Source organism: Camelus dromedarius, chromosome 15 (genome assembly GCF_036321535.1).
Source record: "Camelus dromedarius isolate mCamDro1 chromosome 15, mCamDro1.pat, whole genome shotgun sequence".
Classification (NCBI taxonomy): Eukaryota; Metazoa; Chordata; class Mammalia; order Artiodactyla; family Camelidae; genus Camelus; species Camelus dromedarius.
Genome location: NC_087450.1, coordinates 23694782 through 23938574, shown reverse-complemented (window position 1 = coordinate 23938574; position 243793 = coordinate 23694782). Strand labels below are relative to the sequence as shown.

The 243793-nt window shown below is 35.2% G+C and overlaps 3 protein-coding genes, 1 long non-coding RNA gene and 1 pseudogene across 10 annotated transcripts; 1 reads left to right on the top strand and 4 right to left on the bottom strand.

The window, feature by feature from the left end:
• Window positions 1–1140: 1140 nt before the first annotated feature.
• On the bottom strand, window positions 1141–1744 carry LOC116157370 (large ribosomal subunit protein mL42-like; annotated as a pseudogene).
• Window positions 1745–4007: 2263 nt separating this feature from the next.
• Window positions 4008–26827, bottom strand: LOC116157486 (uncharacterized). Its single transcript, XR_004141587.2, has 3 exons — window positions 26580–26827; window positions 22336–22446; window positions 4008–4829 (listed from the first exon to the last, which is right to left on the bottom strand). It is a non-coding gene; the product is annotated as an uncharacterized LOC116157486 (long non-coding RNA).
• A 201-nt stretch (window positions 26828–27028) lies between these two features.
• Window positions 27029–47993, top strand: CFAP36 (cilia and flagella associated protein 36). Its single transcript, XM_010989749.3, has 10 exons — window positions 27029–27315; window positions 30175–30239; window positions 30836–30937; window positions 35886–36000; window positions 39408–39495; window positions 41123–41174; window positions 44983–45085; window positions 46840–46979; window positions 47167–47316; window positions 47822–47993. The coding sequence occupies exons 1-10, from the start codon at window positions 27201–27203 to the stop codon at window positions 47921–47923; spliced, it is 1032 nt and encodes a 343-aa protein (XP_010988051.1). The 5' UTR covers window positions 27029–27200; the 3' UTR covers window positions 47924–47993.
• Window positions 47994–49061: 1068 nt separating this feature from the next.
• On the bottom strand, window positions 49062–101483 carry PPP4R3B (protein phosphatase 4 regulatory subunit 3B). Of its 4 annotated transcripts, none has more exons than XM_031467062.2 (16): window positions 100888–101483; window positions 99501–99556; window positions 90215–90313; window positions 85417–86040; window positions 81054–81131; window positions 79840–79956; window positions 78241–78357; window positions 73194–73325; window positions 71833–71935; window positions 69554–69595; window positions 67720–67878; window positions 63938–64107; window positions 61647–61786; window positions 61075–61238; window positions 59435–59637; window positions 49062–51644 (listed from the first exon to the last, which is right to left on the bottom strand). In XM_031467062.2, the coding sequence occupies exons 1-16, from the start codon at window positions 101027–101029 to the stop codon at window positions 51549–51551; spliced, it is 2442 nt and encodes an 813-aa protein (XP_031322922.1). In that variant the 5' UTR covers window positions 101030–101483; the 3' UTR covers window positions 49062–51548. The 4 variants fall into 4 exon arrangements, with proteins under 4 accessions (XP_031322922.1, XP_064350549.1, XP_010988052.2 ...); XM_064494479.1 differs by having other exon boundaries at window positions 61075–61259; window positions 67720–67839; window positions 100888–101479; XM_010989750.3 differs by having other exon boundaries at window positions 61075–61259; window positions 100888–101477.
• Window positions 101484–106369: 4886 nt separating this feature from the next.
• Window positions 106370–149222, bottom strand: PNPT1 (polyribonucleotide nucleotidyltransferase 1). 4 transcript variants are annotated; one of them, XM_010989751.3, is made up of 30 exons: window positions 149012–149222; window positions 147638–147698; window positions 146889–146963; window positions 146121–146226; window positions 145202–145251; window positions 144310–144373; window positions 144175–144222; window positions 143053–143166; window positions 138423–138609; window positions 137541–137592; window positions 137099–137156; window positions 134965–135061; window positions 134393–134495; window positions 129451–129521; window positions 127712–127748; window positions 125519–125585; window positions 125345–125434; window positions 124266–124319; window positions 119969–120075; window positions 119449–119520; window positions 119291–119354; window positions 118807–118890; window positions 118412–118495; window positions 117397–117503; window positions 117254–117309; window positions 116126–116204; window positions 114226–114273; window positions 112834–112988; window positions 110256–110444; window positions 106370–108535 (listed from the first exon to the last, which is right to left on the bottom strand). In XM_010989751.3, exons 1-29 carry the CDS (start codon window positions 149173–149175, stop codon window positions 110291–110293), a joined length of 2508 nt encoding a protein of 835 aa, XP_010988053.2. In that variant the 5' UTR covers window positions 149176–149222; the 3' UTR covers window positions 106370–108535; window positions 110256–110290. The 4 variants fall into 4 exon arrangements, with proteins under 4 accessions (XP_010988053.2, XP_064350547.1, XP_031322921.1 ...); XM_064494477.1 differs by lacking the exon at window positions 106370–108535 and having other exon boundaries at window positions 110181–110444; XM_031467061.2 differs by lacking the exon at window positions 106370–108535 and having other exon boundaries at window positions 110183–110444; window positions 146889–146959; window positions 149012–149188.
• Between the last annotated feature and the right edge of the window lie 94571 nt (window positions 149223–243793).

Genomic DNA, 243793 nt, shown 5'->3' with positions numbered 1-243793 from the left:
CCAGGATGGTGTTTTCCCAGCAGTAAGAGTTGAGAGAAGTACAAGAGAATTCAAAGCATTCTAACTTTTAGTGGAAAACAACTTCATTCTTCCTAATGTAATTAGCAGAGTTAGAATTTTGTGCCAGTGACATGCTGTAAAGGTAGCAGGAGTATAATTTATGAAAACATTACAGGTCTCATCCACTCATCACAGTCTTAAGCTACAGAAACCACAAAAGACAACGAGGAACAGATTCTTATCCAATCAAATTCTCTAGGGGGGAGGACACTTGCCAACAAAATCCAGAAGTTATCTCTAAGAAAAGAAAGCTCTCTCTAGGAGTAATATTTGGAGTAATTTGGGGGAAACCAAAAGTTACTTTGCATTTTTAAATAAAGCTATTTTCAGACCTGTGGATGCTGTCTTGACACAAGACCTATTTTAAAAAATTTACACATCTTTCATTTTAAGAGAACAATATTGTAAATAATAAGGACACAAATGAACTAATTATTATTCATAATAATTATTATAATTAGATGACTGATTTCTTGAATATGTGTAAGCACATTTGACTGTCCTTTATGATTGGATTACTGTATTCTGTTGATTCTTATTTTGTGGTTGGCTTTATTCCTTTGATAACTATGTAAGTTTAAAAAGCTAAAGCTCTAATCTGTTCTTAGAAACAATGATCAGTACATATATGTAAACTAAAAAATGTGCAGTATATTGTATATATCTATTTACATGCAATATGATGTATATGTGCAGTCAAACTGTAATAATTCTACCTAATAAAACTGAAAAAGAAAAAAGAAAAAAGAGGACAATATTGTAGGTATTATAACATAAGAGCTATAAAGAATTAATTTGAGTCCTGAAAAGATAAATAGCTCTAGATTTAATTTTTCAATTATTTTTTCATAAATCTTTATTAATATTTCATAATCCATTTAGTTTTTCATAAGACAAATACAGAATAAGGAAATAAAGTAAGAGTGAATAATTCTTTTTAATATATGAAAAGACATTTTATTTTACTATATAACCTATGAATTAAAATACCCAATTGCATTTTCTCAAATGGCAAATGAGATACAGGATAATATTTTTCTTTGATTTCTGAAAACCTCAATATCATCTGTCTTTGGGAGGATCATTTTTTATGACGTCTGATGATACTGTCCATGAAAATACCAATAGTGCTCAGTAGTAAAGGATATTTTGCTAAGTTGTTCTATCATAGGTCCTTGCTCATAGTGTTCACATTTTTCTTCCAATCTAGTTTTTAGCACTTGATCATGTGTTTCTTCATTATAATGCACAGGATCTGGCCGAGGGATAGGTTTTGTGTGTTCACAGGGAATTTCCACAGAAGGGTGATAGCATACAATTGTCTTGCCATCAGATGTCAAAGCAAGCTCTACTTTGCAATTATAGTCATCTGGAAGAGAAGATGTGGATTTATGACACACAATACAAGGCTCCGTTTTGAATTGGAAGTAGATGTTTAAAGATAGTTCTGTATGCTATCCCCCATTTTACTGCTGCTAATGCCATGGTGAATCAAGATGCTTATCAGGTGGCATGAAGTAAGATGATTTGAGGAGAAACTGCTTTTAAAATCTGCTTCTAGGTATACCTTTTTTCATCCGTTCACAGTGGCTCACTGCGAGCCTGCCATTTTGCCTCAGTCCAGAGTAGGTACGTTTTTGATAAAACCATGTGGATAAAAACCCACAGAAAAAACTTGGTCATAAAATTTCATGTCTGGCCTGTGTGATTTGTGGACCAAAGAAAAAAATGTAAACACGATGGTCTCATTCTCTGTTCTCAACACTGCAAGGGCTTTCACTCACATTTATCTTGCCTTGAGGACCCTAAAAGATCTGGCTCCAGACTACCTGTTCTGATTTCACTTGTTCCCCATTCTTCCTGTTCTCTAGCCTGAGAAGCGTCCCTGTGGATCCTGACACATGCTGAGCTAATCCTGTTCAAAAGTCAGGAAGATTGCTTTTCCTGAGAGTCACCCGACACCCCTTTCATTCCAATCTCTACTTCAATGTGACAGGATCAGGAAGGTCTACCCTAATTATCCAGCTAAAGAGCATCGCCTGTCATTCTCTCTCTCCTTACTTTTTTTTCCCCCAGAGCATCTATTAATACCTGGGCTTTACATCTTTGTTTATCTGCTTATTGCAGATTCTCCCCTCTACCAGAATTTCAGCTCTGTGAGAACAGGGGCTTTGCCAATAAATGTTAGTTGAATGGAAATTAGTAGCATCAAACATTAAAGTCTGAGATAACAGTTTTCAGTATTTCTTAATGATATAACAAATACTGCAATGAAGTAGTCAAATAATGCTGAAGAGATGTATTCTGCTATCGATTGAGTACATTATGTTGCCCCAGAAATCTCTGCATATGTTATTTGTACTGTGTAGTTGACCCCTTTGGGGGTGTCTCTTCTGCTCAGAACTTTCATCCAGTATTGTGGAACGAGCCTTGATCCTCAGGAACAGAAACTTGGTAGCTATTCAGAAGAGCACTCTCCAGTAGAAATATAATGTGAATGGCATATAGAGTTTAAAATCTTCTGGTAGCCATATTTTCAAAAAGTAAAAAATAATATGTAAAACTAATTTTTAAATATTTTATTTAATCTGAGATATCCCAAATATCATCATTTCAACATGTAATCAATATAAATACAATTACTAATAAGATATTTAATATCTTTTATTTTTTCATAGTGTCTTCAAAATTCGATGAGTACTTTATGCTGGAAGCACATCTCAATTCAGAGGGTAAATTTTAACAAGTGAAATGAAGTTCTACCAAAAAAATAAAGTTGTATATAATGGGAAAATATTTCACATTGTTTCAGTTTTAAATTTTAAGTTAACAACAATTAAATAAAATGAAAAATTCTGTTCCTCAGTGTCCTAGCCACATTTCCAGTGCTCCATAGCCACACGTGGCTTGTGGCTTCTGTACTGGACAGTGTGGATATAGAGCATGTGACCTTGCCTCCCGGCTGCACTTGATTGGAACAGCAGCAGCCTTCTGACCACAGCTCAGCCAAACAGATTCTCCCTCCCAGGAATTTGAATTTTGAACTGAGATACACAGAGATGGGAGAAGTTTGGCTCTGAGTCTTGTTAGTGGCAGAATTCCAAAAAGAGCGTTCGTGAGCAGCTGTTGTCAGGGTCCCCAGAGCTTCCCTGTCTTCTGCCCTTCCAGAGGCCTGGTTGGTGGTTCAGTTCTTCTTTGGATTCCGTGAGAGAGCCTAATGTGTTTCCAATAAGTTTTTATTTTCCCTTGAGCCAGCTCAATCTGGTTTCTGTTACTTGTAATGACATTAATAAAAAAATAAAATGAACAAAAACTCATAGCAAATTTCTTCAAAAAGGGATACACAAAAGAACATAATTATGGAGAGGAATATACATTTATGCAAAACTGCCTTGTCTACCTTAGAAAAATCATAATTGTCCAGGATGTTATCAACTCTCAACAGAATGGAGCAGGATGTAGATAATTCAAAACAGTAAATTGATACAAAAAGAGCATCTATTTGATTTTGTAATGCATTGGTGGGAATTGGGGGTGGGACCTGGGGGTGGCAGAAACAAGATACAGCTTCCTAATTGTTTTACAGAGAATTTAATCAGCATGAATTCTCCAAGAATGACGTTGATCACACAGCAGGTGCTTGATAAATGCATATTGATTAATTGACTTAGAATATACCAGCTGTTGGTGAAAGAATGCGATCCACAATCAAACCATGTGACAGAAGAAAGCCAGGATGGCTTTTAAAATTAGCAACAACGTGGAATTCTTCATGCAAATAAATCAGAGATGGTATTGCTGTCTTTGGTTCTCTTCCTAGATGAGAATGAGATCATCATACTCTGCTTTGGGAGGAAGGTATTTAGTGTTTAAGGCTGTAAACAGAGGTAAGCACATTCTCCAGTCATTTGTTCCCAGTCTTGAGTACGTATCTGGAAGGCCTTTAGGTTGCATATACCGAGTCTGGGGCAGGGGTGGGGGTTGGGGGGATGGGAGTAGGGGAGGGAGTTAGAATTATTAATAATCTCTCCTGATCCTGGGGACCTTTGATTTTCATCATTTCTTAGCATCAGATAAGCAATATTTAAATTTCACAGAGTAGGAAAAGGAAAGTAAAAGAAAGGTTTCAGAATACCAGGTGTAAATGAGTGGCAGTGAACCTAATTAAGTCTCCAGTATTAATACCAGCTTACAGAAAATATCAGAATAAGAATATACACAGGGACACAATCAGCTGATTCCTGAATATGGAAAATTCTACAAAACAAAAGACCTGGCCTTTTCAACAAATAATAAATTCTATAATTACCATATAATGTAAATGGCACGATTATGTTGGAGGATAGTAGTGCCCCTGGTAGGATGTGTTGTTTTAGGGTGGGCTCCCTACATACAAATTCTGGGCTGGAGAGTTGCATGATGAAGTTTATTAGAGAGATACCTCTGAGGAAGTGAGGAAGATAGGATTGAACAGTGGAGAAACTGACCTCAGAGAGGTTTCAGCTGAGGCCTCAGTCATCCACTGGGGAGTTCAGGAGGGGGATGACCCTTCAGAGTTGTTCCAAATTGAGGCAGAGGGGCCCAGCTTTGTGTTCATTTGATATGCGCTGTCTCCTGGTAGGGAGTATAACTTTGGCAGAAGCAGATCCCTGCAGCCAAGAGGTGTTCCCAGCAGGAGATGTGTCTGTGAGCCAACAGCAGTTGATAGTGCAGCAGCTTGGGGATGAGTGTTGGCTCTTCAGGACTCTTGTTGGAGTACAGAGTATTCACTACAATGTAAGGTGGTAAAAAACAGACTTAAGTGTTGAGATTGCTAGTGACATTCAGCTATTATTTAACCTATTATTGCATAATAATGACTATTTTATTTAAAAATCCCTGAAGAATATCACTTTACCATAAAAGTTCTGGCATTTTATATCAGGTGATGTAGGGAGATAAACTATTGTGTTATCCTCACTTGTTAAGCACTTTAGTTGTACTGCCTTTTTTGGAACCCTGGGTTGTGGGGACACTTTGTTGATTTGACTCTAGGCTGCCATCCTTGTTCTCCTCACTGGCCTCTCCTTGCTAGTCTCCTCTGATGACTTCTCATATCTGGCTCTGAATTTTGGATGCTTTAGGGTTTAATTTTCAGACCTCTGTTTTTCCTTTTTAAAAAAATCTTATTTTCATTTCCTAAATGTTCCCATCCAGACTCATGACTTTAAATATCATGTATACTCTGATGACTCAGAGATATTTATCTCCAGCCTAGCCCACTTCCCTGATCTCCAGAATGGTACATTAGATACTGGTACATCTAGATACTAGTTCATCTAGACACTCAACATCTCAGTTGTCAACACTACCCAGTTATCAACACACATCTCAAACAACATGTCAGACTCAGCACTTTTTTTTGGTTTGTTTTCTATGTCTGTAAATCTGTTTCTGTTTTGTATATAGGTTCATTTGTATTGCATTTTTAGATTCCACGTATAAGTGCTATCATGTAACATTTGTCTTTCTCTGTCTGACTTACTTCACTTAGTATGTAATTTCTAGGTCCATCCATGTTAGTGCACGTGACAATATTTCATTCTTTTTTATGGCTGAGTAAGATTCCACTGTGCACATGTACATATGTATATATGTGTATGTGTGTATATATGTCATATAAATCATATGTATATATTTTTATATATCTTCTTTATCTATTCATCTGTTGATGGACATTTAGGTTGCTTCCATCTCTTGGCTACTGCAAATAGTGCTGCTCTGAACACTGATGTACATAAGAGATATCTCCATTATGTGTAATGAGTAAGCCTTGACAGAATTCTGGATAGAAGAAAAGCTATAAAGGATATTTAGGGGGATAATTGGGGAAATTTGGATATGGATTATGCCATAGGTATTATAGGATCAATACTAAAATTCTTGGGTCTGATAATGAGATTATGGTTTTATAAGAAAATGTCCTTGTTCCACATGCAAGCAGTGAATAGTCATGCTATCTATAATGTGCTTCCAAATGACTCAGCAAAAGCAAAAAAGAGAAATAAAGCAAACGTGGCAAAAAATTTTAACCATTTGTGAATCGAGATAAAAGATATACAGGCATTTATTGTACTATTCTTTCAACTTTTTCTGTAGGTTTGACTTTTTTTAAAAATAAAACTTTTATGGGTAAAAGAGTGTAAAATAGACCTCTAAATACTGACTGTTATGTTATTGTCCCTGGAGCCAAGATTTTCAGCATAAGTGAAAAGAGATGAAAATATAAAATCAAACCTGCCAAGTGAAACGGTATAATCTTAAATTTGCAGTAGATCTGTATATGATCTGTAGAACCCCTGTGGAGAGGAAAATGAAATCCTAGCATCTAATTTTCGTATCAACAACATTAACACAGTTATGTCAATGATGGTTAGTAGTTTTCAATTTTTAGAAGCAGCCTATGAACCGGACAGGGAGAACTTAATTATGGTTACTAGAGAAAATATAAATGGTAATCTTTATAATCTGAAAGGAAAGATATAAGTACGGAAAGCAGGAGGAGGATGGAGGAGAAGAGCTGGAAGAAGCAGGGAACTAATCTTCTCACCCCTAGTACAGTGATTCACCAGTAAATCAAGAAACAGCAGTGATGGCTCATTGTTTAGAATTAGAGAAGTAACCATCAAAAAGCCTTGAAAAGGAAACAATTAATAGTGGTTCCTGGTGGGGAAGGTATAGCTCAGTGGTATAGTACATGATTAGAATGCATGAGGTCCTGGGTTCAATCCCCAGAATCTCCATTAAAAACATAAGTAACCCCCCAAAAGTGGTTTCTTCTGGGAAACTGAATTAGAGTGGGAGAGGAGGGAGGCAGTAGACTATGGTTTTCATTATAAGCCCTATTATATTATTGTTTTCTTTTCCATGTGTGATTATTGTGATTAAATGTTTTAAAATAAGGAAAATTTTAAAAAGCAAGGAGAATGACTTCCAATTCATATTGCCTATACAAGCAGAATAAAAACCTGGTGTTTAAATTATATCAGTTTCATAGAGCTCCAAGGGTGGGATTGGCTATTATCAGATCTATCAGCGTGAACAGCAGACAAGCCTCTGGTAGAGGGGGAGGAGAGACGGCATGCTGGAGACGGGGAGGGTAGAGAGTAGAGAGGAAGGGGGATGGGGGAGGGAAAGAGATATAAGCTTATTGAAATATAAGGTTTGGCTGTCAGAGTAATTTTGAGTTTGGTACAGTGTATTAATCATAATATTCTCTATACAGTTGTGTCCCAGCAACTAGGAACTTTAGCCAAAGCTCCAGGGAAAGATGGCTATTAATTTAGAAAAGAGTGATATCCCTGGAGCCTCTGAAGGTGTGACATGCAGTGCAGCACTGCTCCGTAAATGTCTGGAGAGGGCAGGAAACACTGCTTCTCTCTCAGCAGACCAGAGACCCAGGCTGGCTAGGTACCAAGAAAGACCCTCCTGGGCACCACGGGACCCCTTGCAGAAGCACACAAATACCTGGTGAATTTTCAGAGATGAGGTCTTGCTTTGCTGTGGATGTGGGCTAAGCTAGAAAAATACTGTTTTCTTAATGTTATTATAAGCTACAGTAGCCACAGCCTGGTGTGGCCTGTAAAAACATGATCAGCATAGCTGATTTTACAGCAAAAAGCATTAAGGGAGACAAACAGTATTTTAACATGATTAAAGATACATTTAAAAATGGAAACAAAAATGCTGTAACGGTAAGTCTCAGATATAATCCAACAATAAGCTAGAGCATTGAATTGACAGAGCTGCAAGGACAAACCTTTCTGGTTGCAGCAGTATGGGGGATAACAAGGGGATAGGTTTTACTATTCTTTCCTATTATTTGTTGTCCTGCCTATCAATGGATTATGCCATTAGGTTTAGTCCTATGACTTTCATTGGGCTATGGAATGTATGCAGAAGTGATGTATGCTCCACATTTGAGCAGAAGCTTTAAGAGACATCCTGTGGTTCAGCTATGAACCAGTGTGTTTCACAGAGGTTTCTCCTTCAGTCTACATTCTGATAAAGATTCCAGAACAGAGCTGTAGCCAACAGGTGCAGTGAATGCATACTAAATCATTGCTATTGTAAGCCACTAGGATTTGGGGGATGGCTTGTTCCACAACATAACCTAGTGAAAGCTAACTAATACATAGCATAATCCTCAAACCCTTTTGCTGTCAACACCTAGAAAAGCTAATTGAATTAATAGACATAATTTTAAATGCACATTTAAACTCCACCAGGACCTCAGATTAAGAGGATACTGAAACAAAGTGTAAGGGCTTGAAATGCTGCTGCAGCTGTAAATAGTAATAAGAAAAAAGGAGAGAAAGGCAACAACTTAACCTAAAAAATCTAGAGAAGGAAATGGGTAATATCTTAAAGGCAAGCACAAAAAAGGGAAATATTAAAAATAAAAGCAGAAATGAACAAATTGAGCAACAGAAAAGCAGAACACTAAATACATGTACCCAATGAATATTCATTTAAAAATTGTTTCTAAACAAAGACCTACTGTATAGCACAGGGAACTCAATTCAGTATCTTGTAATAACCTATAACGGAAAGCAGTCTGAAAAAGAACATATATATACACAGACACACACACATACACACACATATAACTGAATCACTCTGCTGAGCCCCTGAAACTAACACAACATTATAAATCAGCTATACTTCAGTTTTAAAGAATTGTTTCTAAAATGTACCTTCTCCTTGTTGTGGTCCCCTCTTGCTTACTGTCACGCTTAATTTACAAATTGTCATGGGTTTGATGTTCACCTTGAGAAAACTAATAAAATTTTAGTACATCAATAAATAACATTTAGTAATAATGAATTAAGCTTACATATAGAAACTATTTAAATCCCAAACTTTAAAAATGGAACAGAACATATTCTCCATCAGAAACTCTACATCTTAACTATAGAGTTGTTAGGATCTAGGTCAGTGTTTTTCAGCTGAAGGTTGCAATCTGATAGTGAATCATGAAATCAGTTTAGTGGGTTGACATTTACCCTAAAAAAACCAGAAGAGAATAGAACTGAAAATATGAAAGTGCAACACATATAGTAAAGCTAAATAATGTTTCATGAAACATTCATTTCAGTTATATAATTTGTGTGTGGGAATGTATGTCTGTCCTGAAATTAAAAGTAATATTCATGGAGGGTGGGAAGGGATAGATGGGATTTCAAAACTGTAGAATAGATAAACATGATTATACTGTATAGCACAGGGAAATATACACAAGATCTTATGGTAGCTCACAGAGAAAAAAATGTGACAATGAATATATATATGTTCATGTATAACTGAAAAATTGTGCTCTACACTGGAATTTGACACAACATTGTAAAATGATTGTAAGTCAATAAAAAAAGTGAAAAAAGTAATATTCAAAATATTTCACAACTGGTAATGTTGGGCATAGCTCAGTCAGAACTAAAGCTGGTTGTTGTGTTGGAACAGGGCTCCAGGGAACTCTGCTTTGCCAGGTGTTACCCGTTTTGTTACTGGATTGAGACTCCCAAGAGGGTCAGGATGGCTGAGGCAGCAGTGGGCTTGAGGTATAGTGGTTTTACTATTTTTGCAGTAGCAAACTGCCATAAACCTAGAGGCTTAGAATAACGTAAATTTATTATCTTACAGTTCTATAGGTGAGAAATCAGGCACAGGTCTCAACGATTTGAAATTAAGGTGCTGACACACCTGTATTTCTTTCTGGAGACTCTAAGAATGTTTCCTTGCCTTTTTTAACTTCTAGAGGCTGCCTACATTGCTTGTCTTGTGGCCCCTTCCTCTATCGTCAAAGCCATCAACATTACACGTTCCCCTCACCCTTCTGGCATGGTCACATCTCCCTCTGATCACAGCTGGGAAAAAGTCCACTTTTAAAGATCCAAGTGATTAGATTGAGCCCACTGGATAATCTTGAATAATCTCTTTATTTCAAGATCCTTAATCACATCTGTAAAATCCTTTTTTGCCATGCAAGATAATGCTTTCACAGGTTCTGGATATGTAGGAAATGGACATCCTTGGGAACCGTTATTCTGCCCACCACCATGGGTATGGCAGTGTCTTGTTAATTGAAGAAACAGCACAATCACACCTGTGCAGACTGCCTCAATGGAACCAAATACAGATGTTTGTGACATGATCACTCGGGAGCCTCTATGCAGTACTCTGTGACTGTGTCTTGAATGTTCACTCTATTACTTCCAAGAGGAGGGAGGAGAAAGTTTAAGCTACACAAACCAATATAACCTAATCCACTGCTTTCGCCTTTCCAGTATTGTCCTAGGAGGATTAACTATGAAATGGGTTGACTACTTCAGACTCAGGAGAACAGGGAGAGAATTGTGTACAAATTTAAGAAAGGAATAGCTCAAGTGGTAGAATACATGCTTAGCATGCATGAGGTCCTGGGTTCAATCCCCAGTACCTGTTTAAAAAAAAGTTAAATAAATAAACCTAATAACTTCCCCCCAAGAAAAACCTAAAGAAAAAATAAAATAAGATTAAAAAATAATAAGTTTTTAAAAGTACCTGACAGAAATACCCTTCTTTCTATCACATGTGAAAAATTTAAATTTATCTATGAACTATTATTTATATATTAATTTTCATTGGCTATATAATATGCATTTCATGATGACAGCAAATGGCAGTTTAAAAAAAGTTCTAGAAAGCCATTACAATTTTTATAGTTCTCAAAAATTTTATAATTCTGAAAGAAGTCTCTAGAACAGCATTTCAGTTTGCCCCACAAAATATAGTCATACACTTAAGTTGTCTCTACATACACATATATATACACTCCAGCAAGAAGCAAAGATCATTTTAAAGCTAATGTTTTAGGTTCACAAGCTTTTAAAAATTAAACGTAACTTACTATTGAGTAGAATTTTCAAAACAATCTTTGAAATGATCTCTACATGTTTATCCATAGAGTAATCATCCTGCTCAGCACTGCTCATAATGTTTTCATGCCAACTCACAAAGTAGGAATTAACTCATTTTTGAGTCAGATAAGCCACAAAGCCCCAGTGAACTCTGACAAAGCATTTTGTGAGTCAGAGTGAGAGTGGAGGAGATATAAAAAAGCTTAAACAAATTCCACATCAGGTATCAACTGATGGTAATATCCACAAATGCTAGTGGATATGCCTGGGTAGAATATGAAAGGAAGATAATTTGGGGACATAACTCTATTACACTGTTTCACTCAGTCGTCTAAAAACACTGAAGGTGCTAATTTATGTAGCTTTTGTATTTTTGTTGACTCATTTTTCTTCCAGTATAAAGGAGACTTTGTATATAATTATCAAACTAGATTTTTTTTCCTTATGAAACTCATTGGCTCTTGCTACTCAGACAAAAAGAAAGGTTTTTTTTTTTTTACTGTTGTTGCCCTACCTCCACCCTCAATGTTAGAGCCAAAATGTTTTCTAATTAGAAAGATGAAGTCTCTTTCAAAATCCATGCCCTCAAGTTAATTATCCATGGGTCTGCCCCTGGACCTGTTCTGCTGTGTCCATTCTTCCCCTTTTCAGCCATCCTTTGCTTCCTATCTCTGTCTTGTGCTACTACTATCTTAATAAGCCTCATCAGCAAGATTTCCCAAGAAATGGTGGGGAAGAAAGTGATTATTGCTATACACTTATCCAATCCATTCATAAATGATTGTCTATCTAATGTAACTGATTAAAAATAATTAAGATCTACCTAATTGATAACATTATTGTCAGTTATTTTTCTGTTGGCTACAATGCCACCTCCTTTCTGTGTTCTGTAACTGCAGGAGCTGGAAGCCTGTAACTCTAGACCCCAGAATCCTTTACCAACTGGCTTCCTGTCAGGTTTGGCCAAATGGAAGTAACAGTTGGGAGAAAAGAAGCCATCTAGTCTGGTACCAGTGGTAGAGGTGTCTCAACAGCCAATTCAGCACGAGCCACATGGTGCCCCTTTTGTGGAAGTGGAGTTCCTTCACTGGCTACTCAGTGACCTCCAGCAGCAAATGCAGCCTAAGCATGATGGTAGCAGCTTTCTCATCTCTGGGTAACCTTCCTTCTTTTCTCTTCCTTTTCCCTCTAGTCCTTCTAACACTTTTGTAACCATTTCCTAGAATTAAATCCCTTTCTGTTTGAACTATGCACAGTGGTTTCTGTTTTCCTGACTCTAATGATTGAACTGATGATAAACCAAATCAGTTTCTAAACTATCAGTCTTTGGGATATTACAATGTTTATAAGTGAAAATAGTGGAACATTTCTCTTGCAACCTATTGTTCCCCACAAACTGTTATCAGGCAAGTTTTATGCAGTTCTCAGTCATAAGCATATGAGGGTCCACCCAAATGCAATGGATTGTGGAGTCTGAGTCCTGTTTCAGGGGTACGAGTGAGATACCCCATGTGTGGCTTGGATATCCTGAACATTTGCTATAGGGAACAATGAAAGTCCTTAACCTACAGGCAATAAAAATAGCTAGGTTTATCTGCTGTTCAGAGATGCCCCACATTGAGGTCTCAGGCTCCGATAGTTCCTTGAAAATTCATTGAGAATATTTAGTAGTTTGCAAGTGGAGGAGGAAGCAGTTCAGACAATAGACGGTTTTGGGTACCTAACTGAAGGTGGAGTGGTCGTTTAGGACTGTTCTACCTAGTTTTTCGTCTGTTTGACAAATGTCCCTCTTAAAGTCTATTTCCATTTCTAGTCTTTGTTTCACAGATCAGGGATTTGGGATGGGAAACTCAAAGGGAATGATGTTAATTAGGGTTAGATTTCCTGTGGGCGCTTAAGGTCACACTGGAGAGGGTTCCTGTGGCTGACATGATTTCTGGGCTCCTCAAATTCTCCACTCCAGGAATGGATGATGCATTTATCTGAGTGAGTCTTTACTTAATGTCTATCTCCCCTTGAGGTCTGCTTTTCTCATCACTATACCCTCAGAGCATAGTAAAGTGCTACATATATTCATTCATTCAGTGCTTCATTCACTCAATTAATATTAATTGTCTTTTTTATTGTCAACACACCAACATAACAATAACGCCTTCAAAAGCTTCAAAAGTTTATGGCAGCAAATTTGAACACTCTTTTAGGTGACTTTTCCCCTAACAAAATCTTCCCTATGCATCCTTGAATGTGTAAGTAGAAATTGCTATTTCTAAATACATATGCAGGTATTTTGGAATGTAATTTGCCTGTGTTATCCTAACTCTGCTGGCATGAGCCCTTTGTCTATATGTGATAGCCTGGTGTTCTTAGCCCCAGTGATCCTCAAACTTTAATGAATATAACATATATGAAATGAGTAGATATATTATTTTTGGTTAAGAAAATAGACAACAAAAGAAATTTCCATTTTGGGGAGAGGAATATAGAATACTTTAAAGAGTCAGCAAAATACTTGGATATAAGGTAAATAAACACAATTGAAATCACATTCATATGTACTAACAACACTCAATTTGAAATATATAATTAGAAGGGAATCCTTTATAATTTATAACAGCAGCAGGTATGAATATATGTTAATGACCAATAATGGAAAATATATCATCAATATGAAGCAAGTTAGAAGATTTCCCTGAAAGATACTAAGTACAAGAAAAGTGGTACCATATTCTAAGACTAATATTTTAATAATGTCATTCTCCTACAAATTAGTTTACTTAAAGCAATCCGTCAAAATCCCAATTAAAAATACTTCAAAAGAACTTGATAAAATAATTCTGAAATTTATCTAAAAAAATAAACTAGTAAAAATAGCTAGTATCCTTAGTCATCATAAAAATGATCTTACATTACATTGATTTTTAAATGAGGTAATCATACAAAAATAAATAAAAAGGACTGTCTCATGTTTTCTATTATTTCTTGTGTTCATATTGTTATTATGTTAGCAAAATGTTTTCCTAAGAAACTTAACCTTAAGTTTTATATCAAACTCAAATTATATATCATAAATTGTGAGTTGGTAGGGACCAAGGTAATAAGATTATATTTTATCAAGATGCTAATCTAATCTCAGTTACTGATAGGAATGAGGTATAGCATCTTCTTTCTGAAAAGTTTGTGAGTCACTTCTCTCACCCCTATTAAGACTCCACCGTGAGACTCAACATCTCTATAGAAACATGAGTTCTTCTTTTAAGTATCCAGCCAGTCCAATATTTCAATGTTTTCAATATCTGGATTCTAGTCACAGATAAGTTCATTTAAAATTATCTTTTTTTTATAATAGGCAGCTATCATGATTCTCCACTATTGCAGCTTATGATTTAAATGATGAATTAATTTATTAAATGATGAAGCTTTAGCTTCAGATGAGTGGTTGTTCCAATCTCTCTAAAAATAGTACTCTGCAATCTGTTAATCAAAAGATGATTCACTGAAATAATTCCTGAATCTTATTAGGTCATTTGAAATCATAAAACTTTTTAGATATACATTCAAATTGCTGCTACAGAAATACAAGCAACACATGCAGTACTGTTCTAATAATACAACCACTAAGTCTTAAACTGAAGGAGCTGGATGTGGAGACTACATGTAAAACTGTGTATAATGAAGTGAATATTTTAAAAAGTTTAAAGTATAATTACAGTAATGCATTAAGTAAAATGGCTTCATCTTTGAAAAGCAGTTCAATGATATAGCTGCAATTTCCTTACTACAGTGGCAGTTCTATTCTTATAAATTCTCACTAAAACTCTGCAAACTTCTTTTTGATCATTTTTTACCCATGACCATTTTACTGGTATAATTATCCATCATTATACATGGCAAAATGTTTATGTCCAATTTTTAAACCAAATCACTTTTTTTTTTAAAGGGAACTAACAAAAATTCAGTAGGTTTGAATACAAAATTGCAAAGACACCTAGTGGTAGAGCTAAAAGTATGTAAACAAAGAGGAACAACAACAACAGCAAAATGCCAGTGACAGGAAAAACAGATACTCCTCAGAATGGCAAAAGAAGGTGGCTCACATGGAAGGTAAGTGTTAGACCAAGTTTTTAAAATGCAAGTACAAATAATTTTGGAGAAGTAAGCAGAGACTGATACTAATTTTCCGTTGTCAAAATACTGTCAGGCGAAATTTATTTATGCATAAGGAAACGTTTAGTAGTGAAAACATTCTGGGTTTTAAAAATTTATCCAAACTAATTAAATTTCATGCTTTGGAGTTGCGCTGTCCAGTGAGGTAGCCACTAGCCACATAGTAACTATTTAAATTTAAATTACTTAAAAATAAATTTAAAAAAATTAGTTTCTCATTTGCACTGGCCACATTTCAAGTCCTCAGAGCCACAGTGAACACAGGGACACATTGGACGCACAGAAATAGAACATTTCCATCATGGCAGAAAGTTCTATTGAACGATGCTGTAATTTGTCAGAAGAGTTATAATGAAGTTTGTCAATATTACTCATCTGGAAGTTGATCCTAACTACTTTTTTTTTTTATTATCCAAGCCATGGGCTACTTCTAGAGGCAAGATGTACAGCTAGATAAAACAAGAGTAAAATTCTTTACTGCTTTTTTCCCCCCCAAGAAATACTTCCTTGGAATATCATTATCTACCAGCATCTAAGAAATGCAGTAGCTTATTGTGAAAAATATATAGACATCAACTTTTGATTTGATATAACATTTCAGATACTGAATCAGTAGGCATAATTTTATTCTCTCTATGATTGAACAGAACAGCTGAGAGAAATAAAGGATTCTGTCTGCTTTATGTGGTAGTATAACTGACAGCACACCCAGACAGAGATAATCTTTTATAATGGGTTTGGCAGGCACTTCTTTAGCATGTTGGGGTGGGGAAAATAACCTTTATTACAGTTCTTTAGGTTCTGCATTATAAACCATATCTACTCTAAGCATTTGTTTATTTTTATTTATTTAAATTTTAAAAATAGCATTCTTTTTGAACTGCCTTAGAAACACAATAATAAAATAGATAAAAATCATTACATATTTATTCTGGAACATAAAACACAGAAAATGATTGGGTGTTACTCAATTATTTTATGAGCTAAACATAGCTTTGACACTATAATCCAAAAAAGATGGGCCATACCAAAAAAACTTACAGGCAAACCTAACCTAAGAATACTAGACACAAAACAAATAAAATGGTAGCAAACCTAGTTCAAAATGCATTAAAACTTAACCCACTGAAATCAAGGAGAATTTACCTTATACTGGAGAACTGACAATATGAGTAAACATTAATAAAATAACCACATCGTGCTGGGAAAGCTGGACAGCGCATGTAAATCAATGAACTTAGAACACTTCCTCACACACACACACACAAATAAACTCAAAATGGCTTAAAGACTTAAACATAAGACAGAATACCATAAATCTCCAGAAGAGAACATAGGCAAAACATTCTCTGACATAAATCATAGCAATGTTTTCCTGGGTCAGTCTTCCAAAGCAGTAGGAATAAAAGCAAAAATAAAAAATGAGACCTAATCAAACTTACAAGCTTTTGTACAGCAAAGGAAACCATAAACAAAATGAAAAGACAACCTATGGACTGGGAGGAAATATTTGCAAACGATGCGACTGACAAGGACTTAATTTCCAGAATATACAAACAGCTCGTACAATTCAATAACCAAAAAAACAAAAACCCCATCAAATATAGGCAGAAGACCTAAATAGGTATTTCTCCAAAGACATACAGATGGCCAATAAGCTACTTATCAGAGAAATGCAAATCAAAATTACAATGAGGTATCACCTCACACTGGTCAGAATGGTCATCATTAAAAAGTCCACAAACAATAAATGCTAGAGAGGCTGTGAAGAAAAGGGAACCCTCCTACACTGCTGGTGGGAATGTAATTTGGTGCAGCCATAATGGAAAATAGTATAGCGATTCCTTCAAAAACTAAAAATAGAGTTATCGTATGATCCAGCAATCCTACTCCTGGGGACGTATCCTGAAAAGAGGAAGACGCTAATTTGAAAAGATTCATGAGCCCCAATGTTCACAGCAGCACTATTTACAATAGTCAAAACATGGGAGCAACCTAAATGTCTATTGATAGATGACTGGATAAAGAAGTTGTGGTATATATACACAATGGAATACTATTCAGTCATAAAAAAGAATGAAATAATGCCACTTGCAGCAATATGGATGGACCTGGGGAATGTCATTCTAAGTGAAGTAAGTCAGAGAGAGAAAGGCAAATATCATGATATCACTTATATGCAGAATCTAAAAAATGATACAAATGAACTTATTTACAAAACAGAAACAGACTCACAGACACAGAAAACAAACTTATGGTTACCAAAGAGGAGTAGGGGAGAGGAATAAATTAGAAGTTTGGAATTAGCAGATACAAACCACTACATATAAAAGAGATTAAACAACAGGGTACTATTGTATAGCACAAGGAAGTATATTCAATACTTGTAATAACCTATAATGAAAAAAAATAGGAAAAAGAATATATATAACTGGATCACTGTGCTATATACCAGAAACTTAACATAACATTGTAAATCAACGATACCTTGATAAAAAATAAAATAAAATAACCACATCAATTGATTAAGAAAAATCATAATCCTCTCAGTAGATGCTGAAAGGCCACCAGATGAAATTCAACACCCATTTATATTCTTAATAAGAGTATATTACTATGCAAAATTAAATATGATGAGTGTCTATTCCAAGTAAAAGTCAATTATGCATGCCAAAGATACACTGCATTATTAAATATTTCATATTTTTATGTCATTTTTAGCCAGTGTAATGAAGTATGAAACAGAAATAAGAGAAATAAACAGTGGAAAGGCAAACATAAGAATTTTGTGATAGTTTTCAGATTATGTAATTGCATAGCAAGAAAATTAAAAAGAACTAACTCATAGCTATCTCTTAATAAAAGAAAATAGAGTAAACATTAACACTGCAGAAGTCAATATACTTCTGTGAAATCATCAAAATCTAGTTAGACTATATGTAAAATAAACCTGTTTCTAGGTAAAAAAATTTAATGACTGATGTGCATGGTCTTTATAAGGAAAACTTTAATTCTTACTGAAAGATAAAGATGGAGACTTGAATAAATGAGGAAAACATCATGTTCTTTCTTAGAAAAAATAAAGAGTACAAAGATTTTAATTTTTTCAACTTAACTTATAATTTTGATGCTATTCCAATTAAAACATTATTTTTGGAGGCCTTAAGAATAATAACAAAATTCATAGAAAAAAACAAAAAAGGAAACATGAAAGATATTTTATCTGATAAGAAAATACATCAGATAATAAATGACATTACTATCAGATAATTAAATACATTACTATGGTTTAAAACAACACCTTTGACTAATCTCCACTTCCCCACACTACTAATAGAAAACAAAGTTCCCTAAAACCTCTAGGCCATCCTGTAGCTGGGTCTTGGTAGGAGTAAATTTCTTCCTTTTCTTTTCCCCCATGGTCTGCCATCTGGTGGCCTCAATCAATAACTACATTTCCACTGCAGCAAGATAACTAGGTTTGGTTGTTGCTCTTTAGGTTACACTTATTTTAGTTAACCAAAGAATTAGAGGTAAACGCCTGGGTCAAAGGGCATGAAATAGCATCTTCCAATCTTATGTAAAAGAACTCCTATATAAAATGACATGATGTCTGGGGTTTGGCAAAAATGTTGATAATTGTTGAAGCATAATGTTTTCTTTTGTGTATGTTTGCAAATTTGTATAAAAACGTTTCAAAGAAACAAAACAAATATTGTTGCTCTCACAAATATAAATGGCCAATTTATATATGAAAAAATCCTCAATCTCATTAACAGTTAAACATAAGCAAATTAAAACAAGTAAACTTTTAAAAAAATCTTCCAGATTTGAAAAAGAAAAGCATTAAAATACTTAACAGTTGCTGGTGCTTAAAAGGTATGGAAACGTAAACACGTAATCTTTTGGTGAGAGTACCAGCTGATACTGCCTTCTGGAGGGCAATTTGATAATACTGGTGGAAAATTTTATTGTTCCAGAAATGTTTCATATCCTTATACCCAGAATTCTACTTCTTGTTTATGAAATAACTTAGCAAGAATGTAAAAATAAGGGTACACTGATGTTTATTGTAGTACTGCTTATAAGAGCAAAATATTGTAAGTGAGCATGAATAAGATGTACCATTTAAAAAAGGTACATCTATATAATGGAATACCATGCATTCATTTGAAAGAACAATTTCTTTGTATTAATATTAAAAGATCTTTGGACAATGAAGTAAAAATAAGTTGAATAAATGAGAATAGCCTCATTTTGATTAAAGAAAATAATAATATATTGTTAATATGTACATTAAAATGTGGAGGCCAATAACCACACAATTATAGAAATTTTTTTAAGGTGGTAGGAAAGATAGAAGACTTTCACTTTCTTCATTGTGAAGTTCTATGTTTGAGTTTTTTCCAATATATGTATACAGTCATCCCTTGGTATCCATGCAGGATTGGTTCCAGGACCCTCATATATACCAAAATTTGTGAATGCTCAAGTCCCTTATAAAAATGGTGTAGTATTTGCATATAACCTATATACATCCTCTTATTTACTTTAGATCATCTCTAGTTTACTTATGATACCTAATACAATGTAAATGCCATGTAAGTAGTCATAAATACAATGTAGATACTATGTAAATAGTTGTCAGTGCATGGCTAATTCAAATTTTGCTTTGGAACTCTATGAAAAAATTTTTTTTAATATTTTTGATTTCTAGTTGGTTGAATCCAAAGATGCAGAACCCGTGGAAACAGAAGGATGACTGTGTTACCTTCCCAACAGAAAAAATAATAAGGATAACATTTTAAAATCAATAAATAAAAGAGTATTTCCTTGACAACCTTAAAAGATGTTCCATTAATATGTCTAATTCCCTACTGCCTCCCACATCAGGAATGAGGATGGTTCCACCTCTTCTGAAGGTGGAAGAGGCTTTTGTCATCCTGTTTTTGTTTGAGAGTCTTGATCTCAATGTCCTGGGCTCCAAATGTGAATCTTTAGATTTTCTTTACTATCTCTCCTAGAATATTCTAAAAGGGACTACAGCAAATAAAACACTCAGTGGCATCCTTACTGTGCCAGAAGCTTAAGTTCATGAAGTCCAAACTATCAGCCTTTACAGTGGGTACCCAAGATGATCCACTAGAACGCAGGGAAGAAGTTTTAGAATTTCAACCTACATATTCTTATCTCACTCTTTGTTCATTTCAATTTTCAACTTTTATTTTTTAAAGTATATATTATACAATTATTTATATTCATATATGTATATATACATGTCTGTTAAGTCATTAGTAAATATATATTCAAATATTAAGAGGAGTATTCAAAAAATTTTTTACTGATGGAACATCTGGTCACAAAAATTTAGAGGCCATTAATTAAGCATATGGCTACTTTTAAGAGAACTAAAAACAGGTCTAAAGCATGTATAAATATGTTCTATAAATCAGTCATCCTCCCCAAAGTCACCAATATAGTAGTTAAAAGGGAGGAAAAAACCCCAAGAAAACAGGTGAGAAAACACTATAGAAGACAAATGCAAGAGTCAACTTAGTAGGTAATAGAAGATAGAAGGCAAAAGAAAGTAAAACAGGAAAATTACACATACACAAATAAAACAATGAAAAAAACATGACTAAAGAAAGGGAGGCGAAATAAAAAGAAATAATTCACACAAAGACCCTGAATATTTAGAGATGAAATGAAAACAAGCAAACTGTTATACAGTTGGAATTTAGAATGTACCATATCCAGAGCTCTTTACTCTCAGTGTCTAGCATAGTGCTTGGCACACAGAATGTACTCAATGTATAAAGAAAGGATTGTAAGTAATGCCATCCAAATAAATGAGTTAAGCCACAAGTTGAAGACACTGTATTTTTGTTATTTCTTTGCCCCTATTTAAATCAAGCTGCTGAATATTTTATAGATTATGAGGAACAGAAAACAAAAGACACTTAAAGAATAGAAACTGTGATGCTACATGTGCAAATGCACTAAAAATCTAAGGATTCACTGGAGAATTTTAAGATATGGCAGGTAATTATTTATTTGCCAACCCATGGAAACCTCCTCCATCCCTTTACTGTTATATAAACCAAATAAGCAAGAATATTTGGAAAGAACCTATAATTTAGAACTTCTAAAGTCTTTCTATAGCCAGAATAAAAGCAATTTAGAGGATTAGAGCAGTGACCTTTCTTCTTTTCTTTACTTGAAAGCTGAATTCATATCATTTGGAGTAGCAATTAGGTAGTTCATTTGTGATGTTTTATATCTATAAATTACATATGAAAATGACACTTCTATTGCATCGGTATTTTTAAGCCTATTGCTAATAATAACTTTAAGTCAGCTAATCTAGAATGCAAGCATGCTTTGTTAAAGTTAAAAAAACTCCTGCTCTGCCAGTAGTCACACCTTTACTCTCTCCCCCGGGGGCAGAAAAGAGAAATGCATTATTTCTAGGCAAATAAGAGGCACTGTATACTCCAGTCATCATTCACATGTTCGTCAAATATTCATTGTAGGTCTCTTAGAGTGAACCACTGTTTTGGAGTTGGAGATTCATTTGTGAAATTGAAGAGTCTACTTCCTCTGGAAATCATGATCGTTTCCCTAGTCCTCCTTCATTAAATCAGCATTATCCAAAGTATCTGAGCTATACTTGTGCGTATGTATGGTTATGTAGACTCATGGATGTAAAACAATAATAAAAAATAGATAAGAATTACTTAGCATTAAACCATGATTATTGCAGAATGCATAATACTTCCTCTTTTTAAAAAAGCCAAATTCCATAGGTACAAATGTCTTTCAAAACTGTATGCTTGTGATTTAGCAATTCCACTTTTAGGAATTAATCTTCACAAAATGATAAAGATTAGGTGCAAAGATTTAGTTACAAGGATGCTCTCTGTAGAATTATTTTTTCAAATAGTGCAAGAAACTGCCTAGATCAATATAGAATTGTTTAAATAAATCGTGTTATGCTCACACAGTGGAAAAGTAAGTGCTACAGACTGAATTGTTTGTGTGCCTCTAAAATTCATATGCTGAAATCCTAACCCCTAATGTGATATTAGAGGGTGGAGCCTTTGGTAGGTGATTAATTCATGAGCCTTCATAAACGGGATTTGTGCCCTTATAAACAGACTCTGGTGAGCTCCCTTACCCCTTCCACCTGTGAGGACACAGCAAGAAGACAGCTGTATATGAACCAGGATGTGGTTCTCTCTCACCAAATCTTCTGACTCTTTGATCTTGGAATTCTCAGCCTCCAGGCCTGTAAAAAAATAAATTCCTTTGTTGATAAGCCACCCAGTCTATGGTATTCTGCCATGGCAATCCAAACTAATATACTAGGTAACATTAAAAGGGATCATTCAGAAATGTTTTCATCGACATGGAAAGACTTCTGTGAGATATTATAAAAGGAAAATTGGAAGTTAACCTTGTTGCTTAAGTATCAAGTACAGGGAAGTGCAAACCCTGACTGACTTTGTGCTAAATGGGCAAGAAACTTGACCTCATACAGTCTCAGGTTTCCCATCTGTTATGGGCTGAATCATGTCATATGCTGAAATTCTAACCTGTAGTACCTAAAATTTTGACTGCATTTGAAGAGAGGGACTTTAAAGGGGTAATTAAGTTAAAATGAGCTCATTAGGGTAGACCCTAATGCAATATGTATATGTAGAGAAGGAGAAAACTTTATCCTCTTAGGTCTAGTTGCTGAGGCCTGTGAATTAAACTGACAAAAGACAGATCAACAGGAGAGAAGGCATACAACTTTACTAATATTTAAAATCGTATATGCACGGGGGTTCACCCCCAAAAAAGTGAAAAAGTCAAAAGGCAGACAGACTTGGGGCTTACATTCCATTTTAACAAAGTGTGATAAACTGCGAAGTGACTAGACAAAGGAAAGAGAATTTGGGCTTTTAGGGTTGATAAATTGTGTGGAAGTGACTTGGAAAAATATGGGGAGTGGGTGTTTAAGATATCTTCTAATGAAAGACAAGGTTTATTTAAAGTCTGTTTATGCAGATTCATCTCAGCATTGACTCCTCCTCTCCTCTGCCTTGAACAAGGAGAGTACATTTCTCGGGAAATTTATGCCTTGTTTTATGCAGATGGAGGAGAGCAGAGAGCTATGTTTGCATTTGCTGTTTCTCACTTGCATTCAGCTCAAAATAATCAATATGCCAAAGTGGCATATTTTAGGGTGTCATATTCTGAGCCCTTCAACTGATGTCCTTGTAAGAAGAGGAAATTTGGATACAGATGGGTAAAGAGGGAAGACCATGTGGACACAGTGAGAAGGCAGCATCTAAAAGCCAAAGAGAGAGGCCTTAGAAGAAACCAACCCTGCTGACACCGAAGTCAGACTTCTAGTCTCCAGAACTATGAGAAAATAAAATTCTGCTGTTTAAGCTGTTACAGTCACAAACAAAGGGAGAGCAGACTTGAAAATTCCCTCAGCAGATAAAACCAGTTTAGTCACACAAACAAGGCTTAATTTAGCTTGTTGTGTGAGACCAACTTGACCTGGATCATTTCTTGTTCATGCCTCTGAAAATCATAAGCAAAACTTGAAATGTTTCCCAGGGTTGATAGGAAGTAATCACTGACAAATTCCCTACCACTTATAAAAATTTTAATACTGTAATCAATCACGATAAAGAATAAACAGTCACTGTTTTCTCACTGTGTAAGCTGCTTTCTAACAAAATACCTCATTCCACGTTTTGGTTTGAGAACTCCTGGTTTGCGAACTGTCTTTCTCGTGTGTGTTCAATAAACATTAACTAATTACTACTTTGGTGATTCATTAGTTTTTCTTTGGCTATTTCTTACCCTCTGACAAAGCCACCCAGTCTGTGGCACTTTGCTACAGTAGTCCTAGCAAACTAATACACACCATCTGTAAGATGGGGAAAATCTTAATACCATCTTTACTCAGTTCTCAAGGTTGCCCTAAGTCAGATATAAGTCCCTTTGTAAACTATAAAGAAGTATACAAATGGGAGTAGTGATTACTCATGTGGTCCCTGAAAAACCTGGAGGAATGCAGTCATCTGGTTAAAATTGAACTTTATAGCCCTGTAGTAAGGCAGAGGCTCAGTTCCCATACAGGGATGGGGAAAAGCAGGAGATTTCAATAGGACTGCAGTAAAGAACACAAATGACTTGCCAGTAAAAAGAGAGAGATGAAATAAAGGGAATGGTTTCTTATGCTCAGGCTGCAAGTTGTTAAAAAAATCTAAATTACATATAATAATAACAGCTAATATGTATAGAGCACTTACTACCAAGCATGGCCCCAAACACTTTTTACATGTTCTCTAAACTTCTTACCAACTCTATGGTAAAAGTACTGTAGGTATACGTGTGTTTGTTGGGGGGGGGATGTATAAATATATGTTTATGTGGGTGTATATTATCTATTTCAGTCTTATCTGTTACAACACATATCTTCAATATGAAAATTTGTTCATATGTAGTAGATAAAAGGTAATAAAACTGCCAAAATGAGAAGTTGTAATTTTTCAAGAGAGGACTATGTTTGCACCACTGTGAAACAGGAAGACCACTACCTGGCTAAACAGAGATGTATGGTAAAATGCACAACACACACTCATCTTGCCTCCTTACTCTTACTCCAGAGCACTCACGTGCGTTGCCCTAAGAGTGTGTGCACTGTTCTTTTGAGTTTGCGTTTATTTCATGATGAGCATATTGAATATATTATATTAAACCTGTAAAAGCATCCTGCTTATAAGAATCCCAAGTAGTGAATAAAAGGAAAAGCCTTAAGTTTTGAGGAGAAAACTGAAATAATACAATGTTTTGAAATAAATTAGAAAACCCGCAGGCCTGAGGGAATTCACATTGGCCACATTCAGGAACAACGCTGAGAAAATAAATGAAAGGAGAGCTTGTGCATTCCAGTTATCATTGGCTTCTAGTGAAACTGGAAAGCACTTGGAAGAGACTAAAGAAGAAGGCAGACCTTAATGCTGAGTAATGCCTAGTGCAGCTGGGTAGCACTTTGTGGCCTCCAGGCTCGTTAGAAACCACACAAGCAACTTCTTTATGAAAGGAGGAAACTGGCAGAAAAAAAGTGGGATTTCTCTTTTAAGCTGGTTTAGAAGGCAGAAAAGCAGAACAATAAACCACAGTAATCCACCTCGTGTCACAGTATTTTAGCCCAAGGATGATGATGTTCTTCTTTCCTTTTACCTCTTCTCAGTAATTCAAAACCCACCACACTTTACCTCACCCATTTCCAGCAAGTGGTCTTTGGAGCATGGCTATCCACTAGAGAAAAATAACTAACTCATTGCCTACCATTTAAAGTCTACATAAAAAAAAAAAATAAAACTTCTATATGGCAAAAGACACAGTGAACTAAATTAAAAAACAAATGACAAACATGTCATTGCACCATGTGATAAAGACCTGAAATTCTTCTATGTATAAAAAGCTCTTTATAAAAAAAAAAAACCCAATAAGAAATGGTCAAAGGATATGAAAAGATAACACAGGAAGAAACACAAAGGCTTATCAATATGAAATAATGTTCAATTTCAAGTTAAAAAATGCAAATTAAAATTATGTATAATTTTTAACCTAGTAGATTGGCAAAGACTTTTTTAAAAAGACTTTAAAAAAAGGTTCATTAATATTTCCTTTGGGAATTTATTCAAAGGAAATAAAAAGTCAGGGGTTCCAAAACATATGTACAAGCATGTTCATTACAGAATTGTTTATGAATTTAACAAATTGGAGTAATTTAATCTAGCAATTGAGGACTGGTCACATAAATCAAAGTATATATACTCTTTCATTTAGTAATTCTGCTAAAATTTATTCCTTGGAATAGTCAATAAAATGAACAGTTCTTGGAGACACAAAGATGTTCACTTCAGCAGTTTGTAGAAGGATAAAATGGCATGGTACATCCACACCCTGGAGGGAGGAAAAAAAAATCTGCACCCTAATCACATTTATGCATCCAAGTAAGCTACTGTGTATACATACACGAAATAAAAGTAATGAAACGGTAGTTTATAGAAAACTAAGCAGCTGCAAATAGATGACAGTTTTATATTTTTACATGAAAAGACCAAATATTAAGTACAAAACGTCTCATAACTGTATATGTAATATGGCCCCATTTATTTAAATACATATAAGGTTGTTCGAAAGTATTTTGGGATGCGAAGATCCCTGCCAACGACCTTTGAAGACCCCTTACACAATGGATCCCAACCTAGAAGTAGAGTTTGTGCTATTTAACACAAGGTTTGGTTACTCAGACATTTATTTAAAGGAACACTGACTTTAATTTTTCTCTTAGAAAAACTCCTAATTCTATTTATTTCTATTGCGCAGGAAGGTTTAAAGACCTACCTGCAGCTACACGATGCAAACTGACCACACAGCCAGTCAGCAAGTCTTACAGAGCTACTTTGCTCGGCTTTGTATTTTCAAACAAGCCTTTAATTACAAACGTTTCTGGGCCAGCGGGTCTGAAAATGGTTGGCACTGACGGGTGAAGATACAACCGTGAATTGAAGCCTTTGAAATTCTTTCAGTCAGAGGCAGGGTCTCAGGAAGGCCCTCACTACACCATTTCTACGCGTTGGCCTCACGCACTTCTCAAGAGGGAACGCTGAGATTCCTTTTAGGACCTCCAGCCAATGGCTACTCAGCCTCCCTCAACTCCGGGCCAATAGCCGGAAGCCTAACTTTCGACCCTCTACTATTCCTTTCCAGCCAATCGGAAACGTTCTTCAAATGCCACTCTCTGAGATGCGCTGGCTCCCGGGAAGCTGGCTTCACTTCCGGGCGGCCGCGCGGAGCGGCTACGCCTGTTGCCATAGCGACCATTTTACGTTAACTGGTTTATAGCTTTCGGTGGCTGCGGGAACAACTCGTTCTTCTTCCATTTCCTCTCGGCTCCCAGTGGCCGAAAGGCCTTCCAGGCTTCGGGGTCTGTTCTAGGGTTCCGCGGCGCCTCGCGGGGGCGGCATGTCTGCGGAAGAAGAGGACGAGGTGGAATGGGTGGTGGAGAGCATCGCCGGATTCCTGCGGGGCCCGGACTGGACCATCCCCATCTTGGACTTTATGGAGCAGAAATGTGAAGGTAAAATCCAGAGCCCAAACCGTCAATCCTTTCTCACCTCTCTCACCCAGCTGTCGGCAGAGAGGTGGTCACCATAAACTACCTCTCATCTCCTTGGTTTCCACTCCTGTCGGCCAAGTTTAGAGCTGGTTTTTAAGGTGTATTGCTGTCACAGTGCCAGTCTTTTCCTTTTCGGAGATGAAAATGGGGACCGAGACCCTCCTCCTTCTGGGTCCATCCGAAAAACTTTAGACTTTAATCCTGTGTTGGGTCTTTCACCCTTTCCTGCACCTTTCTGCCCTAGGCAGGTGGCACTGTTTGGGTGGGCTTCTTCAACAACTTCCCCAGTGACTTGGAAGGAGAGACGTCAGTTTACCTCTGAGTTCCTTCTGATCCCAACAGTTGATCTAAAAATGGAGCGGCGGGGGACGCGGGAATGTGATTACTCCAGCAGGCCCAGAGCCGGTGATCCTGGTGGCCTTTATTCCCTTTTTTGAGCTGACTCTCAGCTATACCAAAAATGGGAAGGGTTGGGTAATCTAACAAATGAGGTATGTAAACGTGACATTATATACCCTGCGAGAGAAGAGCACCTACAGGTTCTGATCACGCTTAGAGTTAGGCATTCAGTTCTTGGAGACAAATTGGAGCCCATCACGGGAAAGGAACCAGAAACGATGTCATATGAATAATTCCCAACTGTTATTGTGGTTGTTTAGCCGGGCAAGACTTAAGGGTAGTGATGTCCATTAATCGTTTAAACATCTGTCTTACATTGGAGGGATTAGACTTGGTTTGTAAGGTTCAATGAGATAGAACTAGGATCAGTGGATGCAAGCTACAGGGAAACAAATTTCGGTGAAGGAAGTACTTCGTAACTGAATGTATCTCAGATGAATTAGCCTGCCTCAGAAAGTAATAAGTTCTCCAGGCCCTAGCAGTGTTTGAATGAATCTGACAAGAACTTAATGGAGTTATAATAGAAGAGAATTCAACTATCAAATGGCTGGTTATCCTGGATGATCTTTTAAGAGTCCTTTCAACCCTAAGATTCTATGAATCTGGTAAAGATGAAGTTTACTTTGACCACCGAATCTTCTCATTACATTCTTATTGCCGTAAGCAAAATTCATATAGTATTTATTAAGTAGCGTTCTTACAGATAATTTTTAAGAAATTCAAAATAACTTTTATTTATGCTCTTTTTAAAAATTAAAAATGCTATTATGAGACTGATGAAGCATGTGGTATTCTGACCTCCTTGAGGAGAAAAAAAAATTTTGTTACCTTTTGATTCCTCTTATCCCACAGAGACTAACTGCTGAAATGGAAAAAAAAAATAAAAAACCTTTGTTCTTTTTATCCCCAAATGCCAAAGTTGCTGCATCTCAGTTATAACACACTTGCTTGTGTAATTTTATAGGAAAACAGTAATCCTCAGCTTTATAAACATTACTGTAGTAATTTGGCTTCAAAATTAACTGAAAGCAGCTTAAATAGCTGCTGTATTGCATGTATACCCAGTGTTGCATAGAGCAGGAGAAAGGGAAGTAACAGCCCAGTGATACTTGAAGTAACAGTGCTTATACTTCACTGACTGGGTTATCAATGTGCTATTATCTGCCTCAGATGATTTAAACATTAGTTTTGTACAACTTTGTAATATAAGCGTTTATTTCAACATTTATCAAGTGTCCTTGAGCCAGAAGCTGAGGATAGAAAGTTGAATAAAACAAATCCTTGCGCTTGAGAGTTTTTAATTTGGTGGGAAAGACAGGCAGGTAAATGAAATTTAAATATAAAGTGGCAGGCATTATAATAATGTTAGGCTGTATATTGTAAGAGTTCAGAGGAAGAAGACTAGCCAGGCTAGGGGTTGGGTGTGGGTAGTAGATCATGTGCCACTTGCAATGTTTTGAAGAATGGTTGGGAGAAGAGGGATTGGTAAAGGCAAAAAGATCTAAGAAGAGCTTGAGCAAAGGCATGGGGCTTGAAAGCATCTTGTCTGTTACATTTGGTGGTATTCCAAGTAACTGTGTATTGTTAAGAGTGCAAAATTTGGGTTTTGGAGTGGTGAGAGATGAGACTTGGGGTCCAATCTTGCAGGGTTTTGTCTGGCCTTCTAAGGATTTTATACTTATTCTTTAGGCAAAGAGCTCTTCTCATTGAAGAGCTTTAAATAGAAAATTACATAAGTTGGTCTTGTGTTTTAGAAAGATCATTCAGGAGGAATTTTTTAAAAAGAGGGTTAATTGTTTACAATTCATGAATTTGTTCTGTTTCACTAATCAAATTGTAGCTTCTTGAGGGAATATGTATCTTTCCAATCTGCATTGTTTCACACATATGGTCATTTAGTAAATATTCATTTTGGTTTTATTTATTTTAATTTCATTATTGACTTATATATAACAAAAAAATCCTAGTCACTTTCACCAGCAAAATGATCTGGAACCTGTTATAAAAGGAATTAATGTTTAAAAACTATTAACAGTAATATTCCATTTAAAGTTTATAAAGAAATTATTGCCTTATATTATTGATTGAAAAGTAGGAAATTAGTGTTTGTCTTCTATATGAAATAGATCTTAGGTAGGAAAAAAACTTGTTTACAACTAACACTATATATATATGTATATATATGTGTGTGTGTATATATATACATATATATGTATATATATGTGTGTGTGTGTATATATATATATAAATTTTTTTTAACCCAAGAATTCGAAACTAAAGAGCTGGTTTATATGAATGAGAGTGTTTCTTCTATTCTTCTTTGTCTCTTCTGTTTGTAAGATGTAAGGGGTGGACTTTCATATTTGCATTAATGAAATGATTTGTTTTTCACACTATGCAATATTTTTCTCTTAAATTTAGTTTTTGATGATGAAGAAGAAAGCAAATTGACCTATACAGAGATTCATCAAGAATACAAAGAACTAGTGAGTATTTTTAAAGCTGATTTTAAAAGGCAATTCAAATAATATTAATTATAGCTTTTCTAAATTAAAAAAATTGATTTTTCCATTAAAATTCTTTAATTAAAAAAATCCAGCCTACCCTAATTGTACTAACAATTGCATCAGGCTGCAAGGGTTCTCTGTGCATCTCGTCCTTAATAACTCTAGAATGGATTTAGGATGGCCATTTTAAGGGATCTTCCATCTGATCTTTAAATTTTATTCTTACTCTTATTCTTCTGTTAATGCATCCAGTGAAGGGCTAATTATTAATTTAGTCATGTTGTTTTGAGATTTTAAAAAATGCCTCTGGGTAGCCAAAGAGTTATATCAAACTTTATAATTTTGACTTCAGTTATTTCTAGTAGAGGAAAGAAACTTTCCCTTGATTCTCTGCAAAAATTTTTATTTTTTGTTTTTTGTTTTTTCTGTGAAAGACATTGTCACTGCCAGGTAATTAATTTTATGTAGATTAATAATTGCAAACAAGCAATTGATTATACTTTTATAAACTCAATATAAAAACTCATTTGGAATTTTTCTGTGTACATTATAAAAGTTAAACTTTCTCTTTTTAGGTTGAAAAGCTGTTAGAAAGTTACCTTAAAGAAATTGGAATTAATGAAGATCAGTTTCAAGAAGCATGCACTTCTCCTCTTGCAAAGACCCATACGTCACAGGTTTTTGCTTTTGTGTTACTCTCCTAATACATAGTTTTAACAAAAATGGACCAGGGTTTCACTCAAATTTGCTATTTTTGATTGTCAAAGTATAATATTCTAGATATTGTAGGAGCGAAAGCCGATTTATCACATGTTCTTTTTTTATAATTACCTTGAGAAATGATAATTTGAGGCATTAATGAACTGATGCTATTAACAAAGAAACTTTCTGAACTCATAAATATAGTAGATCACAGGCTTTATCCAAACTAGTGTTTTATTTGTATAGATCTCAGACATTTTTGGAGTTGCCCCTTTTTTAATCTTAGGAGATCCACAGTACACAGTACACAGTTCCTGGGGCTTCCTTCTCTTGGTACTAATTTTATTGTTTCATTAGTTCCTCAGTGCTGGATTGAAGGTATTATGCATATTTTTAACTAATATTTACTGAGGGCTCGTGCTAGTTGCTATTTTAGGCATTTGACATGTATTATCTCATTTAATCTTCCCACCAGCCCTTAAGAAATTGGTACTATTTTACTTCCATTTAACATGAGGAAACTAGTGCACAGATATATTAAGCAACTAGTGCAAAGTCCACAGCTAAGTAGATAGTAGAGCTGGAGTACCAGCCCAGCACTCCAACTGACAGCCCTTGCTCAGAGGTTGAGCTTAGGAATATGTTACTACCACCCAATTAGCTTCCCAGGAGGTTGCTTTAGCTTTTCATCTTCTACCAAACTATAATTCCTTCATTAGATGATAGTGAGGATTGTCTATGATGTGACCCCAAATTATATGTTCAGTCTTCTCCTGCTTTAGTTCTCCAATACATTATGTACTGTGGTCATTCCAGGTCACTTGCTCCTGTAAGCATCCGTGCACCTGCCTTTGCTCATGGTATACCCTTAACCTGGAAGGTTTAGCCTCTACCTCCTTAACCCTTCATCCATTCCTTACCCAGAGAAATCCTGCTGAAATGCAGCTTTCCTCATCCCTCTAGTCAGACTAGCACTCATTCTACCTCACTGAGCACTTTTACATATTCAATTCAGTTCGATTGCCTTGTATTATAGTTTTTTTACCAATCTGTTTGCTTTAGTAGATATAGATAGTAAGTCCTTTGGGTTCTTTTTAGTATCTTTGCATTCCCAGCATCTAGCACAGAGATGAGAACTTAGTTCCTAGCAGAAAGTTAGTTTAAATCATCTTATTGTGGCCTAGAAGAGATTGCTTTGACTACTGTTTAATTCAGCACTTCTTTCTACCGTTCTTTTGCACAACTTCTGTTCATTTAATGGTCACCTGTCATTCTAGAGATAGAAAATCTTTAATATAACATGACATTTACAAAAAATTTAAATGTTATTGGTATGCCCACAGTAATGTAAACAAACATCTGATTTTATTAGTTAATAATTCTATAAAGCAAAAGTTGTTTTATAGTTTACCAATAGCTTTTATTCTTCTGTGTGTACCATAGTTTTAGTTTAAGGAATAATAATAGGCATTATTTTCTTATTTTCAGTTGAATAGGAAGAATTTATTGAAAATCATTAACTAGTACTTAAATGTCTTTTAAGACATTGATATTTATTTTCCTTGTTTTTCAGGAATATTTTCTGTTGTGATTAATATTTATCAGTCTCTTAATTAAGCCATTATGAATGAATCTGAATTTCTTTGTGAAAAAAGATATTCACAGTAACAGTAGACACATTCATCTTTTGTTTGCATTATCAGAATAATGTTAAATTATTTGTGAATGAAGATGTTCAGAATTTAAAATACTGTTTTCAGATCGAGAGTAACACATCTTTCTCTTTTGTTCTATTATACAACACCTTTTGATTTGGAGTTGATGAGAGTGCAACCTTGTTACGTACAAGGGGGCAAGCCTTTTGGCGCAGACAGATCTGGATTTGAGTCCTAGATCTTTCATCTACCATGGACAAAGTCGTTTTAGTTTTCCTTTCTTATCCATTCTGATTCTCAGTTTCTACATTTATAAAATAGGCATAGTATTTACTTTGAAAGATTTTTGTGATTTTTAAGTGATAATGTTCCTAAATATTCATAAAGCATTTAGCACAATACCTGACACATATAAGGTGGTCTATAAATGGAAGCACCTCTTAAATAATGGTAGCTATTTTGGTGGTTGATTAGCAGGGTGCTAATTAGGCCAGGGTCATGTATTCAATCCCCATGTGGACTAGTTAGCTTTATTCTCTTCTGGAGCACTCTTTGCCCCAGATACTGATAGCAAAATAAATCAGCGCAAGGCCATAACTATTACCAGAAAACAGCCCAAAGCATGTCATTTACTGCTTTACAGCAATAATCTAATCTTTATAAATGAAGATCAGAATGCTGATTCCATTATGCTGATATAGGGATACCTAAGAATGAATTTAAGAAACCAATTGCCCAGGGTAACTTAGGAAGTAGTTTTTATTTTGTTTTGGTCTGATTTTGATTTTTTTTTATTTTCTGAGGAGGGGGTAGGTAATTAGGTTTATAAATTTTTTAAAATGTATTAATGGAGGTACTGAGGATTGAACCAGGACCTTGTGCATGCTAAGCACACGCTCTACCACTGAGCTGTACGCTCCCCCCATGATTTTGAATTTTTAAAATAGCAACCAGTTCCCCTCTCATTGAATTATGCTGCTAAAGCCAACTTGCAAAATTCTTTTCGCCTGGTTTGGTCATCATTAGCCCTAGACCCCACTGGTTCTGGCATACTTTTTGTATATTAAAATCAGCAGGAGTAGCAAGGAATGCAACAGTTGAAGAACTTTAGTTTAAAAGCAACAACGAACTTTTTAAGAGCATGTTTTAAGAACAGTATATGTGTGGTTTCTCAAAATGTGCTTGTGAATTAGAATGTCCTTCTAAAGAGTTCAGATAAATATAATAAATACTGATATATTTATTAGTTCAGTTGTGTTCAGTTGATTTTATAATTCTTTTAAGGCTACTTCTTTGACCCATGTGCTGCCTTAAAGTGTGTAGCTTAATCTCTAAATATTTTAGGTTTTTCTAGTTATCTTCTGTTACTGTTTCTAGTTTAATTCTGTTAGGGTCTGAGAGTATACTTTGTATGATTCCTGTTCTTTTAAATTTACTGAGGTGTGTTTTATGGCCCAGAATGTTGTCTTATTTTGGTGACTGTTCCATGTGTACTTTGAGAAGAATGTATATTTTTCTGTTGTTGGAGAAATGTCAATTTGATCTGGGTGATTGAAGGTGCTAGTCAGTTGAACTATGTCCTTACTGATTTTCTGCCCGCTGAATCTTTCCATTACTGAAGCTTCTAACTATATAGTGAACTCATCTATTTCTCCTTTTGGTTCTATTAATGGAGCAGTGTAAAAGTTTGGAATCACTTGTACTTTTCGAAACTATGGTGTGATTAACTCTAAGCAGAGATAATAACTTTAGGCTAAGTGTGAACATGTGTGGATGTTTTTAAAACTCATCTAAGTCAGATTCTGTAAGACTCAATGCTCATGTTTTTGTTAATGTGCTTTTCTCAAACATAGATAACATGTTTGCGTTACCTCATAGTCTTCTTTCAAAGTAGTTTTCCATTTCAATTAATTTAAAGGATACTTAAGATTATTGTTTTTAAACCACTTGCTAGCTTTTTGGAGTAACTCTTGTATTTAGTTCCTCTAACTGCCCGTATTGGAAACTCCTAGGAAAGTGGTGGTTCATTTCCTTGGACCAGAAGAGACCAACTGCTGTAAAGTTTTAGGTTTAGCACACCAGTTTGATGTTTAACCAGCCTCAAAAGAGCCAGTTACTTTTATAGGACTTTTCAATTTAAAAAGTGCTTTCTCACATTGTTTAATTCCGTCATCCAGCCAGAAAGTTACTACTGTATTTCCTGTATTCTAAAGTGGAAAGTTTTCATCGTATCTCTGAAATGGGAATGCATATTATCATTGATGACATGTTATAATTTAATTAGCAGGGTTTTTTCCTTATCAGTACATGAAATAATGTTTTATTTTGCTGATCTATGGAGTTTTAGAATCAACAAAATACTGTATTACTATTACTATTATTTTACTAATTTGCAGGTGAAGAAACTGATGCCCAGAAGACTAAGTGATACGTGTGATAATCACACAGCTGGTGCTTGGTTAAGCTGGAAGTAGGCTTTGATTTTAAGGGCTAATTTTTCCCCCCACAGTATATCAATGGTTTTTGAACTTTAATGCTGTAAGAATTATCTGGGGAGAAATTGACACTACGTTGTAAACTGACTATACTTCAATAAAAATACTAAAAAAAAAAAAAAAGAATTATCTAGGGAGATATATGGGCACCCATCCTCCAGAAATTTAGATTAATTATGTCTAGGGCAGGGCTCAGGAATATGCATTTCTTTCCTGCATTTCTTTGATGGGTCAAGAACACACTCTGAGAAGCTCTACAGTATAACTGACTTGCTGATAGCTCTAGTTGACACACTGCCATCAACAGCAGTGCTCTTCAGGTGTTTATTAGTGATGAGGAGAGCACTTGATTTTACTAATACAAAATCTAAGAAGGCCCAGAACGAAGTTATGTGGTGGTGTAATCCCATAAAGGGGCCCTGCCAAACCAGACATAACTACTCTATTTCAGAGGCTGCCTACAATCGTTGTCAGTACTGGTCTCTGGGCTGCAACTTTCAGTTAAAGACAGGTGAAGTCTATTTGTCATTCCCTGCCTTGGGTGTTTTGAACAGTATATTTGAATTTAAGGGAAAAGAAGCTTTCCATCTTTTTTTCCTACTTTAAAGACTGTTAGAATAAAATCTTAAAATTGTCTTTTTGAGTCATCTAGTCATGAATAATAATGCAGCATTCTTGAATTAATGAATCTTTTGCAATGGAAATGATTTGAGTATGTGGGAAATAGATTTAAAACTTGAATCTTCATTTAACTTCCAGACTTCTTTCCACAGGCCATTTTGCAACCTGTGTTGGCAGCAGAAGATTTTACTATCTTTAAGGCAATGATGGTCCAGAAAAACATTGAAATGCAGCTGCAAGCCATTCGAATAATTCAAGAGAGAAATGGTAAAATACTGAGTTTAGAAATCCAAGTGCTAAATGCATTTTTTTGGTGGCAGTTTTGACTATTCTGGTTCTAGTATGATCTTTAACGTAGCTGCCTTGTATAAATTTATTTTAAGTTTGACAGTCTATGGATGACTTAAGAGATATGAGAGTGCAAATGTCCTGATCATTGTTGTTTGACGTCTCAAAGAAAGCAGCCCAGAATTTGATTTAATGTTTTAGATTTCGGAGAACTTGATTTTCCTGCCTAGCCGTTGTGTTTATGAAATTCATTATTTTTGAGTGGTCACAGTTACAATTTCTGTTGCGAGAAGGTGGTTATTTTTCTCCTGGCTTATTTTTAGGACCTTTGTAGTAGACAGTGGCCCTCAAACTTCAGTGAGCACTGGAAGCAGTTGAAGGGCTTGTTGTAACACATATGGCTGTCGCCCAGTTTCTGATCCAGTAGTCTAAACCTTTGCATTTTAATGAGTCCCTAGCTGCTAGTCCTGGGACGGAGTGAGAACTGCTGTTCTAGGGCAACGGGCAGGTAGGATAGCGCCACCATCTGGTGGAAGAGAAAACAACAGCCAAAGCTCTAATAACCCATCTTGGCTTTGTCTTTTCCCTTATTCTGTGCCTAAACTCAGTTTCTTTCTAGCTCTTACTGCTTTGGTTCCCTTCTTGTGTACTTGAACTATATTTCACACCTTGACTCAAAACATCCGAGTTCCTAACCATACTTTTTGTTACTGTACTGTCTGGTTTTCAACCCACATTCTTTTCTTGGTTGCACCTTTATGACTCTGGTAATCTTTATACCTATGTGTTCCTTTGCTCAATAGATTGCCACTAATGTTCTTTACAACGCCTATGTACTCTCTAATGGTTTGACAGCAGGGCCTTTTCTTTGATTGTTTCTTGAAGATAATGAGAGCTATAGTTTAGTTGTACTGTTTGCTTTTAAGGGTCTGGAACATGTGACAATAGGGCTTCTGTTGTTACAGGGCAAACGTTAACATGCTGCAGGGCCCTTGTGAATTCTCTTCTCATTTGTCTGATATAAGTAGAGACTCTGTCCCTTAGAGCCAACCACCATCCTAACTATTCCCTAAAATCCTAAAATGCTTTTCACAACAGGTTAGAGAGCTGCTGTCTGTGGGTAGGAAATAACACCACCCTAACTCTGAATGACGCCTGGCACTGTGCTATTGCTTTGGTGTAAATAAGCTTGGAAAACAGTCTCTCTTTGTTCTTTTACTGTGGTTTACTTCATAAAAATCCTTTTCTCTTGCGTTTCCTGAAACTATGCTTTATTCTGATGTATAAGATAGAGAATTTGAATAATTATTTTGTGTTATTTAAAATTGTTTTGGGGGGATCAGTTTTGATAAAAGAAATAGTGAACTTGATATTGACAGTCTAGTTTTCAGTTTGGAATAAATTGGAAACTCATTTAAATTTCAATAAAAAGGGAACAGATACATATAACTAGTATCAGCTGGGTGCCTCAGGCTGCCATTGGCAGAATACCTCAAAGAAAATGGCCTAAGCAATAAGAAATTGTCATCTCACAGAACAAGAGGTTCAGGGGAAGGAAAGGAAGAAAGACAGGTTCATGGCTGGTTAATTTGATGGTTCAGTGATGTTATCAAGGGCCCTGACACTTTCCATCTTTATACTCTGCCATTCTCAGGATCTTCTGTCATGATCACTCTCTGCATTGAATGTAGACTCAACAGTGTCTCATGATGAAAAGGGCTGTTTCTTCCTACACATCTTTTTTTGCTAGCAAGACAGCACTTTCATGGAAGCCCCCCAGGAGTTTTCCCTTCAGGTCCTATTGATTCGATTGGGGTCACATGCCCTCTGGCAGGGGAATGAAGACCGTTATGATCGGCTTGAAGCGTGAATCACTTTTGTAAGGTGGGGTAGGGCCCCTAAGTACTTGCTGCTTGATAACTGCATACACATGGATTATATTTGCAGGGGAGGACGAGGGGAATGATGTGGCTGCTGTCAAACCACAGGGTGGGACAGTTTGCTTATATTTAAATATAAACTAATACTTAATTTCTGCCATGGAATTTTTAATACTTGTATTTAAGATTTTTGCTTAATGTAAATGCAGGGAATAGTACCTTAAAGCAATGTTGACTGTACTCAAAACTGCAGACCTTTTGAAAATTGTCTTTCTGTGAGAAAAATTCAAAGGTTCTTTGGATTCTTGGTTGTATCTTATCAAAGATTTTGGGGAAAATGCAAATCAGAACATTATTTTGATGGTTTTGAAGTATTGTGTACTGTTAGTTTTACTTACTTTTTAAAATTTTCCTTAGGTTAATAGAATACTAGTTGTATAGTTTTTACTGAGCAAAAATGCACTTAACATCAATGGGTTGTATAGATGTCAGTTTTGTGGTTGTGATACTGTACTATAGTTTTGTAAAATGTAACCATTGGGGGAAACTGAAAAGTGTATAGCATCTCTGTATTATTTCTTACAACTGCATGCGAATCTGCAATTATTTTAAAATAAAAAGTTGAATTAAAAATGCATTTAAACATCCAGGGAATTAGAATAATAAAGCTACTTTAATTTAAAGAAGACCCGAAATCCCGTAGTCATATGTGAGTAAAGAAGTGGAAGGTAAAAATTGAGAGACATGCTGTTAATGTTTTGGGAGTATAATAATTATAGATAAAAACAGAACACTTATTACCGGTCTACCTGCTTATCAAAGGAAGATATAGGTAATAAAGTAAATGAAACCAATACTTAAAATTACTTGCCCTGAATTATTTGTCTTGAGCCAAAGTTGGTATTGCCCTGGTTTATAGTTATTAGCCCAATATCTTAGTAGAAGCTCTGAGAGCAGAGATTGTTTTATTCATTTTTATATTCCCCTTAAGTGCTTAGCATCATGCTTTTTTGCATGTAGTAAGCAGGGCTCTTTTAGTAGTATTTGTTGTAGTGTGACTGAAGAATATTAACATGCTGTTTCAATTAACAGAGTATTTCATATTTTGTTTTGTAAACTTTTCTCATTTAAGGGATACTTTTGAGAGCATAATTTCATGATTAGGAGCTTAATGATTTCAGTGGTGTATCCTGTGTAGTATATGATTATGGAAGATAATAGCTTATATTAATTTTTATTGCCATATAATATTACTGTTATTTTAAATAGGCAATACAAATAATTACCAAGAGACACTTCTAGGTAACATTATGTTTTTTGGGTGGGACTGTGTCCCTGAAATAAGAAAAAAATCAAAAGACCATAGTTAAAAAGATGATAGCTTAGAACATTCTTTAAGTGATAGATCTTATTTAACTAATTTGTACTTCTTGATGAACTAGAATAATGAGAAATAAATGTTTTCAATTGGAGTTGATATTCTGTGTGGTCTTTGGTTTTGAACAGGTGTATTACCTGACTGCTTAACGGGTGGTTCTGATGTGGTCAGTGACCTTGAACAGGAAGAGATGAAAATCCTGAGGGAAGTTCTTAGGTATCTTTCTCAATTATTTCTTGAATGAATTATTAGTAATATTGTAATATGATCTGTATATATGCTTTTTACCCCCAAAATACTGTGAGCTATTAAATAATCTAAATTCTCTCCTAAAAACTATGAAAATGATTTATCATTTTACTTGTTAATTACTTTATATATATTACATTTCTTAATAGACAGAAAAAATTGTTTTCAGATGACTCATACCAGATCAGCCCAGATGGGAGGGTTTTCCTCCACTTCCATCATGGGGGTAGGAAACTAGCCATCAATGGGAACAAGACGCAGTAGACCCAGCCATCTGCCTGGAAAAGGGTGGAGTGGCCTGAGCTGAGCAGGAAACTCTATGGCTTCTGGATCTCACTATTAGAGGAGGCTCATGCCAGGTGTCTCACAGTAGGAGGCTGGACATCCAGCTCCACAGAACAAATAGCTGACTGGGTGGCAGGTAACCTGCAAGAGGACAGTGGGAGGTGCCTATCCCAGATGACTGTTGTGCTGGTCCCTCTCCTGACTCAGTTGCATGATTCTCAGCCAAATTCCTGGCATGGGGTGTGCAGCTCATTAAAGGGGAATTTGTTTTTTCTTGGGCCTGTTGCCTCCTGACCCCTATGGGAGTTTTGGAAGGGAGGGGCAATTGCAGCACCTGATTGAATCTGTGGGAATATACATTTAGGTTTAGGACTAAAGGATACCTGCAGCTACTCTGTCCCATGCAGAGTGGGGCCTTGGGCTTTGGGCGCCCTTCCTCTCCATCTGTCACCACATGCATGACCGTCTTCCAGCATCCTGCGGTCCTCCCACCTACCCGCGGTCCTCCCACCTACCCACCTTGTCCTCAGTTCTGGAGCAAAAGGGAGGACAGGCAAGATGGTGGTTTAGGAGAATGGGCCTAGTGGGGAACTATGGAAGGAGCTCTAGGACTTAGTGCTTAATTTCAGGGGACTTGAGTGGTTGTGGGGAGGGAGGCAAGTATGTGGGTTATCCTCCTTTCCACGGCAGGGTCATATGGGAGCCTGAGACAACATAGAATGCTTTGAGTTTACACGTTTGAAGAGTTAAGGCTATTCAGTAGTGGGTTTAGAGGACTGGTAAAGTTTGACTTACACTGGTTGCTTCTGTTGGTTGATTGGTGGTTTGAAAATTGATCAACATTGTACTGTTAGATTTTACAAAAGCTGACAGGGCTTTGGCATAATGGCATCAGGAGAGCCTTGTGGTAGCTCAGATGACATGGAAAAACTAGAACGAGGGGAGAAGTGGATCTTATCAGGAGAAGTGTTACTGATCTGTGTAAAGAAAGAGCTCACAGTATATTAATGGGATTTGCCGTTCAGATTGGGTTTGGGATTTCAAACCTGTTGGTCTTTGTTCAGCTAGGGGTCATTCACATTGTCAGAGGAAATAGGTAAACCCATATTTTATGTGACTGACTATATTATGCTGTTTATGCCTATCTCTTTGTTTCTCAGTTGATTGTAAGCTGCTTTAAGCAAAGCTTATTTCCATCCTTGTTTCCAAAATCCCTTGTACGCATTGTAAGCTTACACTAACATGTTGCTTGTTGAATACTTATTCTTTGACCAAAAGAGACATTTTACTTTATTTTTATATATTTCAGAAAATCAAAAGAAGAATATGACCAGGAGGAAGAAAGGAAGAGGAAAAAGCAGGTGCCTGCAAAACATGTTAACAATAGAAGTATTTCATTCCTTTATCCCTTTAGTTTATACCTAGGTTTTGCTATTTAAAGTTTAAGCTTAGGTGGAACTACATAGTTCCTTAGAGTATTCATATTTTCTTAGCAATTCTGAGCACTTATATTTAATTTTATAGCTTTATTCACTTTATAGTTCATCCATGACCTCCTTTTACATTCCCAGTGAAGAATGAGATTATTAACTCCAAAAAACTGTAGTACCATTCATATTTGGGGGAATTCCTTATAGAAATTCCCCTTCATTTTCTGAATAAAAGAAAATTAAAAAATATTTTATTTCCCCACTCCCCTTGGTTTCTTCACTGTTTTGAAACAGCAGTTGCAGTTGCTGCCGAGGGTCCCCTGTACACTTTAACATTGGCAGCTTGAAGCAGAATGATTCAGTTTCACATTTCCTGTGAAAAGCATTCATGCTGTTCTTTCATTAAGAACTGTTTCCATAAAGTGCCTGATCTTTCCTCAGGATAAATTAAAACGTGTATCTGGCTGAGGTGAGGGAAGCTAATATTTACTTTTTCCTCTCCTCTTTCCTAGCTGCCTCTTTTTCCATGTTTTCCCACATCTCCCTGAAGTGAGAGGGAAACCTAATATAAACTAATTCTCAATCACTTGAAAGTCATTTTCCTTTTTTCCCTTCAGTCACCATGATACATTCTTGTATCATTCACTGTCTTTGAAAAGAACCTATTTTACTCCAAGGTACCCAGTGAAGAGCGGAAGAGATGTTTTAGGATTTAGAGAGGATTTATGTATCTTTGAGTAAGTCTCCTTTTAGTAAATGGTGATGAAATTCCTAGATATTAATAAAGATTTTTTAAATGTAAAGGTATAGAAAAGAAACCAGTTCAAAACTGCTATCATAAGACAGTAGTATTAACTTTCTGATTTATAAGTAAACTATATTAGGCTTCTTGAATAATAACATGTTTTAGGGGCATTTATTTTTCTAGACTTTTTATTATGGAAATTTTCAAACACACAAAATTAGAGCTGATAATAATAATAATTGTCATGTATCCATCACTCAGCATATAGGGGCTTTTGATTTAGGTATCCAAGAATTGCCTAAAAAGTTATGTGTGATTGAATTTTCATCTGTTTTTAAGGAAAAACGAATTATCAGTTTACTTAGTTCTTTCTGAAATTTAAGTGATTTCTTTGGTTTAAATATAATATCCCATTTTAGAAATGGAAATACAGGCATACCTTAGAGATGTTGTGAGTTCTAGACTACTGCAGTAAAGTGAATATAGCAATGAAATAAGTCATACAAATATTTCATTTCCCACCGCATATAAAGTTATGTTTACAGTGTGCTGTAGTCTGTGCAATAGCATTATGTCTAAAAAAAACAATGTGTATACCTTTATTAAAAGTGATTTTATTGCTAAAAAAATACTAACCATCATCTGAGCCCCCAGTGTTTGTAATCTGTTTGCTGGTGAACAGTTTTCCCTTGATGTTGATGGCTGCTGACTGATCAGATTTTTGCTGAAGGTTGGGGTGGCTGTGGCAGTTTCTTAAATTAAGACAACAATGAAGTTTGCTGCATTATTTGACTCTTCCTTTGATGAACAGTTTCTCTGTAGCATGCAGTGCTGTTTGATTGCATTTTACTTACAGTAGAACTTCTTTCAAAATTGGAGTCAGTTTTCTCAAACCTGGCTGCTGCTTTATCAACTAAATTTATGTAATATTCTAAATCCTTTGTCATTTCAGCAGTCTTTGCAGTATCTTCCCCAGGAGTAGATTCCATCTCAAGAAACCACTTTTTTGCTCATCCATAATAAGCAGCTCCTCATCTGTTCAAGTTTTATCATTAGGGTGTAGCAATTCAGGCACATCTTCAGGCTCTGTTTCTAATTCTGGTTTTCTTGCTATTTTCTCCACATCTGTAATTACTTCCTGCACTGAAGTCTTGACCTCTGCAAGTCATCCATGAGGGTTGGAGTAACTTCTTCCAAACTCCTGTTAATGCTGATATTTTGAACTCTTCCCATGAATCATGTATGTTCTTAACTGTATATAAATGGTGAATCCTTTCCAGAAAGTTTTCAATTGACTTTGTTCAGATCTGTTAGAGGAATCACTATCTGTGGCAGCAATAGCCTTACAGAATGTATTTCTTAAAGAATAAAACTTGAAAGTTGAAATTACTCCTTGATCCATGGTCTGCAGAATGGATCTTGCATTAGCAGACATAAAAATGACATTAATCTTGTATATCTCCATCAGAGCTCTTGGGTGAACAGGTGTATTATCAGTGACTAGTAATATTTTGAAAGCAATTTTTTTTTTTCTGAGGAGTAAGTCTCAACACATAGGCTTAAAATAATCAGTAAACCATGTTGTAAATAGATGTTCGGTCATCTAGGCTTTGTTGTTTCATTAGTAAGGCACAAGCAGAGTAGATTTAGCATAATTCTTGAGGGCTCTATATTTTTCGGAATGGTAAATGAGCATGGGCTTCAACTTTAAGTCAGTAGCTGCGTTAGCCCCTAAGAAGAGAGTCAGACTGTTCTTTGGAGCTTCGAACCTGGGTACTGGCTTATCCTTTGTAGCTAATGAAAGTCTTAGATGGTATCTTCTTCCAAGAGAAGGCTGTTTCAACTACATTGAAAATCTATTGTTTAGTTTTGCCACATTCATTAATTATCTTAGCTAGATCTTCTGCATAACTTGCCACAGCTTCTACATCAGCCCTTACTGCCTCACTCTGTACTTTTATGTTACGAAGATGACATCTTTCCTTCAACCTCATGAACCACCTTATGCTTTCTTTAAACTTTTCTTCTGTCGCTTCCTCACCTCTCTCAGCTTTTATAGAATTGAAGAGAGTTAGAGCCTTTCTCTGGATTAGGCTTTGGTTTGAGAGAACATTGTTGCTGATTTGATTTTCTATCCAAACCACTAAAACTTTCTTCATATCAGCAATAAGGTTGCTTCACTTTCTTGTCATTTGTGCGTTCACTGGAGTAGACTTTTGTGCTGACAACCAGCCAACTGACTACCAGTTGGTGGAGCCATTAAAACACAGCTTTTAATTATTAAGTTTACCGTCTTATATGGGTGTGATTCGTGGTGCCCCAAAACATTTACAGTAGTACATCAAAGATCACTGATCATGATAAAAAATATAATAATGAGAAAGTTTGAAATATTGCTAGAATTACCAAAATGTGATACAGAGACATAAAGTGAGCAAATGCTGTTGGAAAATGGTGCCAGTAGACTTGCTCAATGTCTGTTTGTCACAAACCTTGAATTTGTAAAAAAAAAAAAAAAAAAAAAAAAAAGGCAGTTTCTGTGAAGCACAATAAAATGAGATATACCAGTAAACTGAATTGTGGCTGCTTCAGGCGTATCTTGTAGTGATATTATTGTGATTTTATTTTTAGATTATTTTCAGTGAAAAAGCACCAGTGGTTTTATTTCTCTTAGAGTAGGTGTTGGTTTCTTTGTTAAGGTCACGTGAGTAGTAAGAGTGAAGCCTAGGTTTGAACCCACTTCTTAAGTTCAAAGTTCTAACCAAACTAGTTATTCATAGTACTGCATGATTTAAAATGAGAATGTTTACCAACCTCAAAAAGTAGAAGATGAATAATGCTGGAAACATCTTAAAAACTTTGGAAAAATAGAATCTGTGATTTATTATCAATATAGTAGTAAATTTTTTAAACTAATGTGTTTGAATTCCTTAAGTAGTGAATTATTCAAAAATAACCTAGAATATTTTTTAATTGTATTATTGATTCCTGAAGTCATCAGAGGCTAAAACAGAAGAGCCCCCAGTGCATGCCAATGAAACTGCAAAAATGAATAATTCCCAGGGGGATGGTGAACATTTTGCACACCCACCCTCAGGTAAGGTTGAAATATACCAAACTTTCTGAATAATATGAATACATAAACACTGTAAAGAATGTGTTACTTTCTCACACATAATAAACCCTCAAAAACCCTGTGATAGGGTGTTGAATGGCCACTGGTATATAAAGTTCTTTGTAAATTTAGCTAAAGAGGCTGCCTGTAGTTGATACCTAGCTGACAGAGAGGGTCGAGTCCCCAGATTTCTAACTGAAGCCTGAAACCCAGAGCAGTGAAGAAGATCCCTTAAGGGAGCCACCAGCCTTTAGCCATGGCTGTAGCATCCAAGATATGTTCACATGACATTTGGTATTCTCTTCCTTGACCACAATTATATAGTGTTTGTGAGTTAGAAGCTGAACATGGAAAGATAATATTAACTTATTTTCCTAGTGAATTAAAGCACAACTAGGAAATAAGAAATAACCGATTTATCTAGAAGTTTAGTCAGAAACTATTATTGAAACCAAAATTGATGAGCATCTTCATAGGAAATGTTGGTGGATGACCTTGTTCAGTATGTGGCAAATCATTTTCAATGTACACACTCTGATTTCCTTTGTAAGAAAACAGGTAATTCTGAAACAGAACTTGAATTATGATCTTGAATTTAGTTCATTTTTATCATAGATGTCTATGATTTTTAGATAAATGTCTTTTTCTCAATTAAAAAACCCCCCATAACTCTGTGAGGTAGATACAATGATCCTTTTTTTCTTTTATCTTATTTTTTTAAAAACAAATTCAAGGAACTTGAGTGACTTGCCCAAAATCTCTCTTCAATAGTGAAACTGTGACTTACCTTGGTCTTCTGATGCCAAATCATGTGTTCTACACTTCAGAAGAACTTTAACACTTGAGATAGATGGGTTTGATGTTTACCCACTATTTTAAGAACTGTATTCTTAATTTAAGACAATGGGGCATATGAGACAGAAGCAGGTTTATAAAATTACTTTACTTTTTTCTTCCTAGCAAACCTAATCATTTTCTTTTTTAATATTCTGCATTATTGACTAGAATAACCTCATTTGAGGTGAAAGCACCTGCTTTAGATTTGTCTGAGCCCTTTTTACATTTTCTGACCCATATTTAACTTTCTGTTTTATGTAGATCTAAGTATGTATGCTGTTTAAATCTTGTCTTGGACATAACTTGAATATATTTACTTAGTCTAGTTCTTTATGTTAACTATTAAGTGAAACTATAGAAAATTTGATCTTAAACCATATATAAATGAGATATACATTAGTGGCAGAGAACCAATGGCAGATAATTTCAATAGTAATGATTTTAATTTTTAAAAACTATTCTGTTAAAAAAAGAGTGTATCTGATATCTCAGGAAATCCCTTCATACAAAGTGATGATGGAAGCCCTTGATGAAGACCTAATTTGGGAGGAATCAATAAGGTGTACTGTGTATTTGGCTTATATGGCAACCTTGTATTACATTATAATGTAGTTCTAATCTTTAGACAAGAATTATATCTTTTTGTAGCTATAGTACCAAACAGCAGGAGCTTGGTGTTTCGTCATTATTCATAAGTAACTGTAGTTCAGTCTCCCTGAGGACAGAGACCATATTTCTCACCCAGTGCCTGGCACAATGTAGGCACCAAATCAATTCATGTTGAGTGAATGAATGTGAGAAAAACAAGTATTATTAACACTAGTTCATTTTGGTGAACCTAGGTTAATACTTAATATTTCTTATAATATTCTAACTGGTCTCTATCTAATTACTGCCAGAAGTTAAGGTGCATTTTGCTAATGAACCAGTACAACCTTTGACAAGAAAGCTGGAAATGTTACCTGAAACTTCCTCTCTTCCACAAAAAGGCCTAAAGATTCCTGGCTTCGAACACACAAGCATTGAAGGACCAATAGCAGTAAGTAAAAAACGTTACTTCTCAGGAACTATGAGCAAAATGACAAAAGTACTCAACAATGTAAGCAGCCACACACGCTTGTCTTTGTCACAGTCTTGAACTCAAACTTCTAATTGAATCAATGGATATCTGTGCCACTTGTTATGCAGACTTGAATTTAAATAGTTCCTTCTCTTTTTTGAGCTAGAATTTATCAACACTTGGAACAGAAGAGCTCCGGCAGCGAGAACACTATCTCAAGCAGAAGAGAGATAAGTTGATGTCCATGAGAAAGGATATAAGGACTAAGCAGATTCAAAATTCGGAGCAGAAGGGAAAATCTGCTGAGGAGGTAGAGGTATGGCCAGCTCTAGTATGTCAAAATTTGCAAATCTACAGGTGGAATTCTCCAAATCAGAATATGTGCAAGAAAGCCTCGCTCACTCATGAACGTTGCTCTTGTAGCTCCATTCATACTAACCTATTAGTGTGGCACCTGCTAAGTCTTTTTCTAGGCAGTGCGATGGTTGTGATGAGGATTTCGTGAGGTCAAAATGATAGCAGTTTTGATTCTTTACTTGCTCTGCTCTGAGCACTTAAGTGTCAGCAGTCTCTTTTATCTGAGTCTTTTGAAATACTCTCATAGAGCAGTATCAGTACCCTGGCCACCACCTCTAAGAGGCTTCCCAAGAAGAGATTTTTACAAAGAAGAGAGCTAGGAATCATAGTCCATGTGTGGTTTCTTTTTGAAAAGTTTACTGAATGCTCTAACATTTGTTCAAGGCAGTATGTTGGGAATTTTAGACGAATGAACCCATTTTATACTGTAGCCAATTTTTTTTCTTTTTTTTTTTTTTTTTAAGGAAATGACAGAGAAACCAGAAATGACAGCAGAGGAGAAGCAAACATTACTAAAGAGGAGATTGCTTGCAGAGAAACTTAAAGAAGAGGTTATTAATAAGTAATTTTAAAAATAATTTAGCAAGACCGAAGTTCAAAATTTCTTAAAAATAAATTATTTAATCCTTAAACCAAGCCTGTTAGTTTCAAATACTTGTGTTTGTAAGTGTAGATATAAGCTCGTTTTTACTATTTTATTAAACATAGATAATTGGCGGTGGGGAGGGCAGTTACTTTTGCTGACCAGTTCAGTACAAATTTCTGAATAATGTTCTCTCTTGGAGAAGCTATAGAAAGCTAATTGATAGTGCATTCATTCATTGTTTGCGCTAAGCATTGTGATAGGTACTAAGGATATAGTAGTCAAGTAGATTGACAGGGTCCCTGCTTTCATTGGGCTAGTGAAGAGCAAAGTGTTAGAAGGGAACAGTGAGGTGTTTGTTATAGGCAGGGTCTTACAGCTATCAGTATGGCTGATGTACATACAGAATGAGGGGAGAGGGTTAGCATGTGGAATTGGAGATACGTGAGGTACTGATTTGCAAGGCCTGTAGGGAATGTGAGAGTTTTAAGAATTTTCTAATGGCAGTGGGAAGTCACTGAAAAGCTTTAAAGCGGGGAAGTTAACATGATCAAAATTTTCATTTTAAAAAGATGTGTGGCTGCTGTATGGAGACTACTGGGTGAGTTAGAGTAGTTGTGGGTGAACAGGTATAAATCAATCTAATGAAAAGAACAGTTATTTTGCGCACTGGTAAGATATATTTTAGCATCCTACATTTGAGGGAGGAACAAACAGGACTTTGAAAATAGATGTGGGGGATGTTAAATTACTCCATTACTCTTTCCAGAAATGCTACCATTAAAACAGATAAGGAACAGTCAACTGAGTCCATTGAGGGGAATACTGCCATGGGTGTAGGTCTTTTGTATATAAGGTGATTTTGGATGGTTTCCATTTACTAAAAGGTAACCAGAATTGGAAAGAAAACTTCCTGTTGTGTCATCCCATAAGCACCCTCTTTTCTAGCTATGGACCATTTCTGAGTTTTAAGTTATAATTATCTCCTTATACTTACAGTTATACAAAGTTACTTTAGTTCCATCTTTCAACCTGAAGAGAAAACCCAGTATTACTTTTATTTGTCGTATTTTCATCACTTAGCTGGACAAGAGGAAAAACTAGTGACTAAAACACAGACATCTGTTTCAGATAACTTTTTATTAAAAATAATTTTTATATTGGATACATGTTTACAGATAAAATTTTAAGAAAACCTCAGGCATACAAATGTGGGCTCTGGCTTGCTTCACTGAGTGAAAGATAAAGATAAAAAAATCTTGATCTGCTTGAGGTTAGTCATTCAAGACAGTAGCTAACATGTGGAATGTTGAGTTATTCTTTCAAGGGACATTTTATGTCTTGTTCTCATATCATTGTGGGTGAACATCTGTACCATGAAAAGTTATCCTATAATTCAACAAAACATTCACATTTCTACTATAAGAAAAGGTTCCTATGATGATTATGATTTAAATGTTTAAGACTTGTGGCAGTTCTTGAGAAAGGAAAAATTAAAGGAACTTAGTAAGATACATAAAAATAACACTTCCCACTGAAACTTAAATTACTTAATGAGGAAGAGTCAAGAGTAAATAGGGAAATGCTTTAGGTCGGGGCTTCTTAGATTACAAGAGGAAATTTAATAATAGCTAAGAAGAGTGAAGGGGGCTTGATAAAATTTCCTTGAAAGAAAATGTATTCATATGGTAACTTTACTGATCTTGGTTTAAATTATCCTGAGTCACCTGCCTTTATGAGGTGGAGAGTCTTTTTTCATTGTATGTAACTTTAATCAAAGAGGTGATAATAGCCCCAAGCTGTGATGCTTTGGTGGGGGTTTTATTTGCCTAAGGCACACCTTCTATAAGTAGAGTCAGTGATTTTTAAAGTGCAGTTGACCCTTGTTTGTTTAGAGTGCTTTCATTCAGATTGGTGTATGACAGAGTGGTTTATAATTATCTATGGATAACGTACTGGCTTTTAAAAGACACTTATAAAATGGACATATCTCAAAATGGAATTAAATTTACAACAAACCAAACAAAAGCAACAACCATAGAATTACAGGGTCACATTTTAATTCCTGAATTTTACAGTTCAGCATTAATATCACCACATGTATACAAATGGTGTAAAACAAGTACAGTGGTATTTTTAATACAAAATAAACATCTGTTTTATGGAAAAACTATACTTCATATCTACACAGACAGCCCATCTTTTCCAAACAATAGCCAAAATTAAAATTAACTACAAAATCTCCAAAACAGGGGAAACTGCTTCAGTTTAAGCTATTCCAGGAAAAATGGACCCATAACACATTACAAGGGTGATCTGAAGACTGTAGCTGGAATTACTATTTTTAGTATTTTTTTTCTCCCAATGCATTAAATTGTAGTTTGGGGGACGTTTTTCTCCCTTCAGCATGATCTCAGATCATAGATGAGCAAACTAACATTAAAATATTTACAGTTAACTTGCTGTTCTAAAAATAAAACCTCTTAACTGTTTGCCTCAATTTATTACTTTAAATTCATTTACGTACATGGAATGTGCTTTTATTCTTTAAAAAAAAAGCAGCTTTCATCTTACACCCTTGTTTATTTATGGAAAAGCTTCATGTGCTGCACACTGACTTTGACAAAGAAGTAACTTCTTGGATCAAAATGGCCTCTAGATATTGAATGCCACTTAATTCAGCACTATTCTTTGTATATTATTCTTTATAAATTACATTTGAAAACTTGCCTGCAGCTCTGCAGTGGGAGAAACAACTTTACAAAGAAAGCAGAAAGTGACTTCAAAGTACCTTCCATGAAAGATTGTACTGGTTGGCAGTTGAAACATTCTGTTCAGTCCATTCCCATTTCTAGAATCACTTTGGAATACTACTGTACTGATCCTTTGCATCTGTTATCTCTAAAAGTGCTGATTTTAAAGCTGTATTAACAAAACTGTCCATTTTGAATCCAGCTTGTTTTCATCAAAATACATACTAAAAATTCCTAGTGTAGAAAACTCAGTATGTGCTGTAATACAGGGTGTATTTTCCTCCAACTGCCAATAAGGCTGAATTTTTGTTAAATCTTCAAATAAATGGTCCCACAGCTTAACTTCATTTTTTATGATAGTTGAATTTGCTTTCCATAAAAATTTCTTTTAAAAAGAGGCAACTGATTAAAAGAACAACATGGCCAGCACCATTATACAAGTAATGTTGTTGGGTTTGCAACTTAAGTTTTACAATTGTTTCTAGATTGGAAAACCCCCGGGAGCAACCCTGCATTAATAGTATTTTACCAACTTTGTCCCTCCCTCAAACCGTCCCAAAACCTGAGAGTTTCCTTACTAAGAAGCTATTTCCCAGGTTCTGGTTACTAACCCTTTTTTTTTTTTTTTTGACAGCCTAAAAGGCAAACCCCTTAATTACTAGCAAGTGATCAAGTTCCTGGGAAGCCTGTTTCTTTACAGAACTAAATTCTCCTAGCTGATATACTGAGTGTCTTTTGCTACTCCTTGTATATTTATAAGTTCAAGTGAGAAAGCTTTCTGATTCAGATTTTCAGCTCATTGAACAGTTGCAGCATTTTAGAAAGACCACATGTTGAGGGTCTCCAGTAAATATTTTATGAGCCAAGACGAGGTCTTTTCCTGGGAGATGTTTCTTCTTCTTCCTCTTCCTCCTCATCATCTGGATAATCCACTAAACCAACCAAACTTGCCTATTGAAGAATAAAAAAATTTTTTAACATATGTAACTTAAAAAAAAAAAGCTTATTAGTACAAATGTAGTCACTTTTATAGATATTAGAAATCAATTTTCTAAACTAACCACACACATCTTTAACAGATATATTTGAATTTGATAAAGGAACTGCTTGAAATTATGAACAGTTGGTGCGTTCAGTCGGTGGCACTCTTAGTTACCCTCAGTTTTTATACTTGGTTCTTGGATTTTTAATGATACCTCACAATTCAATTCAGCAAAATTTCACTGTGTTCAAATAGCTATCTCCAAACAGTAGAACACACAAGGAATCATGAAATCTGGAGCTGGAAGGACCTTGGAGATGAACTAGTTCATTTCTCTAACATTAAACTAGAGAGGACAGCCAGTCAGTGGCAAGAAGTCTCCTTTTATCTCCATTCCCTGTGTATATATTTCATCACTAAGTCACATCATTGTTCTTATTCTGCTTTTGAGGAATAATTTAAAATGGCTGACGGTAACAGACACATGAAATGGTTCCTAAAAACTAATGACTAAAAAATTTAGGGCTAGCTCTCTCTAACCAAAAGAAAAGAAAGGATGAGGTATTTCAGGTGTTGTTAGTAATACACCCCTGTGAAAATCCTCTTAAAGCTCTGGACATTTTATCCAGAAAACTGTAAGTCCTCAGGTTTGCATTGATTTGAGTCAATCCCATGAAATTTATATACATGTCTTACAGGTTAAGAGAGCTACTGTAAACACTGTATCTAGGGAATAAGCAAATACAACCAAATAAGTCATATTTCAAACCTGAGTAGCAGCTTCATACCTAAAGAATGCAAGCATCTGGCATTAACACTTTACCAGAATATAACCAAAACACTGTAGTATTAATCAATGAAGTGCTCTGAGCAGCTAGAAACAAGTTAGCGGAAAGTCTGTGAACCAAATAAAACTTAAATACTTACATGAGAATCCTGCTGCTGCTTTTCAGCTTAATAACACACAATATTAAGTTTGATAAGTAAGAGGCAGTATGGCTAAATTATTAAGAATATATTGACTAGAGTCTGACTGCCTAACTTCAAATTCCAGTGGCACCACTTTTTAGGTGCATGACCTTGGGCAAGTGATTTAACATCTCTATATCTCAGTTTCCTTATCTGTAAAGTTGGTATAACAGTAATATTTAGACATGATTGGACTTTTCTGAATATTAAAAACAAAACATGTAAAGCACATGGCACAGTGCTTGATAAGTAGTTACTATTCAGTGATTGCTATTAGTTGCTATTACTAATATCATTATTATTTGTTATTTGGTTTCTAAATCAAACAAATTGGGTGAGAGGAGGTAGAAGCCATAATTACAGTATAAAAAGGTGCCAGTCTGATATTCACACAGATGAATGCAAGGTATTGAGGAAAGTTTTAATTCTGTTTAGGATTATGTATCATAATGTACAAATATTTCTGTTCCAAATGGTTAAGATTTAAAATAATTTTTTGCATAGGGTTAGGGTCAATAAATATTCTATCTGAAACATTCAGCTCTACAATTTAATCTTTAATTTTACCTCTATTAACTATACATATAAAATCATAAACTTATATTATACATTTAAAAAATCATGTTTACCATATAAAGATTAAAAATACAAAATGTGAAATACTGGAAGTAAAAGGGACTGTAAATCCAGAGATGCACACTGTGAAGAATTTGACAGGTTCCAGACTTTTAATATACAAGTACAAATGTATTGTTTTTAAACAAATATCAGCTTTCAATGTTAGTATACAACATTCTATTTTATTCTTTTAAACTCTAGTATTCCATGGTATGGCTACACCGTCAAAGAGTTAAATTCCTTGTTGGACACTAAGATTGCTTTCCCAGGGATTGTATTCTCTTTAAAAATTTTTGTTTCTGAATATATACCAACAAAGACAAAACAGGAAAGGAGAAAACAGGATATGAAAACTGTCAAGGCATTTTTGGAAGAAGAGATATCAGAGGCAAGATAATTCATTTTTAAAAGAGAATAAAGAATGAAGTATTTGCAGGGGGATGAAATGAGAATCAAACTGATTTGTCTTAGCCCCGGGAAGGACTAGGAAGTTAGGGCACCAAAATACTGGGGGGAAGCAAGGAAGACAGTTGACAGTCAAGTAAATGAAACAGAAACTGTGTCCTCAATTCTACAATTCATTCCCCTACCCCACGCCCACCTCCACTAGGAGATCCCTGCTCCTCCACCACTACCAACCATAAACAAAAACCGAAAAGGGTCTGTACTTCAGGACTGCAGGCACAGTGAAGGGCAGAGGTCGGCGCTGGGCTGAAAAGGGAAGAATAAATTCTGCATATTGAGCTGAAACACCCTCACTCTAAGCTCTCTTTCCAATCCAGGCTCTTCGAACTTGCCAGGTGTAGCTGACTAGCTACATCTGTAAAAGCTAGGTGGCTCCACAAGAAAAAGACAAACCAAAAAACACAACAACAAAACATACCCAAACTACTAACACTCCCTGAAAACAGCAGAGCATGTGTTCTAGTCCTTTATATAGGAAGTCCACACTAACAGGCCCTGCTTGTTTTTTAACTGGCTTAAAAAACTGAGACATAATTCACATACCATAAAGTTCACCCTTGTAAAGTGTACAATTCAGTGTGGTTTTAGTATATTCACAAAGTTGTGTGACTACCACCAATTCCAGAATATTTTCATCAAAAACTCCTCCCCTCCAACCAAAAAAATTCTCCATACTCACTAAGTCACTCCTCATTCTTCCCTCCTCCCAGTTCTTGGTAACCACAAATCTACTCTGTTTCTATGAGTTGCTTAATGCGGACAGTTCTTATGAATGGAAGCATACAATATGTGGCCTTTAGTGTTTGGCTTATTTCACTTGGCATGTTTTCAGGCATGTTTTGGCATTTATCAGTACTTAAATCCTTTCCCTTTTTACGGTCAAATAATATTGTTACGTATTTATCACATTTTATTTATCAATTCATCAGTTGATGGACATTTGGGTTGTTCCCATGTTTTTGGCTATTATGAATAATGCTATTAATATTCATGTACACGTTTTAGTGTGGACATATGTGTTTTCAGTTCTCTTGGGTATATACTCAGGACTGGAATTTAACTTTTGGGGGGAACTGCCAGACTATTCCAATGCTGCTGCACCATTTTACATTCCCAGCAACATATGAGGGTTGCAATTTCTCACCAACACTTGTTTTTTGGTCCATGTGTTTTATTATAGCTATCCTGTGGGTGTGAAATATAATCTCACTGTGGTTCTGATTTGCATTTTCCTAACTAATGGCTGTGACCATTGTGTCACGTGCTTATGTGGTCCATTTGTATATCCTCTTTGGAGAAATATCTATTCAAAAGCCCATTTTAAAACCAGGTTGTGTTGTCTCTTACCAGATACACTTTCTCCCATTCTGTGGGTTGTCTTTTCACTTTATGATAGTGTCCTTTGAAGCACAAGTTTTTAATTTTGATAAAGTCTAATTTATCTATTGTTTTCTTTTGTAACACTTGTGATTGTGTTATATCTAAGAAATCAGTCTAATTTGAGGCCATGAATATTTCTGCCTGTATTTTTTCTTAAGAGTTTTATAGTTTTATTTCTTACATTTAAATCTTCTATCTATTTTGAGCTAAGTTCTCTAACAAGGTGAGAGGCAGGGTCCAACTTCATTCTTTTGAATGCAGATACACAATTTTCCTAACACCATTTTTTGAAAAGATTACTCTTTACCTCAGTGAATTGTCTTGGCATTCTTGCTGAAAATCTACCTTACTTTTTAATATGAAAGAAAATCCAAGCATCACTAGACACTTGAGAACATATCCAATATAAAAGAAGGGATCAAAACAAATGATCCCAATTAAAAAAACCTATGAAGAAACAATGACTTTTTTTTCCCTGAACCAAATGAACAAATTATAAGTTATGAAACTTAATATAATTTCATCATATTAACAAATCTAAGGAGATAAGAGTTCAAGAATTATCTTCTACTCAATGAAATAAAGAAAACATAAATCTTCTTTAAACATGATTAAAAGGTTTTTTAATCATCAGCAAAAGTGATAGCTTTTATATCTTCTAATTTTTGTAACTTTTCTTTATCTCACCTAATTGCATTGGCCAATTCCCCAGAACAATGGTTAAATAACAGCAGTGATAGCGGCATCCTGTCTTGTTCCTGACTTTGGTGTGAATGCTTCTAATATATCTTCCTTAAGTATAAAGCTAGCTTTTGGTACCAGCTATATATATCATGTTAAAGAAAACATCCATTTATTTCTATTTTACTGAGCATTTATTTGATAGCATTTATAAAAACTGTAAATGCACATTCTACATGGAAATACACATGTATGTGAAATGCTGTATTTAAAAGGTGACATAGCCATTCATACTTTGGAATTCTATGGAGGAAGTTCTTTTATGTCCTGATAAGGAAAGCTCACCCAGATAGGCTTGTTATATGAAAAAGCAGGATGCAGTGTTTTTTATTCCTGTGAACCTGTAGCAAAAGAAGTGTTTATTTTACCATCTCCTAATGGCTTCTCATTCTAATTTTGTAAGTGTTTTTCCTCAAGGAAAACATGCATATGTTTTATGGCAATTCAGCTAAAGCAATATTCTGTCTCTATAGCATTCACATCTTTAAAAAATATCTTTTAATTTCATTAGTAGCTAATGTTTTGCTGGCCTTGAAAACTATAAAATTTTCAAAGAATGTAATTTTTAAAACTATATTAGAGCTTTAGGATGCTTTCCAAAGGAAGGAAAGCAGATAAATTATCACCTGATCTATTTAATTTTAAGAATCAATCAATTTGATTGTAGCTATCAACAATGATGGTGAAAAATGGCTAAAGGGCCATTGGTGATAAAGAACAACCTTCACTTGGAAATATGGTCAGTTTGTTAAAGAAGGTTGGGAGCCAATTTAACTAGTGTTGTACTTCTGTGAACTATTTTGCTTAATTTCAAATTTTTGTGATAATCTTGAGCAACTGAGCAGTTAATCTGTTTTCTAAGAACAATTACTGTTTTTCTACCTGACTGCCCAAAAGATGTAGAACAAATGTATATAGCAATCTGCTGTTAGTGTCAAAAAAGGTGAAACAGGTGTTTGTACTTGTACTTGATTTTGCTTGTTCATAAGTAAAAAATTATCTGGAAGAAATAAGTTAAATACTCAGGGAAACATCTCAGAAAATGGGACAAGAGGATAAAAAAATTAGTAACAGAAGAGAAAAATTATGAAAATTATAAGATAATCCACAAGGCCCAACATCCAAACAAGGTGTATGAAAGAGCATAAAATGTCCCCAAACTGAAAGACGTAACTGTTAAGCTGAGAATGCCCAAAGTACATCATCATAAAATTTCAGAATACAGGGATAAAAACCCAAATGCTTTCAAGAAGAATAAAATAAAATCACACACAAAGGCTCAGAAATAAGAATATCTCTGGACTTCTTGGCAGCAATAACTTCAAATTTCTGATAGAAAATTATTTCCAATTTGGTTTCAGATTCAGTTAAATTGTCAATCAACTATGAGAACAGAATAAAGACATCTCTATATATGCAAGGTCTCAAATTTCTCTCTCCTGGAACTCTTGTCTCAAGAAACAAAGGATATGCTCCACCAAAATGAGAGGGAAAAATCAAGAAAGAGAACAAAGACATGAGATCCAGGAAATAAACAACATAAGAAAAGGAGAGAGGCAAAAGGAAGTATTAGGTTGATTGCAGAGGCAGCTTTAAGACAGTAACTGTGCAGCAAGTCTAGAGAGCAACCAATCCAGGTTGGAACAGGATGGGAGACTTCAAGAGAGATCTCCAAGTCTCCAAGGGGGAGACTATGTGGAAATAAACCTGAGAGGTACTGAAAGAATTAGTGAGATGCACAAAACTGTTATAACAAATGAAAAAAGAATGGCAATTATTTCCTCTAGAAAAAGAGAAAAGTTTAAAGAAAAACACAGTAAAGAAAACAAGAGCAGGAAAAAATAAGTAAGAATATATTATCATTATAGCTATCAAGTTATAAAATACTGTTTAAACCAAAAATTGTGACACAGAGAGTGATAAGGTTCAGGATGTGGTAAAGAGTGTTCACGTGTGCTTAATTCTCAGCTACCATAACAAGAATTTAAGAAATTATATCTAAATATGGTAAAATAATAATGGCAGCATTAGCATGTTATTTAGAAATAGAAACAGCTAGAAGAGTTCCAAGCTTTCTCTGTGAAGAAGAAAAGAGGACTTATTTTTTTTAAACTTTCAATATTATTTGCCTTTTAAAAGTAAATGCATATTAAAAAAAAGTGCATAATTACTTTGATTAAAAAAAAAGAAAGCTAGTATATATTGAGAATGTGCCAAACAGTGCTCTAAGCTCTTTACATTTATTAAATAATTTAGTCTTCACAACAAGCGTATAGAGTAGGTGCTATTTTATCCCTGTTTAAAATGAGGAAAAGACTAACTAAATAATTTACTCAACGTCAAAGAGCTAGAAAGAGGCAAAGTCAAGATTTAAACCCAAACAATATAACTTCACAGCAAATATTCTTAATAAAGTGTCACAATAGTCTACTAAATTGTCCTATCAAAAGGTGAAAATTTAAAACTGCTAGTTAAGACTGCATTTCACAATTAGTAGAATCCCATTGAAAATGCTACTTCTGTGATCTTTAGTCAAGAGCCCTCTGCTTGAATACTGAAGAAAGATTCTGCATTTCTGTAAAAAAATAAACTCAGACTTGTATTTTGTGTTCAAAGCAAGAAGCATCACTTCAATTAGGTTTTCTACCGTGGCATTTTCCCCCTCTTGTCCTTCTACCCTTAAACTAACAGTTGTCCTATGTTTATGCCTTTTTATTTTAAGCCACTCCTTTTTGGAGAAAAGGATATATTACATACAATAACAGTGTAAATGAAAGAAAAAGTTTCATATAAAATTTAAACTTGTTATATAAAAAAAGTAACCAATGGAAAATACATTTGCTAAGTGAATGACAAAAGGTTAATATTCTTAACTGAAGACTCATTCATATTAAAAAAACATAAACCAATTTTAAAAAGGCAAGACTAAGAACATAAAATTTACAAGAGCACATTCAGAAGGCTACTATTCAACCCTACTACTAACAAAGGACACAACTGAACTGAATGAGATACATGCTGTCTCCTCTATCTAACTGCTAAAGATTAAAAATAATTATAATATTGGCAAAGTTGCACTGAGCCAAGCCTACTCACACAATGCTTATGGTAACATTAACTGATGTAGCCTTTCTGGAGAAGAATTTGACAGTATGTGTGAAAACATTCTTCCACTCATCTATCCAAGAAAATAATTTAAAATCCAACAATACTAGTAGTCAGTGAAATATCAGAATCAACTTATGTGCTCTAAAATATTCGTGGGGGGAGGGGATGCTTACAAATATTGAAAATAATACAGCTAAATAAAATGAAATTCTGTAATCATCAACAATCTTTTAATTAACACAGAACAATAAAAGCAGGATATAAAACTGTTTATAAGAAGACTTCAATTATGTGTCAGATAAATCCATAAACCTGAAGAAAAATCAATCAAATGTTAGCAGTAATGTTCTCTGATGACAATGTGTGCAATTTTTTTCTTCTTTGCAATTATTTTTATTATCCAAATTTTCTTCAGGAAACATGAAATAATTTTACAGATGGAAAAACCAAAGTGTGTGTGTAGAGTAGTCTCACATACCTTGGTGGCTGTTACTGACGTAGCCAAGTTTGTTGTTTTGGAAGAGGATCCATTAGAACTTGCTGGTGGTGTCTGAGCCACTACAGATTTACTGTTTGCACTGTTTGTTCCATTAGCAGCACTGGCAGAGTGGGAGAAAGTAAATTTGAAGCCACCAGAAGATGTCCTTTTGGGAAGATTTTCCTTGTCTTCACTTTCTTTTGCTAAAGCAAATGTAAAAATTTGAATCTTTATCAATAAATATTGCTAAATCTGAAAAGAACAATAATTTAAAAAACTTATAAAACACTGCCTTTGCATAAGAGCTAAAAGGGTAGAACATGATGTGTACAGTGGTAACTCCTTAGTAGCTGGAGTCTTAAAAAATCTCAGGATTAGAAAGGACCTTAAGAGTCATATATCAGATGTAGCCTTCCCATGGTAGGATTCCACACTGCTATCACCAGGACTCTTCCAAGGACTCATCAGCTGTCTAATTCTTCCTTTTATTGTCTCTGCAGCTTCCACTTACTAACTCGGTACTTCCATACTCCTTGTGAAAACCTAATAATCTCTCCCACAAGTCAATCTTTCAAATGCCTAAAGAAAATGATTATGATCATGTCTATCAGCCATTATTTTCTGAATATTCCAGGTTCCTTTAATTATTTCCTTTATGACATGGGTGTCTACTATCCTTTAATATCTGGCTGCTCCTATTTTTGTATATGACTCTTAACTGGATGCAGTACTTCAAGTATGGCCTCACTGCCTCTTTACTGTAATGAGTAAAGGTAGAAGAATTTGGCTACCAAAAGGTACCTATTCCCTAGGAAATTTTAATAGGCAAGTTGCTCCCTCAGGCTGAAGCAAATAGAACTTATGACATCAATGAGTGGAAAATGAGTGAGGCTGGGAACAACAGTTTCAGGGATAATGTAACAAGAAATAAATGAAACACTATCTAATGAGAAATACCTTTAAAAATCCTCACATTCAAAATCACAAACTTACATAAAGTCTAGGAAATGCTTTTGCCTTTCAAGAGATGTTTTTATGAGACATTTAAATGATGTATGCAGGACAGTACTCCAATAATGGTGATTTCTCAGGCCATAGAATTAAAGTGATTAGTTCTTTTGAAAAATACCAGTAAGACCTTAGTTCCACAAACAAGATAAACATATTTGAAAGACATGAATTTTATCTTTACTTATCCTCTCTTGATTTTATCTTTCTGAAACTTTTATAATAATTTAAAAAAATTTTAAAGAGCAAATTTACTTTGAGACAAACGTTTCTTCAGCTGTAAATGATGAGTGCTCTAAAGTTTCTATGGATCTATATGATCTCTATTATTATTAGAGATTTGTATAGAAATAAAACCAAGACTGTTCACTGAAGACAAAGTATAAATAGAACATGCAATTTCTAAACAGCAAATGAAAATTATCACAAAGTGGCAAGTTTCAAGAAAAATATTTTAAACATGAAATGTTTTTAAAATCAGATTTAAAAAAGTTCATGATTTTAAAAGGTTTTGATTCAGCATAAGCAGAAAATTCATGTCTTTCATATAAAGTATGATCACAACTTCACAAGCAAATGAATAATTTCTGTACTAAATAACAGAACTAATCAAAAATTAAAAAACTGAATACCTTTTTTGGTCTCCATGAATTTTTCATAACTATCTGGAAAATCATCTTCTGGCTTAGATTTTTCCACTGGCGCCACAACTGTTTTTCCTTCCTCCTCTTCATCTTCATTAAACCACATTTCTTCATCCTCTTCCAAGGCTTTTGCATCTCTGCGAAATCTGTTACTACGTAATATAGATGGTACACTGTAAGAAATATATCACAAACATTGAGTAATGATTTCAACTTCCTGACCAGATTAAATCTGGTAATAAATATGTATAACCAAGAGGAACTGAAGTAATTTTAACTTAGTATAACATATCATAATCATCTCAGTTGTGATATAAAATGTAAGCAGGGAAAACTTCAAGGATGTCTTTGTACTAAACTAAAAATTTATTGAGTTATGATATAGAGCAGTAATTTTTCATATAAAAGATTCAGGGTAGTGAGAATATCCTACTCGCCTCACAATCCTGAACTAATGATGGAAAGAAAATTCCTGGGTAAATTTCATATGTAAGATCAAACTATACAAGATTTTAGACAGAACTTTATAGGCTATAAGTACAACATACTTAAAACAATACCTGTTCAGTTTCTGATTTTGTCTGTCTTTTTCTTGCTCATATTTAGTCTTCAATCCTTTGAATGTCTGAACATATTCAATCGATTCAAGTGCTTTATAAAAATTTTCAACTATATGTGCAGTAAGAGACTTGATATCTTCCTGTATAAGCACAAAATTTATATTTCAAATATAATACAATGCTTGTTAGAAGAAAAACTTAAACAAAAAACTTTAAAAAATATTTCCAAAGCTAATCAAAAAAAGGTTTTTTCTAAATCATCTTCCAAAAATAAATGTCTTAGTTTATGTATGAGCCAGGACTTCACAACAAACTTGGAAGAAAGGAGAAGCAATTCACTGAAGCCCTTCTGGGAGACTATAAAGAACATTTGAAAAGTAAATGGATTTAGTTTATGTCTCTTGTTTATTTTTGCATTTACATAACAGCACTTTACTATTTTCTTAAAATTTTTTTTTAAATTTTATTTATTTAATATATTTTATTTAAAAAACTTAAAAAAAAAATGGAGATACTGGGGATTGAACCCGGGATCTCATGCAGGCTAAGCACACACTCAACCATTGAGCGTACCCTCCCCACCAACATTTTACTATTTAAAAAGCACTTTCACATACAATTTCACTTGATTCTTATAACAATTCTGTGACATAGGTTTTATTATATCTGTTTTACAAAGGAAAATTGAGGCTATGAGAGAGGATTGATGGTCTGATCAAGAGCACATTACTAGTCAGAAAGTAGATGTTGAAATTATATTTTCAACAAACAGTGAAAGGTATTAATTACTTAATGACTCCGTGTTTAACCATCAAAACGGGATAAGCCTTACCTAAAAAATAATCATAGATTCCTCTGACTATATCACACATACATATCTGATAAAACAACTAGAATTCTTCCTATTTCAGCAGTTCTCTAATTGTATAAATTTTTGTGAAATAAATCAATAGTCATATCCTCTATATTCCAAGTGATCACTGCAAATGCATGGGTGCAAAGCAGGCTCATTATTAAAAGTAATTAAGGTGTGATTCAGGACTTCAATACTAGTAATAAGTATACAAGCCACTTCTTTAAAAGATAAACCATAATCTAATTGCTTAAAGATTTTTAAGTCTTTAGTTCCCCTGGACATGTCTATCAAAAAATATGCAAAGAAAAATCAGAAACCTAGGTAAAATGGTTCTGTGTTATATACTGAAACAAAAAGATAAGCTTTGGGATTCAATTACATTTATCAAGCACTCAAAATTATTTTCAAAAAATATATTCAACCATAGGAACAGGAATGGGGTTGTGAACCCTACAATTCATTATATCAGTATCTCACCAAAAATTTTAAAGGAAAAAATTTTTAAGTTAATTTCTAATTCATAGAACAGTACATTGTAAACCTGGGTTCAGATACCTGGTAAGGGCGTTAAGTTTGTTCATTTTTCTCTTAAGGCTAAAGACAATACCTCTAGCCTCTTCATCCATTTTGAAAACCATACTCTGGATAAGTGACTACTCTAAGAAAAACAATCTAATTGGCCAAATAATCTTTATATCAAAACAGTGTCATCAGTACAAATCTGATTTATAAGAAACAAAACAAGAGAATGAATTTCTAGCTTCGACTTTCTTTTTTCAAGTTCCTTCTAACCATGTAGCCATTTCCCCCCCAGTGGAATCTTTCAGTATGTGGGAGAGGGTAAATTTATTGTACTGGTTCTTTGATTATCTGTCTTACCCCTTTATTCACATTGAGCTCTTTCCAGATTTCATTATGATAAATCTTTTGTTGCCCGAGACAGAGTTGCAATGTTATCTTCAAGTCCTGACTATGCTCCTAATCAAATGTATATCCTTAAACAGGTCAGTTAATCACTCTGGGTATCTTAAGACCCTCGTCTATAAAATAAGGCAATTGCAGTACTCCACCTAACTTCCTGGTCTCTTCCACTTAAAATTCCATGATGTCGTACCTTTCATGCATCTTATATATTAATGTCTACCAAGGGAATTATATAAACCTTTCTATTCATTTTTATCACTAACTCTACAATAGGTCACAGAGATCACATGCTTGATTGAAATATCTACATATGCTAAGTATCCTGAAACATTTGGCAAAAAAAAAGGAAATGAGAAAAATATAGAGTAAATGTGGTTTAAAACACTACACTGAATTTCACAACTAAAATTTTTTAAAATTGTAGTATAGCTGATTTACAGTTTAAAATATTTAAACATCACTAAACATATAATTATTTTAATTTACTAAAAATCTTTTAATATAAACTTACCACTCTTATAAATTCAAATAACTCAACAACAGCTGAATTCAATAGATTGTACCGAGTTCCATTATCCAGAAGAGCATTTATAACTGGCTCAAAAAGATTTCCCTTGGTGATGTAACGATTATAAAATTCATCTTTAAGGCCGATTATCCGCCTCATAAAACGAAGAGCACCTAATTAAACAATAAAGGGAATAAGTTAATAATCTTACTAGTATTAATTATTATACAGGTATTTTTACAAAAAGCAATGTATATGTTCTTCTAAAGTAAAAAGCAAAACTGCACTAAAAATAGTTGGGCTCTGAGAAAAACAGTTAGGGAAAGACCACTCAAACTTGTACAACTTATGCAGCAGAGAGCTAACAGAAGCCCCAGTAATTGGTAGGCAGACAGCTCCAAGGCAGAGGGATTAAAAAATATACAAAACCATACAATGCAAATGCTGGCAGTACTTAGAGTAGTGCTGATGGATGTGGAGACAATGCAGTGAAGGCAGCTCAAAATCAGAAGGGGACTGTCATTAAGGGGTCACAGGGATGGTGCAGCCTGCCAAGAGCCAAGACTGTCTTATCTCTCTGGGGGATGGGGTGGGAAAGGGAGTGGGGGGAACTTCCGAGGTAGATTTTTAAAGTTTTCTGAAAATACAGCCACAGGGGTTCCTGCTACCAGTATAACAGGAGAGCTAAAGGTTTTGTACTTTTCTGGTAAGAATATAGTTTCACTCCCACTATTCCAGTTCTCTCTGCCTTGGGAAAATCATCTGTGACCAAAACCACCTCCAGATTACAGTAACATCATTTCCTTGTTTACAAATTGCTTATGAGCTGTTTTGCCTTTGATAAACATGTACTACTATGACAGATCAGACTGTACTTGTAAAAGAAAGACAGAGTAACAGATAAGCAGCATAATTTGGCTTTTCACATTTTAGAAAACCGGAAAGAAATTTCCCTTTAACTAGTCTTTTCCCTAGCTAAATAAAGCTAAACAAATTTAGCAATTTTACTACGAAAACTTTTATGGAACAAAAATACCGTAATTTCAATCCCTTATTTTTATGTTTGTTGATCTTTTAATTTTTATTCTACAGACACCACTAGCCACATCTTTTAAAAACCAAGGTTTCTGATTTTGTAAGTCAGTTTCTCATTTCAACCCTCTGTTCACGGATGGAAGTCATTAAAAGAAGCTGTGCCTGTTCTAAATATTGTCTGAAAATAAAACAGAAATAGGCCACATAAGGTATAAATGTATGATAACGTAAAACTAAACAGGTGTGGACAGAAGTGATACACCTAAAACATCACCTCTTTTTAGGGCAGGACAAGAAATAGTTTACTTATGATTAAAAAGACTGAAGTATTGGCAAAGATCTGAGCAAACAAGCACTTTCATGTACTGCTGGTGAATGAAGTGACATGCACACAAAGCTACAGTTAAAACAGCACTGTTTATAATAATGGAAGTCTTGAAGCAATAAAAACATTTAAATACTGGAGATCTGTTCAATTATGATATATTCATATAACTAGAATATATGGATAAGTCATTTCAAAAAGGACTTTTTACAGAAAGTCAGATAGAAAAACCTAGTACTAGAACTTCAATTGTTCCAAAATTGATATAAAAATTTAGTGTAAATCCAATCAGGATAAACTGGATAAAATTATTTTTAAGTGACTGTGGAAGAACAAATATCCAATGACCAAGAAAATTATGAAAAAGAAAACTGAGTGGGTATTGAGCAGATATTAAATTTTACAAGAGATACTATAATGGCATAAGAATAAACATTCCTATTTATTTCATTTAGTGAAATAAAGAAAAGATGGTTCAGAAATAAGACACAAGTATATATGGTAACTTACTGCATACCAAAAGTGATTATTTTAATTCAGTAAGGAAAATATAGTTTATTTAATAAGATGTTGGCACAATTGGCTATCCATCCAGAAGAAAGTAAAGCTTGATTCTCACTTCAAACCATATGCAAAAATAAATTTCAGATGTATTACAAATATAAATGTATAAAATAATGAAAATATTAGAAGAAAATTGAGGAGAATATTTGTATAACCTTAGGACATAAGTGTCTCTCCTAAACAAGACAGAAAACCCAAAAGCTGTAGAAGAAAGACATATAATACCACCATAAAGAATTTTCAAACAATTATATGGAAAAAAATAAAAGCAAAGACAAAAGACAAATGAGACCAGGACATTTTCCCCCCTAAATGTGATAAACTGTTAATATCTCTAACATATAAGAGCTCTAAGAAAAATAGGCAATTCACAACAGGTAAAATGTAAAACCACTAAAATGTAAAAAGACATTGTCAAGGAAAATGTAAGCTAAAAAAGCAAATGGAATACATTTTCCATGCTAGGTTGATATCATTTTAAAAAGTAGTAACCTTGAATGCTGGAAGAATGTCAAGTGCGTCAATCTTTTGGGAAAGTAATCTGGAGGTTGTATATTAAACTAAAATTTAAAAGGATATATTAAAAATACATAAACATTTTGCAATCCTATTATTAGGAATCTATCTCATGGAAATAAACCAATGAAAGGTTTATGTACTAGTCTATTTATGTACAGTGCTGTTTGAAATGGCAAAATATCAAAACAACCTTGTAATCCATGAATTGGAGAACGGTAGAATAAATTGCAGAAGAGCCAGTCTATGAAATGTTACTCAGCTTTGTTTACAAAAAATATTAGTTCACACCATATCCAATGACCTAGAGTAATATTAAGGTACCAAGATGTGTGTTAGCATGATCCTGTTTTTGTAAAAATAAAACATAAAAACTTAAAGATGTATGAATATATCTACGTAAATCTGTATAGGTATGGAAAAAATGGAAAGGAAATAGTGCAGTCAGTTAATGATGGCTACATTAAGGCCTTAAAAATAAAGGAGGTATTAGTGAGATTAACCTTTTCTGTATACATTAAATTAAATGTTTAAATTTTAACTATGACTTAAATAAAAATTTTTTCCTTCCAGTTTTATTGAGATATAATTGACATACAGTACTGTATGTGGTTTTTTTTGGGCAGTCAGGGGGCGGTGATTAGGATTTTTATATATATACACACATATATAAATGGAGGTACTGGGGATTGAACCCAGGCTAAATAGGCAGGGACTCTACCACTCCCCAACTTAACTATTATATTTATGCTCAGAAAAATCCCACAAAGTTCTTTTAATTTGGAGGGAGAAGGAGGTTTCTTCATTTCTATTTGCAGATGAAATTATGAAGAGGAAAGTTAAGTTTATAGTTTGCCAAAAATCAACACTGGAGCAAGTATCAGCATTTAAGTTTGATTTTTATTGGTTCAAGTGGTCTAGTGAAGGGCTACCCATAAGTTATTTTATAAGTTCAAATAAATAACTTGAGTTACACAAAACATTTCAAGGCCCATATCTCAAAAATATAAAGTCACTACTAAACTATAGTTTGATGAAGCCAATGCAAAAGACAGCAGGACTGCTTCTATTAGTGAAATGTCACTGCACATGGTTTTATATCACAAGTTTAGCTAACTGAATCTAATTGTGAGCAATATGTGGGTGTGGAAGCACTATGACCCATTCTTCTTGTCCTTTAAATAAAAGTAAACAGAAGATTAGTACTTTTCACAATCATCTCTTTAAAAGCATATACACTGCTAGAAAAACAAATCCACATGGGTAACTTAAGCTTTTCTCTCTATGAAAAATGTTGTTCCATTTAAAACATTTTACAAGAATGTTCATTTAAATTGCTACTTACACAAAGCCAGGAAAGTGTGCTTGGAATTCATCAAGACCAAGACTCTTCTTAGCAAGTCCTTGTTCATAATATAGTTTTTTATGTGATACGTGTGATGTTCCACACAAAATGTGAGTAGCTCTAAAATTAAGGCAAGCAGCTGTGCTGTTTGATAATTGTCTACAAAGAAAGTCATCTCATGAAATAAACACTGCAACACATCTAAACAAACAGAATAAAGTGTACATCCTATATTTTAGAGCAAAAGTAAAATTTTATTTTCTCATTTTTGTATCAATTAAAGAAGCTACAGATCTTCACTTTTTCATTAGGCAGAAGTATTAGCAGTTTTACCTACTAAATAGATACTTTCTAAGGCTCTTACTAAAATATTTAATAATGTAAAAGGAAAAAAGTCTCAATAAAAATATAGGAATATGACAAAACCCTATATTTTTATTGCATTGAGATCTTCTTGGTAATGTGTCCTTAATATGTACCGTCATTAGTAATATTAATGGCTCTGTAAAAGGGTTCACTCCACCTGTAAAGAGGAAATACCTCAAACTTTTTGCCTAAAATAGTGCAAAGCAAATTTCCCAAGAAAAATTAATACGCTTTCTTTAAAGACACTTTAAGGAAAGGATATTTTTGGCTATTTGACTATCAAGTGAAAAATATCACGTCAAGATTTTTTAACAAAAACCTTTTTAACATTAAATCAAGATATCCATGAAAGGCCTACTGAAATACAGCAGCTTTGTTTTCCTCAAGAGGCTTTGGTTTATACATTCATGGAATGATTCTAAATTGCTTCTGAATTTCAAAACTGAATGTATGTCAAGGGCTTATACAGGTAATTACCCATACTTACTAGAAATAATTTAGGCAAGAAAATATTAAACTGTGAAGAAATTATGGAATCACTGCCTTACAGAACAGAAAAAATAACTGACAACATCTAGTCCAACTATTTTATGTTTTCATGAGGACTACAGACGTAAACATTTTAATGAACATCACATGATGCTGTCAGGAGTAAATGAGCATTCTTTTTAATAACAGAATGACCATTACGTATACAAAATACAATTCTGGTTTTTCAAAGATCTTTTCTACTTTAAATGTAAGTAAAGAGTTTTACTTGCTCCTGACCAATTTGTGTAACAGCCCAGACCACAGCTAGTTATTTCAACTAGCTACTCACCATTAAAAACAAAGTCCCTTAGATTTTGTTTACAAAAGATTTTCTAACAATGATCTGTAGTGTTAATTTAATTTCTTGCTTTCACTTTCCCAAATTAGGCCATGAAATTACTCATTATACCTTTAATAATCCAATTTCTAAGATTCTTTATTTGAAAGTGGCTTTTCTAAAGCTTTGATCAGCCTGGTAGAAAATATAGGATGCTAGGTATACACAGCATACTTTCCACACTATCAGGTCCATACCCGATACGCACATTTCGAGTAGAAGTGACAGTGTTTATACTCAGATTCATGAACAATACCTAAGCGTGAGACTGTTGTAAAGATTAGTTCCTGACTGGCCTTAGCTTACTAGATTTAAAAAATAAGAACTAAATCCCCAACATTTAGATGTCTTTTTAAAAAAAAGGCCAGAAAACAAGCTCTGAATTTACAGGGGGGAAAAGAACCGACAGAATTTCAACTGGGTTTTCCATCTTTTATATTGGATAAAGTGGAATTTTTTCTGTATAATTTAAAAAAAGTAAATCTATTTTTGGATTTTTGGTTGAAAATATGTCTTCCCTAGCCTTGTATAGGTGCATTATACTCTGCATAGGAAAAAAAGTATACTTTGCATTAGTTCAAAGTAAGAATTTATACTTACCAGGACAAATCGTGCTGTTTTTGTTAGATCCAACTATATTATCTAATAAAAAAATTAAAATCAGTGACTTCAGTAATAATATCTCACATTTCCCTTGAACTTTATAACATACAAGGCACATCTTTGATCATAACCTCATTTTACCTGCATAATAATCATTAAGAATTAGTAGCTTTAGTCAAATATTATACCTCTATTGGCAATCTTTCAGAGAACTGAGTGCAGATGAAGAATTATTAAAAGACAATATAATAAATATTTTGATAAAGAAGTGAGATCACAACAAAGACTGATACATCTTCTTTTACCTTCTCTTGGTCATTTTCCAACAATTAGGATGTCTCTGCATATAGTAATTTCTTAAACTCCAGAATAACACAGATTTTAATAAGTAGTCACTCATGCTTTGAATTTTTTAAAAAATAAGAACATTATTAGTAGTTCCAATTTCTAGGCCCACATCTTAGAGCACAAGAATGTGTATCAGAGTATTGTTTGTAACGGCAAAAAGCTAGAAACAACTTAAAATGTACATTAGAAGCAGTATGGCTAAATTACAGCATACTCATACAAGAATTAAAAATAAATAGTAACTCTAGATATCAATATGGACAGATCTCAAAAAAAGCACTGGGTAAAAAGAAAAATGCAACATAATGTGTACAATTTATATCAAGTTTGAAACCATGACAAATAATACTGCATTATATATATGATAATAATATAAACAAACATAGGGATGATAAACTCCATATTCAGCATTTCTTGAGGAATGGGGGTGGGGTGGAATGAGAATGTGAAAGAAACTCCAACATAATATATATATATATGTAAACTATAGATTATACATATAAAATCTATAATTTATTTTCTTTGTAAAAAAACTGAAAAAAATATGGCAAGATAGTTTTGATAAAGCCAACAGGAAGTATATATATATGTGATGCTATTATTATCTAAATGTTTTTGGATGTTGGAAATGTTTTATTTTAAAATGAAAGTTAAAAATGCAATCATTTTAATTTATATACATAGAACCATTCTGCAAGAAAACATTCTGTGATGTGCTCTTTTTACCCATCCGACTTAGTATTTTTGAGGAACAATCAGTTGACAGATCACAATTCAATTATTTTAACTGCTATATTCCATCATACAAATATGCCACATTTTATTCACTTCCTACAATGAACAATGCAACAGCATTCTTGTACCTGTCATGCATATACATAAGCATTCCCTAGGATACAAACTCAGAAATTGAATTGATAGTATAATTCAGTGTGTGCCCACTCTACAATTTGATTAGTTTAGTAAATATTCCCTTAACTGATTTATCAGATGAATAGACATTTTCTGAGAATATGCCCCCACATGCTTCTCATTTCATCAGCTGAGCTGTATGACCAGAGAGCCAGTCATTTCTTTATACTAGTTATATTTGGTAGCATGACTACATAATTTAAATACTGCAGATTGGTGAAATATCACAGAACTGCAATATTTAAGGCTAAAATGAATGTAGCAGAACTGAATTAAAAAACAAAAACTGATGCCAAATCAGATATACAAAACTATGAATACTTAAGTACTTAACAAAAAGTACTTAAAACCATAGCTGAATTCTAAACTCAGATTGCTTCAAAAATATCTTTAGGTTTTCATTCCACTTTAATAATCTGAAATTGGAAATTGTAATAATCTAAAATCAGAATTACGGGTGTTGTTTATGCAAGAAAGATAATATAAAAATATAATAAAAAACACATACAAAAAAAGAGCCCCGATCTTTACTGAATATCAGTAAATGAGTCAGCACTCAAAGAAAATGTTTTTATAAATAGCTTCTTTTTTCAAAATTATTCCCTGCTTTAATCAACATTTTTGATTCTGATCCTTATGTTGTGAAATTAGAGAGCTTTCATTGTATTGCCAAATTGGTCTCCAAAATGATGGTTCCCCTGGGTTTTCTAATGTAGTCAATATACTGCCTGTGCTTACTCTAATATTAACTCTTACAACTTTGGGAACAACCTCCTTCTTTTGCTAAGTGCTTACATCTTTCTTCCTCAAAGTGTAATACTTCCTGCCACATTTTCTCTATCATTCTCTAGTACAGACACTCTTAAATAAAAGAAATCATGATTTTTTATATTGCAGTTTAAATTTTTCAGTAGTAATTTCCCTGTCATAACAAGCAAGTGAAGAGCCTGTTAGTTATAATACTTATCTTGCTCTTTTAAAACAAAAGTCATAAGCAGGTAAATAAGAGAGCCTACCCTTTCCACATTTGTCTTCTGAAGTATTGGTCAAAAGTGGTGCTGTGAGGACATGCATACAATGGTTGTAGAAGAAATTTAAAAATTCACTTTTTTCAGTTTTCTGAAACACACAGGATTAAAAAAAAAACTTGATTATCTTTATAATTAATAAAACATTTTCAAGAATTAGCAGTGCAGGTCATACACAAATAGCAGATACCTTAAGATTCTGTGAAAGAACCAAAAAAATTTCTCATAGTCATCATAACCATACTTTTGCAGAACTGAAAAATCAAATCTATTTCATATTACATATTAAATAAAAATTAAAGTAAGAAAAAGATGAGACAGTGTTATAAAAAGTTGTCCAGGGAAAATTATTCAAAATTATTTATTTATTTATTTTAATTTCTTTTTTTCTTAATCAAAATAATTTAAAAAAATATTGTGATCTGAAGTTTACTGAAGAATGTATCAATGTGAGAGCAACTTAACTGCTTAAAATGTGAAACCCCAGATTTCATTACATGTCCAAATTTGAAAAAACACCAAGTTAATTTGTCAAGCTACTAGGAACAATATAGACAGATTTTAGACCTTTTACTTATTTTTGTTTATTTTGTTTTTCATTGGAGAATTTATATATTTATTCATTTTAGAGGAGGTACTGGGGATTGAACCCAGTACCTCATACATGCTAAGTGTGCAATCTACCACTGAGCTATACCCTTTTAAATTTTAAAAATTTGTTATTTGGAAATTGGAAAACAATGCCTTTTGATTTTTTGGGCACTATTTTTTTATACAACTGGTCCTATCACCTTGTAATGATTTAAAAATAATACACATATTCTCTAAATTTTATGAAGGAGAAATATCCCAGGATTTTGAGACAACCACTATTAATATTTGACTACTTTCTTAAATCTTTTTTAAAATTTCTTTTACTATGCAGTTAAGATTATTTGGTAAACATTAATTTTTTTTATTGTGATAAAAAAGTCACATAAAATTTACCATCTTAACCATTTTTAAGTTTACAGTTCAGTAGTGTTAATTATATTCACATTGTTGTGTTTTAATTTTTAAGATGTTAACATACAGAGGCCAAGGGCCATAAATAGAAGTGCTAATATTTTACAAAGATATTAGCAGATTACAATCTTGTATTTTGCTGCAAATAACTGCAAGAGGAATATCATTGCTACTTGAATACTAAGTGTACAAATGCTTACTTATTTATTGTTTTTCAAAATTGTACAAAATTTCAAAAATTAAGTATTTATACATAATTTACATATTTATACATAATTTCTCATACATAAAATCTTCTAAAACTGACTAAACCAAAACATTTTTATCTTAGAATAACTTCTTACATTAGTTGTAGCCAGCATGTTCTCTGGATCAATTAGAGTACGAAGAAGTCCCATTAACTGAACAGCACCTCCTAGCTCAGGATCAGTATCACAGATCATTTGTTCAATTACTACATTAATAAGAAGGATATCCTGAAAGGAAATGTGTTTCCATTAGACCTGGTTTGGATATAACACAAACATACCAGCTGAAGCAACAAAATCAGAATCATTTAAGAAGAAAACAAAGAATGGATTATTTAAACTTTTAAACTTTTATTATTTAAACTTTTTGTTCCTTATGTTTTCAAAGTTCTACAAACACCCTAGAGTAAAAACAAACATCTACTCCAAAACAAAACAAAAGAAAACAAAAAAACAAAAATCAGAGCACAGGACAGCTTACAGTATCATCAATACGGGCAAGTGGAAAACAGAATCATTTATTAACAATTCTTGTTTACTGGAGGTTCTAACAGATTCTTAGTCTAGGTTTCAGCCTCAGGCATGAATTCAGAAGTTGACTAACCGTAAGATCACAGACATCATGTGACCCCAAAACACAGATTATCTCAGCTTTCAAACCAGAAGATCCTTTCTAGCAAAAGTATAAGAAAAAATACTCCAGTACACCACTCTGCACCAGAGGTAAGTGGTACACATTGTGTTACATAATGACCTAATGCCAAATAGATTTACTGCTGCATTAGTAACATGCTCTTGGGTCTTAATATAAAGAAATACAAAGCAGCTTTGCAAATACAAAATTTATTTGCTTTCTGCCTATATTTTAAAAGTAAACATTTTAAGTATTAAAGTAGCATACAAAGTAATGGTTCATGTCAAAGGAAAAAGCTGGGACATCAACTCAGTGGATTTGAGAACACGCTTATTATTGGGGGAAAAAGGAAGTAACTGAAAGAGATTAAATAAGGGAACTGCATGGAATGAAGATAAATTTCTTAAAATTGGGAGACTTTTGTAAAATAATAAAAAGAAAGTTTCAGTATAAAGTACTTTTTGTAATTATTTTGTTTTTCTAGCTCTTCCTAAACTTAACATTCAGTGTTATCCAAAAATACTATTTCCTCATGAAATTATATTAAATGAAATGAAGAAACAACATAAACCATGCCATAGCAACTTAACTGCTTAAAATTAGAACCCTAACCTCTACCACATTTCAAAATTTGAACACCAATGAATAATTCTGTCATGGCATCAGAAACATAATGGTATTTCTTCAAAGAGGTATTACGAAATATAATTCACACAGTTACATTAATATATCTAGACTCAAACCCTATTTCAGTTAGAGGAGAAAGAGTAGATTCTACCTTAATCTGGTGCTGTTCTGTATTCTGGTATATTCAGCAAAGTGTACCACACATAAAATGTTAAGATATTACATAAAGGTGTCAGCCAGTGAACTTTCTTCAGTGACATGGCACTTACTTACTTTAAATTTATGTCAATGTGTACAACTCGAGTTGTACCAATTAATTAGGGTCTCAGATAATTTGCTCAACTAAGTGTACTCATCTTACATAAGTTTATTCATTTAAAAGTATAATTTTTAATAAATGAGAATTTATTGAAAAAACGAGAATTTAGGTTATTTCTAAATGAAAATACAGTGGCAAGAAAGACTTCTTAAGGTATAGTTCATACACTGAAATGATTATTTCAATATATATACTTTTAAAGCTTTTCACCCTTCTCTCAAATGCAGTGTCTCACAAATCCTGCTTTCATAAATACCAATGCCATATTCTGCTGGTCTACAAGCAGAGATAAAAGGAGACTGACCTGTGCTGACCAGCAGTCCCATCAACTGGTGACTTGTGGAAGTGAAAAAAGCTGATATATATATTTCACAGTATAACAGACTGCTAGGGAGAACTACAGCCTTTTCAGTAGGTAAGAACTGCCTTTCTCAAAGACTTCTGTTAAGACTTTCCTGACAGACAAAGGTACATGCTCCACTGAATGCTGTTTAGAACTTTTTAAGGTACCCAAGCTTGAGAAAAGACAGTAAGTAAAAGAAATCTTTGAGTTTAAAAACTATGCTTAGATAAGATCTTTATAAAACACAAGCAGCAAGTAACTTGGAAGCCTACTAAATAGCAGAGGAAGGTTAACTGTCAAGAAAGTTTTAGAATAAATGACAATCCGTGATTGTTTAATCTCTAAGACCACCACTGGGTGAGAAAACTCACACCAACAGAAAATAGACTACAAAACAAAATAGAGACCTAGAGGAAAGGCATTTCCCTTCACCTATCTCTGAGTAGCCACAGCTGATAACATCCCAAGGGAAGGAACCTAGGCTTTGGAAGAAAACGGGCAAGGGAGATTCTTTAGAGAAAAGAACCAGGAACAGCTGGTTTGTTTAATCAAGAACCTACAGGGACAAGGAGTCTAAGGTACTGATATTCAATAAATGTTTTAACAAACCAATGCAGCACAGCTGTAAATGAATGACTGCTGTACGTGTGTTCTCCCTTTTCCCAAACAGAAGTTGTTTGTGATTAGGAGCCTTATTTGGACCTGAAAAGGGGTGCACAACACCCAGATATTCTAGATGTGGTACTGGATACAGTACCTCTCCCTTGAGGAGAGAGTGGGTGAGGAAAGAAAAGTGTATATGGATGTTAGGTAGTTACAGGGATGGGCTCTGGCTGACACTACTAGATGCTAATCTAGTCTCTATTCTTTGTCCTGCTGGCAGAGCCCAAATTTTGTCAGAGAAGCAACGTATTCAGCTTAAAGATTTTATTTCCCAGCTTCCTTTGCTGCTATGGGTAAGTCACTTCTGGCCAAAGAAATACAACCAGAAATTGCTAAATGGAATCCCCAAGAAAGCATTATTTTATTTAATTTATTTTATTTTATTTTCAATTGCATGTAGCTACTTTCTTACTTTTATTAATGTAATTACTGAAGTTCTGTATTTTAAGGTATACATTTTACTTTGTATCCATGGACTCTCCTTGATACATAAAAGTATCATCAAGTATGTAAAAAATAAACAAGTCAGATCATAAAACACAAACTGGACAGTAAAAATATGATATTCACCTTTCAAAATAAAAAGTTAAAAACAGACACAATTTTAAGAAATAAAATGTGGTATGTTCAATACAAAATACTGAAGTCAACCCATAGAGATTAGCTTACATATTTTTTTAACTTCTTATTATGGTAAATTTCATTCTCCAGAATTATTCTGAAGCAAATTCCATATGTAATTCTATAAATAATTTAATGTAAGACTTCAAAAAGTAAGGACTTTAGAAATAAAATAACCCCAAGGCTATTATCATATCTAAAAAATTAACACATGAATATATTCCTAAGTGAGAAGTACCCTGAAAATACCTGCCAAAATAAGTAATTCAATAGTAGTTGTATTACTTATCCAGTCAGATTCTAAAACAAGTTTTAGTGACTGTTTCAAAGGCAATTAGCATAAAAATATGTGAAATCTGTAGCATACCAAAAAAACAGTGATTGTTGCTAAATCTATCCTTCCAGCTTGGATAGAAATTATAACTACAGCAAAAAATGTTAATACATCTTTGTGTCTCACCATGTATTTTAATACTGTAATCCATGTTTCTCAAACCAAATCTGTTCCATAATACCAGAAAGAAAAGTTTGAATGCTGTGCATTTATTTTAAAAGAGCATCAAAATATCCACTGCCCAATAAATACAGGTAAATTATTTTTTCTTTCCTTTAAAAAGTAACCACCAAAGCAATCTATTAGAATTCAGCATGTGGAATCCTTAATTTTGGAAATTAAAAAAAAGTAATTTATCCTCTTTTGTGGGCTAACTGAATTCTTTTGATGCAACAACGTTTTTAAATAGTAAAACTGTTAGACCTCAGGAAACTCAGGGAAATGAAAGACCTGAAGACTGTGACTACAAGAAAAAATTGAATTTAAAAAAGAAATTAAAAAGGGCCTTTTCGTTGTTAAAAATCAGCAGCTGCTTCTCTACATCTCATGCATCAATCAAATGTAAACAAGGAAATATTTCTAATGAAAATAGAAATAAAAGCTTTAAAAGTTAAGAATTCTAAGTTAGTATCTTATTATTCTCATAGTTTGGGAGATTTTATGATGAATCCCACACATCACTGAGGGTGAAGAAATAGAAGTGTTAATTTCAAAGTTATCTTCTGTAAAGCATGGCACTAAAATAAGAGTATCAACAGTGAGATTATGAACTGATTAATAAACTACGTATTTATTTCTTTAAAGTCAGACTTCATACAATTTGGGTTTTTAAAAAACTTTATACTTAACACAAAATAACTTCTTTTCTACTGCCTAACAATAGCAATAGCTCAAACTGATTCTAAACTAAAACTGTTTTGAAAACACTGAGAATTACTAACAAAGATAGAACGTAAAACTCTAAGCAGACATTAAGAAATTAAACACAAAACATATATACTACTACAGTTTAATTCAACAGTAACTCAAATACACAAAGATCAAATTAACATTAGGAATATAAAACTTTAAGAGACATAACTGTACTCTCTTTTCTACTTAACACTAAAATATAGTTAATAGAAGAAAGAGTACTTTCAATTACAGCTATATGTCCATTTTGTCCTTAAAATAGTAAGGGGTAAGTTTAAATATTTTTGTAGTGGGAAAACAGAACATTGGTCTCATTATTAAATGTTCATTCCCACTAAAAAAGACACATTAGAACAAGTTAAAGCAATGTCTTAGTTATACTAGATAAGTGCCTGGCCTAAGTAAGGGCTATGAATTACATTTCATTAGCACTTGAAACTTTTTTTAAGACCAACATCTGAGAATTTGATTCTGTTATTATCTATTTATCTCAATACTAGTTTGAGTGCATTTTTTTCTTACAATAAACGAATCAATTGTCATATTCTGGGCTTGCCAAAGTCACAATTGATCAGACATCTATTATTATGCTTCATAAAAGATTAAAATTATGGTTCTGTCTTTTCTCTCAATAGTTTGCAAACACTACTTTATAGGTAAGTTACACAGAACCAGAGCATTGTCACTTACATCATCACTCTGCTGGGCTTCTTGCATTACAAATTCTCGGACCATGGATGGACTAAACTCTACTAGGTAAGAAAATATATCCGTAGCAGCTGATCTGACTTGCAAATCATCCATACCCTGACAAAAGGAAAATTTGGTTATTTAGAGAATGTTAACAAAACTTATGCTTGCATCCCCCTTTACTCTCCCAAGTCTATGTCAAACAAATTTTTGGATTTAGACACTGTACTAGAATCGAAATACATAACATCTCCTATCCTTTTCTCCCTTTTCTTTTACAAATATTAAAAACTTTAGGGAGCTCAATGGTTAGTTTCTGCCAGTTTTTACCACCATAAAGACAAATAATCAGATATTTTAAGAATCAGCACAGGATTATAAAGCACTGCTCTACAAATGTTGCAAAAAAAAAATTGGGGGGTTGGGGAGAGGATTCTTGATTTATATACTTGCAAAAATGTGAATGATATCTCCTAGTTAAGGGTTCAAAACCTTCCAGAATCTGTCTTTAGTCTTGGATTTGCCAATAAATCCTTAATAACTGATTCTCTCTTTTATGACTCTCCTAACAGAAAATGCTTTTGAAACAATCTGAATTATTTTCACTTTTTCCCACAACTTAGTTTTCTAAGGTAGTGATCCTGTGCTTTTCCCCTTTCAATACAGGATACATGATTCATAAGTTAAAAATCTCCAGGTGATTATGAAAACATTCCCTAACTTGGTAGTTCTCAAAGTGTGGTCCAGGGAATCCCGGGGAGGGGGTCTAACACCTTGAAAAAAAAAGGTCTAAAACCCTTTTCAGAAGTGGATGAGACAAACTATTTTCATAATAATAAATAACACTAAGGCATTATCGGCCTTTTTCACTCTCAGTCTACAAGTATAGTCGGATTTTCCAGAGGCTGTAAGACATGTGATATCACAACAGATTAAATGAAGAAGCTGCTATGAGAATCTAGCTACCTTTTATTAAGCCAGACATTAAAGAGATTGAGAAAAAATATGAAACAGTGCCAATCTTCTCACCAATTTTCTTTTTGTTTTGGAAAAATTATTTTTTTATAAAAGTTACATTATGTTAACATGTAATGGGTTAATTATTATCATTTTTAAATGAGTTAATAAATACTTAAAATTTTTCTCAGTTTTAATTTTTTATACAATAAATGCCAATGGATAAAGTTCATATAAACAAAAGTATGAGAATCACTGCTTCAACCCCACATTGTAGCATGAGTCCCCTTGGTCCAGTCTGTTCTCATTCCACTCACTGGTCTAAAAAGGAAAGCTATTTTATTAGTTTCTATGAAACATACTTAATATTATTATAGAAGAGAGGATAGTTTTGTAAAAACATGGGATTTTTATTCATATGAAGTTGTATCATATGCAAGCAATTACCTATTAACACTACAAATTTAAGTTACTAAATCTGAAGACTGACAAACAACTCTTGCAGTAATTCACTATCAAGTGAATCATAACCTAAATTATAAAATTCAATATGCATTACTACAATGAATAATTTCCCATCCATAATATAAATCTATTACAAATTCACAATTTCAAAAACATGAAAAGAAGCTATGTAATTACCATTACAATTTCAAGAGCAGGAAGAATCCCCAACTTCGCCAAAGTCTTGAAAAATGCATCCCTGTTTTGAGGTTGCAATGTCTGAGAAAATGCACAAAATTCCTTGAAAAAATTAACCTGTAATGTTAGAAAGTATAGTGAGAAGCTGACACACATTAAAAGTAAACTTGGGGCAAACAGTAATGTGATCTACCACAGTGCAGAATTCTCTCTTCTCAAGAACAGATTTTTTCAGGGTATCCCAGCTCCTCAAAACCTACATTAATGAACACAGAAATCATGTGACAATAAATGGTGGCTGGGTTCCTAGGAAGTCCTTATAAAGCAAAATTCAATCTTTAAAAATTGTACAGAACATTAGAGATTTCCTAGTATAAAGGACTAATTTTATAAATGAGAAAACTGAGTAGGCCATTAATAAATAACTACACCAAAGATTACTTGGTTGATTTTAACTTAGAATTCCTTCATTACTTCTTAAAACCCAAGTACCTGATTCTAATGTTTGAAAAAATGGCAAACTGCTGGTAAACAGCAGTCACTATTCTTTTTCCCTGAAGCAGAATCAAAAAAGTGATATGAACACATTTGAAAGAATAAAAACATTTTCAAGAATCAAATTATTTACCATTCATTTATTCAAGGACTCTCCTTACCTCTTGTTTAAAAAGAAAAACATCTCAATAATGTGAGTTTCTAAAACCATGAAAATGTGCGTCTGTAGCTCTGGCCTAACATAAACCACATGTCTGATTTTGTATTTATAATGTACAAATTCCCTCACTGGGGGGAAAACCACATCAAAATATCTCTAAAAATTTCTAAGATACACAAAATAACAAGTTTTAGAAATTCAGAGAATAATCATTTAATGGTATAATTTAAATACAGCTGACCCTTGAATAATACAGGGGTTGAGTGCCCACCCTGTGCTAAGTCAAAAACCTGCATGTAACTTATAATAGGCACTCTGTATCTGTCCTATCACATCTGAGCTTGGACTGTGTAGTACTACAGTATTTACTATTTAAAAAAGTCCGTGTATAAGTGGACTCATGCAGTTCAAATTCATGTTTCTCAAGGGTCATCTCCATACATCTTTCATACTAACTATAAAATTTTTTCCTTAAATTAACAAGTTCAATATTAAAGGCTGTATATGCCAAAAGAGTAAGTGCTCTTTAAGGTTGAAATTTCAAGAATAAATAACTTACCAATTCTCGTCGTTTATCATCATCTGTGGCCTCATCTGTTAATTGTGCAAAAACTTCAGACAAAAACTTCTCATCTTCCTACATGGAAAGAAGTAATTACTATGAAATATTAACAGAAATAAAAAGTTATACTCATTTATATGATTTCATAAATTATAATAAAAGTAGCTGAAAACCTAATAGCAGTTTCAATACGGAACCTAAAATTCCAGGTATACTCAATGTGATAATTTCCAAAACTTCACTACACATTCAATACTGGTTATACAAATATTAATACCTCATTTAACCAGAAACCTCAACTATAAAGAACTCTTTGAAAAACAAAAAACAGATGTCTTAGAGGTCATGCATGAAAATTCTATTTACCTTAACTGAGAGCCTTTCTAGCTCCCTTTCAGAATCTATTTATTTACTCTTAAACATAAATCAAACAAGTTTGAAGATCCCATTGTCAGTCTGTAGCAGATTAAAAAAATGAGAATTACAAATATGGCACAGGAATGGCAGTAAGGAAGACGGATTCTGGCAGTAATAAGATTACAGAGCTTTTTAAAACACAATAACTCATGAAATACAATAATCTAGGGTCAACTGGAGTAGAATCTTACATGTTCGTATGGTCCTCAAGGATATAACTAAATGACAAAATACTACAATAACTGCTTTTCATACTCTTTAACTTTAAGGTATTAAAAGATAGATATGTCTAAGCACTGTTTAAAAACAAACAGAAAAATAAAGTATGTATTGTATGGGGTTTTTTTGTATGATCTTATTTTTAATATAAATGTGTCTAAAGTCTAAAAGGGATAAACATTAAAATGTTTATTGTGTTTATCTTTTGGTGATGGATTATGAGTGATTTTCTTTTTTGTTAATCTATATTTTCCAATTTTCTGTAAGTGTGGACTATTGAATTACAAAGGAAAAACTGACATGAATTTTGAAATTCACTTTAGAGACTTCTATCAAGACCTGCTACAAGAAAGTTATGCTTTTTAGTTTCGGTAATCTTCAAAATTCACTTTTATGAAATAAAATCTGAATTAATTTTAATTAATTAAAGTAGCATGTTCTAAAAATATCTGTAATAGTGATGCCTGCATGGTTGATAATTAATTCAAACCATGACATATAAAAGGCTATAGCTCAAATACCTGCTCTTTTCCTTACTGTGAATCATCCATGAAGTGGTATCAATCCCATAAAGCCTTTCTGAAATAAAGTAGAGGTATATCCGAAAGAGGAAAGAATGAAAAGCACTAGGTATGATTGTGGAGAATATAGTATTCTCTCCCACTAAATATCTTTTGGTGCCATTCAAAGACACAGCATTAGCATAAAACCTTCTCCATTGTTTGACTCAGAATGGTGTTTCTTTTAGTCATTTATTTCACTGATTCCTTCTGGACCTTATATATGGAGGCCTCAACTATGCATCTTCTGAGAGAGTTCAACTGCATATATAATCTTTTACTTATCCCTCAAATCACCTTTTCCAAATACTTTTCATCCAGTATTTTAGGTTTTGGTGAATAAGTCCATGTTTACCTCCACTTAAAGCGTTTATAAATTTTTATCATCCTGCATCTCTCCCAGAGAGATGTCTAAAGATCTTTAACTTTTCCAGAATATTTTCATGGAAAAATAGTTCCAATTCTTTGATAAATGCAATTTCCCATTTAATTGCTTCTTACGTGATTCATTATTTATGTACTGACAGCTAGAACAGCATAAAGTATTACAGAGGCAATTTCAAGTATTACAGTCTGCCTGGTGAATGTTTTCTGATTCCTAGTATTTGTTGTTTTGATTTCTAACATTATTTTTGATAACATTTGACACACTCTGTTCCAATGTACATATTAAGAAAGCAATTGTCTGACAGCTTAAAGCCTATCATAAATATAGTTGGAAAATTTCCCCCTAAATCCCTGGTTTTCCAAGTAATTAAACTAGTCTCTTTAGATCACTTTAGTTTTTCTTTTCCATTTAACAGCTTTTAATAGAACATAATTATTTTAAGTCAAATTGTGTGTCTGCTATTTTGAATAACAAACCCTTACGGGGAAAAGAGGAGCTGCTTCTAAAAAGTCTGAAATCAACCTTTTTTCTTTGCAATAATATAAAAATAGGCACATGTATACAACCAAAATCCAAAACCCAGGACCCATTCACCATTTTGAGAATTATGTAGACACTGGAATTCAGAATTAGAGCAGGCTTTAAGAGATTACCTAGAGATTGCCTAGTCCAATTTTAAATTTCACATCAACATTTGAGATACTTATCCTTAATCATTTCTAGTGTAGGGAGAAGTTAAAACTTCTTGTTCCGAAAGGATTGTAATCTGTAGCTGTCTGGAAATAACCTCACTTTATTAGCTTTTGGGAATTTAACTTATAAAACATTTTTAAGTATATTTCTCAGTTCTGGGCACAAGGGATTTTGATCTGTAATTAGGCAGAAAATTTAGGTTAACTAAAATCTTATGCCCGTATCATGCTTAAGAGAATCTAAACATGTATTAGAGTATATACTAGGAACTGGTGAACACACATCTAATGTCTACCTGGATATCTCAGAGATAGGCTTTAGGAAATGAGCCTTCAAAGGCCAATGGCCATAATCTTGCTTTCTTCTCACATACTGTTGAAAAGAGAATTCAGCATCACTGCTGACACATAAGAGATAACTAAGTGGTAAACCCTAGATAAACAACAGGTAGTTTATAGTATCAGACTATTTCATAAAATGCATCCCATGGGCTAGAAATGAGTAAGAGTTGTTTTATGTAAGTATAGCCTACATAAACAAACCTATGATAAAATATATAAAATGACATACAAAATGTTATATTTATAGATTAGTTTGCAAAATTTATTTTTTAAAGCATAAAAAAGCATTTATGATTTCTTATTATGGATTTGGCAACCCTTCTGAAGTGGTCATTTAAAAGCTACACTTGAGCTTCTGTCACTGGGTCCTCCATATCAACTATGTTGACTATAGGTCTATTTCCAATCCCGAGACTACAGCTGTGTTTCTGTCAGCAAGTGAAATGGCACCCTGAATTATATAGTATAGATTTAAAAAGCGGGTGCCATATATTTTAAGTGGAATCTAATATGTAAGCCCAACTTGCCTCACACTTATTTGAGGACCCCAGAAGGTTTTTATTAAGGGGGTTATGTTTATCAATGTTTATCATATTAAAACTGAGACATTCAAAAACATTAATTCATTAAAACATAAACTATTATATGTTTGTGTAAAATTTTTTATAAGCAACTATAGGACCCCAAATTTAAAAAATTTAGAAAGACGGTTGTCTTTGTTTTACATTTTTGCAAATCTCTTTAATGTTTAGCTTAACAGAAGACATCTAGATCCTCATGTCTTCTTCAGCATTCAGTCTGTTGCAATATGTCGTTTTGGCTGAAGTATATAAAGACTAATACAGCTTCACAGTGACATGAAGTTGGAAGAGGGAAAAATATCACAGACTTCTCTGAAATGGCTTCAGGAACTCCTAAGGTCCACAGATCAGACTTGAGAACCACTAAACTACACTAAATACTATATAGTAGCTGCCCGGTAAACTTAGTGATTGACATGGAAATGACAAAGGCAGCTACGTGGGAACCTATAAGCATAGTATACTATCAAAAGTGAAGTAAAATCTTCAAAATCATGCTCATTACACTGGTAGGGTATATAGGATTAACATGATAAACATGGTATAAAACTCCCATTTTTTACAACTCAAGGAGATAGAATAAAATCAACTTCAAATAGTAAATAATCTGATTAATTATCATTTCCTGAAAATGAATGAGTGTTTCTCAATCCTGGCTGCACATCTGAAATATGTGGGAGCTTCAAGCACACACACTCACACATACCCCCAATAATTCCTAGGTCTCAGAAAATGTAATAAAAGATACTTTCAAAAATAGCTAATTCCGTTCGGGATGATGAAAAAGTTCTGGAAATGGATAGTGGTGATGGCTGCATTAACAGTGTGAGTGTACTTGATGCTATGAATTGCACTCTTAAAAACTGTTAAAATGGTGAATTTTATGTCATGTATATTCTACCACAATTTTTTAAATGCAAAAAAACTGAAAAGTTAAAAAAAAACCCAGCTGCATAAGACATTTAAAAATATAAAAGCTAACATTAAGAAATGATTCTTCTGCAGAAAACCATGAGATAAAGCCCTATTTTCTATGGTTGATAGTATGTTAAAAGTAAACAAAAGAAATCTTTCAAAAAGAAGGAATGAACACCAGCTTTAACTATTAATGGAACTAGGTATCTGAAAACAGAGTTGTGAAGAACACCTTAGTTTTCTTACCTGCAACATGCTGACTATCTCAACTTTGTTGAAGAAAATAAAAGATGTAAGAGTAGAAAGAAAATTCTCTTCAAAAACTGATGGCGTAGGCAAAATGATGTCCTGAATGTACTGTACCCTGTAAGTCTGATGTATTTTTTGCCTTAGTTCAGAATCTGTTATTGGAATAACTTCCTTAAACTTTGCAGTTTTGGTCAAGAATTCTCTGTGCCTTTTTGGCTGAGCCAAAGCAGGGTCATATTCAAGGCATCCCACGACATCCATGATACACTCATCAGAAAACATTACCTCAAACAGAGTTGCCTTATTTAGGAATAAGATTCCTCTAATAATTTCATATAAATGGTGTAAGCCTTCAGTGTTTTCTAGGTTCTCACAAGCTTGGAACAGCTGCAGTAGTTTTTTAATATAGCCTTCATTTTCCAAGGCCAGAGCCAGCTTTTCCCTACGGATAGGTGAGGAGAGAACTGAGGTAACTAAGTCAGCAATCTCTTCAAGTTTATTGAGTTCACATGTGGGCAGGTCAATCAGATGACTTGTTTCAGGCATTTCTTCAAATCTTTCTTCTTCTGATTCATCAATGAGATCCTGTGTGACTTCCACAGATGGATCCTTACCTTGAACCTAAAAATACCCAAGTACAGCTGGTTATCTTAAAATACAAAAGAATTCAAAATTTTGGAAATCAAATCACTGACCATTGAATTTAAGTAAAAATATCTTTCAAGGAATCAATACTAGTACAGTAGTTGCTAATCAAAAGTGAAGTCCAGAGGGGGAAAATACACCTAGTTTAGAGTCAATTATTTGAGTCTTGAGTTACTGATTGCAAATGGTTTCACCCCTAAATTTCCCAATTTATAACTTGAGGTTAACTGTGATCCCTAATAATCTGAATATTTCAGCTAATGTTAAGTAGGTTTGATGTTAAATTATGTAATAATCACATGTAGCTGTTTAATAACTTCAATATACCTAGTAATTCTGAATTTTGCAGCAAGTAACTTCTGTTCGTCCCCAAAATCATTATGTATGACTTAACTGCACCATCATACTGGCTTAACAAGGATACTACTAAATTCAAACCAAGTTAAAGCCCAACTCCTCGTACATTCAAGAGTATTCAGTATCTTGCAGTAACATGGTAAAAAAGAATATAAAAACAAATATATGTATGTTCATGGATGACTGAAGCATTATGCTGTACACTGGAAATTGATACGACACTGTAAACGGATTAGACTTCAATAAAAAATATATATACACAAAAGAAAGTAAGATTTCCTCAAAATACTTTTGAAATTCACTTTTGGAAAAATATTTGCTTTTGCTATGAGCCTGAAACTGCTCTAATAAATAAAGTCTATTCTAGTATAGTACTGATTGGGTAGTAAAAAATTAACCTGGTAGACCAGCGGAGTGGCCAAATCTAATGTCCCTTTCAAAGGTGGAAAAGTTTGGGTAAAAATCAATGACAAATGGAAAGGAGAAATGGTAACAGAGGGCAAAGAAATAAATTGTTAATGTAATGAGGGACATCCAGTATTAACATGGCGTCTTATGAAAGGCTCAGAGCAAGAGATGATATTCTCTTAGTTCAATTATACCAAAGCCATGTTTGCCAAGTCCACCACTGCTCTGGGGACTCAACAAGGTTGAATGGAAGCCTGTAAATCAACCTGATAACTGACACCACCCCGGGGGACATTTTGTCATACAACATGAATTGGACAAACTGCTAATGACTGAATGGGATTCTAGTAACATGCCAGTATCTATTGACTCTTACTTTTTAGGTTACCTCCACTACCATACCACGATATGGTATAACGCTGCCACTATTAATCCAGTTACCTTATGTACATGAGCCTTCTTATGCTGATACCGATACTGATGATCAAATGTATTAGGAGACTGAATTAAAGCCTCCTCAGCATGTAATAATGATAGAAAATGACCAGCATGAGGAAGAAGTGGACTCTGTTAGAACACCATCAGCTAACTTCTATACTAAAGAGTTCCACACAAGTTCACCAAAAGGTACAAATTATAGTAGGTCAAGGAGGGAAATGGGTAATGAAAACAGTGCAAAAATATAAAAAGTAAATCATGGCTTTATACAACAGACTGTTTCTTTAAATCTACCCGTAGTTCAGACTGGCTCCTCCAAATGTTAGATGTATTCATATTGATACTATTATATATCATATAAATGCTACACTAAATTCAGATGCTTAGACAAATATGATCATTTTGCTGTAAGGGCTGGCCTTTTCAGTAAAGGATTATTATTGCCCCAAGAAAGGTTTGGACCTTGCCTAGCTCCTAAGAGGTAACCTCTAAGCACTTTGAATATCCTGTCTGGGAAAAGTGTTTTTATCTGGGGGGTCTTAGGCTATGCCACATACCCGTGTGGATAACTCTATGGTTTATGGTGGAGGTCTTAGGCCACACAATACCAGCTCAACCTCTGGGAGTGTTGGAAACTAACGTCAACCACATGGGCAGTCAGCCTGCTTTTATGACTAACCCCCAGTGAAAATGCTGGGCACAAAGGTTTGTGTAAGCGTCCCTGGTCAGCAATGCTCTGTACATGTTGCCACCCATCACTGCTAGGAGAACTAAGTGATATTAGCATGACTATCCTGATAGAAAAAACTAGGTATGGATGCGTGAAACTCTTCCAGACTCTGCCTTATGTGCCTTTTCCCAATGGTCAGTTCGCTGTAATAAAATGGAACCATGAATATAACAGCTTTGTGTAGTTTTGTGAGTCTTTCTAGTGAATTAGGGAAACTGAGAGTGGTCTTGGGGACTTTCTGAACTGCATGAGTGGAAAGAGGAAAAACAAATTTCAGCAAAAAGTTCTAGGACAAATGCACAAAGTCTTTAAAAAAAATATATATCCAAGAACATATATTAAACAGTAGGTGCTGAGCTGTGGGCAGAGGAAAATTGGGGCAAGGTATAACTGAATGTGCTAATCACTGGAAAATATTATCTACCATATAAATTTACGTTCTAGAAGACACATAATTCAACACCCTAGTTCTAAATAAGATGTTTGTCTTCTATTTTATTTATTCATTCTTCAAATATACACTGAGTACATACGGAATGTGTTCCAGTTGCCATGCTGATATTGGAGGGAGAAAACAAAACATGCTTCAGAAATTTATCATAAAAAGGTTAGTTTTTATATAATACTATTAATAGTCTGAACAGCCTTATAAATATTATGGTATATCTTTTATTTTGAAAGTATTGCATATTTCAGTATGTTTTCATTGTTACCATAGACCATTTTCGCCCTATTTCATGGATGAACGCATGATTCAAGTTTATTGAATAAAGAACAGAACAGCAAATATTTATGGACTGCATATGTATAAGTCTGAAATAGAGGTCATTTTTTTAGATCTTACATCTCACTTTACAGAGACTTTGCAAACACAAAATTTAATCTCAATCCTTGGAGAGCACATGAGAAAAAAAGAGAATCTTCTTGACATCACTACCCACAGGTTTAAAAAAGGACAAAACACAAAGGTGAAATATTAATAAAATAATCTGGATTATATTCTTATTATATTCTTATTCTATATAATAATTTATACTAATAATGCTCTAGCAATACATGATACATACATAGGAACATAGGAAGTAGGAAAGAAACAAATCATCTATTTCTAGTTAAGAAAAATTTAGTGATCTAGAGCCATATGTCAAATAAGCTTTATTGGAAATGATAAGGTTCATACTACACTTTTGTGGGCTACTCTATTAGTCTGTGTGGCACTGTTACTGGGAGGACAGAGGGGAAAAAAATGACTGTTGTCAGATGCATAAAACTAACTCAAGAACCTTTAGTGATAAGAATTCCTAGAGGGAAAGCTGATTTAAGTGAAAATGACAATAGTAAAAAAAACCCAACTATAATAGATTACACTAAGCAACCACTGAAACATGGTGATCTCCATCTATAGAAATTGGTAATTAAAAATGAATGTTGTGATTAATTTAAAATTCCAGCTACCAACTGACACAGCCTTGATTTGCTCAAGGAAACACAAGTACTAAATGTGATGTGGTACCCTGAATGGGATTCTGAAACAGAAAAAGGACACTGGTTTTAAGCAGAGGAAATCTGAATAAATTTAGCTAATAATAATGCATAAATAATAATACATAATAATGTATGAATATTAGTTCATTAATTATGACCAATGTATCATACTAGTATAAGATGCTAATAATAGGGGAAACTGTGAGAGGTGTGTATATAAACTCGGCATTTTCTACTCATATTTTCCATAAATCTAAAACTTCTAAAAAATTCATTAAAAAAAATTCGTTACCCCAAGAGTTACCACCTATCCTGCTATATTATAACTTCCTTATGAGTTGAAGTCATGAGCACTTTTGATTTAGTGTCTGCCACATAGTTATATTCATAAACATTAAGCAAACAGGTGACCAAATATTAAAGAAAAATCTAAAAGCCTTAGAATATAATTATTTAATCTTCTTTTGGTTTTTAAAAGATCTTGATATTTTGCAGGGCATTAATTATGAATACATGCTGTCAAAACCTAAAATGGTATGACAAAATTATAACTAAAAAAATTTTAAGTAAAAAATTTTGATGTAGAACATAAAGGACATTTCCAGGTTAGGTTATCAAACTCTCACATGAAGATAGTATCTCTCCACATTTTAATTACACATCTTTTAGGTAAAATGAAAAAAATCAAGAATGCATACAAACTTAAGTTAAGTATTTTTAAAATAACCTTACCTGACAAATTTTTTCCCAGATCTCATCACAACCAGCTTTTTCCTGAAAACTTAGTGCCAGATCATAGTTTTCAGCTTCTGACCAAACAATTAATGTATCCTGTTTAAAAATAAAGATTTCTGTATCATCACACTAGAAAAGAAATAACTACAAAGTATAAATAAAGGGGGAGGGCAATAGCTCAATGGCAGACCGTGTGCTTAGAATGCACAAGGTTCTGTATTCAATCCTTAGTACCTCCATTAAAATTTTTTTAAAAAATAAATAAATACAGGGGAGGAGGGCTTAAAAAAGTATAAATAAAAATCAGTAGGACAGGAAACAGCATAACAATGCCCTCTGATAAGCGCAATTAAGATACACTCAGATGATATCATATAGCTGTATTTTGTTATCCTTTGAAACTTTAGTTAATATACTGGCAATGAAATCATAGCTTTGGTACTAAAAATGACACTAATTTTCTGCAACAACAAAAAAAAATTAAAATATGTTAGCAGGCTCTAGCTTATGTTACCAAGATAATGTTTAATTGGAAGTCTGGGATTTTTGGCCAAAATATCATGTAGACATTCTAATCATCTACTTCCTACTGTTTCCAGAGTCAGCTGTTCCACTCACTACCTACCTACCACCTATCAGTTTATTTTTTTGTTTAAGCTGGTTGTCAACTGGTTACAAGTAGGCTAACTAACAGCTGAAAATATTAAGGTTTACCCCTTTCTATTTTTGCTTTTTTCTTTTTTAAATCTGGGAAAGCCTTCAGTATATTAAGAATGCAAAAATGACATGAAAATACTTGCTCTATCTGTGTTACCAATAAGATGGCAGAAATATTAAGAACCCCAGGTTCAGGTAAGTACTTGTCTAGGATGTCCTTCGTTATATCCCTCCCGAAAGGTTAGTTATGCTTTTAGGGGGAAGCTGTCAATTCCCTTATTAAAAATTAAGGTTTGGTTTCAGTTTAAAATACACACGTTTAAACACTAAGATCACTATACAACACTCAAATGAAATGGACTACTTTTTAAGGATATATAATAATGAAAGTTTAATATGGCTAAAACTTTGATTTTTAAAAAATGCTCATTTGAGTTTATATCCTAATTATCAAAAATATAATCTATAAAACCTTATATTTAATATAAGGTTCAGCTGACTAGTACTTACAAATATTATGACCTTATATTAAAAAATATAAAACTAAAAGTGAGCCCCAGATTAATAAAGACAAAGTCTTCAAAAGGAAGACATTTCAAAACTTTAGTAGCTCTAACCAGTAAGTGAAAAATATCCTTTATTTAATCCAGGCCTCAGATTAATACCTATTTGCTGTGTGATCAGGTAAGAACACTGAAAATCTGTGTTCTAGCTTCTGGCTGGCCATGCTTCTTGGGAGATTTGCCACCAACTAGTCTAAATTACTCTTCCATTTAAAAACCTTCAATGGCTCCCACCATCTACAGAAGAGGTTTTGAAACCTTTTTGAAAAACTAGCAGAACTCTTTTTACACACAAAATTTTACTAAGAATCAATATGCTAAAAAAAAAAAAAAAAAAAAAGATAAAAACAAAGCTATTCTGGTTAAAGCACTAGGGCACTTAGGTTCTGTGTTCTTTCCTCAGTTTGAGTTGTCTTCTTAGAGCTACCCTCAAAACAGCTTCATGAACAGTGATCTCCAAGATTTTTTTTTTACAGTAGTATTAGTATAGCCATACTTTATAAACCACACAAATAAAAAGGCTAATATAAAGAATTAAATAAGCAATATTTTGACATGTTTAAACTGTAATGACTCTATACTATTAATAGAATTTTAAGATCCAACATACACTTAGGGCACAGTACAACCCATAAATGACAGTAGATACAAATCTGTATTTAATGTCATCTTTTTAACAATTCTGAATTTTTTGGGAAGGGCAACTTCTTGTAAGATGTATTTTATCACTATTTCTGCTTTGTCACTTGGCCAACAGACAGATTACACTAGGAGTGGAAATGTCAGTTTGACGATTATCTTGTAAACTTATGCTTATGTTATTATTTTCAACCCTTTTTAATGAATGAAATCTAAAGCTCTTTATCCAGGCATCCAAAGCCCTTTCCATTTTCATTCCAATCTACCTTCTGAGGGAAAGCAACAGAAGTAGGCAATAAAACTAAAACTAAATAGGATTTATATTCAGAACCCCTTTTTAATGCAGAGAGGACTGACCTTGGGAGATAGTTAAAAATATAGATCCCCATGTCTCTCCCCTGGGTACAGGTCTGGAATGAAACCCAAGAATCCTTATTTTAACAAGGGTTCCAGCTAATTCTTCGGACAAGTCAAATTTGAGAAGTGTTATCTCTAATTGGGTAACCAAGGATAGGGAAGTGCCATCAGAGTAGGCACCTTCCACCTCTATGTACCTACCCCAAATGACAAATCCCATCCTTCCTTCTCCCCCTCCCCACACCCCACTGTCTCAGTAAAAAAAAATACCCATACGAACTCCTTAGAACTGCTTATTCCAAGGGTCAGAGTTAAGTTCCTAGGTGACAGAGTACAGAGCTTGCACAAGAATATTTAAAACAGAATGAGAAGCGTCAAATGGCAGGATTTCCTACATATCCAAAAAGCTTAGATACAGTCAAGCTCAATTTTTCATGGTAAAGTCTGTTTTCAACCACTGTACTTTGTGGTATTACATTTTTTCCTCATTTGTGTGTGGCACATACATCTCTGGGGTGTTGTTAATGTCTCTGTTTAAACCAAGGGAAGCTTAGAGTTCTCCTCTACTAACTAAAACACTTAATCACCACTACGTCCCTATGGAAATCAGATTTAAAATGAACTTGTGGGGAGAACAGAAAAAATCAGTTATATTTGGTCTGGTCCTTTAAAAAAAAAAAGAAAAGAAAAGGTGATTATGTACAAGCCTAGAATGGAAGTAAGACATGAACTGGAGAAACTTGACAATTTAGCTGAATCTGGTTTGCACAATGTAGTTTTGTATGAGAAATGATTATCTGCAATCTCATATATTAAAAACAGTCTTGAGTAGAATACCATTTAGGTCAGAGGTTCTTAATCCAGGGTCTAAACACATCTTAAACTTTTTATCTAAAACTTGGTGCATAATATCTTCCTTGGGGAAGAAGTCTCTAATTTTAATACATTCACAAAGGAATCTGTGACACATTTTAAAGGATCTAACAAGCCGATTATGTGTTTCATTTTTCCTCCTTGGTACTGATCCACTTCATTAACATAAATAAAATCTAATCATGAAGTATTTGAGATCTTACTGCTTGCTAGACTAAGCCTATGACTTAATGCCTAATGACTCTGACAAAATTTAATACAGAAAAGCTGAAGTTTTTCAAAAGGAATACTTATTTTTTAAAAAAGGAAATAGAAATATCAGATTTATAGAATTCAATGCACAGGTTCAAAAACCAATTTAAAAGTCTGAAAATGAGTAAGATTAACCAGACAAATAATACAGCATCTCTCTAGTAGTTCCTAATAGCAGATGACCTAAACTTTTTCTGAGGTAGATTTTTAAAATACAGTGTGGTACATAACATACAGTTCAAGACAAATATGGTGATACTACTTACCAACAGCAGGATACCAAAGTCTGTGATATATTTGAATTAGAAACTGGGAGCACCAATGAAAGTTTCACTGTCCACTATTTCACTTACTTTCAGTAAAGTATTTAACCTTTTTCCTTCCACAATGGAAAAGAGAAAATATTCCCCACATGAGGATCATTATAAGATTACTATGAATACAGTTATCTTATTGAGCTTATGTATCAGGTACTGTGCTAAAGCATTTTTCATACATTAATTCACAACTATTATATGAGGTAGATAGTATCTCCATTTAAAAAATGAGGTTCAGAGAAAATTTGCTCAAAACCACATAACTAGAAATAATGGAATTTAAAAACTAAAGCATACCCAATCCAACACTAAGCCCATGTTCCTGTTAGTATGCCCCATAAGAAATGTGAACAAATTCTAAAGGACAGCAATGTTCTTAACAACTTGCTTCCCAAGCGTCTCCTCTGTGGCATTGTAAGAAATAAGAAGGATCCTAAATAAGAAACACCTCTCTCCATCTGATTCCCAAAGATCCCTCCTTGGCTCCATTCTAGACCACTACTCAGAACACATCTCTACCAATCACTCTTTCCCATGTTTCCAACCTAATGATTCATGTCCTCTACTTGTACACCAGACCTATAGTTCAAAGTGCAGAGTGGACTCTACTTATTACAAATTCATGCTGTTATTTAATGTAGCATTCAAAATTGTATAAATCTCTTTTCCTCTCATATTCATAAGTCCATTCCCCACAATGGCTCTCAGGTTAAATGTTAAATCCCAACATCCTCAATTTTACTGGATGATTTTGCCAATTAAGAGATAGATACAATAAGATCAGATCATTTTCATCTCTACCTTCATCTCAGTGGACATTTCTCCGAACAAAGCTTAGAATATTTTCAATCTTTCTCTTGGCAGGATATTAAACAGCATTTGCTGACTGACTGGGCCTTCTTTCTTTACCAAAATTATGTTCTCCCTTGGTCTGCAGACAACACACTTTCCTGATTCTCTACTCTTGCTCATTATTTATTCTTCTTCTTCACTGGGTCTTTCTTCCTGATTACCAAACACTAGTCCAGCAGCATGCCCCATCAATTCTAGCTTCAATATATACCTCAAATCTATCCATTTCTACTGCCATCACCTTAACCCAATTCAACATTATCTCTAGCTTGGACTATGCTGCATCTCTCAACCAGTCTCCCAGTCACTGCCTCTCTTCAAGTCTACAAACTGATGTTACTATATTGAATTATGTCATTTCTATGCTGAAAACTCTTCAAAAGCTTTCAACTGAACTTTGAAAACCCAAACTAATGATAGTGACCAATCCACAAGCAGCACTCAACCAAGTATTGCTGGCTGAATGAATAAATGTGGACTCAATCTTAAACTCTGTTCTTTTCTCAATTTATAGCTACTCTCTCAAAGGAGATCTCTTGCAGCTTAAAGTAGCATTTAATGATTCTCAAATTATAATCTCCTGCACCAAACTCTCATTCTATCACTAGTCCCAGGCACTCAGTTCTAAGACCTTCCCATTTATTTCACTCACTTCAAAGCCTAAATGAAAAAAAGGCACAGAACAATACATAGTACACTACTATTTATGTCAATAAAAGGGACAATATATGTGTGTGTGTGTGTATATATATGTGTGTGCGTGTATATATATATATAATATATATATATATATATTATATATATAATTGCATGCGTGTTTGTTTACATGTGCATTAAACTCTAGCAAAATATATACAAAACTGGTAACCCTGGTGACCTCTAGCAAGTGAAACTGCACGGACAGAGTCCAGGATGGGACAGAGACTTCACAAATTCCTTCCGAATTTTTAATTATGTGAATGTACTGCCTATTTGAAATACAGAGCTTTTTAAATTTTTATTTGTTGATTTTTTAAAATAAACAAGCCTCTAACCAAATGATTAATATAAACCTGCTTTCTTCTCAACTTCCTGATTTCTGGAGAGAACCATCATTTTCCTGGCCTCAAGACTCAAAAACACTACTAGTGACCTTTGATTCCTTCTCTTTCATATTTAATCATTCAACAAATCATCCAACACTTTCTTAAAAATATACTGGAGTTCTTTCCCTTCTTTTCAATTCAATTTACTATGCTGGAACAGACTTTCATTTTCTTGTATCTGAATTATTGCAAAAGGTCTTGCTACCTAAAGATCTTCTGTTTCCCTCCCTACTCTCAACTCATTATTCATGACATTGCCACACCAGCTTCCTAAACAGTATCAGTTTCACGTAGGCTCCTACTGAAGAAGCCATAATGGCTCCCTTTTGTTTAGCAAACCAAGCTTTCAAATAAGAAAACTCTGCTGCATATAGGCTTAATATCTTTTGTGTCAGGTGTACTATTTCCTTCCATATCACAGTACCTTCAGCAGACACCACCAAAAAGAGTGAAGTTTTCTCAGTGATTTTGGCTCAAATAAATCTCTGCTTTCTCTAATTTTCTATTGACCACGTCTGTGGAATAAAGTTGCTTTTCACAGTATTTTGTGTTGGTGCATACCTGCTGTATAATCTCAGTTAAGAAACAACCTTTCTATGCCTTAGTTGCCTTATCCATGAAATGCTTTCGTGGGCTTTTGATGAGGACTGGGTTAAAACACTTTATTAGCTATTTTATTACTATTCTGTAATTGTTTCACTTGTTATGTCTTGCCTCCCAATAAAACCCAGAATGAGGATTTCCTTATACATCTCTCCTAAAGCCAATTAACACACAATTGTTAAATATAAAAGGTATACACCCTATGTTACTGCTTTTGATTTAGTCCAGATCAGTGGGATTGACTCTAAATAACTTAAAAAATTTTGACACATGTATCAGTCACTTTATGTTCCACTGTATAATCATTCTCTTCTCTCCCCAACGTGTTTATTTAAATACTTTGCAAGTTTATTTGTTCCTTTAAGGTAAATATATCTTCTTCCCACTAACTACTTCAATATTGCCCCCAGTAAACAGGAAAGTGATGTAAATCAGTGATTACCTATTGATACTGAGTCAATAACATCCAACTCAATTCATTTTAATTTATTTTGAGCCTGCAATTCAGTACTTTGCTTTTGGAAAACAAAACAATGTATTTTGAGCCCATATTTCAGTACTTAGCTTATATTAGAACTGTAATATTAAAAGAAGAATGTTAAACATTCCTCTCAGATTTTATTCAATGCACTTTAATGTAGCAAAATATCTTATAAACTGAACATCTCATTAACTCATTCAAGTTTTTTTTTCAATTGAAAACTCAATAATGATCAATTCAATTCATATAAATTTTGGAAATAAGTAATTTTCTAGACTACTGAAAAAAAAGGTAATTCTAATGAACACAGAAAAAAGTGTTTGCAAATCCCAATTTGTGTAACCTGGTAAAAAGTGCAAATAACAAGATTTTGGTGAAAATACAGAAACTATTATCTATTACAAAGAAACTAAGTTTAACATAACCCCTATATGGCTCTTTGATTTCTATTAGAAAAGTGCACTCAACTTAAAAATAAAGAAAATAAAACAAGTGACCCCATTTACACAGGTTTTTCATTCTTATATACAGTTTTTCATAGTAGTCTCATTGCCATATTCTTCTTATACTTTAATGTTATTTAGTAAAAGTACTTCAATTAGAAAAAAAAATTTTAAAGCCCTAGTAGTATATTATTTAAATGTGACTAATTACACAAAACATTTTCCCAATGGCATACATTTTTTAAGAAAAGTTTTCTTTCCTCCAATATTTAAATTTTTAAGCAGAGTAAAATTATGTTCCAAAGTTTCTAAAAATATTCACAGAACCATTGTGTAATTCTGGACTAATGTTGGGGGACCATTTTATACACAAAACTCTGCCATAATGTGATCTTTCCAACTGTAAGAACAACTAAAGGATTTTGTATACAATTTGAGAAGAATCTGTAACATAACTAATTTGTGGGGTGTCACACTTAACACAGTTCCTAAGAATTTTATACTCATGCAGGTAGGAAAAAAATGATTACAGAATATTAACATTTCTTCCCCCAAGAAACAAGCAAATAAAAAACAAATGAAAAATGGCTATCTGGTAAAAGTCAGTACAAAGAGAGTAACCACCTGCCTGGCTTACTTAGAAATTAAATGTACTTAAATATCTACCTTAAAACATCTAAGTTACAGAAAATGTCTTCAGGTATTCAAATCAGGACAATGTTTAATTTGATTATCCATCAAAAAAGACATTATTTTCTAAGCAGAGAAAAAAACTTAATTGAATATTGAAAAATTTAAAAATATTTCAAAGACTGATCAAGAATGTATTGTATACACACACACAAAAACTGCTTAACAGTAAGACTTTTACTAATAATGCATTGTGCAATAGACGTAATTTCATTCCTCCAACTGTGAAGTATTTGTTTCTGGGCATCCCAATTTTCACTGACTTTGAAAAAAGTAGGCATTGATGTAAATATAATTCCCAAATAATTTCTTTTCCTTCAAAAATCTCTGCCGTATTTACTTTACACACACACAAAAAACCTGGAAGTAATCCAAATGTCTAACAATAGGTGTATATCGTACATCAGAATACTATACAGTTCAAAAAAAACCCAACTAGATCTACATTGTTAACATGAGCAAATCTTCAAAATAACGTTGAGTGAAAAATGAAAGTTGCAGAATACATGTAAGAATACGAGATCAATCGTGTAAAGTTTAAAAACACATAAGACTACATATTATTTATGAATACATACATGTGCAGAAAAGGTATAAAAGCATGTACAGAAATAATACACATCAACTTCAGAATAGTGGTTACCTACAGGGAGGATGGAGAATGGATAGAACAAGACAGGTACAAAGGGGGTTATAACTCTATCCACAATGTTCCACGTTACAAAAAGATTTGAAACAAATATGGCATAATGTTAACATTGTTAAATTTGGTGGTGTTACACAGAGACTCACTGTATTATTCTCTGTACTTTTCAATTTTGAAATCTTCCATAATAAAAATGAAAACATTCACAGAATAAAGGTTGAATCACTGCTGCCATTTCCAGATTAGGTAATTAGGCACACTAAAACACAACACAGGTTTTCTTTCCCAAATAAGACAATAAATATTAACAGAAAACATTACATCATCGGCAGTGTACACTTTCATCATCCATTAACTATTATATTAAAAAATACACAAAGAACAGAATTTAAATGCTTCTACTTCAAAATCTTTACCTCTGAATGAGTCAAAGGATCTAATTTCACACCACAAACAGGTTTTCCTTGCTTTAAAGAGGACCCCTTTGAATTTTCTTTTAAGCTATTTCCTTTAAATGTTATTGAGAATAAAGGCTTAGTGAACACAGCACAGAAGATACCTAACTGCAGTTAAATACGGCTAGTGAATGCACTGTATCTTAATACAAACTAACAGTGGCTCAATTCAAAAATAAAAAATGACTGCCAGTACAAACTTTCACTTTTTAGTTTGAAACTTTTAACCTGCAAGGGAAATACGTATGGGCTGTATCTTTGTTTACCAAACATGTTTTTTCTTGTCAGGAAAGCTTTCCCATCTTTGTCAGATTAACACTTCTTTGATCACAGATGAAGTCTTTCAAATTAAAGATAAATAACTACTTGCCTGTTGCTTCTGATATGCAGTGTTTGGATTTATCTTTGATTCCAAGAGTAGTGATCCTGAAAGATAAAGAAGATAATATTTATAAGTTTCAATTTATAAAACCCTGAATAAAACATCAGAATACACATTAAAAAAAAAAACTTTTAATTTTTTCTTCCCCCAGCAAGACATCTGAAGTAATCAAATGTATTCCAATTTACATTTTTCTCTCAAGATCACAGCTTCGTAATTAACTTAGAACACATCATCCTATATACCTTTTAAAGGAAAGAAATCAAAGACCAACATTCAGATCAAGAATATACAGAGACTAGATGACTTATTATAGTTTTATTGAAGTAAAAATTTTAAGGTCTAAATGACCACCTGAAGCCAAATTCTTTTTAACAAAGTTACTTTATTGCATTTCCAGTTTAACAAAACAATTACAAAGGACCACAACAGGGGTCTAAGTACTTAGTATACAAATTACAGAACTGCATTTATCCTTTTCTTCAGAAGAACAAAAGGAAGGACAGATCGTGTAAAAATAAATGCCCATGACTATTTAAAATAAAAGAGAAAGTGCAAGAGTACAAAATATGTCAAGAATAAATCTAAGATTGCTAGTTTTCTTTTATCTGCATGTATCAGTTACTCAAACCGAGGTGTTCAGATTACAATAAGGTGTGTTAAAACTAAGGCTCTACATTTCATAATTTAAAAATACTTTACATATGACTCGTACAATACATCAACGAATACAAATTTACAATCTGCTCTGGTGTCCAAACTTGTTGAGGTTGTAAAGTATCCACTTTTCCATAACACCCTCTACAAAGGTAGCCTGGAGGGATCTCAGACCGAAGATGTCTGTGCCTGTGCGTGCATGTACCGTGGCAACAGTCTGCAATAACCCCAGGAAAAGGTGCTTTTTGGTTTTCCCCAGCACCTGTCGACAGTGGCAACTGGAGCTCGTTGGTAAAATGGGTTAAAAACAACAACAACAACAACAACTCAGAAAATAAAGTTTCACTAAACCTTTTGTAGCAGGAATATAATGGATAAGAAAATAAAGTGGGGAGGGCCTTCAGTACCCTAGAACGAGATCACTACCTTGTCTCGCATTACTTCTCTCCTTCTCTCTCACATTCTTCCCTCTTTAAGAGGCGAGACTGGAGACGAAGGGGTCAAGTGTTTAATAAGGATAGGAGGCGGGGGAAAACGAATCGGCGTCTGACTGAGGGTAAATCCGAGCAAAGTTGTTTTTACCGTACGGAAGTGTAGGCACAGAACCAATGCGCTGTCCCAAGAGGTGATAGTAACGTACCCGGCCCAGGGCCTAAACCCAAAGGCAGTGCCCAAACCGGAGGTACTGGCCACTATCCTACGGTTCCAATAACCTTACCGTCGGACTCTGCCCGAACCAGCAGCGACATCCCCTTGAGCTCCTCCACATAAGTGGAGGAGACGTGCCCGGTGCCTCGGTCGTCCCATTGCCGATCTTCGTTCAGGGTGTAGACCTTCACTCTCCGCCGCGTATCCGACATGGTGGCTGCTGTGCCCACTGCTGCAGCCGCCGCCTCCTCGCTCACCTCGTCCGCGCCCCTCACTCTTGAGAGACGGTAGCGGCGGTGGCGAAAGCAGCGGCGGCTCCGGAGAGGCCTGAGTTCACCATGGCTCCCAAGGTTCAGCCGCGGGAAGAGGCAACAAGAGCCACTGAGACCTTTCAGCCCGAAGTCCCGGTTACCCCTCAGTGCACCCCCGCACACACCCACCCTCCCCGCCCTTTGCCCCCCAGAGCTCGCTCGCTCTCCCACTGCCGCCGCCGCCGCGGTAACTACTACAGATCCGCCATCTTGTAACCCGATTCTCTCTGCCTTTCTCTTCCTCCTCCAGCAGGCTCGTACGGGCTGTCCTAGCAGGGGCTACGGCGGCCGACGAGTCCAACAGGCAACGCCTCCGTTTCTGCACGCGCTTCCCTACCCGACCCAGCTAGACGTTCTCGCGAGGCGGGGTATGGACTGAGGTGGGAGGGCCTAAGTGCGACTTCCTCTCTCTCGGCCCCGCCTGCTGGCGCGGGATCTCGGCTTGGTGGGCGGTTCTCGCGATTTCCCGGTCTCCGCTGGTACCGCGAGATTCCTCTTTGGGCAGGCGGCGAGAGCGAAGTCGTGGATCCGGCTTCGCGCGGTTGCTGGCTGTCGGCGTGTGACGAGCCGTGGGATTTCTGTGGAAAAAACAAAGCGAACCTGGGAGGTACGCATCCCTGGACGGGACTCACCCTGAGCGAAAGGGAGGAAAAATGTGCTCGCACTCTTTAATGGAAGCTCACCTTTTAAGCCTGCGGGAAAAAGATAGCTTAAACGTTTCTGTGAGGACGTTAGGAACTTTGAGCCCTTTAAGGGCACCCTGTAAAACTGAGGTGAAATTCACTTAACATGAAACACCCACTAAAACCCATTTTGGAGTCCGTTACAGTTAAGCATCTCCTCAGGAAAAGTAATGGGTATCCCCAGGCGGTTATAACATCGTACAAAATTGTGTTGACAGTTTCCTATTTCCCGCCAAAGTATTTTACCGTTAGGCTTTTGGTGCCTAGCCGTTGAAAAGCATACTTTCAGCTTCATGAAAATACAGTGCCCTTCGCCTGTTTGTAATCTCGGAAAATAAGTCTTCAGATAAGTTTCGGAAAGTGGCGGGGAGCTACCTTCCTAACACGTCTAGGAGCATTGTTTTGATATTTTTGTTTCTCTTGCTGGCTTTTCTTGCGTTATCTTTCGGGAGGTCATCTGCACTGAATAAGCGGAGGAATTCTCTTGGCACTCACGTTAATTGTCAAACATCACATTAGTTGTTAAATACTGCGCAGTGGATACAAGTCATGTGCTGGGCAGTCGTTTATTTAAATTCCCGTTCGGTCTTAGTAGAATCCTTTTATTCATTTTTAAAGACAGTTTTAGCCTGTTCTCCCACCAGCTCTTTACAACCCGTTAGTCTGAAAGGTGTAAACCTGTCGAGACGCACACGTTTACCCTGAAGTGCATCTTGGGAGTTGTAGTCATTCCTTACCAGTGGTGTTGTCAAAACGCGCTTAGGTTTTGACAAGATCTTGTGTGTACACCCCTCCCGCGGTACACTAAAACGTGAGACGTCTTACACAGAGCATGCGGCGGATTAAAAAAAATTTAATTTCAAAATCTGGACACACGATTTCTTTGTAATCTAAACAGAACCTAAAAAAATACTTGAATTAAGTAGTTATAATATTACGTAGCAATAGAGCCAGGTTAATTGCTGTGACTCATGTGGACAAAATGCATTTTGAGCCCAGAGAAAATAACATTTCTGTCTTAGGTCAGAGAAAGCTTCACACATAACTTTTGAACCTGATGTTAGAGGACCCCTGAGTGGGAGTTTGGTTTGAAAGGTGTTCAGGACTGAGGGGATCAGGTGAACCAAGTCATAATGTGTTACTGGCCTAAAAGAATTTATGTATGTTATGTATTAAGTTAAAGGAGTGAGGACTATACAGAAGTCACTTTGACACTATACCTGTTAAGACTTTGATATCCCACAAATAAGACAGAACTCTGGAAAAAATTGAAGTAATAGGAGTCATTTCCTGTCTTTAGTCAGTTATTCAGGAAATATTTGTTGAGTATTTACTATGTGCTAGACACTGTTCTAGACTAAATAAATAGAAAAAGTCCCTGTTCTCATAGAGCTTACATTCTAGTGTAGGAAGACAATAAAACAGATATGTGCCAGGGACTGGTAAATGTTATGACCAAAAAATACAGTAGCAAAAGATTAAAGAGTGAATTTGGGAAAGGTAATGGTGTTTACTGAAGAAGGCCTCTGAGGAGAAGCAGTCAGCCATGCATTTGCCTAGGGGAAGTGAGAGCAAGGAAAAAGGAAAGTACAAAGGCCTTGAGGCTGTAGAATGCTGAGTGAGCGAGAAGGATAGCAAAGAAAGCAGTGTGACTGGAGTGGAGTGAGAAAGGGGGAAAATTGTGGGACATAAGGTTGGGAGTGGGAGAAAAGCTGTTGAAGGGCCTTAGATTTTACTTTGAATGAGTTGCAGATCCATTGGAGAGTTTGAACTAAGGAGTGAAATGATCTGAAAAATGTTTCAAAGCATCCCTGCTATCTTCCCATTAAGTATCTCTTTTCTTCTATACTCCCTAAGATCTGGGATAAGGGAACAAAGAAATAAGGGAACAAATTTAAACTCTTAGGACTTATCTCTTGCCCCTTGCTGGATTCTCAGGCACACGTTCTTGATTTTTTTCTTGCCCTAGGTCATAGGGATTCCCTCTTTCTTCTACTGCAACAGGCCCACCTCTAACATTTGTAAGGTGCAGGACAAGCATACAAATGGAAGACCATATACTTTAAAAGATTTAAAAATTAAAAGTCTAAAAATTTAAGTTTTAAGTCAAGTTGTTAAATAAAGTATATTTTCTTTTCCTACCTATGGTATACCTTAACAAATAAATTGTCATAATGACCTGGAAACCAGATTCAAATCTAGAATTCTTAAATTCCTCAGAGTTCCAGAATCTCCCTCTGGCCCCTGAAGTCCTTAGTCTGCCTTTCTTCTCTTCTCACACCTCAGCTCTGTCCTGCACTTTGATAGCCCTCATGTGCATACCTAGGATACCCCAAGCCTTCTGTCCAAGCCCTGTCTGTACATTCCTGAAGGTAGTCATCCCTTGGCCACTCCTCAGGAGGACAGTTTGGGAAAAGGACTGTGCAGACCCTGGGAGCAGGCTTGGCCTTTGGGACAGGCAATTTGAGGGTGCCCAGAGCATGGTCTAGAACGGGAAGAGTGGGTTCCAGGTGGATACATCCCTTGGTTTCATGGACTTCTCACCTCATGGAGAGGAGCACTGACAGAAGGCCAGAGCAGTTTTCTCTAAAACACACGAAGGTGGAAGTTGGAAGGTGGAAGTCGGTAGTGCACTGCAACAATGTGTTTTTCCCAGCAGAGATTTTCTTCAGGCAGTCATTAGAGTTCCATTCCAAGGGTTGCAACATTTACATCTACCACCCTTTTTTTAAACACACATAATGGAATACCACACATACTGTTGTATTAATCTACCCTAGTTTATTTAAACTATCTTCTATTTATGTATATGTATCATTTCCAATAGTTTGCAGTTTCAAACAGTAAATGATTACACAGAAGTTATTTCATGTGTACCGTTATTTGTAAGTTAAATTCCTAGAGCAGGGGTTTTCAACCTTGGCACCATGGACATTTTGGGCTGGGTAATTCTTAATTGTAAGAGGTTGTCCTGTGCATTACAGGATGTTTAGCAGTATCCCTTTCTTCTACCCACTAGATTCTGCAGTATTGCACCCCCTTCTCCTGTTGTGATAATCAAAATTATCTTCCATAATAGCCAAATGTCTTTTGAGGGCACATTACACTTTGTAATTCTTGAGGATTAAAAAATGTATATTGTTAATCTCTACAGGGTAAACTGGGTCATGTCTTACATCTTTGAAATGTGAGGCTTTTTGTTTTCACCCTTCCTTATTCTGTAAGATGTTTTTATGAAAAAACTTTTATGAAAGTTTTTTGCTATATTCACTCATTTTTTCCCTTAAGGTGATTAATCCTTAAGGCCGTCCCCATTTAAATAAGCCATCAAAACTGATAACCTCCTCTTCAGCTACATTCCTATTTCTTTCCCCCTTTTTAGCCAAACTGTTCAAAGGTTGAACTTGTTTATCCTCCCTTCATTTCCTCACCTCCCACACTCCTCCATTGAACCTATCTTTTCTGGTTTCCATCACCCCTAGCACTCACCAGAAAGCTCTTAATAAACTCACTAAAGACATCTATGTTGATAATGCCAGTTGAAAATTTTCAACCCATTTTACTTGATCTGAGTTAAAATTGACACTTTTTTGTCTTAATTTTCTTCCTTCTAGTCATCTCATGATGACTCCTGTTTTTATACTTAAGTTATCACCGCAATTATCACTTACATAGAAGAGCCTTCTCTGACTCTCCTGACTAGTTCAAATCCCCTTGGAATGTACCAAAAAACCCAATTCACGTTGGTTTAAGTGCTAAGAGAATTTATTGGCTTATGTGAATAAAAAGTCTGGAGGTAAGAGGAACTTCAGGGTTGATTTGATTGAGTGACTCATCAGTACCGTCGAGAAACTGATTTCTTTCTGCTTCTCAATTCTACTTTCTGCTCTGTCAAATTCATTTTAAGGATGACTCCTTTTGTATCCTAAGCTGGTAGCCAAGAGCTCCCAAGGCTACATAGTTCATCCATGTCAAAAGAGTTTTTTCACTTATCCCTTGTTGCATTGTGATTATATTGACTTAGGTCACGTGCCCATCCTTGAACCTAGAGTTTTGTGGTCTAGGGAATGCCGAGTATTGACTGGCTGAGGCTAATCAGACCCCATGCTTGTAGTTGGGAGTGGGGTTAATCCCACCCAAATCCCATGGATGTTACACTATGTGATATGGGTAAAATAGATGCTAGGAAGACAAGAGTATTAATTTTATCTTCCTATTTATTACACATTGTTATAGCACCATGTGCCCCTCCATTGTAGCATTTGTCATACTTGGAGCTTTATGTAAAATTTTTGATTAATAACTGTTTCCATATCTAGATGAAAAATTTTCATGAATCCAGGGAACTTTTTTTTTTTTTTCACACCATTGTGTCTCCAGTGCCTAGCATAGGGCATGGAATACATCAGGTGCTCAATAACTATTGAAAGAATGAAGTTTCCTCTAGAAGTTAACTACTTATTTTGACATTCCCTGTAGCAGGTAATTTAAAAACTACCCTATTAGCGCAACTGAGATTCAGTTAATATTTGAAAGCTCCAGATTGTTGTCTCTAATTTCTATCTCCAAGCAGTCAATTCTTGATACACCACTGAGTGATACGTGAAACAAATTCATATTATTTTAACATCTTCCATAGTTTCTGATTTCTAATGGGATAAAGTTCTGTAGGATGGCATATAAAGCTCTTCACCAATTGACACCTACCAAACCCTGCCTCTCTACTCTCAAGAGCAAGGTTACAGACTATTGGTCTTCCCTTGGGTGATTTCCTTTTCCCATCACAGCCCCTCCCCTAACTCTTACCAGATGTTTTTAGAAGTCTTTTCTTTGGGGGAATGTAAGTTTCTCCAGGTATTCCCCTATATCCTGCCTGAGTAAAGACAGAGGAAGACTAGAGATCCAACTATTTGGTATTCAGGCTTTCACTTAATTCCCACTTTTAACCCTGTTTCACAATCTCCCACTATCTCCTGTGACAAGTGTCCCCAAGTCAAAAGTTTCTCCAGTTTCAGAAAATAAATCATTCTTCTAAGGTGGCAGTGGCAGTGTTACATGGGCATGTATGGGTATGAATGTGTATATGTGTGTGGAGGGGAGTCTTTTGGTAATAGGGATAGGGAAGTGGACCCAGGCCTATAGCCCCTCTGTGTAGACTTACCCTGCCCTCAAATTCTCACCCCTGATCCTTTGATTTTTTGTGGAGATGATTCATTCTCTTGTTGAAATGCTACTTAGATCATACTCTTTATTAAATTCACAGACACACACAATTATATACATATATCTGGATTTGAGTCTGAATTCATTATTTTTCCATTATTTTATTTGATCAACTCTAGTATGAGTTTTAATTGCTGTAATTTGTTTTGATATTTGGTGTGGTGGCCATAAGTACACCACTCAGATCTCCTTAAAGAGAACTTGCTTTGGGGAACATAGTTGACAGCCAGCTGCCACCCTTTTGGATACACCATTATGTTTGTGCTGAAGCCACAGATAGCTCCAGCTGCTCCCAGCTGGTGATTGAGCATAGCAGGGGTACAAAATTTGTCCTTTCTGTCCAAAGCAGAACTCCTCTAATGGGCATCTTTGGCTTGAGGAACTTACCAGCCTGGATGAGACTTTCTTGGAATTACAATAGTCTGAAGTTCTTTCTATCCAGTATTTCCTTCCCTCCCTCCTTTTACAGAGGTCAGACTTGCACTGTGGTATGTGGGCTCTCCTTGTCAATTCCTGAGCCCACTTACTTTATCCTTCACAGACACTTCCCCCAGTCAGTATCTTGTATGAGTAATCCTTTATTGGCATATGCCTGAGGACAGAACTGACATTGGTAATATGGGGAGGGGTGCCAGAAATCAGGCAGTAAGATGGGGTTTGGGGAATGGTTTACTCAGCCTCTGGCACAAAGTGACTACTGACTACACCAGTAGTGACCTAGGAAAACATTCTAGAAGGAGGAAGAATGCTGTTGCCTATTCAGTGATTCAGGATTTGAAAGGTATGGGGGAAACAATGCTTACAAGGATAGATTAAGTTGTACTATTGCCTTGCAGAAGGAAAATGAAATGAGGCACTTAATACAGTTAAGAACTAAGTTTGGGAGCCAGGGTGACACTTTAGGCTTCATAAGAGGCCCTTATTTCCTGCAGTGGAAGAACAGACATGAGATTTGACAGTTACAGAGCTCTAAAGGTGTTTGATGTTCAGCCTAGGGAGGTCTGCTATGCATCTAGGGCCCTGGTTGGGAAAAGTATGAAGCTTTGAAACTAGGGATGGTGTCCCTGAGGATTTTGGCTCTGTAGACACCCCTGGGTCATCAGGGCTTGCAGAAATGGCTCATAATGCCTAGCAAGAGGTAACACTGCCCACCCCTTTGCAGAAAGACCTCTTCCATAGTTGCTCCCGTTTCTTCTCTTAGCTGAGAGGCTGTGGTAACTAGGGTTAAACCTCAGCATACTCTGCTGGGGACTGCTGGGCCTGATAAGGTAGGAAGAAGACTACACACTGAAGTAACTGAAATAAGCTAGCATGTACTAGCAGGAGCCAGAGAAGTACACTTGGGATTGGATTTTGAGGGTGCTTGATCAAGGAGGTTGGAGGTTAAGTCTGGCTAATAAAAATTTCATTGACTTGAGATACGTTTTGGGACATAAGATTTAACCCTGGCCAGGACCCCAGGGGATGGGGCAAACTCACTGCTGACATAGCTCTTCAAAACCTGAAAAAAAGTGTGAGAAGTGGAAATGAGCTCACACCACGGCAATGTTTGACTGCTGGAGAAAACAGCAGTTTATTTTGGCAAACCTATGTGGCCACTGCTCACTTACTAGTTCTAACACATAGTTTTATAGCAACTTAGTGTTTTTCAGATGGTTATCTGCAGATGTTTTTGTTCTCCTCCACCTCTTTTTAATCTTAATCACGTTGTTTAGGACCTCAGAACACTAATGAGAGTTATAGTGATGACTATTTTCTTCCTGACTTCAATGGCAACATCTCCAGTGTTGTACACATATTCTTAATTTCTGATAGATACCATTTACCAAGTTAAGGACATTTCCTAATATTCAAAATTCACATTGGAAATGCACATTGAAGTCTATAAATTGCCTCTTTTGCATCTTATTATCATATGATTTTTCTCTATAATTCATTATAGAGATTATATGCCTACCCATCTTTGCATTCCCACAGATCTACTTGGTCCTGATAGCTATTTCCAAAATTTTATTAAGATAATTTGTCTGCTTTCATAAATGATAATGGTAATATTTTTATGCTTTTTAAAAAATATCACCTCTTCTAATCTATGAGTCCTTGGCAATTGCATTAAAATGTATAGCCATAAAACTATATCAAAACTATAGCCAAATAAACAGTTTTGGTTTCCATGAAATGTTGGGTATTCTTCAGTGTTTACCAACACATGCAGAATAAAGTTCAGAGTCCTAAGCCTAATATTCTAAACCCCTCTACAGTCTGACCTCTATTTACTGTCTTCTTTATCTACTGATAAAACTGTTTCCACTCCATCAGCAGACTTTCCCTTTATAATCATCCTTTAAAGTGCAGCTCAAATATCACCTCTCCATATTGAAATCCTTTTCAAAGTCCATGTCTTAGCAACTGCCACTTTTTCTTCCAGGTAGAATTAACCTATTCTTTCCCCATTTTTTATGACTTTTTAAAACCTCAACTAGAGTGCTCATGAGCCTGCCTTTCATAAATTGGTTAACTCTATATATTAGACTATGTGTATGTATCGGTAGTAAACAAACTATCTGATAGCTTAGTACTGTGCTTATAATAGGGAGTTTTAATTACCTTTAAATTAATTTTGTAAGTTTCAGAGTATTTTGAAACTGTTACAGTGATTTGAGATATGCCTGAGATGGTAAAACTGGGATTGTTTTAAAAATATTATCTCTGCATAAGTTACTTATGTCCCAACTGCTTTCTAGGATATTCAGATGAATATCCAGCCGATATGTTGGTTGGTGACTTCACACTTACATTTAGTCTGACACCTTTCTCTTGAATAACTGCTTTGACCCTCTAGGTTTACTATTCATGTCACAGATCCTACTGTCTTCACAACCTTCAGGCTGAAATCCTCGGCTATACCTCCTTCTTTCTGTTCCCTTCACATTCTACCTACATCCCATTCTGAGTAATATAAGTCTATCCATTTCCTTTTTATATTTGTTCTGCAGTATCTTGGTATCGGCTCAGCCTACTCTTTTTGAACATTCTCCCTTCTCAGGAGTGGGCACCTGAGAATTCTCTTGACTAGTTGCTTGTACTTAGGGTTACCAGATTGAGCAAACAAAAATATAGCACACCTAGTTAAATTTGAATTCAAATAAACAAAGAAAAATTTTAATATAAGTATATCCCAAATATTGCATGGGCCATACTTACACTGAACATTCATTTACCTGAAATTCCAATTTCAGTTGGCATTCTGTTAATTTTATCTGGCAATCCTACTCAGGTTTGACACCTTTCTCAAGCTGAGCCTATCATTTTCTCCTCCAGGAGAATCTGAACTCGGAGACAAGTAACTTCCTGTGGAATCGCCATCTTTGCCCCATGCTCTGAAAATCCATTTGCATAGAAGAATAAAGCTGTTATGTGGAACGAAGCACAAATTAGAGGCCATAAGACTCCACAGGCAGTAAGAACTACCATAGTTCCTGATAACTTGACAGTCCTGGTTCCAGTCCACCACAGGGAGTGTGACTTGGCTTCCATGAAATAAATTCATGGCCCTATGGTAAATTTCCTTCTTTGCTTTAGCTTAACTTAGGTTGGTTTCTGTCCCTTGATACCAAGACATACTCTTTTTTCCATTTTTGCTCCTACTACCTTAGTTTCTTGAGCCTGGAATTTTGTAGAAGTCTTTTAAACTTTTATAGCATCTCAGTGTCTTCCTTCCTGCAAGTAACCAAGCATATTCTTGCCTGATTAAATGCTCTGAAAATACCACTTTGCATTGGCTATCTCCCCTTGTCTTATATTCTTTAAAATTTGCTTTCTAATTCTGGTGAAGAACGGGCATAAGATTAAGGAGTAAAAGACTATGTGAAATTGGTTTATAAAATGGAAAGGCTGCTGTATATTCTAAACATACAATACCAATAAAGTTGTTAGTCTCTTTATCTGGAATTCTCTTTCCCAAATAGCTGCACATCTTCCTCCACTTCATCAGGTCTCTGCTCAAATGTTATCTAATCAGAGATGTCACACATTATATTGCCTAGCACATAGTAAGTGTTGAATAAATGAATGCTATGCTTGGCTGAACTGAACTAATAAGATACTGATAATCATACTACTATCTTAGATCCAGAAATTCAAGATATTCTAGAAGAGAAGAAAAAAATGATCATATAAAAACTGTAATTTATTGGCAGGAGGTGTCAATAACAAAGAAACATGAAGGAAAAAGCCTTATAAGTATCTATATTGCACTAACTACCAAAGATGGACAGTCAATTTGAATTGAGTCATTATAAATGAGAGATTTTAGCATATAATTGCCCCCATAGAAAAACCTTATTGGAAAGCAGGGAAAACTACCAAGATTTGAATGAAGACTAAAACAAGAAAAGTTCAGACATAAAGTGTAGGTTCTTGGTTTAGTGAAAATGGGATCCTTTTGGTGGTTTGTGATTACTAACTTATATTGTCACTTAGTGGCACTACTGGTCTCTAGAGTTTAAGAACTAGCTTTATTTTTCTGTATTATTAACAGTGGGGAGTCTCTTTGAAAATGAAAATAGAAGACTCAAGAAAAACAAATTATAATTTTGAAATTCTCTCGTGGATTATATCTTAGACAAGTCAAACTGAAAAATTTTTTTGTCATTATAAAATAGAACAATAAAAAATACAAAGCATATAGTTTAAATTTTCATTTTCTTTCCTTTTCAGTTGCTCTTCAGTATTTCAGAAAGTATATCAACATTGCCTATCGTGCTGTTTTACACACTATAGATATATATAATCAGCATTTATTGACTTAAATACGCACATTTAAAAAATCTTTGGCTAGCTAAATTTTTAGTATTTTATGAATAGTTAGCCCTGAGTCGTGAATTTAGAAATATTTCAACAGATTTATAAAAGGACTGAATATTCTAAATTATGACTTCCGTGAACCATTTCATTTTTTTGTGGAATTATAACATGATACACTAAATAATGGGAATGAACATCATCTTACAGCTATTATTTATAATTATATCAACAGCCTCTATACATGGCTGTTTCAAACATTTATTTATTAACTGAAAATCATTAATTCCTCCATCTCTTCTACCAAGAACATCCATACATTAGCAACATATACACAAAAAAGTGACGTAGTTCTATTTGATGAGTAAATTATTTTTCTATATTTTCTAAATTGAAAAACATATTACCTCATTCTAGTTAGGAATCTGATTTATAATATTTACTCCACAATGTTAATGGTTTTGTGACCAGTTTGAAAGACGGTATATCATTAAAATCAGACCAAAGAGCTCTCTCAGCTCCTTATTATATATCTGGTAACTACTAAAGAAGTTGTCACTGGTTTTGATTATGACAAGTTCTAGTTTGTCAAACAGTGTGGGCAAGTAAAGCTGTTGTGCAAAGAGGAGAGCCATAAGATGACTAACTAAACCGCCACTACATATAGAAAGAAGAAAAATAAGATAAGTAGGAAGAGATCCATTACAGTAGCAAATGTGATCTATTTCTAAATTTTTCAGATGCTTCAAAATTATAGGAATTGGTAATCTTTTCTAAGATGTATAAATAGTTTACTTTTAATAAATATTAATTTATAATGTAAATAAGAGAATATAGGTAACTCGAAATTAAAAAATAGAACACATAAAGTGAGAAATTTTAATACAAATCATCAGAATATATTTATATTACGTATAAATCTCACATTAGGAGATACTACTGAAATTTTGCTCTACAGACTATCACTCTAGTATTCTTAAAAAAAAAAAAAATCACCGGGAAGAATTAGATGATGACTGTGAAACAGGTTCTCCCATTACGATACTGCTTCTTTCATTTAAAGTTTTGACAACAGTTGTAGCTGGAGACTGGAGCACTTTACGAGAAAGCCTCATTCTTCCATCAGCTGGATCACGTCCAAAGTATTTCACCTGTGTTAAAGAAACAAATATACTTAAAAAGTTATAACACATTGATTGATATCCAAATTAAAAGATATTTAATTTTACGTGGTCCAAGTAAGGCAATGATTAATGTTTTTACTTGTTCACTAAAAGCATAGCTCAGTGCTAAGTGGAGGTATATGCTAATAAATATAATTTGGTTAAGTAGTAATTATAAAAAAAGAAGAGTCAAGGGCATTTAGTTGCCCAATTATAGTCTTCTGTTAGACTCAATCTGTGCCTTCTTATTCTGTCCAGGCCAGGTCCCTATGTTGCAAGAACAGTGAAAGCCATAGTGAATGATTCTAGATAAAAGCTTCCTGAGCCTAACTGTGCTACGAACTATATAGGATTACGCTTAGGTCACTCTGACAACCACTCAAAGGACTATCTATCACACTGGAGGTTATTTGGTTTCAACTTAGACACTGAAAGTCAGGGGAAAATGTGGTAATTTTAAAGTCCCTTCTGATGTAAAATAACAATCTTATACAGAGAGATTATGTCTTAGTTCTCATCTTTCCCTAGAGGCTACTTGAACAATGGGACTACAGATTGGGAATAAACTAGAAATCTTAGTTACTCAGATCATAGGTATAACAGGAACAGAATGTGGTGCAGCCAAAAATAAAAAAGTATGTGTATACACACACACACACACACACACACACACACACACACACACTAGCAACCACTTCTTTCATCTACTCATCTAATCATAAAGCACTATTAAAAAGGTCGATTTTGTTATCAGACTTCTAGAACTGAACAACATGGCTTTCATCAAACTCAAAAATTTTTAGCCTCCCAGCAGTATAGAAGCAATTAAAGTCTCAACTCCTCAAATATGACAATCAAAGGCCTTCAACAAAATTACCTTATCAAGTTTCTCGCGTCCTGTCTCCAGATCACTGACTCTGCATAGCCATCACTGACCTACTCATGTATTTTTAAAAGCTCTAAAGTGGAATATTGTCCTAACTAAACTATAAGCTCCTTGAGGGAAAGAAATGTATCTAAATCCTTAATGAGTCTGTTTCAAGCAACTCTAAAGTTAAAATAGAAGCACAATGAGTCTGTTTCAAGCAACTCTAAAGTTAAAATAGAAGCACAGCATTTAATCACAGATGTTAATTTGATTCTTTCAGCTTATTTGTTGAAACAAATAATGGAAAATTCCAAGTATAAAGTACAACTTTAAGGCCAAAAGATTGAATACAAGTACCTGAATTTCTTGGCCAACTTCTAATCCTAAAGCAGTGGGATGTTTAATCTGAAAGAGAACATGTTAATCTATTCATTGTCATGACTAATTATCTATTATCCATCGGTAGTACACATTTTTTTTCCAAGTGGAAAACAGCTTTACTGGTTTTTCTGATTACAAAGTCTGCTAATTACAAAGATTTAAAATAATATGGAAGTATGCATATGATCATCCAAAACCCCTGTGCTCATAAGATAACTAATGGTAACACTTCAATGAGTATCCCTTCAAATGTTTCACTGTGTGGACTGCATTTGTAAAAAAGGACCTTATTGAGTTTGTTTCATAATGTGATTTTTTTATACAGTATGTTGAGATCTTTTCATATCAATAAACAAAGCCTTACAGTTGAATATTCAAACTCTATTATTTGTTTAACAAATCCCCTAAAGATGGCTGTTTAATTTGTTTTAAATTCCAGTGTTACAAACATTAATAATCAGTGAATCTAGGTGAAAGGTATATGGATGTACAGTGTGTTATTTTTTTCAACTTTTAGGCTTAAGATTTTTCAAAATAAAAAGTTGAAGAAAAATAAATTGCAGTGTTGCAACGATTACATATTCACATATTCTATTCTCTCAGAACAAAGTCCACAATGGTAGAATTTCAACATCCAGAGGTACTCATACATTTACCAAAATCTCTCCAAAAAGTTTGCCCCAGTTTATTTCTATCAACAGTGTATAAGAATGTCCATTTTTTTCTCTATACTTTTATGCACACTGGGGATTTTCAACTACCTGAGAAGTTGAAAAATGGTAACTTGGTTTTATTTGCATTTTAGAAAATTACTGAGTAACTTGGTTGGCTTTAAAAAAAAAACAATTTATCTATGAATTCTTTGCTCATTTTCCTATTGATATTCATCTTTCTTACTGAACTATGTAAGTGTTTTGTATATGAACCCTCTTGTCATATGTTATAAGCATTTTTCCTGTAAGTTGCTTCTTGTCTTTCAAATTTACTTTAATTTTGCCACAATTTTAAAAAATTATGAGGTCAAATTTTATCACTATGTATATTTCTGGCTTTAATATCATGCTGAGAAAGATTTCTTCAGTCCCAAGATTATTAAAACATCCATATTTTCTTTTAGTGTCTTCCCTGTACCCCCACCCCTCCCCATACCAAGATTTTCTTTTTCTTCCCCTCACTGCCTTAAAATTTATTTTTTTTTCCATTTTGCTCTGTGATCTAGATGGGATTTTGGTATAAAAAGAGAAGAGATCCTGCTTTATGATAACCAGCTGTTCCAATATAATTTATTGAATAATCTTTGTTTCCCCACTGACTAAAAATGCAACTTTTAGTATGTATTATATTCTCACGTATTTTATTTCTGGTGTCTATTCTCTGTTGTCTATTTCTGGGCCAGTAATTCATTGTTTTATCCTCTATAGCTTTACAACATATTTTGATATATGATAAAACAGACATTCCTAATTTTTCTCTGCCCCCCATAGTTTTCTTGAATGGTTTCATATTCTTAGTCTTCCAATTGTATAAACTACAACAAAGATTAAAAACATCCTAAGAATTATATTTCCATGATTGGTTGGTCAGGAAAATTGGGAAAATAGGGCTATCACTAGATATTTTTAGTAATTGCTGTGTGTTAACTCTGGATGCTATTATACCTCAAAACACTCAATGTTTCTATGCCATGTTGGAAGGAGAAACACAAATATTTGTGGTAAATAATGTAAAACCTTTTGTCAGCAGTATTTCTGTCTTTCTTTTTTGTATTTAGGCCAGTAGTAGGCAAAGTGTAAAGTCCTCATCAACCTAGGTAATTTCATTGTGGTTATTTTAAGGCAGTTTTAAAAATAATCAAGTCTGCCTTTCTTGTTTTTACCTTTCGTTGATCAAGCTGTGTGTTGTGAAGCAGTACAGCAGTCATATTTGGATATAGTTTAACCATAACTCCACTGTCTCTAAGAAAAGGAAATAAGCCTGGTTAGAACAGTAAGTAGCTGTATGCCTACTGATAATTAAACCGTGATTATGTTTTCGTAAGACAACGAAGTAAAAAAACAAATTAAAAAACCCCTCCGGTACCTGTTTTTGTAACTATAAAAAGTATGATTATCTAAAAAGGATACTTATTTTTTTAATTGAAAATGCACCTTACATTTAAATACTTGTGAATCAAAGGACAGAGAAAATATAAAGGAAAAACAGCAGTGAAAAGCTTTTGGAACATATATTCCTCTTTTATATTTCTCTTCATAGTATTTTCCAAAAATTTTTGAAATGACATTAAATATTTTAAGATAGTGTAGAATTATCATCAACCTATTAAGTAGTGATTTAAGGAAAGGGGTTAGATAAAATGGGACAACTTTCTTCATTAAAAAAATTCTCTTCCTTTTCTCCTCTAATCTACTAATGTAAGCCATCCCATTTCTTATTTTTCACCTACAGTGTTGAACAAATGATCCCACTGCCTTTTATTGTTCATTTTAAATAGCTTTGAACATTCATGCTACATCTGATAATTTCTTTTTTTCCTAAAAAGGGGATTTTATGATTCTGAAAATTCCATCTTTTTAGCTGGTAAAAAATGATCTGCATTTGAAACTGGCATTTTAAAAAATGCACTACTCAGGCATTAAGTAGTACTATCTTTAAAACAAATCAACAAGAAACTATCAAAAATAAAAAAAGAAAGGAAAAAAGAAATATTGCTAAATCCATTTTGGGCGTGTTTATTGTTTACTGGGAAGATTAAAATGGTGGGAAATTTGGTTAAAAAATAATTCAGTTAGAAGAATATTAATATAATTGTAATCACAGAACCATGTTAATGAAAATCTATCAGCTGGTAAAGAATAAATTATATCTTAAAAATAATGATTATATGGCAATTGGCATATAACCTAAACACTTTACAACTTCAAAGTAAATAATGTAAACATGAAGTTAACATGAGCTTGTAATATAAGTATTTTAAAAACCAGCAAAGCATTTTACTTAATATTACCTGATTTCAGTTATTGTGGCGGTATACACTGCTCCGAATTCTAATTGCTGCTCTTGCTGTAAGTGTAAAATATGCTGTAAGAATCATAAAGAAAACAGCAACAAAAAGTAGAAAAAGGTAACTAGTATAAGATCTCTACTTACATCATCTTTGCAGATTTCAGTAATGAAGTCTCTTGCTTCATGCATAGCACTGGGTGTTGGAGCAAATACAGAAAATGTTTCTTCGTCCACCTGACTAATAGTGACTCCTTTTAAAAAAAATAGTTTTATATAGTAAAGTTTACTTGTTCATTACAGTGGAGACTTGCCTTAACAGTAGATGTGAGAAGGGGAGGACCTGGAAGTAGCTGGGCAGGGTTGTGCTATGTTTAATCACTCCTTTAGGAATGAAGGGATTCATTCATCAGCAAATACACATTATACATTTGCTATGTATCTAATGTTGTGCTAAGCCCTGTGGATACAACAGTGAACCAGTGTCCCTGCTTTCTTGGAGTGCACATTCTGGTAGGAGAAAGCATGTTAAGTTCTAATTTTAGAGAGTTTGGTTTTGTGCTCTTAATTATGAGAAGAAACTATACTAGAACCCTTTCCTCACCCTTTCTTCTTTCCTCTTTAGAATGGTGAACAGATGGACCAGGGGTGAAATCATGTCAGTTTCTCAGTCTTAAGAACTAGCTAAGGTGACTCTGCTTCTCACTCTTCCTCAGAACCTCAAAGCTGGTAAGTACTAGGTAACCCAAAGATTGCTTCCAGAAAAAAACAAAGTATACTACTTCTGCACATGCTCTTTAAATAAAAGAGTAAAGAAGAATAAATGAAAAACAGCAGAAGTCATAGTAAGAGAAAATTAAAGCAAAACTCCTCTACAGTGAAAAACTAAACATTTTCCTAAATGTTTGATTTTAAACTGTTGAAGAAAAACCGATGAATTCTAAGTCATCCTTCTTGAATATAGTTAAGGATGATTGTTTGCTGATTTATTAAGAGGCATACACAGAAAACTTACAGTAAAGACATTGAATGTTACATCCTTTTCTCTTGATTTATCTCTTATGTCTCAAACATATTTTCGGAGAAACACAATAGAGATGAAATTGCAAACTTACATGGCCTACCAGTAAATAAAAAACCCCAGACTACATACAACTCTTACCTGTTTCAGCTTGAAGTTTTTTTAAATGATATCCACCTGGTCCAACAAATTTTGCTCGTTTTGATAATGGAACCTGAACAGTTTCTAAAATGTAGTACAGACAAAAATATAAATAATTCAGGCATATATATATGAACCTAAAACATGTCCTTGTCACACAAGACTTTTTTTTGGACTGACACAAGTAAAAATATTTCAATATGAAATAGAAAAACAGTTTTCTCTTTGACTAAAATTACTGAAAGTTTCAATGTCTAAAATATCCTGCCATATGTAAAGTATTTTAACTATAAAAGTATTTAAAAAATTTTTGTTTTAAAAAATTTTTAGTTAGTAATGTACTTTCATATAATAATGTTTACCTTATCATGAAATCAGTAATTTTAATGTATTACCTACAACAGGTCCATTTTCTTTTCTAGATGCTCGAGGTTTTGAAATAGCTTTGTTCATAATCTGTAATATCTCCTTCTTTGCCACTAGAAGAGATAAAAACATAATAAAAAAAATATAAATATATAAAATAAATGTGATAGAAATAGCAGTATTCTTAGTTTTATGGAGTAAAATCCAAATTCTTTAGGTTAATAATCAAAGCTCTTCACATCCCATTTATCTTAACAATTCTATTTATATTCCCTTCTCCTTAAATCCTATCTTGAGGACTCGATTTGTAAAAATTGAATTTTCTCTGGTCTCCCACTTTGCTGATTAGTCATATACCCAATAACCTAATACTTCATGATACAGGTTATTACATTAAATTTCATTTTCTAAAGGCAGTATTTTATAACAAGCCTATAATAAGCCTAATGGGAATTATAGTTCCCATTAACAAACAATGATGAAAGGAGATTTAGGCACGCTGGCTTGACTTACCTGAGGCTTGCTGAATGGCCTCCATTACAATTTTTACTGGTATTCCAGGTAATTTAATATCAGCCTAATATGGAAAAGTCAAAAAATGGTTATACTGATTCATGATTCACTATTACTCAAATATTAAACAAAATGAAACAAAATGGGTTTTAAAATACCTGTAATGCAGTTATTCCCTTACTAGTGCCGGCTATTTTGAAATCCATATCACCATGGTAATCTTCAATTCCCTTAAGGAATTTAAAAAATTATGATATAGTTTTATCCAAAAATGAAATTCACCAATAGTCATTGTAAAGGAATTTTTAAAAATAGCTTTAGAAGTAAACTCTGTCCTCTAGGAATATACACACAAAAAGACTTGTACATTAACTACCAATTCCAATTTGTGACTTTTTAAGTTAGATATTTCATCAGAAAATGACTTTATTTTTAGATCATGTTTCCGCCCATAAATACATAAGGATTAATTTACAATCATCCTAAAGCCATTATGGATACTTACACTGAATTATATTTTAAATTCACATCCCATAAAGTCCAAGGCAAATATGCAGAAGAGGAAAGTAAGAGCAAGGACTTCTATTTCTTAAGCGCTAGCATTCTTCTAAGCACAATCTGCTTGTAAAGTATGTATAATCTTCACCATTAAATATTTGAAAATGTGAATATACTTGCCAGAATATCTGTCAGCAAACGATAATCTTCTATTTCACCCTTGTCAGCATTGTTTTTGGTAACCAATCCTATTGCCACACCTGCGACAGCAGATGAAATTGGAACCCCTATAATTGAGAAAAAGAATTTGTGTGTAATGTGTACATCAGCCTAACCACATACTATTTATCATTCTGTTGATTATTTTAAGGTAAGTGGATAGTGTTCTAAGTTGACAACCAAAACTAAGTTGGAGGAAAGGTCTCCATAAATCATCTGACTACCTCATTTCTTCTTAAAAATTTAATAAAAGCCCCTTAATACAATTCTAAAAGGCAACCCACTGTCTTCAGCAAAAACCTGTCTAATAATAGCAAACTTAACTCTTAAAGCAATCCATTTCTTTGCCTTTTGTTTTTGGTGCCTTCTTTTTCTTTTTTTGGAAAAGTAACCATGTATTTGGTAAATCTTTCCAGCCTGAGACCCTGAGTCAACCTCCCCATGACAGCCACCATTAGGTTTTTTGTGTGTCCTTCTAGAAAATTATACCCAGGGAGTATAAATATAAATGTAACCTTTTATTTTCTTTATCTTATTCTTTTGAATGGTTGCAGAGTACTCACTGTAGGTGTTTATTAGCTATAAAATAGAAATAGGATTTCTGAGTCAAAGGATGTGTGGATTTACATTTGTTAGTGTCAAACTGCCTTGCAGAGTGTAGCATTTTATACCTTTACCAGCAGTATATCAGGGTGCCTACTATTCTACATTCTTGTTAATTTTTGTCAGATCTTTTGACCTTTGTTCATCTGAAGGGTAAAAATGGCAGTTTATTGTTTTTCATTTGATTTCTGTTTTTATGAGTGAGGTTGAACATTTTTTTCATGTTTTCAAACCATTTATATTTCTTTTTCTGTCTATAATACTCAATCATTTTACTACATGGTCGTCAGTCTTTTTTCTTATTTATTTGTAAGAGGTCTTTCAATATGGACAGTAGATCTTTGTTAAATATAAACAGACTATTATAGTAAATGATTATAAATACAAAATATAAAATATTATTTTCTAGTCTGTTGACTTTGTTTATTGTGATTTTTTTCTGTGTAGAATTTTATATGCAATCATGGTTCCTAGATTTTTCTTAGAAAGGATCTTCCTGTCCAAGAATTTGATAAAATTTTCCTTATTTAATTTTTTTTTAAAGTTTAAGTTTTGATCACTTGGAACTTACTTGGTATGGAGTGTGGTAGGGACCTCATTTCATATTCTCTCAGCAATCTCACTTATGCCCATGGTTTTAACTATCACATATAATGTTGATGACTTTCAAAATTTATCCCTCCTGCCTAGTTCTCTTTGCTAAATGCGATCTGTATAGCCAATCTGCCTATTGGACATCTCCAGCTAAATGTCCCTAAAGCACTATATATGTATGTGTGTGTGTGTATTCAAAATTTAATCACCCTAGCAAATCCCGTTTCTCCTGCATTCCCTGGCTTGGTTGAAAGTGACTAAGACACTCATGCCAAAATCAACGCTTCTTTCCTCACTTCCTATATTCCCAAGTCCCAAAGATTTGACAGTTATCTTCTATAAATTTTTTTAGAAAATCACCCTTCCCTCTAAATACTGAAACATCTATTGCCACTCTTTTAGTCCAAGTCTACATTATTTCTTAGCCTGGCAACAGTCTCCATGTCTGGTTTTTCAGGACTGTTTTTTAGTCCTCCACCCTAAGCTCCTAGGGCTTCATCCCCCTGGGCTATCATGTAAGCTAGGAAAAACTACTCGCAAAATTAAAAAAAAAAAAAAAAAAAAAAAAAAAAAAGCAGATTCACATCATACCACTCTTCTCCATAAACCCTTCACGTTCTCCATTACCTGCTTTCAGGAATTTTTTATGTATGTTCTGCAGTCAAAAATAGTTTGGGAAATAGTACATACCCTATACTTAGAGATTCAATATTTGTATTAGCATATTTAAGTTTACTTAACCCTTATTAAATAAACTTGCTTAAATACTTTAGAACAGAAATAATTTTTTTTCATGTGTACAATAATCAGTATCCTTTGGAACTCTGCTTCATAGAATACTGAGTTGGGAAATATTAGCTTTAAGTTCAAACTCATTAGTATAATAATGACTTTTAAAATCTGGCCCCAGTTTATTACATCATCGCTTCTTTCAAATATATTCTAGAAACACACTATACTGTTTCATAACTTTGCATATGCTGTTCCTTTCACATGAAATACAGGCCTTGCTGCTAATATACCTGGTCAACAACCACTCAACCTTTAAAACTGGATGAAATATAGCTGTCTCTATGAAGCCAATTGTATTCAACCTAGTTCTTCTTCTATGTTGTACATATTTGTGCCTTGTACATATTTGTATTATATTTTTGATATATTAGTATCTTTGTTTGTTTTTGTCCCTGTAAGCTTTTTAAAAACTGGGTACCAGTTGTATCCCTGGGACACAGGACGGTGTCTGACACAGGGCATGGCAAACACTCGCGTATTTAAATTGAATACAATTTGTTGGCTCTTCCCATAGGATTTGACATTTACTCTTATCAAATTTTTTTCTATTTAATTCCATTTTTTTTAATCCTGTTAACATTTTTTTAGAGATCAAAACTGTCACTTAGCATACCAGTCACACACTCCTTTTTATCAGTATCCTTTTTATTGGTCAGCCAATGGTCTTAGTCAATTCAATAACAAAAAAACACCGAAAGGGACAGGGTTTAGGATAGAGCATCTTCAAGTATTCCACTTGAGATCCCTCCCTAACCTACGGATCATTAGCCTTGGCTCCTCACCCTTCAACCAGTTGTGAATGGTGCACTTATCATCCAGTCTCAATTTCTACATCATTTACACAAGGTGATAAACTGCCAAGCCTATGATACACTGTACATGGAGCACCCTCCCTCCCTACTTCAAACCTAGTAATATTTTCAAAAACAAAGTGAGTTTATGATGGCATGACTTTAAATGAGTCCCTTCTGGTTTCTCCTCTTCACACCCCTATTCCTTTCTAAAATACTTATATACTATTCTTTTACTATTTAAGAATCTTGCCAAGAATCACTGTCAAGTTCACTGGGTTATACACTTCACAGAGAATACATTTCTTATCTTTCAAAAGTAAGAACTTTTTGTGTTTTGGTATACTAATCTCGTGATTTGTCCAATACTGCCAACATGGTTCAGTTATCTCATTCTGAAGTTCTCATCATTATTTAGGATGGGTTTTTGTCTCGGTCTAAAGATATGAATTCATTTTAAGCAGTTAAAGACTTTTATTTTATCTTTCAGTTTACCTCTTTCAGGATTTGTTCTGTGTTTTCCAATATGAGATTAGAAGAGTGATGAATCCAAGCTCCATGAGAACAGGGACTTCGTTTTGCTCAACACTATATCCCAAGAGCTTAGATCAGTGCTTGGCACAGAGGTGGCATACAGTAAAGATTTGTTGAATGAATGCATGTAGGTGAAAATAGAAATGGTATTTTACCAGCTACCTTAAATATCAGATTATGTTTTCTTTCTACTGAACACAACTAGAAAAGTGCTTTTAACTGCCTTTAGCTTTTTTTGCTTTGGCTTAAGTTTTAATCGTTCTAGATAATTTAAATTTAATACATTTAAATCATTCTTTTATTTCACCCTTGGTTATCTTCTGTCTTTGTTTTTCTGTACTGTAAATATGTGAACTTGTGGGGAACTCCTTGTGTGGCCTCTTGAGTGTCTTTAGGTTCCCTTTTCTCTTTCTTCTTGAATAGCATCACTGGTGACTGGCAGATACTGTTTTCAGAGTCTCTTAACATGCTGCCTCTTTCCCTTTTAGTGTTTCAGACCCACAGTTCTGCAGTTTTCCTTCCTAAAGTTCTATGTACCCGTCTATGAGTGGCATTGTCCTTCCCATTGCTTGTATAAATTGACTGGAAGATTATACAGTTACCTTCCTTTATGAATCCTAATACTTCTGCTTGTTATCCAAACTTCTTTAGTGAATGGAATCAATTGTAGAATTCTCTACCTTCTAGAAAGGCGAAAGCTTATTGAGTCACCAAGTAAATAATTTCAGTGTATTGCTTTTAGCCAAGAATAAGAATTCCTGCAGATATCGGTATAGTAGAAGCTGTCTGTGCTTTGTAACTAGCTTGCTTCTGGCCTGATTCGGTAATCTGTAATCTGACTTCTCCAAGTCTTATTAAAATCCAATTTTAAAGAAAATTTTTATTTTATACTAATCAAGTATATATAAATAAGCTTTGGTAGTTTTGAGACATAATTCTTTTACCTGCATCCATTAATGCTAAACTTCCGCCACATGCAGATGCCATAGAAGATGATCCTAAGAAAGAAAAATACTTGCTTTAATACTGATTTTTTTAAATGTAGAAAATTGTTACTATTGGTTATTTTCTTACAAATACTCATTTCTAATGTAAATAGTCAATATTCTTTCCTTCTTTCTTTTTAAAAGCACTTAAGGTAAGTTTTCCTAAACCACAAACTACAGAGGTGCACAGTCCAACATGATAGCCATTAGCAACATGTGGCCATGAAATTTAAATTATCTGAAGAAATTCAGTCCCTCAATTGGACATTACAGAGAACTTACATCATCACAGAAAAAGTTCTATTGGACAGCAGAGCTAGAGATTCTAAGAAACCTCCTAGAAGAACCAGCATGCCTCTTTTGTTGCTTAATCAGAAGGCAGTTAAAGATACAGGGAGCTAGCTCTCTCACTGGGCCATAAGCCATAGCCTAGTCACACCCAGTAGAGGACAGAAAGTCTCTAGTTTAAAGTCTGAACTTTGGTGTGTTTTGTTTTTTGTTGTTTAATTTCTATGACCATCTGATCCATGTCTGCTACGTTTGAGAACCATGTGACCTTTCTCCCTTGTACCATTCTTGCCTTGACCTGCAGACTGATTTTTAATTTAAATTTGACTTTTTTTTAGTCCAGCATCTCTTTGTGATATCTACTTCTATCTGAAATACATGATAATACATGATAGGTGTCCCCTGATTAATGGATCACTGTATTTTTTTTCCTCTTCCTCTCCCCAAGCTGGCTTTGCTGTATGGTTTGTTTGTAAAAATAAAGAAACAGATACCCTAAACTGGATCTATTGTAAAAGATACATAAAGAGAAATATTCATTTTATTTTGCTTTCAAAATACCTCATTAGCTAAGAGACTCAGACAAATACATGATTAAAAACATTTTTCTCTTTCAGTGGGTTTGGGCACTGCAGTAATAAATACAATGTAACATTATTTATGAAAAGCTAAGACTATAACAGGGAGCTGAAAAGTATAATAGGGAGTCTGTTCTTTCTGACTAGGAAAAATGTATTTCAAAACCATACCATTTGACTCTAGTACTTCAGATGTGACTCTTATGGTGAAAGGAAAATCTTTAGGAATAACGGGATACAAAGCTTTCTCAGCAAGAGCACCTAAATCAGAATACAAAATATATAAGCAAAAGAATGTGCAAAGTCTCTGTAAGAATACACATAAGTTTACAGATTTGTACTTACCATGACCAAGTTCCCTTCTGTTTACACCAGTGACTTTGCCAATTTCATTAGTTGCATAAGGAGGAAACTTAAAAAAAAACAAAAACAACCACATATGTAAAAAACCGACATGGAAAGACATATCCCATATGTAGTACCAAAATAATAAAATAAGTTACAGAACAATACAATCTCATTTTTATTAAAAAAAAAAGTACACTCATATATACACAGAAAATGTCTGGACACCTAAAACATATACCAGATTGCTAAAAAAAGCTGTTTCTAGTGTGTATGTGACCTGGGTTGTAAAATGGATGGTTATGGGGATTTACACCATAAATTTCTGTGATGTTTATATATTATATTTTTATAATACAGAAAATATACACATTTATAAAGAAATTGTGGGGGAGGATATAGCTCGAGTGGTAGAGTGCATATGCATAAGGTCCTGGGTTCAATCCCCAGTATCTCCTCCAAAAATAAATAAATAAATGAACCTAATTACCCCCCCACCAAAAAAAGAAATGCACATTGAGGAAACAGATCTTTTCCAATAAGGATCTTACTTTACCCAGAGGTTGCAAGCTGTTTTATTTGACCAATATGTTATCTTAAAAGAGTGTCAGTTGCAGTAAATCAAAAAATTGGGAAATTTCCGATTAAAACCTGGAATTCCAGTATCTTTAACAAAAATATTTTTAAAAAGGAAGATAGAACATGAATCTGATCAAGCCCCTTGTTTTAGCTGTCATTTAACAGGAGACAGACAGACCCAGTGACGTGCTGAACTGCATCATGAATGTGCAAACAGCAGTACCCAGACTGTGGGGAACACTGCAGGTCAGGTTCTAGGGCTTCAACCGATAAACTGTAAAGAAAAGAATGTAATGGAGGGGAAATGGACAAGACTACACTATAGTATATAGGGATGTGCAACAGAAATGCAAGGAAGTGACTACTATAAAACTTAACTAGAGTAGTCACTTTTAGGGGAAGCAGGGTATTGAGACTGGGAAAGAAAGCATGGAGGGGCTTCTGGGGTAACTGGCAACATTCTATTCTCTGAGTTGGGTGGTAGTTAGAAGGGTGAATGCCTTATAAAATTCACTAAGTCACCTTTGTTTTATATGGTTTTCAGGATCTGTATTTTACTTTATGATTAAAAGATTTTTTAAAATGGGATAATACAGCAATAACAGCCCATTTCCTTCTTCTGCCCCTTCCCTCATATCTTTTCCCAGTAAAAAGGGCACGTGCTGCATTTTTTGCATGTGCCTTTTTTAAAGACTGCTGTGTGCTCTTCAGCTCTTGACAAAGGATCTGTGCCTTATCAATTACAGTTCCTTTCTGGCTTCTGTAGCATCTTGATATATTTATTTATATTTATAGTATTATATTTTATATATATAGCATTATATATATTATATATTATATAGTAAAATATTCTATATTTTTATTTATATATTATATTATTTATAGAACAGGATATTTATAACAGACTCAAAACCTGTCAAAATCTCCATGTTTATGGATGTTCTCTAATATATTTTCTACATTAAATGTTCTCTATTAATTATAGCAAAATCAACAAAATTGAGATGTGGGAGTTTTGGGCAGCCAACAACGGTCACTCAGAAAACTTGCTACTTTACAATAGCCTCCCAGTGTGTATGCTTCAAATACTAAAATTAAAGTTCTATATGGTGGTGGTGTGTCTGGTCCCTTAGGGTCAGTTGTGAATAAACACAATCACAAGCTCAATTATATATAATATTTCATATAAAGTAATTTAATATTAAATACTTCAGTTCTTTTACTATTAATCAAGTGAAAATAAAAATATGAACATTTAAAGGAACTAAAAGGGAGATGGTGATTGTTAGTTAAGGCATTTGAAAGGCCCCAATTTGTCTGACACACATGTGAATGGGTAAAATTCTTTCTTGACTAAAACAATATTCTCTACTATACTTTAACTTTTACATATGACTCAGAATAGGAAGTTGTATCTCTCTAAATCCCTTCTATACGAATTTAAAATAACAGTGCCCGAATCCACATTAACAGATATTGATAAGACTAGCATAGTAAAATGTTAATGGTAGAACCTAGGTAGTGGATATCCAGGTATCCACTGTAAGATTCTTTCAACTTTGCTATATGCTGGACATTTTTCATAATAAACTACTGGGGAAAAATTCACCTTACCTCATAATGCAGCATGAAATTTTTATCTTTTATCCCACTACAAACAAAAAGCATAATATTAAAAAGGCATCATCCAGATACAGATATATTCAGTAAACAACTAAAAAAGCTGTAATGGAATTTTAAAAACAACTAGGTATTAAAGAGAGTTGGTCTGAAACTGAATGCTAGAAGAATTAAAAGGATGAATGTCAGAGACAGTATTTTTTTCTGGGGTTTATGAGTGAATTCTACACAGATTTAAGAAAATAATTTTGCTTCACATACAAGCATTTAAATATCCAGATTTTAATACTAAGACAGTAAACATTTTTAAGCATTAATAACTGGTGAGAGAATCCTAAATGTTATAAACACATTAGTTAAATCTCAGAGTTATGATCTTTCTCCTAGTCAAACATGTGAAATGAAGATCAGTAACTGAAATGATATAGCTGAGAGCATTGAGGAGATCTGACAGGGAAAGATTTTCTCAGGGTTTGAAACCAGATTTATCTTTAACAAGGAAAAGAAAAGCACATACAGATTCTTCCCACAAATAGTATCCCCTTTGTGTAGGATTACAAAAGACACCTCTGTGTACAGGATTTAGAAATTCCTGGGCTAGGGATGAATCTGTACAACCATAAGTTACAGCCTTGGGAAAAGAATTCTGACAACCAGACACCAGAAGACAAAAGGAATCACAGATGTGGGGGGCTAGAGAGCAGGCTAGGTAGGGATCATTGGTCTAGTACTTGGCACTTTAAAAGATGAAGAAACCAAAAGCCATCATGATTGAGTGATGTGTACCCCCTCATTTACAGAGGTTATAGACCTAGGACTAGAACAGAGAGGTAACCTTGCCAAGTCCAGGAACTTTCTTAAGAAGCTGTGTTGCCTCCTAGAAGAAAGGAGTCAAAATGAGGAAGAGTAGGGCAACCAAGTTTTGGCCTAGATGGGAATTTAAAATGCAAAGTATAAGAGAAGAGCCCCTCCGCCACAGAATTATGATTATGATGAATATTAAACTCTTATTTATATAGCTGTATTGTTATTTTTTATTAGGTACATGAAAAGCAACTAGTGATGCTATCCTGAAGATACTGGGGATTATCCTCATCAGTTGGGAAATAGAAGGAGGGAGAAGAGGGAGGCAGTCTTCTGAGACCCTTAATAAAGGAAAGGGAAGAAGCCCTGTAAGGCACTGAGGAAGATCTATGGCTGTGAGTCCCAGTAATGCAGTAATGCTGGTGGGGACTGAAGTGTAGATTCTCATCATCAAAAATTATCAACCTGATTTTGCTGCTGACTCTTTAGGAAAAGAGGAGGATAACCAAGTATTTTTTAACACAAATTGAAATATGCCTTGAGATTAGATAAAGTTTTTTTCATTTAGCAACCTCCAGATTCTTTTTAGGCACTGGGACTCTTGCTTATTTATTTGTTCTGTTTTTTATAATAATAGAAAAACCTATCCACTCAAGATTACCAAGGAAATCTGTCCAGGAGAATGGTTCTAGAGACAGAGAAGAAACTAAATGTATCCACTAAAAAAGAATTAAAAGCTTTACCAAAATCTGTTGTAACAGATGAGTTAGGAGACAATACAGCACACTAAAAAAAAAAACCCTTTGAGATCACTATTACATAAATAGAAAAATGAAGTACAGAGATACAGGTTTTAAAAAGTAATAGTGAATAATAATATACCATGTGACTTATATACTGTAATATCATAACCAAAAAACATAACTTACTTTATAGCTGTTATAATTCGGTCTGACTTAATGCTGGATTCTAATGAATCAAATGTAACAGTACAAAGCACCTAAAAAAGAAGAAAAAAAATTCCTCAGGCTTTAATTTACTAACAACAGAGGTGAAAACTAGAAACATTTGAAAAACCCACTTAGCTCTTAAGGAAATGAGATAAGTATATTCTATCCAAAGCTTGCAAAGGTACTTAACACAGTAAACATTTATTCATTCTATAAATATTAGAAATTATATATTTATACATTATAAATATTATGTGTAAATCTCAATAATCCAAAGGTCCAGTATCACACAGACTACATATATAAAGCACTGTACTAGGAGTGATGGGGGAGGACAGGAAGAGGAATATTTCAAAAACCTGACCATAAACGAATCCTCAATAAAGGTTCAGCCAAATAATACTGCCTGCTTAAAAAAAAAAAAAGTCAATCAAAGAAGACTGGAGGGACATAATTCAGAGACTACAATGTAACACTCACAACATCCCAGATACAACCTACCAAAAAAGAAAAAAAAAAAAAGGAAATAGGGCCTATTCTCAAGAGAAAAGACAATGAATAGAGACTGACCCTGAGCTGATTCAGATGTTGGATTAAGAGTCAAGGATTTTTCAAGAGCTATTATAATTATACTGAATGACATAAAAAAGAACCAATAGACATAATAGAACTGAAAAATAAATCATAATGGAAAGGAGATGGCAAAAGTCAGTGAACATGAAGATGGATTAGTACAAATTGCCCAATCTAAAGAACAGAGGGCAAGGGGAACAATATTGAAAAGACTAACATAAGCACTCGCAATCCCAGAATGAGAGAAAAAAGGATGAAAAAACATTTGAAGAAATCACAGCTGCAAGTTTTCAAGTTTGATGAAAGATAAAAATTTACAGGTTTAAGCTCAAGAAATCCTTAGTAGGATGAATAAGAAAACCATGCTTTTCATAGTCATACTGCTGAAAACCAAAGACAATCTTGAAAGGACCCAAAGAAAGTAAGTAACATACATGGAACAATGATTTGAATGAGCCCTGACTTTTCAGAAAAAAAGGAAAACGAAAAACAGTAGAACATTTCTTAAAGTGGCAAAGGGAAAAAAGCATCCACTCAGAATCTGTATCCTGGTAAAAAGATTCTTGGTAAAAAAAAAAGGCAAAATAAAAGCATTTTCAGAAAAATGAAAAATACGAATTTGTTGTCAGAAGACCCACAGGACAATACTAAAGAAGTCTTATCAGAGTGAAGGGCAATAATATTAATTGGAAACTTGGATCTTCAGGAAGAAATAAAAAGCATCAGAAATAGTAAATATCTGGGTTAATATAAAAGACTATCTTTTTCCTCTTTAAAGTTGTAATGTTGCCTTGTGAGTTTTTAAAACGTAGGTGTAACTCATAAGACAACTACAGCATAAAGGAGGGGCAAATGGATCTAAATGGTTGCAAATATCACTAATTTTTTGTGAAGTGGAAAAAATTAACAATAAAAACACTGAAAAGTTATGGATGTATTCTCTATAGTAACCAGTGAAAAATAACAGAGGTATAGCGAAAAAGCAAATAGACAATTTTAAATAGCTAAGACATGGAAGCAACCTAAATGTACACTGACAGATGAATGGATAAAGAGGTGTGTATGTATATGTATATACACGTATATACACACACACACACACACACACACACACACACACACACACTGGAATACTACTCAGACATAAAGAATGAAGTAATGCCATTTGCAGCAACATGGATAGACCTAGAGATTATCACACTAAATGAAATCAGAGAAAGACAATTATCACATAACACTCATATGTGGAATCTAAAAAAGTGAGACAAATGAACTTATTTACTAAACAGAAACAGACTCACACACAGAAAACAAACATGGTTATCAAAGAAGAGGAGGAGGGATAAATCAGGAGTTTAGAATTAGCAGATACAAACTACTATATATATATAATAGATAAATAACAAGGTCCTACTGTATAGCACAAGGAACTATATCCAATATCCTTTAATGACCTATAGTGAAAAAGAGTATGTGTGTATACATATACACACACATATACACATAACTGAATCATTATGCTGTACACCAGAGACTAACACAACATTGAAGTAAATCAATCAAACTTCAATTTAAAAAAAGCAAATGGACAAATTAAAATGGAGTTCTAAAAAGAATACTCAATTAATCCAAAAAGAAGGTAGAAACTAAGAACAGAAAAAAAGAGGAGCTAAACAAAAACAAATAATACAATTACATACTAAATTCAATCAATCATTAAACATTAAAGGACTAAATAAATGCTACAGTTGAAATGTAGAGATTGTCAGGATGGCTAACAAAAATATGCAAATAAAATATGCAAATAAAAATACCTTAATCATTTTTAAAACTTATTAAAAGGCATAAAAGAAAGCCTGAATCAAAGGTGACAGACCATATTTATTGTAAAGACTGTGATTTAAGTTGTAAAAATATCATTTCTCACTCATTCCATAAACTCAGTCCAATACAAATCTAAATCCTAGAAAGATTTTTTTTTAGAACTTGATATAATACTAAAACTTAAAGGAACAAATGTACCAGAATAGCTAAGACAATTTTGTGGGGAGTGGAGGAAGAATAAAAAGGGAAGATTTGCCTTTCAGATATTAAAACTATAATAATTAAAAACAGTTTGACACCAGCCCAGGTAACTCATAGAACAATGGAAGAGAATATAGTTCAAAAATGTTTTTATAAACTTTGAATATGATAAGGTAAGATTACAGATCAATGAGAAAAAAATAAATTTTTAGTAAACAGCATTGCAAAACTGGCTTACTCTGGAGCTTTCCACCTTACACCATGTATAGGGATAAACTCGAGGACAGATTAATGGTCTAACTTTAATAGCTAAAACTAGAAAGTTAATAAGAAAAGCAGGTGCATAATTTTGTGACTTTGGGGTAAGGTAGGAGTTCTTAAATAAGACCAGAACTAAAGATTTCAGGTTCACTGTAGACATATACAGGCATACCTCATTTTATTGCACTTCACTATTGTGTTTAACTTTAGCTTTCTCAGATATTGTGTTTTTTACAAATTGAAGGTTTGTGGCAACCCTGCATCAAACATGTCTATCAGTGTCACACTATGGTAATTCTCAAAATTTTCAAAACCTCCACTAGCAAAAAGGTTATGACTTGCTGAAGGCTCAGATGATGGTTAGTACTTTTTAGCAGTAAGTATTTTTTAAGTTAAGGTATGTACTTTCGTTTTTTAGACATATCATATACTTAATAGACTACAGTATAATGTAAAATAAGCTTTATATGCACTGGGAAACAAAAAAATTTGTGTGACTTGCTTTATTGTGATATTTGCTTTATTGTGGTGGTTTGCAACTGAACTTGCAGAATCTCCAAGGTATGCCTGTAGTGGGTTACCACAAGCAAAATTAAAAGGCATACGGTAAACAGGGAGATAATACAAATAAACTCTGGTTACTGAAAAGGACTAATATTTAAAACACATAAGAACTCACTGAGAAATAGCATGAAAAAGACAGTAAACCATATTAAAAAAAAAAAAGAAGAAAAAACCGGCCAAAGGATCTAAGCAGATAATTCACAAAAGAGCAAACCTGAACTAGGGCTACCACTATTCTCAAGTCTAGGGACGCTATCTTTGTGAAAAGAGTGCCCTAGAGGTGTGCAGCCCCCCACGGTATGGTTTATACAATTATGTTGATTGGCTGTCATATAAAGAGATGTTCACCCTCACTCATAATCAAGGAAACACAAACGAAAGCAATGACATACCACTTGGTACCCATTAGATGGGCAAAATTAGTAATTAATATAATTAAAATTAAGCATAATACCATACACAAAACAATGCATACACATATATCTTAAATATAAGAGAACAAGTGTCTATGTAAAGGAAAAGAATAGCACTGAGATTCAGGCTAAATGGAGAAAACGAATGAGGACCTTGAATAGAACAACAGTGACAGTATGTCATAAACTGAGGAGTATGAATGACTTAATTTTGTGTCCCTAAGATTAAAAGAAAAATATAATAAAAATACCAGATAATTATAGAAAGTGCAAACTAATTTACAGTGCCAAAAGCAGATCAGTAGTTGCCTGAGGAAAGGGAGCGGAGCAGGAAGTAGGGACTAGGACAGAGAGGGACTAGGACAGAGAGGGACTAGATAGAGAGGGACTAGGGTAGAGAGGGACTAGACAGAGAGGGACTAGATAGAGAGGGACTAGGGTAGAGAGGGACTAGACAGAGGGACGGGTAGAGAGGGACTAGACAGAGGGATGGGTAGAGAGGGACTAGACAGAGAGGGACTAGGGTAGAGGGAATAGACAGAGGGATGGGTAGAGAGGGAATAGACAGAGAGGGACTAGATAGAGAGGGACTAGGACAGAGAGGGACTAGACAGAGAGGGACTAGGACAGCTAGGACAGGGACTAGGACAGGGAGGGAGAGGGACTAGAACAGAGAGGGACTAGGGTAGAGAGGGACTAGGACAGAGAGGGACTAGGACAGAGAGGGACTAGAACAGAGAGGGACTAGGACAGAAAGGGAGAGGGACTAGGAGAGGGACTAGGGTAGAGAGGCATGAGGAAACTTTTGGGGGTGATTGATACGTTCATCATCTTGACTCTGGTTTCCCAGCTGTATACATGTGAAAATTTATTCAACATTCATTTTAAATATGTGCAGTTTCTTGTATGGAATTATACCTCAAAAAAGCTGTTAAACATATTTTTTAAAAAATCAGATATTAATCTGAATAGATAATATATTCCATATGATAAAAACCTGCAGCATCTATGTAATATACTTCTATTAGAACTAATTAAGCAATCCTGAATCAGCAAATAATCATAGTTTTTTTAATATATATTACCTGTGTTTGTCCCCTTTGAAATAATGCTGATCCGTGAAGAATTTTAAACATATCTACCTCACAATTTATATTCCTAAGTGAAGTCAAATCTCGACCATCACATCTATAATAATAAAGGAAATAAGTATGTTAAGACAGTGATGGAAATCAGAAAAATCACACATTATCTCTTGATCCCTACTAGGAAAGTTCTCAACTCAAACTGCACATCATAATCACCTGTAGGACTTTAAAAAATAATATAGATACCTGAGCCCCATCCTGAGTCCCACTGAATCAGAATTTCAAGGACTGTGACTCACACACTTTTATGTTAAAAAGCCCTGCAGGCAACTCTGATATGTAATCACAGCTGTGAAGCAATGCTCTACATATGAGGCCCACAGAGAGGCAGTCAAACCCATCTACACAATCCACACACTTTCAACAGGTATCCATTTATAAAAAAAAATTATATAATTCTTTGCTGTTCACTTGAAAAACACCAGTTCCTTGCTTTGAGCCACTTGACACTTTAAAGGCAACTTGCAGAGAGCACATGCTTCAATTCCACCAAAAAAGGATATGTTTACCTTTTGTATTCATTCAAAATAATACTTCTAAAAACCTCCTTTGCAGCAACATTGAAGGATTCAATTATTTCATATGAATCTACTTCTGGAAATTTTTCTATAGAAGACAGACAAACCAAAACAACGATTTTCTCTTTCTAGAAGATATCTCTCTTAAGTTCACAGTATCAAATCAATTACCAAGGGAGTTGACTGAACATTTAGACCTCAAAGTAGGTAAATTAAATGTTCTCAAGTAGGAGAGACACAAGTATTATACCTTAAATGCATTGTTACTGGGAACTTAGTTTGCTGTTTACCAGAATAATGCTTTGAAATCAGCTCTGTTGAGTTGTTACCTGACAAATTCAGCCAACCATATCAGGAGAAGGTTTAACTGACATTTTTAAAAGTAGCCTCCTTCTTGCCTTAGGAACTCTAATTTTAGTCCACAAATACAGGAATAACTTTCTTTATATATTACAAATCCCTACTGACTGTTTTATCAAGTTCTTTCATGACCCAGGTACTTCATATGTTTTTTTCTTAATGCCTTTAAATCTTTATAGCAATTTATGAGGTAAATTCTATTATTATTAAGCCCATATTACAGAAGAAAAAACAGGCCTAAAGAGGAGCAAACTGCCTGAGATCACACAGGTAGTAACTGACAGCAGTGACTTGAATACAGATCTGTCTGCCTCAGCTTATAAATATTAAGCTACTTTACCCTACCAACTGATTTATGCCAAGTTTTAGGCACTGTTCTCTTAAGCATTTGGTTTATTGAATATAACTTTAAAGTAACCAGAACATAAGAAATGGCTACAGAAAGGGAGATAAATATTAAGTATTAATGTCTTTGTAAGGCAAGAATAATTTTAAATATTATACTTTAAAATGAACTTTTACGCTTTAACTGGGTTGTACTTAGGAAAATAATTAGTAACAAAGCATTTGAAATATCCTATGAACTCAGAGAGTGATGAAGGTATTCTACTAAGTATTAATACAAACACAAAATCACTTTTCTTTTTAAATAAGGCAACAGGTGTTATATAACTTCTCATTCTTAATGATGGATTATAGTGAGAAGAGACCAAAGTTTTTCAATGGGAATTATAGATAATGGCCTTAATACCAATGCTAGGAGCAGAATTTTTATCTTAAAATAAGGTACTTATTAAGGTGAGAGGATATTTGTCTATCAGCAGAAAAATTAATAAGAACTTTATGTCATGCTCAGTGCACACTCAGTTTGTATGATAGATATTAAACAATAAAATCCTTTGTTTAATAATTTTTAGAGGGCTAGATTCTCTAAAATCTAAATTTTATAACTCCACATCTTAACAATAACAGCATCAGTCAACACTTACTGAACACTTGCTATGTGCCAAGCACATATGTAAATGATTTATTCATTTAATCTCCATAAACCATATTATTAGTATTGCAATTTCACAAATTAAGAACTCAAGAATTTTATTTTTATTTTTTTTTTTACTGCTTTCTTGATTTTATTTTAAAAGTATACAAGCCCACAAAACCAGAGCAAGTTTTTGGTTTGTTTTTTTTTTTTTTAAACCAAATCGTATTCTTAACAAATTTCAAAATCTGTACCACATTTAAGCCAGAAACTTGAAATACAAAAAAACATTTTGAAACTGACAGTATCAGTTCTCCACTTGCATATATGAAGTGTCAAAATACTTCTCAGTAGTACAAGTGTATTTATCACAAAAATTCACAGGGATGAGAATAAGTGAGTCAGCAAATTATGGTTAACACTTGTGTCATTAAATAAGTTAGTAGAAAACACAGGAGAACTCAAGAATTTTAAAGAATATCTTTTATGTTTTCAAATGACAGGATTCAAGGATACCCATATTGGAGTTATAAGGGTTTGATCCAAAAAAGATCAGGAATATCTGACATTCAATATTTATTGGAGCCCACTCTATATCAGATGCAGTGCTTATTACCCCGTTCATAGAAATTTAACAGTAACCTTGGGATGTATCATTATCACAAGTTTACTAAAGATAAAACTAAGGAGTAATGAAAATAACTGATTTCTTCAAGGTCTATATTTTAGGACTATAATTTTAAAATTATTATTTTCTTTAAATTTTTTTTAAATAATAAAATTTACCTTTTAGTTGTTCCTCTGTATCTAATCTTATCTTGTTAATAGCTTCATCTCTGGAAATCTAAAAGAAAGTTGAGTTTCAGTTATTATATGTACATGGCAACATTTAACATTTCTATTTTAAAATATTTTTAATTATTATACAATTACATATTGTAATAGTAATCGGATTTCTCTAATGATAGTATTCTTTAAAAGACTGCAACTGGTTACTGATTTGTAAGAAAAATTACCTATTTAATTCATTCAAAAATATTTACACACTTCCCTAAAACTTGTATATAATCAACAAAAAGAGACTAGAGATGCAAACAGCTAGGTTTTTATTTAGCTTTCTGTTTAGAGATTTTTCATAAAAAAGGACTAATATTCATAAACAAAATTAAGTTATAACAAAAAAGAATTCCCAGAACAATCATATAAGACAAAATTCAGGTATACCTACTTTATCATGTTCATGATCTGTAAAAACTGCATAGAGTTTTTCCATGGCGAATCTATTTTAAGCACAAAATAAACATCAGCATAGTATCTGGAAACACTAGGCAGTGTCTATTACAAACAAAACTAAAATATTAATAATAAGCTAAAATATTTAACAAACATTTCATAAAGAAGTAAAAACATATATTATTGCTCTGTAATACTGCTTATCTTTACTATTTATAACATGATACAGAACACGAATTTCTTTCTTCTCACCTCTTAGGGGAATCACTTTTTCTTCCTCTCTACCCATACTGTTTCTTTTCTGACCTGTTCCTTTTTTTCTGTTCTATACATTTTGGCTGTTATCGCAGGCACCCCTTTTGTTGGGGACAGTGTATATAACTCTTTAATCTCTGAGTGATAGATGGGAGACTCATACTAAGGGAAATATTAACTTTTTCATTTATTTCAAATAAAATGAAATAATTTTCTGGTCATTCATTCAGAAATTTACTGAGTGCTTATGTGCAGGCATATTATTAGCACTGGGTGTATAGTGGGTGGTTATATTTCTTCTTGAGAACCTCAACAGTTTCCTTAGATATTCAAATATCTTATGCTTTATACTTTTTCCTTGACACAGAGATATGAAGATTATCTGAATCTTGACCAACAAACTCACTCTCCCTTTCCTTTGAGATTCAAACTTGGGCTCTTGAAGAAGGATGTGAGTTTATCCTTTTTAAAACATCAAATGGTATTTATGGAAATGATTCTTAAAATAGAAGAATGCTATAAGAAGTAATGGATGGACAGTGCTTCCATGAAAAGGTTTTTTTCTGAGATGAAATTAAATTTGGTGACAATTTCATATTTTCTTTTGTACAGATGTTCTTACTTATGAGCGTGTTTCACAATGTCTGGTGAAGGGATAAACAACTTCTGAGGTGTCCTCTTGGTAACACCAATTTCTTTCACCAACTGCTGGATGCCCTGAATTATTTGTTGTGTATATTTTACTCCCACTTTGATAGCATGGCAAAAGTCCTGCTGCAAAATATTCTCTGCAGAGGCTTCCAACATGACTAAAGGGGGAAAAAAAAAAGACGGCCATTGAACCTTTACCAATATAGCATTTTTAAATACCATGACATAACATTAATACTACAGATCAGTTTTATTAATCCACTTTTTTGATTTCTTTATTCAGAATCAACATAATTCCAAAATATAAACAGCACTAAATGAATAAAGAAACCTTGATATTTGAAATTAGGTTTATATTCTTTATAAATTTAATGAGGGCTTAATCATAAAAAATGAAACAGAAAAGAAAATAAATTATGCATACTTCTTTTTTATGACAGCTTTATAGACGTAATTCAAATACCATAAAATCTACCATTTAGTGTATACAATTGCATTTATTTTTAAAATGTATTTTAAAATGAAATTTTAAAATATCAGCATAGCAGGTGTCCAATAACTGTTTCCTGTTTTACAATTATTTGATGTGACATCCCACTTAATTCTGACATTGTCACATTGTCTAATCCTCACACAGGTGGGGAAATCTTTGCAGTGATATTGTTTCAAGTAAGCCAACTACAGGACCCTAGTTACTACCATAAAAAGGTTGTTTTTATGGTTCTGTAACAGTAAAATTCCTGTATAAAGCAGGAAAGCTCCAAAGTAAGGGTTCTAGCATGGTATCTAGCTAAACTCTAATATTCAGCTTTTGCTTTGGTTTCTACAGGGCTGAATAGACTCCTGTCATTTCTGACATTTCTCAACTTGTCCAAAGTCAAAGATCATGTAACAGTTAACCATCATAGTTATCATCATATCTAATATGTTTAACCACATCATATTGTCATTAAGATTTATTATTATCTAAAAAGTCACTTAAAGGTATAATCTACAATGAAAAAAAATCTACTTATGTGCTTTATATATTGAAATTCCATTAATCATTTGAAGCAGAACTGTGAAACAAAAGGTCTAACATTTGTGTCACTGGAGTCCTGGAAAGAGACAAGAGAGAGGGCAGGACTGAAAAGTAATGGGGTGAAAAATAGCTGGAAACTTCCCAAATTTGGCAGACACAAACCTACAGATTCAAGAAGCTGAGTAAACCTTACATAGCATAACCCAAAGAAAGACACATCATAATCAAACTTCTGAAAACCAAAGACAAAGGAAAAAATCTTGAAACCAGCAGAGAAAAATGACACCTTACCCACATGGGAAAAGCAATTCAAACAATAGCAGATTTATTATCAGAAACCATGCCAGAGAGAAGAGGCATATTTTTCAGGTGCTGAAAGAAAAGAACTGTCAACCCAGAATCCTATACCTGTGAAAATATTTAGGAATGAAGGAGAAATGAAGACCCTTAGATGAAGAACTAAGAAAATGTGTCACTCTAAAAGAATGGCTAAAGGAAGGTCTCTAAATAGAAAGGACACAATAAAGGAAGAAACTATGTTAAGCAAACCATGGTAAGACCATGTTAAACAGAAATACAATACACTTCCCTTATCTTGAATTTTCTAAATTGTTTGATGGCTGAAGCAAAGCAAAAATCTTAACACTTCCCTGTTGTGTTTCTAAAAGTAGAGAAACATTAAATAAATATATTAAACCGGGGACAGTAAAGGGAGGTAAGGTTTTAATTCTTCACTTGAGGCATGAAGAAGCTTCATCTTATACCATGATATTGAGATAGTTACATCCTTTTTCTTATCTGTATTCCCAAGACATCATCTCTCACTTTCACAGAATAAAATGGGAGATTTTAAAACATGCATTTAATGTAAATTATACCTGTGAATTGATTTTAAAAAGATAATATGAGAATATGGTAAAGAAAATGAATATTACTCACATAAACTTTGTTTTTGTAAGTTTTCATTTATAAAGTGCTTTATAAGAAAACTTTTATAGTTTTTGAATCTGTAGAACTATGCTGTTGAATATAACTACTAGTCCCATATGGCTATTTGCATTTAAATAAGTTAAAATTATATAAAATTAAAAATTCAGTTCCTTAGTTACAAGCTACATTCAAGTACTCAGCAGTCACATGTTCAGATATAAAACATTTCCTTCATTGCAGAGTTCAACTGGACAGCACTGCCATAGAGGCTAAAATTTTAAAGAAAAAACTTGTCAAAATGGTTGTTCTAAACTTAACCACCTTCAGTAGTTGAAGATTAAAAGATTTTTGAGATATACTGAAGCTATGAATTTTAGATACAATTTTCTTCTGAAAAATTATTATTATTGGTATACTTTTTCCTGAATTATATCCTAGTATACACAGAAAGCTTAGTGATTTTACCAGTTGAAAACAAGCATCTAAATGGCTGCTGAAGTAATCTAGAAGCTGACAGCACACAGAAATTATTCACCCTATAAGGCTATACTTTAAAGATTCAAATTACTAAAAATTTTAATAATGAAGTAGTAGCAATTACTTTTTCATATTTTTGTATCCCAGAAGTTCCATGATGATGGTACTTGACTTGTACCCAATATTAACTTTAACACATGAACATGTGGTCAAATGGTGAACCCTGACAAAAGCACAGAGAGCTGGCTGAATATTTTCATGAAAATAGTGATTCAAAAGTCATAAAATGGAGGCTTATAATTTCTGAAACCAGTATCCTTACAGGTTGGTTCTGAATCACTTTCAGCCTCTTTATAAATTACTCAAGACTATCTTGTGATGGTTTAAGCAGTGTCTAGTCCCATTCTTCCATCTAGAAGGCAATAGCTGAGAACAGCTAGCTGAAAGGCTGCCTATGGGGTTGCTATGGCATGACACAGATGCAGTAATGATCCTTAGTTCATTCCTCAGTGTCTACTTAAAATTAGAGGGGTTCAAACTTGAAGGCAGACAGAGGTTATATGACCATTTAGAAGCAAGTTTATTTTTGTGTCTTAATGGTAATAGCAGGTATTAACTGTATGCTTACTAGGTACTAGGTATTATGCTGGGCACTTAACAAACCTTGATTCTAATCTTCAACAACTCTGTAAAGTAGACAAATCAATTTACTAATTGAAAGTAAATGAACACTGTAACTTGAAGGAAAAATAAATCTCAGATATGAACTTTTAACAGTAAACCAATGTTTGCTCAAGGCCCTTTCTGAGATGCTCACATATGATGTAGGTGTTATCTGTTATTCATGCCTTCCCCAAATCTTTGGAATACTTTCTCTATATTGCAATAGTTCCTCACCACCTGGAGGTAGAATCCAGAAACCATTTCCTTGCCTCCCTTATAGTTAAGGATGCAGATGTGTCACAGTTCTGCCCAATAAGATGTAAGCGGAAATTGCTATGTGGAGACCTCTGGGAGAGCTCCTTAAAAGGGACAGTGACTCACTCAGGTGGCACACACTTTTTTACTATTTCCCTCCTTTTTCTTTTTTCTTCCTCCTGTCTGTAAGTCAGATAAATTGGCCAGAGCTCAGGTGGGAAGTTCATAAGCACAAAGATGACGGCCACTCTCTAAGGACTGCAGAGTAGAAAGCTAGAAGGAATCCAGATTTCTTAAGGCATTATGGATCTGCTGTAACTGTCCTGGACTTACTACCTCTGAATCTTTTTTACCTGAGAGAAAATAAGTTCCCATCTTGTTTAAGCCTTGTTATTTAGTTTAACAACACAGTCTCTAACTAATATGTAGATAATACACAACTCCTGTTACATGTGTTTTGTCTATCATATAGTACCTAATTCTAACTCATTACCAACTAACTTTCCAAAAGAAGAAACTGGAAATGAGGTGTTTCACATATTAATTGTACAAAAAAGCATGAAAAGTTTAATAGTTTACATTTCATCAAAATGTTCTCACATCAGAAGATCTCATGTCAAAAAGTTACAGACATCAAATGTCACATAGTAGAATTAACTGATAAGAGACTTTATAATTAATTTGTCCAAGGTCACATGCCTAACTATGGCATATGCTGTATTTCAAACCCAAGTCATTCTGACTGTTAAAGCCCATTCTCCTTCAACAGGCCCTGATTTTCATTCATGCAATTATGACATTTTTGTTACAAGGAGTGAAGGTGATCCATGGTTAATCCATTTCTTCTACTTTTTTACTAGTTTTCCACCTACTGGAAATATGATACTTCTTTCTTAAAGGACAGTAACTAGGCTTAGAATTACTACATTAAATGAATTAATATATTTAAACTAAGAAGACAATTTGTTACCAGATTTAGAACTTCAAATTTTAGACGAGTTTATCAGTCTAAAAATAAATACTAGAATTATCAAAGATTTCTGTACGTTTCAATTACACGTGAATAGAACATTCTATTATTTTAGGTATTGTTTGATATGAAGTAAGAGCACTACTAAAACAGGGCAAAAGTAAAACAAAACAAAAAATCTTTATGACTAACTGACAAAACACACAAAAAAGAGTTTAAATGCATTTTTAAGAAGCCAGACTTGTAAGTAAAACCCAGAACAAATCTACCATTTAAACTACTTACCAATCTGACTTTTAGGTGCTCCAGCAACTATTAAATTTAAAGTACTAGAAGACATTTCTTTTCGTGTTGGGTTAACAATACATTCTCCATCAATCATTCCTATTCGTACTGCCCCTAAAATACATTAAAATATTGGTAGTTGTTTAATAAAAACTCAGTTTTCAAGACATTATTCCAGTGACAACTTCAGTCCCTATCCTCACTTGTGACCACAATAAAATCCTTATTAATACCAAGGTATTTAAGGCCCACAGATCATCCTATCTCACCCTACCTTCTGGCCTCACAGGACCACTCAGTTGCTCAAATACACCATTCCTTCTACATCTCTGTGATTATGGTCATATGCTCATGCTTTTCTCCTGGTTTTCTACATCTCTGTGATTATGCTCATATGCTCATGCTTTTCTCCTGGTTTAGACTGTACTTTATTTAAGGCAAGTGCTTACCATATGATCTTATTGCGGTTTATCTTAACTGTTGATTACTCTGAGAAGCCCTCCTTGATAACCTGACCTCACAAGACTAAACCCACCCTTCTCTATCATTTTCTTAGCACTTTGACTACACCTTTATAATACTGTTTATAAATTATTTGTCTGTTTTACTTACACTGAAAGCAAGAACTGTCTCATTCATCTTTGTACTGCAGATGCCTAGTCTGTTTTAGTTTCTTCAGTGCTTATTAACTCAGTTTATTTGTCATTAGGACACTCAATAATTATTACTTGATGAACTCCATTTGTACATTGTATGATTACAACTTTTAAGAGCTGTAAGTTACAAACTTGTTTGTTTTACCTTGAAAGAGTAGAAAGAATATACACTCTGATAACTTCCCAGTTAAAAATGTCCTCAAACAGAAGAGGCAATTAAGAAGTCAGAGTATCTAGGAATATAAAATTATCTCTAACACCATAACATATTGCTATCAGAAACAAAACCCAAGACAAGGATAAAAATGTCTCAAAGCTGAAAAGAGTTTTACAGAGTTGAATATGATGACATTCTTAGAAATAATAAATCAGAGCTAATAAATCTATGTCCTTGCCATAGCATGCTCACTAGTTATTTCCTGAAAAAAATATAAATAATGTTTCTTATTTTCAAATCCTAACTTACCAACAGGTCCATTCCAAGGAATATCTGATAACGAGAGGGCTACAGAAGCTTAAAAAAAAAAAAAAAAAAAGAGCTAAAATAAAAATATTTCATTGCTTTTAAAAAATCAACAATAATTTTAATTTTTATACTTACCACCATTAATTGCTAGGACATCAGGCTCATTAACACCATCTACTGCTAACAGATTACAAAGGATCTGGACAAGGAAAAAAATTCAAAGTACTTAAAACAATAGCATCTTCCTAAAAAGTCCTTAGGAAAATTACAGGAAATATTGTGTGTAAAGCATTTATAATACTGGACATGTTGAAACTATTTAGTAAGTGTTAGCTATGCTAGCTATATTGTTGTCTTCTGTTTGTTAAGCACACACAAATAAATTACTTTACACTGTAATAATATCCCTATGTCATACACTTAGGAAAATAATTTCTTGAGCAGTGACATCCTTGCAAAGGAATATTTGCAAGGCATATTTATTTTTATCAAATAAATAAAAGCTACTTAATTAAAGTATATGGATCCTTATTCTAAAAGAAAGTAATGCACAGAAGGTAGTAAAATGATAAAGCAGAGGTTTAGAGGGCCCAGTAATAAAAATAAATAATATAGATAGGTTATATCAACTGTCCTTGTCTGTTTACTAATATGACCTACAAGGCTCAGCCTGAACTGTCCCCACCCATCTCAACCACGCTAACCTTTTTTTCAAATTCACCCATTTCTTTCCTGCCTCAGGACTTTCATGTTTCCTATTCCATCTGCCTAGAATGCTTCCTTCACACTCCTACACTGGGTAACTAACTCCTACTCATAATTTAGGTATCAGCTCATATTGACACCGAATAAATGTTAGCTTTTTTAAAATTATTGTTTAAAAAAAAAGACTTAATGTAAAAAAGCATCAGCATCACCAAAAATTCTTATTTTGTATTCTTTATAATGTTTAGCCTAAGAAGTATTAGAGAGTCATTAAGTCATTTTTAATTGACCTGGAAAGGAATAAACCTAAGGCAGAACCTACCTGTGTATCATAAAAGTAACCAGCTGGAAAGAGAGGTCTAATTGAACGATCTGCCAAAAGGAAAAAAAGACATTAAATAGTACTGATAGAAGTTGCTTTACAGTTCAAAACATTTTCTCTATTAAACACCAAGCTTAAAATTAATAGAACTAGCCATTCAATATAACCAAAGAACAGTAACAAAAATGAAACCCTTGGACTGATTTACTGAGAGGGACACAGAAAAATGTTAATATACACCATGCTCTAAAGACAGAAAACTAGCAGGGCAGGAGCACCCAAGTGTAAAATTGAGGAGCAACTTTTCATTCTGGTTCCACGGGCATCCGAACTCATTGTTTACTTGTTATTTATTTATATAAACAGAAGAAAGGGACTTAGACCAACAGCAGACCAAAAGAAAATCTTTCCTTGGTATTCTGTGTCTGATAAATGCATATAAACATACACAAAGTAGGAATTTTAGGTAGAAGAGCTATAAACTACAAATGATCCCACAATATTTAGGGATGTCAAAGATTTGAAAGATTACAGACATGTTCGGAGTTGGTGAATATAATGCTTTCAGGAATTACTATGCTGAACATAAAAATGAAAACTACTCAGGACAGGTTCAAAGAGTAGAGGCGTGGGCCACAGAATTTATATGTTCAATAGAGATGCATTCATTTAGTCAACAAATATTTACTGAATGCCTATTTTGTGCCAGGCAGTATACCAGGTACAGAAGATTCTGTAGTGAATAAACAAAAAAAGTTGTTTCTCTCATGGAGTCCACATTTGAGTGAGGGGATACAGAAAGTAAATAGTCTCAGGTGGTGTTAATGTAGTGAAAGAAAATTTGAGATTGTAGAACACAGATGGAAGAGAAGAGATGCTAAGACAGGCATATCAGAGAAGGTTAATGCCTCTATCTTACCTATTACTCGACTTGTGAGAATTTCTTTATCAGAAGATCCAATCTCTCTTCTAAGATAGTTTGTGGGAATTCTACCTGCTGCAGCAGCCTTCTGTCTATAGTCAACCTAAAGTAGCAATGCAAAAAATGAAGTTCATTTGACTGTTTTTTTGTAATAACAAACTCTTCCCCAAGAACTACTATATAGATACTAATTCTCCTAAGGGTCCAACAACGTATTCCAGACTAAGAGCGGAGAATATTTTACTTTTAATGTTTTGTATCTCTTATAGAAAAGAGAGCTGAATGTTTCAGTAAATTGATTTTAACTATGTAATCTTACTGCTTCCCATAGTAGCTTATCTTGGTCAAGTCAAACACTGCCTTTTTGTATCAACTCTCTTAGATAATAACTGCATTCCCCTTTTCGTAATAGAAAGAAGCCATAAAATCCTAATAAACTCTTCACCAAACATGTATTTGCAGGCTCATACTAGAGGGAAATCTATGAAAGCAATGAATTCATTGCTTATTCAACATCAAAATACTTATGCATTTCCGCTATTCTTGTCAACTTATGAACCTGGACATTCTGAAGTATGCATACCACTAGTATGAGACCTGGTTATAAAGCAGTTTAAATTCTTTTAATGACTCAGTATCAAGCAATTAAGGAAAATTGTTTATTGTGCAAAGTTTTCATTTTGCACTCACCAGGCACTGAACAAGTGTATTACAAATTCTACATTTATGCTATAATACAGTTTAGATAAATCAGCAAATACTTACCACTAAGGGCATGAACTGGGAAGGTGAAGGTTTTGTTTTACTGACCGCTGTGACCATCACTGCAGTGTCACCTGACTTAGATAAACATAAATAACAACACTGGTAAATTCCTTTAAAATCAGATATTAACATATAAGTAGTGACTGAAGGACTCCTCCCTCAAAACAACACTGGTAAATTCCTTTAAAATCAGATAATAACATGTAAGTAGTGACTGAATAAATCCTCCCTCAGTTAAACCCAAGGAAAGAGAATTGTTATTCAATGGTGCAATGACAAAATAATTATTCACAAGTAGTCCAACTTAATCCCTTCTGCATAATCATGATCTATATTAGAATTATAGAATTATTATATCAAAAGCAATAGAACTAAACAGGAGAAGGCTCACTGATAACTTGGTCACATCCAATCATACTTTCTACTTATTAGGAAATTTAGGCTATAAATAAGGAAAAACTTCCCTAGTATTACTACTGAAGAAACCCTAAAATCACTTTCTCTAGAAAAGCATTACACAATTTATTAACAGAATAAAACAGAACCCAAGTTTGGAAGAGGTCTTAAAGGTTATTTAATATACCTAGCCCTTTGATTACCTGGTTGTATGGAATGTTCTGACAGTAGAAATGGTCTGAACTAATTTCCAGTACCACAATTCTAAGAAGTTACATTATGTTGTAAAGATATTCAGTACCAGTCTCCACACTATTTTAAAGATGAAAATTAAAAGAACTCAGACTTTTTACCTGTACTACAGCAGAGCCATCTGCAAATCTGGCCAGTTTTCCAGAGGATATTTCTAATTTTCTGTTTAAAATAAAAATTCAATACAAAAAGACTTAGAGGTCATCAGTACAATTCCCAGCTTGGTCTAAAAATAATCAAAGATTTTAATAGAAGAAATAAAAGCTACCAAGCCCCATAGGCCCTTACTCACAAAAAGCAAACAAAAAAGGGATAAAGTTCACAATCATTAAAAATACAAAGAATTTAAGAGCTGCTTAAAGGAAAAAAAAATCAGAATCACAGAATGCCAGAGGTGGAAAGGCCCTTAGAGATCATCTAGTCTATGGATCAACAACCTATAGCCTGTTTCTGTACAGCCTTTCAGCTAAGAACATTTTTTACATTTTTAAAGGGTTTGTAAACACACACGAATATGTGACAGTATGCAGCCCACAAAGCCTAAAATATTTACTATCTGGCCCCTTACAGAAAAAAGTATGCAGACTCTTGATCTAGTTAAGTCTCCTTCATTTGGGGGAGTCGGGGGAGGAGTGGTGAAGTAACTTGTTCAAAGATCATTCAGTAAGTAAGGAAGTCTTGGATTCAAAACCAGATTTTCTGGCTTTTTGTATCAACTAGGGTCAAAGTTTTTAAAAAGTACACGTGAAAAATGTAAATGTATAAAGCATTAGCAGTTTCATTTATTCTAAAAATGATTCCAGTAGGAACTTTTAAAAAATGATTTTAGACGTGAATTCTGGCAAACAGACCCCTAGAAAAAGTATGGGCTTGAAAAACAGCTTAAAATCCACCTAGTTCAAAATCTCATAGTACTAGCTTTGGTTGACTCTGAGAAAGTTACCAACTTTCTTTGAGCCTCTGTTATTTTAACTATGTAACAGGAGTAATAGTGTCTTTACTAGAGGCTTAAACAGAGGGTATCGTATAACTAGCATTGAATAAACTGACGTTGCACTTCCCTTCCTACCCAGGGTCATACTTGGTCACGCTTTTAGGCAATAAACTGGACTGGATAACGTAAGCATCCATTGTCAACTCATTATCCCAAGATGGAATGTTTCCCATTTCATAGCCCAGGAGTCATCAAAAGTAAAGAGACTGGAAATCAGGTGAACAGCTCAGCTTGGGAAAGGAAGCCTTAACTGGGCAGGAGGGAGGACCAAGAAGCAAAGGGCACGAGGCTGAGACGGAGCTAGAAGAAGAGTGCCATAAGACAGACCCAAACCCGGAAAGGGAAATTTGGAATTTAGGTTTGGGGTAAAGAGGGGGAAAGAGACCTGGGTTGCCGGATTACTACTCTGAGAGATGAATGTACTCGGGCTGGTCGGACAGGACGCCTTGTGAAAGGACAGAGAACGCACATCGTGCCTTACCTGCTGTCTAAGTCCACAGCCACGGTTCGGGACCCCGAGCCACCCCATAGTGCTCGCACCTGCAATTGGGTGAGTGTGCGATTCCGCCCTGGCAGACGGAGCGGACCACCGCTAAGCGGCCGGAGCCGGAGGCACGAGCAGCAGCAATGCCTGCAGGCCGCCATGATACCGGGCACGCGATCAGCCCGGGCTGGGCCTTGATTGGGTCTCTCTGCAGATAGTGGGAGGAGCCTGATTCAGTTTCGTTTCCGTGGTGCTTCCCGGGAAAGCCGAGGAAGCGGATACCTGACTCCTTTCTACGAAGACTAGAGAGGGTCAAAACTATGTGAACGCGATTGTGGCTTAACCTGTCCTCTCTCTATCAGCCAAGGAACAGCAATTAGAAAAATCAACTGTTTGGGTTTTTGGTTTTTTTTTTGTTTTGCTATCGTAGTCTAAAAGAGAGTCCTAGAATAATGTAAGTATTTAATAAGTAAAGCAAATATAGTAATAATAGAAGTAATCAGACAACACGTTATTATTAATTGGCTTCTGTGAGTTTAGAATTACGAGAATTTGTGTAGTGGGCCATGGAAAGGGAACTCTCTCTCCCCTCCTCTGCCCTAGTTTTTATTTTATAAGTTTCAAACAAGAAATAAACTACTACAAAGTTTGTAGTAGTTTATTTCTAGTAATTAGTGTCATTTCTTGTCCTATATCATTTTAGATATCTTAACCTGCATTTCGGATCATCTTCATTTCCATTATTAGTATTTAGCAATTCATTTCTCTGCTCATTTTGGTCAAGTTAATACTTTCTAAGCCAATTTTTAAATGCAAAATGCTTCCTACTTCTTCTCCTTCTCCTTCTTAAGTTTTACAAGAATGAAAAAGTGTTTGGAATTTGAATCTGATAAAAATTTTAGGGGGTAGATTAATTTCTCCCACCCCCTCTTAATCCAGTCTGTTGGAAAATCTTTATATAGTTCCTGGAATGAGCCCAATGATCATTTTTCTATTATGAGGGTCATATTTCTCTTTTAAGGTTATTACCCCTTTCCCCACAAAGAAATCCAAACAACAAACCCAATGCACACTCAAACGCAGTTTTAAAAACAAAAACTGTTGAACTCCAAACAGACAAATGATTTGGTGGCAAAGCAGATCCCTGATACCCTGCCACAAGAGCTATTATCACCGACTTGGAATTTCCGTGCCAATAGAAGAGATTACCACTAACTCTATTTACGTATGTTTAGTGTTAAAAGTAGTTTTTCCCTCTTCCTCTACCTTTGACTTGGCCTTGTGTTGCCAGTATTTTCAAGACCAAACCATTGAAACCTGTCAGAAGGACAAATCTATCAGAATCTACTCGCCACAATTCAATGACTCTAGATTTATAAAATATGAATACTAAATCACCTTTTGGTAATGTACAGAGTACTTTGACAGAGTACAAATTCCACTGCCGCCCCCCTCCTTGGGCGGAGATCTTAGCATGGTAATGAAGCGAAGCTAACTTTCGGACACCTCCAGATTTCCTCTGCATAGGCGTGTTTATGCGGTCAAGTCAGAGCTGGTTCAGGGTATTTAATCACTGCATATCTCTTAAAGCCCAGCTGTAGAACTTCTCTGGCAAGTATCAGGTGATTTTGAAACAAAGAGGTAAATCAAAGGAAGGATCTACTAGCTCTCAGCGGCTGATAATGGGTGACGAAATATCTCCCTTCTCCTTTCCTTGATCAATGAATAATGTTCCTGCTGTGCTGTACTGAGCCCAGTTTCATTTGATTGGCATTTTTGACTCAGGGCAGAAGACCCATTGAGGGGCTACCTACCTATTGGGAATCAGTAACAAACTTAGTCCTGAGTGGTCCCAGTCTTGGCTCTGCCATTTGCTGGTTGTCTGACCCTATCTCGCTGAGCCTCAGTTTCTTCATCTATAGAAACTGATAACAATATAAATCTCATAGGATTTTTGTAAAGATTAAATGCAACAGAAGATGTGAGAGGTTTATCTCACCTGACACAACTTGTCAGCAACTCAATAAATGGTAAATTCAGCTTTGATCTAGCCTTTTGTACATTTTCCCTCTAGTTTTCTCTGTTTGAAATACTGAACAACCTTCTTTCCTTCAGAACCCCATGGATCAGTTAGCTTTCATCCAGTTGGAAATGCTGGAGAGCAGAATTTACATATTAAGCCCAACTGTTTCCTCACATCAATCCAAAATAATTGAAATGGTGGTAACTGGATCATAAACTCAAAGGTAAATGTGGACACTGAAATCTTGTGGCAGAACTTTGTTTTGAAGTAACCATATAGATGATCCAGACTATGTTTATACTAAGCATTTAAAGATTAACATAGAAACAAACATATATGTATGTAAAACATATATTCTTGTGGTTATAACTACCAAAGCTATGATCCATGAGGTTCAATCTGAAATGTCACATTCTAGAAGTATAGTTCTGCCAAGTATAGTTCAACAGCCAAAATATAATTGAAAGTGAATTACCTTGGTGGACATTAAAAGTGATCCAATTTTAATCCACCAGCAATATTTCTCAGCTCTCCTTTTCTCTTTTCTTCAAACTCCAATGAACCTGCATCAAAATGGTTAATACCACTGCATGCTCTGGGTAGCAATTTCATTTAAGTGAAACACCATTGCATAAAATTATTTTAATTAAAATTTAATTTGGTTTGCAATTTGGTTTAGACTGTATGTATATTTATTTTAATTTTAAGATTAAGAGCTACAAGAATAAGGGACTTATGTCTTGTTATATATTTTGTGCACATTTAAGCAGCAGAATGAAAAGTATCTTTGGAAACTGAGGGGATCCATGAAAATTTTTTTCTTGAAAGAATGTAGGCTACTCAACTTTAAGAAGGTCTGCTCAATACCATTCCCAGGGGATCTTTGTAAATCACAAACCTAAATGTGCCTTTATCATGCTTAAACTTCTTTAATGTCTTCCTAAATCTTTAATCTACAGAATAAAGTCTCAGGTGCTTTGTGTGGACTTTGAACCTTTCTTATTTAGCCTCATCCATTTTGACTTACTACCCTACTTCCTTCTCTCCCTCTCCTCATTTTATATTCTCAGTAAACTGAACTACTTCTTCCTCTCTGACATACCACCCTTTCTTATGCTTCTGTGTCTTTGCATGTGTGAGTCTCTGTGCTTAGCACACATTCCCCCTCATGAGTCAATCTTGCAAACTTAGTCTTCTGGTCTCAGCTTCAATACTGTCTGTTACTGAGTACAACCTGGCCACCCAGCAGGCCAATAAATTGAGAGATGTGGTGTTGGGGCAAGGAATAGCAACTTTATTCAGAAACCAGCAGACTGAGAAGATGGTGGACTAGTGTCCCAAAGATCCATCTTACCCAAATAAGAATTCAGACTTCTTTTATACTAAAAGGGGAGGGAGTGTGGCTGGTTGTTGCAAACTTCTTGGTGCAGGAATCTTCTATTGTTGCAGCTGGTCCCTTGGGTCTGGTCACAGTGTTCCTTTAAACCTCCAAGATAAATGTTATCTTCTGTTCTGCAACTTTTTATCTCTATATGAATGGAAAAGTGTTATACCTTTAAAGATCAGAGCCTTGAAAATGGGCTATCATGTATATTTTGGGCTATAGGCAACATTCTTTTACAAAGGTGCAGAACCAGCATGACTAAGCACAGGCAACAGCACAAAGGTTAGCATAGATCTAAAGGAATAGATCCAATATGGAGTTGGGTTTGTTCTTTTCTGTTACATATCCTCTTTGACTTCCCCAGATTGACTTATGGATATAATCTATGTCTGTCTTTCCACTTTATTAATTAATTCATGTAGTCATTATTTCACCCATGGAAATGAATGTGGGAATAGATATTGCAGAGTGATTAAAGTGCTGTCTCTGGCATCAGATTGTCTAGGTTTGAGCCTCATCTTTGTCACCTCTTAAATATGTGACTCTTGGTAAGTTGCTTATTCTTTCTATACCTCAGTTTCCTCATTTCAAAAATAGAATGAAAATAATATCTACCTCTTAGGATTGTTATGCAGATTTAAATGTAGTCTTATTTTTATGGAACTAAGCATAGTCCATGGCATGTGGAAAGTGTTGTAAGGTGTGTAATATTTACTGAATACTTGCTTTATGCCAGGTACTATGCTAGGCTCAGGGGATATAAGGATGTTGAGATCATCATAAGGCATAATAATCTTTGCTTTATGAAGCTTGCAGTCTAGTATGAGAGACCGACAAAAACATAACCAAACAAATAAACAGAAAAATTAAAGTGTGATTAATGCTAAGAAGGGAATAAACTAGGTAAATATAAGAGTAGTCAGTATAGCAATGATATCACAAGCCATGGAAATTCATAATATCACCTAGAGAGAGGTTTGAGAGAAAAGAGAGTTCCTGTGTCTGAGCCCTAAGGAGGGAGAGGCTGCCAAGGCCATGGAGATGGAGCCAACCTTGTTGCAGGAGGAAAGCTAGGAGCTATTATGCTAGATATTTTCCATATGCACCTGCTCCATCCATTTTCTACCCTTCTCAGCTCTACCGTGTGCCCCAAGGGACTGATTTATGGATTGTAACACCCAAACTCCCTGGCTCTCTAACTTTTGGTTGGGTCAGCCAATGGGAGACACCAGAGGGCCGGAGGAGAAAGAAATTAAAAACAGAACCATAATTCCTTGTTGGCTCCTGTGAGGACACGGATCCACCTGTGACTGCAGCACATTTCAGGTGGCCCTGCTTGCTTGACTTTAGCTATCACTCCAATTACACTGTTTCTTCTCCTTGCTGCTTCAAACCTTAACAGTTTTCTATTGTTGCCTTCCTCTCAGTGCCTCGGCATTCCTCACTGTTAGCTCCAGAAGCTGCCTTCCCCTCTGTAAGTAGTCCTTTTATTAAATTCTCTTCAGAATTCATCTGAGTATGCCCTCTGTTTCTTGCTTCCCTTTGCAGTGCTCCTCAGAGAGAGGCTCTCTCCACTCTTGCCTCTCAGCAGTAGAACACTGTTACTTGTTACTAGAAACGTTTACCCTGGAGGTGGGAGCTGAGGGTATTCTTCTTAACTCTCAGTCTTAGGAAGGTTCCTGGATCTTGGGTGGAAGTAGCATTCCCAGTGCTCATGTCCCCCTCTTCCAGCTGTAATTCTGGGCCCAGCATGTATTCTGCCTCTTCCCCAGGGGTAAAGGGTTATGTTCTGTTTCTTCTCCCACTTGCAATAGTTTCACAGTGCCTTAGGGTGATAGTATTTACCTTCCCACAGTGGGTAAGGCTTTTATTCCTATGGGGAGATAGGGGAGAAGGATCCAGTGGGGCTTCTGCCTTTCTCACAGCGGCTCCTGTCCTTCCCCAGGCCTGCATCACAAGGGACACTTTCTCAGGACTCTGGCTCTTATCCTAGGCTTTTTTTGTGAGTGCCCAGTGAGGTCCACAGAGAAGAGCTTGTAAGTGGTTGTGAATTCCTCTTGTATTTGCAGCCTGCAGGAGTTCTATACTCTCTTGATAGCTCACACTTGATCTTTAGCAATTGGTTAAAAATCTCAGCTGAATTCTTGCCAATGTCTACTGGTGTCTGTACCAGGTAAACAAGAGTTCATGTCCCATCTCTTACTGGAGGCTTTTATCTTTCCTTATTTCTGGTTAGTTAGTCACTCTGTTATTTTGGCTCTCTAATGGGTCCTAGAAGAGTTGTGAATTTCCAGATTGCCAGGCTTTGTTGTTACTATGGTTACTGTTTTTATTGTTTTAAGGGTGGGATGCTCTTTCCAGATTTCTGCATCCTAAAGAGAAGCTAGGGGTCTCGTATGTAATTCAAGACATTTAAACAAGTTTATACTGCATAGCGCAGGAAAATATACTCAATATCTTGTGGTAGCCTATGGTGAAAAAGAATATGAAAGGGAATATGTGTATATGTGTGACTGAAGCATTATTCTGTACACCAGAAATTGACACAACATTGTGAACTGACTATACTTCAATTTTAAAAAATTGTTTAAAAAAAGGCCTCTCCTCTTCACTAGTCCAGAAGGGTGAAGAAAAGGTAGAATTTGTTCTTTATTATTTTTTTAGCCTCCTCCTGCCTCCATAATTTTATATGACTCTTCCAGGACTGGGACAGAGGAGGAGAGAGCAGAAGAGAGGCAAAAGTGTTCAATTTCTGGAGCCAGTGGAGTTCTTATTTGACTGACACTGGCTAGTTTTCATGTCCACCATTACTGCAGACATTCAAATGCTGGCTATGATGAGAGGTGTTTGTGCTTGTCTAGTGACCTCTACGGGGACTGCCAAACTGCATAGTTTCCAATTGTGGATATTCCCTGGGTGACCTTTTGTGACCTTCCTAGTAGCTTCTGCACCTAGTGTTCTGTTGCACAGCTTCTTACTGCTGAGATCCTCTTGTCTTGGCTCTTAGCTCTCTTGGGTAAAGTACTATCGAAATGACTTCCTTGGGTTCTCTTGGCCCACAAACTCACATATCCTTGCCCACGTCCCCCCATTAGCATTATAGATTATTTCAACCACTGACCTCTTTTCTTGCCCTCCCATTGCAAGTGGCTCTAGTCAGCCTCTGGCTTCCAAAATCTCTTATTTGTGGGAAGCAGGTATTAGAGTCTATATTCTTAAATGTCCCTGTATGACCACTTTGTAGTAGCAGGATTGACTCTTACCCAAAATTTGGTTTGGATGTCAAGATGATGTGACACTCCTACCCCACCCGCACCCACTTACCATGTGAGTATGAAAAGGTGTATTACATTAGACAGACTTCACAAGCTGATCTGAAAATGGTTTGAGAGCAGGGAAAGGAGACTGGCTTGGAGTTTTCATTGTGGTTATGAGGTGGGGCTGGGGTGAGGGTCCCTATATGTGAGTGGGCAGAAGCTTGTGTGGTTTGAATTTCCCACTGGTGCCAAAGGAGGGCACGCTTGAGCTTTCTTATCAGTGTTCCCAGATGTAAGGCACAAGGGGAAGAGTGATGATCAGGGTTAAAAATGATCAGCAATCAAACATCAAAAAATGGATTCTAATTCTTTATTCCAATCCTCCAACTCTAGGCTACATATGTCAAGCCTTCCTAATAATTCTCTTTGTGTGTTTGTTCCTATTTCATGGCATCACAGGACTATTCTATAGCTTAACACATGTTTAGTTGGGGAAGGAAATGACAATATTTTTCTCATTCTCTTTCAGTGGTTCCCTAGAGCTCCCATGGCTTAGTTTGGTTGAGGGTGGGATGGGTGGGGAAGGCTCTGTCTTCCTCCACAGACAGGGGAGGAAAATGCCACATCATTCCTAACTAGGGTGGCAACTCTCTACTAGCATGACTCTTTAATTCCAGTTGCAAATTACTAGTATCCTCTGTTTTGGCTGGAATGGGTGATGGGAGTTGATACTTATGGACTGGTTCTGCTATCTTATATCTTAAAGAATGTTGGGGTAATTTTCACTGATTATTTTCATTTTTGGAGCCTTAACTCAAATGAGGGAAATTCCTCATTTTACACATAATGGGAGGGAAGTTTCACTCACTGGAATGGGAGAGAAGGTGAGGATAGGAGCATAGGTAGGTGAATCTGAAGACTTGCCTAAGGGAGGATCAAGGAAATTTGTTTGACTTTAGTACCTTTAATGAAGTTTGCAGCAAGGCCAATAGCCGAGCGTTGGGGATCAGGGGGAAGAGAAGGTATATGAAGTTTAGGAAAGAAGTTATTTTGGGGGCTAGAAAAGTGAATCTACTCAGGAAACATGATGAGACTGTCAGACATTGGTGCATGGCTATGTGCTCTTAAACCAGATTTGTAATCATGAATTTCAAGGGAAATCATGGCTGATTTTTTTTTTAGCAACGTTTACCTGTTTGGTGCAGGAATGAAGAAAGTGAGTGGTAGGATTCTTCTAGAAATGGGGTTTTTGAGGGGCTATGGACTGAAATATGTTTACTCAAAATCCATATGTTGAATCCCTAGCCCCCAATGCGACTGTGTTTGGAGTGAGGAAGTAATTAAGGTTAAACTAGGTCATAGGGATGAGGCTCTGATAGTATTAGTGTCCCTATAAGAAGAAACACCAGAGAGCTCTTTCTCTGCCCTGTGAGAACTTAGTGAGAAGGTGGCCATCTACAAGCCAGAAAGAGAGCTCTCATCAGGAGCCAACAATGCTGGACCTTGATCTGAGACTTCTAGACTATAGATCTGAGAGAACATGTATACCTATTGTTTAAGGCACTCAGTCTGTGATATTTTGTTAAGGCAGCCTAAGCTGACTAAGACACTATGCATGGATGACAGAGGGATATAGGAGCAAAGGAGTTGGGAATGTTTGCAGAAGAAATAATCTAGAATATGCCACCCCAAAATAGGCCACTTTGGCGTAAGGATTATTTTAAGCTGAAGGAAATTGAGAGTCAACAAATATAGGAAAAGTTCTCTGCACTCTCCTTATCTGCCTAAAAATAGGGCATACAAATTTCCCTTTGTGAAGGAGGCATAAGTCCCCCCACGCCTTCTTCTATGCCAGGATGAGGAGAATGATTCTTATCACTAGAAATAGAGGGCTGGCACTGAGATGAATCTGCGTAAACAAACCTTCCTAGAATAACTTTTATCTTCCATTGGTTTCCCTCAATGTATCACTACTAGATGCTCCAGTCTCCCTTCCTCTGTCTAGTTACTTTTCTACAGTTTATCACCCATTGTTAAAATGGTCCAGCCCCTGAACCTAACCTCTTTGGATTTTCACTTCTTTTCTATGAAGTTTCTGTGCATGTAGAAATACTGACATCAGTAAAATTTGTATGCATTTTCTTTTGTTAAACTGTCTTTTGTCAATCTGTCTTTTGTCAGTTTAATTCACAGGCCTCAGGTACTTAACATAATGTTGCCGAAAGATCGGCCCTGTCCCTGATGAGCTGAATTGAAGCTAAGAGACAAAGTCTTAGAGAATAGAAGAAAAGAGAAAGCTTTATTACTTTGCCAGGCAAAGGGGACTCATAGCAGTCTAGTGCCTTCAAAGCTGTGAATCTTGGGGATGGGGCAGGGTGATTATATAGCCATAGATTAAACAATAAAGCATTGATAACAATCAATAGAATTATTTTCTTCTCATAAGGCTCACAGTGGCATCATGGTGTCTCCAAGTGACCAATTCTATAGAGGCTAGTGGTTGTCACTCTTTCGATCTCTTTATCTCGTAAGCGCCCACGGCATGGTCTTGGTAACTCAGGCTATTGTAAGGTTACAGTCCTGTGACCTTCTCCCTGGAGAACAACTCAGAAACCAAGTATGATTATTGCTTTCGATTACTGGAATAAAACAGGGACTGGATAAAGATAGCTTCATTTTAACAATGGGCCTGGAGCTGTGAACAGCAACCGGTCAGTCAGGTTAGTTGGCTAGTTTAAGAGCGAGCATAACAATAAGCAATCTGTTAGCCTAAGTGTGGTCATTTTATTAATTCTCCTTCAATGAGAGGGTAAAGTTTAAGAAACACCTGTTTCTCATTGTCATGGATTTGTTAAGAAATCTGTGTCCATTATCACCACTGCCCCATATTTTCTGCTATGAAGAAGATAGTGACAGGGGTTAGAACATTTCTCTCTTTTGGAATGGCTGCCCAGCCTTGCTGGTACAGGTGGCAGATATCTCTTTGGTATCTTCCCCAGAAACCAAGTGAACTGAGCAGTTTGGGGGCTTTGGATCATTTAGATAACTAAAGCCTCCCACCTTAGGGCAGGGGGTAGGAGCAAGTCAGATGCTGCAGGGATAATACTTGCTGCTACTTTTGGGGGGGAGAATAAAGGATAGTAAAACTCCCTTCAGCCTCTCTTTGTCTTGGTGTACTGAAATTTCTCTTCATCACAATAAAAGAATCAGAAGGAGGTCTGCCCCAATGAGGGGATCACCCCTAATTTTTCCATACCTTCAAACAGCTAGATTCTGTATCCAGACCTTCAGTCTCATGGGTGTTCCTCTGTGTCATGATACCTCCAATCACCATTATGTTTATTGGTTGCTTCTACCAAAACTAGTCATTGTCATTTTTCCTAGTTGGATGGATTTTCCTGTACTGACCATACTCCCAAAGACTTCATTCATTGTCACAAACTGGCTAGGAAAATGTTTTACAGAATTGTGATAAATAGAATCAGTTTATAAATAGATTTTTGCATGCATTTGTGTGTCTTTAGGATTTTAACTAAACGCAACCCCCTTTGGATTGTTATTTACATTTTTATGTTAGTTGTTCTTTGGATAGCGGGATTGTTACTCCTTTTCACAAAACAGTTTCTTTAAAGTCAGCATGAAGGAAAAGTAATTGAGCACAAAAGCCTGACTTTCCCAACACTACATTGCATGCTCAGTCAAATTAGCTCAGACCATTATGGCTTAAACTAACTGTGTTTGTCATTTGTAATTAATGTGGATTAAAATTTGGAGGAAAGTTTTGGAGTTGTTTTTTGTTGAATATGCTAGTGGCAATTTCAGATCATATTAACATTTTCTCTTGCTCCTTAAATTTGTTCTGTGTTTTCTTAACAGAACAATTATGCCTTTGATCTGATTTTGGAATATGCTGTCCTTAAGTTTTGGTCAGGAACAATGTAAAGCCATCCCTCACCTGATTTTCTCCTTCTCCCTACGACAGTTCACACAAAAGTCTAATCAGGAGAGAGGCAATCCGTACATTTGAGTTTTGGCTTATTGGGTAAGATGATAATGTTAATCCAAATATGAAACACATGGTTCTGCAGACTGGCATGAGCTATTACTAATAAATGGACTATTGTATGTGAAATAGCTTTACATTGTTACTGTTAACCTTCATTAAAATCATAAGCCGTTAGCTTCTCACAGCTTTTTCTCTTTTAAAGAGATGATGTTCAAGGTCATGCACTATTCCTTGAAATGTTTATGTTTAAAATAAAACTTCTCTTGTGCTTGTACACATGCATCAGTCTTATGAGAGAAGCAGCTTTGCAGTTGAGCAATAATATTAGCCTTAATGTTTTGTTGTCTTTTCCAGTCTTTCATATAGCTTTCAAAAATTAGTAAGTTCACAAGAATTCCATTTGGGCATCCATATTTTCATTTTCTCTTCCTTTAAACAATCTCTTTGTCTTTTTTTCTGCCTCCAATATGCATCATTCTCATTTCCACTAAACATTTATGGAGGCCATACTATTGTGTGAGAAAACAGAGCAATTTCTGCAGCAAATGCCTGTACATTTTGTTCCTTAAATATGGACTCTTTGGGACCCCCAACAAGGCAATACCAGGGTGAAGAGGGCATATGAGATTTCTTTCAGGCTGCTGCCTAGTTCTCATTAGGCCCTCTTTAATTTCGTTTTGGCCTTAGATAAATAGCTTAGTTTAATTTTCATGGCTAGTTTGCTTCACTGTCCCCATCAAAGTTTAACTCCTCCCATCCCCCCAATATTTTCTTATGGAAGATTTTAATTTTAGTTTTTAGCTGTCATAACATTTGGTTGCTTTGACTGTTAAGAAGGTATACTCCATTGAAGCCATTATTTCTGTACATTCAAATTATTATCCCCTTTGATGAAGAGGTAAATTTGGAAAAAGTACTTAAAGCATTATGGTTCAGTTTCAACATTGGGTCAATCTGTCCTTTGAGTTCTTCTAGTGAATCATAGAACCTGAGGGTGGTCTTGATACCTTTTGATAATTTTTCAGTATAGCACTTATCATACAATCTATTCATTAATTCATTTATCTATCTATCCATCCATTTGACCAATTAACTACTGAATGCCTACCATGTACCAGGTATTGTATTAAGCCCAGAGGTTTGGGAGTGAACATGATAGGCAAAATCTCTACATTCAGTGAATTTATAGTCCGATGGGAAAAGAAAAATAGCTAAACACAATTTGGTGTGGTTGCACCTATGATGGGCATAGTACAGGATGACACAGGGAACAGAGAGATCAGAATCCAACACAAACTGGTAGGGAAGGGTATCAGATAAGCTGCTTGATAAATAGGAAAGTGGCCAAGGGATAGAAAAAGTGGTTAGTGCAAATGCAGCATATATAGGTAGAAGCCAGGAAGTGAGAGAGGAGTGAAGTAAATTCACTGTGTCTGGATAAGGATGTTTGAGGGAGAAAGTGGCAAGAGATGAGGCTAAAGAAGGGGCCTGATAATGCAGTGTTCTTTTAGTTGCATTTAGGAGTGTGCTCTCTATTCTACTATAAGTGGGGAGCGTTTGAAGGTTATAAACAGGGGAATGAACTGATTGGATTTGTTTTAGAAAGACCACTCTGGGTGTGGTTTGTAAGAATGGATTGGAAAACCACAAGCAAAAAGGAAGGGGATACTCATTATGAGGCTATTGCAGAAATCCAGATATGAGATGACAGAGGTTTAAACTGGGATGCAGGAAGCTCACTGGAATGGACAAATTTACAAGATGCTTAGGAGGTAGAATTGGTAAGACTAGGTAGTACATTGGATGTTGGGGAGACGGCATGAAAAGGATCAAACATGACACAGTGTGCCTGTCTTAGAGAGGTGTGAGCAACCGTGTCTCAGAGAAGTGTGAAGACGGCTAGATTCGGGGAAAAAAAGATGGGTTCGGCTTTTGTCATGTTGGTGGTTTTTCCTCCAGTCTGTAAGCTTCATTTGGTCAGCCAGTTGTCCTAATACCATTTTTTAATATAATCTATTGTGCTATAACTCAATTGTATCATTCCTGAGATACTTCTCACTATGTAAGTATGTTATCAAAACAATTGTTTCAGTAGAAAAAGGAAATTAGAGATTAGAGAGTTTTATATTGGCAATAACCGAGTTATTTTTGCTTCAGGGATTTCAATAATAAAAGAAGTTTGAATATAAGTGTATTTAGTTATTAAACACTAAAAATAATAAATAATCTTTAACAACGTCTTCATTTTCTTTACATTACACTCACTCCAGAGCCTTATTTTCCTCTTTAACCTTAGGCCTTGACCTGACAATATTTCTTGCAGCACATCTCACAAACACCAAAGGTAAACATAAGAGCAAATGTTATACCCAAGTAAATAAATATCAGACATGCCAATAGAGTAGCTAGCCTTTCCAGCAAGTGGCTCTGTGTCCTATGCTTTGTACACATTTTTTCTACTTTCTCAACATTAGGTCCCTATCACAATCAAAGTATTAAACTATTGATCATATTATATCTTATATATATTGTAAAAATTAGCACTATTGGAGAAATGGTTGCTATCCCTTCCTCTCAATGATATGAAATGTCACCTTTGTAATATGCTCAATTCCCAGAAACTGTATTTAAACAAAAACTCTCTGGGAGATTCTGATATTCAGTCAGCTTTGTGTATGATGACTATTGAGAATGTAAAGATATATGCTGTAACCTGGAATTCCTCCTCTCTAGCAAATCACAGTCCTGACAGAGAAATGGTGTGAACATAACATTTCAGTTATTGAATATGAGACACTGGGCTAAGAGCTGGAGCTACAAAGATGAGTAAGTCATGGCCTTCAAGTCTGGTAATGGGAGAGGTAAACACAGATTTTTTTTTAAAAAAATATGGCAACATGCTATAATAGAAGCCATGTACACAGACTACTGAAGAATTCCAGGGATGCTTCCTGGGAGAGATGAATTTCAAACTGAGCCAGAATAATAAGTCTGAGTTCATCAGGTACAGAACTGGGGCTGAGGGTGCCAGGGGCTACTGCTAGCACAACTGATTTTGTATCCTGTGTGAATGATACCAACCCCTCCGCCCCATCATAATGCAATACAGAAGCCCTGCAAGAGGGAGAACCAAGGGGAAGATTAATCCAGGCAGAACAAAGGCAGAGAGGTGTAAATTAACAGATTGTGTTCGGGGAACTAGAATCAGTTTGCTGTTACTGGTTTGCAAAATGAAGGTGGAAAGTGACAGGACAGAAAACTAGATAATAGATGATTCTATGCTATGGATCTTGGACTGTACTCTTTAGGCAGTGGAGAACTTTAATGCGTTTGAGCAGAAGAGTGATTTGGAGACTTAAATTTCTAAGAGATGTCTTGTGTAGTGGTATGGAGGATGAATTTGAGGGTGTAAGATTAGAGGACAAGAAAAGACTTAAGAGACAATTTGCTACAATTGCGTGAGCAAAGATGAAGACATAAACTAGGATGTTACAAAGGAGTGAGAGGGAGTGAATGCTAGAGATGTTCAAGGAGAATAAAATTTGGCCCCTGATTCAAAGTAAGGGATGAGGGTGAGGGAGGAGGACTCTAGGGAGACTCCCAGGTTCCTGAAAGTTTTGGAGTATGGGAAAGATGAGGTCCATTTTGGTCATGCAAAGTTTAACATGCTTGTCAACCACCCACGTGGATTTGTCTTGAAACACAAGATGAAAAATAATAAATGGCACAGAGGAAGTAGAAAAAAAAACTCAGAGGAACAGGAATAATTTCTAGTTTGCAGAAGGTAGTATTTGATTTGGGCCTTGAAGGACTAGTAAGACCTGTATGCAGGAATGTGATGGAAAAGAAATGTCCAAGTGAAGGCATGGACACCCTTACGATATTGTTTGGGAACAGCTGAGACTTCCTATTTGTGATTAGAGTAAAGAGTTTGCTAAAAAGTTTTGTGTGGTGGGATGGAGCCATGTCATAGAAGACCTTGGGGTTCTATGTGTAATGGGCATTGGGGCTTTGCATTGGATAATGATCTGAACAGAATCATGCTTTGGGAAGAATATTATCAAGTATTATATGAGACAAATAGAGGTAGAGAGATTGAAGGCAGGGAGAAGAATCAGGATGCTATACCAGGATGCCATAAACAGGAATAGAGAGGAGGTGTCCAGTGATGAAAAAGACTGCATTTGAGAATGGGGCTCAGTTCAAAGATTATAGTTGGTTGAATCATAAGAGATTGAAAGGATGGCACTGCCTCTATAGAAATAAAGGCATCTAATAGAGAAACAGGTTTATAGAGATAATGTGAGACTTACCTGTGTCCGCACTTGTCTTTTCCTTTGTTATAGAAAGAGATTAAAAAACAATAAAAAGGGAGGTAGGTAGTGTACCATACTGGTTAAGAGTGTAGTTAAGACTTCTTACATTTAAATCTCTGCTCTGCTTTTAACTAGCTGTGTGTACTTGGGTAAACATTTAACAACTGTCAACCTGAGTTTCCTGATCTGTAATATGGAAATAGCAAGTGTATTCATCACATATGATTGTTGTGAATAGTATACAGCATTCATTAAATGCTAAGTGCTATTATTAGAACCCTAAAAGGAAGGAAATACTTCAAAATTACTGTAAGTCTAGTTCAGTTACTATGTTAAAAATATAGTTCATTCAAAATTTCCATCAGTTCTTCTGATGGATTGAAAGATTGGTAAGAAGATATCAATATCATGTTATCATATTCCAGTTACTAGCAACCATTGCAAGTGCTAGAGATTATCTCTTAGACTTAATTAATAGTTTAAAGATGTCCTGAGCTGAATCCCTTAGGCCTGATTCTGAACCTGTAGGTATGTGCTGTGAATCTGGAGAGATCTATGCAGTGGGTCAGGACATTTTACAAAACACAAAAGATAGCTTTACAAAATGTCAAGTAAAAAGAAACAAACTTGACAAACAAGATGCAGGCGTTTTGAATTGAGACCAGAAGAATATTTATAATGAGATAATTTCAAGAGTTTACTAGAATCCTGGTTTTGTGTATTAACTATTGTTCAAGTACTTTGGAGTCTGTAATGTAAATAAAAGTATTTTTCCATCGTCATCATAATAGTTAGTTCAGAAAGGATCATCAACGGAGCTAAGACTAGTAAGTAAAATTTTGAGGAGGGACAGATTTGATTTAGATCAACATATCTAATTGAAAAATGTAGCTATTTTCATAGCAGTGCTCTCCAAAGTCTCTCTCCTCCGTTAATCTTTTTCTTTATATTTGTTCACAATACATAAAACATCCACCCACTTCAAAGGGTTGGAAAAATAATGGAAATTTCATTTATTGTTGTTTAGCATGGGAAACACTTCCACTTGGACAATGGAGAATTCAGCTCCCACCAGAGGGCGCCCGAGTGTTACTTAAGTCATTTTACGATTTCTGGACCGCCTTTGTATCTCAAAATGTAAAATGGAATTTTTTTTTTTATATGTATTTGTAGGTGAACTTAATTTGGGATTTTGGGACTAATATAACTCCAGTGTTTTAAAGCTTGACTATATCTTGTTTTCCCTGTCAGATTTAAATACTCAAACCACAGTAATCAGAGCCCTTTACCTGCACCCCCACCCCTCAAAAAGGAAAAATAAGTCATATTTCCACCACTTGAAAATCCATTGTTTTTGTTTCTCAGCAAACACTTCCAGCCCTTGTTCAGTTCAGATTTGAGAACCATAGTTCCTTCTCCATCTCAGCCACTATTCTGGAACCAGGTTACTGAAGGTGGAATATGGCCAAGATGAAGGAACTCTCAGTCTCAGGGCTTCTGGTACAACGTGCTGACACTCTTGTGAGTCCTGTGTCCTAGCCAATGGTTCTCAAATTCTCCCCCACCAGCAACATCAGCATCTCTTGAGAACTTGTTAGAATGTAAATCCTTGGGCCCCCACCCCAGACCTACTGAATCAGAAAGGGGGGGGGGGGGCAGTAATCTGTGTTTTAACAAGTTCCTTAGGTGATTCTGATGTATATTACAGTTTGAGAATCACTAGGCTAACACTTTGTTTTCACAAGGCAAGCTGCATCCTCCCGCTGAGAATTGGGAGCAGACTTCCTTCCAGCCTAGGTCCCAGACTCTTAGGCAAATGGTAGTCACTGTCGAAGTGGTTTTCTGCCTGCTTCAAGCTTCTAAAGGAGTTTTGTTCTTTCATTTGTCTAAGCAGGGGCACCAGCCCATAGAAGGAAATTTTGGAATTAGATCTCTCATGTGTAGAGGGGACCAAACGAGTCAGTTAAAAGTTCAGGAATGAAGTATAGCCTGGTGGTGAGGCCTACAGATTCTGAATTCACCTTGCCTGCTTCACATAACAGCCCTGTGTGATATTGGGCAAGTTATTTTACTTCTCTATAAACCTCTCAGTTTCCATCTGCAAACTGAGGATAATAACAGTACCTACAGGATTGTTATGAGGATTAAATTAGACAAGATTTCTAATTCACTCAGAACAGCCTCGGTACTATGTAATGTTTAAAAAGACTGTACTTGGCACAGGTCACCAACCATCCTGCCAGCATAATCCTATCTTTGGCCAGCGACAAAACAAGCATAGTCCATACATTTCCCCAATTCTTATGGGTAAATCTTAATATAAACAATCTGTCATATCTATGATGATGACAGGCGTCCTAAGAGCTTCTTTGGAGTCAGACAGGTCCTTCCTTTTAATCCCACCTCTTCCACCTAATAGATGTCTGCTTTAAGTGAATTACTTGACCTCTCTTTAAATCTCAGTTTCTTTTTCATTTGTAAAGTAGCTATTATAATATCCATTTTGTGAGGTTAGTATAGGGAAAGGAACACAATCAGAGGGTAAATGTGGAAATAAATCACATCCGTATACTACTGTTGCAGGAAATGCTATGAAGAGTGTAGAATAGTGCTTGGCACATAAGAGGGCTCAATACACATTTGTTCCTTTTCATTCACAGCTTTATACATTTTAAATACTTTTAAATCACCAAAGCTAATTATGTTCTTGTACCACTAACTTCCAGCTTCCCATTCTGGCTTCTGGATTTCTAGTCTGGAGTGACTAGAAGTTCTGTTTCTCCTCCTCCTCACACAGACATTTTGGGCCAGATTTTCTAGTTAGCTCTTAACTACTTCTTTAGGCTGACTTCCCTCACAGATCAAAAAGCCTCTATTTTTTATTATAGAAAACGTGGAACATTCAGTAAAGCATAAATGAGAAAATGAACATCACCAATTTTTCTCCAAAAGAAAACATCATTAATGTTTTAGTGTATTTGCTGCTGGACTCCCCCCATTTGCTTAAATAAAACTGCTATCAAAGTATGTTCAGTTTTCCTTCCTGCCATAGAGGTTCTATAAATGTGGTTCTCTTGGCCTGGCATGTCCTTTCATGACCTGGGATGCTCCTTATTTCCCCATTCCTTCCCCCTATCTTTACAATCACTGGTGTTTCCGATGAAGCTAGGTCTCTCTATTAGACACATTCAAAGTGTGTTGTACTCACTCTGGTTAGTGTTACTTCCAGTTTGTAGTGATAAATTTACTTGTTTGATTTTGTGGGTAGCATCTATCTCCATGACTTAACTATAAGCGCCAGAAGAGTAGGAACCATGTCTGGTTTACTCCTGACTGTACCCCAAATGCCAGCACAATGCCAGGCACATAGTACGCTCTCAACAAATAGTTTTTGAATGAGTGAATGAGTAAATGAAATATGTCATAAGCATTTTTTCCATACTGGACATGATTTTGAATGATTTTAACTGGTTAATGGCAGGGTGATAGATGAGATGTTCTCAGGATTTCAGAGAACTCTGGATTTCTGAAGCGGCCTGTTATGGCAGGAGGATCCTGGGCTAGGAATCAAGAGACTCAATGTTTTCCTTTCTGCTCTGGCAGTTCCTGTGCTCTTGAGCAAGTTACTGACCTTCACTGAGCCTCATTTTCCTTATCTCCTCTGTTTTTCCCCCAAGGAATCTCATACATCAAATAAAACAATGTATGTGAAAATGCTTCTCAAATTGTAAAGGACCATATTAGTATGTGATTGACCTTTTAAAAGATATTTTGCTTGATTGATATATGAGCCACTTGCAAATTTGCACCATCTCCAACTTTCAAACTTGAAATTGATTCTATTCCCAAGAGAATCTCATTTTTCAAAACTTAATGATTAGAATAATTGTAAGCCTGAATGTCATAAGTAGCCAAAATGAATATTTTATTCCTTAGAGACAGATATAGTAGAGATTGTTTTAATTTTGTACTTAAAGATGATAATAAATAATTATGGTATGTTGTGACAACAGAACCTTAGATTTCTATGTTTCATTCAAATTTCAATTGGCTAATACAGTCAAGATGTTTTTTGACAGACTGGTCAATGAATGTAAATTAATAGATTAGTTTTTAAAAAGATCCTTTGTTTTTGAATATATTTTTATATCATTCAACAGGCAAGGAAATGGTAAGATCCAGAGTTTTCAAAATAAAGTTAGTATCTCCATGATAAAATTAGTGTTCATATTTGAAGGCAGGATGGAAGAAGAATTTCCCGACAGTATCTTTGTTGTAAGAAATTGGAATAGGTAACCCCTATGACTAAATTTTATTGGCTGATTCATTGGTAGTTTTCCATTATATCTTAAGTCATTTCCTTTTTATGTTAAGTTATGTGAAGGTTCTTAAGAGGGTAAAACATTTTGGGGAACAGATGAAAATTGAAAGTATGATAGAAGGGAAGAGCAGTCTTTTACACACTGTGAAAATTGTGAGTTCATGGATAGAATGAGGCAGTGTTTGCTGATTTTATTTATTAATATCTCCAGCACAGTCTGTTGAAAAGTGAACATTTTTCTTTTCTTTTTTCATAATACCGAATAGTAAATGCACTGCATTTTCGAAGAGGGAGTACTTTATGAGACTCATGCGCTGCCAGCTGTGCTAAGAGGGCAGCTTTAGAAGAAGAAAAATAAAGGTCCAATGTCCTTGTTTCATAGATAAGATGAAACATTTACAAAGAAACTTACAATTGCTGCTAGATAACACGATTTCATAGAATCTTGAGAACTCTTATTATCCTCAACTGAAAATGAAGAAATGGAGACTCAGAGAGCTTAAATGACTTGTCTAAGGTCACAGAGATAATAATAATGATGGATAATATTAATTGAGCACTTACTCAATGCCAAGCCCTCCTCATGGACAATCATTTTAATTCTCACAGTAGTCCTATTATCTTATATATAATAAGTGACAAACTAGGATTCTAAATCAGTGTTAAGAAACTAGTATTACTGATTTATTTTTTCATTGCATGCTCTTCTATAAATACAACCTAAACATTGAATAAAATTAATGTGATTTTGTGTTTTTAGCCTATAAATGTATGAAGCCTATTGGTTAAGTAAATAGTATTTTCATTTTACAGATAAGAAAATAGGAAGAATTAAGACTATCATCATAGTGTTGTACTCGCTAACACTGGCAAGCAGAGGCAAGAGTCCAGTTCTTCCTAACACACCAGGTTCCTTTTCTCTGCCATGTGTATCAAAGTGTTGAGTGGGCAATTGGCAAGTAGGAGCCAAAGCTAAGGAAAAAGAGGTACCAAGTACCCTCTATTCTGAGTACTGGAGACCAGGTATCATCTGTGGGATTTAATAAGAGTCAGACAAACTGACTCTACATCCCCCTCCACCCCACCCACCTACTGCCCCTCACTCATCATCCTCTGAGACCGAATATCATGCCCAATCCACTTAAAACTTTTGACTAGATGAGGGGAGGTGGATATGCTGTTGGAGTCGTGAGTCTTTGGTCTGGTGAAAAGTACTGTCTCCCCCTTTGGAACCACAGGGGGTTCTCTGAGGACCACCTATAGAGATAGGCACTTAAAAGAGAAAAATGATATCTTATTTCTTAGTCATCAAACCAGCTTATCTGTCTCTATTGCCTGGGCAAGTAAGGGAAGAGAGAATCAAAGTGAAATAATGGGACAGAGAGAAGTGAGGCCATGGAGCAGCCTATCCCCTCCTCATGGCATTGCAGTGATTTATGGGTTTCTCAGGGGTTGAGAACCCTCCATGGAAAGTAGCTGGACTTGAGCTGACTTGTCCATACCCTATGCAGGAGGCTTTGGGGGTAATGCCAGGGCTAGCAACTGAGAGGGTATTAAAAGAGCTAGGAGGAGCCTAGGCCCTGGGGTGGTCCCCTCACAAACGCCTAAAGAACCCTCACATATGTCTGCCACACAGAGGCCAATAAGCAGCATCAGCCAAGAGAAGGCCAGAATACAGCACTGAGGTGGACAGTTGTCCCTTCCATCTCTGCTTCTACTACAAGCCCTAACACCCAAGCCCCCTACTCAAGAGGGAAAGGAGGAGGAGTGAAGGAGGAGACCAATCCCCTTCCCCATTTCTCAGGCTCTGGCCACAAATGCCTGAGCTGCAGTAAGGGAGAAGCCAAAAGGAAGTTTTAAGTTGGGCTGAACTTCTTAATAATGTCATAATTTCAAAGCTGTAGGAGCTGCCCAGAATGTTGTTAAGGGATGAGAAAGGAAGATTCAGCAGACAGGATTAAGGTAGTAATTGGAAAAAAAAAAAAAAGACATTTTATGTTTGTACTCTACAGAGTTCAGGCTGTTTAGAATAGATACTACATATGCTTTAAAAATGTATGTAATAACCATACCTTACCTGGACAGCTCTGCATCCTTTTCAAATATACAGAAAGTTTTATGAGATGATGTTGTCAGGAAACCAAGTAGCATCTTTAAAATCTTTCATTATTGTATGTCCAAGGGATGATATTGAGAAAAAATGGGTCAGCAAAAAAGGTAACCCATTTATTTCTTTTGATTTTTCTTTTTGCTACAGCAGATATCTTGGCATATGACCTGCCAGAATGAAGATGTGTGATTCCAAGCTACATAGACCACTTTTGCATTAAGAAATCCCAACTGTTAGGTTTAATCAAACAGTCAATAGTTGATGAGTGCCTTCCATGATATATACCATAGGGATTAGAAATATATAAAAGTGGTTACAGTCTAGATAAATAAATACTCATCAAAGATAGGACAATATACAACAAGTGCCAAATAAATAGAAGTGACAGCTAAAGTATGTATGAATTTAGATCACCCTAGATATGCTCTTGAGTGGTCATCAGATCAGAAAGGTGAAGACTTGATCAGTGCCATGAAGGATGGGTAAGAATAAATGGACAGAGACTAAAGAGCTACTACATGAGCAAATGGGCAGAGACCAGGGTAGTTTGGGAGTCACATTTAGAGGCACTGAGTCTCCCCAAACAAATTCTGCATCGGCCTACTTTTCTTTGGAAGCACTGGAAAATTTAACTCAAACTAGTTTAAAAAATGAAAGGCGTTTATTTATTGGCTCACGTAACTGAAGAGAACTAGAGATAAAGTGGGCTTCAGGAGTGCATTAAGTAGGGCTGTAGCTCCATTTCTCTGTGACCCACATAGCCCTTTCTTTACCTTCAGCCTATTATTCTTCTCAGTTGCAAGAATGATTCCTCAGACGTATGAGTTACCTACTGCTGCACAACAAATTACCCCAAAACTTTAGTGAATTAAGGAATAAACATTTAGTGTCTCACAATTTCTGTGTGACAGGAATCTAGGCATGGCTTAACAGAGTAACTCTGTCTCAAAAGTCTCTCACAAGACAGTAATCAAAATGTCAGCTGGGATTTGGTCATCTGAGGCTTCACTGGGACTAGATAATCCACTTCCAATACATTTGTATGGCTATTGGCTGGAGGCTTCAGTTCCTTGTCATGTGGGCCTCTATTTGGGTTTCTCATGACATGACAGTTGATTTCCTCCAGAGCAAGTAATGAGGGAGAAACAGAGAGAAAGTGGGAGGAAGGAGACAGAACCTAGTCTGTTGGAATGTAATCTCAGAAGTAACATACCATCACTTCTGCCCAGTTGGTCATACACACCAATCCTGGTAAATTGTAAGAGGGAGATTACATGAAGATGTGGATATCAGGAGTCTGGAATTATTGGGGGCCATCTTGGAGTCTGGCTGCCACATCTGGCCTATGTGATTCCTTGTTCATATGCAAAAAAGGAGTTACATCTTTTAGCTATTAAACAAATTTGTCAGATTTTCTCTGATTGTACCAACCTTAAACCAATCATAGTGGCTGGTAGAATAATAGCTACTGAATGATATAGGTCTGGGTTACTGAGTCAATATTTGTTTCAGGGGGATAGGATGACTGGCTTAGACAGTGTCTACCTAGAGCTGGGGATGTGGTTTGCTGCCACTCAAACAGCATGGTTTTTCTATTTTTTTCCTTAATTTTTTAAATAAAGATAGATTTATTTAGAGAGGTACATACGTACTACATAGACTGTAGGCTGTTACAGAAGGCAAGGGAAAGACCATGAGGTGTGGGGGTTAGGTGCTCAGGTTAAAAGTACAGTAGATACACACTCCATAGACAGAGTGTGGGCCATCCCCAAAGACTAGGGAGCAAGAGAGGCCCCGAGGTATGGTGTCACCAGTTTTTATGAGCTTGGTAGCTTCACATGCCAACAAGTGGGAGGACCATTCCAACTACCCTGGGGAAGAGGCTGGGATTCCCAGGAATTGGGCCACCACCTACTCTTTGACCTTTTATCTTTAGCCTTGGAACTGTCATGGTGCCTGTGGGCATGTTATTTATCACGCTAATATATTACAATAAGTGTATATGAAGCTCAAGGTCAATTGGAAGTCAAATCTCCTGCCATCTTGAGCCTCAATGCCTACTGGGAGTTCTATTTTCTACCATTTTGGTGTTAATAAATTACCTCTGTTGTACCCTGCTCTACCCGCTGAGCTATCGAAGGGTATACATTTTGGTGTTAATAAATGTGTCATTTCCTTGAATGGCTGTGCCCTGTCCCTTTCCCTCCTGTCTCATTTGCCCTTCAGAGATTTTACTCCCATAATCTTATGGGGTTGCAGAGGGGTGACGGTCCATCTTCTGAAACTGCTTCCGGGCTGAGTAGGGGCATTGACTCTGCCTCTCAGGGAGTAAAAATCTCTGAATGCCTAATCTAGGGACCCCAGGGGCAGGACAGCCTTTTGTTGTTGCATCAGAGAGTGGTATGGACTTGAATCCTCGGTTAGCCATCATCTGATGTGGGACTGTTGTAACCCACTGTTTCCATAGACTTCTGATGAATCTTAAAGATGAAGCACGTTTGTAACAGCAGTTCAACTATCTATAATGACAAAAGACTTAAAAGTCATGGTTAAACACCTACAATTGATAATGAGACTCAAACAGCATGGTTTTTCTACAAAAGGAGTGGACACTATTTTGGGGAGGCACCCACAGAGTCCTCTACAGTCTGTTTCTGCCTCAGCATCTGCATGTATCCTTTTTCTTACCTATGCACTGTTATGTACATTTATAAACTCTCTCCAAAGGAGACAGTCCAAGTCTAATTCAAGCTCCAAGTCCAGGTTCTCTGGGTCATGTGTGGATACAGTTCTTTACAATCTAATGATCTAAGGGATCCTCTTCCAACACAACCAAAATGGAATTGTGAGGAAAGTACAGGATAAATTTCAATAAAATTCCCATTGAAAAAAATAGAGGTTAGAATACAATACATGGTTTTCCCTCGTTCACAGCACACATCATATCCCATTGGATAGAAATTTTAAGTTCACCTTGCCCTGGTTGGAAGAGAGAGTTTGGGTAGAGAGGGAAGGAAGTGAGATCCCTGGCACTAATTGCTGCCAGGTTGTTGAGGGCCTTTTAGAACATTAGCCTGTAGGCAACGGAGAAAGAAAGAGGATCATTGAGGAGTTTTGAGTAAGGTAGTGACATGATCAAAATTGCTTTGGTAAATTAATTTGGAGGTACTATGCAGTATAAATTCACAAATCCCTTTAAAATAATGCCCCGGGGACAAGTTTCCTCACATAAACTGAGAGTGATACTTGAAAAAGAAATAGTAACAGATTCCACAGTAAAAGTCCATGTATAACCCAGGTTTGTCTCTTTCCAAGTAGAAATTATAAGTTGTTTCTAGGCACCTACATGAAACAAACAGGGTGGTTCACGTTGTGTCACTTCCCTGGCATTAACTCCGAACTAGAATGAATGAGCTTTTAAGACTCTTTTGAAAAGGTTTGTTAATAGAGGTTGACTTGGTAGGTAGAGAGAGACTGGGAGTAAGTTCAACTTGAAAAAGTAAGAAAAAAATTAGCAGAGAGAGCATTTTCAGATAACAATAACCCTTCACTTACCTGTGCATGGTGAAGGAAATAAGAGAAATTACTATTTAAATTACTTTACTACTGTTAAGTCCTATATAAGTTAGCTGCTGAAAAGTTGGTGTAGGTTGTGAAGCCTTTGTATTTTCAAAAAGAATCAAGTTGAGGGGTAAGAGCAGCTGTGAATCTGCAGCACCACCTGCTATTGTGAGGGGCCTTTACTAGTTCAGGGTATGAAGGACTATCCTCTTCATAGACAGAAAGCCTATGGGATTTCTCCTCAGATGGCCTGGAAGGAACCCAAGGTGGAAAGTGGTAGAAAAAGTAATTATTCCTATTTGAAATTTCAGATAGTAGAATTGAGTTTGTATTTGACTTATACCTGAGAAATGTGATAGAAATAACCCCCATAATAAAGTTGTTATTTCTCTAGCCTACAGACTTGAGTGAGTATGGGTGAGTGAAATGTATAAAAGAAAACATTTTTTGAGGTAGGAATGGATTCATCATTGAGTTCTCTGCCAAATTCAGAATTAGATAGTGGAAAAATTCTATTTATTTTGAGTTTGTGAATCTGCCAGCAAACTGTTGGGAAAAATAAAGACAAGCCAGATGAGGACTTGGGTTATGGAATGAACCATAGATGACATATGACTGAAGTTTTTAAGAGAAGAATATAGTTTTCCTACTTTTATTTCCCAATTTTAGTTTAGAGTCTTTAATAACTGATTTGCAGCATGCTTCTCTATTGTACTGAACTATAGCAGCAAAATGGAAAACAGCATTTTGCAGTGTTGAAATCAACTTTAAGAGTCAGGAAATCGAAAATATCAAGTTTCCATAGTAACACTAATTTAGTCAAATCACACATGTTGTTTCTGAGCCATTAGTTTACTCTTATGATGTTAAAAGAACGTAATATTTACTTTGTGATATGGTTAAGCTAATGTTAAAATGCAAAATAATTTCGTATTTTCTGCATGTACATTTTAAATCATTTTATTATGTTAGGCTTGACATTTGATTGCACTATTTTGGAAAACGTGAGAATGTTGTAAGTTTTTTTTTTAAGTTTCTGAAGATAATTAAACAGGAAATCATGAGCATATCACAGCTTAGAAAAATGATAAGATAAAACTGGATTTTGGAAATTTGCACCAGAATTTTTTGCTGGATTTCAGATTATTTATTTGATCTTCCAACTGGCCAGCTTTGATCTGATTTTAGTTTTCACAGTTATCATATTCTATATGATATATCCTTGATTTCTATTAATATCCTTGGGATTTGTCCCAAGTCCTTTTAGAATTCCCAAATTTGTGAATACTACAATAGCTTTGTTTGTTGGCTGACTTTTTGAGACCACTTTTCCACAGACACCTTTTCCTTCACAACTTTATAGGAGTTCCTACAAAGATAATAATCTAGAAAAGGGCCAATGTGCCTAGAAATCTCAGTGGGCCCTATTTTTGGTACACACACCAAGCACATCTTCATGACTGGTCACATACTGATCTTGCATTGCGTGTGTTCCAAATTTGCTTCTTAGTAAAATGAAAAAATCCTATATGTCATGTTTTCAAGGCCACTTATAATTATTATCACGTTGATTTTCAGCAATTAAGTAACTTTGCACTCCTGGGATAAATCCCACTTGACCACAGTGTATAATTCTTTTTATACGTTGCTGGATTTGGTTGGCTAGTATTTGCTGAGGATATTTACAGCTATATTTATAAGTGATAGTGGTCTATAGTTTTATCTTCTGGTGACATTCATGAATATTAGAGTGTACTCTACCCAAATTCCCATTCAGTTCCCATATCATTTCCCTTGATAAAAACAAGTTAATTCAATGAAAAATGATAGTCATGCTTTTTTATAGATACTGTGAATATGAATATAATTTTTTTGGTTGACTGGATTATTCACTTCTTTCCTGTCTGAGTCTAAGTAATGCTGAGAAGTTCAATTCAATTCAATAAGTATTTATTGCGGGCCTACTATGCTAGGTATCATGCTAGGTACTGGGGGATTATTGATGACTAATGAATGGTAGTAGCAGTAATAATAGTAGTATAGTAGCAATAAGTTGCATAGTGGGTAAGAGTACTTGGATTTGACTCCTGTTTCTACTACTTGCTAACTGATAGACCACAGGCAAATTACTTAACCTCAGTTTCCTCATCTGTGAAATGTAGCTACAAATAGCATATAATTCATAGGATTTCTGTGAGGATTAAATTAAGTAATATATGTAAATAGTGCCTGGCACTTGGCAATCACTAAATACAGTTTAGCTATTATTATTATTATTATTATTATTATTATTATTATTATTATTATTATTATTATTATTATTATTATTATCTTCTCATGTGTCATAACTTACTTACATCATTTAATTCTCGTAACAACTCTGTTGAGGAGATTGGTACTACCTTCATTTTTATAGCCAAGAAATCATGGCTTATGGAGGCTAAGTAACTAGCCTGACATCACCAGTATGGTGACTGGTAGAAGCAGAATTCACACCCAGAATATGCTTGACTGCCAAGCTAGTGTTCAAATATATTACCCTATATAGCCTGTCTCTGGCTTAAAGGAGCTCTCACCTAGTTTTTCCAGGAAGCCCTGTCCAATAACTAGCTTAGATTCCTCAAAGTTTCCAGAGGAGGTCTTTTGGTGCCACATTCCAGTGACTTGTTCCTCTAAAGTAAGTCAGAAAAAAATAAAAGTCTAACACAAATTTCATCTGTTGAACTTGAACTCTATTTTTCCTGTAGTATAGAGAAGAAAATGCATCTACCCATGTGGCAACCCAAAGTCAATACATTCCAGTATTTTCTCTCACATTTATTTAGAGAATTTGTTGTTCAGTGGGGGGAAAAACACAAATTGTATATGAAAGCTTTGTTTTTCTGTATTTCTCTTTAGTATTAAAAAGCTCAGTTAAGGAACTGACTTTTTTATTGTCTATCTGGGTACTCTTTCTGTCCTTGACTTTGACTTTCTTGTTTCAACATTATTTTCCAGGACCTTTTGACTGCCTGCTCATGGATTATGTTCCCACCTTGTAGTTTTTAAATGCTCTCAGTTTTCACACCACATGATGGACATAGGAGGTCATGAGAGGGTAGAAAGAGGGTCAATAAATAATGTGAAGGCAAAGGTATAACATTTAGGATGAAATTTAGTGTACAACTTCTCTTGTGTAGAAATAGCTTTTCTGTGGTTAAAAAAAAGGTTATCATTTTGGAGGAAAGATGACAGAACTTTGGATGCTAAGACATCAGGGGAAGGAGTTTAAATAGACTGAGACATAGAAAAGTGATACAGAATGAAGGTAAAGTAACTATTGTGCTTCTATCATGAGACATCCCAGGACTTGACATTAGTCTTTGTATACACTTCAGGGTAAGTAATGTTGTAGAAAACCAACCTGCTTCTCCCAAGGGGAGAAATTATTTAACATTTCTTTTCTTTCTTCCTATCTAGTGACTCATAGGTAATATTTTTAAACCCTAAATCAAGGGATTGGGTTAATGTTTCCCCTAAAAGTAAAATATTTTGAGCAGTATATACTTAGAATTGAAGTTTTCTGTGAAAGATGGGTGAATACCTAAAAACCAGACAACCTTCTGAAAGAAAAAAGAAGTCTTTATTTTAAAGGAAGAAAAAAACCAAGTATGACACAAGGCTGATACCCACCCAGTGGCCAGATATGTTTTCCTGAGGGATTTTGTTGTGTTTATTCCTCTAGCATTTTTTCATTCCTGACTTTTGGGGTGGCCCTTCTGTGAAGAGTTTCCTCATCCCAGCTGTTATGATGTTTAACCTAGAGTTGCCAACTTCTGATCTGGCGGTTCCAAGACACAGGGTGAGGAAAACAAAGCTTTCCAGTATTTCTGAATCCTGTCCTCCACCCGCATTGGAATTAGTGCTTTCATCTCTGGTCAATCCTGAATTGTTTTCAGCCCTAGCTTCATCCTTGCTCTCCCCCAGAATAGCAGAACAATTACTAATGGTAAAGATCCATGTCCATGTCCAGAGTTCAAATTACTTATGCCCCACACAAATCTCAATTTATTCTTTTTTCCTTTTCTATCCCTCTCTTCCCCTCTACCCTAGTAAATTATGATGGTTTTCTTTGGGGAAAATTTTTACTTTAAAGAGCTTTTTTTTCCCCCAAGATAAATAATTAGATTTTGGTTTTTAAACTAACTAGGAAAAACAGGGTAATCTTAAAAAAGAATAATCATCTGGTTTTCATCCTAATGTTACTCCATGGGATGGCTTGACACTTCCAGTAAGGGAAGTCATGGCATTTCATTCTAAAAATACACAGGAACAGTGACTTCCTATTCCCTCCTGCCCTTAGCCTGAATTGTTTAATGTTAAGGTGAAGTGGTCCTAATTGGTCCTGTATTTTATGCCTGGCCTGCTGCAGGACTAGGCAGGTAATGAATTAGAAATAACCACAGTTAATATCTGAAGGCAGGAAGCAGAGCACAGATAGAGATGAGGAAACAGCTGCTCTTACCAAATGTGGAAAGGCATATACCTTACAGTATTATAACATGTTGCTTTCTCCTGGTATGTTCAACATGCAATTATACTGTGAATGAATCTACCTCTGGCAATGGAAACTGTTTAGGAGATCAAATGGTGATTTAAGAAAATGTGATTCTTTGGTTCTCCTACTATCTCCAAGTGTCTGGTACAACATGGCTGTTTCCACATGGCTTTGTTTAAGGAGCTCACCCTTAGAACCCCCACAAATTTGCCTTTAGGTAATATCCCATGCTCTAGATCTTTTCTTCACCCTTACCATCCACAGTAAGGTTGGATATCCACTGACCTGAAATAATTTAGTGTCCCTTTTCCCATTATACATATCTGCTCCCTGCCATGTATAGCTAGCTAGCTGGCTGGAAAAATATTAGCATTAGTATAACGTTTTGTACTTTAACAATAGAAATCATTCAGAATTAATCCCTTATCCCCAAAGAAACTCTGCTAACATAGCAAATTAATGGAAATTTCAGTGCTGTCAGGCTAATTGAACAGGTATCTAAGAGCAAGCAGGCTCTAGTGTCGTATAGGAACTTATGCATAAAGTCAAAGCTGCCTTTGAATTTTCACTTGTTTTCTATTGAGAAAAATCCCTATTACTGCCATTGAAAGGTCTGAATGAAAGCTTCAAAAAAATGCAGATTTGTAATGAAGGAAGGATGGTTCCTTATTTTAGGTGTTTTAAACAAAAAAATGCAAAGATTAAGTGGTGTCCCCAATATGTCACAGTAGTCTGGATGAGAAAAACGCAGATTCCTGTATTGTTTTTGCTGTTGTTCTAAGACTTTCGTATGCTTGACAACTCTTGCTCATGTTTCCTTTTTTTCCTCTTTCTGCCTCATCTGTATTACGTATCCTTTTGTTTCCATATAAAAAAATTCCTTCCAAATAGTTGAAATTCCTATTAAAGTTTTTTTTTTCATTGTTGTTGTTTGTTTGTTTTTAAGAATGAATGTAGGAATCTACCATTGGCAGAATGGAAAATATTTGGGAGATCCTAGTCATATTTATACAATTGTTGGCACTGACATTGTACATGACTCATTCTTCAAATATTAAATATGGTGGAAACTTCTTATGAATGAATGAATGTGTTGAGTAGACTCAAGTATCTGACTTACAGACTCTAGACATGACTTTGAAATTTTTCAATTTTGTGTTTATGAAAATATACCTTATATACTATATGCCTGAATTTGCATAACAGTTAACTTCTGTAGAACTTAAGAAAATAATTTCTTCCTATTTAAACATTAAAATGTGCTTCTTAAATGTTATACCAATATAAATCACAATTATTTTGTTTAGTATTAAGGAGCTACATTGATCAAAATATTAAACTATTTTTGGTTTGTTTACTCATTTTCAGTTGTCAAAATAAGTATAATTGGAAACAGCTGCCTTCAGATTATTTTTGACAACTCTTCACATTCAAATTTAAAATGGATAACTTTAAGAAAATGAGCCTTGTCTAATTATGATTTTTCATATAGTATATATTCAGATTGCTATTCTGCAAAGAGAAGATAATTAAAACCAGAAACTAATCATTTTTAAACTAGTACCACAGTTTTATAAAAAGATATTTTTCGTGGTTTTCTTATTTTTATATAAATTGATTAGCTTTGTTTGGCTAGTTTATACATATTAACATTTTACTATTCTTTGGAATGATTAAAATGTGGTAGAAGGCTAATGAAGTGTTTCTCTATCCTTTTATTCTTGTCTTCAAGCTATACTTAAATTTCTTTTCATTTCTATAACAGCTTAATAATGTGATTTGATATTAGCAAGAGGTTTGGAAATTTTCAACATTTTAATAACTTTTGCGGTTACATAAGTATATTCATTTTAACAGTTCCCCAGATTAATTTATCTCACTCTAAATGAGCTCCTGATTAAATTTAGGAATTAGGAAGCTATTGGAAATATTTTTTAAAAAACACTTAAATATAAAGTTCTCTACTATTGGATAACTTTATATTCTAAATTTATTCCTATAGTACTTCTAAATTATTTTAAGAATTAAAAAAAAAGACATATTGCGTGCTTCCCCCCCCCCCCCCCCCCCTTCTTAGAGCAGAGCCTGGCAAAAACCAGAATAAAGAAAATCAAAGATACTTACCATGCATCTGAAAGTATGGGAACTGCTTATTTTACCTCATGCTAGGATTCTATTCCCATGCACACATTACATACAACTGACTCCTCATGTTTCATACAGTGTCCATCTCAAGCATTTTCCATTTTCCTCAAGATTCACACTTTAGCAAGGGACACTCACTGACTGCAGATTGATTGTAAATCTGAGAGCAACACGAACAGCACATCATTAATCACAGTGAACAAACAAAATGCAGGAACACTGTCTAACATGAGCCCCTAAATAATGAAGTCCTTTCTGGGAAGTTCCTGATGAAAAGAAATTTACCCCCGACTTCTGCCATCTGCAGGTAGATGATGATCCTTGCCCATAAGGTAACCATATAAGGAAATGGCTGCTTTTGCCCATCATAGACAGATTTACTGTTACCTCGGTAACCTTGCATTTTTTCCCCTTAAATACCTGCTGTATTCATTATTTGGAGTAAATTCTTTTAATGACTAGGCTCCATTGCAAGGCACTAGAAATAAAAATATGTTTTTTTCCCTTCTTTTTTAAAAGATCTATTCTCTTAGCAACTTTCAGTTTTGCAATGCAGTATTATTAACTGTAGTCACCATGCTGTGCATTACATCCTCCCCATGATTTATTTGTTTCATAACCTGAAGTTTGTACCTTTTAACTCCCTTCACCCATTTTGTACCCTCCCCCTCCTCTTTCCCCACTCCCCTGTCCCCTAATATATGGCAACTGCCTATCTATTTTCTGTATCTATGAGCTTGTCCCACGTGTAAGTGAGATCATGAGGTATTTGTTTTTCTCTGTCTGACTTATTTCACTTAGTGTAATGCCTTCAAGGTACATCCATATTTCCATGTTGTCACAAATGGCAAAATTTCATTCTTTTTAATGCTGAATAATATTTATATTATTCATTATATACATCACATTTCCTTTATCCATTCATCTGTCAGTGGACACATAGGTTGTTTCCATATCTTGGATATTATAAATAATGATGCAGTGTACATGGAAGTGCATATATGTTTTTGAGTTAGTGTTTTCATTTTTTTGGATAAATACCCCAGAGCGGAATTGCTGGATCATATAGTAGTTCTATTTTTAATTTCTTGAGGAACCTCCATATTGTTTTCCATAGTGGCTGCACCAGTTTACATTCCTACCACAGTGCACAGGGGTTCTCTTTTCTTTTCTTAATGCTTTTATCTCCGAGTTTTCCTTTCACACTGCAGATTTTATAATGAAGACTCTTCTGCCTCAGACATTGTGTGTTCTCCCTCCTTTCAAAGACTAGCTCCTACACTTGTGCTCTCATGGCTATCAGAACATTGTTCCTTCATTTATCTATTCTAACCACCATCTTGCATCATTAATATTTCTTCACTGTGGCCTTCCTATCTGCTAAAACCATAGTAGTCCTTACTTTTGACTTTATTACTCTCATATTGCTTTCCTTTAGTTCACCTTTTCACTACCAAAAGTCTTGAATCATGTGTGCTTCCCCTCCTTTAGGGTGATCCACATATTCCATTGTTTACTGTAGCCTGACTTCTGCCCTTCTGACAATCTGCTGAAATCAATCTCTTGAAGGTAGCTAAAATTTGGTAGATCACTAAGTACAAATCACTTTCTGTCAATCCTCTAACCCAGTGTTGGCCAAATCCTGAAACTCTTTCATTTTTTGGCTTTACATTATATTCTCCTGATTTTCCCACCTCTCTGCCAGCTCTTTTTCTGTTTCATCATTCTTCTTCTATAACTTTAGTTGTTCCTCAAGGATCTGATCTTAGCATTTTTTTCTTCTTATTTAATCCAATTTTAGACTAATCCAGTTTCTTGGGATCCACTGTTAGCTGTATGTGGTTGACTTCCAAATGTATATCTACAGCTCTACCTTCTCTACTAAATGACTCTCCTTCTCTCATTTCCTCCCATATTGTATTAATCACCTCAGGCTGTAATAACAAAATACCATAGACTGGGTGGTTTAAACAACAGGATTTTATTACTCACAGTTTTGGAGGCTGGGAAGTCCAAGATCAAGGTGCCAGCCAGTTTGGTTCCCCTGCAGGAGATCTCTTCCTGGCTTGTAAACAGCTGCCTTCTGGCTGTGTCCTCATATAGTGGAGAGGGAAAGCTGTGGTCTCTCTTCCTCATCTTATAATGACACTAATCCCATCATGAGGCCCTACCCTCATGGCCTCATCTAAACCCAGTCATCATCCAAAGGCTCTACTTCTAAATATCATTATACCTGGGAGTTAGCACTTAACATATAAATTTTGGGGAGAAACAAACGTTCAGCCCATAACACATAGTTATGGAATATCTAATAGGTCCAATTGCAATGGTCAGCTAAATATCTAGCTGGGATATTTTCTAGTACCTCAGTGTCATCATCTACAAAATAGAACGTGTCACTTATATGCTCAAATCTGCCCTGCCTCAACTATCTACCTTTTGCATTAATAATAGAACCATCCATAAAAGTTGCCCAGGATCGAGACCTTGGAACCATATTTGACTTTTCTCTCTGCCTTATTCTTTGCTTTGTTGACCAGTTGCTCAGTTGTGCATAGTTGGTTTTCATACCACTGTTTCCATTTATTTCCAACAGTCCAGTTTTGAGCCGTCATGTCTCCCTATAGTTCGCTTGCCTTCAACTGTTTTCCATGCTGCTGCCAGCTTAAACTTTCAGAAGCCTACCTCTGACACTATTATTTCCCTGTTCAAAAAATCTTCAGTGTTGTATCCATTTATGACTCCTAGAAGGATCTTGTTTCAAAAACCACTCTCTTCTCACTTAACTCTTACATTCTAAGGGCCTTGGCTATGTAATTAGGTAATTTATTCTCCTCCAGACCATGTGGACTTTAACATGTATGTGTAGTTTAACAAGTATTTGTAAATGAACACCCCTGTAACCATCATCCAGGTTAAGAAATAAAACATTACTGATACACAGAAAGCCTCTTGTATATGTCTGCCTAAGTATTGTCTTCACAATTCTAAGCTCCCTTCCTTCCTTCAGAGATAATTACTATCCTGACTTTTATAGAAATATTTCCTTACTTTTCTTTGTAATCTTATCACTTGGATATACACCCCTGAAAAGCATAGTTTGTGTTTCTCAGTTCTTGACCTTTACATAGATGAAATAATTATTGTGTATATTCTTTGTGTGACTTACCTTTTTTGCCTTGACGTTATTTTAAAAATTATTCATACTGCTGTTTGTAGCTGTAGATTGTTATTTCTCACTGCTAATTGAGATCATAATTTATTTATTCACTTTATTGCTGATGGACATTTGAATTTTTTACCCTTTTTGGTAATTATAAACAATGCTTCTACGAACTTTGTTGTTTATGTATTGTGGTCCATGTAAGTATGGATCTCTAGGGCAAAGATTGGAGAGAATTGCAGAGTCGTAGGTATGAATGTCTTCAACTTGATCAGACAATGCAACAGGTTTTCAAAGACTTTGTGCCAATATATACCTTTCATATTACGAAAGTTCCTGATGCTCCGTATTTTGGTTAACTTTTAATATTTTCACACTTTTAGGTTATTTCTCATCTGATAGATGAGTAGCAGTATTTCATCATGGTTTTAAAATGCATTTCCCTGAGAAATAGTGACACTGAACTTTTAAAATATGGTATTGGTCACTGGTATTACCTCTTTTGTGAAGTGTTTATTAAATCTTTTCACCATTTTTACTTCTGGGTACATTTCCCTTGTTTTGCAGGTGTTTATATTCTGGTACTAGTTCTTTATCAGTTGTATGTATTGCAGATATCTCTTCCTATTCTGAGGCATTGACTTTCCACTCCTTCTATGTTGTCTTATAATTTAAATTTAGTTTATTAGTCATTTTCTCTATTATGAGTACTTTTTGTGTTTATTTAGGAAATCCTTCCCTAGTCGAAGGTCAAGAAAAAATCATCCTGTATTTTCTAAAATTCACTGGATTTGATTTTTGTGTATGCTATGAAAGAGGGGCCCAATCTAATGTTTTTCATTGTCCTAGTACCTTCTTCTGGAAAATCCATTCCATTCTCACTGCTCTGCAGTGCCATCTCTGTCATGAATCAAGTGCCACACAAGTTGGTTTCTATGATGTTTCTGAACTCTCATGTTCTAGTCATATATTTTTCTGCCCCTGTGCCAACACCACACTGTCTTGACTACTATAACCTTGTAATATATCTTGATGCCTAGTAGAACAAATTTTCCTCTTTGTTCTTTTTCTTCAAGAGTGTTGGTATGGGCTGAATTGCATCCCCTCTTCAAAAAGATATGTTGAAGTACCTCAGAATGCAATCTTATTTGGAAACAGGATCATTGCAGTGGCAATTAGTTAAGATGAGGAGGACCCTACCCCAATATGATTGGTGTCCTTATAAGGTGATGGCCATGTAAAGACAGAAACATAGGGAGAATGCTATGTGACAATGAAGGCAGAGATTGAAGTTATGCAGCTGCAGGGCAAAGAAAGCCAAAGATTGTCAGAAAACCACTGGAAGCCAGGAAGAGGCAAGAAAAGATTCTCTGTATGGGTTTCAAAGGAGCATCAACCTGGTAACATCTTGATTTTGGAATATTTAGCTTCTAGAACTATGAGATGATAAATTTGTTGTTTTAAGCCATCCAGTTTGTTGTACTGTGTTACAGCAGCCCTAGGAAACTAATATAAGTGATTGGCTGCTTTGGCTTTTTGCACATCTGTATGAATTTTAGAATTAGATTGTCAAGTTCCATACACACTTGTGATTTTGATAAAATTGCATGAATCTATAAATAAGTTTGGGGAGAAGTTATATATTTTTTATGTTGAGTGTTCCAATTCTTGAACATGATATTCTTTTCCATTATTTAGATTATCTTTAATGTCTCTCAACAAAGTTTTATGATTTTTCTACAAAGGTCTTAGAAAATTTTTTGTTAGATTTAATTTAAAGTAATTGGTAATTTTGAGGCTATTGTAAAATATCCTTTGTAAAATTAAAAATTTTAACTATTGCTGATATAGAGAAATAAAATAGATTTCTGCACTTTGATTTAATATCCTATGACTTTGCTAAATTTTCTTATTCTAAATTCTAACAGTTTACTTGTAAATTCTTTTGGGTTTTATATAAAACAATTATCATCTTTAAATAATGATAGTTTTGTTTTTTCTTCTACTTTGGTTTCTTACCTTTGATTTCTTTTTATTTTCTTGTGGGTGGGCCCTCCACTGCATAGTTTACTAGAAATATTAATAGCAGACTTCTTTGTCTTGTCCTTGATCTCCAGTGGAAAGCTTTCAGTATTTAAAATAAGTATGATATTTGCTGTATATTTTTGGAAATAATTTTTATCAGATTAAAGAAATTTCCTTCCATTCCTAGGTTGCTAAAAGTTTTATTTGGTTAAATCATAATGGATGTTAAATTTTATTAAGTGCTTTTATCTGCATCTATTGAGATGATTGTAATATTTTTCTCCTTTAATTTGTTAATGTGATGAATTACATTACTTAATTTTTGAATATTAAGCCAACCATGAATTTCTGGTATAAGTACAACTCAATCATGATCTATTATTATTCATATAGGTTGCTAGATTAGGTTTGCTAATACTCTGTTTAGGATTTTTTGCATCTACACTCATATAAGCGAGTATGTTCTATAATATTCTTTTCTTATATTATCATTGTCAGATTTTGGTATCAAAATTATACTAGCCATATTAAATGAGTTGGATAGTATTTTCTATTTTTCTATTCTCTGGAAGAGTTTTTGAAAAATGGGAATTATTTATTCTTTACATGTTTGCTAGAACTTAAGAGTAAAGTTACCTGGGCCTGGAGTTTTCTTTCTGGGTAGGCTTTCAAATTACTGTTATAATTTCTTTTTAATGGTCATAAGGCTTTAGGGTCTTGTGTTTCTTTTGATGCCAGTTTGATATTTTATATTTTTATAGGATTTTTTTTTCTGTCTCATCTAAGTTTTTAAATTTGTTGGCAAAACTTGTCAATAATATGTTATTATAATCTGTTTATGTGTGCAGCATCAGTAGTGGTTGTCTCTTTTTTATTTTTGATATCTGTTATTCATTCCTTTTCTCTTTTTTTTCTAATTAGTTTCACCAAAGTTTTGTTAGTATTTTCAAAGAAGGGACTTTTAGCTTTCTTGCTCCTGCATTAGTTATCCTATATCTTTGCTCGTTTGTTCTTCCTTCCTTCCTTCCTTCCTTTCTTTCTTTCTTTCTTTCTTTCTTTCTTTCTTTCTTTCTTTCTTTCTTTCTTTCTTTCTTTCTTTCTTTCTTTCTTTCTTTCTTTCTTTCTTTCTTTCTTTCTTTCTTTCTTTCTTTCTTTCTTTCTTTTTCTTTCTTTTCTTTCTTTTCTTTCTTTTCTTTCTTTTCTTCCTTCCTTCCTTCCTTCCTTCCTAACTTCCTTCCTTCCTTCCTTTCTTTCCTTCTACTTTTTAAAATTTTATTTTGCTTCTCTTTTTCTAACCTCAATGTTCTAATTGAATCTAATTCAATTAGATTGTGTTGTTCAAATATTGAGGTTTTTTGGAGTGTTTTTTCACTTAATGGGAGGAATATGTTAAATCTCTCAGCATAATTATGAATTTGTTTATTTGATCCTGTAGTTCAGTTTTTGCTTTCCATATTTTGAAGTCATGTTATCAGGTGCATAGAATTCTAAAATTATGTCTTTCTGATGAATTGAAATTTTTGTCAATAATGAAGCCTATTTACTTCTAATTTTTCCTTAAAGTTGCTTTTGAATGATATTAATATACATATATAATACCTATTTTATTTTGGCTGTTATTTGCATAGTATATGATTTTCCACCCTTTTAGTTTCAACTTTTCAATGTCCTTTTAAAATCCAGTTTGAAAATTTTTGTTTCTTAAATTGGAACATTTTGTCTATTTACATTGAATGTAACCACTGACATATTTTATTTAATTCTATCATTTTAGTTATTCATTTTTTCTGTTTGACAACCTGCTGTACATTAATCTCCCTCTTCGTTGCTTTTTTTTTTCAGATTGACTGAGTATATTTTTAAAAACTATTTTTTTCTTTGTTAGCTTAGTAGTTATATACTTTAGTTTTATTCACTTTTTAACCTATACATTACAACATGCATAATTTACTAATCAAAATCTAAAGTGAATAAAAACTTTATCCTTCATTCAGATAATACAAGCAATTTAGGATTTCATTTCTCCTATTCTTTATTTTTTCCTTCATTTTGACTTTTTGGATGATTTCACCTCAGTTGCTCCACAGAAACAGAGAAGGCAATTTAGGGAGAGATAATAAATTAATATTATTAGATATAATTCTTATAACAGTTTTAACTACAAACCCCAAATTTACTTCCATTGAATTTCAGAGCTGCTAAGGAATATTTTAGTTAGTATATAAATTCTTATGTTTAGACTTCTAAAGACTTTTTCATGAATAGTGCCTTCTAAGGGTGGATTTTTTACTTTAGCATCTTTATTGCAATAGCTCAATTCCAGACCAAATATATCCACTTATCCTGTGTAGCACTTGGTGGGCACTTTTAACCTGAGGATTCCTGTATTTCTTCTATTTTGGAAAGGTTTATGCCATTTCCTCAATGCTCTTCTAGTGGCTCTTTCATTAGATATGTGTTAGAGACTCTCAATTGATCCTCCATATTTTTAAACTGCTTTTTCATAATCATGCTTTTGCTCTTTATCTCACTGTAATAGGTTTTGGGTAAATTCCTCAGTACTCTTCCATTTTATTAATTCCCTCATGATTATCTCACCTATTAAAGTTTTAAAAAATTAAAATCTAGTTTTTATTTCCAGGATTTCTAACTTTTTTTTTTCAAAATGCCCATTTTCATTTCATTTCTGCTTATTTTATTTCATGATTTCTTGATTTTTTTCCCTGTAGAAGTGTTATTCCTTTCTATATCTCTTTGAGCATCATCAAATCATGTCAAGATTCCTTTTTTATATTCATTTTGTTGTTTCTTAGTTTTTCTCATCTGTTATAAAATTTTGATTTGTAGATTCATCTCGAGGACAAGTATTTTTTCCCTTTGTCTTTGCTCACTCCTCCTTCTCTAGTTTGTTGCAGTTGTATGTACAAAGCCTCTATTGTCCCCTGTCCAGAATCAGGTTGTATAGGGACATCTCAGGGCACTTATCACTGGCGATTAGAGATAGCACAGATCCAATCACTTAGCCAATGGCAGCTCAGCCCAAGTCCTGACTGCTTTGTCTTGTGTAGATGGGTACATACTTTTATGTAAGTTATAGACCCTGTAACAGATAGCTATAGCTCTTTCCAGCCTCCTTTCCATCCCCATCTGTTATTTCAAGCAGTAAAATTGGCTCTAGTCTTCTGCCTCAGATAGGGCACTTTTAGTCTCCATCACCCAACTAGGGGTATAAACTCCTGACTGCCTTTGCCTGTTGCATCCACCTCATTTATTGCCTTGTGTTTCTGCAAAATTTTCTTCTTTTGGAGTGTAATCGTGCCTTAAGGGCAGGGACTTTGTTTTGTTCAGGACAATATCCTGTGTCTAAAACAATGTCTATCACATAGTAGGTACTGAATAAAAGCTTGTTATGAGTGAGAGAATGAATGAATGAATGTTTGGTTACCAATCCACAGAGATGTTTGTCTCTTTGTCAGCTTGGTTACATGTTTAAAGATCTTCACCTTTCACAATTTATCTTTCATTGCTACTATGATCTTATTTGGGGTGGAGAGTGGCTCAAAGCATGAATTTACAATTCTTGATCTGAAGTTGTAGCCAAATATATATGTTAATACTGTTAGTCATTTGCCTAATAGGGATGGATAGTGTGTGCTGTAGTTATTAGTACTTATTATATCTCACACAGCCAAATGTTTTAAAGTTTTAGGAATTTGAGTTCCACAAACTCAAACTAATTTCCTAAGCACATATTGATTTAATTTTCCTCCATGCTATACTGGTAGATAACATTAAAAATTTCACATCATCTCTAGCTTGATGGAAACCTGACAAAAAAAGTCATTAAAGATAGCTTTTCTAATTAGCCTTTTTCTGTATGACTGTAATTGTGAAAGTGGTAGAAGATTATGCAAAATATAACAAGCCCAGGAATTAATTAGAAACATGCCACCAAGTAGAATTTGGCATATGTATTAGTTTTCTATTGCTGCTGTAACAAATTGCCACAAATGTAGCAGCTTAAAACAATATCCATTTGTTATCTCAAGATCTGTAGAATAGGAGTCTGGCATGGCATAGTTGAATTCTCTGCTCAGGGTCTCACAAAGCCAAACTCAAGGGGCTGGTAGGACTGCATTCCTTTCTGGAAGCTATTGGGAAGAACTAATATTCAACCTACATTAATTATGCCTTCTTATTTTTTGTATTTCTCATGCTTTGACATTTTGGACCTTGCTGACCCTGGAGAGACTGCCTGCCCTAGTGCTAGCCAATTCCTAAAGATAGTAGGTGACTTACCTATAAGGATGACTTTCATATGCAAATGAACTAATCCAGAGCCTGTAGTCCCACTACCCCCTATATTGGGCTGTCACACTCAGGGCAGTATTCCCCTGCTCTAATCACCCTAGGGCCAGGTATTAGGCACTAGGGACAGTCCTTATGCCCCAAAGCCTGCTGAAATTATTCAAACTAGCCAATCCCAAGCCTGTTTACCCTGCCTTGCCCATTCCTTCCCATCTAAACCACAGTAAGTCAATTACCCACCTTTTCCCTACCCTCTCTGCCTCTTGACTGACCCTGGTGCCCTCTGCAGCCTTGTGTAGTGTGGCATACCCCTCCTCTTGACAACTGTGAGTAACAAATTACCTTTTCTATGGCCAAGGTCTCCTGATCTGTTGGCCTTACCATACCCAAATAATAATAATGCCTACATTTTAAAACAAGCTTATTCAGATCATTGGCAGAGTCCAGTTCCTTTTCATGTCTTCCATGTGGCCCCTCTGTCTTCAAGCCAGCAATGTCATATCAAGTCTTTCTTATGTTTTGAATCTCTTTGACTTCCTCTTCTGCTTTTCAGAGCTCATGTGATTAAATTGGGTTCCCTTGGATAATCCAGAATAATCTCCCTGTTTTAAGGTCCAATGATGAGTAACCTTAATTACATTTGCAATATTCTTTTACCATGCAATATAACATAACCACAGGAGCGATACCAGGGGGCATAGACCATGGAGGCCAAAATTTCTGCCTACTAATGTTTTAGAAGTTAAATGAGAAAAGAATTATTGGCTTAACAATTTGCATTTGGAAGACATCATGAGAAATTGTAGTATGTTCTTATCTGTTCACATTTCAGGCTGCAGTTTCTGAGTTTATCTGTTTATACTACTGTGGCTAAGATAGCTTTAGATAACAATATGATTGAAAGAATTATATTGTAAAGAATTACTCAATTATGAGTCTAGTTTTGATCCTATCATGCATAAAGTGAAGATGTTAAGCTTGCTTAACACTTAGACTATACTCTCTTCCATTTGAAATTACTTATATTTCTCTAAGGGAGATCTTAGGTATTTGTGTCCCTTCATGCACATTTACCCTCACAGGCCATCTTAACAATTGTCATGTTTTCCCATCATAGTACCTTTATATTGACTTTGTCTATTTTCTCATATACTCATTGTGGGAAATGTTCTGAGGCATAAATTATACATTGATAGCTCTGACTTACACTGCTCAGTGGAAAAACAGTTAAAAGTACCTTACCCTCTGCAATTAATAACAGGACCAAATAATGCAAATATGAAACATCACAGAGGCAGACATTTTCCAAAATCACTTTATGCCAGTATTCAGGGACTCTTAGAGATGGTCACAAGTGTGTGCTTGCCCTGTGAGTACTCATCCTCACTTCCTCACTATTTTCTTATGCCCTTTTCTTTTCTTTCTCCTTTCTTCATCATTCTTTTTCTTTTCTTATATCTACGTCTTGCTTTCTCTTTTCTTCTGCTGTTTTTGTTTTTTCCTTTTATGCATGTCCTAAATCTCCTTTATGGGTTTTATCATTAAATGATTTCATCACTCACTTTATGCTAGTTTTTCAATTTCCTTGGTTTGCCTTCTTACTTTTTCTTTTCACTGTTTTTTCCAGCAAGTATTGTTGCCTTGTATCATCTGTTCCTTAAACACAGTATTTCCCTTAGAGCACTCTATGCAACCAATTGTTTGACAAATAAATCTATAGTACCTACTTGAATCTATTGCTCGGTGAGGTAAAAGAAAATTAATAAATGATTGATAATGTGAAGCTGGATTTAGATATAGGGTCTTCCTCACCATAGTGACTTACCCTGTTTTCTCAAGTTTTATCTTTAATTTTCTAACTTCAGAATATTACAGATTAGAATAATATGATGAGGACAGATAACCACTTGAAGGTTAAGCATTTTTCAGTTACTTGCCAAAACAGGAGGGCATGGCAGCCTTATGAGTTGGCTCAGGTTCAGAGACATGCTTCTCATGTTTTTCATGCCTTTATAAAAGAAATTCAGAGTTGCTCCAGCCCTAACATCTCATATGCCAAGAGTTCTGAATTTATCCCTGTAGGGTACACTGTGGTTAGTACACTATGTGCTTAATGAGTCTCTGTTTGGGGATAAATCTTGACTCTGAACTCGTTCAAATCTGAACTGTCCCAATGTAAGTAGATTTACCATAGCCTTGCCATTTGCTTGGTGTGCTGCTATGCTGCTATGCTGCTACTTGAACTCCTGAAAGATTAGTGGTGTTTTTCATTTGGCTATGGTAGTTTTAACAAAGTCAGACTTGGCCTTTGCAGAATCATTTTGCTTTGAAGAAGTCAGGTCTGGCCTTTGAAAATCCTTAGGATCTTTTGCAAGGGTTTTAAGAAAAATATTTTGTGAGAATCAGTCCAGTTTTTTTTTCTTTTTAATTGCCACTATCGTGGGAAATCTGGGCAGATGATCAGTTCCCCCTGTTTCAGAGTTAAAGCAAGGCCATACATAATGCAAATGGATAGCATTTTGCCTGTGAGCGAATCCTTCAACCATTTTTTTTTGCTACAAATATAAAAATAAATAACTAAGACATTATTTTTCTGTTTAACCAAATGATTCACATCTCTTCTCTTTGTGTCTTGGTTATTCAGAGTGTAATCTCTTTTCCCAGCTACAGAAATGGCATTCTCTCCCTGTGTACTCAAGATAATCGGATGGGACAACTGATGTGATGCAACAAGTCTCCCATAATTGTGGTGTTTGAGACATTCTTCTGTAAGAGTTAAGGTTATGTCCTGATAAACCCATTATAAATTGAATATATCTTAAGTTGAAGTGCATTTAGTACACTAACCTATGGAATATCATAGCTTAGGCCTAGCCTACCTTAAACATGCTCAGAACACTTATGTTAGCCTACAGTTGGGCAAAATCATCTAACCATCTAGCAAAGTCTGTTTTATAATATTATATATACATATATATATGTATGTGTGTGTGTGTGTGTATATATATGTGTGTGTATATATATATATTTCCACATTGTGAAAAGAAATGAAAGATAAGATGTAGCAGGGAAGATTTGAGCTTAAAATAAGGCAGAATGTATTGAATGCTGAGATTGTTGAAGGATTTAGCATTGATTAAAAATCCACTGTGTATCTATACTTTACATATTATCATCTTATTTAATTCTTCCAACTACCGCATGAGGGAGGTAATACTCCTCATTTTATAGATAAAATGATGACTTAGAGAATTAGAAGTATTTAAGATAACTATGAGTGGGGAAGACTAGATCTGTCTTTCTCCAAAATTTATGTTCTTTTCAGACCAATGGTAGCTAAAATGGTTTTTTAGGTTTCCTTGCCCTGAAAGTCTTTATATTCTTATTCACAGCAGTCCAGTATCATGTAGTTGAAGTCTGGAGGTGAGAATAATGGAGACAGAAGTCTCCTAGCTTTCAGGAGATCTAGGTTGTAGAACTGGTGAAAGCAGAAATATAGCTACTGACTTTGCCTGGACTTTGTCAGTTGTAAAGTATCATTTACAGTCAAGGAGCTATTACTGAATAAGAAAATGTCAGCCCTGTTTTTCTTGTGGGACAAAATGCCACAAATTAGGGTTTTCCCACTACCAGTTACTTTACTTAATCCCCAACTCTTGGTCCAAAGTGGCTACTATTAAAATTCACAATTGCATGAATGAAGAAGCCATGGTTACTCAGCATGGTTTCTCTGCTGCCTCACTCAGGGTGCCATGGAAGCAGCAGAACAAAGAAAGAATATAAATGGATCCTGTCTTGTGGCAAAAAAGCAAAAAATGTGGTAACTTTTGATTCTGTCCAAATCATAGATCTTGTTGCTAAGCAGGGTGTTATGAAATGATATGGCTCCTACTTTAGGGCAGGCAAGGTTTTGTTCCTATTTTACAGGTAAAACAACAGAGGCTGAGAGGTTATGTGACTTGTCCGAGGTTGCAGAGGGGTCTCATAGATGGGGAAGAGACTAGAACCACCTTTGAGTACCAAGATCTTTCTACTGCAAACACCAAAGCAAGTCTTGGCTTTGGAGATGTTTCTTTTCTATGGAAGCCCTTAGTTTTGCAGTCCACAACCAGGGAGTGATCTCCCCCTCACTTCCTAATTCAACCACTGTGTTCAATCTAAAATAATAACTAAGACCCTCAGAATTAAGAAGATCTGATATAATAGTTCCCTCCAACAGATGCTAAAACATCTGCATTGCATCGGCAGGCCCCATATACACCACTTGGATAAATCCTCTGGTTTCAGTACTAGGTTGTTTATCGTTTGCTTTTCAACAAAACTTCCTTTAGCAGTTACTATTTTCACTTCAAATGTTTAAAGCCTGATATCTTACTAATTGATCAATAAAATAAAATGTGAAAAAATTGCAAGTCTCTGATTTTACCCTGTATATGTATCTCCATGCACCACTCCAGTACTTAATGTTGTTCTGTGCTGGCATGGTCCTCCTGACTGCAAATTCTTGACAGCCACTTGTTGGGGAAGTTGTGGAGAGGATGCATGTATCAGATTAAGACTTAGATGAATTTTTGGACTCTCTCAATCCTGTGAGGCTATGATGTGTGATGTATTACATTTGTCAGTTGAGAGAAGTAGAGAACCACAATGTAGACAGCCACTTGAAATTAGTGTTTGTTTGTTCATTTGTTTTTTAAATGGGGCTCATTTTAAAAATGCCTCATGAAATAGGAATAGGTAAATGTGTCAGTTTCACTGCTTGACTCCAACCATTACCGCCCTTGTTTTCTTATCATCTTCATGGTCTGATAAGTGTTCTACAATTTGGTTATATCAAATTTTTCCTACAAAGGGCCAGATAGAAATATTTTTGGCTTTCTGGGTCATATAAGGTCTCTGTTGCAAATTCTTCCTTTCCTTCTCCTCCTTTTCTTCTTTGTCCTCCTTAACTCTCTAAAATCGTAAAAACAATTCTTGCCTTTCAGGTAGTACAAAAACAGCCCGAGGCCCAGGGGCACATGGGTAGCAAACTCTTGGGCTATACCGCAGTTTTTTTTTTTTTTTTTAAACAGTCCTCTACTGATAGACAGGTTTTTTTTTTTTTGCATTTTTCACTATCTGAAACGATGCTGCAGTTAAAAATCCTTCTACTCATATCTCTGTTCATGTGTGACAATAGAATCCTAGAAGTGAAATCAAACATTAAAGTGTATCTGCATCGAACATTGAGACAGATATTGCCAAACTAACCTCTGCAAAGTCTGTACCATTTACACTTCCATTAATAGTATATGACGATGCTATTCCCTGTAACTTGAGAATACATAATATTATCAAACTATAAAATTTTGCCCATCTAATGGGTAAAAAATAGTCTCACTTTTAAAATTATATTTTCCTCATTCCTAGTGATGTCAAGAATCTTTTCATATATTTTTAGATATTTAGATACATTTTCTGTAAATTTCCTATTGTTGTGCTTTTGTGTCCTTTTATTATTAATTTGTAGGAGCTCTCATTAATCTCATCTCTGTTTTATATGTTGCAGTTTTCAACCAGTCTGTCACTTGCTTTTTAAGTCTTTAGAAATTTCCTGTTTTTATTTTAGAAAACTAAATTTTTTTTTATTTTGTGACTTCTGGGAGGTGTTGTGTCTTATTTTGGATGCCTCTACTCTGAGGTTAGAGGTATGTGCTTTTAAATAGTCCATGTGACTAAATTTCTATCAGAATTTAACACAAAGAACATAATGGTTTCTCTCAAACAATTTCTATGCTTTTTCACTTTGATTGTCAGGAAACAGCTAAATCTATGGTTCAAGTGTGGTAACTGTCCTACTTCGTAGAGTATGCAATAGTTACTGTGAGCTGTCAGTGATAAAAATGGTAGTTGTAAACCTGAAAACAGAGGTGGGGTACAGCTGAGCAAATATGAAAACCAAGCCCATGAATCAAAATACAAGACAGAAAAATAGGTCATTAGGAGACCTCAAATGTAAGTGGGATGTCTCTGAGTATCTGAGTTTGTGGGACAAATTTGATCAGCAGTACTGGGGAGTTATTAGGGAGGCAAGACCTGGAAATGGGGATGGATGTGTACAATCTAGGGGAATCTATAGCCACAGGTTCTCATCCTGTGAACTTGCAACTTCTATAGGTTCACAATATTTTACCTGCAATGCTGAAAACCCAAAAACTCTAACCTTGAAGACATGGACTTTAAAAAATTTTGTTGTCAAAATCTGACCTAATGGATGTATATAACTATTTAAAGGCTTTATCTCACTTTGTTTGAAAATTCACACATTTTTCTGCATAAATAACAATGCAGTAGATTTTAAGTTGTTTCTCACACAATACTGGTAGGTATAGTATAATATCTAGTGCATACATGTACCTCCTTGCCTCCTTACCTTCCTAAAAATCAAAAAAAAATCTGAATTCTGAAATGTATCTGGCCTCAGGGGTTTCCATTAAAGGATTATGGACTTATAATAAATATCTTACCCAAACGACCAGACAGAATTAGCTTCCTTCTTGCCTCTTTATGGTTTCTGGTTTCACTTTCTAACATTATTTTTAATAATCCTGTTACATATGTATTTTTAGTATAAGCTCTCAATTTTTTTTTTTTTTTTTTTTTTGGCAATGAGGTTGTGGAAGCCAAGTCTCCAAGAGGACTCGCAATAATCTTTGCCCTAGTGTAGTCTCCTCCTGTATTATCTCAGAGCTACTCTATGTGCGCATGTAGAATATGGGCAACAAGTGCTGTTGTGTGACTTCTGAGGCTAAGCCATGAGACATTTCAGCTTTTGCCTCGGTTTCTTGGATCTTTGGTGGGAAGCCAGCCACCATGGCGTGAGGACACACAAGTAGCTACAAGAAGAAGCCTAAGTGGAGAGGGACAAACTTGCCAGCCATGTAAGTGAGACACCTTAGATTCTCCAGCCCCAGTCCAGCCTTTAGATGGCTGCAGCCCCAGCCAACACCTCATCTGCAACCTTATGAGAGACTCTGAGTCACAAATGTTCAACCAAGCTTCTCCTGTATACATGATCCACAGACACTGTGAGAGTAAGAAATGACTGTTGTTCTTTTAAACACTAAGCTTTTGGGTGATTTGTTATGCAAAAATAGGTAACTAATGCAATGAGTGATAATTAATGAATAATTCATTCATTCTAAAAAATCATCTACTATTTGGAAACTGTTTTCTGCAGGAACCCAAACCAATGAATAGATTTAATGTGACATTTGATCCCTGTATTGCATTTCCTGCACAATTTGCATATTGACAAAATCTGAGATTTTATCCTTTATCATATATAATAATTAAAATTTTTTCCCTTTTCCCCTCTGACAGAACTGCCGATATAATTTTATTTTTGTGAAACACCTTACGGTGTGACTATTCCTGATTCTGGCCCAGAAATAGTTTTGCATCAGTGATATTTTGCTGTGTAATAAACCCACCACAAAACTCAGTGTTGTAATGCAATGACAATTTCTGTTTCTCACGGTTCTGTGGCTTGGCGGGGAAGTGCTTCTGTTAGTCTTACGTAGACTCCCTCATGTTGTGGCATTCATCTAGTGGGTCTGCTAGAGTTGGAGAGTCTGAATGGTTTCACCCTCACATTTGGGACCTTGGCAGGGATGGTTGACAAACTGGGACAGCTTTCTCTATGGTCTCTCATCAGTATTTGAACCCAAGCTTTTTTTCCATGGTGGCTGAGCCATTAAGAGCACACAGGTGGAAGCTACAAGGAATATTTAGATCTAAGCTCTGCAATTTTCACAATATCACTTCTGTTACATTCTAAAAGTCAAAGCAAGTCCCCAGGGCAGCAGGTGAAGAAAGCCCCCACCTCTTTATTGGAGAAGCAACAACATAACATTGAAGGGCACAGGCAGAGGGAGAAGTGAGTACTTGGGGACCATTATTATAATGATATACCACATGCTTCATTAGGAGAAATTATAAAGCTTAAATTTACAAGAGTCTATCAGCCTGCATTCATTAACACAGGACTAGAAAATACAGATTGACTTATTCATCAAACATACATATATTGAGAATCTCCTATTTGTTGACCCTAGGGAATCAAAATATGTAATTCCTTACCTGAAGCAAGAAATATACTCTTTTTTGTCTCTTCACATTCATTTCTTTAGGATCAAGAAATGAGTGTTCTGCATAAATACACAAAGCAACATATTTCTTGAGTGCCTTCTGTGCTTCAAATTCTGCTATTTATCCCTGAGGTGCTATGCTAGGAGGTAAATGTGGCAGCTTCTGTGAGTTACTGATGCTCTCTGCAGACGTTCCCATGGATCCCACACTCGGCCGTAACATCTGCCCTCAGGGTGTTTGATAGGACATCTGAGTCCTGCTTGACTCCACCTGCCTTTCCTATTACACACTTTACCATATGGCAAAGATGCCATGAGTGAACTCTCATGTCTTAAAATAATTGGAGTAGGTGTCAGAAAGAGGTTATGAAATCGTCTGTGTGCACTTTATGTGCTGAACAAATTATTGAGCAGTAGATTACAGAGGCCTGAATAAGACATAAGATGTAGAATTATAGAGTGGGAAGGGAAAATACAAATCATCTAGCCATCTCTCTTATTTGAAAGATAAGAAAATTGAGACTCAGAGATGTTAAGTGACATGCTTACATTAAAATATCTGTTTAATAACAGACCTGAAACTACAATCTGGGAATTTTGACATGCTGCCTGGTGTTTTTCCCACTGGTGCCTGCCATCTTAAGACCATATGTCCTTAGTGAAGAGAAAAGATAATATCTAAAATTGATGGAGAATTAACTTAGTGTGTGTCAAGCAGTGTCCTAACTTTGGAGTTTCTCAGTGATTCCTTGTAACAACTGCAATAGTGGGTATTGTTAGTAGTCCCGTTTAGAGAGGAGGAAAGCTTGAGGAACTTTCCCAAACTCCCAAGACTAAAAATTTCAGAGGCAGGTTCTCACCCAGGCATGCTTACTCTAGATACTGCGCTCTTCATCTCTGTGCTAGTCCTACTCCACGAGGGAGGGTGAAAATACTGAAGAAGACAGAGGAGGCTGGGAGCCTACTGAGGTTACATGGAAAATCTTCAGGTCCCGGGGTCATGTGCCTCTTGGGGGTAGAAAACAGAGCCAGGTTTATGGTAGAAGCCTAGACTGAGTCTGAATGAATTCCAAATATCCCACATATTGGTGAACTGACAAATCAGTAGAGCACACATTATGATTAGAGTTTTTCTCTTGCGCTGACAACATTGCTGATAATGTGAATGAAATAAATCTAGACTTTCTATGGCATGTGCAATAAATCTTTTTTTTTCCTACTCCACTTTAGAAGTGATTAGATTTGTGGTCCATTCATTCATTTACTCATTGTTTTGTTCAAGTAATTGAGCATCAGTTTTGTGCATTATATTAGGCCCATTGCCATTTCACGGTTACCTTTGCAAGCTGTTTCTACCCTCCTTTTAGCTCTGATTATGTCATCCTATTTATTATGGCTCATGGTGCTTTCTTTTGTTTTTGTTTTCTTGAGGTAGCAACCAAAATTTGCACATTCTTATTTGAGTCCACAGCGCAAACAAAATTAGAAAGTCATATATACCACATGATTTTTGATTTGCTATTTTTTAAGGGATTCCAGAAAGAAGAAACACAATCTGTCCTTGGTCAATTTGAATGAAAAAAATTTGTTGTACCAGTTCGAGTATAGCTGCCTGATGTAACAAACTCAATGATATGTAATGGCTAAGACAGGAAATAAGCTTGTTTCTTGCTTGTGTGAAATCCCAAATGGGTACTTCTGATAAATAGGTGGGTCTCTTCCAAGTGTTAATACAGATGTTCAGTTCCTCTCAAGGTGGTTGCACATGTCCACATCAAGCTGGCAGAAGGCAGGAAGAGCATGGAGGGTGTCACACATGTGGCGCTCTTATGGGCTAGACATGGAAGTGGCACCTGTCATTCTACTAACATTCCTTGACTAGAACTTAGGTCCATGGTCAAAATCAAACTATGAGGGAGACTGGAAAATATACACCACTGTATGCCCAGGAAAAAGAGGAAATAGTTGAAAAGGGGGGAAGGACTATGAAAGCCTCTGACTTATTCCACTTCTCTCTTAATTCAGTAACCCTTCTTTAAACCTATCCATTTTCTTGAATTTCATGTAAATATGTATAACTTTAAGTTTTTTATTTCATAAAATTAAAAGATTATAGTGTCAAGTTTCTTTTGAAATCATGTTTAACGCTTTTATTTTATAGATGAGAAATATGAAGTCCAGAGAGATTAAATAACTTGCCTAAGATCCCACAGCTTATAGGTGACAGCACTAAGATTAGAGCTCAGAGGTTTCTTGATTTTCTCTTTAATTTTAATTTGAAGTAATATCAATAGTATCTTCCTGAGCCCTTATTACCTATTTTACTTTTTAGCCTCACAAAGCAATTTTTTTGAATTCTTTAGCAGAGAGCCTGATACAAATATTTTTAATTATTTTATTTTATTTGTTATTTATTATTTATCTTTATTTTTCTATGTCAAAGAGGTTCTCAATATAGCCTTTAGATGGCACAAGTTAGCTAATCGAAGGCTGATTTGTAGCTGCAATAATTATAGAATTTTCAAAGAAAGTTTATGGAAAATGAAAGCATTGAATAATAATTTAAAAAAAAGTAGATGTGTTATCAGCAAAGTCTCCCTGCATTTAGAATCAGTCTTCTGAATCAGTCTTTATGTACAAGAGGCAAATGTTTGAAAGTTTTTCTAGAAGTTCTCTGATTCTGCCGATGTTAGGAGTCATTAGGAATAAATAAGTCTTTGGAAAGATTTTGAGATAAGAATTGGAATTGGAGAAGGCTTTCTGAAGTAGATAGAATATAAATCTGGGAGGTAGGAGGTTTCAGTTTTCCATGAGTTCTCAAATACTCAGGACAAGTTTTTCTATTAGAGTTATGTTACGTATTGCAGATCCTCATGGCATTTGATGATTATTTACTTTACCAGGGTGTTCTGAAGACCTATGTACTGATGTCTAGAAATCTGGTATTTTATGTACTACTGTAGGCTGGTGCTGCAGCACAATGCTTTTGCATACATTAGAGATACAGCTATTATTTGTGGAAATGAATCTTCCCACTTGATTTTATTCTCATTCTCATCCCTGGAGGAGTTATAAACTCCTTTCCTAAGATGTCAAGGAAAAGAACTTTTTACCTAGCGCCTCTTATGTTGACTAGCACTCTTGTAGCCAATGTGAGGTATCCTAGGAAAACCTGCTCTCTTAAGATATTCAGTTTTGAAAACAATATTTGGTTAAGGAAAAAAAAAACCAGAAGAGGTAATATAAAACCAAAACACAGCGTTATGTGAATAATTAGTTTTTCTGCTGTGAGCATGTGCAAACAACCATTATATAAACCAAATAGACAAAATGTGTTGAACTGTGGAAGGAGATGGTAACATGTTCCTCTAGTGTTTACATTGGGTATGCTCTTTGGCTTCACCCTGTCTAATTTTCAAAATTCTGTGATTTTGTAAAGAGTCCTGGAATCCGAATTAGAGTTTGAATATGTTAACTTCATTTTTCCTGTCAATGTCAGTTTCCAGGTTTATGAAATAATATGAAGCAAGCAAAGGTAACTGCTGGTATTTTTGGACTTAGCATGGTAGGTCATTTCTCATTTTGGGTGGTATTCCTAACCTCACTTCACTCCCAGCAGCTGAAGTCTTCTTATTCTCTTCCCTTAATTCCTAACAAAATCCACTCTTTCAACCTTCACAATAAGGCTTATGTGACTGATACTGGCCTCAATTGTTTCTGATATCCACCAAGTTTCCGTTTTAACTCATCTCAATAACCTCTTAAACCAAATATATAAAGTTAAGTAGATGTACTATTTCTGTGAAAATGTACACACAGTCATTATAAAAATTCAAATGGTATAGGTAAGTACATCCCAATTTCTATCCCCCAAAGATAAACACTGCAAACACTTTACTGAAAACTCTTCCCTATCCATGTATATATATGCATACATATGCACAAAAATGCAGTATGAGGTGTTGTGGTGAAACTGAAGCCCTCCAACAGTTAGCCTATTCCAGCAACTATGTACTTTGCTTTCCTACTATTAAGGCACCTTCCATAATAGGTTCAGTAACTTAAAATACAATGTATCCAGTTATCTTCTGTGGTTTAATGATATATCTGTCTTCTAAATATTCTGAAATACAACGGGTTATTGCTGATGATTTTTATATTAGAAAATAATTTATGGTTAGAAAGTCCATTCCTATTTCGGTACGTCTTACTGCACAGTTTTTGGTAGGAGAGAACAGATGCCTGCGTTTTTGCCCTTAGTTCCCCATTAAGAGAGATTGCAAGTATGGTTCCCATTGACTGCTTGAGAGACAAGGGTTGGGAAATGTTGGTAAGAAACAGTGAAAATGTGACTAGAAACATCTGATTCGAGTCTATTGGTTCAGTCACTATTATGTCTTCTAGAATAAAGTTTGATATCATGAAACTACGTTATGGCTTCACCATACCCCTATTAAATTTCAAAACTCTATTTAAATTTTTATGTGGAAATATGTCCCATAGAATGTAAAATTATGTACACCTGATCTTTTGAGTATTTTCTCCCACTCCACATACTTAACAGTTTTTTTTTTCTTTCAGGTTTAGATATTTCCTATCTCTTGTCCTTATCCTAATCTGAACCCACATTTTTTTCTTCTTTCCATTCTGAAGAATAGGAATTTTCATCCAAGCTAAACAATTAATCAATTAATTAATTAAACATTTAAGCTAAATAATGGTGTGCCTACTATACTGCCAGGCACTGAAGTTTCTGAGAGGCAGTGCTACTTAGTGATCTAACCCCTGGATTTTGGACTGAGGCTTCCTGGGTTTATATATCTGTTTTACTAAGTGTGGGAACATGGGCACTTTCGCCTCTACATAGTGAAGATGATAATAAAAGTACAACAATCAAAGATTGTTGATATAATTAATTAGATAACCTATGTAAACCACTGGCCCCAGTACCTGGTATATAATAAATAGTCAATAGATGTTATTATTATTATTATTTACAATTCTTACTCTTTATATTAAAGAGTATTAAACATTAAGCCTGATGTAAGGAAATTCAAAGTTCAGCTGAATTAATATTCATATACAAAATCACAAAGAATGAATGAAATAACAAAGTTAAGTTATGTAGGTTGTGATATTGGCAATAAAAGACTTTACTGAGGAGGAATTCATGGAGGTTGCAAAGATTTAGCTGAGCCTTGAAAGGTGGGTAAGATTTGGGTCTGCAAAGAAGAAAGAGAGACAAAATTCCCTTGTGTAGACAATGTGTGTTAAGGTTGTTTTTCTTGAGTATCAAGAGTCTTAGGATCCTTCCATCTTTTATGGATAAGCTGCTTCTAGGGCTAGGTTCTGTCAAGACCAGGAACACCATTGCTTCAGGACTTCAGGGTTTGATGAATTTGTTCTGTGGGGATTAATAGAGTAGATGAATGAGTAACAGAAAAGGTAATTAAGCAATATGATAGGACAGACTGTAGCATAACAATGATTAATGGGATGCTTCAGGTGAACACTGAGGCACAAGGTAGAACTGAGAGCTCTTGGTGTACCAGAGATGTGTCATTAATCAGTATTACATCATGCTTGAGAGTAGTTTATTGAAATTATAAAATAGGTACTTAAAATAACATTAAAAGTACAATTTTAAACATGCACAATTGATTCTAGTGAAGTACCATGCCAGAAATGAATTCCAACCTTCCAGAGGACTGTACCCCAAGAAAAAGAAAAAAAGCTGTGCTCTTCAAAGCTGAAAGTAGCCCATTGACACAATGTGGCCCTGCCAACTTACCTTCTTAAAACTGTTCTTTTCATTGGAAACCACAGCAGAGACCAGCAAAAACAGCAACGAAATCTTGGCAGTGCTTCTTCCTGCCTCATGTGCCTTGTAATGTCGCCCAAGCTGTCAGCCAAGGCTGGCTGTTTCTTCCACACCAGATCGCCAGGGAGGGTGTAAAGGAAGGGGTTCTGGACAATGCACAAGCATCTATTGAATTTGGGACGATCTATTGCATCTGCACATCAGAGAGAAAGGATGGGGTTTGGGGGTTGATGGTCAGAGAGAGGGATCAGGTCTTTCACCTTGAGCTGCTCTAGTGGGTTCATCCCTGTAGAAGTACAGTTCAACATCAAGCACTGAAAATTAAGTGGTTAGACAAGAGGTCAGCATCCAGAGTCAGATCTGAGTTGCTAGTTTAGTATCTCAGGATCTAGAGAAAGCTTAATATTTGGAAAAGGCTTTTCAAAATGAGTTTGGAGAGATGAGGGCAGGGGAAGCAATGTAGAACAGAACTGATGCTCCTGACAAGCCCAAAGAACTGCCTAGAATGCCTAGTAAGGCCTCCTCCACCATCTACCTACTTTCATGATTAGGCCCCTCTCCTTAACTTGGGTACCCCCTCAAGGGACTCTGATATTGATTCACATGAATTAATTAAATAATTAGGCACCTACTTTTCCTCTTTATTTTTTCTATTCATAAAAAAAGAAAGAAAGAAAGAAAAAACAATTTGGGAACCTCATGTTAAAACAAAATATCTTTCCCCTCTTTCCCTGAAAACATCTATTCTGTCATATTGATTTAGATAGCTACCTCATTGGAACTGCACAATTTTTTAAAGCTTTAACCTTGCTTTTGGTCCTTGTAGTGGATTGAATGGTAGCTTCCCAAAATATATGTCCATCTAAAGCCTGTGAATATGACCTTATTTGAAAAAAAGAGTCCTTGCAGGTACAATTAAGTTAAGGATCTTAGGATGAGACAGTTTTGGATTAGGATGAGTCCTAAATCCAATAACAAGTGTTCTTAGAGGAGAAGAGAGGAGATGACTCATAGAGGAGAAGACATAGATAAGAAAGCAATATAAAGAAGGAGGCAAAGATTGGGAGAATATGTCTACAAGCCAAGGATTATCAGTAGCCATCAGAAGCTAGGAGAGAGATAAGGAATGGTTTCTCCCTCACAACCTCCAGAAGGAACCAAATCTTGCTGACACCTTGATTTTGGGCCTCTGACATCTAGAACTTTGAGAGAATAAATTTCTGCTGTTTTAAGCCACTAAGTTTGTGGTAATTTGCTACAGCAGCAACAGAAAACGAATACAGCTTTGTAGAGCTTACCTCAAGAGACAATTTCCAGTTGAAGGGGTCTAAAAACCCACTAACTTGCTGACCTTAGTATCCAGTGCTGACCCTCTGAAGTCTGTTGATGTCCAATGATGACAATTCACTCCTGACTTCTGGGTTTCTGGGGCCAAGATAGCAGAGATCTTTGACATGGATGACTGGATGGATCATTCTGCCAGTTTATTGCATGCCATGCCACAATACTGGTATTCTTTCCTTCCGAAATAGGTGGAAGCCTTTTATTCTGCAACTCATGCCAATCAGCTTGATATAATAGCTGTCAAATCAGGTGACTTTAAATGCTTCAATGGATAGCTAAAATACCATCTTAAAATGCAAAATTGTTTATTATCTGTTAAAAGGACACAATTCTGGAAACCACAAATAAGTGCTTTGAACTCTGGCTTCATTAATTTATTCATTAAAATACTTAATAGGCACAATCAAGGTTTCTGTCTTCCTGGGATTTACATTTTATGAGGTCATTCCATTCAGTACAATAAACTTTATTTGACTTGGTTTACTTTTCCTTCAAGTTCCTCTTAGTTGATGTATGAATATCTAGACTTTCAAAATGGATAAGACACAGGATGATGATTTGCTTTATAGAAGGGTTCTTTGCTTCACAAAGAATTAAATACATGGTTCCTTCAATATTCAGGGAATATTTATTGATACTGTATGTGGCAAGCAATGTTATATGAACTGGAGATACAGGAGTGAACAAAGGGAACCTTCCTACCTTCACCAAGCTTACTTTCTAATGGGAGATATAGACACTGAACAGATATAGAAATTATATAAATTATTAAACATATAATATCAAAGACTCTTTTTCCCAGTGCCCAGACATATTTTGACAGGATGTGTCCATCATTTACCTTTTTTCTTTTTTTTAAAGAATTTTGGTTGCTCTGAAGACAAAGCTTCCATTTGATTTCCTGCCTTCTACTTTTTGAACCTCTTCAAATCTATCCTTCATCCAACAGTCAAAGTGACATTTCTAAAACATAAACCAGGTCACCTCCCCCTTGGCTTTAGCCTTCAGTGGCTTATCTTGGACTTAGAATGGAATCCAGACTCCTGCAAGTTCCTGTAACCTTGTTTCATGCCACTTGCTCCTTTGCTCACTTGTTCAGCCACATCGTTTTCCTCTCAGTTCACTGAGTACCCATACAGGTAGATTCCTTTACCTGCAATGCTTTTCACTCCTACTCTCTTTCAGTAGATACCTCCTGTTTTTCCCTATCATAGCATCTATTACAGATGGGAAATATATATTTATTTGTTTGATGCTTGCTCCCTGTTAGTCTTCTCCTGACTTTACCAGTTGGAAATTTTGTGAGGGGCTGGGATTATAGTTGTATACCTAGAACCTGGTCCAGAACTTGGCACATAGAAACTATAGGCAAATATTTATTGAATAAATTTAAAAAAAGAGGAAATGCACTAATGAGTAAGATCCAAATTTTTAAGAAATCAACCCATTGCAAAGAAGGAGTTACTTAATTTATTCTTATATTGTATTGTTTTGAACATTTATTATTCTCCAGTTCTTTTGTGCCTACTGTTATAGGCCCAGAAAGGGGAAAATTTAGTGGAGTCAGGCAATTTGTTGCCTTCAGAAATACTTCAGTGTTTTTTCCAAGAACCAATATGTTAGTTAACAAATAGAAGACAGCCATCGAATAAGTATGACTGGCTGTTGACTGTATGTGTCACCAACAAAGCAGAAGATGCTGAGATCATTCTTCAACACATTCTAGTAAGTAGGTCCCCAATTTGTGAGCATTCAATCTGCCAGTGATCTTTACACACAAAAGTCTCCTTCTTTAACCTCATGGCTTCATTTTCCTTCCAACTATGGAAATTATGGGTGCTCATAATACTGCTCTTGGGAGGAGATGCCCACAAAGCCAGTTTCCCTTTCTTTATAAAATCAAAGCTAGAAATCACTATTGCTTCATGCCCAATATGTGCCAGTGGCTAGAGATTCAGAAATGTCTGGCAAAGTCCCTGCCTTCTGGAAGGAGCCTCGGGTCTGGTAACTTGGTGTCATAACTCTACCCATGCTATAGTTCAGCTCCATTATACATTAAGTAAGATTTTCTGGGCTTTTCTGAAAACTTAATAGCCTTTCATGATATCGTTTTAAAGAAGGAATGCAACCAGAATGCCAGATAATTACCTTCAAGGAAATTTTCAGAGCTTAATTCACCTACAAAATAAGATTGAACTTCACTTTTTCTTCTCTGGAGAGAATTAGAAAACAATTTTTTGGAGTTTCTGGGTCAATTTCTTACTTGATCAAGAACACTTTTATATTTTCTGAATTTTCTATAATGAATATGTCCTTTTTATAAAGAAAAAAAGGTATTGTAGAGGAAAAGAAAGAGATTCTAATGGCATAAGTATAATAAGTGACATAAGGACCCATCGTGGCAGAGATGAGAGTAGGGAATGTGCACTCTGTTGGGAATCGCCCACACGTTACACTGAAAATCTTTGGCAGAGCTCTCAGCCACATCCTGAAGAGGAATGGACATGAAAGAGCAGATTTGAAACTCAGGCCTTAACTGATGTGATCTCTTGATACCTATCCCTTTGGAAGATGGGTCTAACTCCTGAAAGAATATTCTAGTCTCCACTGGGCAATACAGAAGGTAGCCAGAGAATGTATATGCAGTCAAGCTTGGAACCTTGAGATTGTTGTATAAAAACTAATCTGGACCCACTTTTTCTCATTTCTTTTCTACCATTAGGTTTACTAAAGTTCAGATGCTGCCATTTTATACTAGGCTTCCCCTCTGTCCATCATTTATTTGGAGATTAGGAGAGGATTAAAAGTGAGTCATATAAAATCCTCTTCAGTGGAACCTGCTGATTTATAAATTAAAGAAATTAAAAACTTCAGTAATAGTTTTCTTATGTGTGGCACTTTGTAACCCACCAGTGTTTTCTTTTTTAAAAATTAAATGTGGTAAATACAATAACATAAAACTTACCATCTTAATCATTTTCAGGTGTATAGCTCAGTTAAAGTACATTCACATTGTTGTGCAACCATCACCACCATCCAGCTCTGTAACTCTTCTCATCTTGTAACATTGAAACTGTGTGCCCATTGAACAACAATCTACCAAGTGCTTTGTCACACATTATTTCATATTTCAGCCTCTTCTCCACAGCCCTGCAAGTGGAAGGGAAGGTATTATTAGAGCACAGTGGTTAACGGAGCAATCTCTGAAATAAGACTATCTGGTTTGAACTTTGCTTGTCAAGTATTAATGATTAATAATAGAACCTGCCTTACAAGGTGGTTGTAAGGATTACATGAGGTCATTCTTAAACTGTTTAGAATGTCATAAACATACAATTGCTGGCTTTAATCATCCCCATTTTGCAGATAAGAAAAATAAGATTCAGAGAACTTGAGCAATTTGCAAAAACTCACAAAATTAATAAACAGCAAGTGGAAACTTGAACTGTGGTTTACTCAGAGTTCTTTTATACCAGTTAAGAATTAGCCAAGTCTCAAGTCACTACCAGCACAGACAGCATGTAGTAATCCAGATTTTAGGTTAACAAAATAAGGTGATTTTACTTGAGCCTTATTCTATGTTTTGACTTCAGAGTCAAGGCCTACAAACTTCTTTATTAACCATGGAATCCCACTGAAGGTGTGACACAACCCTGACCTTAAGGCATGTTGGGAACCCAAGAACTGGGGATGGTGAAGTTGTAGGAAAATGAATGAAAGTCAAATAGGAGTGAGGTAAATTTAGTCTAGTTCTAAGCTGGCACTGGAGGTCCAAAGGGAGTTTCTTTGGGGGGAACTGGAATAGGGGATGATTTTAAATTACAGAATAGTAATGGCGAAGGAACCAGCCAAAGCAGAGTTATGCTAGAAAGCCTGTCTCAAAAGTAAGGTGGAGATTAGGATAGGTTCCAGACTCAAGGCACAGGTTTACCTGCATATGTGAATGTATATGTATATGAGTGTCTGTGTGTGTACCTGATTGGGTACCTGGAATATACGGCAGGATTCTCTCCTTACCTGCCTGACCCACTCTTTGTACCAGGGCCCTGGGGATATGGGAAAAACAGAGGAACCTCTCCTGCCCCAAAAGAGGCTAGGCTGAAGCAGACAGAAAGGTAGTCTCGTCACCTTATAATTTAGGGATTGGTGAGGGTGGGAAAGAAGATCTGCTACAGGTAGCACCATGGAAGGCTCTAAGGCATGAGATATACACCAGGCATTTCCAAATTCTACTGGGTTAGGTATTTAAGGCTCTTGGTCAGTGATTCTAAGAGTGAAGTGGGGCAGTCTTTACATAGCTGGATGTTCCTTTCAGAGCTGGCATATTGCTAGGACACAACAGGGGATGATATAGGTAAGACTTACAAGATGAGCTAGCGTCCTTATCCCATTTCCTGTTTTCCCTCCAGGGACCATTTTCATCAAACACTCTCCCCCGCCCTTTTTTTTTTTTTTTTTGTACTATTAACTTCTTTTTTTCCACGGTGCTTTTTTTTTTTTTTTTTTTTTTTTTTTTTGGCATATAAGCATGTTCAAGTCTCTCATATAATTAAAAACCAAAGACCAAAACTAACAAAATAACCCCTCATCCTTAGCTCCCTGTCCCCTTTGATTACTATTCTTCATTCTTGCTTCTCTTCATGGTCACCCTTCTTGAAAGGGCTGTCTCTGAGACAGGAGGGAAGGGAGCGAGGCACAAACATTAAAAGAATGACAAAGCAATTAGCACCAAGATGGCAGAGGATTCAACTCCCAGTAGGCCTTGAACTTCAATATGTGCTCATTGTAATTCAACAGAGTGCTAAATGGCTCTTGCACAGACACCATGACAGTTTCAAGGCTAACCATAAAAGGTCAAAAAATGGGTGATGGCCCAGTTCCTGGGAATCCTAGCCCCTTCTCCTAAGTAGTTGTAATAATCCTCCCACTTGTTAGCATGTGAAATTTCCAAGCCCGTAAAAACTAACAACCCCACACCTCATGGCCTTTCTCTTGCTTTTGAGAAGGCCCACATTCTGTCTAGGGTACATTTATCTACTTTTGCTTTAAAGACCCACCCCAACGTCTTGTGTCCTCTCTGGCCTTCTGAGACAGCCTGCACTCTGTCTATGGAGTATGTATCTCTCAGCATAAATCTACTTTTACTCAACTCTTAAATTCTTTCCTGTGTGAAGCCAAGGACCCTCACTTGGCAGGGCATGTCCCAGGGACTCAACCAAGACCTGGGACACAGCCATCCTCTAGAGGCCTAGAGTTTTTTCAGCATCATCTCCATTTGCCAGTTACACTTCCTCACAGCTCAGTCTTTCCTCAATCCACTGTAACTCAGCCTCTTTCTCCACTAAAACTGCTATTGCAAAAGCCACAGAGTTCTCTACAATCCCAAATCCTATGGCCACTTTTTCTCCTTTTGATGACAATGACTGGATCTGTACTTTTCACTCTCTATTCTTATTGCCCAGTAGCACATCCCTGGCACATAGTGTGTGCTCAGTAAGTATTTGTTGAATTGAACTGACCTCTCTGTGGCATCTGATACTTTATCATTCTCTCCTTTCTGTTCTTTCTTTGACTTCTTTCTTGTTTTCCTTCCTTGGCTAGCTCCCTAAAGGTCAATAGGCATCAGGGGCCTGTTCTTTGGCCCCTAATTTTTTCACTCTATAAATGTTATCTGGATGATCTAATCTAAACCCATGGCTTCAACTGTCTGCTCTGAGATAATGACTTCCAAATCTCTATCTGTAGCCCAGACCCTATATTCCAGCTATCTGCTAGAAATCTCCTGCTAAATGTCTGCCATGTACTTCAAATGAACATTTTCAGAATTGAATCCATTATTTCCCTTCTCAGTCTGCTTTTCCTATATGCCCTCAACTCAGTGAATGACACCCACCATGCACCCAGTGGTCCAAGCCAGAAACCATCTGGGTTTCATTCTTTGTTCTTCCTCGTCTCTTATGTTTAATAAGTCGTGAAATCCTACCAATTCTGCCTCTGCTCTCAGATCCATCTCTTTTTCTTTAATACTGCTATCACCAAGTCTATGCCACTGTCACCACTCCCTCCATTATTGAAATAGTGTCCTCATTGCTCTCTTTGGCCTCTGGCCTTCCTCAGCCTCTTTGCCGCATCTTCATCCTACCTAGCATGGATAACTTCCAGTCATTTCTCAAGTTCCACTCAATGTCACTTTCTTTAGGAAACTTCCCTGACTAAGCCCTCCCTACCCTTGAACCCTAGGATATGTTGCCTGCTTCTATTATGTGTGTTCCAAGCATTAAATCATCCTATCATACTTGACTAATTGTTTAATTATCTAACTAGTCCAAAAGATTGTAAATTCTCTATTTTCCACTGCTGTACTTTTGGCACCTAGCACAGAGCCTGGAGCACATAGTACATAGTAGCACATAGCGCATAGTAGATACTCAACAAATAATTGTGGAATGAATCAGTGAAAAGATTCTCTAAACTGAAGAAGCATTGTTTTGTAGTTCATCTAAAAATAAACAAAATCAGTAGTTTAGCAAATAAATCTATGGTGTATGTAAACCTCCCACTCTCACGTGGTTGATGAACCTCAGCCATGTAAGTGAATCCTTATCTTCCAAATAAAAATATTCAGTGTGAATCGTAGTGTCAATTTTTGGTGCTCATGGCAACAAGCAGATGCAACAAGCAAAATTAGCAAAGATACAAAGGTAACAAAATCTCATTTATCCATCCAAATCTTTTTTGTTAACTCTGCAGTCTTAACAGTTCAATAATTCAACTGCAAAGTTATTAAGATTCATTGTTTTCCAAGTCCATCACACGCTTAGGCCTATTTGCTTGTCTCTTCTGGAAAACTATTTGTCCATGGAGTGGCCCAGAAAACAACTTTTTCAATCTTAATTACTCAAAGATTAAGAAAGATAAAATAATAGTTATGTAACAGAGGGTTTGTTTTGCTCCTGAACTACTTGGTAGTGAGCACGCAAACTTATTCTTGGGAATGCTTACAATCATGTTATTTTATGAATGATAGATTTTCTTCTTGTATCACTATGAGTAAGATACTAATTTCCATCTTCCTATCCCCATCAGTTAAATAATTTTGCTTGGACCCTCCTGTACCTATAATTAAAGTTTTGAATTTTTTGCTACGTATTGTTTACTGCAATGTGAGAAATGCCAAAGGAGAAAGAGCTGTATTCTAGGTACTCAATCCTTCTGGGAGCAGTGATCCAAGCCCTCATGAAGCACATGGGCTGGGTTTGAGGAGGTAATAGTAACCAAAGCCTACCAGGCTGGGATTCCTTCCGACTAAATAGCAACCATTGTTTTTGGACTTAATATGGCTTAGAATTCGAGCTTGAATACCTCAGTTCTAAGGGTGAGCTTTTTTACAAGCTGAAAACCTGGGAGCATTTGCTTTCTTCTGGAGTTCCAGTCCCTAAAACTATGATTGTGTAAATATTTCTATAATACTAGAGCATGTACATAAATCTATTTTAAGGGGAATAACTTCATTCTTTTCTCCCTCCCTTTCTTTCCTTTTATAAAAAAATGGATATTTTCTTTTTTTCATTAAATTAATAAAAGCACACAGTTTTAAGGTCAAATAATGCTAACAGGCTTAGGCAAAACCCAATATTCTCTCTCTCTTTTTTCCCTTTAGAAGTTATGGAAGTTTTGTTTTTAATTATTTTTTTATTGAAGTATAGTCAGTTTACAATGTGTCAATTTCTGTGTACAGCATGTTTCAGTCATACATATACATACATATATTCATTTTCATTATAAGTACTATAAGATATTGAATATAGTTCCTTGTGCTATATAGTATAAACTTGTTTTTTATCTGTTTTATATATAGTAGTTAGTATCTGCAAATCTCGAACTCCCAATTTATCTCTTCCCACCCCCTTCATCCTTTGGTAACCATAAGTTTGTTTTCTATGTGAGTCGGTTTCTGTTTTGCAAATAAGTTCATCTGTGACTTTTTTTAAGATTCCACGTATGGGTGATATGATATTTTTCTTTCTCTTTCTGGCTTACTTCACTTAGAATGACGATCTCCAGGTCCATCCATGTTGTAGCAAATGGCATTATTTTATTCCTTTTTATGGCAGAGTAGTATTCCATTGTGCATATATATCACAACTTTTTTAATCCAGTCATCTGTTTTGATGGACATTTAGGTTGTTTACATGTCTTGCCTATTGTATACAGTGCTGCTCTGAATATTGGGGATGTATCTTTTTGAATTAGAGTTCCCTCTGGATATACGCCCAGGAGAGGGATTGCTGGATCATATGATAAGTCTATTTTTAGTTTTTTGAGAACTCTCCATACTGTTTTCCATAATGGCTGAACCAAACTTTATTCCCACCAACAGTGTAGGAGGGTTTCCTTTTCTCCACAGCCTCTCCAGTATTTATTGTTTGTGGCCTTTTTAATGATGGCCATTCTGACTGGTGTGAGGTGATACCTCATTGTAGTTTTGATTTTCATTTCTCTGATAATTAGCAATATTGAGTATTTTTTCATGTGCCTATTGGCCATTTGTATGTCTTTATGAGAAAATTGCTTATTTAGGTCTTCTGCCCATTTTTGAATTGGGCAAAACCCAATGTTCTCTTAATTCCTCTACATTGCCTCTACATTGCCCCTTATCCTTCTGGCTGCCCCTGCCTCCCTCAGGTAACTGTTTTCAAAATCTTCAACTGTTTATTACAGTATTTACCTCTCATATCAAAACACTATGCATAAGCTGTTGTTTCACTCAACATTTTTAGACATTATTTATTTTGGTCTTCTTATAGTTCTTTTCCCCATTCCAGTCCTTCCAAAATAGCCATAATTTTTTTTATTGAATTCATATTCAGTGATTTATTATAACTGTTGTATAGTTATATATTTACATATTATATGTGCATCTATTAGATAGATACAATTTGTACTGTGTATATATAGTTATACTATATATTAGTTTATACTATATATTCTATATTATTTAGTGAAATACATATATAGTTTATATGATATATAGATTACACTATAAACTAAATTACATATACTATATAAACTATGTAAAGTTTAAATACACTAAAACATAGTATATGTATATATATATGTATGTATGTATATACCTCTATGGTTAATACTAAAATTGCATTTCTTATACAATTTCTAAGTTATCTTGGAGTTAATAATTTGTTTTATATTTTCATTTGCTTAGTTTTTGAAGTTTTTGAATCTATGGCTGATTCTTTTCTATAAAGTAGTTTTCTACATGATGAGATCTATAAAATAATATACAATTTCCACTTTCTTTCCTAGAGAAATCCATCCTGTCACCTTTTATCTTTCTTTTTCAGTCAGGATTGGTTACTTTTAAACCTGTTACACATCTGGTTATGAAGTGTTCATTTTGACACCATTTTGAGAATTCTTTCTCTGCTTGCTGAATCTTCCCTTTTCTTAGTTTCATTTTAGTGGAACACATTCCTTAGTAGCTTTTGGAAAAAGGGTCCCTAGGAGTATGCGTGAGACTATCGATATCTGAAAATGACGTTATTTTACCCTCACATAGTTTGATGTTGAAAATTATTTTTCCTCACAATTTGTCTGGGCCTTTTTGTTATTGTTAGAACTTTTCTTCAAATATCTCGCAATCCTTGGCTATTCATTCATCATTAAGAGTGAGGCATTAAAAAGAGCTCAGTGTTTCTATTGAGGCAGGAGGCCTCAATTTGGTTTGTTTGAGGCAGGAGGCTATGAGGCTGCTGAAATGACTGGAGAAGCATCACGAAAGGCTGTTTTCAAGCAGTCAGTTATTGGTCTTTTCAATTCTGTTCTTTTTGAATTTTGTTTATTTTTGTCTTTGAGATTTTAATATTTCCAGTTGAAAATTTGTATGTTTGTTTCTTTTCTAAATCTGTTGGGAAAAAAGTACACCAACTTCAGCTAATGTTTAATTTTTAAACATGATTGATACCTCTGCATTCACTATCATTCCCTTGATCATTTATTCCTTAATTTTATTTTTTAAAAAATAATTTGACTATTTGTCTGGTCAATATAATTTCATTTCAATTTCTTCTTGCATTTTTGTCAAATTTTCTTTTATGTATGCTCCTGCTATGTGGTTTCAGATACATACATTCAGTATTACTAGGTTCATTGTTAATCTATATTTTCACTGTATGGTAAGGATATTTATCTGTATTCCTATTAATAATTGTGCTAAGAAATCACCCTCAAAGACCACCAGGATAATAACTTATGTTTATCTTGTAGTAATACAGCTATGATAGGCCTCTGACCATTTGGTAACTTTTACTTGAAAGGTTTCTAACCCGGCCTGTAAGGTATCTGGAGTTGTATTCCAAATTGTTTTGAGTATCCCTATATGTACTTCCTACCCTGATTCAAAGGGTCCCTAATCTAACTCTCTAATATGTAAGAATCACTAGTAGTATAACTTGGATGTAAGAGTTTCTCTTGCAGACAATAATTAAAAATAAAACAGCAACAACAATAAAAAACAACAACAGAGAAATCTTATCTTTTAACACATCTGGTGGTCTTTGGAGTTAAAGTTTTTGAGATCATTTTTTAACTTTTCTTTTTATTTATATGGTTTCTGTGAACTAATGTTATTTCTTTCTTTTAAAATTTATTTGATTATTTTGATAATTAAAGTTGGTTTATAAAATAGACCAGTTTAAGGGAGAGGAAAAAGATCTGGATCACATACATTTTGCAGCTGTATTTTTAAAAAATTAAAAAGTTTTATATATATACATGCAAATTTATATGCACAAATACATATATACAAATATATACACAAATGTATATGTACACACATATAGACATATATCTATGTGTATATCTACATATTTATATAACATTTTTTACATACAGTGAAATTCAAGTCTTAAATGAACAACTGAACAGTTATGACAAATGGAACACCTTTGAAAACAATACCCCATTTACGAAATTTAGAATATTTCCATGACCCCAGAAAGAATCTTCAGTTTAAAAGATTTCAGAAACAAAATTGAAAGATAATTTGTCTTAACTGCAGTATAGTTGATTTACAATGTTGTGTTAGTTTCTGGTGCACAACATAGTGATTCAGTTCTATATATATATGTGTGTTATATATATTCTTTTTCATTATAGATTATTACAAGCTATTGAATATAGTTCCCAATGCTATAGAGTAAGACTTGTTGTTTATCTGTTCTGTATATGGTGGTTTGTATCTGCTAATCCTAAACTCTTAATTTATCCCTCCTCCCCTTCCCTCTTTGGTAACCATAAGCTTGTTTTCTATGTCTGTGAATCTGTTTCTGTTTTGTAAATAAGTTCACTTGTGTCATTATTTTTAGATTCCACATGTAAGTAATATTTTATGATATTTGTCTTTCTCTGTCTGACTTAGTTCACTTAGTGTAATAATCTCTAGGTCCATCCATGTTGCTGCAAATGACATTATTTCATTCTTTGTCATGGCTGAGTAGTATTCCTGTGTGTGTGTGTGTGTGTGTGTGTGTGTGTGTGTGTGTGTGTGTGTGTACATATACCACAACTTCTTTATTCAGTCATCTGTCGATGGACATTTAGGTGGCTTCCATGTCTTGGCTATTGTAAATAGTGTTGCTGTGAACGTTGGGGTGCATCTATCTTTTTGAACTGGAATTGAAAGATAATTCTAATCATATTCAGCTTAATTCTCTTTTTTACAAAAGCATTAACACACATATAAAACTTTTTAAAAATTAATAATTTCTATTATTAAGTAAACTTTTAAATACTTTATAGAAGAGAAAAGACATGTTTTTTTAAGCTGTAATTTTCCCTTCATACCTTAGTGTTTCCATAAAAGATTACCAAATTTACTAATTCACTTTGTATTGATAGTGTTCTATTAATATTGTGTCCACTTACTCTCAAGTTCTGTCATCCTTCTTTGTACTCCTTAATGGTTTTTTGCATTATCATTGTTGGTGTAGAACTTTATTGACATTTTGTTATTGGTCCACAATGATTTGAGATTTTTCTCTTTCTGACTTCAAAGAGAAAAGTTAACTTGGGTAGATACTGCACTTGTGGTTAGAATTCCATTAATTTTGAAGAGGGTGTTCAAGAGAGCTGGAGTTTTTTATTCTTATTACGTATATGTTGTCTAATGTGATTATCCTAACTGTCCTGTAAGGTAGGGTTATTGTGCTCATTCTATAGAGTACAATAGAATAAATGGAACCAAAGTCACATATCTAGGACCAATGCAGCTGAGATTTAACTCAGGTCTTTTCAACTCTCTGACCTTCGCTTTTCCTACTCCAGTATTTCTGCTGAGCTTTGCCTCAGTTTTTCCCTTAGCTCTATTTCCAGGTGAGATGTTCAAAATCATTCATCCCACCACACTTTGAAATGTCTTCTTTAGAACATTTTAGAACATGAAGGCACATTTTTATTATCATTTAAATTAAATATTTATTGAGTACCTATACTGCTAAGTGTGGGGGATATAGAGAGTTCTACGCTAATCTTCACCTTCACGGATACAAAAATATCAATACTTGACAAGGACACGTTTGGTTTTTTGTGGTGGGAGGGGAGCTGTCATTCTTTGCAGGCTATTTCTGAGTGAAACTGATTAACTTTCTTTATCCAGACTGATTTTTTTTTTCAGATAAAAATTTAGGAAACATATTTTTCAACTGATGCCGACGCTTCTGATTTTCTTTGGTATGTCATTGTTCTTGCTGTTTAGATTTATGTTTCTATTTTTCAGGTATGTTTAGTCCTGTGCATTGTTCCTATCACTTGTTTAAGCTGATTATCTTGTTAGTGCAGTGTTCCCTTGACATCACTGATATTTTGCTGTGTGCTTCCAAGTCTATTGTTTTAAGATCTTTCACTTTTTAAAAAGTTTCTCTAGTTTAATCAGTGGTGTTCAACTGGGGGCATTTTTACCTTCCAGGGAACATTTGGCAATTTCTGGAGACATTTTTGTTTTTCACAGCTGATGGGGTCTAGGGGTCTCTACTGGCATCTGGCAAGTAGAGGCCAGAGGTACTGCTATATCCTACCACTCCCAGGACAGCCCCCCACAGCAGAGAATTATTTGGTCCAAAATGTCAATAGTGCTTGACTATTAACAATGGTATTGAGAAATCCTGTTCAGATGACTTATGAAGTTTAGGGTAGTCACTTTCTTTAGGTGAATAATACTCCTAGGATACACATACCTTGCAGGTTCTTATCAGAGATTCATTTTGAAGCCCTCCTTTTTTTATTTCTTCTGAGACTACAAAATTATACCTGACACTTTTTTTTTTTTGATGGAAAACATAATACAGTAGCCCCCTTTTATAGTTGCAGGTGTTTACTTTGGCGCTTAAAGCAAGACTCTCACTTGAGGTATTTCCAATAACACATTATTTGTAAATCTTAACTATCACTCTTTCCCCCTCTTTACTCAAGGAACTTCATAAATCAGTGAATAAAGAAAAGTAATTGCATTTATAAAGCTAACATAATAGGCCTTTGTTTTAAATTGGATCTCTTTTTTCCCTAAATGTTATTGAATAAAAAATATAGTCTTAGCAAAGTTTTTTTCATTTGTTTGTTTGGTCTTTTGTTTTTTTAAGATTTTAAAGGGATTCTCAGCATGAACACACCATGACATTTGCTGAAGAAGTGATTTAGCATGTGTGCTGAAAACTCTGAAGTTGAGAAACTAACTGAATCATTTTTTCATTCCCTTTGGTTGAAATTCAAGTACTAATAAACACAATATAGCATGAAAACATGAGGGTATTTTGTATCTGAGCCTTGTTCTGCAGCCTTGGTGAAAGGTAGTTTGTTTTGTTATTATTTTTTCTTGTGCTTAGGGTTTGAACTAATATACAAAAGGAAGTAGGGAAGTTGATGATTTGCTCTAGTTTTAAAAAGAGGAAAAGGAGAATTTGTGTTCACTCTGTACTTGCTGATTAGTGCATCTTAAACCCCAACCAGGCAGATGTCTTCCAGACTTCCTGAAAAGAAAGGGAGTTGCTGTATGCTTCTCATGGTTTCCTACACAGATGGCCTTTAGAACATGGGAACACATTTTATACTGTATAAATCAAATGTTTATTGACTATATATTGTGCTAGATGTGAGGAATACAGAGAATTATGATGTTGTCTTTGCATTGAAGGGGTGCATACATTAATGTATTAGCAGCCTTCCAAGTTAGAACTTGCTAGCTGTGGAAAGGGCAGGACAGACATTTCTTGCTACTGCAGTTCCCTTTCCCTTCTCATGTGGCCAGCCCTTCCTTGTACTAGCTATGGGGCAAAGTCTGGTCTCCAAGGGATTTGCTTGGAACGACCCCCTTGCTTCTAGTGTACTCAGCGCAGTACATCCTGGCTCTTGGATATCTACATAAACACTGGGGTTTTGTGTTTGTGGCTAGGCCTTCTTGGCTTGATGACTGACTCCAACCACACCTTTTCTGCATTACTGACCTCTGTGACTTGCCTGTTCCTCTCTCCTGCAGCCTGTCTTGATTTTAAGAACATGAATGGCAAAGAAGTTCAAAGAATAAAAGATCTAGTGCTGATTTAATGACCTTTTATTAATATGAGAATATGAGAAGAAGGGTCTGAAAAATGATCCTCAGGCTGAAATATAAAAAATAGATAACCAGTTCCTTTTACATGACTCTGAAATGTTTTATTTCATTTAAACTAACTCTTAACTTGTTCAATACCAATTTCAAGGCTGTTTATAGAAAAAGGAGTAAGAATGAAAGGGCAAAGCATACCCTGATTTTCTGTGACCCAGTTGTTACCTATCCCATGTAAATGCACTGATGTTGCTTTAAGAAATCTGGTTTTCCTCAGCAGCTGGTAGAAAAATAAATGAGGGGCTAAAAGATGGTAGGGAGGAAAGAACCACAGCAGATGCTGTGGGGAAGAGGAGAAATGTAGCAGTAATTAGGCACACCAACAAGAGCCAGCATGTAGCAAGATTAGCAAAACTTTTTGAGGAAAATCCAAAAGGAAGTCTAGAATTAGCAAATGTTCAAAGGTTCTTCACTCTGTGGTGGAAATTCAAAATCCTTTCTATCTTCATTACCAACCAACAGATCACCCTTGCAGACTAAAGTATAATTTGATGAAGAGCTCGAGTGGCTTTGGGCAACTAGAATAGATGCTGCACATTCATACACTGATGCTTATGCATTTAGATCAGAAGGCTGAGCTTCAGAATACAATCTAGAACTGATTAGTTTTTTTAAAATTGAAGTTCGGTTGATTTACAATGTTGTTTTAGTTTCTGGTATACAGCATAGTGATTCAGTTATACATACATATATGTATATGTATTCTTTTTCATTATAGGTTATTACGAGTTACTGAATATAGTTCCCTGTGCTATACAGTAGGACCTTGTTTTTTGTTTTTTTAAAATCTATTCTGTATATCGTAGTTTGTATCCGCTAATCCCAAACTCCCAATTTATCCACCCCTCTCAACCCCAGAACTGATTTTCTTTTAACATAAATGTTACGACAAATTTATTTAGATTTCCTCTCATCTGCAAGCTAGAAGCAATGAACCCAAAGTTGCCTCTAGGGACAGATATATGAACATCAGTGCAAAGTGAACAATGACAGTCTGAGATAGTTTGATAATATGAAAGGGGACAGAAATAAAAATATAAAAAATTGCCAAAGTAACCAAGAGAAAACATACTGGCCTATTGAATGTAGGGACAGATAATTTTATGTATCAGTTATTGTTTTATATCCCAGTGTAATAGTGATAGTTTAAAGATGACCCTAAATCATCAAGAAATAGTCAAATACATTTAGCATATCTTGTTTGGGACACACCAGAACCATTTAACATTTTAGAAAGAGTTTCTATCAAACTCTTACATTAGCAAGTCTTCAGTTATCTCAAAATCTGACTTATATAGAATACTTTATTCTTGAAACTATCAGTAAGGGAAATGTTACTTCACATTTAAAACAAACAAGAAGGAGGAAGCTAAGTGAGATTCAGGCTCTAGGTTGGAGTATTAGGGACCCGAATTTCTGAGAAAATTGGCTTGCAGTCTCCCTATTTAGCTGTGGCTGCACACTGGATGTCAACTGTAGGACAAAGCCAGATCTTGTAGACATTCTGTTGCCCTGACTGCCGGCACAGAGCCATCACAAGCTTCAGAACAGCCCCAAGGGACGCATATATTAAAGAAAAAGCAAGAGCCATGCTCCAAAATGACTTATTTAAAATGCAAAGGGTAACAAGAGAGCTACATTTGGGGAAAGCCCAGCTCTCAGAAACAGGAAAGTAATACCAAATCTTGGTTAAATTTGCTTACTCTTGAACTAATTAGCTGGGGATTGAATTCAGCATGAAAAGTCAGAATGTGGGTTAAGAGTGAAGGAAAATGTTATTTTTTCTCTTAGGTACCAGCTGGCACTACAGAAAATAGTAGCACGCAGCACATGAGATTCAGGCAATTTGATGAAATTGCAAAATTGTGAAAAACACCATGGCTGATTGAAAAGGGGTTCCAGAGATATAATGTGGGCCAGATGCATGATAAAAGGCGTTTTTATCTTCTTTGGTGTGGGCATATTTGTCATTAAAAAAAGAAAAGAGGAATGAATAATATAGAATCCAGTAGAACATAAAATAACATGTTCCGACCACTTCTGAAATACTATTCCTACCTAGCATTGATCTGCTATTGTTTTCTTTCAAATCTCTTTTCTTGTTTTTCTAAGATGGGAGATTTGTGGGAAAATCATACATAAAAGCAGGAAGCCAAGATCTTTTGCTTTTGTTTTACTTGTGAACCTTTAAGAAGAGAACTTACAACAAAGTCATATTACCCATCCCTCACTTGTACACACCCTTGACAGAACATGTCTGCATATAACAAGATCTTCTTAACAGGCCTGTGCTAGATTTAGATTTTCACATCTAATTAGCTGTGTAAACACATTTGGAATTTAGGGAATTTTCTATGTCACAAGGGAGTGAAATTTTATTGCTTATTTTGTAAGTGGGTGTATTTTGTAGATGGGATCCCCCTCAAATCTGAAGTGTCTACACGATCTGAAATCCATGCTATTGCCTATTGTGTTCCCTTTGATTCTTACATTGTGCATTCCATGTTAATTCAGCTGCTGCTTCTGCATTCAGAAGTGTTTGCAACCAGAACCAAGGGTAGACCACCCCAGGGAGAGTCATGCTGCCCACAAAGTGCGGGGCACATTTCAGCCAAGGGCACCCAGCTCTTTAGTCCTGCCCTGCCAAAGCCCAACTATTACATAAGTTTTCCATGCCCAGATCTCTGCCAAATTTGGGCATTCTGTGAATTTCTCTTTAGCTTATTGCAGAATGAAAGGAGAGGCAGGTAAATACTGTGCCAAATCAAGAGTCAGGAGGGAACTAGAATAATTGAGTGTGGCTATCCACAGGCAGAGCTCCCACCTCTGCATCAGCTGGTTGGGAATCCATGGGGGTGTGAGTGTGGCGTGGGGGATGCAAGGGACATGATACAGGTCACTCGCAGGTGGATTTGTCTTCCATTACTGACGCCGAAGTGGCAGAGCTCATCTGATACTATTCCAGACTTGCTGCTGGGTGTTTCTAATCATGTGTTTTAATTAATGTTTTCATTGTACTTGGGCCCAGAGGCTGTTTCAACAGACCAGCATATATTTAGAAGTCTCGGAATAAATACATGTAAAACAAAGGAAAACTGACTCTGTTGGAATGATGAGAGTGATTGTTTCTAAAAGATTAAGGCTTCAGACTATTTACTGCTTGAAGTGATCCTCCGCAACAGTTTAGGCCTGTTACCTAAACACAACTTTGGGTGTAACAGAGCGTGGTTTCAGAATCTTATCTGAGGTCTGGCTTTAGATGTCTACACTGTTGGTCTTGAGGCAGTTGGGGACACTGTAGAATTTATTGTGTCAACTTTGACTTAAAAAATATTAACAAAGAACTAGTGGGGATATTGGGTTGGCAGTAGTAGCAAATTTCTGAGGCAACAATTATTTGGACCAGTGTAGATCTCTTCCCACTGCTGGAGAGGTGGTTGAAATGGGCTAGTTTCTATGTCTCCTGGTACTATTTTCTCTTGAATTTTTGCTCTCCCCATTAAAGGGGACTTATATCTCTTCTGCATACATTTTAAGTCAGTAGCACTTTTAGGGAATGTATTTAATTCAATTTAGGGAATGAATTTAATTCAATGTTTACAGAGCACTTCTTCAATCAAGGCAGGAGCTAGACTTTACAGAGGAATGAGATGTTTATAAATTATAGAAAATGTATTAGTAAGACACATCTTACTTCTGAATATGTACCGACTTTGAAGTAGATGAGAGAGAGCGTAGGTGAGAGATGAGAGCATTTCTTTTTGTCAAGATCCATTATTAGTTAAGTTCTCCACCTGCGATTTTCTTTGGGCCGCAGAGAGCTTGTGAAATTTACTCAAGAGCTGGAATGTTAGCAAATTTCCTGGTGAGAGTAACAAGGTCTGGTTCTGGGTGGAAGAGTGAGGTTCAGAAGTCTGTCTGGTTATCTGCCATCACTTTTTGCTTATCTTTCCTAGTAGTGGCACCCCTTTCATTCCTCTTTCTTTATCTTCAGGGGTCCAAATTCTTCAAAATGCCCTGAATTAATGGTTCTTGACCGTGGTTGCAAAGATAATTGAAAAAATACACATCTGGGCCTCATGCTTAAACCATTGAGAAGTGCTGCAGTGATTCTGTTGAGGAGCTGGGATTGAGACCACAGTGCCCTTTGCCCACCATTAGCAATTCTCCTCTACATGCCATTTGGCAAGCTTACCCTTGTTCCTTGCTTTAAGAAGCCACCAGTGCTAAGATATATTATATGTTTAGTAACGGCTTTTTGATTAAAAAATAACAAGAAAAAAATCACTACATTAAAAGCACACCTTAATTTGAGATCATGATTTGGTTACAGAAATATTAAAATATGAAAATCATATAAATCTTAGAAAAAAGAGAATATGGTTCTTAATACTACATTGACTGAGACCAAAACTTTACCTATAATTTTTTGAGGGCTATTTGCATTGTGAAAGAGTGTGCTCATTAAAACAATGTATTACAAATGTTGTATTTTTAATGATAAACCTTCAAATTAGATTCTAGGCTTCTTAATCATTGCAATATTGACATTTTGGACTGGACAGTACTTTGTTGTGGGGGCTGTCCTGTGCATTGTAGAATGTTTAGCGGCATCTCTGGCCTCTGCTAACCTGTAGCCAATAGCACTCTGTCTTCCAGTTGTGACAACCAGAAATGTCTTCCAGACATTGCCAAGTTGAGATCCATCAGGCTAATGAAGTAGACATTTTGGGAGCAGCAGCTTGTATCAGTTAGTGTTCAGTTGCAGAGAACAGGCCCTACTCTAGCTGGCTTAAGCTGAAATGTATTAATGACAGGGTATTCAATGGTCTATAGAATTGGTCTGTGGGTAGAAGAAACAGAATCAGGCTGGTGAGCTTCCAGAAACAAATCCCAAAGCCACACCACAACTGACTCATCGAAGAAACTTCTGTATTTGCCTCAATCTGGACGCTGCCTGTCAAATGAAGAAGCTGTGGTCAGGAAGCCACTTTTGCTAAACTGGGGAGTCAACACTTCATCTGCAGCAGCAGAACGATACCTCGTGTCCAGTCCCTCTCCTTGCTTTACTAAGTGTGAATTCATGTTCTGGAAATGAATCTAATAGCGGAGCCTACATCATACCCAGAACCCAGTGTGGAAAAAGGCAGTTTTTAGTTTACCAGCCTATATAATACACAGGAAGTCATTGCTGAAGGAGGTTGGAATAGATGTTGAATGAGCTCATCTCTAGTGTCTTCCTCAGGGTTCTTCCCAGAGATCCTTAACTCACACCAGAAGTTTACCATCTATCTAGGTAATGGAGGTTGTAATTGAGGTTGGCCCAAGTGTTTTCTTGACTCCCTATTTGCACTTTCTATATTGCGTTAATTTTCTTCTTTCTTTTACTCCATTCCCCTTCCTATTTTCTATTTGATTACCATTCGTTTCATATCTCTTCCCTTTCTCTGACCCTAAACTATAGATTTTCTGAGAACTTGAAATGTATATATTTCATACTTGGCTTTGTCAGTAGACATGGCATGTGAAAAGTCTTTGTTAATGATATGTGAGCTGAGGCCTAGGATTTCAACTAATACCATATGTATCTCCATTTCACTGAAGACACTGTTGGAATAGATATTTTGAGGGCAGAGGCTTGTATTTTTGAATTGCATTTTCTCCATCTAGAAGAATAAAGCACCAATTAATATGAACAATCACATTGATTTGAAGTAAATATTGATAAGTAGCCTTAAGTCCAAGTGGGTGAAAATCAAGTGATACTTTCTGTCTCTTTTGCAATTAAAAAAAAAAAATGACTCCTTATGGCTGGGCGTAATAAGTGATTGCTTACCTGATACAATGTGTTTTTCTTCTGGTTTGTTGCTAAAATTTCCTAACTATAAATTTAGTTTAAGCTATAGGGACTTTGACCCAAGTTAAAATTCAGGCCTCTCCTTGGGAGAGGTAAAAATATCACAAGTCATTTATTCTTTGGTGTAGGGTTGCCATATAAAATATAGGACAACCCCAGTTAAATCTGAATTTCAAATAAACAGTGAATAATTTTAGTGTAAGTATGTCTCAAATGTCGCATGAAAAAAAATGTTCATTGTTTATCTGAAATTCAAATTTAACTGAATGTCCTGTATTTTTCTTTGCTAAGTCTGGTGTGAATGAGCTGATCAAGTTATTTCTTGTGAATACATTTCCTGAGATGGACAGGGATGAAGCAAACATGAGGGTAATGGACTCCTGAGAGGAATAAAGATGAGCAAGTAGGGCTCCACACAAAAAGGAAGAGGGACAACTAAAGACAAACAGGCACTAAATTGGTCCTGTTTATCACTGACCATTCCCTAGGCATGCAGATAAAGTCCTGACGTGAGGATAAAGCTCTCTTCCTTCCCTGCAAATGTAGCCACTTTGCTAAAGCATTTGGATCTGGTCCCAATGCAACATTCCATTGCCCAAGCTGGACAAGTCAAACTTCGAGGTAAATGGAAGAGATGAGCAGTGCAGGCACTGGATACCTTGGAGCCTTGTAATCTCGCTTGCATAACCTCCAGATTGCATGGTTCTTGGCTTCAGTGCAGCTGGGCACAATTTCAATGCACATCTATGGAGACCATGTCACAACAACAAAACAAACCAATGTAGCTGCGAGTTACATTAACAGCTTGAAAAAACAAGTCAACAGACTTGAAGACTGCTCTGAGAGCCCCTCCCAGGGAGTCAGACTTTGGCAGAAAGGCAGTTACTATGCCTTCTTTTTGACATTTTTTCAGCTAAGATTATTCTATATGATCTGCAGCTTATTCCTTTCAAAGACTTTTTGTTTGTTTGTTTTGTCAGAACCCTTATTTGCTTTGTTGTTGTTGGGCACTACATCTTCCCTAGGTGCAGTGTCCTGTATTGCATGCAAGTGTCTAAGATGGTTTCCCTGCTACAGATGTCACACCCATGAATGGTACATCCTTTCTTAAGCTGTTACACTGCTGTGAGTCAAAAGTACATTGGGACAGATTTTCAAAATTTTCTGGTACTTCGTTCTTTGCCTTGTTGCAAATTGGTAGTCAGGATGAGTTTATACACCTTGTAGCAATATCTCATATGACAGTTTTGAAGTAATTTGTTAGAGACATTTTTCTCCTTACAAAGAGTAAACTAGTCCATGTAAATTAAGATTGGTAGAACCTTCCCCATTACTGAACTAAGAACAGACTGGCTTCTTAATGTTAGTGGATCAAGCCCAGGAATACATGTGGATTGGAGTCTTGCCAATATCAGGAAACTCCTGTGCTCATATATATTTTATTTCTGATTTTTATGAATGGTTTGATTTACAGGCCACTAACATTGGGATGTGTGGGTGAACACACTGTGACGAAGCTGGTGAAGGAAAATTAAACATTTTGGAAGGGATCTTAGCTGTTCAATGTAATTTCTTTTAAAAAATGTAAGGTATACTTTATTTTACATCTTGAATTTTTTCATCTGATTTGTATTATTATTGGATAATCATATTTTACCTCAAAAATTTAGCTCCCTACACATACAGTACATTATAACAACTCTGATTTTTGCCTTGTTTTGAAACTGTAAACTTATGTTTGTAAGAGAACAACAACAAACACAGCAAAGGAATCTTCATTTTCCTTATTTTTCTTTGGTTGTCTTTTTTTAACCAAGTCTCTTCTGACTCATATCCTGGGCTATCTTTATTTGTGCATGTTTCCAATTTTTTTTTTTCATTTTCAGTATTTTCCCTAGTTCTTTTTGCTATTATTCATTCCCCAATTTCTATTTCCACATATCCTCCCTTTTCTGCACCATCTCTTCCTGTTTCTCTGTATTGTTGTAAAGAGATACAACCTTCTTTGCTCTTTTTTTCACAGAACTTTTATGAAGTTCTGCTCCAAGCCCCCTTAAACTATACGAGACAGATTGCCTTAACTCAAGGGAACACTCGAGTGAGAAGCCTGGATGGACTTGGAGTTGCAGATGTCTAAGGTGATGGGTTATGATCTCTCTTAGGTCCATTCCACCCTTAAGATGCTACAATTTCATGAAGAGATACTCTTGGGATTTTTGGATCAGGTAAACTATTTTTGGGTATTTAGATTCTCCATCAAATAGTTTGAAATTAAGTTACGGTAAGCTGGAAAACAGACAAACAAAATAATTTCTAAGCCATAAAAAATTTAGCTCTTTTCAGAGTGGCAAAAAAATCAGTATTATCAGATAGTCAGAAATCCTTATAATATCTGAGAAGAGATTAATTCTCAGAAGAGAGAGTAACTGTGGAGAGATTAACACCTAGTTCAGTTAACAGGTCTTTTTCGGGCACACCTTGGCTTTCCCCAACTATATGGTAACTTTAAACTCTTCCAGGGGAACTAGAAGTCATAGATATCTAAAGTACTCCATGCCCTCCCCTGGAATTCCTGTGGTGAGGGCTTTATTCAGGGTGAGAAAGCTGCTTCCTCTATGGAATGGTGCCCAATATGGGAGCCATTGAAAAGGGAGACCATGGAGTTGTATGTCACAAGTGAGAAGTGTAGATTCAAATCTTATTTTGTTGAGGCCTTTCATTTGTTCATTTGTTTCATAGTGCACCTGCTCTGTTCTAGGCACATTGTTAAACAATGATGAACAATGGTGAGAAAATCCAGGCATGGGAGCACCCACCCTCATAGAGTTTAGAGTCCAGTGGGGAAGACAGACAGTAATGACATAATCACACAAATACATTTAAAATGGTATCAGTAATAAGAGTTTAAAAAGGGAAGTACATGGAGCTATTAGAGCATAAAATAGGTAGGTTTGACATAGTTGTGACATGGGAGGAGAGTTGAAGGAAAAAGAGAAGTTACTTGGTTGAAGAGTGAGGTGAACAGTTCCCTAGAGATAGTGGCCAAGCCCCAAAGATCTGTGACAGGAAGGACAAGGAGTGAGAGGGTCAGTGAAGCTGTGAGTGAGGATGAGGCAGCAGGAGGGAGCAATAGGAAGATGGGCAGCAGACCCTCAAAGGCCGTGTTATGTATGATTTTCATCTTTAATCCTAAGAACAATGGGAAGTCATCAAAATACTTTGGTGGGAGAGGTAATCAGACTTACATGTCAAAAATACTTACTTTGGTATATAATAAGCATCCTGTGAACTAAGGGGAATTTAAACATTTGAAACTGAGATTTTTAAAATTATATAATGTAAGAACACTTAACATGAGGTCTATCCTTTTAACAAATTTTAAGTTTACAATACACTGTTGTTGACTAGAGACACAAATATTGTACAGCAGATCTCTAGAACTTATTCATCTTACTTACTTAACTAAAACTTCATGAATGTTGATTAATAACTTCCCATTTCCTCCTTTCCTCAGCCCCTGGTAACCACCATTCTACTCTTTGATTTTATGAATTTGACTATTTTATGTATGTCATATGAGTCACGCAGTGTTTGTCTTTCTATGTGTGGCTTTTTCATTTAGCATAATGTCTTCAAGGTCCATCATGTTGTCAAATATTGCAGAATTTTCTTTTCTTTTTTTTAAAGGCTGAATAGTATTCCATTGTATGTATACACCACATTTTAAAAATGCAGTCTTTTGTCAATGGACATTTAAGTTACTTCTGCTTCTTTGTTATTGTGAATAGTGTTGCAATGAATATGAGTTCTAATACCTCTTTGAGATCCTAAATTCTTTTGGACATATACCAAGAAGCCGGATTGCTGAATCACATGGTAGTTCTATTTTTAATTTTTTGAGGAACTTTCATAATATTTTCCATAGCAGCTGCACCATTTTGCATTCCCACCAGTAGTGTTCAAGTGTTCCAGTTTCCCTATATCCTTGCCAATGCTTATTGTCTTTTGTTTTTTTCTTAATAGTCATTCTGTCAGGTATGAGATGATATCTCATTGTGATTTTGATTTGCATTTCCCTAATGATCAGTGACGATGAGCATTTTTTCCATATACCTGTTGGCCATTTGTGTATCTTTGAAGAAATGTCTATTCAAATCTTTAGCCCATTTTGGAAATCAGATTATTAGTTTTTGTTTTGGTTTTGGTTTTGGTTATTGAATTGTAGGAGTTGCTTATGTATTTTGGAGATTAACTCTTTATCAAATATTTGATTTGCAAATATTTGTTTTTTCTATTTCTGTAAAAAAAATCTTTGGAATTTTGACAGGGATTGCACTGAATCTGTAGATCACTTTGGGTACAGACATTTTAACAATATTAAGGCTTCCAGTCCATGAACACGAGATGTCTTTCCACTGTTTTGTCTTGTTTAATTTTCTTCCTCAATGGGTTGTAGTTTTCAGTATATAAATCGTTGATCTCCTTAGTTAAGTTTACTCCTAAGTATTTTATTCGTTTTGGTGCTATTATAAATTTGATTGTTTTCCTAATTTCCTTTCCAGCTAGTTCATTTTTAGTGTATAAAAATAAAACCGATTTCATATGTTGATTTTTGTATCCTGCATTTTTACTGAACTCTTTTATTAGTTGTAACAGCTTTTTAAAAATGGGATCTGGGGTTTTCTGTATGTAAGATCATGTTATCTGCAAACAGGGATAATTTTGCTTCTTCCTTCCCAATTTGGATGTCTTTTATATCTTTTTCTTGTCTAATTGCTCTTGGACTTCTAGTACCATGTTGAAATAGAAGTGGTGAGAGTGGGCGTCCTTACCTTATTCTTGATTTTAGAGGAAAAAAATTTTCAGTTTTTCACCATTGAGTATGATGTTAGCTATGGGCTTTTCATATATGGTCTTTATTACGTTAGGTATTTTCCTTCTATTCCTAGTTTGTTGAGAGTTTTTATTATGTAAGAATGTTGAATGTTGTGAAATACTTTTTCAGCATCTGTTGAGACAGTCATGAGATTTTTATTCTTTATTCTATTGATATGGTGTATCACATTAATTGATTTTCATATATTGAACCATTCTTTTATCCCAGGGATAAATCCCACTTGGTCATGTTGTATCAACCTTTTAATATGCTGTTGGATTCGATTTGCTAGAATTTCTCTGAGGATTTTTGCATCTTATATTCATCAGGGATATCAGCCTGTAATTTTCTTTTCTTGTGTCTTTGTCTGGTTTTGGTATCTGGTAATGCTTGAGCGATATCGTCAAAGGGTTAATTTAAGTTTTGCCTCACCACCTGGGTGGCTGTGTACCTTGGACAGATCTTTCGTTTTCTCTGTGGCCCACCTATTACATCTGTATAATGTCCTAATCATACTTTCTGGGGTGGTTGTGAGGCTCAGTTGAAGTAATGGCTGTGAAAACACATTGAGAATGCAGATTGCTAAGAAAGTTAACATAAATACTGTAATTTTTAAGAACTGTGAGTAGTCATTACAGAAAAAAGTCACAAGGAGGTAGCAGTCTTTGCTATGAATTACATAGTGTTGTATTATATTTTTACTTAAATGGATTTAGTATAGAGTTATTCCCAAAACAGTAAAATGGTTGCTAAGTGATGATAGAGAATGTAATAATGAAAGTTTCTTCTTTCTCCTATTCAGGGTGGACTTGCAAATAAGTTAGGTACTATGTGTAAATAAAACAAAATATTTTGATCTCACCTTTTGATTTTGCTGTTTTGATCTTGCCATTTTGACTCCATTGTATTGACATCAAGGACATTTTGGCCCTTCAATCTACTCTTTAATCTGCCACTTAGTGAAAAGTGTGATAGCTATATTTATGGAGTGATTTTTAGGTGCTGGGCTCTTTTCTAGGTGCTTTACATGTATTTTCTCTTATAATATAGCAATTTGATAAGGTATGCACTATTATAATTCTGATTTTATAAATTAGAAAACAGAAACAGGTAGTCAGGTGAAGCAACTTGATCTAGGTAGTTCAGTCAATGATGTGGATAGTTGGTTTATGGAATACAAAAGTGATTGGAAGTATACAAACCATACAACTGGCCAATCCTTAATGATAGGGCAATCCTGGATTATCTGAAAGAAATTACTCATAATATTATCGTAAACCAACAATTATCTTTAATTAAGATCATAATGAATATTACAGATAGAGAATAAGAAATAACAACGACAATTATTAAAATTTCACATGATAAAATGTGTCATTTTTCCAAACTTAACAGAAAAATAAAGTATTATTGACAAAATTTAGACTGCAAAATTTTACTTGGTATGAAAAGATGGTCACAAAAAGAAAATTCAAAATGGCTGAAGATATAATCAGTAACATTTGATATAGATGAAAACCTCATAAATGACAAAATCTTCATTGTAAAATATACCCCCAAACGAATTGATACTGATGAAAATAGTTTAGTAAAAATAAAGTAGAAAAATTCAAAATACTATAAGTGTATATAGAAACTTTATCAAAGAATTATAATAATTTAGTGAAATTTACTTCAGCATATCTTTCTCCATAAAAATGTGGTCAAACTAGTACTATAAAATTGTTTTAGACTTGTTTTTGAATTTTTAGATATATCTTATCAGCATCCATTTTGAGGTCCTATTCACCACAGGTACCTTACTAAATTAAGATACTGTACTTGGTATGCTTAATTTTTAAATTCAAATCAAATTTTTACTTTATCTTATTTAGAAAATGAGTGAAAAGATGCTACTTGGAAAAGAAGGTAAAAAGAGGTTGATCTTTCACATTTAATCAAGAAATAACCCTTTTATTTCTGCCTGTAAATAATGTGAATACTTGTTTATTATTGCTACTGGCTAGTCACATTATAGTCACCTAACAAATTCTGTTGGGTTATAATTATTCAATTAAATTGTTTTGTAAATTGATAGTGAATTTAATTTGTTATGTTTGACAATGATTTGTAATTTGACACTTCGGAGGATTCTGATCAACTTAAAAGTATGAGGTAAGTATTTGACAAAGATGTCATCTCGTATTTTTGACTATTAAAAATATTTCAGATTCTGTTTCAAAAAGGGCTCACTTGAAGTTATAGTTAATTTCCCATTGGTAAAATATGTAGTAACTATTGGAATCTTTTATTTATACTTAGTGGAAAGTAACCCCATTTACAATGTGCAATGGATTATTCAATAACCAAGCCTAATTTCCACTAATAAATATGAGAAATGGAACAAGTTATGAATGATGACCAAAGTACAGATGCTGAGTCGTTAGCTTAAAAAAGCAACCTTCCAGAGAAAAAAATCCAAGTTCTTGAAAAATATTAAAATAAGAGCATACCTGTGGTTCTTAAACTGGATGCAATCTTACATTAATTAGCTTTAAAAACTAGCTAGTGAAATGAAATTCAATGCATCATTGGAAAGGACAGCTTGAAATTTTTAGATGTTGAATTATTCTACTCTTTTAGATCAATAGTTTCAATACCTACTGTAAAAGAAGAAAAATCTAAATTCTGTATATAGAATGAAATTCTTTATTTTAAGCTCTTGGAAATCTGTTTGCAAATCAAATTAACCTCATGCATGTTGTTTATGGTTGTGTATATTAAGCCTAGTCAGCACAGTATTGTGGTTAAGAGCACAGCCTTTGGAGCCTGACAGCTTAGGTATAAATCCTTGCTTTCTCATTTATTAGCTATAGAACTTGTGAACAACTGGAAAAATTAATTTCTTCCAGTATGGTTTCCTCACTTCTAAAATGGGGATAATCATAGTCCTACTTCATAGGATTGTTGTCAGGATTAGATTGTTAATGCATCTAAAAAGTTATACCTGTTGTTACTTTTATTTTTATTATTATTATTTTATTAGTTACAGGAGAAAAATTTCTGGCCTATTACAAATAGCCTTCTCAATTTCATATATGTTTGGTGTTTGGAGAATATTCTTTTCTACCTAAATTGTTCTTAATCTCTATATCTATGTTCTTCCTGAAGCCCTCCTAGTCAGCTGTGTGCTCTGTGTGGTTATTAAGATTATAGATAAAATGTAGCATACTATTATATTGTGATAGGAATCTAATATTGTAGATATTAAAACAGTGGGAACACAAGAGGATAAAACTAATTCTGAGAAGATACTTGTAACTATATGACCTTAGTAAAGTACTTTCTCTCACGTCTTGGCTTGCTTAAAATTTAAGTCATATAAAATGCTGGCATTGGATTAAATCTCTAATTTCCTTCCTGGGCTTCAGATTTATAATACTCTTTCTTCCGCCTGAAACGCTCTCTTACATAGCTGGTCCCACTTTAATGATGTCATGTATCTTTGGATACCTGTAGGATGGACCAGTGTAAAGTGGATCTCTGTTTTTAACCCACTCAGGGTTGTCAGTGGAAGCCAAAGTATAAGGAGTAAAGGCATCCAGAAGTGAAGTGAATTTGCAATATTATGTGTAATAGTAATATGGAGGCAGTGCTGAATGACAAACTGCCTTGATGAAAAGAGGGGGCCACCCAAACTCCTGCGTGCTTAACATTAATAAGGCATTTTTTACCATCTTACTGAGCTGAAGTTTCTTAGGCAACAAATTCCAGACAGAAGCTGCTGGGAATTTTTACCCTTAGCCTTCCTCTTCACTACTCTGTCCTCTCTCCATTTATAAAAAGCTACTGCTTAAAGGGCTATTTGTTACCAGTGTTGAATGTCACCACCATCAAGGACCCACCATTTTCAAGGTACTCTTCTGTGCATCGAGTAAATATTTGCCAATGTTCTAAATGCCAGGGCCTCTTGAGAACTTAAGAGGAATGTTGCATAGGCAGGGAGGAGGGCGGGCAGAATAATTCCTGGCCCTGAAGCTGTGCAGCAAGTTTTGGAGGTTTAGGCTGAATATCTTTAAAAAAAATATATACCACATCACTACTGCTTTAACTGTTATGTGTTGGCGGCTACATCTTACTCAAGCTGCCTTGAAATATTCTTCCATGTTGACACTTTGGAGGAGAGCAAGAATTCTTTTCTCCTTCAGGTTTTGATCTGTGTTTGAAAAGGAAATCATTGAAATGTAGTTCTGCGAGGGCACGACAAGGCAAGCCATCTACCTCACAATGAGGGCTCAGCAAGTTGCTTCGTGTTTCCTATTCAGAGCTGTCTCCTCTGTCAGCTCTTTTGAAGCACCTATAAAACAAAATTGGCTCATTAACTCTGAAGGAGTAAGTGAAGTTGGCAGTTGCACCTATTCAGATAGGTTTTCCTTTTTAGATGTTTGCGCTCCAGAAAAAAGAACAGTCAGAAGATGAATGCCTCATTACAGGTGGCTGCTCATGGCCTTCCTTTTGGGGTGAGTGAGGTCAGTCAGGGTCAGGGGATGTGGGCATTCTGCTCTAGATCTAGCACTAAACTGGCCCATGAGGCCATTGCCATGGTGAGAAGATAGGATAGCCTTGTCACTGTCATTTCATTCAGGAAGTTTGCATATAAGGATAAAGATTGACTGTCTGGTGTTCCTTTCTAAACAATCAAGAACGATTCTTCATAACTCTTCCCACGTGGACACAGACTTGTCTTAGTTGTGCCATCTTGCTGACAGGGATAAGCAATAGCTCTGGCCTATGGACCAGCTCTTCTCATTCATAGATTCTCTTCTTTCAAAAAGTTTTCACTGCAGATTTGGGTCCTTTTCTGAACCTACATCACCCACATTTTAATGAGCTGAGATGGATGCCAAGCTACATAAGAGATGGTTTTAACTCTCACAGTCTTACAGTCAGCAAATGAGGTAACATGTGATGATGTTCAGTAAATCACCATGCAAATGTGAGGCAATTTGAGACAGTCCTTGAAAGAAAGATGGAAAACTCTTCTACGGTTTCTGGTTATGGAATAGTTTGAGCAAAGTTACAGAGGTGTTAATAATCAGTGGACAATCTTTTTGGTCCTTATTTTGTTTAGCCGAAACAATATTTGACACTGTTGATCCTTTGCTTCCTCTTGAAGAGTTCTCTTAGCTTCATGACATCACATCCCACTGGGTTTCTCCCTGCTTTTCTGACAGCCTTTTTCAGTCTCGCCCCCAAGTTTCTATGACCATATGTATGCTGAGGATGCCTCACCTGTGCCTCTAGCCAGACTGCCCTCTTGAAGGTCAGACCTATATATCTGCCTTCTGTTCACACCAATGCGTACTTAAATACCTTGAGTCTAGCATGTCTGAAACTGAACTCCTTATCTCTCTCCCCAGTTCTGCATCTTCCTCAGTGTTTTCTACTACAGTAAATAATGTATATCTAGTTATTTAAGTCAGAAACATGGTATAATCTTTGACTCCTCCCTCCTTAACACCCTCCATATGATAAACCATCATGCCCTTTATATTAGAGCTCCTTAATATCTCCTGAATCTGTCCAGGTCTCTCTGTCTCCATTGTCACCTCCTTGTGTCAGCTCTCCATCACCTTTTGCTTGGATGACTACAGTAGCCATCTGCCTTCAGCCTTTTCTTCAGCTAATTCTCTACATTGTAGCCAGAGGAATCTTTCTAAAGCACAAATGTGATCATGTTTCTTCTTACCTTAAAACCTTCTAATAGCTCCCCAGATCCCTAAGTTAGGCTACTCACCCTTCAGCCTTTTTGAAGTACTCTTGCAGTTTATAGATGTACCAGGTGAGTTTTCTCATCTCCAGGACTTTGTGCACACTGTTCCCTATCTAGCACGCTCTCCCTCTGATCTCAGCTGGGAAATCACTGTTCATACTGTATTTTAATGGCCTGTTTACTTGTCTATGTCCTTTTATGTTGGTCAAGACCTCTTATAGAGTCTGGAACATTTTAGATATTGAGTAGATACTTTGCAAATGTATGAGTTAGTGGTAATGCATGAGGTGTCTGTAAGGGCATCAGATCACTGAGCTTGACTGGAATGTAAGATATATGAAGGACAGGTGTGAAATATATGAGGAATGTTTGAGTGTTTTACGTTGGGTTCCCTGAACACAAATTCTGAGATAAAGATTCCAGTGAAGGAAGTTTACCGGGGAATGTTCTTGGGGTCAACTCTTGTGAGGGAATTAGGGAGGAAAGTTATGGCAGTGGGAGAATTTGAACTGAAATGAAGTTTCAACAGAGTCCTCAGCAAATCCCATGTGGCACATAGAAGTTAGCATAATCCTACAAAGTTGTCCTGAATTAAAACATGGGAGCTGGACCTTTGTGTTCTAGTAGCAGTCATTGGATGTGGGCTGCCTCTGAGAGAGGGAAAAACTTGGACCAAACAGGTCCTTTTGGCCAAGAGCAATTTCTGGAGAGGAATTAAACTATGACCTGTCAGAAGCCAACACTGATGGAATCAGGGGGAATAAGCCTTGGTACTAAAGGGGGATCTGGGTGGCACACTATATCATCCATGACACTAGGCCTAGTTCATCCCAGACTAAGGGTTAGATTGGATAAAAGGTGGAGAAATTGGAGACAAAGAGGGCAGTGGGAAACTTTTTAAACAGTCTAGATGAGGAAATAAAGGCCTGAGTAAGGGTGGTGGCAGTGGAAATGGAAAAGGCAGATAGTTAGTTGCAAGAGATATGACAGGCCCTGGTGGCTGATTAAATTCTATATATATATATATATATATATATATATGAAGAGGGGGCCTCAAAGTTGATTCTAAGGTTTTGAACCTGGCTGAGATGTAAGAATGATGGTGCTGGTAATGGAAATATTAGAAGAATGTAGTCCTAAACTTACATATATAAAAAATATAGTCTTGGTGGCAGATTTGTTGAATTTGCAGTATGGCAGCCACTCCAGTAGAAGTGGCCTACAGGTGTCTGGGCAATTTTGGGGGAGGATAATATCTCATAAATAGAGTTATATAATGGTATGAGAATGGTCATGCAGCAGTATAAGTATTAAATATATAAAGAGTTAGTGCTAAGGGAGTTCAGAGAAGGGAGAAATGGTGGCCAAGAAGTCTTCATGGAGTGGGGTCTAGATGGAGGTATGGGATCTGTGATGGGGAAGGAGAGGTAGGGAGGGAGCAATGTTGACATTCCAAGTGGGGGGACAATTGTTTTAGAAGAGGCAGTGATGTAGGTATACACATCACATGTTCAGCGGACCAGGAGAAGATCAATTTGGCTAGAAGAGAGAATTCATTGAAGGAAATATTGATTTAAATAGTTGGAAAATTGATTGTGGAGGGACTTGAATGACAGGACAAATAACTGAAGGGTTAGAGGAGTTCAGGAGATATCTTATAAAACTGCCTCTTTTTCTGAAGTTTGATCCTACCTGCCACCTGAATGTGGGCCCCCATTAACCCAAAGAACTAGAACTCTCCACTCGAAAGACTCTCTGCTTTTTACAAGTGGCTCTGATGTGAAGTCTGTTGATTGTTGACATTCTTTTTTGTGGTGATTATATGAAGACACATTAAAGGAAAGTCCAGTCTGCACGTGTTTCTGAGATTTTTATATTCAGTCTTTGCTTAGCTTTCATGAGGCATGAAGAATCTATGGCCTAACTGGTCAGCTGGTTTACTGGCTCACCCTGTAAAGTAAATATTGTGTATCTGCAAGTGGAAAAGTCAGTACGTGTAATCTAGCTGCCTAGTCACGCCTGCCCAAACACTGTTGAAAACTTTGACCAAGGGCTATAAAATTGTCAAGAACTACAGCTCAAGCTTGCTTCCACACCAAATAGCTCGTTATTGAAGCTATTAAGAAGATAACAGGGCATGCATTTAACTTGCTAAGATCCCTTTTTTGCTACAGAAGCATCTGGTAGAGCTAGACAGCTTTATGTTACATAATTTTTTATTTCTTGTTTTTTATTTATCCTCAACTTCAATTTATTTGACATCAAAATTTACCCCACCCTTCTTTAAGCACACTCATATAACATAAAGTGTATCTTGCTATCAATGCAGTGACTTCAAAATGGAATCTTCAGATTGGCCCACAGACTATTAAAAAAAAATTTCTTTGGTGTCTTTTAGCAGATGTTTGATTTTAACCCTCCTCCAAGGTAATCATGGGCTGCTATGAGACTTCCCCACTGCCATTTTGTGACATTCACAGCATCGCTTCTTTTCTTTTCTTTCGTTTTTGCACAATTTTATCACAGAGTGTTTAAAACATCTCTTGGGAAAAGGATGAGAATTTCTGCTGAAGGGTCTAAACTTTTTTTTTTTTTTGAACAGGAGGAAGTGAATGATATGTACTGAAGCCCCCATGGTTACTTTTGGAATGGTGTGCTACTTAGGACCCGTGTTGGTGAGTATGCACTTGATGTGCAAACAGTTACTTCTGTTAAGGTAAAGTGGCCCAAGCGTGTCTGTAGCTTTCTGCACAGTTAAGCTGCATGAGCTTTCATTCAACAGAAGAAAACATGTTAAATCTTGATAAATTGGAAAAAAAAAAACCTGAGCATGTTATTAAGTTGCAACTGATATTCAACAGCTCTACCTAAATCTCTAAGAAGCAAACAAGGAGTATTTACTCTTTTATTCATTGTTCAACTTTGCACAATTGCTTTTATGCTTCAGTGCATAGAAATGCTTACTGCTTATAAAGGTTTTTTTATACTTATATTTTACATTTAACTGACCTTCAGATGTTAAGTCTAAAGAGGGTACATTTCAGTGATCCAAAGAAGAATCACACAAGGGTTGTGTGTTGTGTTTTCAATTTTAATTATAAATCTCAATTGCTTAATGCCTTACTTACTCCATTTAGTTCCTCCCTGAATTCAGGCTAATTTTCATGGCTGCCTTAGCCATCTCTAATATAAACTTTTCATTTCCTCCCTATTTACCTCAGCTAGAGATAAAGAAGAGTCTTTTTCAAATCTTTAGTTGTGATGTTAGGAATGCTGAGAAGATTTCCTTATTTTCCAAATTAACTCATAAGTAGTTTTTTTTTTATTAGTAATATTCCTTCAACAGGCACCAAAGATCTTAATGCAACTTACTTACGCATGGTACCTATTAGCCTTATTCCAGGTAGACAGGGTTTTAGGTTTACTGACATGTTTTTAAAAAGAACCACGGAAAATATCCATGGCCACATAGACTTAATCACTGACCAGTAATGATGTGGTTAGGACCATGAGCTTTGGTGTCAGACTGACTTGGATTATAGACCTGGCTCCACCACTTTCTACTCGTGTGACTTGGACAGTTTCTTCTCCAACACTCAGCCTCTTTGTCTTTCAAATGGGACAGAAATGTCCCTGTTATAAACAAGATAATATCTGTAATGCATACAAAGTATTTAGCACAGTGTGAGGCCACTGTCTATGGCATATAATAGGCATTCAGTAAATGTTACCATTATTACTATTTAAATATCTAGGCATTAAAAAATGCTTTTCTTGGAAAAGGGTAACACAGATTTGATAACACTAAGCTTCAAGGTGTCTGAAGGCATGCCTTAGCTTTTCATCTGAGGCACTGGCCTAAATTCCATGCTAGGAGATTAATGTGAATTCCTGGCGCCTGGATCCTTGCTCTTGAACCTCACTTAACACTTCTGAATCCAAAGTGCTCCTGCAGCTTTTGCCTTTTGCGTCTACTTGTTTGATGTCTGGACCTCTGTCCTTTGCTGTTGTGTAGCCAAAGTCTGGCCTTTCCTCCTGATTCTTTCTTTTTTTAACTTTACTTTTTTGGGTGGGTGTTAATTAGGTTTGTTTATTTATTTAGTTTAATGGAGGTCCAGGACCTCCTGCATGCTAAGCACACACTCTACCACTAAGCTATACTCTTCCCCTCCTCCTGATTCTTTTTTTTTTTAGGTTTGGCTTTGTTACGCCACCTCATCTCCTCAGGTCTGTTTCTCTGGCCTGAGTTCTGTTTTTTTGTGCTCAGCAGGTCAGCACTGATGGACCTGTCCCATGGGCTGCATGTAGGTTACTAAGATGTTAAAGTGCTCGGTTAATGGGACTGGTGGGCTCTTACTACTACTGAATAAGCACACATATGGAAGATTCTCATAACCTAATCCTAAATTTTGGACTAAGCCTTCGGCTTTAATTTAGTGTCCATTATGCTTAGGAAGCTTTAAAATAGCCTGGTGGTGATTACCTATTGTATTTTCTGGTATCCTATGGCTTCCTTGAGTTTGCTTTGAATTAAAAAAAAAAAATCTTAATCTGATATGAAAATTATTGTAAAAAAATAATTAATTGCAGAGAGAGATATAGGAAAGTACAGAGAGGAGAATACAATATTCTTTTAATCCTATTTCGAAAATATCTACAGTTAACATTTGGTGTAATTTCTTCTTTCTGTGCATGTATTTATGTAATTGAGATAGTACTTCCTGCATTTTCCACTTAATGTATCATAAACATTCCCCACTTCATAAAAATCTCTTTATACATATTTTAATCACTGCATAATATTCTACTATATAGATGTGCCATGGTTTTAACTTAGCTATTCCCCCATTATTGCATATTTAAGCTGTTTACATTTGTTTGGTTATTAGAAATAACACTAAAGTAATCATATTTATGCATAAACGTTCTTAAAACTCAGTACTAATACCCCCTTTTTTTAAGAGTAAAAAAACAGTTTTCTTTCTTTCTGCCATTCTTGGACAAGGATTAAACAGCTAGGCCACAACTATAGACACTTAAATATCCATTATATGAATAAATAGATATTGAAAAGGTGATTTGCCCTCATAAAAAAAGAATACATGGAACCAAGTAAGGGTTTTACTTACCTTTTTTTTTTTTTTAAATTGAAGTACAGTCTGTTACAGTGTGTCAGTTTCTGGTATACAGCACAATGTCCCAGTCATGTGTATACATACATATATTTGTTTTCATATTCTATTTCATTAAAGGTTATTACAAGATATTGAATATAGTGCCCTGTGCTTTACAGAAAAAACTTGTTTTTTTGAACCTATTTTTATATATAATGGCTAACATTTTTAAACCTCAAACTCCTAAATTTATCCCTTCCCACCCTCTTTCCCTGGTAACCATTAGATTGTTTACTATGTCTGTGGGTCTGTTTCTGTTTTGTAGATGAGCTCATTAGTATCCTTTTTTTTTTTTTTTTTTTTTTTTTTTAGATTCCACATATGAGTGATATGTGGTTTTTTCTTTCTCTTTATGGAACACTTCACTTAGAATGATGATCTCTACATCCATCCATGTTGCTTCAAATGGCATTATTTTATTCTTTTTTATGGCTGAGTAGTATTCCACTGTATAAATATATCACAACTTCTTAGAACACTCCCTCACACAATACACAAAAATAAACTCAAAATGGCTTAAAGACTTAAATATAAGACAAGACACGATAAATCTCCTAGAAGAAAACATGGGCAAAATGTTCTCTGACATAAATCTTAGCAATGTTTTCCTAGGGCAGTCTACCCAGGCAATAGAAATAAAAGCAATAATTAACAAATGAGACCTAATTAAACTGATAAGCTTTTGCACAGTAAAGAAAACCATAAGCAAAACAAAACAACAACCTATGGAATGGGAGAAAATATTTGCAAATGATGTGACTGACAAAGGCTTAATTTCCAGAATATATAGACAGCTCTTACAGCTTAATAATGGAAAAACAGCCCAATCCAAAAATGGATTGGCCTAAGAAGGCCTAAACAAGCATTTCTCCAATGAAGTCATACAAATGGCCAATAGACATATGAAAAAAATGCTCAGTATTGCTAATTATTGGAGAAATGAAAATCAAAACTACTGTGAGGTATCACCTCACACCAGTTGGAATGGCCATCATTCAAAAGTCCATGAACGATAAATACTGGAGAGAATGTGGAGAAAAGGGAACCTTCCTATACTGCTGATGGGAATGCAGTTTGGTGGAGCTATTTTGGAAAACAGTATGGAGATTCCTCAAAAAGCTAAAAATAGACTTACCATATGATCCAGCAATTCCACTCCTGGTCATATATCCAGAGGGAAATCTAATTCGAAAAGATACATGCACCTCAGTGTTCATGGAGCACTATATACAATAGCCAAGACATGGAAGCAACCTAAATGTCCATTGACAGATGACTGGATAAAGAAGTTGTGGAATATTTATACGATGGATTACTTATCTTTGAACATAAGAAGTATGTTAAAGAGAAGGGATATAGAGAAAAAAGTGAAACTGAAATTTAATCTGGAAGTTAGAAAACTGTTCTCTACTTCAGTGGAACGCTCCCATTACCATACTAAAGAATATACAGTTGACTTTTGAACAACACGGGCTTGAACAACATGGGTTTATTTATATGCAAATTTTTTCAGGAGTGAATGCTACAGTACTACACGATACACAGTTGCTTGAATCCATGGATGTGGAACCTCGTATATGGAGGAACCGGGTAAAATGAAGGCCAGAATTTTTACTGGGCAGAGGGTAGGCACCCCTAACCCCTTCATTGTTCAATGGTCAACTGTACTCATTTTCTAGCTTCTCATTGAGGCAGGGACTGCTAGCTAGTGACCAAAGCCCTTTGTTCTTCTTTCTGGACAAACAGCTAGACTCTGTTTCCCAGCCTTATTCGCAAGTGTGACCAAAGGAAGACAGCAGAGTGATATAAGCCATTTCCAGGCCTGCCTGGCAAAAAATTCTCACATTCAAAACGCCATTGATCCACCTCTTGATGTAGATGAGGATAGTGACCTTGGAAGTCATCAGTTGCAGAGAGTTGAGTTCTGCAAATGGAAGAAGCTTGGTTCCTGCATCTCTGCTTGGAAACAATTGGCTGCCTATTGGGTTACCAGAAA

What these genes read in the sequence shown, in the direction of transcription:
- CFAP36 (XM_010989749.3), top strand. Translation starts at nt 27,201, where the DNA reads ATGTCTGCGGAAGAAGAGGACGAGGTGGAATGGGTGGTGGAGAGCATC. An exon ending in TTTTGCACACCCACCCTCAG is followed by an intron (nt 45,086 to 46,839) that starts GTAAGGTTGAAA and finishes AATTACTGCCAG; the next exon opens with AAGTTAAGGTGCATTTTGCT. An exon ending in AATCTGCTGAGGAGGTAGAG is followed by an intron (nt 47,317 to 47,821) that starts GTATGGCCAGCT and finishes TTTTTTTTTAAG; the next exon opens with GAAATGACAGAGAAACCAGA.
- PPP4R3B (XM_010989750.3), bottom strand. Translation starts at nt 101,029, where the DNA reads ATGTCGGATACGCGGCGGAGAGTGAAGGTCTACACCCTGAACGAAGAT. An exon ending in CTGCTCTTGAAATTGTAATG is followed by an intron (nt 78,358 to 79,839) that starts GTAATTACATAG and finishes TCCTTTTGTCAG; the next exon opens with GGTATGGATGATTTGCAAGT. An exon ending in ATTCATGGAGACCAAAAAAG is followed by an intron (nt 59,638 to 61,074) that starts GTATTCAGTTTT and finishes CATTTGCTTTAG; the next exon opens with CAAAAGAAAGTGAAGACAAG.
- PNPT1 (XM_010989751.3), bottom strand. Translation starts at nt 149,175, where the DNA reads ATGGCGGCCTGCAGGCATTGCTGCTGCTCGTGCCTCCGGCTCCGGCCG. An exon ending in TACAGAGGAACAACTAAAAG is followed by an intron (nt 135,062 to 137,098) that starts GTAAATTTTATT and finishes TGTCTTCTATAG; the next exon opens with AAAAATTTCCAGAAGTAGAT. An exon ending in AAAACTTCAAGCTGAAACAG is followed by an intron (nt 117,504 to 118,411) that starts GTAAGAGTTGTA and finishes TTTTTTTAAAAG; the next exon opens with GAGTCACTATTAGTCAGGTG.